At 35.9% G+C, this 253,507-nt stretch overlaps 23 protein-coding genes and 1 long non-coding RNA gene across 37 annotated transcripts; 12 read left to right on the top strand and 12 right to left on the bottom strand.

Moving 5' to 3' along the window:
• The first annotated feature begins 6,599 nt into the window (after positions 1-6,599).
• On the top strand, positions 6,600-7,544 carry LOC116171958. Its single transcript, XR_004145562.1, has 2 exons — positions 6,600-6,864; positions 6,911-7,544. It is a non-coding gene; the product is annotated as an uncharacterized LOC116171958 (long non-coding RNA).
• A 16,433-nt stretch (positions 7,545-23,977) lies between these two features.
• Positions 23,978-25,000, bottom strand: LOC116171950. The gene is made up of 3 exons (XM_031489009.1): positions 24,814-25,000; positions 24,566-24,762; positions 23,978-24,512 (listed from the first exon to the last, which is right to left on the bottom strand). The coding sequence occupies exons 1-3, from the start codon at positions 24,881-24,883 to the stop codon at positions 24,087-24,089; spliced, it is 693 nt and encodes a 230-aa protein (XP_031344869.1). The 5' UTR covers positions 24,884-25,000; the 3' UTR covers positions 23,978-24,086.
• Positions 25,001-42,340: 17,340 nt separating this feature from the next.
• On the top strand, positions 42,341-123,475 carry LOC116171930 (probable nuclear hormone receptor HR38). Of its 2 annotated transcripts, none has more exons than XM_031488979.1 (4): positions 42,341-42,937; positions 89,520-89,629; positions 116,011-117,370; positions 121,974-123,475. In XM_031488979.1, the coding sequence occupies exons 1-4, from the start codon at positions 42,802-42,804 to the stop codon at positions 122,228-122,230; spliced, it is 1,863 nt and encodes a 620-aa protein (XP_031344839.1). In that variant the 5' UTR covers positions 42,341-42,801; the 3' UTR covers positions 122,231-123,475. The 2 variants fall into 2 exon arrangements, with proteins under 2 accessions (XP_031344839.1, XP_031344840.1); XM_031488980.1 differs by lacking the exon at positions 42,341-42,937 and adding an exon at positions 89,336-89,458 and having other exon boundaries at positions 121,974-122,230.
• Positions 123,476-129,386: 5,911 nt separating this feature from the next.
• LOC116171934 (cell division cycle protein 23 homolog) lies at positions 129,387-131,464 on the bottom strand. Its single transcript, XM_031488984.1, has 5 exons — positions 130,430-131,464; positions 130,221-130,385; positions 129,862-130,108; positions 129,607-129,811; positions 129,387-129,561 (listed from the first exon to the last, which is right to left on the bottom strand). The coding sequence occupies exons 1-5, from the start codon at positions 131,364-131,366 to the stop codon at positions 129,394-129,396; spliced, it is 1,722 nt and encodes a 573-aa protein (XP_031344844.1). The 5' UTR covers positions 131,367-131,464; the 3' UTR covers positions 129,387-129,393.
• Positions 131,465-133,912: 2,448 nt separating this feature from the next.
• LOC116171944 (X-linked retinitis pigmentosa GTPase regulator-like) lies at positions 133,913-135,332 on the top strand. Its single transcript, XM_031488999.1, has 2 exons — positions 133,913-134,082; positions 134,136-135,332. Exons 1-2 carry the CDS (start codon positions 134,065-134,067, stop codon positions 135,210-135,212), a joined length of 1,095 nt encoding a protein of 364 aa, XP_031344859.1. The 5' UTR covers positions 133,913-134,064; the 3' UTR covers positions 135,213-135,332.
• Positions 135,265-136,455, top strand: LOC116171947 (protein FAM92A). The gene is made up of 4 exons (XM_031489004.1): positions 135,265-135,420; positions 135,468-135,876; positions 135,929-136,186; positions 136,235-136,455. Exons 1-4 carry the CDS (start codon positions 135,389-135,391, stop codon positions 136,436-136,438), a joined length of 903 nt encoding a protein of 300 aa, XP_031344864.1. The 5' UTR covers positions 135,265-135,388; the 3' UTR covers positions 136,439-136,455.
• Positions 136,426-136,809, bottom strand: LOC116171956 (heat shock factor-binding protein 1-like). Its single transcript, XM_031489020.1, has 2 exons — positions 136,668-136,809; positions 136,426-136,620 (listed from the first exon to the last, which is right to left on the bottom strand). The coding sequence occupies exons 1-2, from the start codon at positions 136,755-136,757 to the stop codon at positions 136,465-136,467; spliced, it is 246 nt and encodes an 81-aa protein (XP_031344880.1). The 5' UTR covers positions 136,758-136,809; the 3' UTR covers positions 136,426-136,464.
• Positions 136,810-138,733: 1,924 nt separating this feature from the next.
• On the top strand, positions 138,734-141,254 carry LOC116171936 (EGF domain-specific O-linked N-acetylglucosamine transferase). Of its 3 annotated transcripts, none has more exons than XM_031488989.1 (4): positions 138,734-139,413; positions 139,462-139,635; positions 139,977-140,492; positions 140,907-141,039. In XM_031488989.1, exons 1-4 carry the CDS (start codon positions 138,918-138,920, stop codon positions 140,960-140,962), a joined length of 1,242 nt encoding a protein of 413 aa, XP_031344849.1. In that variant the 5' UTR covers positions 138,734-138,917; the 3' UTR covers positions 140,963-141,039. The 3 variants fall into 3 exon arrangements, with proteins under 3 accessions (XP_031344849.1, XP_031344848.1, XP_031344847.1); XM_031488988.1 differs by having other exon boundaries at positions 138,736-139,413; positions 139,980-140,586; positions 140,907-141,254; XM_031488987.1 differs by having other exon boundaries at positions 138,737-139,413; positions 139,977-140,586; positions 140,907-141,254.
• Positions 141,190-142,738, bottom strand: LOC116171939 (uncharacterized protein At4g17910-like). Of its 2 annotated transcripts, none has more exons than XM_031488993.1 (2): positions 142,547-142,738; positions 141,190-142,500 (listed from the first exon to the last, which is right to left on the bottom strand). In XM_031488993.1, the coding sequence occupies exon 2, from the start codon at positions 142,494-142,496 to the stop codon at positions 141,204-141,206; it is 1,293 nt and encodes a 430-aa protein (XP_031344853.1). In that variant the 5' UTR covers positions 142,497-142,500; positions 142,547-142,738; the 3' UTR covers positions 141,190-141,203. The 2 variants fall into 2 exon arrangements, with proteins under 2 accessions (XP_031344853.1, XP_031344852.1); XM_031488992.1 differs by having other exon boundaries at positions 142,555-142,737.
• Positions 142,739-143,691: 953 nt separating this feature from the next.
• LOC116171941 (group XV phospholipase A2-like) lies at positions 143,692-145,882 on the top strand. The gene is made up of 4 exons (XM_031488996.1): positions 143,692-144,262; positions 144,311-144,538; positions 145,014-145,185; positions 145,231-145,882. Exons 1-4 carry the CDS (start codon positions 143,803-143,805, stop codon positions 145,574-145,576), a joined length of 1,206 nt encoding a protein of 401 aa, XP_031344856.1. The 5' UTR covers positions 143,692-143,802; the 3' UTR covers positions 145,577-145,882.
• A 5,492-nt stretch (positions 145,883-151,374) lies between these two features.
• On the bottom strand, positions 151,375-154,645 carry LOC116171940 (TBC1 domain family member 20). Its single transcript, XM_031488995.1, has 8 exons — positions 154,398-154,645; positions 154,158-154,277; positions 153,962-154,111; positions 153,820-153,914; positions 153,579-153,772; positions 152,544-152,870; positions 152,022-152,228; positions 151,375-151,973 (listed from the first exon to the last, which is right to left on the bottom strand). Exons 1-8 carry the CDS (start codon positions 154,543-154,545, stop codon positions 151,952-151,954), a joined length of 1,263 nt encoding a protein of 420 aa, XP_031344855.1. The 5' UTR covers positions 154,546-154,645; the 3' UTR covers positions 151,375-151,951.
• A 728-nt stretch (positions 154,646-155,373) lies between these two features.
• LOC116171943 (mitochondrial ribosome-associated GTPase 2) lies at positions 155,374-157,549 on the bottom strand. Its single transcript, XM_031488998.1, has 3 exons — positions 157,389-157,549; positions 156,859-157,344; positions 155,374-156,722 (listed from the first exon to the last, which is right to left on the bottom strand). Exons 1-3 carry the CDS (start codon positions 157,515-157,517, stop codon positions 156,216-156,218), a joined length of 1,122 nt encoding a protein of 373 aa, XP_031344858.1. The 5' UTR covers positions 157,518-157,549; the 3' UTR covers positions 155,374-156,215.
• Positions 157,550-160,136: 2,587 nt separating this feature from the next.
• On the bottom strand, positions 160,137-163,385 carry LOC116171926 (alanine--tRNA ligase, cytoplasmic). Its single transcript, XM_031488970.1, has 2 exons — positions 163,216-163,385; positions 160,137-163,151 (listed from the first exon to the last, which is right to left on the bottom strand). Exon 2 carries the CDS (start codon positions 163,141-163,143, stop codon positions 160,243-160,245), a length of 2,901 nt encoding a protein of 966 aa, XP_031344830.1. The 5' UTR covers positions 163,144-163,151; positions 163,216-163,385; the 3' UTR covers positions 160,137-160,242.
• A 3,036-nt stretch (positions 163,386-166,421) lies between these two features.
• On the bottom strand, positions 166,422-185,297 carry LOC116171924 (protein AF-10). 4 transcript variants are annotated; one of them, XR_004145560.1, is made up of 15 exons: positions 184,421-185,297; positions 183,978-184,057; positions 183,704-183,868; positions 177,522-177,719; positions 176,834-177,475; positions 176,450-176,786; positions 176,238-176,400; positions 173,009-173,323; positions 172,353-172,530; positions 172,140-172,305; positions 170,671-170,841; positions 170,411-170,624; positions 170,190-170,325; positions 167,461-167,599; positions 166,422-167,402 (listed from the first exon to the last, which is right to left on the bottom strand). XR_004145560.1 is itself a non-coding variant. In XM_031488968.1 (14 exons), the coding sequence occupies exons 1-14, from the start codon at positions 184,527-184,529 to the stop codon at positions 167,543-167,545; spliced, it is 2,931 nt and encodes a 976-aa protein (XP_031344828.1). In that variant the 5' UTR covers positions 184,530-185,297; the 3' UTR covers positions 166,422-167,542. The 4 variants fall into 4 exon arrangements, 2 of the variants coding, with proteins under 2 accessions (XP_031344828.1, XP_031344829.1); XR_004145561.1 differs by having other exon boundaries at positions 166,422-167,599; positions 170,190-170,311; XM_031488968.1 differs by having other exon boundaries at positions 166,422-167,599.
• A 301-nt stretch (positions 185,298-185,598) lies between these two features.
• Positions 185,599-187,543, top strand: LOC116171942 (1-acyl-sn-glycerol-3-phosphate acyltransferase gamma-like). The gene is made up of 6 exons (XM_031488997.1): positions 185,599-186,023; positions 186,075-186,247; positions 186,293-186,454; positions 186,502-186,840; positions 186,957-187,176; positions 187,223-187,543. The coding sequence occupies exons 1-6, from the start codon at positions 185,840-185,842 to the stop codon at positions 187,312-187,314; spliced, it is 1,170 nt and encodes a 389-aa protein (XP_031344857.1). The 5' UTR covers positions 185,599-185,839; the 3' UTR covers positions 187,315-187,543.
• LOC116171955 (gonadal protein gdl) lies at positions 187,223-189,153 on the bottom strand. Of its 3 annotated transcripts, none has more exons than XM_031489018.1 (4): positions 188,512-189,153; positions 187,911-188,071; positions 187,732-187,865; positions 187,223-187,686 (listed from the first exon to the last, which is right to left on the bottom strand). In XM_031489018.1, exons 2-4 carry the CDS (start codon positions 188,059-188,061, stop codon positions 187,543-187,545), a joined length of 429 nt encoding a protein of 142 aa, XP_031344878.1. In that variant the 5' UTR covers positions 188,062-188,071; positions 188,512-189,153; the 3' UTR covers positions 187,223-187,542. The 3 variants fall into 3 exon arrangements, with proteins under 3 accessions (XP_031344878.1, XP_031344877.1, XP_031344876.1); XM_031489017.1 differs by lacking the exon at positions 188,512-189,153 and adding an exon at positions 188,321-188,479; XM_031489016.1 differs by lacking the exon at positions 188,512-189,153 and adding an exon at positions 188,125-188,304.
• Positions 189,154-190,009: 856 nt separating this feature from the next.
• On the bottom strand, positions 190,010-203,006 carry LOC116171923 (tetratricopeptide repeat protein 14 homolog). 4 transcript variants are annotated; one of them, XM_031488966.1, is made up of 12 exons: positions 202,883-203,006; positions 202,359-202,727; positions 202,184-202,312; positions 200,371-200,591; positions 199,091-199,228; positions 192,426-193,721; positions 192,295-192,375; positions 191,874-192,240; positions 191,702-191,816; positions 190,658-191,132; positions 190,229-190,608; positions 190,010-190,172 (listed from the first exon to the last, which is right to left on the bottom strand). In XM_031488966.1, exons 2-11 carry the CDS (start codon positions 202,713-202,715, stop codon positions 190,230-190,232), a joined length of 3,558 nt encoding a protein of 1,185 aa, XP_031344826.1. In that variant the 5' UTR covers positions 202,716-202,727; positions 202,883-203,006; the 3' UTR covers positions 190,010-190,172; position 190,229. The 4 variants fall into 4 exon arrangements, with proteins under 4 accessions (XP_031344826.1, XP_031344827.1, XP_031344823.1 ...); XM_031488967.1 differs by having other exon boundaries at positions 191,729-191,816; XM_031488963.1 differs by having other exon boundaries at positions 191,702-192,240.
• A 6,649-nt stretch (positions 203,007-209,655) lies between these two features.
• On the top strand, positions 209,656-216,886 carry LOC116171921. Its single transcript, XM_031488958.1, has 4 exons — positions 209,656-209,796; positions 212,294-215,169; positions 215,233-216,426; positions 216,480-216,886. The coding sequence occupies exons 1-4, from the start codon at positions 209,766-209,768 to the stop codon at positions 216,753-216,755; spliced, it is 4,377 nt and encodes a 1,458-aa protein (XP_031344818.1). The 5' UTR covers positions 209,656-209,765; the 3' UTR covers positions 216,756-216,886.
• On the bottom strand, positions 216,818-219,052 carry LOC116171957. The gene is made up of 5 exons (XM_031489021.1): positions 218,896-219,052; positions 218,663-218,840; positions 218,422-218,616; positions 218,143-218,368; positions 216,818-218,096 (listed from the first exon to the last, which is right to left on the bottom strand). The coding sequence occupies exons 1-5, from the start codon at positions 218,914-218,916 to the stop codon at positions 216,887-216,889; spliced, it is 1,830 nt and encodes a 609-aa protein (XP_031344881.1). The 5' UTR covers positions 218,917-219,052; the 3' UTR covers positions 216,818-216,886.
• A 3,618-nt stretch (positions 219,053-222,670) lies between these two features.
• LOC116171954 (general odorant-binding protein 70) lies at positions 222,671-223,685 on the top strand. Its single transcript, XM_031489015.1, has 6 exons — positions 222,671-222,762; positions 222,807-222,900; positions 222,955-223,046; positions 223,220-223,255; positions 223,308-223,464; positions 223,515-223,685. Exons 1-6 carry the CDS (start codon positions 222,700-222,702, stop codon positions 223,598-223,600), a joined length of 528 nt encoding a protein of 175 aa, XP_031344875.1. The 5' UTR covers positions 222,671-222,699; the 3' UTR covers positions 223,601-223,685.
• Positions 223,686-228,192: 4,507 nt separating this feature from the next.
• LOC116171935 (trehalase-like) lies at positions 228,193-229,999 on the top strand. Its single transcript, XM_031488986.1, has one exon. The coding sequence runs from the start codon at positions 228,292-228,294 to the stop codon at positions 229,951-229,953; it is 1,662 nt and encodes a 553-aa protein (XP_031344846.1). The 5' UTR covers positions 228,193-228,291; the 3' UTR covers positions 229,954-229,999.
• A 1,376-nt stretch (positions 230,000-231,375) lies between these two features.
• LOC116171918 (NACHT and WD repeat domain-containing protein 2) lies at positions 231,376-241,126 on the top strand. Its single transcript, XM_031488955.1, has 28 exons — positions 231,376-231,502; positions 231,552-231,640; positions 231,889-232,005; positions 232,056-232,259; positions 232,302-232,446; positions 232,495-232,720; positions 232,770-232,968; positions 233,016-233,261; positions 233,308-233,502; positions 233,548-233,687; positions 233,732-233,942; positions 233,987-234,231; positions 234,279-234,425; positions 237,384-237,489; positions 237,538-237,930; positions 237,979-238,191; positions 238,241-238,442; positions 238,489-238,612; positions 238,657-238,850; positions 238,901-239,066; positions 239,115-239,333; positions 239,375-239,521; positions 239,565-239,770; positions 239,815-240,014; positions 240,062-240,231; positions 240,276-240,434; positions 240,480-240,669; positions 240,724-241,126. The coding sequence occupies exons 1-28, from the start codon at positions 231,400-231,402 to the stop codon at positions 240,874-240,876; spliced, it is 5,109 nt and encodes a 1,702-aa protein (XP_031344815.1). The 5' UTR covers positions 231,376-231,399; the 3' UTR covers positions 240,877-241,126.
• A 1,170-nt stretch (positions 241,127-242,296) lies between these two features.
• LOC116171948 lies at positions 242,297-243,549 on the bottom strand. The gene is made up of 4 exons (XM_031489005.1): positions 243,358-243,549; positions 243,167-243,308; positions 242,914-243,117; positions 242,297-242,767 (listed from the first exon to the last, which is right to left on the bottom strand). Exons 1-4 carry the CDS (start codon positions 243,461-243,463, stop codon positions 242,323-242,325), a joined length of 897 nt encoding a protein of 298 aa, XP_031344865.1. The 5' UTR covers positions 243,464-243,549; the 3' UTR covers positions 242,297-242,322.
• A 1,912-nt stretch (positions 243,550-245,461) lies between these two features.
• On the top strand, positions 245,462-246,543 carry LOC116171949 (alpha-tocopherol transfer protein-like). Of its 2 annotated transcripts, none has more exons than XM_031489007.1 (4): positions 245,462-245,768; positions 245,824-246,007; positions 246,058-246,234; positions 246,298-246,543. In XM_031489007.1, the coding sequence occupies exons 1-4, from the start codon at positions 245,491-245,493 to the stop codon at positions 246,487-246,489; spliced, it is 831 nt and encodes a 276-aa protein (XP_031344867.1). In that variant the 5' UTR covers positions 245,462-245,490; the 3' UTR covers positions 246,490-246,543. The 2 variants fall into 2 exon arrangements, with proteins under 2 accessions (XP_031344867.1, XP_031344868.1); XM_031489008.1 differs by having other exon boundaries at positions 246,284-246,543.
• The last annotated feature ends 6,964 nt before the right edge of the window (positions 246,544-253,507 follow it).

Here is a 253,507-nt window from a genome sequence, read left to right as displayed (position 1 = left end):
AAATTCTTTATAAAAATTATCTTATAATTTCAAAGAGTATTTTATTAAGAATATTTAGTTGTCTTCATCAAATTCTTCAACAGATTTTTGATTCTTTTTAGTTAGTTCACTAATTATACCAACATTTATTAATATTTCTGTAATCCTTCCATATGGAATTTCTTTCATTTTTTGTATAGCTAAATAATCTGGATCAATATTATCATTCATAATTGAATTTTCACTATTAATATTACAATCACCTTCAAATCTGATTTTAAATTCTATTGTTTTATTTTTGTAATTTAATTTCCAAATAATTCCAAAAGGAAATAGAAAACTAATATGGTTTTTACGTCTTAAAATCTCATTAAACTCATTATTATATTCAGTGTTTTCAATAACTTTATAATAATTATTAATAAAATCATCAATAGATACACATTTATGTTTTGATTCTTTAATATAAAAATTTCCAAACTTTAGCATAATGGATGTATATCTTTCATGTTTCCCTAAAGTTGTGTCAATAAATTTATATTCAGAAAGTAATTCAGAAACTTTTCTGTTTTCATCAATTTCTGATTCTAGAAAAGAATTTATAATTTTCTTGTATAAATTTACAAAAACTTGACTAACTTTATTTAAATTAATTGCACAATTATATGTATCCTTAAATTTTAATATTGCAAAGCTTCCATTAACTTTACAAAGAGCTTTGATTTTTTCTTTATCATCTTCATATCGAATAGATCTCGAGTAATAGTCAGTTTTTTTTATTTTTTTACAATTTGAATCTAGTGAAATTTTAGATAAATCACAATTATTATTAGAAGAAATAATATCAAAATTATCTAAAACTTTAATAACTTCTTCAACATTTCTTCCATCGATTTTATTTGCCATGATTTATTACAAAAAAATTTTATCAATATTATAACAAAAAATTTAACTAATTTTATAACCATAAGGAAGTGTATTAATATTATCAATTAAATACCTTTTATCGTCATAAGGTGAAAGAGCAATTTTATTTAATTCTGTTGTATATAATTTTAATTTTTTAGATGTAATATTATATACTATTTGATGATTTATTTCATTATTCATTAAACAATTCTTATACATTTCAAACTTAATTTTTTTAATATTACACTTCTTAATTCCTTTGCAGACTTTCTTTTCATTTATATCATTTCTAAACGCATACATCTTAGATCTTAGTCCAACAAATTCTCTTAATGGTTTTCCTAGATATTCATCTTTAAATAATCCTGGAACTTTTTTATTTACTTGAGGAATTCCGTCTATTAAATAATCTGATGTATCAAAATAATCTAGATTATTTTTTATATCTTCATAAATATCTTCTGTTTCAATAAATACTATAAATGAATCGGTATCTGTTGCTAGTAATTTTATTTTATCATTATATTTTTTCTTCAAGAAATTATAATAAAATTTATACATAAGTAATTTGGATAATTCTAATACAACAAAACCACCATAAATTGGTTTATTTAGTTTTATTTTAGTTTTTATTTTATGAAGTAAAACGACATCGTCATCAATTATGGTTCTTGTTTCATAGATTTTATGTTCATCAAATTTTACTAATGAATTTATTAATTTAACATCACATCTTTTTCTAACATTTTCCATTTGTTTTCCATAAACCGCATTATTCATCAACTTATAAAAATCTTTTTCAAAATCATTTTTAGCTTCTTGTCTTAATTTAGTATTCTTATCAATATATGGTTTTAACCATGCTTTTTGTTCAAATGATATACAATTAATAATCTTTTTAAGAACTATTCCTTGTTTAATACATTCTTTCAGCATTCTATAATCAATTACATAATCTTTCTTTGATTTAAGAGTGTTTATTAATTTAGTATCTTTTGGAAGATTTCCAATTTTCTTATTAATTAATTCTTTTTGAAAAGGAGATAGTTCATCATAATTCGGTTTATAATGTTCTGGTAACATTGGATAATCTTTAAACTTTTCATGTAATTCTTCTGGTATATCTAAATCAACAATAAATGTATACCCATATTTATCATCATCTTCTAATTTTAAAATTTTTTCTTCAGTAAATCCATTAGGTCCATTATGATTAGTAAATTTTCCTATTGGTAAAGGTTGACTTAATGAATGACCATATAAATTGTTTGCATCCAAATATAAAATATAACTGATGTGTTTCTTACTATTATATATTCCTATTTCCTCAGCTTTTTCTCTACTCAATTTAATTGTTTTACAAGTTTTTTCATCATAGAAATAACAATTATTTGCTAATGCGTGTCTGTGTGGAATCATAGATATTCCGCCTCTAATTCCCTTTTCATAAATTTCATATGTTTTTTGATCGGTAATTAATTCCAATTTTTGTCTTGTTTCTTTTAATGATGCAGCATCAGCTAAATTAGGTGCAGAAATATAATAAACCGGATCTAATTTATAATTATCGTAACAAGTTTGTCTAAAATTATCAAAAACATCTTTTAGTAATATTGTATCTAATTTTAAATATAAATCATGATATTCTCCAAAGTTTTTACAATTAAAATGTTTATATACTTCATTAGCAAATGTTAAATCATCTATATTTTTATCATTAAGAGTAGAATACCAATCTTTCTTATTTAACGGAATGTTTTCTCTAAATTTAGAATAATCATCAACCCATTCATAAGGATAAATACCTTTTCTTAAAACTAAATGTAAATCTTGTTTTTTAAACTCTTTCAATATATTTTGAAATTTTTTATAATCAATTACTTTACTTACATTATTATCACATTTCTTACATTTAGCTTTTAATTTTAAAATATTATTTTCATCAATTGGTAATATAGTAATATTATTTATTTCTTGCTTTGACCTACATTTTGAACAATAACAATCATTTACTTCTGCTAAATTATTTATCGCTTTATCTAAACTTGTGCTTATAAAACGAAATGAATCAATAAACCTAAATTCTATAATTACGTTTTGCTTATCGCCTTTTTTTTTAACTATCATTTTTGAATTACATTCAGAACACCATTGAATTATTTTATTCTCTTCTTTTGTTTTACATTTTTTACATATAGATATATCATTTTTTTGATTATATTTATCAACAATAACCTTTTTAGAAAATGTAATAAAATTTTCTTTAGTATTTGGAATTATGTTAATATCTTCATCTTCATCTTCATTTTCATCTTCGTCTTCACTTAATTTTAATATCCATTTTAAAAATAATTTTGAATCATATCTTAAATTATGAATTATTATTGGAATAAATTTAGGTAATTTTAAATTTAAATTACATTTATTACATAAAGCAGATCTATATTGTCCATTTACATGATTGTGATCTCTTACTTTGTATACCTTTTTTCCATCAAATTCTATACCACATATACCACAATTCGTAGCATTCATATAATTATTTATATCATCAATATTATTCCACCTCATTGGTATATTAGTTTTTCTTATTTTATTATATTCTTTTCCAAGTCTAATTAATTCTTCATTAAATTCTTTCATTAATAAATCTACATTTTCATTTCTAATTAAAGTATTACAATTTGAATAAAAACTAAAACTGTTTGGAATATGTTCATGAATATGTTTTGATGATTCTCCTATTTTTTCACTTATTTTCTTAAGAGTACATTCAAAATCAAGACTAACAACAAACGGATGAAATTGTTCAGCTCCATTTGAAATATATTGTCTAATACTGTTTCTAGGCATTTCAATAATAGTTTTTTCATGTACACAATTCTCAATATGTTCATTTAATTTGTCTCCACTATCAAATACTTTATGGCATTTCATACAAATAGACATACGCTGATTTCTTTTATGGATTTGACCACTCAATAAACCAGATATATTTTTTATTCCCACAACATGACTATTATATAATAATAAATTTACATGTTTTTCTACTGTTTTATATTTCCAGCTTGTATGTAATAGTTCAAAATTACTGTTATTAAATTCATATACATTAATAGATATATTAAGAAACTCTTCATAAATTTCGATATTTTCCTTAGTTATTTCTACAGGATAATTCATTTTCAATTCTTCATATTTTGATATATCATAATTAGTTGGTCTATAAGGGTGATTCTTTCTATCAATTGGATTTAAAATAGATTCTAAACCATATTCAAAACATCTTAAGTTTTCTTTTTTTAAACACTTAAATTGTTTGATTTTATTATTTTTAATATTAATACAACATTTTTTATTTTTAATGAATGGTGGTAATTCAACATATGTTCCACCACGAAGAGGATTATATTTATCAGAACACAAATCCACTCTAATGATTTCATCAAATACAAATTTAGTATTCTTTGCATTAAAAGATTCCATCTTGCCTATTATATTATTTTTAGATTCTTCTACAACACATTCAATAACGTTTGTTTGGTTTAATGTTATATAATGATTTTGAGAATGAGAATGATATTTATATAGTTCATTTGTGGCATTATTTTTATATTGAACAACAGCTATAAATTTAATGTTTACTGATTTTTTTTTATTTAATTCATTTTTAATAAGATTAACTACTTTCTCTTTAATGTTATCAAAGAATAATCCAATATCATATTTTCCAGATTTACAATAAATTGAATAATCTGTAACCATATTTCCCCAAGCTCCTTTTGATCTTATTATTTGAACATCATCAACTTCAATTTCATTAAGTTCATTTCTATCTTCAAATGCTTTTTTTCTATATTCTTTTGAATTAGATATTTGAAAATCATAATCTTCAAAATTTTGAATAAATTTATCTGCTTTACGTTTTCTGTTAATTTCATATTGTGTAGAAATATTATTTATTAAAATTTCTTTTCCCATTCTATACCATCCTTTAATACCAAAAGATTTTGCTAACTGTCTAAGATCAACAACTCTCATTGAATTCAAGTTATCCATTTATTAGAAAAAAATTTTATTAATTTTTTTTTAAATAATTATTAGCTTGACATTTTTTACAAATATAATTATGACCATCACTATTACTTTTATTATTATGAAAATTCTCTAACGGTTTCTCTATTTTACACACAGAACATTTTTTAATTTTATTTAATCTTCTCCTATGAATATTTGTTTCTATATGTTTATCTATATAGGTTTTAACAATTTCTTCACCACATTCACATTTTAGTTTTTCATATATTTTATCTTTACGAGAAATATAATGATCTCTAACACAACCTTTACACCATCCTCTTAATCTATCCTTAGTTCTATTATTTTTATCAAAACATTCTAAAGGTTGTTCTTTTTTACACTTAGTACAAATCTTATTCATTTATATATATATAAAATTTTATTAATTTTATTAAGAAACTTTTGATAATTCTTCTTTATAAAAACTTCCAATAATTTCCTCACCTTTAAAATCTTTTATTTTGTATGTAATCGGTTGTGTATCTAAAACATTACTAATAATAAAAATTTCTTTGGTATAATTCGGTGTATAACCTCTCTTAAATGTTTTTCTTTCTACATATATATTCTAACTTTATCACCAACTTTATATTTTGTAGATTTATCATAACTTTCTAAAGGATACAAGTTTTGTCTTACCCTTTTTTCATTCTTTTTTAAACTAGCTTCAGTTGGTGTCATTTTAATACTCGTATGAAATGAATTATTATAATTATAAATTAAATCTTGTAAAACATCAATCCATATTTTAGTCTGATTAGCCGTAAAATATCTAAACATAAGACCTCTTAAGGTTCTATTAAATCTTTCCACTATTTGGGCCTTAGTTTCATTTTGGGTGGTAAACCAATGAATATTATGTTTCTTAAATAATTCCTGAGTGGTTTTATTAACAAACTCTAATCCTTTATCACTTTGAATCTTTTTAGGAATTCTTTCTCCTTTAAAAAGTTTATTAAATGCTTCAGAAATAAATTCACCAGTTTTCTTTTTAATTGGAATACCCCAAGCATATTTTGAGAAACAATCTATAATTGTTAAGATATAATTGTAATGATTATTTTTTTGACTTAAATTTCTCATATCTACCAAATCTATTTGCCATTGATCATCAATTCCTTTAACATAAACTCTTCTCCTTGTAAATTTTCGTATTATAGGTTTGTGTAAAGTATAAACATCTTGTTGTTTTAGAAATTTTTCAACTTCCCTCTGAGATAATTTAGTTTTTCTCATTAAATCTTGAATACCTGTATAACCCGTTTTCGGATCATAATATATTTCATTTAGTGTTTTTTTTTAAGACCTCCACCATTATATTTTTTTCCGGGAGTTTTTATACCATTTCCAGCTATTTTTTGTACTATCTTCGCGCCTGCAGCTCCTGCAGCACCTAATGCAGCTGCTTTTGCGGCTGGAATAATAAAAGGTGCCAATGCCGCTAAAAACGGTAGAAAACCACCATTTTGCTTTAATTGGGGAGGTGATAATTCAATATCGCATCCTTTTTTCTCTTTTTTAGCTTTCTCAATGTTATTAATTTGTCTTTGAGTTAAATTAATTTTTTGATTAGGATTTTGAAACTTTAATCTCAACGAACATGAACTTTTATTCTGAAAACAAGATTTTAATTTCTGTTTCTGGTTATCTGATAAATAAACGTTATACGGAATGTAAGTTGTCATTTATATACAGAAAAATTCATTAATGTATGTTAAGTTGCCTAGAAGTTAAATCGTGAATCAAGGTTTATCATGTGCTTTTCCTACTTATTTTTAGTAGTTATATAAGCACCGTATGAGAATGACACAAAAAATTATTCATTTTAATCAAGTAATTCAAAGTTATGTGAATGGGGCAAGTAATTCCTGTAGAAGAAGTAATTATTAATTGCAGGTAAGTTTAATTTTTTAAAATATAATTTAAACATTTGTTTTTTCAGAAATGCTGCAAAAAGTTGACAAGTGTGTTAATGGCTGTATCTTACAAAATTTAGTTTACATTTTTAAAAAACTCAAGACTGAGAAGAGGACATATTCCATATGGTTTTTGAAACAAGACATCCCCCTGACTTTAAGAGAAGATTGCGAAAGTTTTATAATGATTTTGTTATGTATCGTGTAAACTGCTAAATTGTGGTTACAATTTTTCAAGGTTTTTACTTATTTCCGCAATATGCAGATAAGTTATCAAAACGGCAGATTCTGCCGTTTTCTATAAATAATTAAATATCGTATGATAAAAATATTGAAACTGTATGAAAAGAAATAGGATTAAAATCAGGATTATGTTCAGATGGATAACTTTCTTTAAATTTAATTTCAAGTAAGTCATTTTCCTTAAAAGGTATATATCCTACTGTATTACTATATTCGTCACTATTCCTACTCATTAATAATTGTTCTACTTTATTAATATAAAGTGAAATTACACTACTATAATGCTTATTGGAACTGTGATAATTAATCTTTTTAATTTTACCATTTGATTGTAATCTGAATACATCAGGATGTTTTGTAGATTTAAAACTGTTATAATCATAATATTCCATTGAAAATACAAAAGGAGAACCAGAACTAACTTTATTATTCCATGTTTTATTTGTATTACTGTATGTAATGACATCCATAGCCGAAAAATATCCGTTTAAAATCAATTGAAAATATCGATTAGACGATTTGTCTATATCCTTCAAACTTACATATAAACCGTTATCACTTCTATGAAGAATATTATCCAGTTTACTTGAATCGATTTGACTCATTTTAAAGGTTCTGTTATCAACATATGTTTTATTTACGGCGTCTAATTCATCTTTTGGATAATCAACATTAACAATTCTTTTATTTTTAGAATTATAAACATCGTTTTCAAGCGTCAAAGTTTTATCTTTAACCCAACCACCGGTGACAAGAGTTTTATCTATTTTATTATCATTTGGTATAACTCCAGATCCAATTATTCGATATTTATCTTTCAAATCAACTACACTATAATGATCGTGAAAAGTTAATGCTTTTTGTAATAAATATTCCTTATTAACAACATCTTTTGGATTTTCAGGACTTTTTACATTTACCAGTTTTCTATCAGATATATCAAAATCACCATCATTTGTTAATTTAAATCCAATACCGGGAGATCCTTTTGAAGATTTATTTTTTCCTCTTCGATTTCTTGGTATATAGGACATTATTATTTATAGGTGTAAAATTACTTCTATATTTCATTTCGGGATTTTTTAAATCAATTGTAAAGAATGAATGTGGTTGTTGGGTAGCTTTTGCATACATTTCTTTAAGATTATCCAAGGAATGTTCACTTAAAATTAAATTTTGTTACAAGATGGAAACAAAATTATATAATTACATTGTAATCTAATATCCTTAGGTACTTTAAAATAGGATTGAGTTAAATAAATTACGGATGTGTTTCTCTTTCTACCTCTGATGAATAAATCTTTATCATGGATTGATCTTTTATAGTAACATAATCATCAAAAACTATTAAATTTTGTTTATCCGGATCTAAATCATCAACATCTACAATATCTTCAGGATCTGATGAAAACTTGGAAAATATTACATCTTTTAAACTATCGTTATTATAAAGATCCTGTAAGTTTCTGTATAATGGTTCTTCTATATCTTTTGCATAAATATGTAAATTGTTAAAACAAAGATATTCACAAATTAAATTCAATAACAGACTTGTCTTGCCACACCCTGAATTTCCACAAATTAGTAACCTAAAAGGCCACTGAGGAGCTAATTTATTTATATTATGATACTCTTTCTCATTAACATTGTAATTCTTAATTTGTATTTCAGCGTCCATTTATTAGCGTACAATTTTTGAAACTAGCTTCTTAATATTCAAACTAGCTTTAAAATTTTTAAGGTAGTAAATGGATAATCAGAAACTAATCCGAAGTATTTTGAAAAATAGAAAAATCATAGATCAAAAAATTAGAGAAAGGAAAATGAGGGAACAATTAACGGAAGAAGCAATAGAAAAATTTCATAAACCTATTATTAAAGAAAATAAAAATCAATTACAAGAAATTGCTAAAATAAATAATATTCAGCAAAATCTGTTAAATTATCTTGCTGATCTACCTATAATAGAAGAACCTGCGTCTCAACGACCTATAATAACTGAGGCAGAAGAATCTGTTACATCTCCACCAGTTGATCGAGAAGTACCTAGTTCTAAACCTCCTATAATACTCGATGTTAATAAAAATATGGATAAGCCTGTGTTAACAACTCTTAAACTCGAACTACCGTCTACATTTTTAGAAATTGATAATCTTGATGATCGAAACAATAAGATAAAGGAAGTTCTTAATAACGTGAATTCAAATCATATGGGCCACAAAAAAATAGTAATGATTTGAACAAGAAAGCCCAGGCAGAACGTATAATAAATGCATTACGATCTCATAGAATGGTACTAGAAAATATTAGAGACATGCCTAATAATTATCAAACTGGCGCGTCAATTTTTTTAAATCCCAATGAAATGGTTGAAAGAATGGATATACTTATTGCATCAAGAAGAGCCGGTAATGATTGTGAAAATATCTATAACGAAATTGTTGAAATATTAGATAAATTATTAAATTTAGGATTAATTACGAAAACAAATCATAAGAAAATATTTTCTTCTATATAAATGCTGATATCAATTGATTCTGATAAAAGCGATTTTGAGGTAAATTATGCCAATAATCCTATTAAATTAACTCATTATAAGGAAATTGCTTTAACAGGTGCATCATTGTGGTATTCATGGTATAATATAAGTAAACAATTTGATAATAATACTTTTAAATATTTTGATGGCACTAGTTGGATTACATTAACAATACCGGATGGAAATTATGATGCTGAGGGTTTAAATAATTACTTACAAGATTTATTTTCACTTACTGAAGATCATTTACCTTTTTTATTTGATACAAATGATAACACAAATAGGTTCATCTTAGCTATAAATGATTCGAAATATAAAATTGATTTTACAAGTGGTAAATTTTCTAAATTATTGGGTTTTGAATCAAAAATATATGAGGAAAAAATTAACGTAGCTAAATACATAGGAAATATAACTAGAGATGTAGATCGAATTTTAATTCATTGTTCATTAGTAAGTGGATCTTATAAAAATAATCAAAGTTCGAATATTTTATATACATTTTCACCAAATGTTAACCCTGGATCCTTAATAAATATAGAACCTTTTCACCCAAAATATCTTCCTTTAGATAGAACAGATCATATTTATTGTATTAGAATACAAGTTACTGATCAATTAAATAGACTCATTGACTTCAATGGTGAAAATTTAGTTTTTGAATTATATTTGCGGTAATAAATGATAATCACGAGAACAAAACAGTTGTATCCAATTAAGTATGGTATGGGTTTAAAATATAGAAAAGATATAAGAGGTGGTAATATTTTTAAATATTTAAAAAAATATGGATGGCCAGTCTTAAAAACAATTGGTAGAGTTGTAAAAAATAATTTACCTGAACTTTTTGGAATTGCAAAAAATATTATTTCAAAACGTGAAAAAAGACCTGCATTCAAAGAGGTTGTGGAAGATGTTAAACAAGATCCACTACTAGCCAAAATTTTAAACAAACCATTACACGAACATTTTAAGGGTTCAGGTTTAAATAAAAATTCCAAACAAATCATAAAGAAATTAATTGCTGGAGGAGGATTAAAAAGATTAGAATAATTTTCATTATATAAATGGAGATACAAAATGACTATTGGAACTTAACAGAGTCTGTTGTTATTGATAGGAGTACAAAAAGTTATCAATATAATGAATTTAAAGAAAACGATATTTCAAACATTTTAGCCAATTCTAATTATGAAATTACTATTAAGAAAGGAACATGGAAATTGCTTTCTAAAGCATATTTACATGTAAAATCGAAAATAGATCCTGCTCCTCGAGGCGGTGTAGTAACCGTTTCTAATAATGGTTTAAATGATTTTTCCTATGCTATACTAACTTATGAAAATAGGGAAATTGAAAGAATCGATAACTTAGGAGTCACGTCAACAATTTGTAATTTGACCGAATTTTCTGGCGATGTTAGTGATTCTGTTGCAAGCTCTCTATGTTGGTATATGGATACTTCAGATAAGGCTGATATAAACAGATTTGAAAATTCAGTTGATGCAACTCAATTGAAAGCTTCAGAGAAGATTATTACAGATATTTTAAAACAAAATGTAAATTTTAATAAAGGATATGCAGAAAGATTACAACTTACAAAAGATGGGAAAATATTAGAAAAATTTATACCTTTAAGTAAAGTTTTCAGATTTTGTAGAGATATTCCAAAAGTATTGAATGGTGAAATAATTATTAGATTACGAAAAAACGATTATAAAAATATTTTACACGCTGTTAATGATCTTGAATATGGTTATAAAATTACCTATTTATCAATATGGATCCCTGAAGTCGAACCGTCATTACAAATTAGAGAAAATCTAACAGATTTATTAGCTTCAAATACAACTACACAATATGGTTTTAATTATGTAAATGGTTATAGATCTACATTACAAACGGCAATTGATGGCACGTGGAGAATTACAAACACGCAAAATAAAGTTAGCGGAATTTATGTTGTATTTTCAAAAGTAGGAAGAGAATCTAATTACAAAAATTCGTTAATGATATTTGATAATATGAATATGGAAAGAATTTATATTAATATTAACAATAAACAATTTCCTACTAAACCCTTTGAAACTAATTTTAATCCTAAAAATTTAGATTATATGAGATTGTACGTTGAGTTTTTGAATGCTGGATTGAAGAATGATATGGATGAAGGTACTTGTGTTTCTTATAAAGATTTTGCAAATTTATACCCAATAATCTATTTTGATTTGACTAAGGAGGAAAAGGGCGATCTTGAGAGTACTTCTAGTTCAGAGCTTGTAATAAATTGGAAATTGAGAGATGCTCCGACGGAAAATTATTATTTATACGCTGTTGTCGAAAGTGAAAAATTATTGAATGTTAAAATTCTAGGTAAGGAAATTTTTATTGAGTAATAAAATTTTATTATAATAAATGAATCTTTATTGCTTGAAATGTAAAAGTAAAACATCCACTGATAATATTAAAAATGAATTAAGTAAAAACAATAAGCCAATGGTTAAAGGTAATTGTACTGTGTGTAAATCTAAGAAAAATTCTTTTTTAGCGTCAGGCAAGCTGACTTATCCGCGAGCGTATGGAACGGGTATAAGAATACCTGGAAAAAGGGGTTAAGCAATATAGAAATTGAAGACATTTTGAAAAATGAATCAAATTTTCGAGGTGTTTTTGCGATTGATACATTACCTTCAAAAATTTTAAAAAATGAATGTGGTATAGTTAATTTTCAACGTTATATTGATTCGGGGAGTCATTGGGTTGCGTACTTTAATAATAAAAAATATGTTTATTATTTTGATAGCTTTGGACTGTGTCCACCTAAAAATATACAAAAATATTTGGAAACCTCTGGAAAAAAAATTATGTATAACTCTTCACAATTACAAACAAATGACTCAATGATGTGTGGATTTTATTGTATAAACTTTATTAAAAGATTAAATAAAGGTGAAAATTATTATGATATATTATATAGTTTTGAACAAAAACCTAGTGATTTTAATGAAGATAGAATATCTAGGTATATAAATGGATGTTTACCTTGAAAAACAAATTTATGTTTATAGAAGAAGTTATAAAGATTTTTCAAAATTAAATTCATTATTATTTTTTACCAAATCAGTATTTGGAGCATCTGGTTTAACAGCTTTTGCTTTTTTACCATTAGCATCACTTTCATTAGGTGTTATAATTGTTGAAATTATCGAAAAATCTATGAATATTGGAGAGAAAAAAGAAGTTTTTAAAATGGGATACAAATTCTATAAACAACTTTTATTAGAATTCAAAGCTGGAAAATTAAAAGAAGATGATGTGTTCATTAAAGAAACTGAATTTATAAAAAATTTAACGTATTTGCCAAGAGAGAAATACGTTAAGAAAATGAAATTAAATGGTTATGCAGAAACTGTCTAAAACATTAGTAGGTGTTGTGTTACCTTTTTACCACTAAGAGCACTAAAAAATTTTTAGTGCATCTTGTACTTCTGGTTATAAGTGAGGTTATCAACTTAAAAATTTGGGACACTGGTGAAAATCCGTTAAATTTGATAAAAACCTTTGGTTTACAAAGTGAATTTTGAAAATGGTTTTTATTACCATCACACACCTTGGATATAATCTTTAAGTAAATTTTAAATTAGTTCCAGTATTTGTTATGAAGATATCATTATTGGCTAAACAGTCTTTGCAATTCTGAAGAAAATTATTTTTCATGAATTGATTGTAGAATCTTTGTGGTAAAACACATTTGAAATCATTAGTTTCTATTACTATTCTGTCTCCGTAATTTATTGTGCTGATATCTATAATTTTATATTGTTTATCGACATCAAGATCTTTGAAATTTATGAAGGATTTACGGTGAGTTTTATTATTCAGGGTGAAAAAATCTATTGTCATTTATTATCGAAAAATTTTTAATAATTATATAAGAGGTTTTTTTTTTTGAAATTTTGTTATATGAGGGGTTTTTTTTTTTGAAATTTGATACTGCATGAGGTGTTTTTAAGTATATATGTATAACGTTTGATTCTGGATCTGGTTAGACTTCATCCGAATAATCCAAATAATTGAGGGAAATAACGATTTTTTGTGAACAAAATGGGCAAAAAGCAAGTGATTTCGTTGAATTGTTTGGATGAAGCGAACGTGGCGCAGAACCCGCGGATTACATACTACTGATGCTTTAATTTACCAGGCAGTAGTTTTGTTTTCTACAGTGTGACACATCTAAAACGGCCCACCCTTAATAAGAGGGAAACCGAATGTCATATCACCACGCTATTTCCCCTCTGCTATCATTTTCCCCACCACTACCTACGTCAACATGGTACCCTCTATCAATTAAAATTAAAATTCCTATTCATTTGTTTAAATAAGATGACATTCTGATTTACAGTTTTGAAGATACGGACAAAATGATACTTAAAAAATTGCTACCAAATCGCGTGATAATTATTAATAAATCTGAGATAAGGGTCATCAAGGAAGTACTCAAAAAGCATAAACTTTTGAAATTTATGATCTACATACCCCTTACAGGGCCTCGCCTCGTCACAATATCTTCAGTCCCAATGCGAATTTTTACAGGTTGTTTGGGGGTACAGCAGGATGTCTATTCGACCTTGAGAACCGTGTGCTAACTTGGAGGGGAGCCAAAAACCCCTTAGGTGAAATTGCCTCATTGTAATGTAACAAATCCATTTAGAAACCCTATCTCATCCCATACCAAAAACCTTTACGTTGCACACAATGAACGCGTAGATCAGGTACCTACTTTAAAACTATTAAACTTTAAAGCCTTGTTTTCATTAGTAGAGTTAGCGGCCGAGTAATCTGGCCAAGTACTGACTATCCTTCAAGCTTCACCAATGAGAACGTCGAGTAGAGTAATCAAGTATGAAAGTAATAGAAGCATAAAATTTATTTATTTCATACTGTCCGCTATACAGTACATTACATCATTCATTTGAGTCCGGAAAGTGATCTATTACATCACAATGCCGGAAAGTGTTGCGTAGCAACTGATAATTTTCTGACAAGAAGAAACGTCAAATTTATTTAAGACGATAGCTATTTACATTATCATTCGAAAGCTTAAGACTATTAATTATACAATTAGAATTCTCACTAATTTTAATAGTAGACACACCCCCATCGCTGGGGACTGTAGTGGTGGAAACCTGTTGCCACCTTATCAACCATAATCTTGGGGCGAAAATTGCAACAATTTCTGTACAAGTTCAAAAAATTCACTCCATCGTACTTATTAATGACTGTAAATACGTCTACGTTACGTCTACCGTGAGTTTTTGTGTCCTGATGAATCCGAAATTAAAAAGTTGTACAATTAGGTGTCATCTAACCGTTACTAGAAGGTAATCTTTTGTAGGTGCTGTCATCTTGACATATTTGGAAATGTTTTCATTTATTATGGTTTTGCACATTGAATATTTGGACCACAATGTAGAACTAGAGAACTTTTTGGCCTAGAATAGGTATTCTATTAGTTTAAGGAAGGCTTGTTAGCCCTAATTATTTTCTTACCGCATCCAAAAAGTTAGAAAGCATGAAGTTTTCGTTCACATTATTATCCTCATTGTACCTTTTTTCGCCAAGCACAAACTATATAACTGATACTGATTTCTGGGGATGAGATTTTCTACAGCTTCTTCACTTTTTGAACAAGTCACCCTTACAAATTCACCACCAGAAGAACATGCGGCGTCAATTTTTTTTACAAATAGGTAAATGAACAAGCAAAACAATTCGTGCGTAACTATGCAACGGTACCGGATTCAAAGGTGATGCGACTAAAGATGACATGTGTTATGTAAAAGAATCAAAAGAAATCTCAAAATTGAGACAGTATGAAATAAAATTTTGTACGATACACGGCCGTGAAGTGATCATTAAAGCACTCGTTTAGAAATTCCGAACTCGGCTCCTTCGTCGCCTCGTTCGTAAACATCTAAACTCGTACTTTAATAAGCCACTTCCCGGCCTTATAACGTAAATAACTATTACCGAATATGTAAATTACGTTACACATGATTTAAATAAAAATAGCGAGCGTAAATCATTTTCAATACATGTATATACATACGTATAGGTAACAGCATTATTTGCATTGAATATGCAAAAATATTTGATTTGTATGTATAGAAATATCTTACACCCTGCAATGTAAAACGATGTCAATGTGACATATATCCGTGATTGTAATTTTTTAATTGGCCAACTTTCAAGGTCAATTTCTTTTTGGTACTAGGACCAAAAGTATCTACTTTTTGTACAGTTGCCATGGTGAAAGCGATTAATCCGCAAAACGTCAATTTTACGTACCGAACACTGTCACAAAATAGCGTCTTATTCAGGTGGTTGGAGAAAAAAATATTTTTTAATATGAGCTGTTAGGGTAAGATGGCTCCGTTCGTTTTTGTGATGGTCATAATATCGTTTTCTGAATTTTGAGCCTACCTGTATACCGTTCATTATACAGGGCGTTTCAAAAAGAATCATCCGATGTTGTAGGTTTATAATTTCAATACTAATAATAATATGGACATGAGGTTAACTTTATATTAAAGGATAACTAATAAAGTTTTTTTATACACCATTTACAGGTGCTCAATATGGCCCCCTTGAGATGCACGGCATATGTCTATGCGATACTCAAATTCGTCCCACACCTTAGCTAGCATTTTGACAATAACTGAGCTGGGCGTTGACAGAAGCGCGCTACTGCTACCTAGCGGAAACCACGCGAAACTCGAGAGGTTCCTCTTACTAACAGTACATTGTTCTATCAAATCGGACTTATAGATGAATAGCAATAAATTTTTAAAATCGGATGATTCTTTTTGAAACGCCCTGTAGAAAAGAAACGAGAATACGTTTAGGGATATGCAATAGTTGTTAACACGTACTCTGGTACAAAGTAATTACTATCTGCCGTACGCATATGCTGCAGGTGCAGATGTGTCACCGCAACAGGTTGTCGATAAGAATATTATTTACTCGTTTAATAATAACAAAACCTAGAACGCCGATTCGAAAAATACTTATTATATTTTAACCCTGACTCCCTTAAAACAGAACTAAGTAACAGAATCTCTAAAAAACTCAAAATTAAAGAAGGCTCGCACAAACTCAAAGCCGTAGCAAAAATGTAGACGAATATTTTTACCAATTTTTAACTAAAAAGACTGTTTTTGTTAGCAAAGGGTTTAGTGAATAGCTTTCAAGCATATTGATCAAAAACTTACCCAATTATTTTGGTTTATTTGGTAAAAATGGACCCGTTTCGCAATACACGTACACAGCTTCACGTTTAACTTACAACTGGACGAATTAAAATTTATGACGTCTCACCTGATAACAATATGTTAATCGACTTTCCCATTCCTATAACGGCGTACGCCTGTTGCTAATCGAAGGGTGAATCATTTGATAAACCGGTGCGGAGTTTTAATCGAAAACTGTTCCAAAATTGTTACAATGAAGAGGAGAAGTTTTGAATCAGAAAATAAAGCACCAATTTGGAATAAATGTAAAGATTTTATACTGGCTAAAAACTCAAATGTGAAATTTACACAAACTGCAAATAATTGCAAACTTCTGATGAAGATCGTCCCCTTGTACCAGAAATGGGTTTTAATTGCACGGCCACCAAAGGCCATCCATTACTCATTTAATGAGAAATTTGTTCCCCTTTTATTAGTAAATATTCGTAAGCGAGTAGAGCCAGTAGAATGAAGCTCTTTCTGGTCCAGGCAAATTGGACTTTTTACAAAAGAAAATTGTTAATGGAGTTTTACCAAGTGGATATGTTAAAATGGTCTATAACAAATACGTGAGCAGAGGAGTGGGACTAAGTTTTTTTTGGGGAGGGATGGGGTGAGGGGATGAAAATCGTACGACGGCAATTTCCGGCACAAGTTGAGATCAAAGACGAAAGAATTGAATGGAATATTTCCCTCATATGTCATAAATGCCATATGAGGTGTGCAATTATCGCTCAATTACAGCGATAATTGCACTGTAGAAAGCGAAAGAGCCCTGCGATAATTGCACTGTCCATATCCATGGCAACTGGCAACTCCTTTGGACAATTTCACAATACACCGACAATTTATAAGTAGGTAACGTCAGTTTGACAAGTAATGCTTGTTCGGGAAATATTCCCCTAAATTACACTCGTGCATCAAAATAAACCTGATAATTTTTTATTCAAGCATGTTGTCAGTAAAAAACTGCATTCGGTCATTTTCATATTTTGTTAAAAGAGCCCTCCACCTTCGGTGTCGGGCTCTTTCGCCAAAATATGAAAATAAACTCATGCAGTTTTTAGACAACATGCTTTCAAAAAAAATTATCGGTAATTTGATGCACTTGTGCAATTACCTACGAAAAGTTGTAGATCGTGAAAAACTTTCTTACATAACTTCTAAATAACCGAAAAAAATCGCGGAAAACCGTGTTTTTTGCTTTTTATTGTTCATTTCCGCAAAACTGATTTTCTTTTAAGGAGACTTGGGTGAAATATACTATTTTATGATTCAAATAACTACAAATTTTTGCAATATAAAAAATTAAGCGGTTTCCGAAATATTCGTTATTTTCTGCAAAAAACTTTTTTTTTCAAATGAAAATTGTCCTTCAGAGATTTATCGGATGGAGTTCTATTTGATGCCATTTTCTTCATTTTTATCTATACTTTTGTATGAAAAAAAATTATAGTCCCTATTGAAGAAAAGGTGCAAAAAACGAAAAAAAAACTCCAAAAATGACTTCAGTAACATTGAATTTTTTAGTAAATGTTGATAATTTGTTTAAATTTTGGAAATTTGAGCATTCAATTCTACGGAAAAAAATACAAGAGAACCTATTATTTCTGTGTTTGAACAGACACTTTCCTTCATGTGAATATAAAGAATAACAATCTTTTCTAATTTTTTGCGCATTTTTGCAAATTTCTTTGTAAAAAGATAGCTTTTAATAGGAACTGGGTACCTAAAAAGGGAATGTGGTTGCCTCCGACAAGATCTTACTGATGGTGGAGTCAGAACTGCCAAAGAGAATACTGATCCCTTCGATCTCACACGAGGACTTTGATAATTTCTTTATTCGATATTAATTTGGTCACTTAGGTTTCATAATTGTTGGTAGATGTATGAAAAATATGGTATCAAATTAGGCACGTAAAAACCAATTTGTTTTCAAATTATTTTAGTCTAGACAATTTTCACAATATGTACAAAATGGAATTAAAAAAACTTTAATCTTGCCTTTTTCGTCATTTGGAGGACTACATCTTCATCATTCTCGCACATTGTTCCTGTTCTTCAAGCTCCTTTTCGTCACCACTGATTGATGTTCAGCATCCAAAGAAAGACCAGGCTACTCCATTTCACATGAAGTGTCTTCGGATTCTTTTTTACGAAGGATATACCTCCAGAATTTTAAATTCCCCACTACCAATAGTTCCACATCAATTGAGAGATGGCGCTGAAAAGCTTCCCGAACTTTGCATTGCAGGGTAGTTTCTAGCGCACGTGTTTTGTGGTAACCGTCTCCAGGAGCACAAATATCTATATACTCGAACCTTGAAATTGATGCGAGCGTGGGCGTTACTTCGAACGGAACTAACCAGGAGCGCCATTTGTGTGTGGGGGGGGGGGGTTTGAAGGGGGCCGTGATAGAAAAAAAGTAAGAACTGTTTATTTTAGATTTAGATATTTTTACGTAGAATCCAGTAGCGTAGTTAACCAAATTTTTGGACACCCTATATTTTTAACGTCAATTTTTGCATTCGTTTTCCTGATTACTTTAATGTATTACAACCTATATTTTTTGTATATAGATAATTATATATTAGGTACCTATATCATATTTTTCCAAATTTTGAAATGGCATGTTTCTACCACCAGCGATTTTTATTGATTGGCATCGACTGCTATGGATACAATAAACTCCATAAATCCATGGCTTACTATTTAAAAACCGTAAAAAATAAAGTTTTTATTTTTGGTTCACGGGTAGTAAAATATAGCATCCAAAAAATTCAAACTTTCCGTTTTCGCCCTGTATCTGCTGAAATCAGTTTTTAACAAATCTCCAAAATTTAAACAAATTGTTTTTGGAGTTTTTCGTTTTTTAAGCTTCTTCTTCAATAGAGACTATATTTTTTCATCAAAAAGTATAGATAAAACCGAAGAAAATGGCACCAAATGGAACTCCCTACGATAAATCTCTGAAGGACAACGTTTTTTTTGCAGAAATGAACAATAAAAAACGAAAAACACGGTTCTCCGCGATTTTTTCGGTTACCTTGAGGTTATGGAGTTAGAGTTTTTCACGATCTACAGCTTTTCCATTGAACACTTTTGTCTTGTGCCGGAAATTGCAGTCATACGATTTTCACCCCTTTTCACCCTACCCGAAAACTTAGTCCCACTCTCCTGCTCAAGATTTATTTTTTTATATTCGTTATAGTCCATTTTAACGTATCCACTTGACAAAGCTCCATTAATAATTTTCGTTTTTTTTTGCCTAAAAAATGATTAATTCACCTGGACTTATTCCCCAATGACGCTTGTGGCACTTTTGGACACAATACAGTTACCTATATTACTAGAGTCGATCAGTTTAGTTTTATCCAACGAAATAACGTAAAAATGTCAACTAAATAGCAGCACCAACACAATTTTGTAGCGTTTCTAGGCAACACTCTAAAATCTTACTTTAGTACTAAAATCTACAGGAACTATTAATACTCATCAGCAACGACATATGTTTCATGAAGATAGGTAATTGCCTTTTTTGCACATTAAAAGAGTTGCTGAACAAAATAGTAATCCAACCAGCCTAGCAGACGCGGACAAACAGACTTACGGACAAAGCTACCACAATATCGCAATTATTTTACTTTTAAAAAACCACTTACAGAGTAGGTTGGCTCGAAAGCGATTCACAGGGGTGCATACAACCACGAAACAATAAGGAATACGATGTAAACAATATTATTTTTTTTACGTCAGATATCAATTTTCATTTTGTGGAATGAAAATATTTGTGAATGGCAAGAATTTTCTATACACCCACATACGAATTTAATAAGTAAGGTACGAACGTTTATTGATGTAATTTAATAAAAAACCTCCACGTTTTAATGCTTTACGTTTTCGTAAGCTGGCGTTATATAGTCTTAAAATTGAAAAAACTCCAATCTCTCTGAAAATCTAATGTAGGTGCAAAGCTCCTTAGGCTAATCTTCGTGCTCACAAAAAGAAGTTGCGGGAACAAATTGAATGTTTTGTTACCCATCAACGGTAATATTAAAGATTCGTATTTATACTTCTGTAAATACATTTATTTTAGTTTGGTAGCCAAATTCAACATGAGTTTATTAGCACAACAACTTTCGTGTCAAATTACCCAAATCGACATATCATGTAAGATTATGTAGGCGTAGTCACAATATGCGAAACGCAACATCTTCGGGCGGTATGCTCATTAGTTCAATTTCTCTTTAATGCCTACCTTTTCAATGAAGGAAAACTCTTTTCAAATTGGCTTTTTTTAGGTGCCCATTAGAGGTGTTCCGCTGTGCTCATCACGTTTCAGTGCCAATAAATCCCTAAAGCGCATCTAAAAAAGCGGTAGAGCACCTCGGTGTGACCCTATACGGTGTCATTGGATTTGACTTATTTTTAATACGCTTGTTCATTTTGTATATATGTCAACTGTGCAAAGTCTGAACCGAATAGGTTCAAGCTTTTTACAGGGACAGAGAAGCGTGATCCTACGGGGTCATTGGATTTGACCCATTTTCAATAGGCTTATTACTTGTGGTATATAATAGGTCAACGTTTTTCTTTGAAACTTTGTGACCTTCCCACTCCCTCACGTGTCAGATTATTGAAATGCACACTTTTCAACACGTAGTCAACCCACCTTACTTTAATCTGACACGCTCGAGTAAATCCCCTATTGCACTTTAAATACCTACTTCAAATACGTTTTTAAGTAGATAGGTACTGATTACCCTTACTATTATATATCCCTTAATGAAACACTATGATCCTTCATTTATTTAGTAAGAATGCGCATTTAATCATCAAATGCAAAAACTTCCCATTCGAGCTAAGTAAAGGAGTGAGGTCACATTTTTAAGCGCATTTATAAAGTTAATTATGCCCTCTTTAAACACACAATCGATAATATAAGACTATATTGGACACGTCCAGCGGTTATCTCAACACCCCCTACCCCGCCCGTGTAATAAATAGTCGACCTCTTAACACTGTTATGGGCATTGAATGAGCTGCTAATCAGGGGTGGATCTATGTAAAAATTTTGTGTTTTAGTTCAAGCCAGCGTGGATGGAAAGGGTCCCTAACCACAAGCCGCAAGTTACGGAGAACGTACAATGTTGCCAATAGAAGAAAACGTACGGAGACACATTGGAAAAGGATAAAGGAAGGTGTAATAAAAATTGGCAAAGAGTGCGTCGGTTTCAGCAAGAGGCTAAGAGATGGAGGAAAGGAAAACAGCTAAACATTTAAGGACAGACGAAGGAAAAATATTGTATAGGAAAGTAATGGCAGTCATCAAAGAAATGAAAGATGGGAAGTCAGTATGGGTCCATAATATCCCCATAGATTTATTGATATGCCTGAAAGAAAAAGGATACAGTAATAAAATCTACGAAAGTAGACTGTGGCCAGCGAACTTTCCCTGCTCTACCTAAAAATCAATGTACCAAAAATGTTCCTAATATAGAAGTATCAGCCTAGTAACACACACAGCAAAGACGTTATTGAAAATATTAAATAGAAGATTTAACAAATTTGTAGAGGAGAATATAGAAGAAGATGAATTTGGTTTCAGAAAAGCAATGGGTACGAGACCCAATAGGAGCAGGGACCTAGACCGGACCGAAAAAGAACCGAAAACCGTATCGAAACCGGTATGTTTTTCAGGACCGAAAACCGAACCGAAACCGTTATTTCTACAGAAATAGAAACTTACCTATTGAAAACGGCAACCCCTATTTTTTTCGGTTTTTTACGGTTCTTAACACGTCCTAAAAATTGATAAAATACTGTAAATGTAAATAATAAAAGGAGGGCGAGGTTTTATAAAATTAAAATAAAAAATAATACTCCATACATAATCTTTTTACATATAGCTTTTGTGCAATTTTTCGGTTTTTTTAATTAATAAATTAAGTTTAAATACATATTTCCCTCTTCCTTCTTTATTCCCCTTACCGTTGTAAATGAGCTACACTGACGATTAGTCAGGTTTCGGTACCTATTCATGATTTTTACTTCTTTTTCACGCCTATTAATAAACAAATCACGTTGTTACAATGAATATTTTTTATGCCATACTTTCTAAAAGACTAGAACCGAAAATAACAGTTATAAACCGAAAAAAATGCGCAGAACCGAACCGTTATTTTTTTAGAACCTAAACTGTTATAAATATTTTCGCTTAAATATAAACAGAACCGCAACCGATATTTCATTTGAGTCCGGGTCCCTGAATAGGAGTGATGATCTCGATCAGCGAAAGATGTTTGGAAAAAGGAAAGAGCTTCTGTAAAGCTTTTGTTGACATTCTAAAGGCATTTGATTGGGTAAACTGGTAGAAAGTGTTGGGAATACTAACGAGGAAAGGTGCCAACTGGAGAGAAAGACGAGTAATTTGTAATTTATATGTAAAAGATATGGTGGAAATATATTGGAAAGAGGAAGATATTTATTTATTTATTTTTGATTTATTAGAAATAGAAGATGGACAGAATGAAAACAGAGTATGGCCTAAGAAAAACAAGGAGTGCAGGGTAACAGTAATGGTAAACGGGGTAAGGATAGAGCAAGTGGAAAGATATAAGTATAGTTACAAAGATAACACAAGGTTGGAAAACACCAGGATAGCGATGACAAAAGAAGCATTTAATAGTAAGAAGAGGATTTTATGCAGCAAGATGGAAATTCAGTTAAGAAAGAGATTGTGTTCTAACGTAGGGCTATGAAACGTGGGCAGCAATGAAAAGAGATCAGGAAAAGTTGGAAGCTTTTGAAATGTGGATATGGAGAAGAATGCTGGACTGATAAGGTAAGTAATGTAGAAGTATTAAGTGGCGGAGAGGAAATATGTATGTTAAAATCAAAAAACGAAGGAAAAGAATACTTTTGAAAATTAGTGTTATAGGCGGATGTTAGTTGAATTTGAAATAAAACACTTTTCAGATTGAATATGTTTTTGAGTATAAATATAACAACAAAGTCTGTCTCAGTGTTTCATTAATGAATCGATTTTTTTAATTAAAATTACGGTTATAGCAGCGTTATAACGATAACTAAGTGTGGGTACTAACAAGCTGCACTGCTATGCATTTGTACTTAATATAAATGTATAACTACGCTATGACAATTATGACAGTTGACTAGACCTTCATTTCCTCTTCCTTTTTCCCCCTTTTCTCTTGCATTTTCGCTTTCAGTTTCTCTTACTTTTTCTCTCCCTGTTTCTCCAACCTCTACAACTTTAACTACACCAGGAGCTGCGTTGTGCGCTAACACCTCATAGTTTTCGCCAATAACTTGAGTCGCACCATCGTTTGTAATGTAGATACCATAGCAGTCAGTCACCCTGCAGATAATTTTTCCAACATTGGGCGTTCCGTTGAAATTAATCCGGCCAAGATAAGTTCTATACCCGGCCTCGTATCCACCTTTTACCAAGAGCCTGTTGTTTCGCAGGCGAAGTAAGTGGGTGTTATTCGTAGGAATCCATTCAAATCTGCTAGGATCTTTCACACAAAATATCTGAAATGTAATTTTGGTATACCTAACTTGAGCTCGCATTGAACCATCCGTACCTTAACATTCTGATCAACTTGGTATTCCTTTGAGTAGAATTCATAGAACAGCTTCTTGCGTGACTGTAAAAGTTTGCCTGGAATTGTTATGTTTTGGTGAGCCGTTTGGCCGAAATATAGCGGCTCGGTTTGGAGGTCACGGAATGCTGAGAAAGCGTCTGCTGGTAAAACACCTTCGTAGTCCCGCCAGCAGTAATCTGAAGATTAACGATTATTTTGTGAATCATGTCATTTTTGCACGTACCCACCTTCAGTGTGATGTGCGGAATCAATTTCACCAAACCCGTTAGTCAAGAATAAAACCAAAAACACCAACATACTGATGGTCGAACTTCACCTCTATGGCACCACCTTCACGCACTTATACCGTTATTGAATGCGACAAATGCATTTGTTATCGTGTATGCGATTCGTTTGCTAACGAGAAATTACCAAATTAATAATTAAGATTCCGGACTACAAAGGTCACCAGCAATCAACATAATGTGTTTAGAATGACGGCATTAATAGGAATAACCGACATTTCTCCTTGTTTAGGTCGAACATCAGACCATCAACAACAATCAATTTAAAATTTGAACCCTATACCAAAGTTGCTACATTTAAATCTGAGTCCCATAGCACCTTTGGACTATGAAAGACAGCTTTGCAATTAGTAGTCCTTTTATTGTGCACAAACCTAGTAGACATTCTCTTTTCTCAAAAGGAAGTTTAATATACCTAATTTGACGGAAACGCTAGTTACACAGATTAATTTGCATTTTCGATATTTTCGAGGAAGTGTCATGAGAAGAACTGCCGATAAATTGATGTCAAACGTCGACTCGTTGCCATTTTTCCGAGGAAATTTCTGAATCAATGAAGATTTTGCTCTACCACTTAATCTCGAATTTAATCAAAGAGAAATAACATAAAAAGGTGTTTCTTCCCATGAAATCAATGTCTATATCGTTTTTCGCACGAAATTTGTGAATAAAGGAAGATTTTGCTTGATCACTTAATTGAATCAAAGAAAAATGGCATACAATTTAGCTCTTTCTCATCAAATTAAAGTGTCTTTCCGTTTTTCGCACGAAGTTCGGCAATCAAAGAATATTTTGCTCTACCACTTAATATAATCAAAGAAAAATGGCATAAATTTAGTTCCTTCTCGTGAAATCAAAAGGTCCTGCCATTTTTCGCACGAATAAATGAAAATTTGGTTCTACCACTTTAAACTCTAATTTAATCAAAAAGAAATGGCAGAAAATTCAGTTCCATTTCATAAAATCAAAGTGTCTTGCGGTTTTTTGCACGAAATTCGTGAATAAAAAGAGATTTTGCTATATCACTTATTTAATCAAAGAAAAATGGCATAAAATTTAGTTCCTTCTCGTGACTCACAGGATCCTGCCCTTTTTCGCGCGAATAAATGAAAATTTGACTCTACCACTTAACCTCGAATTTAATCAAAGAGAAATGGCATAAAATTTCGTTCCATTTCATAAAATCAAAGTGTCTTGCTGTTTTTCGCACGAAATTTGTGAATAAATGAATATTTTGCTCTATACCACCACTTAACTACAAATTTAATCAAAAGCAAATGGCATAAAATTTTGTTCCTTTTCATAAAATCAAAGTGCCTTTCCGTTTTTCGCAACGAAGTTTGTGCATAAAAGAAGATTTTGCTCTATCACTTAATATAATTAAAGAAAAATAGCATAAAATTTAGTTCCTTCTCGTGAAATCAAAGTGTTCAGCCATTTTTCGCGCGAATAAAAGAACATTTTTCTCTACCGCATAGGCTAGAATTTAATCAAAGGGAAATGGCACAAAATTTAGTGCCTTCCCAAGAAATCAAAGTGTCTTCATCGTATTTCGCACGAAATTTGTGAATAAATGAAGATTTTGCTATACCGCTTAATATAATTAAAGAAAAATGGCATAAATTTAGTTCCTTCTCGTTAAATCAAAGTGTCCTGCCACTTTTCACTCGAATAAATGAAAATTTGGCTCTACCACTTTAAACTCTAATTTAATCAAAGAAAAATGGCATAAAATTTCGTTCCATTTCATAAAATCAAAGTGTCTTGCGGTTTTTCGCACGAAATTCGTGAATAAAAGGAGATTTTGCTGTACCACTTAATTAATCAAAGAAAAATGGCATAAAATTTAGTTTCTTCCCGTGAAACCAAAGTATCCTTCCGTTTTTGACCTGAATAAAAGAAGATTTTGCTCTAACAATTAATTTAATCAAAGAAAAATGGCATCAAATTTAGTTCCTTCTCGTGAATCAAAGTATCCTGCCCCTTTTCGCGCGAATAAATGAAAATTTGACTCTACCACTTAACCTCAAATTTAACCAAAGAGAAATGGAATAAAATTTCGTTCCATTTCATAAAATCAAAGTGTCTTGCCGTTTCTCGCACGAAATTTGTGAATAAATGAATATTTTGCTCTATACCACCACTTAATTACGAATGTAATCAAAGGCAAATGGCATAAAATTTTTTTTCCTTTTCATGAAATCAAAGTGCCTTTCCGTTTTTCGCAACGAAGTTCGTGAATAAAAGAAGATTTTGCTCTACCATTTTATTGATGTATGTTTCCATATTGTTAATTACTTTATATTATTTGGATTCTTGGATATTAGGTGAGTAATTAATATATATTTTTCTTATAGGTTATCGATTTCGCTATTTATTAGCATCTTCGTATATTTCAGCTAAGGTCCGAAGATGCTAATAAATAGCGAAATCGATAACCTATAAGAAAAATATATATTAATTACTCACCTAATATCCAAGAATCCAAATAATTTGCTCTACCACTTAATTGAATCAAAGAAACATAGTATAACATTTAGTTTCTTAGCTTGAAATCAAAGTATCCTGTTGCAGGACTCGAAAAACCGCGACATTTTCGGACTTCTTTTGTTTTTTTCAATATAAGTCCTAAACTATGCTTTTTGTTAAAAAAATATGCTCTATGGGGTCAATAGTTACTGAGATACCGTCCTCCAAATACTGACATTTTTTTCCAAAAAAGGAACTTTTGAGATTTGGTCAATATTCGACCCCAATATCGAGGAAAATACCCATTTTACGGGAAGGGGAGATGTTATAGCAAATTAGCTTTAATTTAAGAACCCAAAACAACCTAATATAGTTTACTCGCAAATCCAAAAAATGGAAAAACTGTATATTTCCCAAATTTGTTCTCCCTCGTTCTCACAATGATTTAAGGGTAGTTTGAAAAGAAAAACCATGTAGGTATATCTACAAAAAGTTAATATTTAAACTTAATGTTCCTTATGTATTATTATGTATTATTATGTCTTAAAATAGGCAACTTGTTACCATAACAAGCAAGCATTTATTTAGTAAATAAAGTTTCTCTCTGATATTTATTAATCATATTTACCTAAGACTTAAGGTATTACAAGGACATGATTTTTTTCTTAGAATTGTTCATTTTGAACGCTTCGTGCACGATTCAAAATTGTCTGATTCAGTCTGATTCTTTTTAGCGCATTTCCACAAAAATAAAAAAAAATGCGCTATTGTGGCCACTTTGTCCGTCCGTCCGTCCGTCCGTCCGCTCGTTTTGCGACGCTACTAGTTCTTTATCTTAAGATCTATTGTTCTACTTTTTTCGCTATTTGGTTCGTTATAGTGTCGAGTCTTGTACCAAGGAAGGAATTTTTTCTGTACCGCTTACAAAAAAAGTTATTGTAAAAAAAACAAAAAACCGTTTTTTACATGTTCCATAATTTTGCCGTTTATTAACGATCCTAGAGATCGTTTATAATTTTGCATTGCTATCTGTCTCCTGCCGGTTGGTCTGTCCGTCTGTTCCTTTGTCTGTCTGTCCATCTATCTGTCCGTGTGAATGATAACTTTGTTTAGAAATGTTCGATCGCTTTTACATCTCCGTTAGTTATGAACTGAATTGCATGAAATTCAATATGGGCATAGCTTTAGCCATATAATGCGCAATGCCAAAAGTTGAATCGAATCGATTCAAAATTCACAGTGCCCTTTTCGCATCTCGACCATTTATAAACCGAATTGCAAACTTTTTTACTTATAAAAGTATTTGAATGAAATTTGATACATAGGCACTTGGAATAAAGGAAAATCAAACGCCAATTTCAAAATTTGGTTTTGCGCATGCGCAGTGCCAACCTTTTTATTTATGGAAGAATTTAAACGAAATTTGATACATTAGTTCAGGCAATATATAATTTTAGGATGCAAAATTCATGGTAGTTCTGGACATAGGCTTGTTTTATGTTTTCTGTGTCTATGAATCCGAATTTTAAACTTCCCACCAAAAATTCCCCCCGCAACCCCCCCAACTTTTGAAAAAAAATCTTTTTTTTAAATACCGTTATTTTGTGTATTTCAGAGAATAACTATCTGGAAATTCGGAAAGTAGACAAAATTTGCGACAAAAATATCATATGATATTTTGACGTAGGGCGAATGAGTAGGGCGTTCGAGCCTTGGTGCCGCACGCACGTCATGACGATAACGCAGTCTGTCTCATCCTTAATAAAGCAATTAAAATGGCATAAATTCATCCATCGGTGATTATTGTCGGCGAAGATATAGATTTATTAGTTCTATTAACTGTACTTGCTCAAATCAGTCAATATTTACTTCATGAAGCCCGACAAAGGGAAAGTTTCAAAACAGATCTACTCGCCCTTTGGTCTTGAAGAAAACACAGTGGCTACAAATATATATTTTTACACGCTTTCAGCGACTGTGATTTTTGGCCACGGTCCAGCTTTTCTAGAGTCCGAAAACACGGAAGATGTGTCAGATTAGTCGTTTCTAAACTTCCTTTTTGGTCTTCAACGATGGATCAGTCTACTTTAAAAACGGAACGAAACAAATTAAATCTTTTTCGCGAATGAACCTAATTTTCTTTCATTTCATGAACCTGGGCCATCAGCTGCGGTTAAACGGTAAAGAGTAATTTAAACTTTTTATTTAAATAATTTAATTTATGTTTAGTAATAAAAGTGTATATTTTTAAAATATATGTGGATGTGTTCTTAATTCTGAACTTGTCTGAAAATATGTGGGGAAAAGGTGGAGGTTGAGGGTTGACTTCCAGATGATGAAAAATAAGAGAGATTAAAGGAGGGAGGGGAAACGAAAGGTAAAGCGGGTGGAGGGAGAGCGCACACCAACGCCGTGGGTTGTTAAGCGAAGTGCGCCTGAATCGCCAATGAGCATACTTCAACGCACGCGAGCGCCCCCTACTTGCGTAGTACGTAAACATGGTTTAGGACGTTTTTGGTTGCATACTATATTACATTTCAAATTTGTAGGTATTTCATTCGTGAAACCACAAAAAAAAACGATTTCTATTTTCTTAACATATTTTTTTCTTATTTTCAAGATTTGAAGAGGGTTGCGGAGAGAATTTTTGGTGGGAAGTTAAAAATTTGGATTCAGCAACCCAAAAAACATAAAGTAAGCCTATTTCCAGCACTACCATTAATTTTGCAAGCTAAGGTCCTCATATGGCACTTCGAATAAAGGAAAATTTTGGTTTTTTTGCGCATGCGCAGTGCCAACTTTTTTATTTATGGAAGAATTTAAATGAAATGTGATACATAGGCACTTGGAATAAAGGAAAATCTAGCGCCAGTTTCAAAATTGTATTTTGCGCATGCGCAGTGCCAACTTTTTTATCTATGGAACCATTTAAGTGAAATTTGATACTAAGGCGCTTGGAACAAAGGAAAATCTAACATAAGTTTAAAAATTTAGGTTTGCGCATGCGCAGTTCCAACTTTCTTATTTAGAAAAGCATTGAAATGAAATTCTTCTCATAAACTGAAATTGAAGTAGCACGTAAACAATGGATTGCCCATGTGCAACGCTATCTTTCATATTTGTGGCCGGATTTTTACGATTTTAACAGAAGTTGCATCTTACAAATGGGAAATGAATGCAAATGGAAATGCGCTTTATGTAAATCGTTTACGATTACTTTTTAACTTGTTCAATTTGGTCTCGGCAAGTGCATCTTAGAGGAGAGCCCTGAAAGAAATTTTTAGCCTGAGACGCTTTGCCAAAGGCAACCCTTCAGAAAGCCTAGGCCATGAGAGTAGCCCTTACCACAAATTTTCAAACGGCACTTTAATATCTACAAAGTGGCGCCCAAATTATGAATCCCTTAAATTGCTTCAAAGAAAATTCTGACCTCTTTTGTCCCCTCTACTACCAAATTTTTTACACGTTTATAATTATTCATTGTATCACTTGTCACATAATGAGATTTTTTAGTGTCTTGTCCACATTTGCCTCAAATCGATCATCGCTGGATTGTTGCATATTGGGTAAGCACCTATAAACAGGAAAAACACTTGAATTTCTTTACTTGTGAAAGCACTTTCGGTATTGCTCGTGCAGGAGACAGTTAGTAAGGTTTTAATAATTACTGTAGATTGTTTCGTGACCTAATTCGACTGTCAATACTTTGTCACCAATTCCACAGCATGATTTTCCCTGAAACGTGATGAGCGCGAACGGAACATAATGTGAAGAAGCTAATCTGAGCGAAAAGTTCTCGTTCATTGAAAACGTAGGTAGATAGAAATTAAACTAATGAGCATCAACAAACATACCGCCCGAAGATGTGTTACGTTCGCATATTATGACTACGCTTACATCATTTTCCGATGGCATCTTGATTTGGGTAGTTTGATACGAAAGTTGTTGTGCTAATAAATTCATGTTGAATTTGGCTAACCGCTGGTATATTGCATGTTAGAGGAGATTATTGCATTATAATCACTAACAATTTAATTACAGTTTGTATCCTTAAGCGTTTTATGTTATGAATACAATTTTTCATGAGCTCTTCACGTATAGACGAGGCGAGATTTAAACATAACAGTGGAAGAGAGAGGAGGAGGTAAATTGATTATAAATTAATTTATTTACATTCATCGTGATGTACTATTTTTTCTTACTAAGCTTTTATTACTGTTATAATTACTTGTGGTTGTTCAATGCAAACAACAAGTTTGAATTTATTCCGGCATGCGATTCAATTTTTACATTTTTTGTAGTAAAAGCTCGAATTCTGCTCATGTCCTATACGTACAAATACGCTATATTATTAGTTGACTTGAATATTTAATATTACCGTTGATAGAATAATAAAATATTGAATTTGTTTCGCAATTCTTTTCGAGAACATGAGCCTTTGCACCTTCAAGGCATAGAGATTGGATTTTTTTGTTTGAAGATTGTGATACCATCATACGAAAACGGAAAACAATAAAACGAAAACAACGGTGGAGGTTTTCGTTAAATTACGCCAATAAACGTTTGTACTGTACTTATACTTAATAAATTCTTATGTGGTTATACTCTCCCAAATATTATCAACAAATATTCTCATTCCATACAAAATTAAAATTGCTATCAGCCATAAAAAAATAATATGCAATGGCCCTCTCAACATAAGAAGAAGTTGCAACATTAATATCCATAAAGACTGATCAGATTATGTGCTTTTAATACAGGACACCATTGAATATTGATAACGGATGTTATTTACTTGAAATTGGGCCTGATGTGATTAATAACCAGTAAATGAGATCGGTATTAAAGTTTATTCGTGGAAATTTTCGTGAATGAAGCTCCCTGTATCTTTTAAATTTTTTTTTTGCTTTTGCTTCTTCACTAAGTAACCCTAGCTAGGGGTACAAGTACAAGTGTACAACAGATTTCTCAATAATAAGATTCTCATGGACTAAAACCGTCTGAATTGTTATTAGACCTGGATATCAATTATCAAAACACATATAACAATCTTGCTCTTTCTAGACAATGTTTAAATGACGACATTGTAATGGGTCCAGCGCCAAATGGGGTAAACGGAATTAAGTGAAAATCCAAGATCTCCCCATAAAATATAATGAAGTAAAATTTACAGAAGCTGTTAACACGACATGTTTCGGAACGAACCTCGTTCCATTTTCAAGTGTTAAATGAAAGAGGATATAACAATCATTACATCCTAAAAAAAGGTTGTGAGAACTAAAGCCTAAGTAGTAATTACTTACCTAGGGGAATAAAATTTTTTTTTAAACAACTTCTGTCAAATTTACTTCATTAGGAGATCTTGGATGTTCACTTAATTTAAACGACGATTTTAAATCCGGACCTCATAGTTATTCCTGGTGCCCTTCTCCAAACCATCAATACTGCGGGGGAAATTTTACTACCATTGTCCATATTTCGAAATATTTTCAATAATACTGATCGTCTCCGCCGACCAGGACAGTCCAATGTAAAGATTACAGAGGAGAGTACATTGGTCGCATAGACGAAGCTGTAAAGGGCGCATCACGGAGCACGAGACTGCCACTATGGTTAACGTGACTACGTGAGTCATAGGACAGTCCATTTTGTACGAGCACTTGTAGTACTTCCGTCGTCACCACCTTCGAAAAAGGTAAAAGTTGCAGCGGGTGGCGGAAGAAAGGTCTTGTTGACCTTTTTCTTCGATTGTCGTGGGACGCTAAGGCAAGGCGTTATCAGGTATTGCAATTTTGTGGACACTCTAAAGCTGAAAATCGAGAACAAAAGATCGGACCTTTTCGCAGAGGGCGTGCATGACAATGTTTGTCTCTACGTACCCTGTACCGCTGGGGCGAAACTGAGGAAGGAAGGAGTGGGGGATGCTCCAGCTTCCGCCATACGGCCCGGACATGTACGATTTCCACGATTTTGAACCCATGAAGGTCGCCATTTCTTGTCGGACGCAGAGGTGTAGCACGAGGTCTGTGACTGAATCGCCTCACGCCTGAGGGAATTCCGGAAGCGAGGCATTCTTGAACTTGTTCAGCGGTGGGATAAATGCTCTAGAAATGCCGAGGCCTATTAACTTTGTAAGCTTACCGATAAAAGAGAATTTACCGCGGGTCGGGTTTCATTTGATTGCGCCTAAAAAGTCACTAGCTGGTCAATTAGTAGAAATGAATATCCAAATTTAAGCGGAGGAGTAGGTTCCATAGATTGTAACGAGAGCAATTATTTTGCGGTAAATAATAAGCAGAAGAAAATTTCTAAGTTTAAAAAGAGTCAAGGTCTAAGGAACATTCAACCAAGCAAATAGTCTATGCTAAGTTCAAGTTCCTTATTTGTCGATTGTAAATGCAGTGAACTTTTTTAGTCATCTTTGTCTTGTCTATCAGTGAAGTCTTGATGTCCATGAATCTAGCAGAGCAAGGTCAGCAGAACACAATCAAACATATTGAATAATTAGGTGCTAATTAGGTACTATTTAAGTGCACTATTCCCGAATTAAATACTCCTTTTTTTTTCAATTATTACATGTTTTGCCAGGTTCATATGACTTAAGGAAAAACAATCTGAATTGCAGTCAGCCCTGAAAGCTAGGGATCTAATGAAGGCTAAGAACATATCTCCGCCATTACTACTCCACCATTAAATAGGCGTTAAAAAATGACTTAGAGTTGAGAGAGAGAATTATTTTGCACGAAATTAGGCGTTCGCGTTTAGATACTGAATGCGAGAGGATTCTCGTAATAGTTTGGCGATCGAGCGGAAATCATATGAGCGGCCTTTGAGCTTAAATAATTTCGTTCGGGAATACCGAGCTTAAAAGAAGTTTCAAGGCGAGTTCAAATTTTTAACCAGTAGTTTTCTGGAAGATCATCATTTTCCCCAGAGGAACAAATTTCAATCTTGGAGAATTATAAAAAAGTGCAAACAGTTTTCGCGACACTCATCCTAATTTAGGTGCATATATCGCGACCGATAGCTGTAAAAAGGTGCCAGTTCACCAAGGATTAAAATGATATAAAGTTAAGCCAAGGAATATTTACTCATTCCAGTGTGAGAGTTAAAAATTTCGTAATCGTGTCGTTTTCCGTTGGCAAATAACAGAATCCGTCATTGTAAATAAACGCCATATTCATCAAATTCCAGTGGAATCGAGTAAAAACAGAGTTAATCTAATTTCATGTGTAAAACGAAATTACGTCAAAGAAAACTGTTAGTAAATTCAGATAATATTCCAGTTTACTACTTATGCCGATGCAGCAAGTGAATTAGGTGTAAAAGGTTTATCAACATTGTACTGACCACCAGAATTAGCATTCGGAGCCAACCGATATTTCCAATCAGTCATCAAAGATTTAATTTGTCAACGTAAAATAAAAAACTTCACACATTTTGCAATCCATGCATGATACATCGGAAACATTGGAAATATAACGCCATATGTAAATACAAATAACTCTTATTCAATTGGATGACTTACTCCACTCGCTCGCAAGTTTGCTCGTGTCGCAAACGTCAGTAAATCAGTAAATATCGTGTCGACAGTATCCGCGACTTTTCCTTCACCTACAACACCGCAACACCGTTGCCTTTTCTGCATATTTCGTAACTTTGTACCCATGTGCCAGATACCTATACAAAATCATAAACATTTCTAATGTTAAAAATTATCAAAAGCCCTCGTGTGAGATCGAAGGGACTTCAGCGCATTTTTGTGTGGCCGATCAGTATTCTATTAGCAATTTTTCACTCCACCATCAATAAGAACTTGTCGAAGGCTATCTCCTCGATATAGGATGTATAGTTTCATTCATTTCAAAATGTTTTATTCCAATTTACTCTGGTGTTCGGGCCTGGTAATGCGATTCAGCACTCGTTGCTTAAATTGTACAATGAGTTACGACTCGATAAGCCAAAGTAAATTCTTTAAACTGTTTATATAAGGCACGACTTGGGTTGCAATTGTAATACAGCATTAATTAATTATAAAATGGATAGTTACGCCGTCCAGATGCACCTACCCTTCAACATGCAAGATGTCTTTACGTCTCCTCCTTTTCCAGAATGATAGTCCGAGATAATGAGCCTCATACGAGTTCCTCTTACAGGTGTAATATAACATTCCCCCATTGAAACACAAAATAATGGCAGTACAGGAAAAAGATTCCAAATCATTCGTTATATAAGAAAAATGCGCAAGTAGATATAAATCCATGACGCCAATCGGCCCTTACACAATCTAACAAAGGTTACGTCAATTACTCATCTTTGCGCGAAGAAATTACTTTTTCTCCCATTAAATAATCGAAACGACGTCTTTTATTATTTTCGTCGCAACAACCACGGTAAACTAGATGGTACCCTAAGGTAAAAAGTGCGCGAATGAAATCTGGTTCTAAATTTGTAATTTAATTCTGTCCAATTAAAGGTAAAATTTTAATGAAACCACATCTCGACTTGTCTTAGTAACACAACCTGTTTATTTTAATGATATCGCTGAAAACTGGTTTTAAGTATATTTTTATTGTTTTCAATGTTCCCAAAATTGTTTCATAATTGAATATTGTGGCACTTAATTGTAGGGGGTTCAGATTTATTTGGGTGGTTGGGAATTTCTCAATAAAAATTTGTTCGAACGTGATCGATGAAGGTTTACAAGTTGTTCTTTTCTTAGGGAACTTACCTGCACAATAAGTTCACTATTAAAATCAAATCTGTTGGGAATAGATGGCCGTTCCACTTTCATCAGGTGCATTTTGTCCTATAGCAACAAACGTCTACTCTACGGCGGAACAGTATAATCTATAGTGTATTGCAACAAATTGGAGACAATTATTGTCAAGTTCATTTGAGTTCTTGTTGTAGATAAATATATGCCTTTCAAATTGGGATTCGTCCCAAAAGAATAACACAAACAGATGCGTTGGTTGACACGTGAGGAGATCCGATGGCGTAAACGCCTATTATTTACGTCCTCTCCGATCAGCATTTCCAAATGAAGGAATCCTGAAATAAGCCACGGTAATGACTGAAACATAAATCCAATTATACCCGACTCAAAAACAAAATCATGAATGAAATACGACAATGCGAAAATGCGTATACAGAGAACAAACAACAACAGAAAACCCCTAGGCAACACGACGTGGGCTGTGTAATGACGTAATGAGCCCCGTTTTGAGAAATCGATGCTGTGGGGTCGTAGCGAAGGTAGACACTCCACGTATCATCTACATACGTATTCGCTTTACCAACGTGCACGCTATAATAAGCGAAGCGATAGCTATTCGTTTTCGAAAAAAAGCTTACGCGTGTGGGAATATCAAAGTAAGACAAAAGGACTCGAACAAGCCGACTAACCGCCTACATTATCGAAGCGGAAATAGAAGCTCGGCCTGGAATTTTGTTTTTCTCCAACTTGACGTCAGAATGTTCGTTCTCAAAATAGTCCCTCGAGAAGGAAGTGTGTATTATCAACAATTCTGAACTAAAAAATGTATTCTTTCAAAAAGAGGGATCGCGTGAGGGCCTAAAGCGAATACGAACAATGTGGAACGCGAATTGACCTAGAAAATGTACAAAATCGATAACCTCCTCCGTCCTTGCCCTTATCTTCTTTGTAAACCTTTATAGTGTTCGTTTCGTTTTGTTAAGCTAATTCCGTAAGGATTGTCCCAGTTTGTTCGTACCTTCACCGGAAAAATAAGACACAGCTGTTTTAGGTTGCTTTCGAAATATGAACCACCCTTCGATAGTTTGAAGAGAATCGATCCGATCCAATTGGGGGGCAGTTTTTTCTGTATGGTAAGGCTGTGCTTCGCCGTTCAAGTAAAATTATTGACACCAATGGATGGTATCAGAATTAAAGCAAAAGGTACCTCTACTTCTACTTAGCTATCCAAAATAGTTTCCGTTAACAAACAGGAACTGGTAATTATTAGACCACGGATGACCATGTTATACAGGCTGAAGGGACTCAATGCCACATGGAACACGGAACGCCTTTTTTTTTTATTAAAAACGAAGGGACCGTAACGATGATATTCAGGAGGAATCTTGACACCCTGAGCACTTTGAGAGAAAATAAAATACCGAAGGTGGACACAAGCTCTCAATTCAAAAGAAATACATTAAATTCGAATATTGTACGTTTCACAATAAGTAAACGCAAACAGAAACCTATTTTTCCCGTATTTTCGAAAGGAGGCTCCCTTCCTATTGCTTTCGCATATAATCCAGCGTCCTTACAGTATTTGAAAGCGTCAAATTTTGCACTTTTGGACTGCGTACTCACTTGTAAACATCAGTTAATCAAGCAAAACTTACACGATGAAACGCCACTTTAACAAACTACTAACTTAGAAAATTGGCAGCTGACCTGATAAATTGTTACAAGTGAGTAGCTTAACGACATTTGAGCTTTACTACGATTTAAATTTATACTCTACGTACAATTCGTAGTTTCTAGTACTTTCTCATAACAAAGCACGTAGCTCGATTTTAAATATAAGTATGTATATAAGTAGGTACTTTGTTGCTAAAGCGTAAGTAAAATGATTTATTTCCCAATTAATTGGTTACAAAACACAGTATTAATTATGAAAATTGCACTCTCTTACCAAACAAATAGAGAAGGTCCATGCCGTCCATAGTATCAATGGTATCAATATAAAGCGCTTTTTAGGGGCTTTCGAATGTTAGTAGTGGGTTTGCAATTTGAGAGTCAGCCAACACCGTTTTTAGTGTTTTCGCGCCCCTACTAGGAAAATTTGGGTCACTGAAGCTTTACCTAAAATGCCCCAGTCTCTCTGTATATTCATCATACATCGCATTATTAATACAATACATTGTCAGTACAGCAATATAGTCGGGTCTTGTTTTGCAAAAATCCAAATGAAAGAAGCATTTCATGTAACAATTGAGTTAAAATCGTCCCCCCCCCCCCCATAATTCGATCTCTCTGAATCCGAAAATGCCGTTTACCAACTAGAAATTCCAACTGGAAGTGAGTTATTCGAGATGGCGTCCAAAATAGCGCCAAATTTAAGTGTTTTTCTGCTTTCGGTCATATACAGGGTTTAGCACTGGTTTATGCACACTTCACACAATAAAAAATTACAAATAAGCACATGAATAGAGCAGAATTTTACAATCTACAAAAATTTATTTACAACTTTGCTATCAAATAATTAGGGGATACAATATTTCAATATAAAAAATTACCATTGAAATCCCTATTGTGCGTAAACCAATTCTACATCCAGTATATGCGATCCAGGGGTTTATTCGCTTTACATCTGCAGAGCTTTCGGCATGGAACCCAGGGTTCTTATAGAATAATGTGGCCTGTAGAATCCATAATTTCAAACAGTTCCAAGATTGGGCTACTAGTTCAAAAGTTACAGCCCTTTGAATTTTCTTTCGAAATTGGTTTCTAGTCTATAACTTTTGATTGAGAAGTCTGATCGAAAAAGTACGAATTGTTTTGGATTCTACGCACCAAAATTAATAAGAAAAAGTGTTTTCCCGAGAAATTTTGGTGCAGTTGATTTTTGGTAAAAAAGGAAGGTTATACACTGCCTTTTTTTGAGGCTCGAAGAAAAAATTGTCTCAGATCGACCCGGAAAAAAATTTTCTTATAGAATGTGGCCTGTAGAATCCATAATTTCAAACAGTTCCAAGATTGGGCTACTAGTTCAAAAGTTACAGCCCTTTGAATTTTCTTTCGAAATTGGTTTCTAGTCTATAACTTTTGATTGAGCAGTCTGATCGAAAAAGTACGAATTGTTTTGGATTCTACGCACCAAAATTAATAAGAAAAAGTGTTTTCCCGAGAAATTTTGGTGCAGTCGATTTTTGGTAAAAAAGGAAGGTTATACACTGCCTTTTTTTGAGGCCCGAAAAAAAAATTGTCTCAGATCGACCCGGAAAAAAATTTTCTTATAGAATGTGGCCTGTAGAATCCATAATTTCAAACAGTTCCAAGATTGGGCTACTAGTTCAAAAGTTACAGCCCTTTGAATTTTCTTTCGAAATTGGTTTCTAGTCTATAACTTTTGATTGAGAAGTCTGATCGAAAAAGTACGAATTGTTTTGGATTCTACGCACCAAAATTAATAAGAAAAAGTCTTTTCCCGAGAAATTTTGGTGCAGTCGATTTTTGGTAAAAAAGGAAGTGTATACACTGCCCTTTTTTTCGAGCCCGAAAAAAAATTGTCTCAGATCGACCCGGAAAAAAATTTTCTTATAGAATGTGGCCTGTAGAATCCATAATTTAAAACAGTTCCAAGATTGGGCTACTAGTTCAAAAGTTACAGCCCTTTGAATTTTCTTTCGAAATTGGTTTCTAGTCTATAACTTTTGATTGAGCAGTCTGATCGAAAAAGTACGAATTGTTTTGGATTCTACGCACCAAAATTAATAAGAAAAAGACACGTGATTGCAAGGACTTCGCTCGACAGTGCTTTAGTTTAATACAGTCAGATTACATTGTTGCATCTTAGACCTAAGTATCTTTTTGTTTATTGTAGCGCATATCTTCTTTTTTTTTAAATTGCGTGTATACATTCCCATACCTTACGGAATTGTCTAATGTGTTGTTCTTTATAGTTTTGTTAATTAAGTATTTAAATAATATTGATTTGTTTTAGTGTTGGATGTGCCTTATAGTTAGATTATCACATTGTTAAGTTAATTTCAGTTTAGAAGCTTGTAGAGGGGGGAGTAATGGCCTTTCGGCTTTTCCTTTATGTCCCTATGCAGGAATAATACGATAGTATGAATGCTGAAAACCCGACAAAATGACGTCGACAATAAAAGTACAGATGTACCATAAAATAATTAATCACCTTACCTTTAATGAAGAAATATCCAGCATAGAAAGAGGGCTCTGTTCCGACGTTTCCAGCAATTCACTCTAAAACAAAGAAAAAACATAATTAATCAGAGTTGGTCCACTCGGTCCTCGAAGTGCCAATGGCTTGAAGAGACAAAATACATTCAAATACCTCCGATTATTAATAATAAGAGGGTTATTTGGAAAACAATGATATAATACGGCAATCGTTGATCAAATGATTGCATCAGATGCGGTTCAGTCAGTAATCAACCCAAAAGCACAATTATTGCTAACACTTCGATTAATTACCAAAGATTGATTATACTTGATAATTGTGCGATGAATCCGACATTGAATGCTTCAAAAATGGATACAACGACTGTAAAGTGTAAACCAAAGCACCGGTGCATAGTCTGAAGTTAGCGTAAAGCCCGGGATTAAGTACGCTACAGTGTCTACAGTACAAAAGGCCAGTGCGTTACAAATCCGAGATCGTTAACTACAATAGCAGTGGTCCTCAATCAAAAATTATAGCATACTCAACCAATAAGAGTTTATATTTACCTGAGACAATAAAGAAACTATTACACCCCGAAATCCAAATTCAAGTTTTCATTTCTCAACTTCTTTTAATACATGCACTACTATTTTCACGTCATTAACTTGCCGCATTAAATCAATTATAAAACTGGTGGAATCGAAACTTTTAGTAGCCACCCCATATAGATTAAATTAAGATGCCATAAACATTGTTTAAATACTAAAGTAAGCAAAGCGAGTTTTGTATGCAATAGATATAGCGACAGCTATAGTATAATATAATGGTAACCAAATCGTTCTTATTTTGTCAAACCAAAGATCTCCTAGTTGTCACATATCTATAGGAGTTTAAACGGTAGAAGGCTTTGCCGTAGATAGTCATCTGATACCTACAAACTAAAGCAGGCTTAGTAACAGAATAGGTACTTATTTTCCCGCAAAGCCTAAAGGTTGGTGTAATTAGTGACCATTTATTTAACTCCACTGGCATGCCATCATGCGTTCATTATAATTCTTAACTTAGTTACCCTTTACGACTTCAATGATTTGTTAAATAACAACAGCTCGTTTTGGAAAACAGCAATTGGATTTATTTCTAATAATTGAGTTTTCATTTGCCAAGTATATGGACAATGGAACCCATTAATTTGGAACTAATATACGTTGACGAGCTCAAAAAAGCTCAAGCTTGTATTCGTTTCCAATTTCTGAGCTTTTAGTTTTCATGCGTTTTTCAAAATTATATATACAGAATACATCAACGCATCTCGGATTTAAAAGTCTATGGTTGTTTAAAATACTACGGTACGGTTAATCCTCCTTCTAAATAATGACTTAGACATTTGTGGTGAAGAGGTTTGACTTCAATAGAGAAACAGATCTCACAGCCAGAATTCCAATCCATAAGCTTGGCCAATTTTTTATAATACTATACTCGACTGCAGAATGTCAAGTCGATTAGAAAGAAGTATATTTGGAAGTGGGTGAAAATCGATGTAAACCATACAGAGAAACAGAAGTTGAAATAAACAACCCACAGGTAAGCGGAGGATTAAAAAAAACGTCTTCAGAAAACCACTACGTATCAATCAATTAGTTCTTTTCGAGTGCAATTCAAGAGGATCCGCGGAATAGGATTTCTAAAAATAATATTTTGCTTTTTTACAATTGAATGTTAACGAGTGGTATTATAACGCCGGGATGTAATTAATTATGTATACAAGAAGTGGAACTATTTTCGTACCCCGCAATCTTGATCATACCTTTGAAGACACACTAGCGGAATATAAATTGCTTAGACTTGTCACAAAAATGTGTATTATACGCAGAGAAATCAATGAGGAGGGACCCTTCCAGGCGCGCGGAGGGATAAAACGGAAGTGACGTAATAACAAGGACGACATAACCGCACCGTCATACTGTGGGTAGCGGACGAAAGGGGGTGCCTAACGGTTGCGCTATAACGGTCGATGAAGAGTGACGTCACTGCGTCGATGACGTAAGAGAAATAGCGAAGGCGAGTTTTATAATAAGCGTGCAGTTGAGGCAGGATTTTATACTTGCTACGAGAGCGAGAGTGTCCAGTCGCGCGTTGCATCTTGTAATATATGGACCGTATACGTTCTTCGGCACAAACTTATTAAATGCGGTGAAGCAGTTCCTAAATTTCGCAAAGTAGTTACCGTAGTTTAGTGACAGTATTTTTTCGTAGTGAGGCTATTAATTGATATGTATGAGGATTTTGATTGATTTCGTCGTGGATTCTTCGTTTAAGGAACCGGAAGGCGCGCGCTCTCAGACCAGCACTCCTGAAACTGAAATTCAGGAGTCACCAGGTGACTTGTCTAATTGTGCCCCTGCTTCGTAGACCGATTCCTCTATATGTTAGATTGTGTTCAGTTCCTAAAGTATGTTTCAAGTTCCTGGATTGTTTTAAGTTGTACGTCTACACCACCCCCGTTGCTTTGTTGCATGCCACTTTTTGACACACGATTGTGCCGAAACGAAGATTTGAAGAAGCCTGTGTGTGAGTGTGTATGTGTGTTGTACAATGCCATCCCTGCGCCATGCGTACCGGTCCGTCGCCGTGCAGACACGGGCTGCAGTTTTATAGCACGCAACAGACCGATAACAACAACAATTCACCTAGTTACAACTGTCTCAGAAATAAGTGTACGTAAAACAATATTTTGCCAAAAATAACGCTTGTACTTTTACTAACTTGAGCTTTTAACGTTCAGCTTTAACTCTGCCGCGCGTGCAATTCGGAAATGCCGATTTTCAGTGAAAACGGAGACACTCCACGGAATCGAATTTGGCGCAGGTGCATTTAACCGTAATAATTAATAAATAACTTGCACTTGCTTTCAATTATAAATAATTGACACGAGCGCGAGCGCGCGCTTTTTACGACGCGCCTTTTTTCAAAAGCGATCCCTTTCCACGAGCGGCCTATGCCAAAATTTGAATCATCGTCACAAAGCGTTATTGGCACTATTTAAACGTCACATGCGGAATTATTTTAAGACGCTTATAAAGACTTAATAAATCGAAGAGCCTTGGATTCTTTCTACTTTATAAAACGGGTAATTGCACATAATCGCTATTTCAATTTATAATTTCTACCTGCACCAGGAAGAATGGCGCGATAGACGAGAAGAATGTTTCCGTGCCTCGTGTGAGAAATCCGAGTGATCACAGACGTTGTGCATGCTACCCCATCTCCTCTGCCTTGATTCTGATATCCCTTAGAATAAGAAGAAGTAATGATGAATGCAGAAAGAAACGTATGTTTCGTTCGGGAAGGCAGTCGAAGAAATTGTGCACTTGAAACAGAAGAGGAATAGAAATTAAGTGTCGTAGTCAAACTGGGGAGGTTTTACGACAAAGTAAAATTTCGAGTTCGCTCGAGTTATTGCATGTAAGAATGTGTGTACAGTGAGAAATTACCTACCCCTGACACGAGCAAACTTAAAGACTTCTTCCTTTATTATTCTAATGGTTTCAGACCATTGATGTTAGATTAAACTGTTCGAACTAAAAAATTCATGCAGCTCATGTACTGTATATGAAACTCGCAAAATAGCAATGGAAACGCAGTGATCTTAGAAAAATAAAAAAATAAATAACACAGTACGTACATACGTCGTTCGCACATGTACTTATATATCTAAAATTAATGTACAAAAAAAATTTGTGTTAAAATGATGACGATATATAAAAGCGCCTAGTCCTGCAGGGTAAAATAGTAAAAACTGGTTGGCGTTGTTTACCTATATTCATACCAGTAGGTAACGTAGACTACAGATGCTACTTTATAATACTTATAGCGTAACGGTGGTTTAAAATAATGTTATTAGTAATTTTTTGTGTATTATTTTTTTTTCTTTCTTTTTCTTTCTTTTATTATATATTGTTAAATAAACGGTAATTTGATTTTTTGTTTTCTTACAAACGTAAATTAAGTGAGTCGCGGGTTTGCGCTTATTGTACGGAAAGCTTCCGTTTACATATTCTCCCTAAAAGCTTAAGGCTACATTCAGACAGATGCGTTTCTATGTTACTTTGAGCGATGGTTTAAAATTCATATTGATCGTTTTTATCTGGTTAATGTGGATACCTCATACATTTTAATAGAGAACTTCCCGCCAGTATGTGCGGTCGAAGTTTCGTCAATGTGCTGTAAATAAATAAATAAATGAATGTCGAGGTAAATATGGACCTAGAAATTGCTAGCGATTAATTGCATCGCATCGCAACCTATTTGAAAATTGCAAGGAAATTTGTTAATCGCATCGCATCGGAAAGCATCTCAAAGCCGATCGCGCGATACCGTCCTGTCTGAACGTAGCCTTAAGTCTTAAATTTTTGTTCTTCGCCGATCGTGAATCTTTCACACAAAGCAATGTCACTATTTCTTCCATCTTGTCTGCATCTTTCCATAAAAATGTGACACTGAGTCTTCGAATCGATAAAGACAACACGAAATGACTATTTCCAAATAGAACAATCCGGTTATTAAGAGACGTGCTAGGCTTAAAATCTCAGCCGTGAAATGTATTTGAGAGCTCATTCAGTCCTCTAATCACGCAACATTTATTTCGATTTTCATCACTACCACAAAAGTATCAAAACGTAGACACTGCCATGGGTCATCAGTCAGTTTTAAAATCCATATTCGAAAAAATGAGCGGTTTTAGAAATTTCTACTCCGATTAAATGGTTTGCAGTCCACGCATTATAATATGAATCAGTTTAAGTTCCAGCGTCAATAAATTTTCGTTATGATCATAATCCGCGCCTACACGGTAACGTAAAATCGCACACAAAACTAATAAAAGTTCGCCCAAACGATAGAGAGTCGATGCCGCCACGGGGGCCGTCGGGTTTAGTTGTTGACACGGTGCAAGTAGTGCAGAAGTAGTTTTTCAGGCACTCAGGTTTGCTAATTTCGAAACGCGTATCAACTATCACCTTAAAAGCTTAAAGAAAGCAAAATCAGGAGCTACTTGTGAGCGGTAAGCGCCCCTTTTCACGAGGTGTTTTTAAAGCGCTAGAAAGCAGCGCCACTGGTCGCGAAATATTGTTTTATATACACCCCCCCCCCCCCCCGCACGGAACGGCTATGAAAAGCCAGTTGGTAACAATGCAAACGACTCTTGGGCTATTAACGGCAGTAGCAGATTTACCAGCAGGCTGAGTAGACTGGAGCTTAGGGCGGCAGATTTTAGCAGGCGGCCAATTTGTCCCAACAATTTTTGTCTTGCAGAAATAACAAATTTGCTGTGGCTAACACAGATACCACGCGCACAACTGCGCATGCGCGATTCTCCCCTTTTGTGTCTAAAAATATGTGTACCAAATTTGGTTCCAATTGGTTCAGCCGTTTAGCCGGAAATGAGAGAGATTTTATTTGATTCGGATTTCTGGTGCTTCAAAACGTGTATTTCCGTCAAAAAAGTGGGGGGTCATTTTTTACCCCAATGCAATACCTCCCTTACGTGCGAGTGGTAAAAAAACATCTTATACAGGGTGTGTTTTTTTTCATTTTCGCTATAGGGATCTCGTAAACCGTACCAGATACAAATCCGCTTAAATGAGCAAAGTTATGCAGAACTTTATGCCAATTAATTTTCCCTTTTAAAGTTTCTTGTCGCTCTACAAATAGCGAAGTTATAGCCAAAATACCAAAAATTTATTTTCCAGAAATAATTTTAACGAACCATTAGCGATTTTCTCTCAGTCCTATAAATAGAGAAAACTAGTCTCTGAAATTTAACAAAAATCGCATTATTTTGGTAGGTACTGTACAGTATACTGAAATTATAAACGCTCTGTAAAGTATACTTTTGTAATAATGAATTTGTAAAATATTCCAATAGCGTTCTAATATCACAATTTAATATTTAGTAATTTTGTGTAAGATGTGTTCATATTGGTGTAAGAATTTTTAAGGCATATTATACTCCACCTTATAAAAAATTAGTGCATGATTTTTTTAACTCGGAAGTTACCCAATAGTTATTTGTACGACTAGAGAAGAAAGTGGAGTTTTTCAACTCGAGTTCAAAGTTTTACGCTCATGTGTCAATTGTACAAGAGTTGAAAAACACTTTCTTCTCAAGTTTTACACATAATTTTATCTGAAACTACAATCACAATTGGAAAATTATCGTATGCAATAATGAAGTTTGACACATTTATTTTATTTATTTATTTATTTATTTTTTATCTATGAACATAACAGGTTGCCCCAATAACAATGTTCATGTATTAATTTAAAAAAAAACTATTCGAAATTATAAGGAATATAAAAAAAATATGTTAAAAGTATTTAAATAAAAAAAAGACAAAGGAAAACAAAAGAAAGAATAAAAAAGAATCATAGAACAAAGCAATCTAGATCGGGGTATGTTTCAATTTTAAATGTTATTATTAAGATTAACGTAGCAATTGTTTTTCTTGTGTTTTTTTACTTTCCCTCACTAGAGAGGAAAATTGCATTTTCTTCGCCCTTTTTAGAGACGAAATTAGTTGTTTCGGAAAAAAACTATTTCTAGTGTAATTTTCACTAAATCGTGGGTTGTAAAAATAATCTGGAAACAGACACAATGATCCTGGAGAAGGTGAATGACAGGAACTACAACACTGGTGTGGAATGTATGTAAATTTTGAATAGAATAGTACACTGAACTAGTCTGACGTTACCTTCAATTTAACCTAGTGGAGCAAATGCTTTGATTCGCGAGTCCCGCACGAAACTACAGGCGGTTAACTGAAATCATGATAAGACTAAAATTATATTTTATTAAATTAAACCGATAGACATCAAAACTAAGTTGTGGCCTTGTTAAAAAATTATAAGCTTTCAAATTGATACGGCCCCATGGTTATGCAGGGAGACACTTCAGAAGCCACTCTTTCATGCCATAAGTACGATTACCCCCAAGTGAGCTCCAGCCAATTCAAATTGTGACTTAGGGGCGTTCAAAATCAGGTCACGTTAAGCTCCAAAATCCACCGAATTTGGAAGAAAAGTGCGATTGCCGGTCCCCGTGTCAGTTACGTCTACTGAAAAAAAATTCACTTAACGCAATCGATAATTACGTAAATTCTGGTTGTGATTTTTTTTCAACGGTCGCACGGTAATCTAAATGCTTGTGTCTGTATAAATGAAAGAGATTGACTGCTGTAAAGTAACGATAATTACAAATCAAGTTCGTTGATTTCGCGTTATAATGTCACGTTTTTAATAGGATTAACACATTTGCTGTAAGTAAATTAGAGGCAGCGTTAAAGTCGTTCCTTTTTTTGCACTCAGCCCTGTCTTTTGATGCGCTATTGAATTGATTTGTGAATCATTCCATTATTTTAGATCGCAATTAGTAGCTCAACGTCAAGTTCTGAGCTTTCATCGACATTTGTCTCTTTTTAAGACTAGCTAACGTATGGTTATATGTGACAAAGCGCCATTAGTTTCTTATTTTAATTTAATTGTTTAGGATAAGTACTCGTTTCAAAATTCGATTCCACGGAATAAGGCAGTTTCATTTTGTACGTTTATAAATTTTTTCTTAATACAGAAAGTAGGGGATGTTCGTTTAATAAAAAGCTCTCTAGCGTCATGATCTAAATCTAAAAGCTTCGCATTTAAATCTCCGCCACATTGAAATTAGAAATTCTTCAGTCTTTTATGTGTTTGTTAATCAACCCTGTGATACATCAGAAACGTCAAACTTAACGTGCAGTTAATCTGTCAAAAAAACGTTATTGAGTATGACCAAAATATCTCGTTTTCTATACATAACCTGCACGTTAAGTTTAACGTTAGTGATTTCCAGTATTACTAGATATACTTTTTTAATCAGCCCTGTGATGTATCTCTAACGTTAAACTTAACGCGCAGGTTATAAGTCAAAAAAGTCATTTTGCCTATACTAAATAACATAAAATAACGTTTTTTGGCAAATAAGCTGCATGTTAAGTGTGACGTTTCTGATACATCATAGAGCTGAATATTCGCATATTTATAAACCCTAATTCATTAAAAAAAAAGTTAGCTTGGCAAGGTGCAGCTGAAACAACAAGTACTCGCGTTAGGTTTACTATAGCACACGTAAGAATGATATAATTTATAAAAAATAACGGAATCTATTTCCTAGCTGGGGTAGCAGTAAATATTTATGCTTCATCTTACGTAACCCCCTAGTTGACCGATAGAGAAGAAAACTAAAAATTACAAATAGTAGTCAAAAAATCAGTTTGCATTTCCAAGATTTTTAACTGGCCTCTGTAATTATGGAACAAGCAACACAAATCAGTAGTGTTTTTCAAGAATATGTACGAGGGTTGTCCGTAAATTAAGGTCTCCAATGCTTTTTCACATACAATTAAAGATTCTGAAAATTTCGGCTTTTAGGTATTTTTTAACGCCAATTTTGTTGGGAAAAAGATCAAACTCGATTACTAGATGATCAAGAAGTGATGCATGTGTACTTTTGGTGATAAAAATATTTTTTCAAAAGAATGTCAAAATCGTTATTTATTTATTTTCTTTCAATGCCCAATGAGTGGCCCAAGTGTATTTTTGGTGACCAACATATTTTTTGGGCAAAAACGAGAGCAAAAATGTCAAAATCGTTATTTATGTACCGCTTTTCTTGGTAAGAACTCGTCGTATCGACTTGGGGTTTTCTCTATATGAAAGCTTATGGGTTCCAGATGTGCAACTATCAATAATTAATTATAGCATTTATTATTATGCACCAATTTTCTAGGAAAACAGACCAAACTCGATTGCTCGATGCCCAAGAAATGATACATGTCTACCTTATCGACTTTCAAAGCAGTCTCCAATTACCTATATCAGTAGGTTGCGCTGGAAATACCCACATAGTGGTGGTTTAGGTTCACTTGTTCATACAAAATACAGTTCACATAATTTGGTAGCATAACGTTTAATTGATTTAATAAATAAAAATAATAAGCATATTTTCGAAAGCTTTTCATCTTGCGCATTTTACTTTGGGTTTAGTGGTTTGGCCGGAACTAAGTGCACAGACAGGCGGACTGATGATGATCATCGCTTAAAGTCGCTTAAATGGGCAATCGCAACTGCACAATTTTATCCCGATTAATTTTCCCTTTGTAACTTTAGAAATAGAGAAGTTATGGCCAATGTCATTTTCGAAGAATGCTGCACTGGCGTTTTTTAATAATAGGAAAATAAACTATTCATTCCAGTTTTCAACCTAAAACATTTTCTTAACCCGTAACTACTGACAAAATAAAATTACTTAACAACTATTCATGGGTCAGTACGACCCAGGTTTTAATTATACGGAAATATATGACAAAAATAACAGTTTTGTATTTGTCTAATTATTATTGACATTTTAAAGATGTACATTCAATAACTGAGCTATGGTCTAAGTTGGGCAACGCAATTCGGGCACATTTTAGTCGCACATCGTTGACAATAGTGTTATTTTTCTGAGACTACTTTAGAAACAACTACTCTCTGAAAAAGGTGAAGAAAATGCGATTTTCCCTCGGATTTTCCTATCTAGTGAGGAAAGTAAAAACAAATGCTGCGTTAATCTTAATAATGACGTTTAAAATTGAAGCACGCTCGCATCTAGATTGCTATGTATCAAACTTCATTATGGCATACGATCATTTTTCAATTTTGATTCAGAAAAAATTATTATGTAAAACTTGAAAAGAAAGTGTCAATCGCTACGCTCAAGTGTCAAACTTTGAACTCGAGTTAAAAAAAACTCCTCTTTCTTCTCTAGTTATTTGTATACAACTAGAGAAGAAAGTGCGGAGTTTTTGCAATTGCAATTGAATATCTTAAAGAGGATTGCTGCCAATCTTATTAGTGTTTGATATTAAGTTAATAAGATGGTGGGTGGTGGTGCCAATCCCAAAATTCCGAAATTGGCGTATTCGGCGATGAAAATCTCACCTGAAAATGCACCTTAAAGTGGAACATCCACTATTTAATGCGAGAAATCAAAATTACATCGCGACTAACCTTCAAAAGGCTTTAAAAGAGCTTGAAAACGAAGAAAATTCTATACTACGCGAAATGAAAAAGATGGGTACACTCTTCGATCATGTTATGATTCTTAAAATACGGAAGCTTTAAGCGAGAGCGAATGTGAAACTGACGTCAGTATATCGATAATAATAGAGCGTCTCGACGGCTTGGTTACTGTGGCGTCATATTTACGTCACCTCTTCACGCCCATGTGCTTCAAACGTAACAGTATCCTCATTGATTTTGGGACGTCATAAATGGGGCGTCTTTTTTCAACGCGTTAATAAATAGAATTCTTCTCGCTTCAGTGTTGCGCCAGCGTCGAGGTCAACGCGAAAGTTTTGTGCTAGTTTCGTACTTGCATCGGAACGCTGTGCAAGCTTTCAGCTGATCCAACCTGAACTTTTTTCAGAGTGCTGCTGAAAAGTGTGCAGGCCGGCATTTTTTCGGGTACGTATCCGTATATAATGTATTTAATCCCGTCGCGTGCGAATGCAAATTCGGCAATAGTTTCTGAAAAAGTCGATTTACAATTCTTCGTTCTTCCTCAGTCCGTAACCCAAATCGGAATCGAATGACATCACGGTACCCTTCAGAATTCATTCCTCCGCCGCGTTCTTACCGTGGATGACAAATGCAGCAAGGCTTGGTCAGTCGCGGCATTGTGGGTGAACGAGTCTTAAATTTTCATATCACGGCCACTGTAAATTGCACTTAGATGAATTTAGAAAACTTTTATTACCTTGTCATTGATTTATGACGCGAGAACGTCTCTCTGTGTTACAAAAGAATTCCAACTGACTCACAACTAGCCTAGTTTTCCCGGATCTTTCTTTGTTTCCTCTACGAATTTTTTTCGCATTTCTTCAATAAAACGTATAATCCACCTGTATGAAATATTATGTTTTATTGATTACTGACGTCATAGGTATAACGGCTCTTAATAGGAAGATGACGCCATTATCGCCGTCGGTCGCGTCAATGTTTCGGCATTCCTCATTGATAGGGAGAGCGACACTTTCGTGCGAAAAATTTAATTGCTAAATGGCGTTTGATAAATGGTAGCGTATGTAAAAGTGTGAGGACGTTCCGCATCGTTATGCACATTTTTCGACATGAAGCAGTTGTATCCATAATTAATTACCTAATTATCTTAAAGGTCGATTCTTACTTGAGCTGCATTCAGCTCGGCGGCACGACGCTATGCCGCACTGCAAAATGCCGTAACTCTAGTGTGCGTTCCCACTATGACGACAAAGCGCGACACTTGTGCTGTTTTTGGCTGAGCGACGTTCGCCGCGTCGTAAACGGTAGCGTCGCTTAAGTGAGAACGCATTTAAAAACATGAAATCTTTATTTAGCGGCGCCGAGCTGAGTGCAGCACAAGTGAGAATCAACCCTAATTGTGGTCGGTATTCCGTTCGATTAGAAATTTGGTGAAAAAATTGCAAAACAGCTAAAATGGAGGCCAATACCACTATTTAAAGGTAACATTATGATTAGTGAAGAAAAGCCACAGTAGCAAAAACATTAAATCGTAAACGCTATGAGTGGAATAGTTAAATAGAACAAGTTAAAAAGTAATCGTAAACGATTTACAAAAAGCGCATTTCCCATTTGTAAGATGCAACTTTTGTAGCAATAAACGCAAAATTCCTTGGTGCAAGCCTCGACACCATAACGAACCAAATAGCGAAAAAAGTAGAACAATAGCTCTTAAGATAAGAAACTAGTAGCGTCTCAACGAAAGAGCGTACGGACGGACGGACAAAATGCCCACAATAACGCATTTTTTTTTCATTTCTGTGGAAATGCGCTAAAAATATCGACTAGAAAAGATTCGTTGTAGTTTTCACGTGGTCACTTATCAAAAATGATCACCACGATACAGGGTGGAGAAATGGTTTACGCACCATAGGGATTTCAATGGTAATTTCTTTATATTCTAATATTTTCGCCCCTAATTACTTATTACAGCAAAGTTGTACATAATTTTTTTGTTGATATAAAATTCTGCGTGTATTCATGTGCCCATTTTTTGTTGTGGAAAACGGAGAAATTAAGGTTATTGTAAATTATAATTATAATACTCGTATTACAAATCTAATGTTTGTTTCAACTATATCACGGCGCAAGTGATTTTTAAGCCCTTGCCGTAGTATTATTGATACTTGATTGATACTTTGGAAACAAAAATCGATTTTTACGCAAATACTAACTTGATTGATTTAATTTTTCCGGTTTGCCAAATTGAAAAATAATGAACCCCTAAAGCGGATCTAAAAAGTCGGCAGAGCACCTCGGTTTGACCCTACGGGGTCATTGGATTTAACTAGGGTTGTTACATGTGGCATGTAGGTCAACTGTGCAAAGTTTGAACCGAATCGGTCTAACCGTTTGGCAGTTATCGTGTTCGCGGACGGACAGACGGACACCATCGACTCCCCTATAAAGCATACATCGCTTTGCTCTGCCGCTTAATAAATGAGAGCAGATGCAGAATTTTTCAAGCTACAAGAAACCTATTTACAACCTTGCTCTAAATTAATTAGGGGAGAAAATATTTCGATATAAAGAACTTAGCATTGAAATCCCCTGTATATAAAATTCTTTTATACGTGTGCTTGTGACTAAGCTCCTAAACGACTGGACGGATTTTGATGACATTTTTTATGTGTCTCAGCCCCCGGTTCTTTAAATTCACAATTGAACGTTATTGCAATTCAAAAAAATATTGAACCAAAATTCCCTTTATAAATGCCGGAATGTTTTTAAGGCTTTTATATGTACAGTGTGTCTCCGGATGGACTGAACAAGAGGGAAAAGATTTTTAATTTTAACTTTACGCAAAAATGTCATTCTTTATACAAATTTTTGCATGCCTCAAAACCACCTATTCTGAAATAAAAATGTAGATATTCCTTTTAGCAGCTGAGAAAATTACAAAAAACGCAAAATCTACAGCGGAAATTTTTCTAAGTTGCATGTTTTTGATTAAATCATTGTATCTTCCATGGCAAAAAAATCACGGAAGCGATAAATTCTGTCAATGAAGATACGATCCACAATGTTTATAAAGAATTTGTATGTAGAGCTGAAAAGTGTGTAGAGGTTGGAGGATACCACATTGAATAAAATAAAATTTTTCTCTTAAGCTCTAAGGTGTCTTTTTTAACTTGATTTGCTTATCAGGTTGCCATGGAAGATACAATGATTTAATCAAAAACATGCAACTTAGAAAAATTTCCGCTGTAGATTTTGCGTTTTTTGTAATTTTCTCAGCTGCTAAAAGGAATATCTACATTTTTATTTCAGAATAGGTGGTTTTGAGGCATGCAAAAATTTGTATAAAGAATGACATTTTTGCGTAGTTAAATTTAAAAATTTTTTCCCTCTTGTTCAGTCCATCCGGGGACACACTGTATTTTAAATAAGCTTTTAAAACTCACATTCGTTTAACACGTAATTCTGATAATCCAATAACTTGTTTCATGGAGTTAACACATAATTATAATGGCTGATTGGGTGATAACCGGAACCGCATGCCTAACTTATTTATTCGGCGAAAATGCCCGTAAAAATTTAGCGCAACAGTAACATAAGCTTTTACAATTGACCCGAAAACAGCCTGGTTAATTTTTCATTTTCCGTATTTAAAGGAGAGACCCCCTCCATTCATCAATTCCATATCTTAGTTTTCCGGCGATACTCGCAACACTGCCCCGTCGCCCGTATTGATAAACACACGCGTTACTTATCTCACACATGGTATTGTTATCACACAACCAATCAACTTTTTCGATCAAGCCTAACCAAATTAACCTTTAACAATTAAGTTACATGGTCCTTATGTATGCGTTTTAGACAATTAAACAATAGAATTAAATTAATTAAACAATTTGCAATACATAACTAAATTTAAAATGACAAATCATCAACTTTTTCCATTTCTGTGTCTATTTGAATTAAAAGTCCCCAGATCCTATGAAACAAACACGAGTAATTTTACATACAAGATGTTCCGACTGCTATTTCCAATACTGAAACTGAAATTACGTTAACAACACGTAAATTTTTCACCACATGATGGCTCGCTCTAATCTTCGGCATTGTTGCAACTTAGTGAAACGACGCCCCCTCTGTACACAACATTAAAACCTTACAAATAATGTTTAAATTCTGGGGTTTAATGAACAAACTGTTTCGTAGTTTTTAACTTCAGTTAGAAAGCCAAAATGCAAAATGTTGACATACCGTATCCACAATAAATAACTTCAGTGTCAGATTTAAAGCTTGAAGAACCCTCCATCTATACCGGGTGTTTCTAAATACGTTGTACATACGAAAGGGGTAAATTATTTGGCTTATTTCATGGCTTCATATATGCAAACGCTTCGTCACCGATCTACAGGGTGTTCATCAATTTAAATCGTTAGTTCATAAACACTTAAGATACAAGTTCAAATGCGAACTGTCAAAACTGAATAAAAACAACAGATTATCCAAATAAAGCTAGGGTCTACTGCATCATTATCAAAATTTTACTTTGATTTACTGAAAATTGATTTTTATTTTTTTTCGATAACGGTCGCAGATACTAAATAGTTACAGGAGACCAAAAAGTTTCTAAACAAATTAGAAAATCAATTTCTTATTTCCCAATTTACAAGCGGCGCACCAAAAAAAAAAGTCCAGGGGTAGAAAATGGAACATGATCCCTGACCACCATTGACATGCTCAAGCATGAAAGACCTTGAGCGTGACTTATATTCTAAATTTGAGCTAAATTTCTCAAAAGCTGCAGGAGATAGAAAAAACTTAAAAAATCATAACATCTTGCAGATCGGTAACAAGGCGTCTGCGGACCTATGTGGCAAAAATTGTTACCATAGCAAAATCTACCAACTTGGTTAAACCGGTTAAATTTTCGAAAACGCTTTAAGAGATTCTCAAAAAAACGTCAATCTCAAGTTTGGAAGGCTTTCGTAGTTTTCAGATTTAAATTCAAAACACATTTTGACTCACATCCGGAATGCGAAAACTGTAAGATTACGCGTTTGGTGGTTGTGGTTCAAATCTACCTTTTGTCCTTAAATCCGTCTCATTTCCTCGTTTTTCTAAAGATATTGGGGCATATATCTCCAAATTTCGAGCGTGAGCAAATGTCTCTTTTGCTTAAACTTTTGGACTACACGTCATAAAATTCATTTGTTGTTGCAATTACAATCCGAAATACCATGAAGATCTAATAGTAAGACTGTCATTGGTACGAACGAAGCACAATAGCTCATTTTTTAGAAAGCCCGAGGCATAATCTGGCTGAAGCGAGAGGTATTGAGAGGTAAACCTTTCTCGCTCTTTTGACACGACTGACGCTTAACACTTGGGATAGGGCTACACATAAGGGCGCATGTTCCAAACATTCAAATTTTTGGCCTTATACGGAAGAGTATTTAATGAAAGGTCGTCGTTTAATTTAAAATTTAGTGTAGATCACGTAATTTGAAAGGTATCCCATAACTTTTTTGTTGGCATCTCAATTGAAAACCAGAAGTGACGAAACTTTCTTCGGGTTGCCACGCTGTTTACTTTAAATATAAGCACATGTATCTAGATTTATAATAATGAATCATATTAATTACTATAAGTAATATCAACAACACATGTCGTCTTATATAGCAACACAACCGGTCCATATTTACAAGACGCCATCTGAAAATGTATCGGCGTTTTATAACAAATGCCACTTTTTGAGACGCCTTCAGACTTCCCAGCCACCTGCGCATTTAAAACAGACTATTAAGAAACGGAAGTATCATTAAATTGGAGGTGAGCGTTTTGTAAGGCGGTCATCTGTAATTATAACCAATAAATCTATACACCTAATTGTTGGGCACACATCTTGTTTGCATACAGTCGATTTTTAATTCCCCCCCTTCGTTTGGCCTAATTAATTTAATCACACTTCATGCAGTCATTTTCATAAATACAAATTCGTATAGCCAAATTGCTCAATAGATAATTTATAGCGTATATAAAGCGCCAGAACTTAGAAAGGAAAGTTACTACAATAAAGCAATAACAATTTCCCAACAAATTGTTTCAGCCATATAAGTACATTTGTATTAGAATATGAAAAATACGCCTTTGTAACAGCACAACAAGACAAGACTAGATAAAAAAACATTTTTTTGCATTATTCATGTCGCACGATTAATATTAATATTTTTTAAAATTAAATACAAATGATTTTTTTACGGTTTGTGAAATATTATGTTGCCTGTTGCAAACGGCGAAGATCTACCACGTTCGTGTGATTTCCACAGACATTTTTTTATGTTTCAAAAATACCTATGGGACATTGTTATAGCTCGGCTTGTTCTTTTTCAGTGGAACGAAAGGAAAAGTGGACGGCCTCGCTTGATTTATATTTAAATCTCTCGCGTTTTGCAAATTTGCGGAAATTACAATTCAAGGTACTAATAAATCAGGATTTATTGCATTTATTGTCCTATTCCTATAATTTTCACTTTCGACTTTGATCAATCACCTGCCCTTATGCGTCGGTTATGAGTAGGTTTTTTGATCGCTTTTTGCACAAAACTTTTAAAAAATGTATGGCAGCGTTCTTCAAAACAGTCTTGATTTTTTTGTCATGATTTCGCTTCTATTAAAATGACGAGGAAGGCTTGTGGTATGCAAACATTTTTTAAAAGTTCATTGGATAGCAGCGGATAGCAGTTAATGCAAACTAATTTTCACACACTTTTATAGTTAAGTTTGTCTTGCTACAAAACTTACGATTCCATTTAGTAAAAGCTGCCATAAATAGCAAATATGCAGACTATAAGCAAAAGATGTGGCATATACCTACTTTAATAATGTGCTTTTTTGGAACAATTGAGTTGATCTTTCTGTAACCAAAAGAAAGCTTCAATCGTGCCAGAAGAAGTGAAAAAAGGTTTACTTTCCCAGCACACCCCGTATAAAACCTTGAAACGAGACTTTTGAAAAAAAACGTGTCTAGGTGTATCAAGAGAAAGAAGAATGGGTATATGCGGAAGCTTCTTCGCTTCTTTACGTGATTGAAATTTTGAATGAAAAATTGAAATCGATTCGCGATCTCCATATTTCGGTATTACGCATTTACGCAGATCGCCAATGTGCCACAGGAAACCCGCATTAACATACAGATGAAATCAGCGTTTGAATAGTATGTTTAATGTATACCGAGTTTACGACATTCCTCTAACTCAACATGGTACATACAGATCGTTTTATGTATATTTAATAGTAATAGACGAAAATTAACGTCCCATTATTATTCTATCCGCAAAATCTTGATAGCCGACCGAAGGATTTTCATTTTAATGCAGACTTGATGATTGTTTATAAGCGATTAAACCTTCTTAATTATGATAACGTTTGGACAAAACGCAATAAGGCATTCTTCTAGGAGGGATATCGCTGTAAATCTTCAAATACTCGTTATCCTTGTCGGATTAACGTGCGAGAGAATAACGCCTTAGCATTAATAGGAATTCGTGATTTGAGATTTTGTCTCAAATCACATTCAGGAAGTTTTTTTCCAAATCGTTGAATCTTATAATTAGACAATTAATCCAATAAAAGATAAGCAAGAACGTGCTTGTGTGAAATGTCATCGATTCCGTGAATCTTGAAAATTATTAACAGGGATCGAATAATTGTTTTTCATTTTCGTTTACTTGTCTTCTTTTTCTGAATCCGTAGCGATTCTGACGTGCGTTTCAAAACCATTAACTATGGCAAGCTGTTTAACCGAAGTATAAATTCTACAGTAAAAAAGAGCCCTTTCCTAATGTATAAACGTCCAACAAGTTACATCAGGGGACTCAAAAGCCCAATTCAAAGCTGCGTTTCTAGACCGACTAGTTACTAAAGGTTTTTTCCCACGAACTTTGAGTTACCGCTTTTTATTTCGTGCCACTCGATCCGCCTTATTCCACTTTCTTGCAGTATTTTCCATGTCTGCTCACTATCGTCTTATTTTTTAAGTTGGCACTCTTGCTTCCATACTTTCTTCTCAGACAATTTATTGAATTCCGGGCATCAGCTCTTTTTGGGTCGTTTCATTTAATGTGTATGTTCATATTTTACTAATATGGGGGCAAGAGCGCTAGGGTTACCTACTCATAATGCGAAGACTTTCTAATCTCTTCTACAGTAGAGTAGGGTGTAATGTAACCATAAGGTACCTACATCAAACAGGAAATCAATTCACGATATGGCTTTCGAGTTCTTGATCCTCCTTCGGCCTCTGCAAGTTACTGGCTTGCGCACTTCCATGCCAGACCGCCCAACTGGTTAAGCTTTATCTTTATGATGCCGCTGCTGATATTCCGCTGGATTCGCATTCCCAGAAACATTTGCGCCTCGCCTAGATCGACCTTCTGGAATTTACGCTGCAGCATTCTCTTCACCGCTTCTACTTGGGCCAAATCCTTGCACATAATGAGCATTCATCTACGTATCGGGTGACCCAATAAGAATGTTCCTCGGCCATATCTCGAGAACCGTTCGTCATACGACCAGAGTTGGACTGGGTCAAGCATAGAGTGACCCGGTGACCCAGTGACCCGGTGACCCAGTTGACCCGGTGACCCAGCTTGACCCGGTGACCCAGCTTGACCCAGTTTGACCCAGTGACCCAGCTTGACCCGGTGACCCAGCTTGACCCGGTGACCCAGTTTGACCCGGTGACCCAGCTTGACCCGGTGACCCAGCTTTGACCCATCTTGACCCAGCTTTACTCAGTGACCCGTCTTGACCCGGTGGCCCAGTAATTAAATTATTGTTAGGTATCATCCAAAACAATTTCAAGTAACTTTTAATTTAAAAAAAAACTTCCTCAATAATATTCGCCAACAAGCACGTAGCCCAATTTCATTCAAGAGAACTAATACCTAAAAAAATCAAATGCATTTGTTTATAGTTTGTAGTCAAGTAGTCAATGAAAGTATTTAGAGAAAAGATTTATTTGGATTAAGCTAACTAGTAGAAAAAAATTAAATGTGAATGAACACCTGTAAGCAAACTGGTAAGCCCTGAAGCAAAGAAATAACATTATTCTAATACAATTCGGGACATGGAAAGTTTTTTACGGCAGTATTAAAGCAAACATCACAGAAATGGCAGTTGTCAAGCAATCGAGTATTATTTTCAACAAACCAGCATTTCATTTATTTCATAATCTGTACACTTGAACCGAGGGCACTGACTTAACTGCGTTATTCGATCAAACTAGGTGACTGGGTCGAATTGGGTGAAATTGGGTCGCTGGGTCAAACTGGGTCACTGGGTCAAGTTGGGTCACTGGGTCAAACTGGGTCACTGGGTCTAACTGAAAGGAGTATGACGTGACCCAGCGACCCAGTGACCCAGTTTAATTTAGTGACCCAGGTGACCCAGTGACCCAGTCCAACCCTGCATACGACTTAGGGGTAAAAAAATTATTGGGTAAATCGGTCATGAAGAATCACTGGAAGAGATAGCCCCCTGGCAGAGAAGGATTCAACTAAATTAACTAAATTGTTGCCCAAGGAATGCTCTTTTCAACGATACCAAAGTTGTTACAATGGGTCAAACGGTTAAGAAGTTAAAGCCGGTTATTGCAAAAACAATTGAACTGAGTTTTTGTTTTACGAAAATGATAGATAAACTGGTTCTCTTTAAAAATGTGTTTAGTTTATTATGCGAAATTTAAAGAAAATGTAATTTTAAAATTTAAGATGGCAGTTACGTCCTCTGGTGGTCATTTTTAGAACTTGAAAATTTGTTCCAGCGATTCTTCATAACCGATTTACCCAATATTTTTTACCCCTAAGTCATACGACGAACGGTTCCCGACATATGGCCGAAAAACAGTCTTATTGGGTCACCCGGTACAAGAGTAGTTGCACCGGACCGGACTTGTAGTTCCGTACATACAGGCAAATATCCTGCAAGCATCGCCGAAATCCATAATCCTAATCGCAATCTTGTTGAACCGTTCGTTCCACGCCTTCGAAGACTGCTTCAGCCCGTAATAGTGCGGGAGTCGCCTAATGTCACGTGTGCAGGTATGCCCCCTACGTTTTTGAGCGATTTCTTATTAAACACCTATACGATCTTTAAAAAAAACATTGATCACGTGGTCCAGATAAAGGACGCCATCTTTAAAAATGGCCGCCATGTTGCTAGTATGTCTTCTCACACAATGGCTCGATTTTATTTTTTGAAGAAAGTTACTGATTTTTGAAGGCAAACAAAATGAAAATGTACCATTCTGTAAATTCGGGTTTTACGATTAGTGTTTTAAAAATGCCTTTCGTCTGAGCGCAACCTTCCCCCTCCCTTTACCGTTACCGGGAGATATTGAAGGGCGGCATGTATGAAGTAAGTCTAAAGGAAACAATGTGATTTCGAGAGAGAAACTTTTCGAAACAACCACAAACATGCCAATTTTAATTTCGACGTAAGCATCAGCTCACACACAAATTTTTTTCTTCCTCAGTGCTATGACCACAACTCCTAAAATTTGAATGACAATAGATTGTGGTATATCATTGGAATTTTTGGAATAATATTTTTTGTGTTAATTGTTACTTGCAATTAGTAAATTAACTGTGCATAAATATGTGACCAACGTAAATGTTAGCGACAACTTAGAGTTTGTTGTAAAGCAGGAAATTTATAATTTACCAGATACTGTAATGATGCCTTTTTACACCGAATGTACCTACATAATATATTTCTTGCATTTATTCTCTTTTTTTCTATTATACCCTCTTCATCCATTTTTCTTCTCTGCCCCCTCTCGACCAATATTTCTTTTCTGCTTTCCCTTGTTCTTTTTACCTCTTTACATTCGCACATCAGATGGTCAATATTTTCCTCTGTCTACATTTCCTTTTTTCTTCTTCGCCACTTCTCCTTTCCTCTCTCCTCATTATCGCATTTGAATCTCTCTACTAGTTTGATGTTTTTCCTTCCCTTCCTTAGATATTTCGGCGCCCCCTCTGTTATTAGCTCCTTGTACCTTTCGATTTTCTCTCTCTGTTGCTGCACTTTTATATCTTGGTCCCTTTTTGTAGATTCTTTTATGCTTTCCCCTATTTCTCTCCTTCTTTAAACCTCCGTCCATATCCATTTCTTTCGTATTTCTTTCTTTGTTCCCATCATTTTCCATTTGTGCTCATGCTCGTTGGCAAACGTTCTTTCACCAATTAATTTCCTCTTTCTCTTCTTGCCGCCCTACGTCCAGACTTTATCCTGATCTCTATTTTTATTTCCTCCTCTAATGTGTAGGTAACTTGGTGCTCTTCTCTTTTTTACGGGGAAATCCTCAGATCAAATGGATCATCCGGTGTTACATAAAGCCATGAATACACCTAGTCGATTTAGCTTAGGTTAAGATTCGCCATAAAGCAAGGGAGTTCAAATGGGAAGGGGGGCTAGGACGATAGCTTGGGATGTGATAGAAACTTAGGGGAAGAGTTCGTTTAGTTCAAACACTATTACTGAAATACATTCAACCTGTATATTCCCACAGGAAGTGTATAAAGGGAATTTGATGAGAACTTGGGTTTTAAGAGGAACTTGACGAGAACTTTACCGGAATTTGAAAGGAAGTTTGAGGAGAAAAACAAAAAAAATTGAAGAATTCGAGAAATGAACGTGAATTAAGAGTTATTTATCGAAACTTCATGAAAGTTTACATGGAACCTGAGATATACTTTTAAAAGGAAATTCAGGGAGTCTTTAAGGGACCATGAAAGGAATTTGAGAGAACTTGAGGAAAATGTGAGGGGAAACATGAGCGCCAATTGTGAAACCTATGACAAATAACGGTCATCTTAGGTAATCAACCCCATTTACTTGTTATCTTATTAACTCCTTTCAGGATGGAGAGTTATACATTATGTTACAGTTTAGTACAATCTTTTCCATCTAACATTAAAATATATACAGGGTGAAAAGTTGATCCGGAACACTGAATGTACCCAAAAGAAATGCCAAGAAATGACGAAAACATCGACAAAATCAATGCCCCCATTCATGAAGATCGTCGCTAAACCATTGTTCAACTGTGTAAGATATCTGAGTTATCGTGGAGATCAATTCAGGGGATTTTGCCCATGAGAGGGGGCAACATCGCATTGATCATATAGTTCTACGTGAATGCATAAATAAATACATAGTAGAACAATATAAATGCATAACCACTCGTAAATTATAAACAAACAAACATAATTAAGTTAACGGTACTTATAAAACAAAGATTGGAGCACGCCATGTTTCAATAAACAAATAAAGCGTTTCGTATTTTCTCCTAGCGCTATCCTTTCTGATGTAAAGTGCGTTGCCTAACCGTTAGGGTAGGTCACCCCACAGCATAAAAAACTTCAATCACATTTAAAAGAAAAACTCAAATTAAAGAAGTTATGTGTGTTTATTACTTTTATAATATTAATAGCTTACGTTGAAAAAACCGTTACTTTTGTTAGTATTGCTAAAGTAATTTGTTGTACCCAATCTAAAATTATTAAGGAATTTAAAAATTATAATGGTCGATGAAATTTTGTTACGTAGTATAATCATTTTTTTACTTTTACAAAAAAGGTGCAGTTTAAGAATATATAATAAAAATAATAGTTGCTATTAAAAATATATTTAACCCCCTTGACTCTACAGCCTGCTCTACAGAGACCACAATTTTAAAGTATGTATGTGGCAAACTTTTCATAGTTGTGGATACCATAAAAGGTTTCTTTAAAAAAATGTTGTTTCGGAAATATATTCAGTGTTCCACCCTGTATAGTAGTATAACAGGAAAAATATATTCTAGATGCAGTATGCAGGCATAGCAGGCATGTTACCTCCCCTGTTGCTGAACTCCCCATGAACATATCACGAAAAAGACTGAATGGATTCAAAGCACTGTGCTAAAATGTTCGTTCAAGACTAGAGAAAGTAAATGCCAAGTCAAGGGCCTAAGAGTATGTAGAATATGCAGGATATGATATTTTCATAATGTTCACAAAAATTGTCCAAAATATCTTGAAAAATAGTCCAAAAAATGTAAAGCTGAGGTAACAACTGTGACATGTGAGGGCGAAATCAAGTACAAAAAGCACCCTTATTATAAATGAGTATGGGTACTGTTTCGTTTGTTGTTGGATTGAATCACTGAAGAACAAATAACGAACATGAACTGTAATCATTCAATCACCATGACAGAATATAATTCAATTTTGCATAGAAAATAAGCCAAAAAAAAGATGGTTTCATCAGGCAGATTGCTTTACTATCCTTTCATAATATATTCTATCAATGCTGTTTCTTCAAGGCTTTTCTTTAGCTATCTACCGAATTTTTCTGAGTAAAATACGCAACAACTACAAACCGTAACAAAGTATTTATAAATTGTTAATTAAATGTAACGTTAAAGTATTGCATGCGCTTTTTTACGAACTCATTCCTATTCAATTGATTTATGAATGTCGCAATTTACCGATTACTAAATGTTGCTACAAACTTGGAAACTATATATCATAGTTGTCATCTTATAACATGCATTCATTAGAACCACTTTTTCAGCGGAAGAAAGCCGTTCGATTCTAAATAAATAAATCCGACCATCCGTCTGTGTACATAAATCGCTCAAATTACGCGGCAATTCTACTGAGGTTAAATATGCGTCAAAAGATAAAGGTGTAATTGTGCAAAAGACGCGGTGTGGTTTACGGCTCGAATACACAAGTAAGTAATACTCATTTTATGAGTAAGACAAGTTGTAAATATAGCTGTGGTAAATGCAGGTCCGCACAAGAGCATATGTTAGAAGTGCCCCCCACCATTAGAACTGTCCAAAGCGGCGTTTTATGAGCGCATACCTCCATCATTCGTATGCACTTACACCACTCGTGACAGTTATTGTCGACAATTATACAATTTCTTTCGCCGGCGATTATATTTTATACGGTATTGTCTTGTTTACGATCTCGAGTTGAATTCATTACAATTTAGAAGCTCTTCTTGTCTCTCGGTCCTTTTCCACGTCTCTGTCGCTCTCCTTCGTATTCTGCTGAAGAATGTGATTATAGCTTCACGCACAGATTACCTTGCTAAGTGCCAATTTGAAATTATAGTATAGGCATAATCACAGGATGGATGATTGCACTGTCCAAATGACCCCAAGGAGGGGGTGTTCTGAAGTTCTAACAATATGTGGAATCAGCACACTTCGCCAGTCAGATTTTCACGATTCTCTAAAAGTACGAACGAAATTCTTCATTTGGTTGATAGACAGATGAGAATCCTACTTACAGTTGACTAGTTTATTTGCGGAAGCAGGATTAATCGGTTTTCTAACGTTATACATGCAACTGATGCTGATATACAGAGCTGGTCAAAGGATTTGGGAAGCAAAACCATTCGAATTGGGCTTTTCTGAAAAATTGTGATAATACAACGAAGATCATTCCCCAACATTTTTAACTAATTGCCAGGCGCACGTTATTAATTAACAAAGTCTATTTTCGTGTCATCTTACTGTTATTCAATTTAATTTGGGCTACATTCATTAATCATGAATATAATTAAGTACATAAATCGGAAGCAGTGGTTTGTTTTTCAATTTTAGTTTATATCACACGGTTTATAACAACAAAGCAATTTGAAAATACTTCGTATGGGCACTACCCTTCCATAAATCATAATAATGAGATTTAATTTTTTTCTCTCCAATTGTTACGTCCAAAGAAGAAATAAAAAAACCTTTGAGAAAGTAAAGGAACTGTTTATTTGCCGGCTATATCCTTCTTTCTTTCTTTTTTACCTTGACTACTCCCAATGTTACCCAGATTGGCCCGTAACAGTCCATCCCGGTCTCAGCAAATGGGACTCCTATTTCAAATCTTCATTTAGGTAGCTGTTCCATCTTTGGTGTGTAGGTTATCTTGCATGTCTGACGTTATTAATTACTCTTTCCCCTTCTGATGGTAATATTCGATAATCATTCGTATAATTATTTTTTGCCTAGATGAAATATAATTGGACTCCTTCTCCCATCATCCAAACTACTGAGTTCCAACCGGCCTTTTTTTCATTATCTCTAATTCTTCCGTGAAACTTTTTTTTTGACTTCTCTGTATCTTGAATCCTTCACATTCTTCAATTTCTCCATTTATCAATTCCCTCGCCAAAACGTCTTGCCTTCTAGCACGTCTACCAATCTAGTCCAATTCAAGTAATTCGGAACTTCGGACCCTTGTGCCATCTCTCCAGGTGATCATCATCCATTCTGGTCCTCGATCTTGTGGCTTCATCCGCGGTTGGCACCCAATGCCAACTAGATTGCTTCGTGAGATCCTGCCATTGAACTAAATACTCCGTAACTGGAAAGGCATCGCAATTCAACTCTTTTTGATATCCAAAAATCCTTTCCATAACATTTAGGTATTCTGATTCCTGTTGTCTTTTTCAATTCCTGCATCCAGACTTTCCATTTTTCATTAACTGGGAATGTCAATTCATCATGCCAGCCTATTCCTGACTTCCATGTTAACTTTAAGATTAGCTTTCCTTTAACGGTGAATATAGCTAAAAGCTTAATACCACTAATGCTGCTCTTTTAGTCCATAAGCGCGTTCCTTCCAGGATGTCTTTTTTTATCTTGTGCAAGTTGAGCTTGAAATATGAACTCGTCTCTTTCCCCCTCCCAAAAAAGACCTACGACCATTCGATTGCACCGTTTGTCCTTGAACAATTTGTTTATAATACTATAACTTCTGCATATTGTTCCGTAAACTCTTCGGCGTTTCTATCCTTGAGCACAGCTAAGACTGTATACTTCTCCAAACATCATCACTTGCATTACATCAGGATCTTTCTTGCGATTCATTCCTCTCCATTGTATTCGTTGCCTGCATCTATCTTTCTTCCTTATCTTCACTTAATGGAGCATCTCCATAATATCGGCGTTCTTGCTGTAGCGTCGAAAATCATTTCGGATTCACCGTTCCAAAGTGAGGTAAGTCAAATTCCTTATTCCCTTCGATCTTTATTTCATCACAAGATACCTTCTTTAAATATCCTTTCTCAATTTATTCTTCAAATCTGCAATATTGGCTCGCAAAGTCTTCGTTTTTATCCATCCTGCTTTCCAGATGCATTAAGCTATTCCTCTGATTTCTGGTAGCTTCTTATTTCCATCTTTCCACAACAAAGCGACCTCCCACCTGTCTGATCCTTTTTGTTGTGTTTTTATTTTTAGCGCCTTTTCATCTTCCGAAGTTGGCAAGTTATCTTTATAGACTTTTACCCTCGCTTTTACCCTTCTTCTATTCCAAAGCTTTGCTTCACTATCTCGTGTAAGGTTCCGAAATCTTCTTCGATTTTTCCAACATGGAAATTTTTTTCTGTTTGCATCGTCAATTCATTTTGCCAGAGCCAGAGCTCTATGTGGTGGGGGGTAGATGTTCATGTGGCTGTCCTATCAATGGATATCTTGGAGTCTTCACATTCTGCTAAAGGCACATATTTACAGAAATACCATCGTTTGGATTTTTCTCCTCCGAAACCTATTCGTGGTAATTTTTCTTCTACATTATCCATTATCAATATTTCGTCCATTTGAGTGACACTCCTTATGATTCGGTTGTGCTATTATCATTATTTCTTCGATACTTTCATACCTTCTTCCTGATTCCTTCTTCCGTTTTCACAATCCTCCTATATATTAGTGAGTATCCTGAAAAGGTATCAAGCGCAGCGAGGATGTTTATCTTCTCTCCATTTTTATAAAACAATTTCAGTTCTACAACCTGGTATAACTTTTACCACATTTCCTTCCGCTGAGACGTCCAATCATCTCAGCACGTCCTTCTGCATCTCTTTTTTTATTCCTGATTTCTTCGTTTACCAACTTTATGATGTCTCCCTTTATATCCGTCCTTTACACATATGTCTTTCCTGCAGCTTCCTAGATTGTGACAAGCATTCACACATAGATAGGTACCAAGGGTGTTTTTCGCGTACTATTTCTCGTTTTTCTTCCACAGATTACGTCTTGTATTTCTGGCATACATACATATTGTGTTCTTCGCCACATTCTGGGCATTTCTGCAAATAATTCCCTTCTGTGGTTTTCCCAATTAACTCTCTAGGCTTGTACTCCATTTGTCGATTGTTTCTTCAGCATTTCCAAAATTGTTGGTACATTCTCGGGTAGACCTATAGGAGTCCTTTTACTACATTCATCGCTTCACCTCATTAGCATTTCTGCAACCTCTTGGGTTCTTTCTTCCTTGGGGTCTTTTTCTTCTATAAAACTGTCACTGTCCATACTCGCTTCTTGCTATACATTCGACTTCATATTGCTTACGCATTTCCTTCCCATAATCTTTTTTGTGCTCCTGCTTTGGCTTCATCTTCTCTTATTGCAGATTCAGTTTCAGCTCCCTTTCTTCGTTTTTAAACTTCAATTTGGTTTTCCTATTCGACGTCTCGTTCGATTAATTCAGCTTCTCTTACTTGTTTAATCAAACTGTTTTTACTTGTTCTAGTGACTAAACACCCCTCTCGCAAATTCCCCTTTCACCCGAGGCCTTTCTGTTGCTTGACTGGGGTTTTCCAATTACCTTCTCCTCACTTATATGATTTCTGGCGCTCCTACTATATGACAGGCCGACTGGGATCTTCCTTTCGGTCTTCACCGGGTCAAAGGATTCCATGCGCTCCGACCGCTACCCGTTTTATTAAGGTTCTTTAAATTTCCTTGGTCCTTGGTTCGATCTACTCCTTAATTCTTCAGGCCGACTGTCCTGTCCTTGACCCAAATCAATTCCTTAGTCCTAGTCCTTTTTTCCTTTCAATCCGACGTGACGATCCTATTCTTGTCCTATATCCTTCTCTTTCTGCTATGTTGCTGTTGAATCCGCGCACGATGTAGAATCCCGAAGGAACAAATGTTATGTACAAAGGCGAGATAAAAAACCTTTGAGAAAGAATCAATTTTCCCGTGCAAATAAGACGAACCACCTGGAAGCAATTTTCAGGTTACAACCTAAAAATCAACGCCTAAACTAAACCAATAAGATGAGAAGTACAAAAACTCACTTCTTTTTAATGAAGCATGTTGATTGATGATTGAAATCATACGTCTCGAAATCATCTTGCCTCGATTAGTTACAAAAAAAACTTTCATAAGATTGGCGCAATTAAAATTAGTTTTTTTATTTCATTCTAGAAAAGCATCATTGCGGAAATAACAACAATTACTTATGTCAAATTTAGTTAAATCGTAAGTCGCAGGTCCTTGTCGAATATGGACACATTTTGTTGTTGAAAAAATTCATTGGATATATAGAAACAGAACGTGCCACATTAAAAATGTAAATAACAATACCGCTTGATTATAATACTTGCAGGTGCCAAAAAATCTAAATTAAAACGTTTTTGGACCTTCAGTTCAATACAGCGTGGGTACCTAAAAAAACAACCTTCAAAGAATGCTAATAAGTATGTGATTAACTGCATTGTTTATTTACATTTATTGTTGCAAAAGCAAAAAAAGTAAGCAACGAATTGATTTTCAATCAGAATTCGATCGCTATCTACCTACTCAATATTAGAACCGTTAATCAAAAACCGATCACAAATTACTTAATCGATTCATCAACCGTTAATTATAGAGGTACGTGACTATGTACAGCTCGCTACAAATTTTCAATGTAACTTAATCGAAGTTATTCCAATTAACTTCCTACATTAAGATCAAAGTAGGTGTTAATCACAATAATTATAAAGTTATATTACCGATAAATACCGATTTGAAAAATGTCTGGGCTGTAGGAACTGCTAGGGTGTGTCTTTTTAATACAACCTCACGCTATTTATTTCGATTTTTTGTTCTTGAAGAACACTGGTCCATCACACGTGTCTAACGGCTTAAGCCGGAAACGTGCGGCGTGTTAATTAAAGAAAATCTTAATGGGCGCGAAGGAAAAAAAAGCAGTAGGAGTTTCGGGGATTACAAGAGTAAAAGGGAACTAAACTGACCCCCGCAATGTTCTTGCCTACGTCGACTCCGAAGTTGTAACCACCATTCAAATTTTGTGCTTTTTGCTACATTGTGCTCCTAGTGTGCTATAATGTGCCGAAGGAAGTAAAAATTGTGCTGTGTTCAGTTTCCCGTAACCGCTACCGGGTTACAACTTCGTTCGGTAACATCATTGTTTAAATACTTTATTTAAACAATGGTAACATCAACATTAGACAAATTATTTTGTCATAAATTGAAGGTCCATGGATAACTAGATCGAAATAAAAATAATTGAACAATCTTGGTTATTTGAAATATGATCTAAAATACTAACACCCGGAAGTGCCAGATAGCCGGCCGTGAATGCCCAGTCAGATGGTTCGTTATCATTTTTCACCACACAGTGCGCCTTATTCACCTAATTTTTCTTCCATTTCTTCTATTTTACGCAACTTGCTTTCTTGTGACCCGGCTTTTTACATAAATAGCACTTATCACTACCTTTTCCGGTCGTAGTATGCTAGATCCACGGTCTAATCTGCGTCCGGCCGCCCCTCCAGAGAAAGTTTCGTACTAATCTAGAAGGCGGCCGCACTGATCATCCACAACTACATTCCGTTCAACCTTTCCCCCATGTTCGCCAGCGTCGCGATGTGTGCCTCCATATCACCGATATGCTCACAACGAAGACGGAAAATTTACCACCTTTCTGAGATTATCCCCAAGCCTCCATTGCTGTTTCAGCTTTCCAAATATGCATCAGATAGTGTAGTAAGGATTTTGATCACGTATGATTTTTGCCCGTAGTATGATTATTGGTCGTCTTCGTAACCTTTCGGAATTTGCACGATTCAAGATCTTCGTGTGGAAGGAAAGGGCAATTTCGTAATTTTCGTTGGCACTTGAAAGTTGCTGAGTAATATGAAATTGGTTAAAAATCGGGACATCCGTTTGGTTGGTTTGCAGAAAACAGATTGGGGATTGTCTGGTTGCCGTTTTATAGGAAATTGACCTTTTCTATATCATTGGGTGTAATTGGAAACCCGCGGATATACTCATATATTTAGACGGATTATGTGCGCTGTTGTAGCAGATATAGTTCCCTGCTACTCGGTGTATTTATGTTAAGGTCATAGAAGGGATAAGTGGGGTCATTTTGTTCCTTGATTCAGCGATCTAGTCAAAGTTTGTGTTGGAATTGTTGGTACATTTATTGTTGGCGCTTTGGGCTTAACCTAACGGTTCAATGTTCGTTCCCTTTTCAATTATTATTTACAATTACGTTTATCTCTCTCAAATAAACGGAATACTTAATAAATCACGTCGAAACTGTCACATTTGCGTTAATGAGCATCTTGATAACAAATAAAATTGACGTACAACAATTTCTTAATCTAACAATTCCCAGAAATCTATTCACAGGAGCTAGCCGTCGTTAATTTATCATATTTTGTGTTAAAAAAAGGGAGGTAGGTAACGGACCAAAATCTTCAAAAAGCGGTATTGTATCGCTCTGTCGAAACTTATCGTGCCCCGCTTAGTATTTGCAAAAATATCAAGTCATATAAACGAATAGAGAAACTCTCATACTCCCTTTACCCCATAAACACCCCCAAGATTCGTACATATGGTATTTTTCCGGCGGTTTGGGTATGTTTTGGAATTATTTTACCTTTGTGATATATTTCCACCGTATACAGGGTGGGCCATTAGTGTGTGGGTGGAAGATTGTAGGTTTACTAACGCGCATACTTAAAATTCATTGTGGGGGAATGTTGAAGGACCCTTCAGGCTACAACCTAAAATATTTTCACCGAAATTGCAATTGTTATACAGGGTGATTTATATCAAAGTTGCATTTTTTAATGGAACCCTTTGTATTTTATTACATATTTGGATTCCTTGGTTAATATTAGTATGGCTTTCTGTATTTATGGCTTTCTGTATTACACATGATATCTAAAATGCGTCGTTTAGCCGCAATTTGTCGTTTTTTCAAAAAGTAGATGTCCAGTAAAAATTGAATATCGCAGTTATCATAAAACTTAGAAGGCCGTGACTTTGCAGTGGTACTAATCATGAAATGTACTAAGATACGCCGAACGACTCAAAAGAAACTTCTTTTGTTTTAAAAGAAATCACTCTGTCAATTTTCAAAATTTCAATTAAAGTAGTCTATGATCAAACGTAACTTGATTTTTTTAAATGGAATTACCAAGTTTTTTTTATCGCATCAAATGTAGGATTTTATTGCCTTTTTAACAATATAAACATGTCGATATTTATCTTTTACATATTTTTTGTAATGCAACAATTTCTAATAATTCACAGTGTTTTTCGATTTCCAAAGCCTATCAGTAATTAATACGCCGTTAAAAATTATAAGCAATTGAATTTATAAAAAATGTGCTCCAAATAAAATACAACAAAAACTATTTTTAACGGCCTACTGATTACCTACTGAGAGGCTTTAATTAATTAAACTACTTCGTAGTTCCATTTAAAAGAATCAAGTTACCTCTGATTGAAATTTTGAAAATTGACGGAGTGATTCTTTTAACACAAAAACACACACTTTAGCTGTTCAGAGTATGTTAGTACATTGCATGATTAGTGCCACTGCAAAGTCACGGCCTTCTAAGTTTTATGATAACTGCGATATTCAATTTTTACTGGACATCTACTTTTTGAAAAAACGACGAATTGCGACTAAACGGCGCATTTTAGATATCATGTGTAATACATAAAGTCACACTAAAATTGACCAAGGAATCCAAATATGTAATAATATACAGAGGTTTCCATTAAACAAATGCAACTTTGATCACCCTGTATAACAATTGCAATTTCGGAAAAAATATTTTTAGGTTCTAGCCTTAAGGGTCCTTCAACATTCCCCCACAATGAATTTTAAATATGCGCGTTAGTAAATCCACAATCGTCCACCTACACACTAATGGCGCACCCTGTAGGTATACTTTAAATTGAAATACTATACGAATTGTATTTTGAATTGTAGCTTCTATGGTTAGCTTGCACCATGAATTACATTATTAAATTTCTAGTGCAATCAATGTTGCCCTTGTGAGTTGTGTGCAATTTTCCCTCCAAAAACACTCAATTTTCCGTGATAAGTTTATATAGCGATGAATTGCGATTATACTAATGCAATGTTTTTTGTGTAAATATTAAGTGTAAAGTGCGCGCACGTTTTGGGTAATGGCATCATATTTTGTACCCTAATTGCACCACGATCGGTTTATTTTTAGAATATGTCCCTATAGACACCAACAACTATCCTTTAAATAGCCTGTCATCACACTTGGAATCCGATGCAAGAAAATACGAAAATAAGCGGGACCTCGATGAAAAAAGGTCATAATGAACTTAACAAACGAAAAAGGAAACCGAAGTTTAATTAAGCATCCATTTTTTTTATTTGCCCGTTCTTCTATATCATTACATCAAAAATAACCGCTACCAAATTACAAAGTTGGCGTAACGAGTAAATTCGGGTGCGAGATGTATAGGTAAGTAGATGGAAAAAACGAGTTATTCAATAATCATTATTACATATACGAGACGTTATTGCGTAATTAATTTACAAATTCCCGAAAATAAAAACAATCCTTACTCCGTGTATTACCTATTTTATATTGCATTTATGTTAATGAATAGTTATAAATTATGTTAGTGTAGAGAAAGTATATTGTGATTGTTGTAAATCAGGTAACGGTGCATCCTTGAAACTTCATCGAGATTGCGATTAACCAATTAAGGAGTTGATTTTTATTAACCCCCCGGAGACGTGCTTCAGGTCCCTTGCGGATCTGCGAGAGGGATCGGTTAATGTGACAGATTCTAATGTTTACTTATGGCTGTAGGTGGTCTTTGTTGTTAAACAAAATCGTTGTAGTAGATCATGTTTAATCGGTAGTTTAGTTGCGCAATGTCAAAATCGGCGAACCGCGACAATCTCGTATTGTATTTCATGGTAGGTGCATGAAAGTGTTTGCGTATTAATGCAAAAACAAAGAGCCGTTAACGATGCATGATTGTTGTTATTATGAAATTCTATAATTTCTCTCTAAAACTGTAATACTAACTTGCATTTCCTTGTTTTAAGCCGGCAAGATTAACGGCACTCTGTTCTACCAAGTACTCCGCAAATATCTCTCTTCGAGTACATGGGGAGGGAAATTGAACTTCATAAATTCTGCATTTGGTATTTGAAGACCAATGAAAATGAAAAAAACGTATCTAAATTTAGTTCTTCAAGAATTGGCAGCTGTCTTGTCCAGAAATCAATTCCGACGTGTAGAAAATTATTCTAGTATTCAATGAAACTTCGACACCGAATAATTAATAATACCGCCGGAAGCTAATGTCTGATATAAAAAAATGGTATCAATTATTTTCATGTTGAAAAAGTTCAGATACCACATTTCGTTATTTTTTTTACAAAATGGCATAAACGAATTTAGGTAAACCCGTTGGTTCAGTCCTTCTTCTGAGAACAAAAAGTTATAGAAGAATAGCAAATTTTGAGACTTTTCAGGGCATAACTTTTGCATACACGTGTGCTAGCTGTGATTATATTGTTGTTATACCACTCACCCACTCACAACATTTCATATGCGTGACTTTTCCTACTTATAACTTGCCAGTCTGAGGTTAGCACTACCAAATGAATCAAATGATTTTATTGTTTACCTTACTAATGTTACAAATTGAACGAACCATAGGTTACCACCGTACTTAAGGGGATGAAATAGAGGAATGCAAAATTTAACCTATTCGCACATTCTTTGTGTTAATTTTTAGGAAACTGATTTGTTAGGAAGGAGTCCAAGTTTTATTTGGGACACCCGGTGTGTTTGTAAGAAAAAAAGTTAGGCTGACCGACTGCTTGAGGGGTTGTTATTTTCAAACGCACAATTTAATTATTTATAAACAAAAACGTGACAATCTTTTTGATTCTACATATTAGTTTTTCGAGATCCTCCTGATTTCGGCATTCGACACGCTGTATGAGGGCAAGAGCAGTTGATTAGAAATGTTCACATTCATCATTTAATTCTTCCCGTTCATCCGCAATTCGCATTTTGATGGATTTCGCTAAAAAAAACCTCCACAAAATAGTACTCAATTTTTGGGGTGACACGAGAAAGCCTTGCAAAAGGTGGTTAGTTTCGCCCCTCGGAAAAAAAGCAAAATTCCGCCGCACAGGGCAAACCCCTTTTATCTTAAACAGATAAAAATACTACTCCATCCCATCAGGTCTATCCACCGCACAACGATTACTCTGGAGCGATATAAATAAATGAAACTATTTAGACTCCTCAGGCTACGCTATTAGAATTCTAAAAATTGATATACGCGGACATCTGATCTACCCTGACTCATTAGATCTTAGGTATATAAATGATATGAGCTGCTTTACTTTTGTCCAATAGTGTACCTTAGATTATAAGCGTTCATAAAAAGATTCATTAAGGCTTTTGGAAGATCTTGGAGGAACTTGAAAGCATTATACTTTACCCTTTAAAGACTCTTGAAATCAAATCTGTTGATGGATGAGCTCTTGAAGATTTATGTCCTGTTTCACAAACGATGATTAAAGTGCGGATCGACTTAAAATGAGAAAGCCTCTTCGTGACGTTTAGAAACTTTTGGAACCTCTTGAAAAGTTTCAAAATTTTTAACAAATAAGTACGAGTATTTGCCGATTTGCGTCCATCTAACAGCACTCTATCGGCTGAAAGTACGTGCAGGGCCATAACCAGTTATGACCGCGCCCTTGGCGGCACTTCAAGTTTGCGCCCCCCCCCCACACCTGCGCGTGGGGGTATTACATACCCCCCAACAAAAACGCCTTTTCCGAAAATTTTCTTAAGTTCAAGGTTTGAAGCTTTTTTATCCGAGAATTTCGATTCTTTATAACATGGAGAAAACATTATAAAATACAGTGTGTCCAAAATAAGAATGAACATCATGGACACATCGGAAACCATAAGAAGTGCACAGTTGGTTAAATTAGAAAGAGTTGCGCATTTTAGGGCTTAATAAAACGATGTTTTAAAAATGCGGAAATTCCGATCAGTTCCGAAGATATTTAAAAAAAACCGAAAGTAACTTTTTAAGCTCACCATTTTACAAGATTTTCGCTGCGACGTTTCGTCTTTGAGAAACCAGCATCAACTTCATATTTTTATATGGACCGGAAAAAATACGTAATGTATTGAGTAGCATTTTTTATTACGAATACTATTATATATGGTACAATATGTCATTTAGAAGAACAAATTATTTTGACATTTTGTCAATGCCTACTAAACCAAAATGTTAAAAATTTAGTAACAAGCAATTTTTCTGAGCTAAATAATAAATAATTTTTAACATTTTACTGTAGTAGGCGTTGACAAAACATCAAAACAATTCATTGATGGTTTTAAATGATATAGGTGATAAAGAATCTTATTCTGCCATATATCGTTCCTATGAGGAAGTGTTATTTGTTTTTTTTCTTTTCAAACATGGCCGGCAAAAAATAAAACCGAATATGATTAATTTCGTTTTTTTTTTTGGAATGATCGGAATTTACAAATTTTTAAAATATCATTTGACTTGCTTGCTTTTCCTTATTATATTGGACACACTGTATTACCATAAGGAGGCAAAAGGGGGGAAGGGCAGGGATGAAGGTAATATCACTTTGTAACGACCCAGCTATTCACAGTCGCAGTACGTACAGTATTAACAATCTGGAATAACATTTGTTTAAATAACCTGGCAATTTTTAATTTCCCCAGCACCACACTTTTGTCAACAACCATGGTCTTTTAAAGGCTCAGGCGAAGGGAGAGATAGGGTGAGACAGAGAGTGTACAGAAGAGAGAAACGGATACAGAACAATGCCGGAGAAAGTAAAAGAAAGATAAGAGATTGAGCATTAAAGATGGCGAGGAAACGGAAAGCGGCACGGGGGATGAAGTAAAAAATTAGGCATGGGTTTTTGCCACAGATACTATAAGGAGAAACCGAGGAAACTAATAAACAAAATATGGAAAGGAGGAGGACTACCGAAAGAATTGAAGAAAGGAGTAATAGTGTCGATGCACAAAAGAGGTGAAAAACCAAGGAGTTGTACAGAGATACAAGGGGTAAGGATAGGACCTTTCAACTTCTGCATAAGAGATATGGAGAAAATGTTCAGACATTGTGGAGCAATTGTAGCGAGAAGAAGAAAGATATGGTCCCTGGCATACGCTCACGACTCACTAATAATGGCAACAGAGGAGAAACAAATGAAGGAAGGTCGGAAGAATGGAGAGATACTAGGAAAAAAAGTAATGGGGTTAAATGTCTAAAATGGAAGATGTGAGAGATTTGGGGGGGGGGGGGGGGTCGATAGTTCGCGAGGAAGTTGTTGGTACAAGGCCGTACGGGGGTGGGTGCCGAAATGTACCTAATGGAAGGGTACAAATATCAAAGTAATGGCGAGGAGAGGGGAAAGCAGAAGTGGAGAGAAGAAGAAAGAGGAAGATATTGAGCACCTCTTATGTGGGATACTGGAAGAGGAGGGAAAAGGAGAAAAGTGGCGAAGACGATATTAGAAAAAAATATGAGTTCGAATATGAGATACCTGCAGTGGTAGTTTATAAATTTTAAAGAGTTACTTTTCATTTAACGCCTAATGCGGTTAATGAAAGTATATACATATTTGGAGATGAAATAAGAACTGTATAGAGTGCCCCTGAGGTTAACTTTGTATAGCACAAAGGGACCTGAGTTGAGATACGTGAAAGAACTAACAGAGAACTGAGAAAACAACCGACCTAACAGGAAATACCCTTGTACCTAATGTAATTTAAATATGATTCATTCCGTAAGGCAGAAATTACCTAATCCTGTTGTAGGTAATTTTACCAATCGGCGATTCTAAAAAAGTATAGTAGGCGAGTGTATGTAAATATTTTAATTTTAATGAGTGTATTAAAAACCAGGGGATTAGTGTTGCCCAATCCAGAAAGCCTGTAGGATTCTCAAATTCCACTCGGAGTCATTTTTGAATGTTTCACTCAAAAGCGAAAGTGCCTCGATCGCTTAATTGAAAAAAAAAATGGATCGACGCCTGGATCCATTATATAAGGTGGTCACAAACAAACTCGCCATCCACAAATTGTTGTTGACAAAGCAGCGAAATTACATGACTGGTTTCGCAACCGCCGCCGAAAACCTGATTCGAGTCTTGTTTCGTACATTTCGCAAAAATGCCTGTCCATAAATGTTTACCGATGTTACAATCGATTACTGTACATCGAAAAATTGAAATCGCACAAGATTTATAAACGGATACGACCAGTAAAGCGAGCGAAAACGAGGTCACATTTTCTGTAATTTTTGCTGCAAACTGCCTTAAATTAAACGTTCGTCCTTCGATTCGCCGAGAAAGATAAATTTTTGTAAACAGCTCGAAATCATTAGATGAAATTAATGTTAGAAAAACCGGTCCTATTCAAAAGACGCGCCTTATATACATAGTTATAGCTCTACCTACGGCATACATCACATCGGGCATCTTACACTTTCGATTTCAAAATATTTTCATTTCGAGCGAAACGCAGGATTTGCATGGCCTGAAGACAAGGATGTACTACTGACTGGCTCTGTAGATTTTATTAGTAATTAAACGCGAAACTACAGGCATTTTCGTAATACCCAGCGATCGACAACACGCGATTATGTAAGCCGAAGGAATTCTTGAAGAAAATGCAAATAGGTACTTCGTCGTTATTATAATACTAGACCTATCTAAGATCTGCAGAATGGTGAGCAGCGTGGGCGCACCTGTACACTTGAGTCAACATTTACACGCTTCCAGCGCCACCGTGCCAACTTTTGCCGATATGTCACCTTAAATTTTATTATTATTTATAATATCCTCGCGTTAACTATTCACGTTAAAAGACTTAATGGTCGATTATTCATCCGTTTTATTCACGTCCCAGCGGGAGAGTTTTCTTAGTTTCTTAAGAAATTATTTCAAATTACTACATTTACGCCTAATTTGGTTGAAGTGGCAATTATGAATAGCATGTTAGTACTATATCGATGAACAAACAGACTAAGGATTTAAATGTTTTTATCGCGCGATTAATCTGCACCTAATAAGCACTTAAAAAGTTGGATAGACATGATTCTGACGTTAATATCTTCACTCGTAAAAAAGAAGAAATGGGCATATTTCTATATGCACAAACACGGTCGTCGTGGAATTAAGTTTTCACCCTTTAATCACCTCAAAAATATTAAGCTGCTTTTGCGCTTTGATCTGTTACAGTTTCTAGATAAATAGACCAGTATACAGTAGCCCAAGCCATGTGCAGGTCTGGAGCCGTAAGTGGATGTAAAGTATATTTTTCTTCAACCACGCTATTTTGTCACACTTTTAGGTACAAAAATGGGCGATTTCGGGAGTCCTCTGTACAAAAAGTAGTTACTTTTCGGACTAATCGTTTCTGTTTGCCCAATCTATGTATTTACAATCTTTAAAATATATTTTATATATTCCAATGTATCGTTATCTTGAGGTTGTGACAGAGACAGTTTGTAAATTTGATTTGGAAAAAAACCTCTAGTGTATCATTGGCCGTTCTAACATATTGCTGTGTAAACAATGTCAGTCTGGACGTTGTGTGTTTGAATTAATACATTCAGGTGCCTAATTGTTTAATGTCGTGGGTCTAGTTACGTTAACACAAAACAATTTACCACATCGAGCGTGCAAGTTAAGGTTGTATTTGTTTATTTCCTGTATAAATGATAATAATTTACGGTGAGTTACTTATTAGAAAATTTGTCCTTTCCTAGATTTCTCTGCACAATAAGCTACCGAAATTTAATTTCATTTCCTTAATAACCATTAAACGTCAATGAGTTTCAAAACTACGAAAATTTGACATAAATACATGCATACTGAGGTACGATGATGCAACAATAATAAGGCCGGAACACCTTCCTTACATCGACAATCGTATAGAACAGGGATTCCCAAACTATTTTGGGCCAGAGACTCTTTTCTCAAAATGAACCGATCGATACCTCAGGCCCCCATAGTCTTTGGTTTTTCATCTTGCATGAACACTTATCGACTTGTTTATTTTTTGTAAAGTACAACAATGATACTTTCTACTAAAATATTAACCATTCTTAGTTGATGCTAGGGAATGCAATCCCGCAGCAAAATCTCAATCCCAGTATTTGCGGGATTGTTAGATGTTTCCCGCAAAACTTTAAATAAATTGGCAATTAAGCAATTCTGTGCGGTTAACTTCTGTATTAAAATAAATCGCTAATTATCACAATATTTAACAAAACAGTACCTTCAGTTCAGCCTAACTTAGAACTCAAAACCTCGCCTGTAAAGCACAAAAAGGTGAACTTCTAAAGTGCCTCAAAAATCATAGTACATTTTTAACGAAAAAAGTTTAACAATTATATAAAAAATAATTTCTCCGTTATGCGTTTCATTAACAAAGTAAACAGAGTCGTCCCCTTGGTCGACAAATTTCTCAGTCCCGCAAATCCCGCGGGATCCCGCTCCATTTGCATAATGCGATCCCTGTATTGCATTCCCTACTACACCTTTTCCACTTTTATTCGAGAAACTATCAAGTTAATTTGAGAAAGTATCAATTGTATTTGAGAATAGTAAAATGTATTTGAGAAAACAACAAATGTAGTTCAGAATAGTGATTTGTATTTGAGAAGGCATCAAATGAATTTGAGAGTAGTAAATTGTATTCAAGAAATGGTAAAATTAAGTATTTGAGAATCAATAACAAAATCACATGTATAACATAGCCTGATGCTGCTGCTGCTGCTGCTGTTGCGGGACTACATACAGTAGCGGAATTATAAAATTTGATTCTTAATTATAATTCATTAGGAATAATATTACATTCTAAAATACAATAAAATTAAATGATACTTTCTCAAATACAATTGACTATTCTCAAATACATTTGATGGTTTCTCAAATCCAACTGACTATTCTCATCTACTTTGACGTTTTCTCAAATACAAGTAACAATTCTCAAATACAATTTACAACTTCTCGAATAAAAGTGGAAAAGGTGTAGAAACCAATTTCGAAATAAAATTCAAAGGGCCTAACTTTTGAACTAGTAACCCAATCTTGGAACTGTTTGAAATTATGGATTCTACAGGCCAAATTCTATAAGAAAATTTTTTTCCGGGTCGATCTGAGAAAATTTTTGTTTGGGGCCTCAAAAAAAGGCAGTGTATAACCTTCCTTTTTTGCCAAAAATTGACTGCACCAAAATTTCTCGGGAAAACACTTTTTCTTATTAATTTTGGTGCGTAGAATCCAAAACAATTCGTACTTTTTCGATCAGACTTCTCAATCAAGAGTTATAGACTAGAAACCAATTTCGAAATAAAATTCAAAAGGCCGTAACTTTTGAACTAGTTGCCCAAGCTTGGAACTGTTTAAAATTATGGATTCTACAGGTCACATTCTATAAGAAAATTTTTTTCCGGGTCGATCTGAGAAAATTTTTTTTTTTGGGCCTCAAAAGAAGGCAGTGTATAACCTTCCTTTTTTTTGGTGCGTAGAATCCAAAACAATTCGTACTTTTTCAATCAGACTTCTCAATCAAAAGTTATAGACTAGAATGATACACTTAACACGACTCGAATCTATTCTCGTTTATGTCGACCCCAGGGAAATCGATTGAACTCCCAGGGGTCGATATCGACCACTTAAGGAATCCCTGGTATGATTAACACTTGGATGGAACTGCAATTTGGAACCATTCCGTCGGATAATATTGGGAGAAAGTGTAAGCGTCTCACTTAAAAACTCGATCCTAAAAGAGGTCATCAATTTTGTCTTAAAATCACCTTTTTTGTTGACTGATTCAATGGGATTAAGCATTAAATGATTATTCACGAACATCATATGAACATTTTTGATCAAACATGACTTTTACGATTTTAATGTATAACTTGCAATCCAATATATGTCCTGCAGAAAGGGCGTATCGCTAGTTATCATCAGATAGTGGGAATTTCTATTTAAAAAATGGCGTAACCACTGATTTTCGTTAAGAGTAAAGAGCTAAAAGGGCATATGACCATACGTCCGTGAGTTGTGGCAGTTAGGGCGTATAAACAAGTGGCCCATGCATGACCTCACTTGGAAAATGGCAAAACAGAAGATTATTTACAAATTGGCCACCTTTTATTAGTACCTATTTGTGTTTTTTTTTTGTGAAATAAATGTCTTCAGTTCTTTACTCTGTCAAAATTTTCGCCTTACGGTTTTTTTTTAAATTTTCTCCTATCAAAAAGGGCGTAAGATCAAAATATACTCTGATTGTTTTTTTATTCACAAGACTAACTAGAACATATTCACGTAATGAGAAATAACCACTCTAAATTAAATTTCAGTAGAATAATAAATTTGTGAAACGTTTTTTCATTTCCTGAAAACTTACATTTTTGTTGATACGCCCTTCTCCCGTGACGCCCGCGATATGTATTAGTATTACCCGCAAGGATATCGTTGCATAAATGCATACTTTTCATTTTTATAAAGTCGTTGCTAAAGTTATACCCTGTTAATATTTAAATTCAAAAATTAGTAAGAACTATTAATCCCGGTAGGACTACCACCGTTCCTATAGCGTGGCAATATCCCAAGGACTACCGCTGCTAATAGCGTAGACCTGAACACCTACCGCTCCAATAGCTTGAAATAGTGTAAAGAATAGATAAACTATGCTTGAAGGTATCACAGCGACTTGATACAAGTGACTCGAAAGCATCTTCACAGAGAAGACATCCCCTGGAAGCTGGCGCAGTGTACTACCCTTGCAGTTCCATACGAAGGAGTATGCCTTTCTACAGGATCCTCGACGTATCCCCATTCGTTCGTTGTTTCGTCGTTTACCAAAACATTTAAATTGCAATATTTGTTATTAATTACTGTTACATTGTTGGTGTGTTCATGAACTAAAAACCAGATTTTTTCGATATCTTGTTTGCCTCTTAACCCCTTTACTAAAAGTAAAGTTGCTGCAGTAGGTACAAATTCGTTATCGCATGTATAATCAGTGGTATGTAACAATTACATACATTTACGATTTTGGCCTCAATTTGGGTCCGCCACTACCAGAAATGTGCTATGGGTCAAAGTAAAGCTTATGGTCTTTCTTGATAGATAGCCTACGTATGCAAAGTAACACACGAAATGCGATAAGTAATTACGTTTTGGAAACAGAAACAAAACGGGGGCAAAATGTGTTGACAAGTCATTTTTGGAAATTAGGGTGTAAGTACTAATTATTATTGATCCCTTAGCAAACGAGCGTTTTGTGAATGCAAATTAATTTACGACAACGTCGCAAAACAAGATTATTTAGCATATCTTTTCGCCTACTTATACAAATAATGTACCAATAGTTCATTTAAATGGGTGGGTCCGCATCTAATTATCGAGTCCATTTAATTAAATTAATCTACATTAGTAATTGTCGGATACCGTTAGAAGTCGGATCAACAATGCACGGCGGCGTTATTAACCAAGGTTACTTGAGCGAATCGCGCATTTTCTCGACGTACAAAAATTGAAAACCTGGAAGTGAAAAATGGTTGCCGCATGCAAAGTGGAACGCTTTGGCAATTTGCTTAAAATGTAATTAAGAGAGGAGATGAGGTTATATTAAAACTACACGCTGTGAATTATGGTTTCGCCTAGGGCGTAGAGAGTGAAAGTTACCACCGCAAAGTATATACGAACAACAAATTTGGCTTTTGTTATTTTGTATAGTGCATTTTGGATCACGTCTTACGGAAGTGTATAAATCTCTCATCGACACGTATAAAACTCGCACACCCTCGAGTTAATTTCGTAACCACGGCGATTCGGTTACAATGGGATAAACAATGTACTTTTACCTAGTTAGCGCCTATTTAATCATGCTCGCGCTTATGTAACGCAAACCCGCGGATAATTAATAACTACGATATTGCGGTCCCTTATATTCTTAGGCAAGTTGAAGAAAGCTCCCTTACGTAATCATCGCGATTGACGATTTTTAATATAATAAATAAAGTGTTGGGAAACGCAGCTAAATTATACAGCTTACGTTATAAAATTAGACGGTGTCCGTTGTAAAAAACATGGGAGATTTCAACGCTCGGTCAGAATGCGAGCGCTCGATTTCTGTGTTAATTGTTTTTATGTAATTTTTCTCACGATCGAGAGAATATTGTTGTTGAGTATCGGGAAAGAGAAACTAAGAGTTACACTATAATATTATTTACAGCAAAACTCATAAACCGTTTATTAATCGTAAAACCACGTTTAAATTACACTTAATTTGAGGTAAACTTTAAAATATACCATCGCTTCCAGCTGTTTGTACGCGCCCCCCCGTCGATTTTATATTGAAAAACAGCCATTTTCGCCAATCTACGGTATGCCAAGTTAACGACTTCCCTAATGTGATCATTTTGAATATACATATTACAGCAACTACACTACGCAAATGTTATTTTTAGTAACTAATTAATAAAGCGTATCGTGTAGTTTTATGCGATCATGCAAATTTTAAAATGGGAGCCCCTCTGGCTCGCAATTCAAATGTAATAAAACAAGATTTTACGCATAGAAAACACCATGAAATTATACCCCTATAAAATTGCAATATTATGACACTCAAAAGTGCTGAAAAATATTTTTAATTTTTCATAAAATTTCACGCCATTTATTCAAGATCGTAAAAGTCGAAACGCGCAGAAACATTTCCTCATGCGTCTATGAATCCGAATTAATACCCTAGAAACATGAGCCTGTTCTTGTACGAGGGATGCATATTTTGTCACCAAGATTTGAAAATGTTTAGTCTGAGGGTAAAAGTCCTAAATTTATGTTTCTTCTTTTCAGAAACACAATGTTCGGGTATGCCCATTCACATTTTGATTTCTACACAAAAGACGTGCACCCCTAAATGAGGACGGAAAAGGTCCCGATCTAGCCTTTGTCGGTCTTTGAACAAAAAAACAACGAAGCTCTTAAAAGTGATCTGATTTTTCATTAATTTGGGGGTATAAGCTTCTTTTACCTTTTATAAGTTCAACGGTCACATTGCTTCCAGTTTATAATTTGGGGAAGAAAGTGACCATGCTCAATTGTTCATTTCAATCTAAAATTCTCGCACATCTTGATATTCCAAGCACGTTACGACGCTTACTATTCAGAAGGATGTGATAAGAGTTCCTGACGGCAAATACTCCTCGTATTATTTACATTTTCGCCAAAACAAAATATGGTTAGGTCTTTTAAACATTTAATTAAAAAATGAACTTCTCATGTTTCTTTAAATCAGTTAAATCACACCAGATATCAAAAAAGGGCTAGCACAGTATTAACTCTTTTTAACAATTAAGTACATTGCCCTCATTTCCCCTCATAAAAAGGTAGATGTCGGTTTTTGGAAACGGATTGTTTTATTTTGAACACAAATTGATTCCGAACGCATTTTTATTGGGGTAAGTAGCGGTCTCGCTTTCCCTTACTTTTAGAAGGGCATTCGGTTTGATGGTAGAGGATATTAGGGGTTGTAGTGAGAACAGAGAAGAAGAAAGAAACGGGGCGTTTGAAGCTATAAATTTTACTTTCGCTTTTTTCTACGTTAATTAAGAAGACCGAATGATCCCAATTCTGTATCTACTCTTTGCAATGGAAACCAAATACCATGTAACCCCCTACTGCAGAGCGATGCGCTTCAGATTACAAGTGTCATCCATATATTTCGATTTAAACAAAATGTTGACCACCAAAAATTGAAAATTTGTAGTAACTTCCAAACCGGTTACGTTTTTATCCCGTTATACAGGGTGAACATTTTGTAAGGAACACCGAATATACCTTCAAAGCAACGTTTTTAGCGCATTTTTGCAAATTTATTTGTAAAAAGTAGCTTTTAATCTCACTTTCGCTGGCTGGCTGGCTGGCTGGTCGGCTGGCTGGTCGGCTGGCTGGCAGCAAATGTGGGCGCGTAGAAGAACTCTTGTAGAAAGGCAACGGGTGTACGTGTATCTACAAAGCCGTGTAATTTGTAAACCTTGGGGACAGGGCTACATGATGTGGGGTTGGCGACATCTGGGCGTCGTCCTCGAGCGTAGTATACTAACGTGAAAGTTTTTCAGTTTTTTCCTATCTTCTACTACAGTTTTGGTCCGATTCTTTTCAAATTGGTGTCGTCGGAAAGATGTTATAAACGCGCAAAACTCGTGCGTGGCGGAATTTTGTTTTTTGGCCTAGGGGCGAAATTAACGACCTTTTGCAAGGCGCGCGCGCGTCTTCGAGAGGTAGCCAACTTCGGGCGCCTTTTACCTTCCGTTGCGAATTCTGTCACGCGTTTTAACGTTTCGTAAATCTCGAATGGCTGTCTCTCTTTCTCGTGTCGCCAATAGAAGCTCGAGCAATGAGAAGTGCCCCCCAAAAATTAAGTACTATCTTGTGGAAGGTTTTTAGCGAGATCCACCTAAATGTGGGTGTAATATAAGTATGTAACGAAAAAGGAAATGTGGTAGCCTCCGACAAGATCCAACTGATGGTGGAGAAAAATCTGCAAACGCGAATTGCGGGTGAACGGGACGTCGGAAGTGGGTACCGTCAAAGGGAATGTGGTAGCCCCCGACACTATCTTACTGATGGTGTAGTCAAATCTTCAAACGCGAATTTCGGGTGAACGGGACGTCGGAAGTGGGTACCGTCAAAGGGAATGTGGTATCCTTCGACAAGATCTTTTATTCATGGTTGAGTCAAAAGTGGCTAATAGAATACTGATCTGCCACACAAAAATGCGCTGAAGTCCCTTCGATCTCACACGAGGACTTCTAGGTCCTTCTACAACATTAAAAGTTTTCAAAATATCCCCCCCCCCGCATTGATACAGAGCTTTCAGCGAGATTTTCAGGCATCAAAGGCGTCATGGAAGGACTCCTTCGGAATCTCCTTTAGAGCCTGGGTGCAAAGAACCTCTTTGACATTCCTACTGTTCCGAAATGATGACCTTCCAAAGGAGTTTTCAAGCGAGGGAACAGAAAAACGTGCGGGGAGCTAGGTCAGGACTGTAGGGTGGTTGGGAAATCGTGGTACCTTTGAATTGGCCAAAAAATTGGTCACGGGGAAAGCGATATGGGCTGGTGCGTTTGAGTCTTTTGAGTCGAGATCCATGATGTTGCCAACGGATAGCGCAGAAAAAAATCCTATTCTCGAATGAACTAAAAACGACCTTTTATTGGCGACCCGAGAAAGAGAGACCGCGATTCGAGCTCTTAAGAAACTTTTGGGTTCCCACAGTCGACTATCCCTCGAAGGCGCGGGCGTTACAAAACAATCGGACCAACTCTGTAGAAGAAAATAGGAAAAATCAACACGTTAGTACAACACGCTCGGGGATGGCGCCCAGATGTCGCTGATCGCATTCATTAAGTTGTTAATCACACTACGCTAAATGATGCGCTAAAAATGAAACAACTAATAAGGATATTTAAATGAGTAAATTGGAAGACAATTGATCATTGCTATGTTCAGACTCTCAAAATCAAGCCATTGAATCGACTTTCACAAAGTATACAGCTTTATGTTTGGATCTTTCCTCTTTAAATTCACATAATTTCCCTGATATTAAAAATGAAGCATATTGCCCAATCATCTACTGGAAAAACGTTGGAAAAGAATGTTACCATTTAATGATCTTACAACACCAGTTCGATTACGAGAAGAAATTTTAAGATCCTGTCGGGGATTTCTTGAAAAAAAATGTATGAAAATTGTCGACCACATTGCTTTCGAACGATACAGGTAAAAAACAAAATGTACATAGATGATTTCTTTAAAAATGCCGTTTGTGATAGTTGTCAAAAATGTTCTAGATACTGTTATTGTAGTGCGATTACCAGTAGAATTTATAGCAAGAAACATGGTAGCCAATATTCTAGAAATCCCAAGACGCCATGAAAGAAGAAGAATTTCGGTTAGTTCCAATTTCAACACCGAAGTAATAAATAAATTAATTAATTAATTAAATGATTAATCGTGAATAAATAAATTACGTACTGAAATTTACGTTCTAATATTCGGTACTCGCTAATGCACATCAGTAAAAGTAGTGTTAGACTCATAAATTAATTAATTGATTAAATGATTAATTGTGAATAAATAAATTACGTACTGAAATTTACGTTCTAATATTCGGTACTCGCTAATGCACATCAGTAAAAGTAGTGTTAGACTCATAAATTAATTAATTGATTAAATGATTAATTGTGAATAAATAAATTACGTACTGAAATTTACGTTCTAATATTCGGCACTCGCTAATGCACATCAGTACCTGTTAACTTATTCTTTTGCAATTCTGAAATGTATAAAAAATCGATTAAGGAACAGATTGTGTAACAATAATCTAGAAGCATTTATGTTGTTGGGAAATAATTATCAACAATCAGTGTTAGAAAAAGCATTAATGTTTTAAAGTTAGGGGGCATTGAGTATCCTCTCCTCCACCCACAAAGTGGGCCGATAGGTAGGTATAATAATAATAATAATAATAATTTTTATTCGTCCCTTGAACTTGATCGTTGTGGGATAACTCATTACTCATTACAATAGAAATACAGTCAGTAAACACAAATAACAAAAGAAATAGAACATACAAATTCGAATTGGTTTATAATCTAAATATTCCTTAAGGGAATAATAACTTTTTTCAATAAGCATCTTTGTCACCGCGTTTTTAAAATGTAAAGCTGATAGAATGTTTTTAATCTTTCTAGGCAATTTATTGTACACTTTTATAGGCATACCATAACAATTTTTTGCCGACAATGTGTATTTCACGGATCGCTTTATGGTTCCCATCCACCCCTGATTACTATGAACAGAATTATGCTCTCGTTGATTGTTGAAACCCAGCTGTCCCTTTTACTGTTTTTTAACCGTACCACGATCTACAGCTCTCATTTTTTAACAGGATGCCATTTTCTTCACTGGAGTTCTTTCTGTAATTGCGGAAAGCTTTTTTGGGGTCCTTAATAGCGGTTTTACACTCTGGGTTTCTCCAAAGTATCGAGGATCGAGGAGGGGGGGGGGCACAACATTTTATTGAATATGTTTGCGTTACAGCCGAGCATTCTTATCTCTCTTTTGATAGAGCTTGCTCAATTTTATGACGGTGCAGTCGGAAAGTCCTGTATGTTCATTATGGCTATACCAATTGAAAACGTGGACTGAAGACGAGACTGGAGACCATGGGACTTCAACAGGGGCAGTTAAACTGCGTAATTACAAAAAACAAGGTTGGTAACTGGAATCGTCAAAGTGTGCTAATAAAGCTTTTTGTTCTCAATGGGACCAAAGTAGAAAATAAACGGAAGCTTTATGATTCACCTTAATTTCCCAATGGATTTTCCGGCAATCAAAACTCGATTTAGCAAATTAATAAAACCGACACTCGAAAAACGGAACGTCACAATATGCTTTCTTTCTATTTACGACATAAATCCTCACTTAATCAAGTATGGGGTTATACTCGACCCTATTCAGGGCGTTTCGTTACGGGCCATAACTTTGCGTTTCATAGCCGCCCTGATTACTACGGGGGCTTTAAATATCACTGACTTTTAAAGTCTCATGGGATAATCATATCTAATACACAAGCTCGCCTATATCTATAATATCTCTAGTATAAAAGCCGTAACTACATCATCGGTAAGTTTATTCGCGAGTCGAACATTTCGCGATTCGCCTCGGTCAGAAAAACTACGGTAATGAACACGTACGGAAATAATTATATATACATCGTAATGTATCGCATTCGTTTTGTAGATCACCGCCTTGTAATCATAGAGGCTTAGTATTGTAATTATGTCGTAACTTTTTCAAAATTTTCAATTAGTGCGTTGTAAAAATTTACGTGAATAGACTACCGATTTGGTCGCTGTAATGTAGAAATAATGCTTGCTACCACATGCACTAATGGTTTGTTAACGCAATGATTATAAAAAATGAGATGATGTCTCATGGGTGTTCATCTTTGCAGGTACAGTTTTAATACAAGGCGAAGTATCAGGTGCCCCACTGGTGGCTGCGAGCGCGCAGCCTTCCGCCTCAAGCAGTCCCCAGTCAAGTATGCTTCTTCTTCAGACACAGGCAAGTATCAATAATTAAGTTTCGATACCCTTAAATTAAATTTATCTAAGATAGAAAAATGCGTGGCAAAAATGTTAAGTAATTTTTGAAAACTTCACGACCTATGTGATCATGATCCAACGGTAAAAACGTTATTAAGAAGTCTTATTGAGAAACACTTTCAAATTTACATTGTCATATTCAAGGTAGAAATGAAAATCCCTATTGCTATTTTTGCTAATATGTGCTATTTTTGATATTAAATGCTAACGGTATGAAGAAACTGCATAGTTTATTTTGACTGATATAGGTACGTATTTGGCAAAAATTCAAATGTCAATCAAAATAAACCACTCCGGTTTCTTGAAGACGCAATGCTGAATTTTCACAGCATGAAATAAATTTATTATTTTTATGTAACTACTTTAGAAACAACCACTTTCGTCCCTAAAAAGAGTGAAGAAAATGTGATTTTCCTCTCTAGTGATGAAAGTAAAAAACAATTGCTGCGTTAATCTTAATAATGACGTTTAGAATTGAAACATATCCCTATCTAGATTGCTATGTGTCAAACTGCAACATTTTTCTATTTCAGAAAAAATTATGTGTAAAACTTAAGAAGAAAGTGGAGTTTTTCCACTCGAGTTCAAACTTTGACACACGAGTTGAGAAACACTTTCTTCTCTAGTTGTACAAATAACTATTTCAGAACTCAATTTATTGCTGGTGTGATTATGATATTATATTATTGCTGATAGGGGAAGGTTTATTCTTTAACGTTGGCTTAAACAAATTGAGGTTTTTTTATACACGGTCGCATAAAAACTACTTCGGTAATCTAACCGTAGCAATGTTAAAGATTGATTCACTACGCACAAGACAAATTTAAACCTAAGCACGTTTTCCTTTTTCGCACCTGTGGTACTATGAATAGGGCTCATTTCATGCTCAGTAATCACAATATTACCATGAAGGCGAGCTGATGAAGATACGGCAACGGTAGCTTCATTAACAGATGAAGTAATTAAGATTACCGATACTTGTTAGATAGGTAGTAAAGTCGCTTGCATATTATTTTAAATACATTCCAACATAATCTGTTGAGCATATATTAAAAAATGGCTATGGGGGTGTATTGTGTTTTTTAGCGAAATGGATGCATGCAAAACACTTTTGACCATCAGGGGCCGAATTAAGCATATGGTTAAATGTGCAATGGATGCGGAAAATGCTGAACCTATTATATCAAAAGTTGAAAGCGTAAAAATATAATTATTTCTACAATCAAAAACAAAACCCATAGAGTCTTTTTGTTGATTATGGTATATAAGAAGTAAAACCGTTCTTTATAAAATATAATACTTTCGGTCTGTCTGTCAGAATTCCCTAATGATATTTTTAGTCTTTGACAATCACTATTAGTGCAGTAAAAATAAATTATGACCTGAGCAAAATTGCAACAACAAATTAATGATTCTTTTTGCATTGTACTGTGAGAAGTGCCTGTTTTAACATATTCAAAATCCGCAGGCAGGAAATCAGTCAACATCCTAGATGGCGGCTTACTCTGTATTTTTCATTTAAAAATTCATAACTTTGTTATTTCAATGAACAAAAAATAAGCAAAAATGTTTAAAATACAAAGATAAAAGTATAAGAAATAACCACTGATTACGGCTATTTAAATAATATAGGAATATAGGTTTGAAATATTTAAATGGCATTCAGAAAAGGTCTTATGTATTAAAGCATGCCATTTACATTGTACTTTTGCGAATCATTAAATTATTATTGATATTGCTGATTTATTGGTGTAATCAAACATAGTACCACGTGCTGTTTTTCAGAAGTGATAAATAATTTTCCAAACAGAATATCATTTCTGATATCAATGCTTGAGAAGGATTTATTCTTGATACATTCGTATACAGGATGTGACACCTCCTCAAGAATATTCCATATTGGAAAGTAATCGCACTATAGTTTCCTTAGCTCAACAAACTTTTAATCCCTGTCAGGTTGAGGATAATGGTATATGTATTTTTTGTGGAAAGTCAGGATACAACGCACTTACGTATTAAAATAGTATTGACAAAGTACCTACTATAGTTCATGTGGTCAGTGTCAATGAGCAAGTTGTGAAAATATTATACACAGCGAGTACAAGATGAAGAAATCGAAATTTTGAAAAAAACAGCCAAATCGTTTTAATCTTTGTTCAATAATGAAAAATGGGTCAATTCGAAATAATGGATTCTAATATGTAATAAGGCTTTCTCTGTATAATAGTAATGTGAGTGATCAAACCCACCATCATCTCATTTATATACATAAATAAAAGTACAAAAAATAACCATACACTGTATTTCATTATTATCAAAATGTCCGCCATTTTAATATTTCAAAGCTAAATACATAAATATTTAAATGGCTGCGATTTAAAAAAATGGTGTCAGTGGCTATTTCTTTATACTTATGTTTATATTTTAAACATTTGAGACGCATTTGATTGAAATCAAGAAGTTATAAATGTTTAAATAAGGAAATACAACATTTATCCGACATCTTAAACTTTGACTAATTTCCGGGGATTTTGCATACGTTAAAATATAACTTCTCAAAATAACATGCAAAAAGAATCATTTCTGTTGTAATTTTGCCCAGATCAACGGAATTTTTACACCATTTTTAATGTACTATATCACCACAGATGTTCGAGACCAAAGAATACTGCCGGGACGTTAATTTGATTTAAGATAACGTAAATTTTCATCGTTACTTATGCAATGAATTTGGTTGAAAACAGGTCCAAACTCTTTATTTCGATATCCAAAGATCAAATTGGTTGTAGAAAGATTTAGTCCGCTAATTTCGCCTTCAGAAAATTCGTCCCTAAAAATTCACCCCCGGATGATTCGACTCTTAAATATAGAATACAGAATCAAAAATATTAAAGTGAAAACTGAAATAAAAAAATGCATAATAATTTTACTTTTCGGTTTTGAATTTCAAAATTTTGACATCGGTCAACTGTAGTGATAGTTAGTGTACAAAATAGTAACCAGAGTGTGAGTTTGGCTAATACAAACTAAAGTTCAATCAATTCCAAGATGGATAAAACGTATGACATACCCGTTCTCCAGCATAATGTTTCATAAAAAATCAAGTAAACCCCCAAATCGAACTAAAAGTGAGAATTTTGATCTTAAGCTCTTTTATTTGATTTAAAAAGATCCGGTACAACTGAATACCGAACGGTCCTCGAGATCTTCACGCATCCATCATTTCTAAAACACACCTTAAGGGGTTGATTCTGTCCCACCAAATCAGCATAGCTTGTAAAATAATTTTTTTGAATCGGCATTAGTTTTACGATTCGGTGCTTCGGTAATGAACATGCTAAAAGTCCCGACACCTAGGTGGGGAGTTGAGGGACGAGGTGACAGGTACCATTTTTGAATTTTCCGATTATGTATTGAAAATGGTTCATCATAGGGGAAAATGTAAAATTATGAAGCAAATATACGGCTATAAAAAAATCATAAATAAATAACCACCATGCGACTGGCCGAATGACAAATAGTCCAAGCCAAAAAAAAAACTATGCCTTTCCCTCCACTTGCCACCTAGGCATCAGGACTTTTTGTAAGCACTGTGAACAAATTTCTTAAAATATCGCTTAGGTACCTGCTCACACACGCTACACCTGCTTGGTTGACTGGACTAAATGTGTTATAAAGTCAGTCTTTCATCTATTCAATAAGTTTAACTAACATATGACTTTTATACAAACGATTGCTCGAACAATCATCTCAATAGAATTATGATTTTATAAAATCGTTTATTAATGGGTACCTATACAATTGCCGATGTTAGATACGACAAATGATGATAAGTTAGATGTCGTTTGCGAACGGTAATTTTCAATTTAACCTCCAAACCCAACCTACGACGTGGAAATTAAATTCAAAATGATCGAACTTTTGAGGGTTTCATTCGAAGTCAATTTCCCATTCCGAACCAGATATTAAATTTAACATGGCGTAATTCAGTGCATAATATACAGTGTGTCCCCGGATGGACTGAACAAGAGGGAAAAAATTTTTAATTTTAACTTTACGCAAAGAATGTTAGGACACTTGTCGTTTTAGTACAAACTACCGTTTCTTTTGCGCAATGGGAACATCGCAAGCGTTTAATAATTCAAAAAAACTCACCTTTGAAGCTCGCTTTGTAGATAGTTTTGGTCCAACTAAAACAAAGTAAAAGCTATGAAATACTTGCCACATGGCGATTATGAACAGAATTATAATTAATATCCAAATGAATCTTATCACACAAAATTAGAAGAAACCACATGTGCATTTAATTTAGTATTTAAAAACTAAATTTTGCTTTCACTAAGGCATTAAGCAATAATGGAGATAGTGTCCAGGTTTTTAGAATTTCATTTCAAACTTACCCCTTCGATAAATATGACTTTATTCGATGGTAAAATGGTTAACGTAGGACACTAACACACACCTGTTTCGTCAACAGCCCACGCACAATTGATTTGTTCATAAATTTATTTGCAGGTGTGTAGGTGACGCGTCAATTGCTAACTCGTTGTGTTATCTACTGATACAATTGTAAACTAAATCGAGTAAATTGGAAACTGGTCTGTCTGTTATTATTCGAGTGGTCCGTAGTAGATTATGAATAAATACTGTTTAACCAAAATTTTTCGAGGCGGAAATTTTTTCACTTTCAAAAATGTTTTTAGCATTATACCTATTGCGTACCTATCTTCTTTACTCCATTGAATAAACGACATTTCGGGTCGAAAGGTAAATAAGATCGTGTGTAGGTGCACAACTGCCTTAAAATTTGTTTCTGATCAGAAACTATCGGAATATTTTCATGATTTGATCATGCATTCTTTTTTTGAAATATGCACTGCCAACTACCAAGTACAAAAGATTTTTGAAGACTTTGTTGCCAACGACTCTGTTGTTATACACTACAGTTAATAAAAAAAAAGCATAAAGGAAAATGTGCCATGGTATTTTATAACTGTTTGAGTAGTAGGTAATTGAAACAACAAAATATGTAAAAAGGAAGTCGGACCAAACAATAAAATTAGTCAATTAAAAGTGAAATAAAAAAATGCATAATCATTTTACTTTTCGGTTTTTAATTTCAAAATTTTGACATCGCTCAACTGTAGTGCATGGTAGTTAGTGTACAACATATATAAAAAATCGAACAACCCTCAAATCGAACTAAAAGTGAGAATTTTAATCTTAAGCTCCGTTGTTTGATTTAAAAAAATGCGGTACAATTGAATAGGTACCGAACGATCCTCAAGATCTTGACGCATCAATCATTTTTACAACACGCATTAAGGGGTTGATTCTGACCCACCAGATCGGCATAGCTTGTAAAACAATTTTTTTGAAACGGCATTAATTTTACGATTCTTTTAAAAACCTGGTCAGAGTGCTTCGGTAATAAACATGCTAAAAGTCCAGACGTCTAGGTGACGAATCGAGGGGCGGGGGGGACGGGTACCATTTTTGAGCGCTTGCGTATTGAAAACGGTTCATTATAGGGGAAAATGTTCTTATATTAAATGAGTTTATTAAATTCTCGCAACTTTTTTTCGAATTTCCAGCCGTTCCATCAGAGATAGACATTCTATTTAAAAAAGTTGTAGAGAATTGTATAATAATCATCACCTTTGACCCGCTACTATACCGGAAGACCCAGGGAATTTTGTCTGGTTTCCTTGATGAACCCCTGGACTGAATGTCTTAAATGGAAACTCATCCAACAAACGGTTGGTCGCAAAATTGGGAGAAATTGGAACCGATTAAAAAGAATGGAGTCACATCTTTGGATCAGTATTTTAAGATGGTCTATCTAGTCAAAGAATAAATATATGTATACAGGGTGATTCGAAATTGAGTGTAAAGATTTTAAGGGCGTATTTACCACCCAAAAATAAGAAATTTTTCATATACATAATCGCATGTCCTAACTTGCTTCGTTTTCTAGATACAGGGTGTAAGTTTTTTTTAAAAATCGGTTTTTTATCAATTACTCAAAAACATTTCAGCCGACTTAAATAAAATTTGGTAGATTTATTTGTCGTCATAATGGCCTCACTTTGGCGGGAATAAAATAAATAAAAACCGATTTTTTTTAGAAAAAACGTTTACATCCTGTATCTAAAAAACGAAGCAAGTAAGGACATACGATTACATGAAAAAAATTCTTATTTTTGACTGGTAAATACGCCCTTAAAATCTATGCACTTAATTTTGAATTACCCTGTATGTTACCGCTAATGCACATTGACGAATTAATCTGCATATTAACGGTTCTGATCCGTTAAAGTGCGAAATATCCTGAAAATTAGTAGCAAACTTAGTTAAAATGTACATTAACACATTCTAAATTGTTAAAGTGCGAAGACATACTGAAAAGAGCAATACATACACGTGGTTCAGTTATACAATAAATGGTTTTATTGCAGTCAGGTTCTAAAAATGTTTTAACTACCCTACTTCCCTGCGTCTGGGCACTTCCCCTTCCCCTAAGTACGCCAAGTCCTTCTAGTTGTATGTTCAGGATATGGAGAGCTTACCATAAACCATCACCAGCGGCTACTTTACAATGCGGCGCTGAGATCTCTTTTGGTTAGCCGTCTGGTCGGACATGACCATTGCAATTAGATTGATGCGATCTTTCAAAAGCCGAGGGGGAATAACAGGAGGCAGTGGTGTTTCACACTCGGTTGGTATGAGTGCAACTCATGATATCGTTACTTCCCTCAGAGGGTTTGTCAAGTGAATAGCATATGGTCCGCGGGGAGTTCCCGCAGTAGAGATACAGCTGATATTGCCAAACTGAGTAAGTGGTTTGATGCACATCCTCCCTTCCCACAAAGCAGTGTGATAATGCCAATTACTACAGAAGAATCACCAGCCCCAGAGGTTTTACTGAGAAATGTTAATGTTTTTGTTGTTAGTTTTGTTGAAGTTATTGTTATAAAAGTGGTAAGAATAAAACTTAAAGAGAATTGTATGAACTTTCATTTAATATTAAAACATTTTCCCCTATGAACGTTTGCCCAATATACGAGCGGAAAACTCAAAAATTGCACCTTTCCCCCCACTCGCTGCCTAGGTATCAGGACTTTTTGTATGTTAACTACTCAATCTGAACAAATTTCTCCAGAGATCGCTTAGATATAGGTACCTACCTGGACTAAATAAATTAACGTTAGTCTTTTATCTATTCGATAAGTTTAACTGACAGATGACTTTCATACAAACGATTTCTGCCACAATCATCTCAATAGAAATATGATTTTATAAAATCTTTTATTAATCGGTAACTCTACAATTGCTGATGTTAGATACGACAAATGATGACAAGTTAGATATCGTTTCCGAATGGCAATTTTCAATTTAACCTAAGCTCAAAACCCAACCACTGTCGTGGAAATTAAATCCAAAATGATCGAACTTTTGAGGGTCGAAGTCAATTTAACATTCCGAACTAGATATTGAATTCAACATTGCGTAATTCCGTGCATAATATACTAATCAAAATAACGGACCATCAAAAATGAGTTGTTGTCAAGTCGCCTTTGGAAGTTCATAAGTACGATTTCCCATTTAAACAAAAATTCCAAAGGTCACTCGACATCAACTCATTTTTGCATGGTACAATATTAAAACAGTGGTTGCAATCACGTTTTGTGGTTGGCGGGGATGCTGTAGTATCCTGTCCCCCTTCCGCAGTGGCTGGACCAGTGGTCCTTATCATAATGATTCACATAACTGACGAAAATTGGACATACTTTGGTGTAATATTCCTTACAATTGATCACGTATAGATGTGGAACGTATTGAATATACATAAATAAATCCACCCTTAGCCACAAGTAATGAAATTTATCCTCCGCGTTATACCAAATGTTCGCCTTCACCTTCACCCCCTTCCGTAAACATTTTTTTTATAAAAGTTGGTGAAGCGTAAAGTATTTTCTAAAAACATTTTTGTCGAACCTTAAGCTTTAATAGGTACAGAACTAAACCAAAAACCTTGCTCAAAGGGGATAACTGCTTCAAATCACTATAACAAATTCACGATCTTTCAATTACTTTAAACACAAACAATTTTAGGACACTTGTCGTTTTAATACAAACTTCCGTTTCTTTTGTAAAATAGGAAAATCGTAAGCGTTTAATAATTCAAAAAAACTTACCTTTGAATCTCGCTTTGAAGATAGTTTTGGTCGGTTTTGGTCCAACTGAAACAAAGTAAAAGCTATGAAATACTTGCCACATGGCGATTATGAACAAAATTATAATTAATATCCAAATGCATCTTATCACACAAAATTAGAAAAAACCACACATGTACTTAATTAAGTATTTAAAAACTAAATTTTGCTTTCACTAAGGCATTAAGCAATAATGGAGATAGTGTCCAAGTTTTTAGAATTTCATTTCAAACTTACCCCTTCGATAAATATGACTTTATTCGATGGTAAAATGGTTAACGTAGGACACTAACACACACCTGTTTCGTCAACAGCCCACGCACAATTGATTTGTTCATAAATTTATTTGCAGGTGTGTAGGTGACGCGTCAATTGCTAACTCGTTGTGTTATCTACTGATACAATTGTAAACTAAATCGAGCAAATTGGAAACTGGTCTGTCTGTTATTATTCGGGTGGTCCGTAGTAGATTATGAATAAATACTGTTTAACCAAAATTTTTCGAGGCGGAAATTTTTTCACTTTCAAAAATGTTTTTTGCGTACCTATCTTCTTTACTCCATTGAATAAACGACATTTCGGGTCGAAAGGTAAATAAGATCGTGTGTAGGTGCACAACTGCCTTAAAATTTGTTTCTAATCAGAAACTATCGGAATATTTTCATGATTTGATCATGCATTCTTTTTTTGAAATATGCACTGCCAACTACCAAGTACGAAAGATTTTTGAAGACTTTGTTGCCAACGACTCTGTTGTTATACACTACAGTTAATAAAAAAAAAGCATAAAGGAAAATGTGCCATGGTATTTTATAACTGTTTGAGTAGTAGGTAATTGAAACAACAAAATATGTAAAAAGGAAGTCGGACCAAACAATAAAATTAGTCAATTAAAAGTGAAAAGTGAAATAAAAAAATGCATAATCATTTTACTTTTCGGTTTTTAATTTCAAAATTTTGACATCGCTCAACTGTAGTGCATGGTAGTTAGTGTACAACATATATAAAAAATCGAACAACCCTCAAATCGAACTAAAAGTGAGAATTTTAATCTTAAGCTCCGTTGTTTGATTTAAAAAAATGCGGTACAATTGAATAGGTACCGAACGATCCTCAAGATCTTGACGCATCAATCATTTTTACAACACGCATTAAGGGGTTGATTCTGACCCACCAGATCGGCATAGCTTGTAAAACAATTTTTTTGAAACGGCATTAATTTTACGATTCTTTTAAAAACCTGGTCAGAGTGCTTCGGTAATAAACATGCTAAAAGTCCAGACGTCTAGGTGACGAATCGAGGGGCGGAGGGGACGGGTACCATTTTTGAGCGCTTGCGTATTGAAAACGGTTCATTATAGGGGAAAATGTTCTTATATTAAATGAGTTTGTTAAATTCTCGCAACTTTTTTTCGAATTTCCAGCCGTTCCATCAGAGATAGACATTCTATTTAAAAAAGTTGTAGAGAATTGTATAATAATCATCACCTTTAACCCGCTACTATACCGGAAGACCCAGGGAATTTTGTCTGGTTTCCTTGATGAACCCCTGGACTGAATGTCTTAAATGGAAACTCATCCAACAAACGGTTGGTCGCAAAATTGGGAGAAATTGGAACCGATTAAAAAGAATGGAGTCACATCTTTGGATCAGTATTTTAAGATGGTCTATCTAGTCAAAGAATAAATATATGTATACAGGGTGATTCGAAATTGAGTGTAAAGATTTTAAGGGCGTATTTACCACCCAAAAATAAGAAATTTTTCATATACATAATCGCATGTCCTAACTTGCTTCGTTTTCTAGATACAGGGTGTAAGTTTTTTTTAAAAATCGGTTTTTTATCAATTACTCAAAAACATTTCAGCCGACTTAAATAAAATTTGGTAGATTTATTTGTCGTCATAATGGCCTCACTTTGGCGGGAATAAAATAAATAAAAACCGATTTTTTTTAGAAAAAACGTTTACATCCTGTATCTAAAAAACGAAGCAAGTAAGGACATACGATTACATGAAAAAAATTCTTATTTTTGACTGGTAAATACGCCCTTAAAATCTATGCACTTAATTTTGAATTACCCTGTATGTTACCGCTAATGCACATTGACGAATTAATCTGCATATTAACGGTTCTGATCCGTTAAAGTGCGAAATATCCTGAAAATTAGTAGCAAACTTAGTTAAAATGTACATTAACACATTCTAAATTGTTAAAGTGCGAAGACATACTGAAAAGAGCAATACATACACGTGGTTCAGTTATACAATAAATGGTTTTATTGCAGTCAGGTTCTAAAAATGTTTTAACTACCCTACTTCCCTGCGTCTGGGCACTTCCCCTTCCCCTAAGTACGCCAAGTCCTTCTAGTTGTATGTTCAGGATATGGAGAGCTTACCATAAACCATCACCAGCGGCTACTTTACAATGCGGCGCTGAGATCTCTTTTGGTTAGCCGTCTGGTCGGACATGACCATTGCAATTAGATTGATGCGATCTTTCAAAAGCCGAGGGGGAATAACAGGAGGCAGTGGTGTTTCACACTCGGTTGGTATGAGTGCAACTCATGATATCGTTACTTCCCTCAGAGGGTTTGTCAAGTGAATAGCATATGGTCCGCGGGGAGTTCCCGCAGTAGAGATACAGCTGATATTGCCAAACTGAGTAAGTGGTTTGATGCACATCCTCCCTTCCCACAAAGCAGTGTGATAATGCCAATTACTACAGAAGAATCACCAGCCCCAGAGGTTTTACTGAGAAATGTTAATGTTTTTGTTGTTAGTTTTGTTGAAGTTATTGTTATAAAAGTGGTAAGAATAAAACTTAAAGAGAATTGTATGAACTTTCATTTAATATTAAAACATTTTCCCCTATGAACGTTTGCCCAATATACGAGCGGAAAACTCAAAAATTGCACCTTTCCCCCCACTCGCTGCCTAGGTATCAGGACTTTTTGTATGTTAACTACTCAATCTGAACAAATTTCTCCAGAGATCGCTTAGATATAGGTACCTACCTGGACTAAATAAATTAACGTTAGTCTTTTATCTATTCGATAAGTTTAACTGACAGATGACTTTCATACAAACGATTGCTGCCACAATCATCTCAATAGAAATATGATTTTATAAAATCTTTTATTAATCGGTAACTCTACAATTGCTGATGTTAGATACGACAAATGATGACAAGTTAGATATCGTTTCCGAATGGCAATTTTCAATTTAACCTAAGCTCAAAACCCAACCACTGTCGTGGAAATTAAATCCAAAATGATCGAACTTTTGAGGGTCGAAGTCAATTTAACATTCCGAACTAGATATTGAATTCAACATTGCGTAATTCCGTGCATAATATACTAATCAAAATAACGGACCATCAAAAATGAGTTGTTGTCAAGTCGCCTTTGGAAGTTCATAAGTACGATTTCCCATTTAAACAAAAATTCCAAAGGTCACTCGACATCAACTCATTTTTGCATGGTACAATATTAAAACAGTGGTTGCAATCACGTTTTGTGGTTGGCGGGGATGCTGTAGTATCCTGTCCCCCTTCCGCAGTGGCTGGACCAGTGGTCCTTATCATAATGATTCACATAACTGACGAAAATTGGACATACTTTGGTGTAATATTCCTTACAATTGATCACGTATAGATGTGGAACGTATTGAATATACATAAATAAATCCACCCTTAGCCACAAGTAATGAAATTTATCCTCCGCGTTATACCAAATGTTCGCCTTCACCTTCACCCCCTTCCGTAAACATTTTTTTTATAAAAGTTGGTGAAGCGTAAAGTATTTTCTAAAAACATTTTTGTCGAACCTTAAGCTTTAATAGGTACAGAACTAAACCAAAAACCTTGCTCAAAGGGGATAACTGCTTCAAATCACTATAACAAATTCACGATCTTTCAATTACTTTAAACACAAACAATTTTAGGACACTTGTCGTTTTAATACAAACTTCCGTTTCTTTTGTAAAATAGGAAAATCGTAAGCGTTTAATAATTCAAAAAAACTTACCTTTGAATCTCGCTTTGAAGATAGTTTTGGTCGGTTTTGGTCCAACTGAAACAAAGTAAAAGCTATGAAATACTTGCCACATGGCGATTATGAACAAAATTATAATTAATATCCAAATGCATCTTATCACACAAAATTAGAAAAAACCACACATGTACTTAATTAAGTATTTAAAAACTAAATTTTGCTTTCACTAAGGTATTAAGCAATAATGGAGATAGTGTCCAAGTTTTTAGAATTTCATTTCAAACTTACCCCTTCGATAAATATGACTTTATTCGATGGTAAAATGGTTCACGTAGGACACTAACACACACCTGTTTCGTCAACAGCCCACGCACAATTGATTTGTTCATAAATTTATTTGCAGGTGTGTAGGTGACGCGTCAATTGCTAACTCGTTGTGTTATCTACTGATACAATTGTAAACTAAATCGAGCAAATTGGAAACTGGTCTGTCTGTTATTATTCGACAAAATTTTTCGCGGCGGAAATTTTTTCACTTTCAAAAATGTTTTTAGCATTATACCTATTGCGTACCTATCTTCTTTACTCCATTGAATAAACGACATTTCGGGTCGAAAGGTAAATAAGATCGTGTGTAGGTGCACAACTGCCTTAAAATTTGTTTCTGATCAGAAACTATCGGAATATTTTCATGATTTGATCATGCATTCTTTTTTTGAAATATGCACTGCCAACTACCAAGTACAAAAGATTTTTGAAGACTTTGTTGCCAACGACTCTGTTGTTATACACTACAGTTAATAAAAAAAAAGCATAAAGGAAAATGTGCCATGGTATTTTATAACTGTTTGAGTAGTAGGTAATTGAAACAACAAAATATGTAAAAAGGAAGTCGGACCAAACAATAAAATTAGTCAATTAAAAGTGAAATAAAAAAATGCATAATCATTTTACTTTTCGGTTTTTAATTTCAAAATTTTGACATCGCTCAACTGTAGTGCATGGTAGTTAGTGTACAACATATATAAAAAATCGAGCAACCCTCAAATCGAACTAAAAGTGAGAATTTTAATCTTAAGCTCCGTTGTTTGATTTAAAAAAATGCGGTACAATTGAATAGGTACCGAACGATCCTCAAGATCTTGACGCATCAATCATTTTTACAACACGCATTAAGGGGTTGATTCTGACCCACCAGATCGGCATAGCTTGTAAAACAATTTTTTTGAAACGGCATTAATTTTACGATTCTTTTAAAAACCTGGTCAGAGTGCTTCGGTAATAAACATGCTAAAAGTCCAGACGTCTAGGTGACGAATCGAGGGGCGGAGGGGACGGGTACCATTTTTGAGCGCTTGCGTATTGAAAACGGTTCATTATAGGGGAAAATGTTCTTATATTAAATGAGTTTGTTAAATTCTCGCAACTTTTTTTCGAATTTCCAGCCGTTCCATCAGAGATAGACATTCTATTTAAAAAAGTTGTAGAGAATTGTATAATAATCATCACCTTTAACCCGCTACTATACCGGAAGACCCAGGGAATTTTGTCTGGTTTCCTTGATGAACCCCTGGACTGAATGTCTTAAATGGAAACTCATCCAACAAACGGTTGGTCGCAAAATTGGGAGAAATTGGAACCGATTAAAAAGAATGGAGTCACATCTTTGGATCAGTATTTTAAGATGGTCTATCTAGTCAAAGAATAAATATATGTATACAGGGTGATTCGAAATTGAGTGTAAAGATTTTAAGGGCGTATTTACCACCCAAAAATAAGAAATTTTTCATATACATAATCGCATGTCCTAACTTGCTTCGTTTTCTAGATACAGGGTGTAAGTTTTTTTTAAAAATCGGTTTTTTATCAATTACTCAAAAACATTTCAGCCGACTTAAATAAAATTTGGTAGATTTATTTGTCGTCATAATGGCCTCACTTTGGCGGGAATAAAATAAATAAAAACCGATTTTTTTTTAGAAAAAACGTTTACATCCTGTATCTAAAAAACGAAGCAAGTAAGGACATACGATTACATGAAAAAAATTCTTATTTTTGACTGGTAAATACGCCCTTAAAATCTATGCACTTAATTTTGAATTACCCTGTATGTTACCGCTAATGCACATTGACGAATTAATCTGCATATTAACGGTTCTGATTCGTGAAAGTGCGAAATGTCCTGAAAATTAGTAGCAAACTTAGTTAAAATGTACATTAACACATTCTAAATTGTTTAAGTGCGAAGACATACTGAAAAGAGCAATACAAACACGTGGTTCAGTTATACAATAAATGGTTTTATTGCAGTCAGGTTCTAAAAATGTTTTAACTACCCTACTTCCCTGCGTCTGGGCACTTCCCCTTCCCCTAAGTACGCCAAGTCCTTCCAGTTGTATGTTCAGGATATGGAGAGCTTACCATAAACCATCACCAGCGGCTACTTTACAATGCGGCGCTGAGATCTCTTTTGGTTAGCCGTCTGGTCGGACATGACCATTGCAATTAGATTGATGCGATCTTTCAAAAGCCGAGGGGGAATAACAGGAGGCAGTGGTGTTTCACACTCGGTTGGTATGAGTGCAACTCATGATATCGTTACTTCCCTCAGAGGGTTTGTCAAGTGAATAGCATATGGTCCGCGGGGAGTTCCCGCAGTAGAGATACAGCTGATATTGCCAAACTGAGTAAGTGGTTTGATGCACATCCTCCCTTCCCACAAAGCAGTGTGATAATGCCAATTACTACAGAAGAATCACCAGCCCCAGAGGTTTTACTGAGAAATGTTAATGTTTTTGTTGTTAGTTTTGTTGAAGTTATTGTTATAAAAGTGGTAAGAATAAAACTTAAAGAGAATTGTATGAACTTTCATTTAATATTAAAACATTTTCCCCTATGAACGTTTGCCCAATATACGAGCGGAAAACTCAAAAATTGCACCTTTCCCCCCACTCGCTGCCTAGGTATCAGGACTTTTTGTATGTTAACTACTCAATCTGAACAAATTTCTCCAGAGATCGCTTAGATATAGGTACCTACCTGGACTAAATAAATTAACGTTAGTCTTTTATCTATTCGATAAGTTTAACTGACAGATGACTTTCATACAAACGATTGCTGCCACAATCATCTCAATAGAAATATGATTTTATAAAATCTTTTATTAATCGGTAACTCTACAATTGCTGATGTTAGATACGACAAATGATGACAAGTTAGATATCGTTTCCGAATGGCAATTTTCAATTTAACCTAAGCTCAAAACCCAACCACTGTCGTGGAAATTAAATCCAAAACAGGGCCGTAGCCAGAGGTACGCCAGGGCAGGCTGAGCCTCCCCTGAAAAATTTTAAGCCTGCCCTAGCCAGATTTCCGAATTTCTTATTGTAATTTACTAGTGTGCTAAAATATATAATTATTACTATTGACGATGTTGCGGTTATCAATTAAACGAGCATATCTATGTATAACATGTTTTTTAAAACCCGCAACGCTGCACTGTCTATCGGTATAGAATTACGATATATCAACATCTCAAATGGCCGAGGGCGTCTCGTAAAGTCGGTGGTTTATCACAAATATTTGGTGAAGCTTTGATCTCTTAGCGCATTTTTCATCGAAGGCAAACATATCTCATATTGTAAACATTAGATTCTGCGCAGTCCCAACTTCATTATTTATGACAATATTTCTTCGAATTTGTAACCATAGATGCTTCTAGTATAGAAAAACATATCACATTTAGTAAAAATCGAAAACTAGAAATGTAATTCGCAAAGGGAAACACGTAGTAAAAAATCAAATGTGCGCATGCGCAAACTGCAAAATGACATCTTTTTTACTTACGAAAATCTCTGAAAAATTTTAACCATATACGCTTCTATTACGAGGACGATTGAGAAAATTTAATCTGGTTAAGAATCGGTGATTAAAAACTTTTAAATTTAAAAAATGCGAAGTACTACTTTATTTTGATGTATTTTTCTCGAGCATGTTATTAAATATAAAAGGTAGAGGATTGCGATTGCTTACCGTGAAAGAACAAGTGTGTAAAAGTAAGTGACATTTGATATCTGCTATCGTCTGTGCTGTTTGATGAGCATTAAATTCGTTCCAGGGTACATTTAATGTAGTAATAGGTCACTCTGAGAAATTCAGGGTTTCATTTTAGATTATTATTCATTATTTAAAAAAAATTCCACGTGTGTTCACAAACCTAGTAAATTTTGAATTTTTTGTTAATTTAGGCCAGCCGAGTGGTTATTTGCAAAATAAAATAAGTGCTTATGAAAATAAAGCCAGTAGTGTTTTTTTGAAAATGAAATGCCATTACCTACATTTCAGATTTCAGTCTGGAGGCATATTCTCGATATCATTGGAACAAGTTTGTATACGCTTGTAACGCCATTTTGACGTAATCTTGAACCAGTGGCATAGCAAACACACGTTTATATATGCTTGCTTCATTTGTCATAGTTCAGGAATAGGCCGCCTGTCCTGAATGTTTGTGAGCCTGTCCTGATTATACAGTCTGGCTACGGCCCTGATCCAAAATGATCGAACTTTTGAGGGTCGAAGTCAATTTAACATTCCGAACTAGATATTGAATTCAACATTGCGTAATTCCGTGCATAATATACTAATCAAAATAACGGACCATCAAAAATGAGTTGTTGTCAAGTCGCCTTTGGAAGTTCATAAGTACGATTTCCCATTTAAACAAAAATTCCAAAGGTCACTCGACATCAACTCATTTTTGCATGGTACAATATTAAAACAGTGGTTGCAATCACGTTTTGTGGTTGGCGGGGATGCTGTAGTATCCTGTCCCCCTTCCGCAGTGGCTGGACCAGTGGTCCTTATCATAATGATTCACATAACTGACGAAAATTGGACATACTTTGGTGTAATATTCCTTACAATTGATCACGTATAGATGTGGAACGTATTGAATATACATAAATAAATCCACCCTTAGCCACAAGTAATCAAATTTATCCTCCGCGTTATACCAAATGTTCGCCTTCACCTTCACCCCCTTCCGTAAACATTTTTTTTATAAAAGTTGGTGAAGCGTAAAGTATTTTCTAAAAACATTTTTGTCGAACCTTAAGCTTTAATAGGTACAGAACTAAACCAAAAACCTTGCTCAAAGGGGATAACTGCTTCAAATCACTATAACAAATTCACGATCTTTCAATTACTTTAAACACAAACAATTTTAGGACACTTGTCGTTTTAGTACAAACTTCCGTTTCTTTTGTAAAATAGGAAAATCGTAAGCGTTTAATAATTCAAAAAAACTTACCTTTGAATCTAGCTTTGAAGATAGTTTTGGTCGGTTTTGGTCCAACTGAAACAAAGTAAAAGCTATGAAATACTTGCCACATGGCGATTATGAACAAAATTATAATTAATATCCAAATGCATCTTATCACACAAAATTAGAAAAAACCACACATGTACTTAATTAAGTATTTAAAAACTAAATTTTGCTTTCACTAAGGCATTAAGCAATAATGGAGATAGTGTCCAAGTTTTTAGAATTTCATTTCAAACTTACCCCTTCGATAAATATGACTTTATTCGATGGTAAAATGGTTAACGTAGGACACTAACACACACCTGTTTCGTCAACAGCCCACGCACAATTGATTTGTTCATAAATTTATTTGCAGGTGTGTAGGTGACGCGTCAATTGCTAACTCGTTGTGTTATCTACTGATACAATTGTAAACTAAATCGAGCAAATTGGAAACTGGTCTGTCTGTTATTATTCGGGTGGTCCGTAGTAGATTATGAATAAATACTGTTTAACCAAAATTTTTCGAGGCGGAAATTTTTTCACTTTCAAAAATGTTTTTTGCGTACCTATCTTCTTTACTCCATTGAATAAACGACATTTCGGGTCGAAAGGTAAATAAGATCGTGTGTAGGTGCACAACTGCCTTAAAATTTGTTTCTAATCAGAAACTATCGGAATATTTTCATGATTTGATCATGCATTCTTTTTTTGAAATATGCACTGCCAACTACCAAGTACGAAAGATTTTTGAAGACTTTGTTGCCAACGACTCTGTTGTTATACACTACAGTTAATAAAAAAAAAGCATAAAGGAAAATGTGCCATGGTATTTTATAACTGTTTGAGTAGTAGGTAATTGAAACAACAAAATATGTAAAAAGGAAGTCGGACCAAACAATAAAATTAGTCAATTAAAAGTGAAAAGTGAAATAAAAAAATGCATAATCATTTTACTTTTCGGTTTTTAATTTCAAAATTTTGACATCGCTCAACTGTAGTGCATGGTAGTTAGTGTACAACATATATAAAAAATCGAGCAACCCTCAAATCGAACTAAAAGTGAGAATTTTAATCTTAAGCTCCGTTGTTTGATTTAAAAAAATGCGGTACAATTGAATAGGTACCGAACGATCCTCAAGATCTTGACGCATCAATCATTTTTACAACACGCATTAAGGGGTTGATTCTGACCCACCAGATCGGCATAGCTTGTAAAACAATTTTTTTGAAACGGCATTAATTTTACGATTCTTTTAAAAACCTGGTCAGAGTGCTTCGGTAATAAACATGCTAAAAGTCCAGACGTCTAGGTGACGAATCGAGGGGCGGGGGGGACGGGTACCATTTTTGAGCGCTTGCGTATTGAAAACGGTTCATTATAGGGGAAAATGTTCTTATATTAAATGAGTTTATTAAATTCTCGCAACTTTTTTTCGAATTTCCAGCCGTTCCATCAGAGATAGACATTCTATTTAAAAAAGTTGTAGAGAATTGTATAATAATCATCACCTTTAACCCGCTACTATACCGGAAGACCCAGGGAATTTTGTCTGGTTTCCTTGATGAACCCCTGGACTGAATGTCTTAAATGGAAACTCATCCAACAAACGGTTGGTCGCAAAATTGGGAGAAATTGGAACCGATTAAAAAGAATGGAGTCACATCTTTGGATCAGTATTTTAAGATGGTCTATCTAGTCAAAGAATAAATATATGTATACAGGGTGATTCGAAATTGAGTGTAAAGATTTTAAGGGCGTATTTACCACCCAAAAATAAGAAATTTTTCATATACATAATCGCATGTCCTAACTTGCTTCGTTTTCTAGATACAGGGTGTAAGTTTTTTTTAAAAATCGGTTTTTTATCAATTACTCAAAAACATTTCAGCCGACTTAAATAAAATTTGGTAGATTTATTTGTCGTCATAATGGCCTCACTTTGGCGGGAATAAAATAAATAAAAACCGATTTTTTTTTAGAAAAAACGTTTACATCCTGTATCTAAAAAACGAAGCAAGTAAGGACATACGATTACATGAAAAAAATTCTTATTTTTGACTGGTAAATACGCCCTTAAAATCTATGCACTTAATTTTGAATTACCCTGTATGTTACCGCTAATGCACATTGACGAATTAATCTGCATATTAACGGTTCTGATTCGTGAAAGTGCGAAATGTCCTGAAAATTAGTAGCAAACTTAGTTAAAATGTACATTAACACATTCTAAATTGTTTAAGTGCGAAGACATACTGAAAAGAGCAATACAAACACGTGGTTCAGTTATACAATAAATGGTTTTATTGCAGTCAGGTTCTAAAAATGTTTTAACTACCCTACTTCCCTGCGTCTGGACACTTCCCCTTCCCCTACGTACGCCAAGTCCTTCCAGTTGTATGTTCAGGATATGGAGAGCTTACCATAAACCATCACCACCGGCTACTTTACAATGCCTCCCTTCCCACAAAGCAGTGAGATAATGCCAATTACTACAGAAGAATCACCAGCCCCACAGGTTTTACTGAGAAATGTTAATGTTTTTGTTGTTAATTTCGTTAAAGTTATTGTTATAAAAAGTGGTAAGAATAAAACTTGAAGAGGATTTAATGAACTTTCATTTAACATTTTCCCCCTGTGAACATTTGTCAATATACGAGCGGAAAACTCAAAAGCTGTACCTTTCCCCCCACTCGCTGCCTAGGTATCAGGACTTTTTGTATGTTAACTACTCACTCTGAAGAAATTTCTCCAGAGATCGCTTAGGTATAGGTACCTGGACTAAATAAATTATCGTTAATCTTTTATCTATTCGATAAGTTTAACTGACAGATGACTTTCATACAAACGATTGCTGCCACAATCATCTCAATAGAAGTATGATTTTATAAAATCGTTTATTAATGGGTACCTATACAATTGCCGATGTTAGATACGACAAATGATGATAAGTTAGATGTCGTTTTCGAATAGCAATTTTCAATTTAACCTCCAAACCCAAGCTACGACGTGGAAATTAAATTCGAAATAATTGAACTTTTGAGGGTTTCATTCGAAATCAATTTCCCATTCCGAACTAGATATTGAATAGAATAATTCAGTGCATAATATAATAATCAAAATAACGGACCATCAAAAATGAGTTGTTGTCGAGTGGCCTTTGGAAGTTTAAGTTAAGTACGATTTCCCATTTAAACAAAAATTCCAAAGGTGACTCGACAGCAACTCATTTTTGCATGGTACAATTAAAACAGTGGTTGCAATCACGTTTTGTGGTTGGCGGGAGTGCTGTAGTATCCTGTCCCCCTTCCGCAGTGGCGGGACCAGTGGTCTTTATCATAATGCCAGCCAGCCAGCCGACCAGCCAGCCAGCCAGCCAGCCAAAGTGAGATTAAAAGCTACTTTTTACAAAAAAAAATTTTTGCAAAAATGCGCTAAAAATGCCATAAGGAAATTAAAGAGGACCTCCCACCCTTACTATCCTTAGCACCCAAGTTAAAGTTCAGTATGTAGATCATAGCAATGTGTTATTGTGTTCACTTGAAGAAGCTTATGTGTAATAGATCTGGCACCCTTGCAACTGTGTATTCCTTTTGGGGGTGGTTTTTCTTAAATGTGTTTTTTTGGAAGCGAAGTTTTTGTGATTTATAACTGCAGCTCATACTAAGTCTTAAATGTCGACGAGCGTTCTTTTGGTAAGAGAAAATGCAAAGATGTCAGGATCCGCAAATTAGCATAACAGTGTAACCATACTGTAAAGAATAGAATTACACTATGGTGTATAACTAACTTTTATCACTGAGTAAAAACCCTATTTATTCAATGCTTTTATCGAATGATAAGCTGTAGCAATAAAAGAATTAGGTTTGTGCCTACCAATTCATAATTGGTCGAGAGACTAGAGAGAAAATATGAATATCTCTATAGGGAATAACTTTCGGCATCGCATTCATCTCCCTTTTTACAGCACATGTTACAAGAGGTATCGTGTAACATTATCGCACTTGCCGATCGATATTAACAGACAAGTAAAGTGAATTATGGATCGACTTTCCCAACAATACGTTTATCGAGAAAAATTAATTTTGCAAATTTGCGTAACGGAATGAAGAAATTCACCGTTGTGAAAAAAGCAAACTTAATAAATACTGACACCCACCACGTCTCAATAGCCATTACTTAATATGCAAACTGCCTTAGAATGAAGTCGGAGGATGAGCGGTGAAGTACGTGCAGAAATTTCGATTTCTGACAGGCGTTAAGGATTTACCGCACGTTATGAAAACTTGACTTTATGGCGAAAAAAAGTCAGAGATATGTTTCCTGTCTTTAAATTTCTAATTATATATGCAAACGACATATCAAAAATGAACACCTGGTAGGTTGACAGTAGTATATTTAAGATATTGTGCCCGTCGTAAAATTCCATATACCGGAACATGGAGCTTAGTTTTCTATATTCGGCAAGTTTGGCTAGAAACGAAGCAATTTTTTCGCCATTTTTAACAATTAACAACCTTTAAATTTTATCCTGACAGTAGTGTAACTTTTGTGTAAGTTGGGTTGCAACTTTCACTTACTGCTTATGGGTCCATCTGACATCGTTTTAGGATTATTTACGACGTTTAAACAGTAACAAAATATTCTGTTTATGATTACAAATGTTCTGTGCTCAACAAAGAAAGCGGCTAAAGAAAATGGAATAAACATGAGCTGCCTTCTTGAAATTCACATGATAAATTGAAGTTCCTTTTCCTACAAAAATGTGCAGGAAGACTTTTCCCGTGCTTCCGTCTATAAATTAGCAAGATGGGTGTGGTGTAAGTGACTCACATTTAAAGAGTAAGCTTGAATGAGAAAAATGCTGTTTTCGGCATTCTATACAAAGATAAAAATTCTCATGAACATTTTCGAGAGTTCTTCGACAGACACAAGACCTCCCCGTCCTCAGAAATTAAAACCTTTTGTGAGTCTTTAGCTTTTGGCGCTTTAGTTATTGGACTCCCTTGTTCCTTGTTTGTAGATCAGCATCTAGTAAGTTAAATGCAAATTTTTTCCGTGTAAAAGCTAAACATGTCCAGTTCCCAGTTGAGTGCAAGAGGATCATTATCATTCTCATATGTAATTAAAGGTTCATACCTTAATTTTACATAAATGGACAAATGGTACCGCTTATACGACGGCCCTTTTGCAGATGACAATGTTGATAATCCTCCTTCAGTGACAATGAAGTATGAAAGATAGGTGACGTTTATGTTTGGGGTTAACGAGTTTGATTTTTTTCCGGGTCGATCTGAGACAATTTTCTTTTCGGGGCTCAAAAAAAGGCAGTATATAACCTTCCTTTTTTACCAAAAATCGACTGCACCAAAATTTCTCGGGAAAACACTTTTTCTTATTAATTTTGGCGCGTAGAATCCAAAACAATTCGTACTTTTTCGATCAGACTTCTCAATGAAAAGTTATTGACTAGAAACCAATTTCGAAAGAAAATTCAAAGGGCTGTAACTTTTGAACTATACTGTATTCATTTTAAGAAGGTAGCGGTAGAAAGCATAGGGAAGCTTTGACCTTCACTATGATTGGTTAAAACACGAGTCAGTATTACATAATGAAACATAAAACGAGTGGCGAATTTTGTAAGCTGGTAGTTTATGTTGCCAACTAAACTGCTGAAGTGTCATTAACTGTTAATTTCAAAGATTTATTTCTGTTCGCAGTACTGGATATTTCTTCTTTACAATAATTTGGTGCGGTTGTATATTTTTCCTGTGTGTGTTTATCTTCAAACATAGCGCCATCTACTACCTTCTTATAGTGAATGCAGTATAGTAGCCTAATCTTGGAACTGTTTGAAATTATGGATTTTACAGGCCACATTCCATAAGAAAATTTTTTTTCGGGTGGATCTGAGACAATTTTTTTTCGGGGCTCAAAAAAAGGCACCTTCCTTTTTTACCAAAAATCGACTGCACCAAAATTTCTCGGGAAAACACTTTTTCTTATTAATTTTGGTGCGTAGAATCCAAAACATTTCGTACTTTTTCGATCAGACTTCTCAATCAAAAGTTATAGACTAGAAACCAATTTCGAAAGAAAATTCAAAGGGCTGTAACTTTTGAACTAGTAGCCCAATCTTGGAACTATTTGAAATTATGGATTCTACAGGCCACGTGCACTTTTAATGTTTCTTATTGTTTAGGATTTTATGGCTACGAACAACCAAAATTCAATCCCTGCTTCAGGTTCACGGTAGTTTTAACATTGGTTCTTTGTGATAACAAAATATATTAGCGCGCCTACTTAAATCGCCCTTGGTCAAAACGGCACTTTTTTTATCTCCCTACGTAATTCTTACTAAACGTAAATTTCGTTATAATTCGTACTTTTTGCTGCGTGTATAAGTATACAATCTGGGCTCAAGAGGTTTCTGGAAACCCTTTAAGAAACAATGTTCAACAATATTTTTCTACCAGAAATAGATACCATTTATTTGGAAAACCAATTTCCACCCGCTACCCTTAGAAATTCTACGGTTTGTAATTCCCAAACTACTCAGTTTCAAGAAATTCAACCTATTTCCTTAAAAATTCAAAATAGGTATGTAAATCTAACCTCTTCAGAAGAGAGCTTTTTGTTATTAAAATGATGTATGGCATGCTATACCAAATTGTTTTATTTGGAAAAGGGTGTCTTAGAAATAAAATGCGATAATTCACAGCCACCTTTTGTTTGCAAAGCACCCTCGTAACATTTAAATAGTTGTGTTATAACAGAAAACCCAAATGAGGAAGTAATTCAAACATTGAAGTCCAGCCTTGATCCAAAAGAACCGATGTTTGATGCTTTTAGATTTAATTAATTGGTACCAATTACCTGAGACTGAAAACTATAATTTTCATTCAATTGCATTATAAAAACTTGAGAATTTCACGTCGGGCGGTAACTTTAAAGAGTTTCAGGCAAAAGTTTTGCCTCTGACTAAATTAAGGGTAGTACAACAGTGAATCTGGCTTTGACCGGCTTGGAAACAGTATATGCAGATCAAGACCGAAAACACCCCTGACCCCAGACATTAACAAATTTATTTCTTGGTGAAAATGATGAAGAATTGTTTGAAAAATACAATAGCTACCGGCAGGTAAAATTATGGCACAGATTAGTTAATCGAACGAAAAATTTATTATATTACCCTGCATTTCTAAAAGATTGTTGTTCCCAAAGTTGCACACCACTCCTAGTCCTTGTATTTCAATTTAGGGGAAGCTAAGTATTTTTACCATACATACATACGGCCGGTTTTTAGCGCATTTTTGCAAACGTTTATATTCGTTGTGGCTGGCTGGCTGTCCGGCTGCAATCTCAGCATTCCGCAATTAGCCAATGACAATAGCTAGAGACCTTAAATTTTCACTTCTGCTCTAGTGTAGATGTGCCGGCTAATCTATTTTGAGTTTAAGATTGAGATTTTTAAACTTCGCTAATAAAATACTGATCTGTATTACCAAAAATTCGCTTTCATCATGCATATACTGATTTACAACGTGTTTTATGCTTCATTTAAACTTACCCAAAGGAAATACACTTGGTTCTATGGAAATTAACTGTCAGATAAATTGATCGATGAGATTAAAGACCGGGCCCGTTAGAAATGCAAGTTCTAAAGTTCTAACCCTTGTAATGAACAACATTATGATACTAAAAACGTACTTATATAAAAACGGCTAAAGAATTAATCATTTTAATTAATATGTAAGTTGAGAAACTGGCAATTCAAATGAAATGTGCTCGTTTAAATTGACAAGTTGATACTTGATTGGTCGGACACTAGTGCGATGTAAGCCGTAGAGTTAGAAATCCGATTATTTAAATGTTTGTAGATACTAAACTCTACACTTGTAATCTGTGCCTTCACATTTTAAACATGTTTGTACGCTTGATATGTAGCATTTTAAACGCAAACAGTTAAAAGAACCGATTAGTGTGCAGCTTACCAAGGAATTAGTTGCATAAAATATGAATATTTTGAATACAACTTCAGGTACCTGTCGCACTTTTATTCGGATTATCACTCTTTCTCTCCATTAAGACCATCAGTAACACAATTCATTGGTGGTTCCTATGGTAGTTTCGTAAACACTGAGAGAATTCATGTAAGGTGCCGAATAGGTCATTAATGTATCTATAATAAAATTAATTTTGTGTGAATTTTTTTATATACCATTTCGGTTAGAAAGGACCAAAAAATTACCGAACTCTTGAGTTGCGTTGATTTCAAAGCCCAAAACTATTCAAAAGAATGTGTCTCTAGGTACTTCATTAGAATGGTTACCCTATGACACAACCTACACAAGGTTTAATAATATACATCCGTGTGGATATAATACCTATAAATGATTGGTTCTATTAGTGATTGCCGTTATATATATAGACTGTAAACAGAGCAATCCATCTAAATGCAAGGCTATTGCAAATACCTTTTATGCATTCCGTTTAATTATGATGTGTGGATTAATTCACAAAGTCCTTATAATAAATGTCGAAGGTAGATGCTTTTTTCTTCTCCCCTAGTGGGCGTCGAGACGTCACCAAGGCGACGACGCGGAGTAATTTCACCGCCAATGACAGTAGGTAAAGCAACGCCTCCTTCTAGTTTTATATTCCCTCTACTTTTTCACAAGAAGTACGCAAAGTTATTAGTTCTTATCGCGCCATAGATATAGTAGTCGGTTACATTTTCGCGCTCTATTTTAGTCAATGCGTGATGAGCGCCAAGTCATTATTTAAGTATCGAGGCCAGTTACTAATGTTGTATAATTGTTACAGACGCCGTTTTGTTCGAGTAGTTTTGCGGATCTTTTGACCGCCCCATTTTCGGATGATCCCAGTAACGTACTGTCGTCGGAAGATCTAGATCCATTTCCTGAAGTGGCCTTAGAATCACAACCCTCATCGCCTACCCCACTACCCAGTTTTCAAGAGACATACTCGGTCCGTTTCAACACGCCGTATAAGATGGACGAAGAGTGCTTTAACATTGCATATCATCATCACCAACACGGTCAAGTGGCGACTCCACCTGCACCTCACCACTACGAGTATCAGCAACACCACCAGTACGCCACGACGCCCTATTACCCTCCGCCTCAGACCTGTACTTCCGGATTTCAAAACGTCGCTTCCCACGAGTCCTACTCCCTGCCCATCTACCAAACTATTACCGCGGAAATGCACGTGAGTACGCCTTTGAGTCCCGGCCATCGGCGAGCTTCTCTACCGTTACAAAGATCGGAATCCACCAGCAGCAGCGAGAGTCCCAAATTGCGACTGGCCGGTCCCGTAGCGTCCGCCTGCTCTTCCGCGGCAAGTTCGCCGGGAGGTAGCGGAGACATACCGACGAGCAAAGGGCCGACGCCTCCGTCGCCGTCGCAGCTTTGCGCGGTCTGCGGGGACACCGCCGCCTGTCAGCATTACGGGGTGCGAACCTGCGAGGGATGCAAGGGTTTCTTCAAGAGGACCGTCCAAAAGGGATCAAAATACGTCTGCCTCGCCGACAAAGCCTGCCCGGTCGACAAGCGTCGCAGGAACCGATGCCAGTTTTGCCGTTTCCAAAAATGCCTAGCGGTAGGCATGGTGAAAGAGGTGGTGCGTACCGACTCTCTAAAAGGGCGACGGGGACGACTTCCATCCAAACCAAAATCACCGCAGGAGTCGCCCCCCAGCCCGCCAATTTCTCTTATCACCGCGTTGGTGCGCGCCCACGTCGACACAACACCGGACCTCGCGAACCTAGACTACTCGCAGTATTGTGAACCCTGCCCCATTGAGCCTGCCATGACGGAATCTGAAAAAGTGCAGCAGTTCTACACCCTTCTCACCACATCCGTCGACGTAATCCGTTACTTCGCCGAAAAAATCCCTGGTTACCAAGACTTCGTGCGCGAAGACAAAGAACTCTTATTTCAATCCGCTTCTCTAGAACTTTTTGTGTTAAGGCTGGCTTATCGGACGCATTCGCACGATACCAAGCTTACTTTTTGTAACGGCGTCGTTTTACATAAACATCAATGCCAGAGATCATTCGGAGATTGGATGAACGCAATTATGGAGTTTAGCAACAGTTTACATTCGATGGAAATTGATATATCGGCTTTCGCCTGCCTTTGTGCTCTCACACTTATTACCGGTAAGTCTGCTTTTATATTATAAATGCATTATTCATGTCTGAATGTATTTACCGTATAAGGATTTACTCTCCATTTGCATGCGGTGTTACTTTATATCCATTCCGTTATCTTTTATTTACCTTATAAATCTATATTTTGAATACCTACATAAAATTTAAGCAATCGAGAATTGTATTAATTTAATTCAACCTGTAATTGTTTTAATGTAATACACTGATTAATTTCCAATGACCGCAACTATGCCAGTTATGTTCCCGCGTTAGGGTTGGTAAAAATCTGCAGGTTTTCAAGGCCCGCTTCTCCACGAATTTCAATTGAATGAAGTGAAATTTGTGTAGGGCAGGGCAGGGTGGTTACTCCGGAAAAAGTCAGTCGGTTGGTGATTATACTCTTTCCCCAAATCTGCAACAAATTATAGACTTAAAGTCGAATGAATGCGTACTTTAAATGAGGAAGAAAGGAAAGAAGTGGCCCGTCGCTGCCCCTTCTTGTCTTGGTCAAGCAGACCCCTTTCGGGATAGGAAGTTCGTTCGGCGCGAAAAAAACCAAGATGGAAGAATTAGGATCGTAACTACAAAAATAAAATGTCACATGACTAACAAACCAGATGGACCGGGGTAGGGGGTATCCGGGACCCCCCCCCCCCGACTGATCGCCCATGTGTGAGAATGGCTCCTCCCCATGCTAAAGACGGTACTCTTTATGGACGTAACCTGAACATCCCCGGCTAGCTCAATTCAAAATATCACACGACACAAAAGGTCGACATCAGCTCCAGCGAGAAGAATTTTGATCTGTCACAGTTTTTGTTGATACAAAGCAAGAGTGAATTTTTAACTCGCCAAATAAATTGAGATATTTCACAATAAATCATTTAAGCATATCGTATCGTGTGGTTCTAGAGAGAGCTGGTGGACATTTTAGGGTAGGTATTTGAGGCACGCTGAAAACTTGTCCAACACTTCTCCAAAATCCCCAAACACAGAAATGCAGACCTGGCTGAGGAGTGGCGGGGCTAACACTTTACCAGGGGCCTTCAAAGTTTGAAAAAAATAATGCCATTGATTTGTGAATCAATTTCAGACATATGCCGACATACGCCAAAACGCTGCAACAATTATCAAGTATGCGAAATCGATAAAAAATCTTGTCTGAAATTGATTGACAAATCAATGACGCAGGGCCAAGGGACTCTTGATTTGAATAATAATAATAATATATTTTAGTGCATAGACCAACAAAACGTATGTATAGCACAAGTCAATTACAAACTAACAATTAGGTAAAAAATTCACTAGTGGTGTAAAATGGGTTAAGAATCAGGTACTTCAACAGGTTTTGTTTGAACAGTTTTAGAGTGTCACAGCCTTTTAAGTTATGAGGTAGCTTGTTATACATTTGTACTCCAAGAACCATGGGAGAGTTCGCGGTTAATTGTCTTTTAAAAGTGGGGATTTGGAAAAGGTCATTATCACGTAAATTATAGCTATGTGTGTCCTTGTTCCTAATCAGTTTATGAGAATAAGTGAAGATTAATTTACAATTTTCAAAAATTAATAAACTAAGAAGCGTTACGATTTCCAGATCTTTAAAGAGACCTCTGCACGAATGAAATTTTGACACATTTACAATTGTTCTTATAATGCGCTTTTGGGCAATGAAAATAGTATGCGAGTGAGTAGACGAACCCCATAGACATATCCCATATCGTAGGATGGACTCCACAAGCGAGTGGTATATATTAACGAGTTGATTTAGAGTTAAGGCGCGTCTGAGATTTCTAATTAAGTAATTAACCGCACTCAATCTATAGCTGCGAGTTTGGAGCAGTGTACTTTCCAGCTTCAGTGGTTGTCAAAATGTAGACCCAAAAATTTAGTGGTGGAAACATCTTGCAGAGTGTTGTCCTCTATTTGTAGAGCGACAGGGTTAATGGTTTTTTTGTGGGTGATGAAAACGAACATAAGTAATTGGTTTTGCTTGCATTTAGAACAAGTGAAGCTTCCTTGAACCAAACACTAAGCTTATGCAAGTAATTATTGCACAAGTTTGTGAGTAATTTCTCGTCATGGGACACCAGCAGTGACGTGTCATCCGCATATAAAAAATTGGGTACTTCTGTCCCGAGGAAAGTGGGTAGATCATTTATATACAGCAGAAACAGCGTTGGTCCCAGTACCGATCCCTGCGGGACCCCAACATTTGTGACTTTATTCTGCGACTTAAATATTTGCTTGGTGTCGTTTTACTAGTCCGGTAATAGAAACATACTGTTCCCTGTTGTAAAGGAAAGAAGAGATCCAGCTGAGTCCAACACCTCTGATGCCATAATTCTCTAATTTTAAGAGCAGCTTGTCAATGTGTACGCAATCAAAGACCCTTGTAAGGTCACAGAAGATCCCTATTGGACATTCTCCGTTGTCTATGTATTTAATTAGCTTACAATAAAAATTTTGTAGAGCGTCTGTTGTTGAGCATTTCGGTTGAAAATCAAACTGTTGTTTCGACATTAGTTTTGGAGGCGTTCAAGGAAACAATATTCAAATATTTTAGAGAAAGTGGAACTGAGGGCTATAGAACGATAATTGTATATACAGTTATGATCTCCTTTTTTATAAATGGGGATAACGTTATTAACTTTTAACATTTTTGGAAATTCTCCCATGCTAAATGACAGATTTATAAGGTATGTCAGTGGGGATATTATTGATGGTAAAATTTGTTTTATAAGTACTGGTGGTATCCCGTCCGGGCCGGTTGAGTGTTTATTTTTTAATTTGGAAATTATAAGGACTGATAGTTCACTAGTGGTCAATGGAAGCAAAACAAATGTATGGGGATTATTGTTCATTTTTGGGATGTAATGTCGGTTTCTGTTTTGTTGATTATTATTTATTAGAGTTTGTGCTATATGACAGAAAAAGTCGTTAAAATGATTGGCTATATCTGTGGGTTGATTGACTGTTCTATTGTTGACCTCAATAGAGTCAACAGTGCTGCTCTTATTTCCACTGTTACGCATTGAATTCGCTACTGACCAAATCGCCCTAGGTGAGTATTGTGAGTTTTCAATATTCATTTGATAGTAATGCATCTTCGTTTTCTGTATCAACTGAAAGTGTGCCAGTCTTTGAGTACGGTAATAATTCTTTATTTCAAGAAATTGTTTTGTCATAACGAACAAATCGAGTAGTTTTTTAGACGATGATCTTATACCATTATCAACCCATGTTTTTGATGGGCCGTTCGCTTTATGGCGTCACCTTAATATGGGGAAATTGAAATTAAATTTATTTGAGAAAACATTATGAAACCATCTGTATGCATCATTGATATCTCTGCATTCTTTTAGAGGGCACCAATTTACATTTTCTAGAAAGTTTTTAAATTTTAGCACCCTATTTGGATAGTAGGAGCGGTTAAATGTATATATTATTTCGGATATAGAACCATTGTCAATATTACTTTGAAAAAGAATAGTTCTATGATCCGAAATACAATTATCTAAGGTCCTATATGATGCAGAGGCCTCAAAGTTTACATACAAATGGTCAAGAGTTCGATTTTTCGCGTGTACTTTCATTGATAACTAATGTTAAATTAAAAGATCTTAACAAATTACAAATCCTCTCATACTCACAGATCGGATCCACATTAAAGTCGCCCGTTATTATTATATTATGACCAGGTCTATATATTTGATGTAAAACATCATTCAGTTTTTCAATGAATATTGAAATGTCTCCCATCGTTCCCGGAGATCTATACAAGTGACAAAATAATGGTGGTAGTGTGGTGAGATGAGAACCAGTGCAAGCCACATATTTCAAAGTGTTTTTCTACACAGTGTCGGGATAAATTTATTGGCTTGACAGCTAAACCATGTCTGTACCAGATTCCCACACCTCCACCTTTGGAGAGATGCCTAGAGAAGCTAGTGCCTAAAACAAAATTATTAAAATTTGTGCTACAATCATAAATATCATTTGGATGAAACCACGTTTCATTCAGACAAATAAAATCAACTGCGTTTTTATATTTATCATTGTCCACATATTCGGCGTTAATATAATCAGCTTTCACGTGATTAAGGGATCTACAGTTTAGTTGCAGAAAGTCTGGTTGGAATGTATCTTCTACGTTTTGCCCGAATCCGGCTTGCTTTTGTGAAGGTTGAAGTGTATACTGGCCGCAATAAATACATGAACACCTAGTGTACTTTGATCACTTTTGACGAAAGTTTCAGGAGAATTGTCTTTATTTCGGCATAAGAAACGATGAAAATTTCAACATGATACAATTACAACTAATTCAGACGACACTAATAATGTGTAGATCATCCACTACTTCTTACGCATTCAGATACTCACTGGGCATACATTCTTTTTTCAAACTTTGAAGGTGCCTGGCAAGGTGTTAGCCCCGCTTCTCCTCAGCCAGGTCTGCATTTCTGCCTTTGGGTATTATTAGAGAAGTGGTGGACAAGTTTTCAGCGTGCCTCAAATACTTACCCAAAAATGTCCACCAGCTCTCCTACTATTCACAGCTGCAAAAAACGCAAAGGAGCGAATTCAGTCACAATAATTTAATTTCCTCTTACAGAAAGGCACGGTCTAAGAGAACCACAACGTGTCGAACAGCTCCAGATGAAGATCATCTCGTCGTTGCGAGACCACGTCACGTACAACGCGGAAGCACAACGCAAAGCGCACTATTTCAGTCGACTTTTAGGAAAACTGCCAGAACTCCGATCTCTAAGCGTGCAAGGATTGCAGCGAATTTTTTATCTCAAACTGGAAGATCTCGTGCCGGCGCCGCCCTTAATTGAGAATATGTTCGTCGCAAGTTTACCATTTTAGAATAGTACACCGAGTACAGAAAAAAAGCTTTTAAGTAAGCGTGATAAGATATTTTATGTGATTTATTGATTAATTAAGTTTAAAAAAGATGAAAATTTCTGATGTGAATTACCTATTGTAAAATCACTATAATGCCTGATTGATGATGCACTTTTTTAAATGTTGTCCTCTACATAGAGTATTGCAATACTATGTAAATATTTCTAAGCCTTTTACACTTTTCCAAATGTTGATTATTTCGTATTTGTATAACAAATGGGGTTTGATAATGGTGCTGCTTGGATGAACGTTTGAGAGAGTTCATTATTCTTATCTACATTGTGTATATAACGAATACTGTAAAGGCAGAAAATCAGTGCGAAATGAGACAGTTCCTGTAAGCTGTAGGAATTTTGTTAAGTTAATGTTCAATGTTACCACTGCACGACCGTGTAGAAAAATGCGATACATCACTAGTCATGGCACTGTATATAAGAATATTTTTATTTACAACTGTTTATATAAAAGAAAAGAATATATATTTTTAATAGTTCATGTAAAAATGAATCATCTATATCTAGAGTTACCTAAAATGGTTACCTTTTGAAAATATTGTTATTTTATAGTTATTTTTTTACAAATTTACTATTAACGAAAACGGTTTGTGTGCCATCTCATATCTAACTTGTTTTTATTACCTACGTCATATCGACTTATATGCCTTTTTGAATGGTTGGACTGACAGATTAAGTTACCTGATTGGAGTGATAAATAAATTTGCACGTGTAAATAGACCGTCCTCGATACGTACCTACCTGCATTCATAATACTCCAATATTGACCAAACCGCAATAGAGCTTAACGTTGGCTATTCGGCAATTTTTAGGTTTGGGCGAACGGGAAGCCTTGCAATACTAAAATGAACAAATTTTGTACCTGCTTGATCGCATTATATATATCTTCCATATCCAAAACAAAACGCCGAGATTTTTTGGGTAGTTTAAGTTCTTTTTAAGTACGTTGTTTACAATGTTCAAATTTACGTAAAGTACTTGCCATGTAAGCCAGTTTGTGTTATAATTTGATATTATACGTACCTATAAGATTTAGATTTTTGCAATCGCTTTACTTTAACTTATTTAGTTTAGAATTACGTACCTACCTATAAATAGTTATAAGTATGTATTGCAATATTTATGTATAAATGAAAATTGTAGGCAATCCTCTATAATCATAAAAAGTACTTAAATGTAAGTTTTATATTCTACCATTTTTGTTGTTTTAGTATTTCTTTTTAACTATTCCTTAAAAAACACAACTGTGTACTCAACCGATTTTTTATTATTTAGATTATACCTACGTCGCACCTTCCTTATTTACCAGTGTTTTTTTTAAATGTGTGAAGTGTACCAATTTTATTTAAATAAATAAAATTTATCATTTTGTTCATTCTTTATTCTTACTTTTACTTCTAGCAAAGACACTGTTGGCATGACAACATAATATAATATAAATGGTAATGTCATATATTCAAATACCATTAAGTTGTGTATTGAATTATTTAAATTTAAATATTATTATGTAATTGTACATCAAAGCCCATAACTATCGTATACCCGCATTACAGGCAAGTATACAACACATTAGCGACAAGGATTATTGGTTTTAAGACCATCCCGTATTATAGTCATAGGCCTGCAAGTCGAAAAATGCGATTATAGGACGTTTTATGATTAAAGCAAGTCACATTGCACTATTGGACCAAAACAAACATTTTTAGAAGGGGAGCCATCCGCCCCCCAGGTGCATTTTTTAGGTTTTTGCCAGTGTACAGGAAAACTACACCGTTTACCAAAAAAGGCGTGGTTACCTTCTTTGTAGAGCATAAAATTCTCTATCGATTAGATGTAGAACTTTTGTTCTATCGCCACTTCAACAATGCTAAATAAAATACTGTTGGGTTCGCTCTCATCAGTTGGCCGTTTTGACTAATGAGGATGGAACACGTTTTAGTTCTCTGCCGGAGGACAAGCACCGCGTCGCCACATTATTTCCTCTGTGGCGCAGCTGTATGGACAAACTTTTTGGAAAAATTCACGTGTCGTCCGGATCTGGTTTGTTGATGCGAAAAGGGGGCATCGTTCGAAGATGTAGTTTCCCCGGCAGGAACTGGTAAAAGATGAAGAATACATGGAGTACCAAAAGAAAGTAAGGGGCGGAGTTTAGAGGGAGAAACTACAGAAAGAGAAGGTAGAGGGGAAGGAATACAGGCACAAACAACAATAAAAGGAGGACAACATGAAAATGATACTCTGGAGCGTAGCGGGGATAGCTGGTTAAAATGCCCAATTCTGGAAGTTTATAGAGGACATGATGTTGTGGGGATTGTGAATCATGGATAGAAGAAAAGAATTCGGAGAAAAGAAAGAGCAAGATTCCAAATGAATATAATATATGGAAGAACCAATTTGCAAAGAGGGGCAATACAAATGGGGCGAGTATAAAAAGGTATATAGTAACAGGGGTAAAAGGGGGAGAAGAGAATGGGAGGATGAAACGAAAGTAAGAAGAAGGCGAAGTCAAGAAGTGGAGGGAAAGAAAATAAGACTGATAACAACAACTGCGGAGAAGGCATGGAGGTCTTACAAAATAAAATAAAAATATAGTAGGTGAAAGGGAGGAAAAAAGGCGAGAAAAAAGGCTTATAAATGAGGGGGTGGGGGTGGAGATTGCCAAAACAGGAATGAAAGAGATAGGAAGAGGTAACACAAGATCAAGAGTTGCAACAAAGAGGGAGAGAAGTGCTACTGAAATTATCAGAATTTTAAACGGAAATTATAGCGGAAGATAGGGATGGACATTGAAATTGTAGGGGAATTACAATTCGGTTGAGTGGAAGAGCAGGAGTGGAATTCATCCGTTCATGAACTACCCCGTTTTAACCTTTTTTTTATTATATGACTTTTTTTTTGTACATCTGGTCTAATCAGGTCATTATTATTATTAATGACCGCGTATATAATCTATGCAATGATACACTGAACGAAAGACTAGAAAGAGAAGAGGATGGAGGAAACACAAATGATCTTCAAAAAATGGCGAAGAACGATCTACTGCATATATGTATTGCACAGATTGGTGGAGAAAGAATTGGAAAAAAGAGCGGAAAGGTAGAAAAGTCGAAAATGATGCTATTTGGGGGGGGGGGGCAAGAATGACTTCAGAACAAGAAAATAACCTGTTTGATACAATGGTGAGAGGGGTGGTTATAAATGGAATGGAGATATATGGGGGTGGGAGGAATGGGATGAACTGGAAGGTATTATACATGTGTATTTAGGACTAAACAGAAGGACACTCAATTACAGGAGGAGACAAAAATAGAGAAGATAAGGATAGCGTAGGGACGCCGCCATAAAGTGAAAGAGTGAAGGAGTGAAAAAAAGCAAATTAATAAATGAATGCTTGACAACGATGATAAACGCAAAAGGAATGTGGGAAGAACAAATAGCAAAATATTACGTAAGAAATGTATATGGACGGACTGAGGTTGAAAAAACAGTAGTAGAGGGAAAGATGAAAAATGAGCTGGCAAAAGAGGATCTGGATGCACACATTCACAACATAAGATAGTAATTACAAATATCTAATAAGGGAGTGGTTACCAACATATTTTCTGATGCGGAAATGAAGAGAGGGAAAAAGAAATGGATACAAGAAAAAGAAACAAAATGTAAGTAAAATATGCAGAAGAAAAAAAGGCCATAGAACACATGTTATGGAACTGTACAAAGATGCAAATGACAGAGAGAAGTAGGAGCGGGGTGCTGGATGAGGTTGGAGGAGGTGGGCGACCTAGATTAAAAGAAAAGAAGTTCTAAGTTAAATTGTTGCTGTTTTGCCAAGCTGGCTTCTAATAAAGATCAGCCCCACCTCGAAATAATTCATACACTGGCCTAGATCCGAACCAGGAACCTCCAATGTTATAGTTGACTTCATATTTATTTATTATCCCTCTCTTGTTCTGGGCCCTCAACACAGAGTAATGCTTTTTAGAGGTGCCTCTGCAGAAGGTCTTAAGGACGGCATACGAATTAAAAAATTGAACCAGTTATGAAATGAGGCAACAATGATTCAGCTATTAAATATCAGAGGTCGCCAGAGCTGTCACTTGTAATAAGAATCTTTTTTATGATTTAAATATTTTTTTCGATTTAAATAATTTGATCTTAAATCTTTTTACGGAAAATGATTTTTGATTTAAGATTTAAATCTTCATGAAAACTATCTTTGATTTTGAACTTAAAAATATGATTTACATCTTTTAAAAATATTTAAATACTTTCGAAAAGATTTAAATCGTTTCCGAGTGGTTTAAATCTTTTAGAGACTATTTAATTAATACATACTAACAAATTCTCTTGATTTGTTTCAACCTGACTAAGCTAATTAACCCGGGTTTTATTTCGGTAGACGTTTATATGTATTTATTACAAAATCGAGTATACTGAGATTGACGATGTCTTGATTTTTTAAAATTTCTTTCGCAAAAAAATAAGTACATATTTTAATTTAATAAATAATAACAATAAAATACGGTAGAAATGGTAGGTATATTGATGAATGATGTTAAGGGTTTCGAGCAAGATCATCAGACCAATCAGTTTTATTGAATTTAAATCCTTTACAAACCTTTTGTCACAAAACGATTAAATCATCGGAAAAGATTTAAATCATTACATCATTACATTATTTAAATCTTTATACGTGATTTAAATTAACAAAATTAGATTTAAACCTTTTTGAATGAATTAAATACATTGAAAGTATCTTAAATACTTTCTAAAAATATTTAAATCTCAAAATGATTTATTATGGGCGACTCGATTGTCAATCCTTTTTTGATCGCTCCTTATTTGAAAAGCTGGAGAAATCCTACTTGGGGGTTATCGGGGGCGTAGAGTCCATCTCTGCCCTCGAAATTGAGAGAGGATGCCCAGGGGCGGCGCTACGAGGGCGCAGTGAAGTAAAAAATTAACCGTGCCGAAAAAATCGTTATTCGGGGCAATTAATATTTTTTTACTGAAAATTCACCCCCGCCCCCATGATCTCTACCCCTGAGCATACCCGGAGAATTTGGACAGTATATCTGGTCTCTGCGCCAACGAAGATAATAAATGCATTTTTGCACCCCTGTGATTTTTACGTCGTAACTCGTAGGATAGACATAGGATCATAAGGGCAGCGTTACACAATCGTGTAAAATTTCCAAACGGTTTTAACTACCTGTCTTCTTTTCCGGAGGGTCGGCCACGCACATTCAAATCACAAATGTCATTTTATCTTAGTAAACGAGAAAGGAATGTTGGCATAGGTCGCGTTTATGTACTCGTCTTTAGACAAACATTGTAGTCAATGACATCATAATCGGATCAGTGGCGTATTTACGGGGGGGGGGGGGGCGAAGGGGATATCCCCCCCAGAAGAATTATTGAGTTATTATCATAGCTATTAGGTATTTAGGTAATACTCCGCTATCCGCTCCGCCCACTTTAAAATAAAGGCAATAATATATATAGGTATATATAGAGAGCAATTTTGGTTTTGGTTAAAGTCACTAAAACCTAAATATTCTGTAGTATTCAGTATTCACTAATCAGTGAGTGATCAGTGTTGGCAGTCAACGATTTGGCTATTCGTCATCGATCGGCAATTCGCTACATTGATGCCCAAAATAACAAATAGGTATCAGGTACTGAGTACTGCTACTGAGGTGAGGTACCTGCGTCCTGCCTTTCACGAAATGACGAAAATAAGAATTTTAAATTTTAAAAACAGGAATTTTTTTGCCCACAACTTTTGATTGCCCATAACTTTTGATTGAGACGTCTAATCGAAAAAGTACGAATCGTTTTGGATTCTATGCACCCAAATTAATAAGAAAAAGTTTTTTCCCGAGAAATTTTGGTGCAGTCGATTTTTGGTAAAAAAGGAAGGTAATCAGATCGACCGGAAAAAAATATTTTCTTATAGAATGTGGCCTGTAGAATCCATAATTTCAAACAGTTCCAAGATCGGGCTACTAGATCAAAAGTTACAGCCCTTTGAATTTTTTGTCGAAATTGGTTTTTTGCCCATAAATATACCTATTATTCAAAGTTTTCGTTGACTAATTAAAGCAAAAGCAATAATGGGGCCTATCGGCAGTAAGAAATAAAATACCGTTCTAATCTAATCTTTTTCGCCTGTACAATAATAAATAGATAAATGACTACCAGCATCAGCAACCTGCAACCCAATTTCTATTTCTTACCCCCCTCCCCCTTCTAGTACGCACTGGGTGACTGTGTATGCCACGTACTTGTTTAATCCCCCCCCCCCCCCCCCCAGAATAAATTTCTACGTACGCCACTGTACGCCACTGAATCGGATGCAGCAGTTCCTTTATAATATTTTTACAGACGCGCGCCAAGTTAAGTTGTACCTTAGCGACATCTAGAAATAAATAGCTGCACTACTGCTGCTTGCCGCCATTGTGATTGATGTAATTTTTTAAAAATGAAATCTTTGAGAATGACTCCTGGGCGCAATATTGGGTTTTAAATGACAAAACTTTCAATATTGAAAGAGGAGGGACAGTTTTACAGCGACTGTACTTTAAAATTCAACAATTGCTTAAAATAAAATATAAAATGTGCCCTCTTATTTTAGCAATATTGTAGTAATTACTGTCTTTTTAGTAAAACCTTTATACAGTCGCTCTAGAGTAATGTATCTAGAATTTATATTTTCAAAAACCAAGCTAAAAAATGATTGTATAAGCCCAGGAGTCATTCTCAAAGTTTGATATAATTTTACAATGCAATTTGTCAGTGGCGACCTCTATTGGTTCTCATGAATAGTATGCCGTCCTTAANAGTCGACTTATGTGGCGGGACGAATTATGAGAGTCTAAAATTTATACAGCGCTGTCTATCTAGTGTAGTATGATCTTTGCTGCAGGAAAACCTAATTTGGAGTAGCCGGCGAATGCTGGAAACTGGTCTAAGGTAAAATTCACCTCAACCCAGATTCGAACACCCGACCTCCGGATTTATAGCCCAAGGATCTACCATTGAACCACAAAGTCGGTCATATAACACTTGACTTAAAGGTCAACAAGAAAAACACAAAAAAATGATGATTTAATTATTTAATGGTGAAAAAACCATTTCCATTGCACTTCCATTACCGTCATTAGTGATATCTGTAACGTTAGCTTTTGACTGATCTGACGATTTTGCATTGAATCCCTCCTGCTCGGCTCGTTTTGTGGCTATGGCCTTCAATAGAGACTTCCCTTGTTCCTTGGTCTGCAAAACAAATTAATCAGTAACTGAAAGCCGAACTGCGCAAACCTCATCGTGTTCAATGCATTTATATGCATATGCGTAGGCATCCTCTAATTGACCACGTTTCAAATGATAATTTGCCAAATACTGAAATGCATTATAAAATTCATTTTCCCCATCGTATCCTCCCGCTCTCTGATCCTCTTCCTTAAAGCAAAACTCCGTATAAGCAGCAGCCGCATTATCAACTTCATTCAATTTATCGTACAACCTGCAAATCATTTGTTTGACCTAATCAGATCGCTGAACTCGGATACTCACTTTGCCAGTTTAACCAGAGCCATTCCCTCGACGTCTCCCACGTTGCACGCTTTGTAATAGCACTTAAGGGCATTTTCGTGTTTATCCAACTTTTCGTATGTCTCGCCCAATGCAAGAATCATTCTGCTATCGTTAGGTCGCAATTGTTGCGCTTGTTTATAGTAATAAATACAATAAAATGGCATTTTCAAAATCTCATACGTCTGACCTAAACCGTACCAAGCGCGATAATCTCGTCGATTTACCTCTAAAACAATAAAACCGATCAAAATGGTTAATTTGAGGTCATTTTGCCACAACACCAATTTGTGATTTTACGTTATTAAATTGATACTATACTACTACTACCATAAATATACCTATAGCCTGTCGATAACTCTGAATTGCGGCATTGGTATTTTTCATCTCCATAAATTCATGTCCCATTAATGTCCACGCAGAGAGATATTGCGGATTTAGCTTTAAAGCTCGTTGAAAGTACAGCACCGCCTTGGAATGCTCTGAGCGTAAACTGTAATAATTACCTACAAGCACATTTTCGACTCACAAACCTAAAGGAAAAACTCACCTATTACACAACAGGTCTCCACACGATATTTATCAATATTAACTGCGGTGTGAGCCAAGTTTGCCAGTTCCGTCTTCATCTCTTTCACGTACAGTAAATTCGAGTAGGTATCCAAATTGTCTAATCGATAAGGATCTAGATGCAGTAATTCTTTAAACATCAAAATTGCTTTATCTAACTCTCTACGGTTGTGGTACGCGATAGCCATTTGTGCCATAATGTACGTGCTTTTGTCGAAACCTTGCGAATGTAAATCATAATAAATATCTAAAGCCTCCTCGTTATTCAATTGCTCTAAATAAACGTGCGCCAGAAAAAAATGCTTCATCCAGTGATTTGGAAGACGTAACGACAACAAGGTGCTCTTATCTGGAACTAAAAGGGCCAATTCCTGCCACGCACCCCAATGCAGTGGTTCCTCGTTAATTGCATCCACAAATATGTCCATCGCCAAAGAGTTCAAGTCTAATTTCTTCAAAATTATACCGTACAAGTAAAGACAATAACCATCCAGCTTGTTCACGAACTGATCTTCTTTCAAAGACGTGCACAGCATTCGCAGTGCGTTATTTTTGGTAGGATCCGGAGGGCAATTAGTGTCGGTCATATTGTCTAACTTCTTTTTCTCGATCGAAAGGTACTGGGAATACAAGTGCAGAAATCGGGGCTTAGGTTCGACGCAAGTCTCTGTAAAAAAGGCGCATCTATCGTACTCCTTTAAGTCAAAGTATGATTTGGCTAGTAGATAAGATTCGCTTTCCAATTCGGTCACTACACTGCTGGTCTCTAAAGGCAGCTTGATGTGGGCAATGGAGAAGTTTATTTCGGACAGCCACTTTGCGCTGTGATATAGACCCCTCTGGGAACATTCACGAATGCCGGCAGTTAAATCCTTTTTTATTACGACTAAATCTAGTTTTATTTCACTTTCAGACATTGTACTTTTTCGTTTTGAGCTATTTTCTTGATTTTAAAAATTGCTAGGTTATGTTTGTTTGGTAAACTTTTCGTGGTTATGTTTATATTTTTAATTATGAACGTGTCTCTATATCCGTCTCTTAAATACAGGGTCCAATCTACAATCATTACAATGTTCACAAAACTTTCGCAGTAGCTTGAGTTATATTTTTTTTCACTTTCTTCTTAAAGAGAGCATAAATAAATGTAGAAAATTAAGAGTAATAATTTTGAGGGCGAAGAAATGAGCAATATAAGAAAATATGGACGAAATTTGTAAGACCAGAGAATGAAAATTTTAAAGAAATTATGACATTTACTTCGCAAACACATTGGGGGAGTTTTTCTAGACAATGATACATTTTTTTAAAAGAATTTTGAGAAAATACTAAAGAATCCTAAAGACAAATGGAGAAAACCATATTAAAATAAGTAGTTGGAGGTTAATTAGCTACCAAATTTGCATAGGTTTGGTTTTGTTGACACAAACCTTTTTATAATTAATAATGGTTTAAGTTTTAACCCTGTTTATGCGTGAATGCGATTTGCATCGTGCGAAACATAGGAACCGTGAATCGAAAGTATTAATAATGCTCATTTTTGGAACTTGATGAATTTGTTATCTCTTCCTTAGAGAAGGAAAGTGAGGAGTGATCACAATGATCGTAAAGTGAAGCCCACATTTGTTTGTTATTTCACCGAAAACTAACCTCAAATTTATACCTGTGAAACGATATACTTTCGTGTGTTTTTTGGCTATTACTTCCGTGCACTACAATGTACCATTGTCCAATAATGTTTTTAATCGCACATTTCGATACTTAAGGATCGCATAATCACGAAAATTAAAAATTAAACAAACTTTGGCTCCGAAAATATGGCCGCCCCAGGCTTCAACGCGCAGCATTGCCCTTGATAGGATATTATCAGTCCCCTTTCTTTCATAGTGTAACTTCCTTAGAACTGAAAACATTCGGTCTTCGGAATCGGAAACCGTTAAGGTACCTTTACACTATAATATATCTCACATGATTTTTTTATATGATATGTTATATGATATTTACTACCAACATATTTTTCGTATGAGTTTTAATGTTTTACTTTACACTTGACAGGTTTTTCATATGACTTTAATACAAGAAGTTACGAAACCTATATAACTCCTCTAAATTAAAATGTTCCAAGTTCCAAGATTGGGCTACTAGTTCAAAAGTTACAGCCCTTTGAATTTTCTTTCAAAATTGGTTTCTAGTCTATAACTTTTGATTGAGAAGTCTGATCGAAAAAGTACGAATTGTTTTGGATTCTAAGCACCAAAATTAATAAGAAAAAGTGTTTTCCCGAGAAATTTTGGTGCAGTCGATTTTTGGAAAAAAGGAAGGTTATACACTGCCTTTTTTTTGCCCCGAAAAAAAAATTGTTTCAGATGACCCGGAAAAAATTTTTCTAATAGAATGTGGCCTGTAGAATCCATAATTTCAAACAGTTCCAAGATTGGGCTACTAATTCAAAAGTTACACCTAGGGAATGCAATCCCGCAGCAAAATCTCAATCCCGGTATTTGCGGGATCGTTAGATGTTAATCCCGCGGGAACCCGGTATTTGCGGGATCCCGCAAAATTTTAAATAAATTGGCAAATAAGCAATTTTGTGCGGTTAACTTCTGTATTAAAATAAATCGCTAATTATCACAATAAGTATTCAACAAAAAAGTACCTTCAGGCTAACTTAGAACTCAAAAAAATCACATATAGGTGAACTTCTAAAGTGCCTCAAAAATCATAGTACATTTTTAACTAAAAAAGTTTAACAATTATTTTAAAAATAATTTCCCCGTTATGCGTTTCATTAACAAAGCAAACAGAGTCGTCTCCTTGGTCGACATTAAGGATGAGTGTACCCTTATTTGAAAGATTGCCCCAAACATTTGAAGGGTTCATTACCAATCAAGACACTATTTGACAATGTGTGTCTGCAAACACCACTAAAACCAGACAACCAAATACCAATATACTCGTAAATATTTATTGCTCGATTTATTGTTTATGTAATTTATTGTTTCATTAGTAACTAATATACCTATAATCATTGATTATACACACCTATAATCAATGATATAATCAAAAGTTTTCTGGTTTACTCAAGTATTCAGCTTTTTCAGATAAGTACAACAGCAAAATGCGAAAAGTAACCATAAAAGGGCGGGATCACTTGGATATTTAAAATAAGTCATGTCATTTGTCATGCAGAAATAGAAACATCCCTATTCCACGATTTACGTATTATTTCCATATTATTTCCTTATGATTTGTCTTATGTCAGCCAAAAATAGTATAGTGTTAAACACAAATCTAAATGCTTGTTACTGATCATATGACAAATCACATGAGAAGTATGATAGTGTAAAGGTACCTTAATAATAAAAGGTATAATTTTTGGATCTGAAATTTCCAAGAGTCTCTGTTGGAGACACATCCCTGTTCCCTGCCTCTATTGATTAGTTTGTTGGTGCAGTAGGCACAGAAGCTTGATTACCGGATGTGTAATGGCGATTTACAGTAATCATACAGCGACTGCGACATTTTAATTCTAACCTACTAGAAACGGCGGAAACGCGTGTTAAGAAATTACATAAAAAATTGTGTGAAGTTCTGTACCTCTGTTAATTAATCTCCAGAATGACGCTGTATTCTTGGGTGAGTCGCTTGCTTCCATAAATCAATCCATTTCATCACACAGTTTTATACAGGGTGCTAATAGTTCAGGCCAGCTTGGATTAGGTGTAAAGTCGGAACAAGAAATCGAACCGAAAGAAGTAAATCTATCTAATACTGATCTCAAGGCGCAAAATATTGTACAAATTACCGGTGGTTCTGGTCATACTTTAATATTAGATAATAACGGACATGTATATAGCTGCGGTTTAAATAGTAAAGGTCAACTGGGATGCTCGGAAGAAACTTTAAAGTTCGAGTTAATTGATATTTTGAAGGAATTTAAAATTGTACAAATATCATGCGGATGGGATTTCAGTGCAGCTGTTTCAGAATGCGGAAAGTTGTTTGTGTGGGGTAATAACGCTTACACACAGTTAGGCTTAGGTAAAAGTATCACGTGCACCGGTATACCGTCTCGTCTACAGGTCTCGCAGAAGCTGGCGACCGGCTTTCAAGAGATCAGCTGCGGGTTAAGACACATAGCTGTGATAACAAAAGAAAACGGTTTGTTAGTCGCGGGTACCGGTAGTAAAGGCCAGTTAGGGTTAGGAAATAATTATAACGACAACAACTATCTTAGTATATCCAAGGTTCCTGAGGTAGATGATGTTAAATCGATTGCGTGTGGTCAGCACCATACCTTAGCGTTAAAGACTGATGGTACAGTGTTAAGTTGGGGTGATAACAAATACGGACAAGTCGGGCTAAGTACGGATGTCCCCACCGCTTTGGTTCCGTCGTCGATACTTATCGATAGCTCCCTGAAAGAGGTGCATGCCGGTTGGACGCACAGCGCCGCCCTAACGAATGAGGGGGAAATTTACTTGTGGGGTCGAAATTCTTATGGTCAGTTGGGTATGGAAGGAGAGGACAGCCACAAACCGCAAAAATTAAAGCATTTGAAAAACGTGAATCTGCTCAGCTTAGGCTCAGAGCACAATCTTGCGCTTAACACTGATGGTCAGCTTTTCTGTTGGGGGTGGAATGAACACGGTAATTGTGGAACTGGTAATACTAAGAATGTGTTGAAACCCAAACAGATTTTTGTCCAACATAAAGTTAAGTATGCCGCAGCTTGTACTGGTCATTCATTCGCTGTTGTTGAATAATTTTGTTACCATTGTAAATATTGTCTATATAAAATAATTGCGATTAATAAGTATTTTTATATTGATATGTTAATTGCATGCGTGTATTCCGTATTTTTATAATATATTAAGTAAGACATGCTATTGATTTTTACAACCTTCACCCTTTGTTTGTATTGCATTTTGGTTGTCAAAAAATGCTAAGCTCTTTAAGAACACGAAATAACAGGTAAATATATTACAAAGAAAATTTGGTGCCCACCTGGAATTTTGTAGCGAATATGACACAAAATACGTGTTGGATCGGATTTTAGCCACAGAGCGTAACTTTGCCGAACTGTGTCACACGTTTGGACAGTATTCACGCAAAATTGCTCGAGTTCGTGACAAAGGTGATACTATTTCGGAAACATTATTGTCTATAGCCGAAAATGAAGATATTAGCAAGTCGTTATCTGAAGGCTTGACAAATTTGTCAATGACTTTTACTAACATCAGTGGCTATGGCAATGCACGTGCCCAAAATATTGACTTAAAAGTCATCCAGGAATTTTCTAAGTACGAGAATATCTGCAAGAACGCAAAGGAGGATGTCAAGCAGATCTTCAGCGCGCAAGAGAGGGAGATGGCAAAGCGGAAACAGTGCAAAAGAGTTCGAGAGAAGAAATCAAACCGTCAGACAATTGTATATATAATAGTAGTTGCAATCCGTAATCCCTTTGACCTTATCTTTACAGCACCAAGCCGAAAGTGAATTAATCAGAGCACAAAAGGAGGTAATGAAAACTGTGGACAGCGTAGAGGATAAAATTATCACCCTCGAAAAACAAAAGCTGCACGACCTCAAAGGGATCCTACTAGATTTGATCCTCACAGAAATTGGCTATCACTCCAAAGCCCTGCAACAACTCACAAAGGCTTACAACGACGTGAATGACATTGATGAAAATTCCGATTTGCAAGCTTTTGAAGAGCTCGTCGAAATCAAAGGAGCTGTAATATACGACTCCCTTACCCTACAGTTTTTTAACAACCGATTTTAGGAATTTAAAAAGGCGCTATCGCCATTTAAATCTTCACAGTCCTTAAGCACAACTGTGCCCAAGAAGAATCCGGGAATTCCTACCGACTTGCGAATTTCTCGAAGTGAGGAAACCTTGGAGATCTCGTCGGACAGCGAAGATTCTACACTAACGGAGAAATCGTCGCCGAAAATGATAAAAAAATACACCAAGAAGTGGCAATAGTTTAATTGTAATTGCGATACATTAAATTACTTTTCGCATTCTTCGACTCCGGCCTGAGTCATGATGTCGCCGATGTTTCTCTCTAAATCGTCGATACAGTTTCCCATCTGGTCAATTCCCGATACTATCTTATCAGACATGTTTTGCAGTTTTGTCTGAATGCTGTCGAGCAGATTTTGGGTCTAAGCAAACAAGCAGATAAATAAGATAGTAAAAGATGGTATCTTACGTATTGATATAGTTCTTTCACATTTTGGGGATCGGTTAAACTTGTAGGATACGTGTCGCTGTCATGGTTTGTATCGAGTTGATCTTCCATTATTTCAAGATTTTAAACGCCTGATAGCAAAGCTAGAACTGAAACGTTTGGTAGGAGAAAATGATCTTCAAGTGCGCAACGTAAAGGTTGTTTGGTCGAATGTTGGAGACGAACGATCGTGGTACAGAAAAACAAGGCCACATTTTACTGTTGATGGCCTAATGGCCTTATCAACGGTGAACGGTCAATATTTTGGTTGGCGCCAAATATTTAAAATGCAAGCACCATTGAACCAATCAGTGGCGTATCGCCTGGTTTTTCGATAACGTTAGCGGAATTCAGTCACATTTAATATTTGAATACCAATACTGGGAAAACAATTCTTTTATTGCATCGTTTGAATAAGCTTCCGTTAAACGGTTCTAACGATTCGTTCTTTCCTGAAAAACTTTCTCTGAACCCCATTTCTTTCCGACTATACCTAGCCTCTAAGTGTGCGTTTACAATGAACGTATACGTAAGAAATACATAAAACGTAAAAATTTCGTAAAGTTGAACTGTATAGAAACATACGAAGGTGTTTACAATGAACGTAATTTTTACGTACGTATATGTAAGCGATATGTAAGTCTTGCGCATAGTCGCAAAGGTTGAAAATGTTTCAAAGTTACGTACGGTCAAATATCATACTACTTGTAGTATGATCTTTGGTTTATTGTAAACAGCGAAGTAAATTTACGGAAACGATACGGATACGTACGAGTTAAGTAGCATTCACAACCTCAAAATTAATACCTACAATTAACAATCGAAAATTAACGTAAATGTTTAAAGCTACGTATTTTAAGGGTAACATTCACAATATAGAAAATTAATCGTCGAAATTAATACTTAACGCAGAAGTTTGCAAATTGCAAACATTTGTTGCTTAATTTTACGGAAATGAACAGAGGTACGCATGCATGCATGCGTTATGAAAACCGACATAACCCTGTTTTGTTTGTTTTGATTTTGTTTACATATACAATGAATGTGGCGAACAGAAAAAAGTATCTTGACACTTTAGGATAAGGCTAGTTATAGTTAAAAGACACTTATTAACACAAAACACTGCTTGCGCTACTAGGTTATGTTGAAACTTGTTGTATAAACAATTAACCAATTGCCTCGCCGGTACATAGGTGGCGACACTGCTTAAACACTAATTTCAGGTATTAATTTCAGGTATTGCGAATGATTGCTTTGCGTAAAGTTAACGAAATAATTTCACTTAATTATAAACATTAATTGGAGGTTGTGAATGCAGCTTTACGGTTTATGAAATATTTACGTATACGTTCATTGTAAACGCACACATAGTATAACCTTCTTTTTTTTTTTATCAAAAATCGACTACACCAAAATTTCTCGGGAAAACACTTTTTCGTATTAATTTTGGTGCGTAGAATCCAAAACGATTCGTACTTTTTCGATTAGACGCCTCAATCAAAAGTTATAGACTAGAAACCAATTTCGTAAGAAAATTCAAAGGGCTGTAACTTTTGAACTAGTAGCCCAATCTTGGAACTGTTTGAAATTATGGATTCTACAGGCCACATTCTATAAGAACATTTTTTTTCCGGCCGATCTGAGATAATTTTTTTTTCGGCCGAAAAAAAAGGCTTAGTGTGCGTTTACAATTAACGTATACGTAAATATTTCATAAACCGTAACTCGTACATATCCGTATCGGTTCCGTAAATTTACTTCGCTGTTTACAATAAACCAAAGACCATACTACAAGTAGTATGATATTTGACCGTACATAACTTTGAAACATTTTCAACCTTAGACTTACATATCGCTTACATATACGTACGTAAAAATTACGTTCATTGTAAACACCTTCGTATGTTTCTATACAGTTCAACTTTGCGAAATTTTTACGTTTTGTATTTCTTAACGTATAGGTTCATTGTAAACGCACACTAAGGACAGTGCGGATAACGCCAAACTAAAAAAGTTGACCTACCCTATACATTACAGATTTGTTGACATTTCTAGCTTTGTATTTACTAATTAAGGTTATGTAATACCTACCTACATAAGATCTTTTTATAACTTTTACTCTCTTCAGCATGTACAAGGCCAGACACCTGTTCCTACTTTACACTATCTCTATTGAAATAGAAGGGAATGTTTAATACTTATTAAACAATTAAACAACGTTACGTATGAGCAATGTTATCCCATCTACTGCTCTTAATTTTCAGTGTAACCGGTTCATCCGTGAATTTCAACAGAATTAATTTACCGAAAGAGCATTTGCCCTATTACCTTTATAACTTTCCGGAAATATTGACGCAATGTCAGTCGGACCCGGAATGCGCGTACTCGGATTCGGCAAAGGACGTATGTTGGGGGTACGAATACAACTGTACCTGGGATAAACAGTACTCCATTCCGCATTGTCCCGGCGATCATCGCGGGTGGGTTAAGACCAAATACGATCAGCAAAACACCTTTTATACGCAGGCAGATTTCGGATACGTCAAACAACAGATACGCGAGATGAAAGTGCTCTGCGAGCCGTTGTTTCGGTACGACAGCTCGCTGGAGTGCTCGGAGCACATGCGGTTCTGCAGAGGTCGTAATATTATGATGAATTTTACCTCTCTGTTGAATAGGGATGAGCCGTTGCGGTATAAGATGGACGTCTTGGGGGATGGAGATGTTGGTACGTTATAAAAGTACTGCCCAGTTTTCTGTAAAGGTAGAATTTTAGGGGGCCACTGCTCATTGCACAAAGATAAGCTGTTAGCTGAAGCTGACCATATTAGTCCGCTGCAAAGTTGGGGACCAGAATTGAGACACTTTAAGCAATTGGATGCACCAATACAGGACAGTGCTTGTGATGTTACCATTGAAAAACCTACATTTATTATGAAGATTGATGCAAGTATGTTGTATTTATCCTGTACGAAGGTGTAGAAGGGCAACATGTAGATTTTCTTTGGTATCTTACTCAGAATAGTCTATAATTTTGTTAAGTACATGTAATGCCACAACACAATTATCACTTTTGGCCAAATGGCATTGTAACATAGACACTGTCTGTCCCTTGCTTTCCTTGAGATAGATTTCAGTGATGCTGCAAGATCTAGATTCCTTTTAAAAGGAGAGAACCTAAAAGCTCATTTCTAGAAAGCTAGGAATTCGTTATTAAAGTCTGATTACAACAAATTGTCCCCTCTACGCCTTCGTAACTGAATGCAGCCGATTAAACCTGGAAATTTTCAGCAGTTAATATGTATCACCATTTCTGTGATTTTTTAAATCTATACGCTTCTATACATGTTAACCTGACCCATTGGGAGGCATTTTCGACTGATATTCACGTTCTTATATGGGAATCGTATACATACTACTCATCTTTTGAGCTTGCATGGCAAGCTTTCACCGATCACCCCCTGTGGGATTTAAAAACATTTCGTGGTAAAACCGTATGTTTCAAAAACGTCGTATTCCCATTGTTACCGAGAATGATCTTCGGGCTGTACTACAACACTCCGGTCATTTACGGTTGTGAAAACAGCGGTCTGTTTCATGCATTTTCTCGACATATGCTACATCGCTTGGGAATAGAATTCCACCCTCGACAGAACAAGAAAATTCGGATAACGCTTTTGTCTAGAGATACAAAATATCGAAACATACTAAATGAAGATGCACTTTTGGAGGCTCTGCAGGAGAATGAAGAGTACGAGGTCCGACGAGTAGTCTACAACAAGCACGTTGATTTTAAAACTCAAATAGGTATAACACATAATACCGACGTATTCATTGGAATGCACGGAGCGGGGCTTACACACTTGTTATTTTTACCTGATTGGGCTGTTGTGTTTGAACTGTAAGTTTTGCAGTCACTCCATGTTCAGTTAGCAATAACGATACAGTAAAAAAATATGCAGGGATTAATTAACCATAAGAATAAGATGGGAAATATCCAGCAATGAAAAATTGGTTTTTGTTAATAAGCCACATAACAAATACAGTATTTAGGGGTGTTTGGAAAATCAACCATTTCATCAATCACAGTCTAAACGCCCCTAACTAAAATCTGCGTATGCATATTTTTGTAGCCATCTCTATGATAATCTATTGCTGGCTGGTTATTGTCAATTGTGCACGATTAATTAAACCTTTTCTTTTAAACTCATCATTTTTTAGATATAATTGTGAAGACGAAAATTGTTACTTTGACCTTGCGAGATTACGAGGGGTAAAGTACATCACTTGGGAGGACAGCACTAAGCTCATCCAAGAAGATGAGGGCACTCATCCAAGCGGAGGAGCGCATGCAAAGTTCACAAATTATTCTTTCGATCTGACCGAATTTCTACGTCTGGTGACCGAAGCAGTTGATCACGTTAAAGAGCACAAGAAATTCCAGGACCTCATGAAAACTATTAACGTTCACAACGAACTGTAAATGTGATTTTAACAGTATTAGTGATATTATTTTTTTTACAATTTTATTTTAATACTTTTCGCAAATAAACCATAAGATACACCACAGTTAATTATCATATAAACAATAATAATACAAAGACTCCGTAAACCATCCGTTGATAAGGTGTCGAATAAAATATTCACAGCTCCTGTTAACAAGTTGGCCAGTAAAAAAAATGATAATCCATTGTAATTGACCGCTTCAAATACTAACGGACTGTTAGCACGTCCACAGACGAAATTCAGAATTATTTCTCCCAAATAGAAAATCGTAACCATTGAGATACCGATGAATAGTATCCATAGGCAATAGCCGGAATTAGCCAAACGTCTGGAGATGCCAAAATTCTTATTAAGAAGCACAGTGGCCCACAGCAAAAATGCACTGATTAGACACAATTTAAATATGTGCTTTCGTGATTTATTGTAAACATACAGATGGAGAAACTGGCCAAAGCTCACACTAAGAAAGTACAAACCCAAATAACCCAAGGACGATGAAATACCTTCTCTATTCGCATTAAAAAATGTACTTCGCGAAGCAGTACTTAGCACAAATTGCCCTACACCTAATTGTAAAATAATTTCGTGCACAAAAAGCAGACTGGCACCTAAAAACAGTGATCTACGGACACTTACAACACTTAAAATAATTGCGGAGCAAAGTTTCACTACGGCAAGTGTTATAAAAAAATTCCAGTGCACGCCATACTCCGACACGGGCACGTTGTAATCCAACCGCGTGGTTGCAAGAAAGCGCGCACTACCGAGCACAATTAACGGAATTGTACCTCTTACTGTCTTTGAGAGTGAATTCGATTTCCCCCGTATTTCCGGAGCGACAATTCCATTGGAGAACACGAACAAACCGACGCCAACATCCATTAAGCTATAACCGTACTCTTTAGTCTTCGCAAACCGACGGGGAAATATCGTGAAGTCCACCGCCAATATTGCAATTACAGACAAAATGTTTATAGCCGAACGAACTGCGGTGATATAATTTAAATGCCGAGCCGGTTTCGGGGGATTTCCGTCTTTCCAACGAAACATGCCCAGCAGAAGTATGCACAGAATAATCAATAACATAACGATTTCGGTGGCGTAATCCGCTAGAACTGTCATAATTAGAATTTCCGTAATGATTAATAAGTTGAATTCAAAAATTAAACGATGCAAGATACTTCGATTGGGGTATTTGACGTTTAGTAAGGATGTGATAAATGTAAGGAAGCCGTAGGGTACAATTACGCTATATGTTTCGTAAGCTGTTGTACCATTGGAATGCATTAGGTCTTCGGTTTTCATTTTCCTGTAATTGCGCAATTTTATTACATTTGGCTCTGCTACATACTCACGTTATTACAGATATAAATGTCCAAAATTTAATGAAAATTAAAATTTTGAGGTTAGGATTCAAATGAATGTGGCTATTGTATAGTTGGTGGAACTGGAAATACCAACACGCTGATTACGTCATCAAAAACTGTATACATGGTCAAGCGTAATATAATTGCTACACAGATCACAAGCTCTTACTGGGAATTGTAGGACGTAAAGCCCGCGATATATAGTCAAATTTCTACATAGAAAAAACATGTTATCTTTTGAATAAGTGTTACCAAGATTGTGATAGGCTATAAAAGACAAGGATATGATTTTTCCAACAGAAGAAAGAAAGGAATGATCGCCAAATCAGAATCACCATATACATTCAACCAAAAAGCTTTATTCAATTAAGTTTCAATCAAAAGAAAAAGCAAATTTTTGATTTATACTTATATAGGGGGTTTCCAAGAGTTTCGGCACAGGGATAAAGTGGATATAAGGATTAAATGTGTTCAAAAATAGGATCTACTTTATGCAATCCATATTCCATTAATACTCATTTATTTAGACCCATTTTATTAAACTGTTTACGTGGTTAACGCCATAAAAAAACCTGATCTAGTATTTGAAATGTTTTTTTTGTTGCACTACACGTGCACACATTACGAAAGAATCAGACCATTTGTTTCAAAACATGTATCTGCGCAAATCGCATGTACGAAACGAGGTCAAAAAACCTTGATTTTGATCCACTTTGATTACAAAAAGATCGTTGATGTTATAAAAGTATAAGATTGCGTGTTTTTGTACACTATCATCGTACGATTTTCGATATTGACGTTCATGATCTATGGGGTCATTTCCAGCTCCGTATCTAGCAAATATTTCAAAATGTTTATAACTACACAACCTTGAAAAATAGATATGTACATCTGGAAGGCACCTGCTGTTCCAATAGAAAATTAAAACAACGTAAATGTTAGTTTAGTTTGTAACGTATCAGATGAGCCTATTTCCATTGCTTTCAGAAATGCATAATGAGCACATTTGAAAATCGAACTTCAAAGTTGCTTCAATGAAGTTACAGAGTTACTGCTCTGTTGGTTGCCTATGCTACAGGCGTAGAGCAATTGATTCTTCTAGACGGGTGTCAATTGTCAAGGGCAATTTTTCTAGAGACGTCCCTGCTTAGTCATTCAATATTTTCGCAATCATGTAGTTGTTTATTGTTGGTAAATCGATTGTATGAATAATTACTGAAATCCCAGTACAAATTTGAGCAAAGATGCGACTCATACATACCTCCGTAATCGTCCTAAGCTTAATTTTTTCATCGGCCAGTGGCGGAGGTCTAAATCCTGTAGTTTTCATACCTGGAGACGGTGGCTCGCAGTTGGAAGCGAAACTAAACAAATCCGCAGTGGTGCACTACTTATGCCAGAAGACGACCTCTTCCTACTTCAACATTTGGCTCAATCTGGAACTGCTGACTCCGGTTATAATCGACTGCTGGATTGACAACGTTAAGCTTAAATATGACAACGTTACCCGCAAGACGTCGAATATGGACGGGGTCGATATCAGAGTGACCGGTTTCGGGAATACCGAATCCGTCGAGTACTTAGATCCTAGTCATGCTTCTAGCGGCTATTATTTTAAGGATATAGGAAACGCTCTAGTTAATTTAGGATACGTTCGAAATTTGAGTGTGCGGGGTGCTCCGTTTGACTTCCGAAAGGCCCCAAGTATGCTGCGCTTTGAATATTTCTTCACTTAACCTGTTACTTTTGCAGATGAGAATCAAGACTATTTTATTCAACTAAGAGAGTTGATTGAAGCTACTTACACAGCAAACAATAACACGCCCATTATACTTATAGCGCATTCGATGGGTGGCCCGATGTCTATTTATTTCCTAAGTATACAATCCAGTGCTTGGAAGGCGAAGTATATCAAATCACTAGTCAGTCTGTCGGGAGCATGGGGTGGAACGGTGAAAGCTGTAAAAGTTTACACCATCGGTTGGTAAATAATCTTCACTGATAGACCTATACACTAGTCACAAAACTGTAGGAAATTCAACTAGATATGAGTACTTTTTGTGCAGTTAGTCATAGTTTAGACTTTAGTTGATATAATTCCAATACTTAAATTGGTAGTAGTTCCAATTACTTTTTGGTAATTAACCGATTTCCAGTAGTTCAACTGTTTTGTAATGCAGTTGAACTACTGTTAGATTTTTGAGATCTTTTTGATTTTACTAAAAAGTCATATTAGATTGGGATAGCTCAGACAAGGTTTACCTTTTCTGGGGTGATAAACGTGTTTCAATGAAATCCGAATGTGGATCCATGCTTAATTTTGACCGGTTATGCGCCTTTTCCAACTCGAATCCTCATCTCCTAGTGCCTGAAGGTCAGATCCACGTTTGCCACAGTCTCCTCTTAACAAACATCTGTGGGTAAATACAAATAGGTGATTAATTATGAATTTCAGGTGACAATTTGGGATCTTACTTTCTACGTGAGAGCGTAATGCGACAGGAACAAATTACTTCACCCAGCCTCGCATGGCTGCTCCCTTCGCCGTACTTCTGGCACCAAGATGAGACACTCGTTCAGACCGAGCATAAAAATTACTCATTGAGGAATCTTCAGGAGTATTTCAAGTACGTCGAATCACCTAGAACCGAAAATTTGATTATTTTTTGCAGGGATATTCAATTTATGGACGGCTGGGAAATGAAGAAGGATACTGATCCGTTCCGTATAAACATTACGGCGCCCGGAGTGGAGGTGCACTGCTTGTACGGCATTAATGTTCCTACAGTTGAGAAGCTGTATTATAAACCGGGTGCCTGGTTGGACGGGTATCCGGTGCTGATAAACGGGGATGGTGACGGTACGGTTAATCGCCGTTCTCTAGAAGGCTGTATGCTTTGGCAGAGAATGCAAAAGCAACCCGTGCACGTGGTACCTATGCGCAATGTGGATCATATGCAAATTCTCAATTCAGGCAGTGTGATAAGCTACATTACAAATTTAATGAAATTAAGTTAATTTAATTTATGCCATTATTCTTCCCGTATATTTTAGAAAGATGTGATATTTTTATATTTTGTTAATATTTTACCTTGAATAGATTAAACAAAATCTATGTGGAGTAGTTATGATTTTATGTTTGTAGTGATATTTAGATTTACTCACACCATATCTTATAATAGTTTTTATTTGACAAAGCTGTTCTCTATGACTAATGTGGTTACAAGCTGCTTTCCACTATGTAAACTACCTTCTGTATTAATACTCCATTATGTTATAGAACTATTGTTCCTAAAAAGTCTAATAAATCGACCGTTAAATTTAGTTTTAATATTGAACTGAATTTTGCATATGCACTTGAATTTCTTGCGTGTAGGACCGTAAGTATAAAAAAAGTTTGCGACCTGTTTGCATTTTTTTTTCGCAGAAGATACCAATCACCTCGTCAAAGGAACTGCTACAATCAAAATCGTTGACATCAGTCGTCCTCCTCGTCCTTCAAAAAAACTAATGCAGGTGCGCCTCATAATTAAAATCATTAATGTGTGTTTAGATTTATACAAAATTTTATATATTTTAAATATTTATAATAAAGGTCCTCGTCGGCAGCGTATTTTTTTTCTTTATTAAGGTTCACATACATCGAAAAAATTAGATTACAAATAAAGCTATAGATATTTCACTCATTCCAATCACAATTAACCTGATAAGTAGTATATTCTGTTAAATTAATTTTTCGAGGATCCACATTCTAATTCCGGATAAAAATGAAGACCACTGGTCCATTTGAATTCTGCTAATCAACCGCGATCAATCCTAATTTTATAATCCTGTTCATTTTCACGTTTATCGATTTCGATGGATCGAAATTCTACTTTCTTGTTCTTCTTCTTCTTCTTCGTCACCATTGAGGGACGAGTATGATGATGCCGGTACATAAGGTGTTATCCAAGGATGTGACATTTCAGTAGACTCATCAGGAGCAGCAGAACCCTCGTAATATTGGCGCGTATAAGTGTGACGGACGATGCTAGTATTATTAATGCCTGCAATTAACGTAGTAGCGTTGAGTGAAGTCACTCAACGGTAGTAGGATAGCGGCTTTTTAACGTTCGAATTGAGGTTATGTTACATATTTCACTGTTGGTTAGTGCTTCATGTATTTCTGTTCTCCATATAATTTTCAGTTGTCTTGCTCGCCATAATTGCTTTAAGAAATACAGGATTCTCTTGGGCATGTAGATGTACCCGTATATATTTTCCGGTACAAACGAACGATATTTAAACTTATTCAATACCGCAGCTCCACTTAATGTTTGCAGAGATCGAGGCTGATAGCGATATATTATTTGGAGCTTCCTTCACCGGCAGGTACAAAGTTAAATTCCACCACGGTAGGCGGCAACTGAATTACTTCTTCTTGCACAATGGTGACTCTCTGCCGATGTCCATCAATTACAGGCACACTTTCTAACACAATGTCTTGTATTGCAAAGAGACTGTGAATTACGTAATCGAATACGATGTAAGAAACATTGGAACCAGCCGTGGCAGCGCACTCACATCGATGGACCCGCGCCGCTAATGATTTATTGTAATAGTAATGATTGTATTTCGTCAAAGCATATTCGAAAACCAATGTCATATTAGAATGTAATATTAGAATAATGCGTCTAAAAAATAAAGCATAAAGAAGATAAGCTCATTTCCTTTCTAGTTAGCAATATGAAAAATTATTTTTCGCATACGAGCGTCGTACGTATTATTTTAACGTCAACGTGCCGCGCAATTACAGTTTCCTATACGGTAGGCCATATGTCTCAGCAGATGGAGACACCGTTAAAATTAAAGCTCACGCATGTCTTACTCACACGTACGCATTATTTTAACACGCTTCCCCGCCAAATAGCCCCTATCGGCGACGCACCCCCGCGTTATACCCTTCTACAACTCGCCCCCGCCATTCTAACTATACTTGAACTGCTAAACGTTCATATCTCAAAGCCTCGCCTAGCTCAGATGGTTAAGGCGGCAGATTCGTAATTTGCGTATAGTTGACGCCAAATTAAATTGGGTATGACTCATCGCTATGTATTGCAATAATTAGCGTATGGAACGGTGCCTCTCACACAGATTGACGGTTGCTAGAGAAGGATAGAAATTCGTAACTTGAGTTTGCTGTACAATTCATACGGGCGGTCTAAAACGTATGTCGCGCATTCCTCAGCTTTTCTTCTGTCATTTCGTGTTTACCTGGTTAACATTTATTTTTACGTTTTTACTTCAATACATCAAGAAACAGTTTTTTTTTAAAAACTACTTTGCACTTGTGGAGAGTTTAATCGGTAAATTGTAACAACTTGCATATGAAATTGTGAAAACCATTGACGTAACTTTATAATTATCTTGTAGCATCTAAACTGGAACTGAACATCTGTTATAAGTATAACGAAATTGTTTTTGATTTCTTCTTGACATAATCTCATAAGCTGAAGCACGATAGGTGCAGATACAGATGTCTCGTTACCAAATCACCTTTGCCGAAAGAAGAGGACTGTATACGATATTGTGAAACCTTGCTCGTAGCTAATGTTCAACATTTTAGAATAACGCATTTGATTTGCCAGTTTTCTGCCTGAAATGCATGTTATAAATGAATGTAGAGGATCGGTGTGTTTACCTACATTAAGTATAGGTTCAAATAAGTAAGATAATTATAACAACCATTTCTTCTATTTTAATAATTCACTAAATATAACAGTTCCCTTTAACAGTTCCCTTTAAGTGCTTTTAGTTTTGAATCCGCATATCAATTTACGCAACCTCGAAGTTTGACAGATTAAAAGTTGAACTTGAAGTTGGCAAGTTACAGAGACATCTACCCGTGCGCATATTAACTAAACGTCGATTTAGATACGACTGACGTTGCTTGAATCTTAATCCGTACAATTTTAAGAATGAGTCATACCCAACTTAATTTGGCGTCAACTATATCGACGGTTCAAATCCTCGACGCAGCCTTTTTTTCAGACAAATATTTCACAAGCTATGACGCGTTTCCTGTTTCAGAAAATGCATGCTCTTATCAGCCGTTTCGTGACGAAACAAAATGGCCGACTCAAGCGATCCCATTCGTCAATCACGTACCACGTGACCAAAATACAGAGCTCTCATTGGCGTGACGTCACTTCCTGTTTCAGAACATACATTGCTTATCTACTATTGGTCGACACTGAAACGTATAACCACCACCGCACTTCACAAAATCACACACTTTTCCATGAAGAAACGATAAGCACAATGAAAAGAAAATTCTCGGAAAATGCTGTGTATACTATTTGTCAATCCTGAAATTGAAAATATTTAACGTCAACATATAAGAACAGTAGCATAGCGCACTAACACATATAAGCCTCCTGGCGTTTCAAGTGCTGGGCCAGCGAACCATATGAGAAATACCAGAAAAATAAATCGCATATTTCCCCGCATTTTCAAGTCAATTTCACAACCTCTCAGAGTCCAACCCAACTATAAGTGGACAGGGGTGGTCAGCGCCTGGGGGTCTCCCACTTCCCTGAGTGTGTCAATAAAATGTCCTCTATCACCTTTAACAATAAGTCATGGTCGAGTTCGATTTCTCGAAACTCTACTCCTGTATTGGGAGTGAACGTACGTAAAAATTGTGCTACTCATGTCAATATAGTTTCCTATATTACGTTTAATGAGCGATCGTCAAGAACCCTTTCGGATTTCTCTACTCCATGAAGCGTTCGAATGATACAGCATCCTTTGAACCAGATTTACTGGAATTGGGTAGCACGTATCAAACTTTATGGGTAAAACCATGGAGTCTAATAATTACCGGCCTAGGATACTTGGTTTCGCCACGAAATTGTGACTACTCGATCCCCACCACCACGACAAGGTGCATGATTGAACATATTAAGAACAGCATATAACGGCCAGAGCTTGAGGGCTTTGTACTTGTAAAAGGGCTTCAAGCCCTTTCAGAACTTTCAAGCCCTGAACTTTAAGCACTTTCTTGTGTTTGTAATTAGGACTTGGTAATTGAATTACTTTTCCAAAGTGCTTGGGGCTTTGAACTTCAAGGAAGTGCTTCAAGCCCTTTTTCCTCTACAAGCCCTCTTCAAAAGTGCTTGTAAAAGTGCTTTCAAGCTCTTTCAGGGCTTCCAAGCACTGTGCTTGTCTAAATTACAATTTTATTCAAGAACTTTAATCAAACATGAACAGCGTGTGGTACGAAAAATTACCTCTCAGCGTTTCTTTTTTAAGAACACGGTATAGCATTCAGATTCAGTATATGCTTTTTAGCGTTAATGAGAGTTATTTAATTAAAAGTTTTGCGTAATGTGTTTGTTTTAATTTTACAATTCAATTAAAATTTTTTTTTAAGTTTTTGGGTAGTCTACGCATATGAAAAACTATAGTGACTTTGCATATATCCTTAAGAACATGTGTACCAATTTTCAAAGCGATCGGACGTTTACAAACAAAGTTATCGTGCACACAGACAAACAGCAATGACAAAATTATAAACGATCTCAAAGATCGTTAATAAGGACTTCGAGCAAAAGTGCTTCAAGCCCTTTTCTTAAAAGTGCTTTGTGCTTGGAAAAGTGTTCAAGTCCTTTTAGGGCTTCAAGCCCTCAAATAGTGTACAAGCCTTGTCCTAAAGTGCTTTGTGCTTGAAGTTCAAAGCCCTTTTAGAAGTAATATGTAGTTTCAAGTCTTTCTGATGACCGATAGTAATTTGTGCTTGAGTATTGAAGCACATTGACTAAGGGCTTTGTGCTTAGAGCTTCAATAGCCCTTTCAGAAAGGGCTTTGCCCAGCTCTGATAACGGCACAACCCCGCAGGTTCGCAAGCGACAACATACCTATACGCCTCTTCCCCGGAGTAGGTCATCCATAAAGTGGACTACCCCGAATGGAGCGCCGTCCAGTGTGGGGTCTTCTTGACTTCACTTTGAGTCACTAATCCACAGCTACTGACAAGGCGAGAGCCGGTTCGAAAGAAAATGGTTTATTTAGCCCCGCTCCAGAAATGTTCTTGAAATTCCATTTATTCCAGGATATCTCCGCTATCCCACTAACGAGGTCGTGGGACTTTTTGAGCGTCATCCTGGAAGTAGATGTCCAAACGTATTTCAAAAGGTCCCGCTGAGTAGTCATAAATGTTCGGGTTTGAAGGAAAATTGGTGAAATTTTATTGTACTAATTGCGCATGCGCACACTTGATATTTAAAATATGCGATATGTTTGCCTTTACTAGAAGAATCTGTGGTTAACATTCCACATATAACAAAGTTAACATTTAATGTAGATTTTTTTGGTTCAGGTGCTACCGATGGCAAAAATAACAAGCTAAATAATCTGGAAAACTGTAGGAGTAGTTAAGGTCTCAGGCGGAGAAAATGGCCATAATAGCGCCTTCCAACATGATAGTTGCCCGCCTTTTCCCAGTAATTATATTTAAGTTGTAGGATGCAATAATAAGCTCAAAGTGAAGAAACATTGATAAACAAGAACTCACGTACTATACAAGGAAATCTGAATGGGGGTTTTTTGGGCAACCACCAGTTTTTCAGAATATTAAAATTTTCCTAAACAATTTCTCTGACAAATAAAGCATATATTTTTCTTCTTCAGTAGATAAATAAGTAATGATAAGGAGAATTCATTATCAGGGGGGATCAACAAGTACGCCAATTTTGCTCCAATTGGAACGAACCATCTGGCATGTACGTAGGGTTTCAGACAGACACAACTAAATCACTATAGGTGAACTGCTTTCATGCATTTGGTTTCTTATGTATGAACTTTGCAGACTCCCGGTTTTTGTTGCACCACTCCAGCCCCTCTGAAAAAAATTCCTACAATACTAATCCCAAAAGTTGATTAATGTTCAGTGGAATGGGTCATATTATAATCATTAACACAAACGACAATTGCAATTATAAAAATATCCCAAATACATGCATAGATTTTGGAAAAATTCAATTGCTACATGTAACAAAAGACATTTGATTTTATAATTTGGCACCATATACTTGATCAAATGCTAGATAACGATCTTGAAATTTGTCAAAACCCACTAAAATAATGTAAACAGCTATAGGTACTTCCATATTGTGCTTCAATAAACTTCTTATAAATAGTACAGCATTTACATAATCTAATCATTTTTTGATTTAGGTACTATCTCAAACAATATACAAAAATAAATAACTATATACAAGTCTTAACTCCTAATAAATGCTTCTAATTATAAATAAACAGCCAAAAAAAGATAAATAAATAAAACCCTCATTAAAAAATAGTGTAAAATCGCCTACGTATCATTGCTTTGGCATGATAGGAAATGGGTAATTGTCAAATGTTCCACGGCCCTTGTCTGAAAACGCAAACTTGTTAAAACTGCAATATACCGTTACACGCTTACTTGAATAGGCTAAATCCGGTTTCAGTGGCTCGTAGATAGGCATACAAACCGACCAACAGTGTAGCGGTGGCGAATAATAATCCATATTTGTTTCGATAGTGCAGTAACAACCAATTGGGTAAATAATGGCGCATTTTTACCCAAGTCGCTTTGTTCTTGTCAAGTCTTCTACGTATTCTCGCCTCATCTTTCCTTCTCTGCTCTAGTCTAAAGGAGAAAATGTGTTAGCAACACGAAGACTTTTATAAAATCTTCGTCTCACTGTTAAGACTAATTCAAAACTACAAGCCAAAGCGTAAGGTTAAATAAAAAAGAAATGTGCAAAGAAAAATAATTTATTTACAAACACAAAACGATAAGCGATATCTACAACGGCAGTACAATCAGAATTGCTTTTGCTTTGCGTTATTAAGAAAGCGCCTAGTAAAGAAACGAAAGCAAATGAATAAGCTAAACAGGTCTTTGAGTATTTTAAAAAGCGCCAGTACTTTTCGAAAGATATTAAAAAAATCAAATACGTACTCTTTCTGCACACGATTTTTGACATCCTTTTCCAACTTGGAAGGCGGATACTTCTTGTACAAATCAGAAGCGCGCTCGAGTATGGACTCGAAATCTAAGTTGTCTGGTATCTGTGACAGCAAGCAGTGAATGCTCGCCATATCGCATCCGACATCGAAAACCTCCTGTCGTCTATCAATAACTAAAGATGCTGTTACATATAGGGGCATTAGAGGTGGGGAAGCTAGGAAATAATCGTATAACCTCACGACGTCCCTATATTGATTTAAACTGTGGCCGAACCATGTTAAATACCATGGTAGTGCGAACATTGTGCCGACCATTGCTCTAAAATCATTAGTTAAAATTACTTTGAATGTTGAGTGAAGGACTTGGGAAGAAGCGCAATTGCTGTACTATCTTTTCAGTCATTTGTAACTTACTACTTTGATTAAGGGTATCTTTATCTAATTTAATGAATGATTTTTTTGTTGACACTTCATTTACCGTAGTATAGATAAGGTACGATTAAATTGTAGTAATTTGCCTTCAAGTTCTGTCCAAGTTATCCAATGTTACTCTTGTCATAGAAAGACATGTAGGAGTAATAAGGTAAAACCAGCAATTAGAACAAGAATAGAATCAGATCACCAACAGTTGGAAATGAGTTCAAAACGGAAGACAAGAAGGTCAAGAAAGGGAAAGATGAAGAGAGATACAGTTATGGACAAGAAATAGAATAAGAATATAAGAGGTTTTGGCCCTAAAGAGAATAACTGGCGCATTTTCAGTAGAAGTACTACAACCTACAAAACTTTAGAATCATTTTGAACCAAGTTTGAATTTTTTATTAAAAAACAAAGCAATGCAAGAGGGTATCCTACCCAAAATGCAGTACTGTCTGTATGGTTGCCTACATACATATTCTCTTCATTGATCCTGTATAGTAGGGTAAGTGGATCAGGAAACAGTGAGAAAATGCTACGGCTACAATTTTTACAATACAACTACGCCCCTTCCAAAGCATTCACTTAAGTGTTTTCAAGCACACTTTACCTATCCATAAATTCGTACAAATCCAGATCTTCCCTCTGCAGAATAGGGTAAATATAAGTTAAAGTGTAGGAGGTCTTTTCCATTGTCGGTTCCATACACTCGCGTAAATGATCAGTACTTAATCTTTCCATGATTCTAAATGCAACAGTTTCTCCGACTACCAAAAGGAATGTAATTGCGACATCGTGGTAACCCTTTAAAATGAACTATACAAACGGTTCTTCAGATCAACAGAACATACCTGATAATAGCGTAAATGGGGATACTTCATTATGACTCGCAGTATTAAAACTGTTAGTTGGTCTTGCAAAGCAAGTCTCTGCCTGTACGGAATGCCTAAAATTGAAAAATTGGAATAAAGGTGAGGTAAAGAGGTGGCTAACCTGGGGGAAATCGTTTGAGTGAGCGATTTACATCTAAAACAACTTGACTGTATTCACTATGTTGCGACAACTCCGATAATAAAGGTGCCTTCTCTGAGGGATCAGGGTCAACATTTAAAAGTAAAGGCCACACTTGTCGTCTTAAATCATCTACAAATGGACTTAAGTGCAAAAATTACCATAGTACCCGATTTACCATTAACAAGCCCGTATCTGCTGAGCGCTAGCCGTCTCCATGTTTCCAGGACGGAATCACCACTTTTCAACACCTCCTCAATTTGTAAACGTTTACTTTTCTCCTCGGCACTCTCCAATACTAATAAACTTTAGTTAATTTCAAGTGCAAAAACATCCATGGTTTGTTCGTTGGTTTCCTGCGCAACGACTTAACAGCCGGTACTTTGCAATCAACGAAAAACCACCTATCGACTATTACCTGCATCAAATTTGAGTTCCGATCTTGTATCCTCATTCTCTTCGGAACTTATGAATTCGGACGAATTTGTGTCTAATTTGTTGGAGTCATCGTTTAGCATGGAGGATGATTCATCATCTCCGTTTATTATTTCCGAATGGGACTCCATATTGTTTAGACAATTATTATATTATTAAAAAACACATCAGTACATTTTTAACACAAAATAAATAACCAAATCAAATGTCAAACAGCTGTCAGCTGTAGCAGGAGAGCCATTTTTAAATAAAAAATCCCTGTTACCACTCGCTTCATTGCTCGCTAGTAATTATCTACAGGGTGCTTTATTCAGATTACCAAATCTGTTGCCCTTGTGTATGTATCTACATTGTATATACATATACAATGGTCTAACTCGTGAATTAAATAAAAATGAAAGAATTTTATCGAATTTAACAGTTGTATTGTAAAAATTATGAAAAAGCACCAATCTAAAGTATAGAGAAAAATTATATGCAATTTTGAGTCATTTAGCAAAACTGTGGAGGGCAAAATACAAAAAAAAAATGTTTCAAAAACTATGAAGCCTAGTAGGCACATAGCTCTAATAGGGATAAATATGTTGTTTTTCCTAATATCCACTTAATCATTGGCTTTTACACAGCTTTACACCCAAAGAGCTTCAAGAATTACCGAAGAGTTCTGGCAAGACTTAAATACCACAGGAAAGGATCTGAAAAGCCTTCAACCCTGTGAAAGTCCTTCGATAGCTTTTAAAAGGCTTTGTTAAACTATCCAGCTTAGTCCTAATTCTACGCATTTACTGCAAAAGTTCAGTTATCAATACCAGTACCACTATTTTTAATAGCACATGGTTACTCCATTCTATTTAAGATAGAAAAATGCCACTTCCACTGGTTAATACAATTTCAAATGAATTTATTAAAATTAGGACTCAACGGGTGCTTATCATGAACATATAATAAAAAATATGACCTTGGGAAACCAAAACAGTCCTTTACTGTGTATAAAATCTACTAATACAGAAATGAACATGGTTTTTCAAATTCCCTTCTATGACAAAGGCTATGGAAATGCAATATCAGAACTTGAAAGCGGTATAGCCTAACCCAGCCAAAGATTCGCAGTCGCTTTCATCAAACGCATAAGGCTCCCACGATGATAGAGGCACCATATATTCCTGCGTGCAACTCTCGTTTGCATTTCCACAACCACGACGAACTAATGTGACCAAGTTTATAAGCGATGGGCTGCGGGCAAAATGAGTCCCATCGCCGGGTATCGCCTGGTCCTTTAAATTCCACTTATTTTCCAAAGTTCTGTTACGGAGACCTCTTTTTTTAATGCGTATAATTGTCACTTCCGAATCTGACGGTTCCAAATCCGCTTCATTCGACCAGTTTGTAGTGTCGTGGAGTAGGCAATAAGACGATTTTTTGGAGATTGAAGCTACAGGTGCTGATAAAGGTCGGCGTTTTGGTGGGTTTTCATATGTGTCAAAATTAGAGAGTTTCTTTCTTGCATCGATCACGTCCTCGATGTGCTTGTGATGGCAACGTTTATTTTGGGAATCTATCATTGTTACAAAAAGATTTGGTCTATTTTGTGTCTAAATATTTTTGAAGTTTTAATAAGTTATTGCTATGGTTACTAAATCTCTATGGCATAGTTCAATTGGTTTGTAGAAATTCCCATGGAAACAATCTTAGAACGTGTTCATTACAGAACCCAGTAATTGCAATAAACCGTACCACTCAACCCAGATGGGCGTCACCTGGTTAATGTAACTCTAAACCGGCCAGTATTGTATCAAAAAACCTATGAAGTACTTTCTTTATTTTCATCATAAATCTCTCTGATTTTATGTAACAATTCCTTAATATTAATCCCTAATTTAGCACTAATTGCTATAATTGGCAATTCAGTTTTACTTCTAAAGGTAGCTAAATTTTCTTCCGCCTCCGGTAAATCCATTTTATTCGCGATGATTAATTGGGGCCTTTTCAAAAGATTTTTGTTGAACTGTCCCATTTCGTATTGCAAGGTGCTAAAATGTTCCCAAGGTGAATCGAGGGATATATCTAAAATGTACAGCAGTCCCATGCAGCGTTCCGCGTGCTGCAAAAATTGTATTCCCAAACCACGATTTTTATGCGAATCCGGGATGAGTCCGGGTAAATCGGCGACAGCCACTTGCTCGTAATCGTCGTACTGCACCATACCAACGTAGGGCTTCAAAGTGGTGAAGGGATACGGCGCCACTTTTGGGCGCGCTCGTGAAATTGCGCGCAATAGTGTACTCTTTCCAGCATTAGGAAACCCAATCTTTAACAGTAAAATAAGTAAGGGTCTCCTCCTGACCATGGAACACAGTTTTAATGTTTATTTAAATGATACTTGAACTGTGCTACATCATTTTTTCTGAATAAATAATAAAACTGTGTCAGTATTTCTAACTCACCAGCCCTAAATGTGCCATGCTACGGACTTCTAAAGTGTATTGCAAATCCTCGCCCTCTGCACCATACTCCGAGATTTTAGGCGCCTGTTCCGTGTCGGAAATAAAAAAATGATTACCCTTGCCTCCTGATCCACCTCTGGCAGCAATAAACATCAATCCCTCCACCCCTAAATCGCCAACTACCTTTCCATTAGAATTCTTTATGACTGTCCCAATCGGCACTTCGATAATGTTGTGATCGGCACTCTTCCCATGACAATCCTTATTGAAGCCCTTTTCACCTTTATCCGCTTGTAAAACGCTAGTAACCATAGACAGATCTTTCGCATTGTTAGACGCTTTAAATATCACGTGACCTCCGTTGCCACCATCACCGCCATCGGGTCCTGCGTTTTCGTTCGACCACAGGTGCAAAAACGAAATGCAACCGTCGCCGCCCTTACCGCCAACCACACGTACCCTTTTTAAGTCGGCAAAGGATTGAACCTAGACAACAACATTCAAAATGTTATTTACACATTTTCATTTACCGAGGTTTTGTCCGATTTCGATTTTGTACTTCGCAGGGGTTGAGGTATTCGTTCGGCATACTGTTTTATTGCTGTAGTTGATAATTTACGAGTAAATTGTACGATAAATCTCATAACCTCAATTTTCATTGTCAAATAATAAGGTTAGGAAAACAGATGAATGTGCGCAGACGCAGGTTTAAATTTTAAACAAATACAGCGTGTTTCAGAAGTAATTGCAAGTGGTTTTATTATATTTATTTTTGCACGACCAGTCAGCACCAACACAGCAATTTCAAGGCATTCTACCACTAAAAACCTATAGGTATGAGTTAATTGTAAAAGGATTAAAGTGTTATTGGAATTAAACCTAAAAGTAAATTGACGTTTGTATGCCCCAATATAACGGGAACTGGGGAACATGCTGCGCCATATCAAGTACAATTAAAGGATCACTGTATGTTTATTCTAGTCGCGGTTATCCCGAATACAGCCCCCCCAGCGAAATCCGAAATGCGTACATAGATTGCAATCAATGAATAAAGATTCTTTATTCATTGATTGCAATGATTGTCGGGTGTATTTCTATGAGCATGTTCTGACCGTCCAATCAGTGGCGTACGTAGAAATGTATTCTGGGGGGGATTAAACAAGTTTGTGGCACATACAGTCACCCAGTGCGTACTAGAAGGGGGAGGGGGCAAGAAATAGAAATTGGGTTGCAGATAGTCAATTATCTATTTATTATTGCACAGGCGAAAAAGATTAGATTAGAACGGTATTTTATTTCTTAAGCTCGCTTGACATGGAGCAATAAAATTGCAATTGCATGCAAGTTGCAAGAAAAATTGCGAAAGGCATGCGCAGTTCAAAGCCAGCTGATCAATTCTAGGGATAAATCTAGTTGGTTTTGTGTCACCAACCTAGTAAAATACAGCGGCGGCAACTATGATGCTTAGAGACGCACTCATTACTTGTTTTTATTAATCTTATTTATTCTTGTAATTTGCATGTTTCTTCAAGCAATCAAAATTTCATTTTTATTTGAGGTTAGCAACTTTGTTGACAAATTCATATTTTTCTTCTGTTGGCAGACATGTGGCAATTGAAATACATTTGCACCATGTCAAATGCCATGCAATGCTTATTGCATGCAAGGATTTGACCTTGCAATTTCTTTCTGCAAGTTCTTGCGCGTTGTATTGCTCCATGTCAAGCGGCCTTTACTGCTGACAGGCCCCTTTATTGCTTTTGCTTTAATTAGTCAACGAAAACTTTGAATAATAGGTATATTTATGGGCAAAAAACCAATTTCGACAAAAAATTCAAAGGGCTGTAACTTTTGATCTAGTAGTCCGATCTTGGAACTGTTTGGAATTATGGATTCTACAGGCCACATTCTATAAGAAAATATTTTTTTCCGGTCGATCTGAGACAATTTTTTTTCTGGGAAAAAAAAGGCAGTTACCTTCCTTTTTTTACCAAAAATCGACTGCACCAAAATTTCTCGGGAAAAAACTTTTTCTTATTAATTTGGTGCGTAGAATCCAAAACGATTCGTACTTTTTCGATTAGACGTCTCAATCAAAAGTTATGGGCAAAAAAAAATTCAAAGGGCTGTAACTTTTGATCTAGTAGTCCGATCTTGGAACTGTTTGAAATTATGGATTCTACAGGCCACATTCTATAATATTTTTTTCCGGTCGATCTGAGACAATTTTTTTTCTGGGCAAAAAAAAGGCAGTTATTACCTTCCTTTTTTACCAAAAATCGACTGCACCAAAATTTCTCGGGAAAAAACTTTTTCTTATTAATTTGGGTGCGTAGAATCCAAAACGATTCGTACTTTTTCGATTAGACGTCTCAATCAAAAGTTATGGGCAAAAAAATTCCTGTTTTTAAAATTTAAAATTCTTATTTTCGTCATTTAGTGAAACGCAGGACGCAGGTACCTCACCTCAGTAGCAGCACTGAGTACCTGATACCTATTTGTTATTTTGGGCATCAATGTAGCGAATTGCCGATCGATGCCGAATAGCCAAATCGTTAACTGCCAACACTGATCACTCACTGAATAGTGAATACTGAATACTACAGAATATTTAGATTTTAGTGACTTTAGACTTTAACCAAAACCAAAATTGCTCTCTATATAGGTATCTATATATTATTGCCTTTATTTTAAAGTGGGCGGAGCGGATAGCGGAGTATTACCTAAATACCTAATAGCTATGATGATAACTCAATTCGTCTGGGGGGGGATATTCCCTTCATCCCCCCCCCCCCCCCGTAAATACGCCACTATTCCAATGTGAATATTCCTATTGAAATAGCAGTTACAATATTTTGAGCGTGACCTGTGCTATAGTGTGAATTGTCCTTTAGTCTACAAAAAATCAAAATATGCAATTTTTGTCACAATATACTGCTTCAAATTAGGCCAAAAACTCGCCCAAATAAAAATAAAAGCAAAAATACAATAAAAAACAAATAGAATATTAATTTTGGTGTCCAATCTGTGTTGATCTCGAAATGGGGTTGTGTGATAATTATTAGGAAGTGAACACAAAACCTTCCCCATTGGTATGGGGAAGGTTTGTGTTCACTTCCTAATAATTAAATAGAATATTGTACTTATTTTTAATCATTTTTTTGTTTGATGTAATTTCAAGTTTTTTGTATTTAAACCTGTAAAAACGGAGCGTTAGTAAGAAGTGTATTCAAAAATTTAATAAGAGAAGTCCTTGAAAGTGATAAAAATGGTCCTAATTATTGTTAATAAATTCGATTTATTGTATATTCAACGTTACAATAGTTACGGTATTATAGAACATTTCACCTACCCAAAAGGTAAGTTAAAATGAGATAGAAGAAATTATGTAAATATAGTGTCGGCAAATGCCTTTGCCATTTCTACAGCTTGCCAGCGACATTTAACGTTATGACCAGAAGCTTGTGCAGATTCAGCCTTTCCGCCTCCTTTACCCATCATAATCGCGGCTATCGGAATGACCCATTCATTTGCTTTTAATCCTCTCTGAAGACCTTCTTTCGAGACTGAACATAAACAGAAAATCTTCTTTGCTTCAGGATCTACAGTAAAAAACATGGCGGATGTGGTCGGACTTAAGAGTTTCACTTGCTTTAAGGCGGAGTCTAACGCTTTCGTATTCGAGAACGCTTGAAATTCGTGCACTAAGAATGGAACGTTAAGATTGGCTTCTATGACTGCTTTGGCCTCCTCCACGACGCGATTGGCGATGGCCGCGTTGTGCGCGCGCTCTTTGTCATCCAACAGTTTTTTTAAGGCCTTCAAGGTGTTGCGCAGTTCATCTTTTTTCCAGTAAGGTATGGTGGCGTGAGAAATTTCTTCGGTGAGCTCGACAATTTTGCGGACATGCTCTTTGGAACGATCGCTCGATTTGTCCTCCTCGACGGTTGCCTTGATCGTGTTAAGCCGGTTTTCGAGCATTTCGGTTCGGTTAAGCGCACGAGTCGCCTCGGGTCCCGTGAGTGCGACTATCCGACGAATTCCCTTGGCAATCGCCTCCTCACTCGCAATTACAAAGTCGCCAATATGACCTGCGTAGTGCAAATGCGTTCCTCCGCAGAATTCGACCGAAGTGTCCATACCGGCCGGGCCGAAAGGGTCTGCTTCTAGAGTCTCGACGGGAACGCCAATTGACACCACACGAACTGGGTCTGGATAGGTTTCGTCGAACACGGCTCTTAAGCCATTGACTGACTTGGCAGTGCCTAGAGGGGTTTCCTTGGCGTATACTTTTCCATTTTTCGCTATTAGTTCTTTCGAATAGATTTCAGTGTCCTTTACTTGAGCCGTTGTCATGGCACCTTTATTGCTGAAATCAAATCGCAGACGGTCCGGGGCAACGAGAGAACCCTTCTGCTCGGCTTCATGACCCACAACTTTCCTCAGTGCGTAATTGAGGACGTGAGTGCCTGTGTGATTATTCATAATCAGACGGCGACGAGATTTATCGAGGTGTAACAGCATTGTGTCCCCCTTTTTAAGTACCCCTTCAACAGTGCCGATGTGAATAACGTACCCGCCCCTTACTTGGACATTTTTAATTGCAAATTCCACTTCTTCGTCCCCAACTTTAACCATGAAACCCTCGTCGTATATTTGGCCACCTTGTTCGGCATAGAAACAGGTTTTGTCCAATAAAACCGCACATTCTTGCCCAGATGTGACTTCATTTACGAACTGCTTGTTAAATCTTAACGCTATAATTTTACCTTGGCAGGCCTCAAAGCTGTATTCGCAATTTAAATCGTCACTCGCAGTGTAACCATACTTAAAGGAGTCGTCAGTCGGTGGTATGCCTTGGTTTTGCAACTCCATTATGGCATGGACGTCCAAATTGATGGTATCCTCTACACCCGCCCCCCGCCCTTGGGATATCAGCTGAGCCTGCTTCTTTGCTTCCTCGTAACTAGCCATATCAATTGTAAGCTGACGTTCCTCTGCCATTAACTGGGTTAGATCAACAGGAAAACCATACGTATCATATAATCGCCACGCCAAATCACCGGGTAACATCTTACAGTCACCCAATTTGTTTATGGTACGATTTAACAAATTGCGCCCCCTACTGAGAGTTTTAAGAAACTGCTCCTCCTCCTCATTAATCATATCGATAACACTCTGTGGATCTTTCCTCACCTCCGGAAAAACGTCACCCAAAATCGCAACAACCGTATGCACCAGACTACCGAAAAATCCCGGTTTCGCATTCAGCTTTTCGGTAGCATACCGAACGGCTCTGCGTAAAATTCGCCGCAACACATACCCACGACCGGTATTATCGGGATTACCTCCATCCGACAGCGCAATGGTAATAGTTCTAGCGTGATCTGCCAAGACACGGTAGGCCATATCAATACCTTCGGCGTCGTCTTTACCGACACGGCCCTGGTAAGGAGGTGCGCCCGTGCCCTTCTGAATTGCGTCGAATATGGGCACGAAAATGTCGGTGTCGTAATTCGAACGTTTTCCTTGAATAACCGAGACCAACCTCTCGAAACCTAAGCCACAGTCGATATGCTTCTTAGGCAAGCTCTTCAGGGTACCGTCCGATTCGCGGTTATACTGAATGAAGACCAGATTCCAGATTTCGAGCACATCAGGGTCATCTTGATTCACGAGTTCCGGTACAGATCTGTTTCCAATACGGTCAAAGTGGAGTTCGGAACATGGACCACAGGGACCAGTCTCGCCCATCTCCCAAAAGTTATCCTTCATACTGCCCGGAAGAACATGCGAAGGCTTTACACCCAGTTTTAACCATATCTTCCGACACTCTTCGTCCGGTTCCAAGCCCTGTGACCGATCGCCACCAAAGTAGGTGACATACAAACGGTCAGATGGTAATTTTAAAACTTTAGTCAGTAACTCCCAAGCCCAGGAGCAGATTTCCGTCTTGAAATAATCACCAAACGACCAATTTCCCAACATTTCAAAGAAAGTGTGATGATATACGTCTTTACCGACATCATCCAGATCATTATGCTTACCACCCGCACGGATGCACTTCTGCGTATTAACGGCGCGTGTCAACCTGGACAGATCACTATTCGGGTCTACCGTACCCAAAAAGATTGGCTTGAATTGATTCATCCCGGCGTTCGCAAACAATAACGTCGGATCGTCCAAAGGTATCGTCGACGATGAATGGACATAGTTGTGGTCTTTTGATTTAAAGAAGTCGATGAAAATGTTGCGAATCTCGTTCGCCTTTAAATTGGAATTCATTGTGTACTCTGCAAGAAAATGTGTTGGCATATGGGATGTACAAACCTAACCTATAAAAAGTAAAAAACTTACATGGATAAGTCAAAACGGCCGCTTAATTACGTGTAATTAGCTTCAGTTAAAATCTTGAATCAAATTGCATCAGATTTTAATTAAAAACAAAAAGTGCTTTTACAGGATGATGCAATTCAAACTGCTACCGGTCAGGTCAACCGGTGAACACAGGGGCGGAGAGAGGGTTTGGTAAATTGGAGCAAAACGTGACCTCCGGCAGAGCTGGGTAAAATACTTTCAAAAGTATTCGAATACTTGTCACTCAAATACATTAAAAATTTAAAATAGTATACTAGATAAAAGTCTTAATACTACTTAAAAAATCGAGTTACCTATACTTTGTATGGGGTTAGCTTTTTTATATTTCTATTGTTATATACAAATTTAAGGGGAGCGTATTATTATTATATTATTATATAGGAGGTACCTACCAGGACCTTTCTTATACCAGTTATATCCTTAAGAATACGTGTACCAGTTTTCAAAGCGATCGTACGTCGTGCACATGATACGTACGCCTTTCTGAAATTAATCCTATTATAGCAATTTTGGAACAGATCCATTTTTGACCATCCATTTGTCCGTGTGCATGATAACTTGTTTAGAAACGTGCGATCGCTTTGAAAATTGGTACACATCATGGTCTTAAGGATATAAGAAAGCTCCCTATTGTTTTTAAGTTACGTAGACTATCGAGTTCGGTATTCAGATGTATCGGATTTTTATATTACTAGATCAAAAGTTACAGCCCTTTGAATTCTTTTACGAAATTTGTTTTTTGTCCATAACTTTTTATTGAGAGGTCTAATCGAAAATGTACCAATTGTGTTTGATTCTACGCACCAAAATTAATAAGAAAAAGTGTTTTCCCGATTTTTTGGTGCAGTCGATTTTTGGTAAAAAAGGAAGGTTATACACTGCCTTTTTTGAGGCCCGCAAAAAAATTGTCTCATATCGACCCGGAAAAAAATTTTCTTATAGAATGTGGCCTGTAGAATCCATAATTTCAAACAGTTCCAAGATTGGGCTACTAGTTCAAAAGTTACAGCCCATTGAATTTTTTTTCGAAATTTGTTTTTTATCCATAACTTTTTATTGAGAGGTCTAATCGAAAACGTACGAATTTTTTTAGATTGTACGCCCCAAAATTAATAAGAAAAAGTGTTTTCCCGAGAAATTTTGGTGTAGTCGATTTTTGGTAAAAAAAAAGGAAGGTTATACACTGCCTTTTTTGAGGCCCGCAAAAAAAATTGTCTCAGGTCGACCCGGAAAAAAATTTTCTTATAGAATGTGGCCTGTAGAATCCATAATTTCAAACAGTTCCAAGATTGGGCTACTAGTTCAAAAGTTACAGCCCTTTGAATTTTTTTTTCGAAATTGGTTTCTAGTCTATAACTTTTGATTGAGAAGTCTAATCGAAAAAGTACGAATTGTTTTGGATTCTACGCACCAAAATTAATAAGGAAAAGTGTTTTCCCGAGAAATTTTGGTGTAGTCGATTTTTGGTAAAAAAGGAAGGTTATACACTGCCTTTTTTTTAGCCCCGAAAAAAAAATTGTCTCAGATCGACCCGGAAAAAAATTTTCTTATAGAATGTGGCCTGTAGAATCCATAAATTCAAACAGTTCCAAGATTGGGCTACTAGTTCAAAAGTTACAGCCCTTTGAATTTTTTTTCGAAATTTGTTTTTTGTCCATAACTTTTGATTGAGAGGTTTAATCGAAAACGTACGAATTGTTTTGGATTCAACGCACCAAAATTAATAAGAAAAAGTGTTTTCCCGAGAAATTTTGGTGCAGTCGATTTTTGGTAAAAAAGGAAGGTAAAACACTGCCTTTTTTTGAGCCCCGAAGAAAAAATTGTCTCAGATCGACCCGGAAAAAAAAATTTTCTTATAGAATGTGGCCTGTAGAATCCATAATTTCAAACAGTTCCAAGATTGGGCTACTAGTTCAAAAGTTACAGCTCTTTGAATTTTTTTTCGAAATTGGTTTCTAGTCTATAACTTTTGATTGAGAGGTCTAATCGAAAAAGTACGATTTGTTTTGGATTCTACGCACCAAAATTAATAAGAAAAAGTGTTTTCCCGAGAAATTTTGGTGCAGTCGATTTTTGGTAAAAAAGGAAGGGTTATACACTGCCTTTTTTTGAGGCCCGCAAAAAAAATTGTCTCAGATCGACCCGGAAAATGAATATGTTAAATACAGCCTAAGGATAATAGGATAAGCCGCAAAATTGCCGATATACCGGTTAAACAATGACTGAGAATTAAGGTACTAAAAAACAGCACACAAGTGCTTTAAATAAATGTACTGTACGTTATTATAGTTTGTCTTTGTAGTTATTGCATTTAATTATTTATGATGATTTTTATTACATTAATAAAGAAACTAGAAAACCTATTTCCGTATTTGCGAAATAAGTTTCAAAACATGTTTTTGGTATTTTTTGTTTCTTTACACCTAAAACGTTTTACTGTATGCACCACAGATAATTGAGCGAGTGTAGTGTAGACCTATATTCAATAAAATACGCATTGTTGATAAACATCTAACTATTGCAAAAAACTTTATTATATAGCTTAACCACGAGTTGGTATTAAGTATCTATGCAAATACTGAATTCTTTAAAAAATCCATAATCCAAATGAAATACTTTTTAAGCAACATAAGCGAATACTAAACCCAATACTTTTTAAAAAGAATATAAATACCTACTTTGGAAATAATGATTCGTTCGCATTTTTGTTTCATTTTACTTAAACTTTCATAATTAATTTACAACAAAAAACCGTAAACCTCTCCATTGTCAGGCAAGGCTATGGTATACAGTTACTATCAAGGAGATGCGGCATAATGAATGAGGATCCATAAAGCAAATAATGCAATTTCAATAATCTACGAAGTCTATATTACAAAACTTAAAACAAAAACAATCAGACTTTCGAGATACAAAATATACACACAAAGTACAAATGGTACATTTACAATTACACTACAGACAACTGGATTTTACGATTTTCAATATTTTAGAAAAGTATACCAAAATATTTGCACAAGAAAAATATGGATTTTTGTTTAATACACAATTTCATTCTTTTCAACAGCCGCAAATACTATTGTTTATGGAAGTGCAATATTTGTGGAGTATATCGTTTGTAGCTATCCGGAACATCACATGCTAAGTGAAGAGACTAAAAACAGTGATTAAAAAAAAATAACAAAAAGATTTCCTACATCTATATTAAAATCGAAAACTCTACAGAAGGTTTGCATTTATTCTATTTCTTATAATAAATATGGCTCCCGATTACTGGCATACATAAGTTATTGCGCTTACTGAAACATTGGTACTGTTGTTAAATATTGAAAGTTCTCTACGTAATTTCCCTGAGATGAAAATTATATCTAATAGCTAGACTAACAATTTATACAGGGTATTAGTATTAACTGTACATTTCATTTAACATTTATACAACCTTTAAACTAAATTGTGACAGAGGAGCCATTCATTGAAATAAGTTATTGCTAAAATAAAATAAATATAGAAGGGCTCAGGAAATGCATACTTCTTTTTTAAGAGAAGTTTAGTCAATAAAAGACATAAAGAAATGCAAAACCTACCGTTTGTTAACATGTTCCCAAATGCATTTACTGAACCCCTCTTAAGTTGTAAATTGGTGGTAACTAAACCAAGTGTAAAAATGATTTGGTAATAGTTACAATTAAGCTTGCACAATATGAATTCTAGAGAGTTTTAGATAAAACTTAAAAAAAAAATAATAGCTTAAAATATAAATAAAAAGTACAAAGAGAGAATGTAAAAACTACATGCTTTTTTGGTAATTTTTGTTACACTGGGGCACTATTAGTCTTCTATTGCGTAAATAATCCTAATTGAACACAACCCTATAGAGTGTAACAAAACATGAACTCGTCGAACTCAAAAATAAGATTATAGCACCACAAGGAACTTGATAAAAATTTCTCCATGAAATAAGACTTACAAGTGGTTTTATGGCAGTGATAAAATTAAAATGTGGATATGTAATAATCAACAAACATTAACGGTTTACGGCGACGTTACTTAATTGACTTTATAAGTCACTTTCTTGATTTTATCAAAAAAGAAAATCCTAGTCTATTTGCTGTTAAAAACAGGACAGTTCAGGCTCACATCACATTAAAAACTCGTCGAAATACAAACTCGTACGACTACTTCACACAGACGCCCCGGAATATTCGTTGATTCTTCGAGAACAAACCAAAATTTCGCTAAAACTACACGTGATTTGTCAGCGCAGATTGAGTAGGCGTGTAATGCTAAAAGCTGGATGTTCATGCTCTCAGCTAGGCTTGGATGATGGCTGTGTTTGTAATTCGGGATCTCGTCTGATCACCACCTAAAAAAAAATCTCCCTTGTTCACTTGCACTTTCACTGCTCACAAAAATTCATCGTGCGATATAGATACGGTTTCAGATAAATTAATGACCAAGTTTCCCCAATACTTTGAAACTTAGAATTGGGTCGTATAGGAATCATTAATTTTGTCTGTGACTGTACAACAGTTTGTGTTTGGATCACTATCACCAGCTTCACTGTGCTTGAATTTTGATATGTACTGTTGACCGTATTTCATAGCAGGTAAGAGAAATTGGTACTTGAGAGCACTGAAAATTTCACACTTTTTAAAATCACTAATGCTGTTCCATTGTAGTTCAAGTCTGCCAAAATAGAGACTGTTGTGCAGCACAGATTTCTCTTAAGCTCTGGCCATTAGTGCTTTCAAAAGGTGAGGAGATTTAGTATAATCATTGAATAAACACCTTTAAAGAAGTATAACTACATAGGTAAACCTGAAATTGGTGTAAGGTGTGTTGCATACACTGCAAAGTGGTTAATTACCACAAGTATTGAAGGATATTTGGCCTAGGGCGGTAAATAATGACTATTTTAAACAGGGAAACCAGTTATACTTAGGGGCCCTTTGTTTTCCTTGTTTATCAGAGTTGAACAGTGTTGTCATATTTACCAGATCCTTATATGGAGCTAGGTAAAGTTTGATTGTTTATTATGTAAAGAGTAAAGCAAATGCGAGGCCTGGAGCGAAATATTTTTGCGGGGCCAATGATTGCCGGGGGGGGGGGGAGGATGGAATACACCCGGAGGATGCCCATTATGTATCGAATATAATATATATCTCGGTAAATATCGAATGTATATAAAATTATTCCCATAATAAGCCAGCATTCAGTTGTTATTTCAGAAAATAAATGACTAACGAAAAACAATTGAATTTTTTTAAATGGCAATGCACCTTTTCATTAGGCTCATTTGATAGAGATTTTTTTCCCTTTTCGATGATATAACAGAGTACCCTTATTCAAGAAAATTTTTCAAAAAAATGTATCGTAAAGATCAATAACATTAATCCAGATATCCTACATCAAAATAAAACAAATGAACGTGTACGTGTCTTATTAAACCTTGAAGACAAAACCAAATTAGCATTAAAATGGGTTTCATCATAATGAATGTTCAAAATGTTCACCATTAAGTGCAAGGCAGTAGCATAACCTATCACAAAAAATAAAAATTAATTTATTCTAGACGAGTGCTGGGTTATGTCATTGAAAAGAGAAAAAATCTCTATCAAACGAGCTTAATGAAAGTGTGCATTGCTACTTTAAAGAAATTAATTATTTTTCGTTACTCATTTGTTTTCTGAAATAAAAACAACGGAATGCTACCTTATTATGGGAAATAAAATGTCAAACAACTATCATATAGAAAAATCTTTACCGGGATATATACTATATCCCATACATAATGGGTACCCTGTATATTTATATATTAAAATATTATTATATTATTTTCATTCAACCAAACTTTATATTTATTTCTTAACGAGAGTAAGGCCTCGCAGTGCGAGGCCTTTTTCAGCGCGCGGCCTGGAGCGGCCGCTCCACTCGCTCCACCCTAAGGACGGCACTGGTCCTTAGAACAGTTCTTGTTGTTTTCTTATTAGATTAAACTACATTTTTTACTTTATTTATTGTTCCTTATGATCTTACATTTCAGACTGATCCTCCTGACATAATATTGTTATTGGCATTGAATAAAAGCTTATTCAATATTTTAATCTAGTTTATTCAAACTCAAGGCGCTTGCCAAAAATCTGGCAATGTTGGAATTTTAAAGAAGTAAAGAAATCTGCAAAGTCGGTAACTAGTTTTAAATTTGTGGTTCACTTTCCCCCACAACAGAGGGACGACAGAATCCTGGGCAGATTTTATTTCATCAGTTAACACGGGCGTTATACTTCTTTAAGGTGCTTATTCAATGGTATAATAAAAAAAAATGTTGCAAGATGTAACTAATAAAAGACATTATTATTATTATTATTATTAATCTAAGGAGGCGCCGCTCTGATGCAAGTTATGAACCATTAACAATCATATTATTTAGATCGCCACTGCTTAAATTGTCTCATAGCAGTATATTGAAGTATAATTTCTCTTGTAACAGCAACACTGCATTTGTATTTTACTCACGTGTAACAAGTACAGTACCATTACTATCAACCGTTTCAATTTATATACCAGAATATTATTTGAAAAGCGGCACATATACAGTATGTTCCAACTAAAGTTCACACTACTGTTAATTTTGTTAGTATTGGGAGTGCAAAACGTGAAGAATTTTTTGTAACTATTTTGCTTTGTCCCACATTTTTTAATGTAGCTTCTTCATTAATTAAATCAGAGTAACCGTCAAAAATATGTAAAAATATACAGGGCGTTCCAATTAAAATAATTCAATAACCCACTGCCCAATCATTTTTCTGATACACCCTAAGGAAAAATGATTACATAACCAGTAAGAAAGTTAGCCATAGTGTTAACTTTATTTAAAACGCACTGTATTATTGCACTTCTATGCAACTACAAAACTACTCCTCCAACTAACACAAGCACAACAATAGTAATACCTGTGACTGTGCCGTCGAAGGTCCGGGACCCTGATATAATGGGTAAGGTTGCGGTCGAGGAGCAGTGCGACCACTGTCCCCACTTTGCCGCATGATCCCACTACTAGGGTACCCCGTCGATCCTGCAGGTGAATGTCTATAATTTATAACAGAAACGATTTGAGTATATCAATTTCTTATAAATTGCAACAAATTTTCTACTGTCTTTCGTACGCGCTTACCGTACTGAGGAGGTGGATTGCGATTGTGTGCTCGCGGGACTTCTGTGATGGGGATAAATTTGGGTGGTTTCGGGGGGTAGACCGTTTTCGACGGCCATCGGTGCATGTTGCACGGTAACTTGTTGGGGATGCGAGGGGTAGGATCCGGTGCTATTGTGGCGTGACCTCGACGCCTCTCCGTGACTTGCGAGAACCGACGGGTGAATGTTGTTAACTGAAAATGCAATGTCGGTGAAAGGTGGAAGGAATCGTCGTTTTACCTGTGTGAGGGTGGGAACTTTGTGAAGTGGCGGGTTGTCCTGTTAGAGGTATTGCCAAGCGCGCATTCACAGCCAAGAGATGGTCTCGCCTTTGAAGTAACGAACTAACATGCTCTTCTAATCGCAAGTTTTCCGCTCGTAATTGATGCAAGCATGATAATAACGAAGCAACTGTAAAAATGTTTTTATGAGTCATTGTGCCTGGCGAAAGACAATTTTAACATTAAACAATGTGAGATTCATGCCCAAATGAACACCCTGTATATTAAAACGCTATCAAAATGGCATTTGTTTAACAAAGAGAGCACAGTCTTACTTAGATTTCCACTTTTTTGATAGCATAGGTATGAACAACTGGACTGGACCAAATTTCTAATCAAAAATTTTATAAAGTAGGATTTTCCTCACGTCACGTCATCAATACGCAGGTTTGAGAACTGCCAAGCCGCCCTATATCCAGCTCTGGTGGTACAGTTGAGCAAACTGTTCAATAAGGCACAGAAGAGTAAAGCTATAGCCGATTGGAAGGCCTATAAATTAAATCTAAGGCTATATAAGAAGGATATTAGAAGGCGTCAGAGAGGCATGGAAGAGTTTTCTGCAGCTCTATAAAATCCACCCCCTCTGCATCCCGCCTAAATAAAATTCTAACAAAAGGTTTATATTTTAACCCAGCTAGCCTCTGTGGTTCTTCCACAAACAGCGGAGGTACTGAGAGTCGCCCACTTTTCCGGAGCCACCACAGCACCATACGCCAAAAGTAACCCCTTCATTCCCACGGAGAATGAGTGGGCGGCTGCCAGTCACCAGGGTTGGATGGCATAATATCAGCCCTCCTGCAATGGGAACTGGATGATCTACATACAAGTAGTATAGGGGTCACCTGAGCCAGACAGTCGCCAATGGTTGCTCTGCTTGTGAGTATGGAGTAAGTCAAGATTGCAGCCACTTCTTGACTTCTGCTGCTAAGTACTTACTGCCGGCGGTATTACGAAAAAACAATTAAAATAATTTTTTTTTTAAATTTTTCCTTTACGCCCAAATAGTAATGTTCACGTTGTTAGTAAAAGATCGCAACATAGACAACCTGTTACAAATACCTACAGAAAACACTTTTTTAGTAAATGGTCAATAGAAGTCGTTGATGTAATGGGTATCCTACTGACAATGCAGCACTGGCTGCCCACATACGTTGACGATGCTATGTAAACATACTTAATGATGACGTCATAATACACCGATGACGTGCGTACAAACTAAGGAAAATTCTACTTTCTATCCTCTTCAGAAAAAGAATTGGAAAACCCTTTAAAAACAAGCATTCCATTGACTGATTGAGTTTATGACTTATAATTCTCGTGCTGTGCAAGGATCAGAATCTAATTTTAATTATTGGAAATATAGTTATCAATTTTTATTTTTTAGCTTTATTCAAGAGAAAAGAGGCATGATACCAAAAAAAATCTTACTATCAAAATGTTGAGCTTGCTCCATCAAAAACTGAGAACCTTGCTCCCACTGTCTCTCCAACAACTGATCGAGAGTTTGCGGAATAGAACCACCCCCGCCACCCAGCATGGAGAATCCGCTGCCTCCGGATGCTGTACTCGAGCCACCAGTACTGTTGGATCTTGCCTGAAAAACTAGTTAGCGTCGTTCCTTGTAACTGCCAAAATGCTTACGTTGGCAAGCACCCGGTGGTGAAGTTGCGGTCCGATAAGCGGGGAAGGTTCGTTTACGTTAAATATACTATGCGCCTCCAATTCGGAGCTGAGGTGATCCGACATTTTCTGGGCCATATTCGAGTTTGGATTCAATTGATTTCCTAACATGTGGGGAGCTGAGACGCCATTTTGAAATCTGTAATACACCAATTGAAGAATTTAAAACTTAAATAAATACAATTATTAACTACATGGAAATGTTAATTTGGCTGGTTACCGCCAGGTGGCACCTCCTGATTAAGTGAAATAAAGTCACTAGATTTCGAAAGTACCGCAATCATCCGCCATTTTTAGGCAAATTTGCTGCCAACTTAAAAAAATTGACAAATAAAATCTGAATAGCTGTAATTTTTTATAACCTAACTTCATAGTACTATCATGTTTTATAAAAATATATACAGATATCTGCAAACAGGTGGAACAATCCCTAACATTAAAGTTACTAGAATCTCGTAACAAAAATAATGCGTTCTCTCTCTAACACACGAGCCCAATGGATTGCGGTACTTTCTATATTTAGTGACTTTAAAGTCAAAGAATAGGATCAGGTTTATTTCTCACCTGAAGCAATTTGTCTTCACCAAATTTACTTAGCTTAGCAGAGAACAACTTACACTTTTAAAGTATCTTTCGTCTCCTTAACGTTTCCGGGCGCAGAAGCAGCGGTCGATTGTAGAACACCTTGCGCCTTTTGCCTAGTCTTGTTTCTATTGGCGCGCGTCATCGCGCCTTGACTTTCAGAGTTGGGCGAACTCGGCGGAGATTCCTTAATTTGATTCGGTGGAATGATCGAGCTTGAGTTAGGCGGTGAGGTCGTGTTCTGAGATCGGCTTGATCGTTTTGTTGCGTTCATCGAAGGCGTCGATGCGACGTTCGTGCCTGGCTTTTTTCGCCGTCCGCCTCTTTCGGCCTTTTCGCCCGACATCGATCTAAGAATTGACCCTTACTAAACTGCAATGCGCACAAAAGGCAAAAGCTTTCTTACATTATGTTTCTGCACACTAGCAGAAATGGGAATTTCGGTATTTCAAACTAGAATCTTTGTTAATCCATACCTTTTTTGCCATTAAAAATAGATTTTTGACTTTCGTAAAGCAATTTTGATGTAGAATAAGATTGTTAGGTAATTTGGAAATTTTATATAATAGAAATTTGTTTAAATAGAAGTTGTAATATACAGTGAGCGGCTACAATATGGTACAAATTCATTTAAAAATCAGGTGTTCGGTTAAAAAAATTACAGGGTGAATAAAAAAATAGAGATTTACCAGTTGATTTTTTAAATGGAACAGTATTTTTTAAAATACATGTTCGAATTCGGTGTCACATTCTGCGCATAATAAAAATAAATCGAAAATGGATTAAAAAAAATACTGTTTCATTTAAAAAATCAATTTTAGTAACAAAATCTACTTTTTGACGCACCCTGTACATTTTTGATGTAGAATAAGAGTGTTAGGTAATTTGGAAACTTGTTACAATAGAAATTTCTTTAAATAGAAGTTGTAATATACAGTGGGCGGCTACAATATGGTACAAATTCATTTAAAAATCAGGTGTTCGGTTAAAAAAATTACAGGGTGAATAAAAAAATAGAGATTTACCAGTTGATTTTTTAAATGGAACAGTATTTTTTAAAATACATGTTCGAATTCGGTGTCACATTCTGCGCATAATAAAAATAAATCGAAAATGGATTAAAAAAAATACTGTTTCATTTAAAAAATCAATTTTAGTAACAAAATCTACTTTTTGACGCACCCTGTACATTTTTGATGTAGAATAAGAGTGTTAGGTAATTTGGAAACTTGTTACAATAGAAATTTGTTTAAATAGAAGTTGTAATATACAGTGAGCGGCTACAATATGGTACAAATTCATTTAAAAATCAGGTGTTGGGTTAAAAAAATTACAGGGTGAATAAAAAAAATAGATTTACCAGTTGATTTTTTAAATGGAACAGTATTTTTTAAAATCCATTTTCGAATTCGGTGTCACATTCTGCGCATAATAAAAATAATTCGATAATGGATTTAAAAAAATACTGTTTCATTTAAAAAATCAATTTTGGTAACAAAATCTACTTTTTGACGCACCCTGTATATTTTTGATGTAGAATAAGTGTTAGGTGTTTTGGAAACTTGTTACAATAGAAATTTGTTTAAATAGAAGTTGTAATATACAGTGAGCGGCTACAATATGGTACAAATTCATTTAAAAATCAGGTGTTGGGTTAAAAAAATTACAGGGTGAATAAAAAAAATAGATTTACCAGTTGATTTTTTAAATGGAACAGTATTTTTTAAAATCCATTTTCGAATTCGGTGTCACATTCTGCGCATAATAAAAATAAATCGAAAATGGATTAAAAAAAAATACTGTTTCATTAAAAAAATCAATTTTGATAACAAAATCTACTTTTTAACAGACCCTGTATATTTTCTCTTTAACCCCCCACTGTATACCTACCGTGGTGCATCATTGAAAAACATTTGGTATACAAATTTAGGGAACTGAAGGTTCTTTTTCTAGGCGTTTTCCACGATTGTATTTTCTAACGCATCAAAACTCATTCACATAGTCTGGATCCCTGTTCTTAGTAATTCCCAGAGCTTTCTAGGTCCTTCTATGGCATTTCAATTTTTAAAATTTCAAATCCAGTCCCGGCTCTAGTGAGCTTATTCTACATCTATGTCAACCTTTGGTTAAAAAAAGTTAGCGGCTAAAGGGTTTGAGATTCTGTTTGGATCAGTGACGTACAGTTTGAACCCAGAGGTTATGTTTAACATCAATTAACATAAGAAAGCATCTATGCCGTACAAGGTGGTCCAACTTGAACACTTTGTTATGGAAACACCCTTTATTTTAAGAAATAGAAACAATGAAGGTCAATTATGAAGCGGACATCAATGGCACGAAGAAAATCGTTTAGCCACTAGAGGGCGTTTCTCGTTTAGTAGATTTCTTTAATGCCACATTACTTCCTTATTATTAAAGATAAATAATTGATTTTGGCAAAGTCTAAGAATACTTTTTCTGTTGAATTTTTTTATCACTCTACACTACATTTTTTCATATTGGCCACCCTATATATGTATTTCACTTCAGAAGTCTCTTTTGGAGTATACCTTAATGCAAGTCGATGGTTTGCATTCTTGTACAGCCATAGTAGATCTCGCTTTGGCGCCATCTATTCGTTATTATATTATTAATTATTAATATTATATTACGTTGCGCTTTAAAATCTTTCCGTACAATTATTATCTTTTATACAAACCCTGTCTTGATAACAACAAACACAACAAATAATTTGTTGCAGTCGTTCCGAGGTTATGCACGTACATACATTTCGGCGATTCATTTTTATTTAAATTGCAGACATCTAGGTTTCCATGGCGAACAAAAGATGGTGGGATTGTTTAAAACGAAAAATACAGTTAACCAAGAGATTGTCATTTTAAACAATCCTGCCATCTTTCGTTCGCCATAGCAGCCAGATGTCTGCAATAAAATGCAATATGGTCCATAATATTTAAAATAAATATAAGTGACACTTAGATCAAAATTTAGGGTCGTATAAAAAACTAAACACTCTGTATATAAACAGTGCATCGCTATGGATTCTGCATAAAAAAGTGCTCTAAGACAAATTTTGCCAAAATCAATTATCTGTAATAATAAGAAAGTTATGGGACGTTAAAGAAATCAAGTAATTCAAGAAACGCCCCCTAGCGGCCAAACGATTCGATTTGCGTCAGTGATTTTTTCTTTTAAATTGATCTTTTAAAATAAAGGGTGTTTCCATAAGAACTCGAACCACCATGTACAATTTTGGAAATATACCTTGTCCTCTTAGTTGGAAGTGGCTCCTCCAAATTTGAATTTGATTCAAGATCAATGGGCACGGCTCCTTGTTGTTGTTCGTACGTTATTTTTAAACCGTCTCCGCTCATTTCGGATGTGATCACACTTGCACTTTGATTACTGTCCCCTGTCATTATCGGACCTAAAAGTAGGCATTAAAAATTTGACTTCCATTACCTTTTCAGACTCACTATCGTTTATGTGTTTGTGAATGCTTTCCGCTATACTTTGTTCTTGCGGCAATGAAGGGTAGGTTATGGGTGTCGTGACGACACTTGTTGGGTTATTAATGATATTGGGATGTGGACTTAAGTTTGTGTTAAGCAGGGGTACTGAAACGACTAACGAGTTAATGGAAGGAAGGATGTTTCCGGTAGATGTAGGTGATATAACTGTCGTAAGTACCGAAGCTTGGTCGACGGGTACAGAAAGCTGAGGCGGAGAAGGATTGCTTTTAACAACTGGGGAAACGGCGATCGGAATCGCCACGCTTGGTATCAAAGCCGGCTGCGAATGATCAAGCTTAACCTAAATAAAAGTCAACTGATAAGCGTCTTCGCGCAATTAACCCTTACCTTTTTTTTGTCGACACTTTCGACACTACTTTCACGTTTTTCGATCGCGATCACAGTTCCGCCTGTTATACCACTAAGCACGCTAGCACTCAACTCGGGGATTAACACTGATAAGTTAGCTGCTGGAATCACAGATTCACTTGGCACAGTATTCGGCGTGGGCGTCCTTGAGTTCGATTTCCGTTTTTTGTTAATTTTACTATCTTTATGTTCAGTTTTGGGTTCGAGTTCGATCTCAATTTTTGCGTCTTTAATGACCGGCGTCGCAATGCGATCAGTCTTTATTTCAACGACGGAATCAACAGCACTACTCGCGACAGAACTATCGTCCCCACTTTTGGCACTTTTAACGGCGCTAGTAACTTTAGGTTTATCTCGCTCGATTTTGCTATTATTATTGTGGACGGTTTTTTGGTGGGATACAACTGTTTTCGAGTTTGCCGATGATTTCGAATTGGATGATGACGTCTTATTAGCGGACGACGATTTACGTTTACCAGTGGCAGCTGGCTGGGAAGACGATGATTTCGTACTGACGGACAAATTCGTCTCGGAATCCTTCTCCGAGTTGGAATCTGACAGGTGATTCTCGTTTGAAATTGGCTTATAAGGCGGTATAGTCTTCACATTCCCTCCTTTTTTCTAAAAGTGATTTATTGGTCTTTGCCGGCTGTGTCGGGCGACTTACCAATTTGCTGTAGTGATGTTGACAATAACCGCAGTATTTCACGTTATCAAGGTAATTCCCTGCCTCTTCGCAGAGTAAGCCCAATGTTTGAGCGCAAGTAACGTGAAATTGTTGTTTGCAACCGGCTTTATTACACTGCATGCAAGCTCCAACGCCTGCACTACTAGCTTTGCCTTGCTCCTCACAAATGTAACAAACCTATAATTTACAACAATCAACATAAACATATTGTTATTAGTTTAGAGCATAGTACAGGTGAAATATGACCTCTAATCTTTTTGCTGATAATGTTTAAGATTGTTCTCTAAAAATTCTATGCTAAATAAATGTAGTACTCCTTTAACCATTAAAATTTGTTAAAAATAAATACTGTTCAAACGAATATACACAAAGTGACAAACACAGACGGATGGACAGAAATTTAATCTGTTACTCCCTTGACCATTGTCTACCTATTACTGAAAACAGAATTGGAAAATTCCAAACCGTTTGCGAGTTATCATGTACACAGACGGACGGACGGGTCCAAAATCATGAAGGAAATTGGGTAGCTCGCTAATAAATTTGGAAAAATAACTTCATAAAAAAATTATTTAAAAACTTGTATTATTTATTATTATTATTAATTGGGATGTCATTATTATTATTATTACTAAAAGACTTGAAACTTGTATGGCACAAGAAGGACATATTTTCTAACATTTATTGCAAAGAAACTGATTTACTTTGGGTTACAAAAATAGTGTATTTTTAAGTTTTAGTGTAGTGTGTATGTTTCATCAGTTGTTTCCTAGTAGATGTAATCATTTGACTTTTACGTTATCCAAGATCAAAGATACAGAGCCTGGAATCAAAACTTAAGTAACTTAAGGCAATAAACTGACGCTTGCAAAAGCCAAATTTTACTTATAAATCGAAAACATTACAAGTTCTTCGTACTATAGACCCATGTAATACAAAAGTTTGCACGTAGACTTAAAAAATGCATTCATTTAAAGAGGATTTTAAAAATGTACCTTTTTTGAGCCCTACTTTGCGAACGCACCCTGTATAATTCAAGATATTTTTTAAATGTGAAGAATATCCAACCATATCATAATACAAAAGCACTATATCTAAAAATCATATCTTCAAGGCATTAAGTTACTTCGCGCAATTGTTGACTCACTCTGTACAGGGTGGCCAAATAAGAATGTGAGGTACTGTATCTTAGAATCTATCCATCGTAGAGGCTTGCGGTAAAAAAATTTATTACTAAAACGGCCAAGAGCAAAACCTGGAAAATATTTTTAAGTTTCTGAAATGGCCACTAGGGGGCGTAACTGCAATCTGGAATCTAAAAAAGTGATGTTTCTGTAAATTCCGCTATATTAACCTAACAAAAAAATATCAGGTCTTTGAAGTTGACGATAATCTGAACAATTTTTCCTGTATCTCTAAAAATGAAGTGGTGGGGGGTATTCAAAGGTTTCCATAAAGAACACCCTGTATTATCGAAATTGCTGAGCCGATTTAAACAAACTCGGGTTAGTTCAAAAGAGCTATTCTTCAGCTACAAATATTATACTATTTGAAGTTTTGTTGGTTTCACATATCACCGCTTGAGGGTTTTTTTCAACATTCCGACAAAAATGGTAAATTTTCTCAAAAAAATTAAATGCATTGGTTCGATTTTTTTTTCATGAAAAAGTAGCTAAATGATGCCTAAACAAGTTCGCGAAAACACCATCTCGATATCTTGAGATATATATATATATTTTTTTATATCGTGATGGCCAGCATTTCGAGCATTTACGGCGGCATTAAAAGCTTCCTTTTTTAAATCGATCCACGATCCACCTTAGGGCCACAATTTATATAACAAAAATAATTCCGGAAAAATTAGCTTAAAAAAATAAAATTTTGAGGGTATAAAATTTCTTTGGTCTAAATTTTAGGTTAGGAACAAGATATCGAGATGCGGTTTTCGCGAGCTTGTTTAGGCATCATTTAGCTACTTTTTCATGAGAAAAAAATCAAACCAACGCATTTAATATTTTTGAGAAAATTAACCATTTCTGTCGGAATGTCGAAAAAAGCCCTCAAGCGGCGATATGTGAAACCAATAAAACTTCAAATATTATAATATTTATAGCCGAAGAATAACTCTTTTCAATTAACCCAAGTTTGATAAAATCGGCTCAGTCGTTTCGAAGATACACGGTGTTCTTTACGGAAACCTTTGAATACCCCCCACCACTTCATTTTTAGAGATACAGGAAAAATTGTCAAACAAAAAAGGTTCAGGTAAACTTCAAAAACCGGACATTTTTTTGTTAGGTTAATGTAGCGGAATTTACAGAAACATCATTTTTTTAGATTCCAGATTGCAGTTACGCCCCCTAGCGGCCATTGCAGAAACTTAAAAATATTTTCCAGGTTTTTCTAGTGGCCGTTTTAGTAATAATTTTTTTTTACCGCAAGCCTCTACGATGGACAGGTTCCCAGATACAGTACCTCGCATTCTTATTTGGCCACCCTGTACATTCTAGTCTTAAATAAGTTGCATAACAATCATATCATGTAAAAAAGCTGAACCAATGTCATTGACTGGAGTTAAATTAAATCCATTTTGTAGTCACGTGTTTTTACAATCAAGTAAATATTACTAAAAGACTTGAAACTTGTATGGCACAAGAAGGACATATTTTCTAACATTTATTGCGAAGAAACTGATTTATTTTGGGTTACAAAAATAGTGTATTTTTTTTAAGTTTTAGTGTGTGTATATTTCATCAGTTGTTTCCTAGTAGATGTATTCATTTGACTTTTACTTTACCCAAGATCAAAGATACAGAGCCTGGAACCAAAACTTAAGTAGTTGGCAATAAACTGACGCTTGCAAAAGCCAAATTTTACTTATAAATCGAAAACACTACAAGTTCTTCGTACTAGACCCATGTAATACAAAAGTTTTACAATTGCACTAGAATTAAAAAATGCATTCATTTAAAGAGGATTTTAAAAATGTACCTTTTTAGAGCCCTACTTTGTGAACGCACCCTGTATAATTCAAGATATTTTTAAAATGCGGAGAATATCCAACCATATCATAATACAAAGGCACTATATCTAAAAATCATATCTTCAAGGCATTAAGTTACTTCGCGCAATTGTTGACTCACTCTGTACATACAGATAGAAACCAAATTTACTTATTTAATGTCGACATTTGATGCAGTTTTGACATGTCCCAAAGACGATGATCGCAATAGCCACCTAGCTCAAGCTAAACAATATTCAAAACCCAAAATTGTTCAGGATTACTAAAAGATTTTTTTAGTTTTTTACCACACGCACGTTAGTAGAGAAATATTGCATTTTGCATGATCCCCTCCATCCGAATCAAATAAAATCACTATTATGTTGGTCTGTGTGTCTGTATTCTCATTTCCGGGTAAAAACTGGCCTTCCTAAAATTAGGGGGCCAAATTCACACAGGTATTTTGTTTCTGTATTTCATGATCTAATGGTAAAACGGCGTCTCGATTACATATACAGGATGTTCTCCTAAATACGTTGTAAATATGGAAGGGGCTAATTACTTACTTTATGATTTTCATATAAACATAGGTCCGCAAACGCTTTGCTACCTATCTCCAGGGTATTGTACAATTTACAATTTAAACCGTTAATTTATAAACATAATTTATGCAAAGACAAGATACAATTTGCAATGTCAACTGTCAAAACTAATAAAAACAAGATATGAAACCAGGACCATTTAAAAAATCATACTTTCATATAGCCAAAAATTTTTTGCTCGATAATGGTCACAGACACAAAAAAATTACCAGAGACCAATAAGTAACAAATTACAATATTAAATTCTTGTTTCACAATCTATCAGCGACCCACTGAAAAAAAATTCAGTGGTTGAAAATAGAACATGACCCCTAAAAAACACCCTGTCAATTCTCACTACCATTGACATGAATAATGATGTGAGCCCTTCAGCGTAATTTTCAAATATGAGCGAAATGTCTCAAAAACTGCAAGAGATATAAAGAAAAAAATTGAAATTTTAACACCCTGTAGACCACACACTATATATTTAATAATCTTTGCGATAATACAGTGTTCTACATGTATACCATTTGATATTTTATAGAAAATCGCCCACTAGTCAAGACACTAAAAATAATTTCCCGCATTTTCTTTTCCCTCCTACCCCAAGATGTGCATTCCTAAATAAAGGCACAAAAAACAATCTCGATCTGGAGGTTTTTCAACATCCTGGGTCGAACTCCAACTCTAAAAATTGTAAGAATTTTCATGCGATTAATATCAAAACTGAAGAACAATTTTTTTATACGAATCGTCGAGATCACAGAAGAACATTCAACATACAGGGTGTCCAAAAAGTATGGAATAGCATGAAATTTTTTTTAAACAAAACCGCTAGAGACAATTTTTTTTAAATGACATCTCTTATGCATAGTTATTTGATGTGTTTTATTCTCTTTTCAAAAATGTAAAACATTAATACCCTTTCATTGAAAAAATTTTGAGAAAACCGCGAAAAACTGTGCCACTTATATACAGTGTGTCCCTTGATCAAAATTTTCAAATTGAATTTCCTTCTTGAATTGCTTCATTGGAAACCAAAACGTTTTCCGCATACCAGTAAAATGCTCTTTGTATTTGTATTTATTGTTCTTGTTTTACAAAATAAATTTAGTTAGTAAAGTGTAGAGATGAGATACGCACAAATGTTATTAAGAAAAGTTGTTCAGAATCAAAAACTGTGCTTCAAATTTGCTACACAGTCATTTCATTCTGTTTTGAACAGTTTCTAGGTAATATTTTTTCGGAAAGACATCCAGTTAGAAAATAAGATACAAAATTCATGTAAAAAATGATTTATATACTCCGTTTCAAATATGGAAGCACCTTAAGGGTCAAGTGTAGGGCAACTAATTTTTTCAAATAGATTATTGAATATCTATTCTTATTCTACATCAGAAAATAATACACTTTCGACGGAAACGCTTTTTCCCTACACTTACTATTTTTTGAAAAGTGCTATTTTTGGGACTGTCACGTCTACACCACACTCAACAAGTGTCGACCCTTTGTGTCATTACACAGCTTCTGTCAAATGGGAAGGTTCAGCAATACAGTGTGTCAAATAAGGAGATACCTGAAATAAGGGGTTTCTGAAAAAATAGCACAAAAAAGTTTATCAAGGTGACCGTTTTTGTCATCCCACCAAAAATGACACTTGGATTCTTTTATTTAAATTTTGAACCAAACCGAGTTCCAAAAGGTATATAATTTTGTTAGGTGTACACTTTTGGGTGTCATGGTTGGTTAAAAAAAATTTAAACAAAGTCTAAGTGAAATCTACACCATAGACCAAAGCGAGGACCAAAGATTAATTCTTGGTCCCTTATTGTCAAAAACCTAGCACCGACAAATATCCGTCCTCGCCAAATAAGCCAAGCACAAAAAATTTAACAATTAATTTTCATTTCAGAAAAATGAAGAAGTATTACATTTATTTATAAGATAACCACTACAAGTACAAAAAATCGGTCGCAGATCAAAGAAGTACATTACAAAATCACTATTTATAACAGTTGTGTTGCATCTATCACTGTCTGAAACCCTTGCATGTTAAAGAAGACCTAAATAGAGATGAGCCCAACTGAGGCTCAACTGCATTGTCATTAAACAAGTTGTAAATCAGCATATGCATGATTAAAGCGCATTTTTGGTAATGCAGGTCAGTATTTTATTAGCGAAGTTTAAAATTATCGATCTCACGAGTAATTTTGGCTGCGTTAAATAATTAATTTTATTTAATTTCAATTGACGGTACGTCTTCATTTTGTACAACAAATCACAAAGTAAATAATAAGTTTTTATACTGGTAGCGCCATCTAACGGTAAAATTATAGCACCTCCGAAACCCATATCGAAATTATTTTCTTCAATTATCGATTTCACAAGTAATCTAACTCAAAATAGAGTAGTGCCTGCACATCTACACTATAGCAGAACGCTTTTAGTGAAAATTTGAAGTCTCTAGCTATTGTAGTTGTGGAGATCTAACGCGGACAGCCGGCCTGCCAGCAATGACGAATATAATAGCGTATTTTTTTCAAAAATGCGCTAAAAAAAAAAGTGTTGATACTCACCTTATTAAAACGTTCACTAGGGATCAGCTGTAACTGGATAGGTTCCATAGTAGTAACATTACCAAAACGAACCTCAGGTATATACAGCGCGCACACCACATGGGCCCAGCCAGAGTTATCCGTTCTCTTAAGAGCTCCATATTTACTAGGACACAATTCACACTTCTAAAAAACGAATTAAACGTAAATGCCGGAATTCGATGTGTATTTACCATAAGCAAAATGAGATTAGTATAGTAAGTTAAGAAGCATAGTGTAGTATAGCAATACTAACCACTCTAGCAGTTCTCTCTTGACTTTCACATTTACGACAGTACCAGGGTCCAGTAGGGACAGTCACTATTCCATAACAGGCTGTAAAAAAAAGGCACCATAAATGCTAATAAAACATTACAACCGTTTATATTTTTAGTTACAATCAACAGGTCTTTTTTTATCACCTAAATATTTAAAAAAATGGGGCATTTGGTCGAGATTACCATGACAACCTGGTTTACAATGCATTTTAATAAAACCCTTACTTTGTTGCAACATTTAAACAAAAAAAAACCAAGCATGAGGTAGTTTAAAAAAAACTTACCACATGTGTTTCAAATGCTCGGAGGAGAGCAAAGGTACCAAATTCGTACAAAAAACATTGTGCATAGTTTTTAACTGTGTTAATTTGCATTACCTCCGCGGCCTAATGCTACGTTTTTTTGTAACCCAAGTAAATACCTTGATGTACAGCAACGGTGCAGGATTGTCCATCGCAATACACTAACGGGTTTTCGGGCCAACCTCTATCATCAGAACACACGCAACAACCTCCTACCATCTCCTTCATAATGCAGGTCGAGCGATGTTTGCTAAACTAGCGAACCGATGTACCCTTCCCGCATCTTTCAACTTTAAAGTCAAAATTCATCTTCTCGCCGATTATTTCGCACAACAAACACACTTTACGATCGAAGAACTGAACGTCTTAAATGTAACCTCCATTGGGTTTTTGTATGCGAGGCTATTACCAATCTTGAAATGTACGCGCGGTTTCGCTTTCGAGTAATTATTATACAATTACGGTTATTTATATTTACAATTAACGTGGTGGTGGCGGCGGTGGTACGATTTTTTTGCAATAAACACTTTTGGGGGTTTTTCCGTTGGGAACACTCACGTTTTTAGTTCCTTGAATCTGATTACTGGGCAATGCATTAAAAGATGCCAAAAATCGCCGTTTGGCTCATCATTTTGCATAAAAATGCAATATAAACACATTTTATTACAAAGAAACCATTTTGTTTTTGTATTGTATTTTGCTTAAACGGGAGTGTGCGCGGCTTTTTTTTTAGGGAATAATGGAAGTGGCCAAGCTATCACATGTGGGCACTGCACAGTTATAACACACAGTGCGTAAAAAAATGTACGTATTAGGAGATTCTCTTAATCTAGGACTTAGGTGCATAAATACCGGAAATTCTTCGAGAGCATGACTCATTATTATTTAAAACGAGAAAAGTCTGTCTTGGATTTGACGTTGACCTTAACTTAAAGCTATTGATGGCTCTTCAAGCACCACCCATAGCACTTTTAAGATATACTATCAATGTTCAAATATTCACCCCTTCCCGTTTGAATTGTTTACCTCCGCCACTGTCTCAATTGACCCCGTGTTTGTACCTTTTGGTACACTTTTGTGACGTAGTAGGTACTTTGTTATTTATGGTCCTTGTACTATACGAAAAGGTACCTAAACGTACTGTTTTATGCCAAATTCTCTTTAGAAATGCCAAATATTAACCTCCAAGAAAGGAACCCTCCCAATTTATCTAATTGCCGCACTGTCTTGCTTGATAAATAATTAATTTGAATGAGAAAAAGTTAGGTTATTTGTGTTATTATCAAATCTTGAAAATGATGATGTAGGAATTCCAATTCTCAATGCAAATATTGGTGTAAAGTTCAAGTAATTAATGGAATATCTTTAGAACTTTAGTTATATCACGAGTTTCCACTTCCATTAAACTAAATTAATTTTAAAATAACCTTTTAAAACTTGTAATGTCATTTAAGTGCATTGCAGTGTGAACTTTAGCAGTAATTGAAAGTGTAACCTGTAACCCGAACATGATTCGAGCCCTTTAAATTTCAGTCAACATGTGGCCAAATTTGCAAGTGCTTAAACGTTCACGTACAGTTCATTTATTATTTGCCATCACATTTTTTACATCGGGGATTATTGTTAATATTTTACAATGTTTTTTGTATCTAACTGTCCGACCGGTTAGTAAATATGTCTATCGTAAAATTAATTGGTATCTGTGCGCAACACTATATGCACGTAAGTATCTTCAGCACGCGTTACTTCATTCACTCATGTAAAAATCCACAGAGTTGGTGTTTATGGGGGATTGGTGGTCTGGTTCCGAAATATTGATATACATCGATAAGGATGATTATGATAGGTATTGGGGGAAAGAACACGCTTATTGTGTCATGAATCACACGTACGAAATCGATTGGCTAATTGGATGGATGCTTTGCGATCGTATACGCTTGCTTGGGGTAGATATCCATAGCAAATAATTGTCCCTCATTTGTATCTTTTAGAACTGCAAAGCATATGCGAAGAAAGTCATTCAGTATATGCCAGTTTTAGGTTGGGCGTGGAAATTTTCAGAGTTTGTTTTTTTGGAACGATCCTTTGATAAGGACAGAGAAGTGATAAATCGACAAATTACGGAATTAGCCGATCATCCAGATCCCATTTGGGTATGCAATAGTTCAGTCAATGAACTGTGCCGACTTATGATTTTCAGTTGTTGCTATTTCCGGAAGGCACAAGATTTACAGTAGAAAAGCACAAAGCATCCGAGCAATTCGCGAGGGAAAGAAACTTGCCCGAACTGAAATATCACCTTCAACCACGAACGAGGGGATTTATAGCCAGTTTACCTTCCATGAAAGGCAAGGTACCTGCCATCTACGATATCTTACTCGCATTTAAGGAGGACGTACACGATAAACCAACAATGACAACGTTACTTTTTGGTAAACCTGTTGTTGCGCACATGTATATGAAACGTATTCCAATGGAAGATGTGCCAAGCACTGAAGCTGAACAGGAGAAGTTTCTACGAGATATGTTTGTAGGAAAGGTTAGTTGTGTACAGAGGCATTGAGGGACCACATGTTCAAATTACATATACTCTTTCTATACTTTCGTAATTGTTCTAGTTATAATGATAACAAACTAACACCACGACTATTTCAGGATAAATTGAAAGATAGCTTTGTTAGAACAGGCGATTTCTTCACTTTATCAGGAGTGAAACGAATAACGCCAATCAAAACGAAGCGCCGTTTCCATATTGTTGTCAATATGATAGTATGGACGATTGTGATTTTGTGCCCCAGTATTTACTATCTCGTGACACTATTTTCAAGCGGAAAAATGATGTATGTCACAATTGCAATTGGCATACTGATGCTATGTAAGTTGTCCACTTTTAAGGAATCATCTTATCGTATTACTTGCAGTTAGCGGACTTCTATCCAAAACGATAGGAATGTCGAAAATTAGCAGCGGATCTTCGTACGGAAAGGAAAGCACACCGAAAAAAACTCACTGATGCAGCTGTAACGTCCATAGACTCAAAAAAAAATTGTAATTTCATTTGTGCCTTTTTATATGTACTCATTTAAAAAGAAAGTGTAGATGTGCCAATTGTATTTTGCTCTACCTACTATTTACTCAATGTAATTATAACGTGACCTGTACTTTCCGTAGTAACTGATTATTTATCTGGAGGCAACAAGGTCACTATTGTAAATAAGGACAATAAATGATGTTATACAAATTATGGTGATAGTGGCATGTTCATTTTACTTAATCTAAGTATAAAGTCTAACAGATGCATTTGGACTTTAACTTCAAGTGTATTAGAAGTCACATAGAAACCAGGAACTCCTGCTTGTTCCAAGGTCTGTTGCTGATCGGTCACCTACAATTTGATTAAAACCTGTGCATATTGTACCTATACACTTACTTTTTCGTCTAATTGTAATACGAGTGACATATCAAACTGTTTTAATTCTGTTGCTTGAGCGTCTTTCATCTTTTCAATTTCGTTTATCTTTACCAAAGGACTAGAGTCGTTCCCCAACAGTTTCTGTTCGTCCACTAGAACTCAAAGTGTCTAGAATTAAACACTGTTAAGATACTAACATTTGTGTTTATTAATTAACTGCAGCCGCTGCTGGTACAAGTGCTGTTCTGTAACGTGCTGAATTTCCATAAGCCCCTTTACAATTTCGAAGATAGTTTCATTAAGGAGGCAATTGGCTAGGCTTGACAATAATTCGTAAGGTACTCGCATTTGATACTTCCTGAAAAATAAGCGAATAAGATCATCGCTGATTTACAAACAAACAGTTTTTACGGAGGTAAATCACGAGCCATATTTTGTAGCTGCTCAACTAAAAAATAAAGTTTATTTTGCATTACTTGTGGATCGTCCATATTTCTGAATTAATTGAATAGTTATTGAGCAGTTTAAAAAAATGGATTGTTTTTCTTATAATAAAGTTGAGGTTATGTTACATTTTTAATAATATACACGATGTATGCAAACTTACGGGCTCTGTTTGCGAATGACATAACATAGACATATGAAATAACGAGATGTAATTGCATATACAATGATAGTTACAGTTTGTTGTATTTAATCACGAGGCATACACACCGACTTGGCATACACCCCTTATGTTACCTTTATGCATTATCAAAGATAATGTTGTATAACAGATGGATAGGCAACCAACTTTACCTCTTATGTTAGATAGGCTGAAAAACTTGCTAATTCTAAATGGCCCATCAGAAGAAATCACGTGGAGGAATGCCAGAGTGCTAGAGAACCTGTAAACATTCATCTTTTTGAGCTAATCAGTTTAATAGTTCGCTTCATTCCCATTTAGTTTATAATATACTATCTCTTTCGTGATTTCACACCTCGGAGAACTTCCCCAAAGCGCCGAACTCGACCTAAAAATTTGGATATCATAGATCAATCGGTTCCGCCAATATTAAGTTTGCATTGTTGTTCCAAGCAGTTTCAGATCTGCATTTTCTGATTGACTATTAAGGAAGGGGTTGGGGTACATGATGGGGGACCCATATATTCTTACAGGTCCCCTAAGGATAGGAAAGATCTTGAATGCTTGCCTAGTAGTAAAAGAGCCCAAAACAGGATTTTTGGATCTACTCAAACCTTGCAGCCTACTGAGGGTGCATTTAAAAAAATCTGACGATCTGAGCGTAGAAAGTGGAAAGGTCACAAACTTCCTGATACATTTTTAAACCAATTTTCATCTGGAATGATTAATTGCAGCTCATTTAGGCGCCTACGTACTACCAGAAAGGTCGCGCGAAGTCGGTCAATCCAGTACTGGCGTTGGGGTTCAATTATTGTTAATAACTTTATTCAAAATGTAATAATAAATAACTCTGTAACAGGGCGCAAGCCTGTTGAGGATCCAGAACAAGACAGGGATAATAAATAAATAATCAAGTCTTATTGAAGGTAGCGTTGCCAAATGTTATCTCAGAAAAGACCAGAGTTGGAGAAACCTATTAGCATAACAATACGTACCGATAATAAATCAATACATTTCAAGGAAAATTATAGTATTTTACATTATTAGCCAGGTAAGTGAGTTTTTACTGGCGATAGGAGAAGTTGACTAGCGAGCCGTTAGGCGAGCTTGTCATCTCCTAGAGCCAGTAAAAACTATTACCTGGTAATATTTTATTTGTTACTCATTTGTAAACAATAGTAAACGTAAATAATTAGTTCTTAAATTAATCTTGAAGAAATGTCTAAAACATCATGTTATCCATGTAACAGACTTCGCATTAATTCTGGCCAATGAAATTACGAGATTACTAACTTGTAAAATTTTTACAGGTCTGCTGTCAGTTTTACAAGTCAGTAGCGTTTAAACATGACGTTTACCCGTTTGCGTTTTGTCTTGTTAATCAACGTTTACAACTGAGTAACAAATAAAGTACTTTAACTGTGTAATTTACGTCCATAAGAATAACATTGGCCTGATTTACATACTGAATCCCACTAGTGACTGATTGTACCGCATTAGGAGAATATACCAAGTCAAAAGGTTCAATATGGGCCTTGACAAATATTACATATCCCTTGCTCTATCAAGCGCGATACATATAGAATCCATCCCTGATTCCAGAACCCTTTGTGTCCTATCCTATTCAAGTAAATTATAAAGGATTCACAAGCTTATTGTGTAATACTAAACTTGTTTTGAATTTTTAATGTAATAATTACATAATTTGTTACACATGAAATGCACTCCATTACATAAAATGGATCACAATCTACAAATATATAAACTGGCAAACAAGATACTTACTTATGTGCAATAACTACTCAATTGACTCTATAAAATAGTCTAACCTACACTGCAAATGAAAAGCATTACAATGAGACACTTATCGCCGAGTGCAAACAAAGTTACCTTACGATTTATCTTTTAAAAAATCTTTGTTTCGTTCCAACATTTCCTCTTTCTTATCTTTTTTGGCTTTGTCCAAAAATTTATCCATCTCCTCCAAGTTCGTTTCATTGGGTATACCTTTGTGTTTCTCACCGTCTCCACCCTTCTCACCCCATTTTCCATCGTAGGAGTCTCTGTCCACATACTTCTCAGTGGAATAATCGTCTCTGTCTTCGCCTTCTGATAGTGGACCTTCGTGTCTAATTGGCTCTCCGTCATTATCCAAATACTTATTTATTTTATCTTTTTCTGCGTTCACTTTACGCATGGTATCGACTGATTCGCGGTCCCTACTGCCGCTAAGTGACCTGCTTCGATCCCTGGAGCGACTTCTATCATATCTAAACATTGAAAGGTTACATCTGTCGACGAAATCAAACAAATATTTACCTGCGGTCTCTGTAGTCCCGGTAACCGCCACGACCAAAACGACCACGAGGTCTTCTACCCCCTCTGTTGTTGTAAGGTCTTCCGCGTCCCCTGTAATCCCGATATCCATCTCTCGAGTCTCTGTAATAATTGCCTCGGCCTCTGTTGTAGCTGCCACCACGCGGCGGCAATCTCGGCTTGTAATAGGTACCCCTATCGCCATAGCGACCACCTCGGAATCCTCCGCGCCTATAGCGGCGTCGTTCTCCAGAGTAACTACGCGACCGCGATCTACTACGCGAGTAATAGGAGCCTGAACGCGACCTTGACCTGCTATAATACGATCTGGAGCGACTGCGGTAGCTTCTCGAACGCGACCTCGACATACTCGACGACCTTGAGCGGCTATATTTGCGACGTGATCGAGAGCGACTTCTTCTGGAGGATCGACTGCCCGAGCGTGGCCTGCCTGGCGGCTCCGGAGGTTTACGGCTTCCTATAATTTAAAGATTAACACAAATGATCAAGAAGTATGAAGGCGTATCTATAAATATCTACAGGGTGTTTTTTTGGGAGCTTTAGTTAAACGTTTCTGGGAAAGTAAAATAGGTAGGTTTTTGAAAATTTGTTACTCTGAAGGCCGAATCGATGTAAAATATTTTCAAAATGGCCGCACTTCCGGAAACACCGGAAGTAGATAGTAACTTCGTTATTTTATTTTTTAAACAAATCTAGTGACACTAATCCGTCACCTACTGTTATAGGTGAACATAATCAAAATAACTTAAAAACCATAAATGGCAGATATCGACATATGGGTATCAAAAGAATTGAAATTTCACATAGAAACCAAAAATGCAATAAAAAATAGGGGTTGCCATTTAAAATAACGAAGTTACTATCTACTTCCGGTGTTTCCGGAAGTGCGGCCATTTTGAAAATATTTTACATCGATTCGGCCTTCAGAGTAACTCCTAAGTACCAATTTTCAAAAACCTACCTATTTTACTTTCTCAGAAACGTTTAAAAACACCCTGTATATGTGATGCCTATAAGCCTTCATACCTGAAAATGAATCTTTAGGTGGCGCACCAGGGGGTAAAGGGGGCAGGTCTTCAGAACGATCCGGCTGCATTCTAGGTGACAATAATCTAAAATTGCCAAATTTATCTAAAACCACCTGACCAGGTGGCACCAAGGGTTTAGGCTGAGGAACGCTAATTGGAGGCATTTTAACCTTTTTCGAGGATAAGTCCGCGTCTTTTTTCGCAGGAGGTGGCGCATCCTTCACTGCCATTCCTTTTCTTACGTTCGCACTTTTATCAGGAGGCGGAGGAAGCGTAGCAGATTTTTTACTCGACTCTTCCATCATATCTTTACTTATGCGTTTGTCGAGCATTTGCTCCTCCGACCAATCTTCTCTTTCGGGTTTCTTTTTAAAGCGCGAACTGCCGGCTGTCGCATTACCAATTTGCATTTTCCATTTTGTTGGGCCACCGCTGGCGTTTGCAGACGCAGTTGCTTCGGCTACAGCCTGGCGTGCTTTTTGTTCACGAGTTGGAGAAGGCGAATCCAAACCCATTGATCTCTTCGAACTCTCAATTCTATAATGCAGCAACAAATGAACTTAAGTAATCTCATCAGGTATTGATACAAACCTTTTGGATTCCTTTTCAAGTGCATAGTAGGCGTTTAGCTTTGATTCCAGTTCGTCCAAATCAGGCAAACTATCCAAGAACCTAGAAAATTTTAAGTTAGCATAACCACCAACTCGCACGACAAATACAACCGTTTGCTATATCCGGCCTTTTGAAGTAAATAATCTTCGTCATCAGAATTGCCATGGCGTTTACCACGTTTGTCCTTAAGTCCAAGTTCTTTTTTAAGTGCATCCCTCAGCTTTTTGTTTTCCAAATCTTCCAGTTCACTAAAATCGAAATGCTTACGCTTCAACTTCTTTTCTTTGCGTTTCTTTTTGCTCTCTTTCTTCGCTTTTTTATCTTTTTTCTTCTTCTTCTTTTTACCATCTTCCCCTTTCTTTTCCTTTCTCCAGCGCGAGGATTCCTCTAAAAATTTCCTTACCTTTTCCTCATAATCAGAGTCGCCTTTAGTCTGATCGAGAAATGCTTTCACTTTAAGCTCGTACTCATCGGGTGCGGCTTTGACCACTTCTTGGGGTTGCTCGAAAGCAAAATCAAACGAGCTGGACGCCGCCGGTTTGTTAAATTGATAGGCGGCGTTTGTGTCGTGCGTTGGGTCCATCAATGCCATGCGCTTGCTAAGTGGCGATAATGAGTTTTGCTTTTCGCGGCGATGCGAGCGAGATCTATGCTTTTTGCGTTTTTTGAAGTCCGAGTCCCCGGAGCTCGAGCTCGAGTCACTACTACTAGAAGAGGAACTGCTAGAACTTTCGTTACTGCCAGATGAGCTAGAACTTGAGCTTGAACTAGAACGTCTCCTATTCTTACGTTTCTTAGTTTTCTTCTTCTTTTTCTTTTCTTTTTTATCTTCCTCTTCATTTTTCAGTAATTGTTTCAGGGTGTCATTAACATCGGTAGATTTCGGATTGGAAGCCACAGATGCGGCGGATGGCACCACGGACCCTAAATTCGGTAGCAATAAGTCGCCAGGCTCGATTAAGGTTTTGGGATTTTGCAATTTGCTCTTCAAAAATTCGAGCGAATTCTGGGCTTCTTCGTGAAATGGTATAATACTCAAACAGCTCTGATATGCCTTCCGTGCTTCTTCGACTTTATTTTCTTCCTCGTAGCTTCGACCAAGCGCGATAAGCGTCTCGCCCATGTACTTACGGGCATTCGCGTGGCTGGGATTCAATTTCAGAGCGGTCTCAAAATCCTCGATAGCTTTCTGAAAATTTCCGCTGTTCGCGTACAACGCCCCTCGTGCGACTAGACCCTCCACGTTCCTCGGGTCAATGCTTAAAGCCTTATTGAGGCATTGAAATGCTTCAGTGTGTTTTCCGGCTTTGAAATGATCTATGCCATCCGCCACATTGCGGTATGCCCACTTACTTGCTTGCACTTGTCTTAACTCGTGAGAATATTCCGGTTCGGGAAATCGACCCCTGATAAAAAATTTTGGTCTTACTGAATGGGATTAAATTTTCCACAAATAAAACAAAAAGTTGAAATACATTCATTCGCACAGTCGAGTTTCATTCCAGTACTGAATTTTGTTTCTATAATTAGATTTTTATATATCCATATGGTACAGACAGGAATTTTTAGCATATTTTAAATAGAGCAATAGAACTGTCTTTATAGTGAATATCTAAGAAATAATTAATAATGGCTATTGTTTCTACTTATTACTATTATTATTATTATCCCTCTCTTGTTTTGGGCCCTCAACAGGCATGCGCCCAATTACAGAGTGACCCGCATAATGCTATTTAGAGGTGCCTCTGCAGAAGGTCTTAAGTTGTTCTATACTACTCCGGTATTTACCTTACGAATTAGGAAAACTGCAAGAAAACCTAATTCGGAGTAGCCGGTAGAATGCTCGGAACTGGTCTAAGGTAATTTTCATCTGCGCTACAGATGAAAAATTCACCTCAACCCAGGTTCGAACACCCGACCTCCGGATTTATAACACAATGCTCTACCACTGAGCCATAAATCCAACAATAAAATAAATTAAACAAATATAGCAAACGAGCTCCTGGGTATGGCTATAGCATGTGCAAAACCAAATTTTAAACCTGTTGTTAGTTTTGCTGTTATTTAAAGTGTATAATGTATGAAATTTCATTTGAATGCCTCCATAAATAAGCTGCGCATGCGCAAAACCAAATTTTGAAGCTGGCGTAAAATTTGGTTTTATTCCAAGTGCCTATGTATCAAATTTTATTTTATTGCCTCCATAAATAAGGAAGTTGGCACTGCGCATTCGCAAAACCAAATTTTGAAACTGGAGTTAAATTTACTTTTATTCCAAGTGGCTATGAATCAAATTTTATTTAAATACCTTCATAAATAAGAAAGTTTGCAATTCGGTCTGTAAATAGCCGAGATGCGCAAAGGGCAATGTGAATGCTGATCGATTAGGTTCAACTTTTGGAATTGTATATGGCTAAAGCTATGCGCATATTGAATTTCGTGCAATTCGGTTCATAACTAACGGAGATGTCAAAAGGGCCTACTTTATTTTTTGGGCTACATTGCCAATTCACGAACTGCGATCTACAAATTTGATAAAGAATTTCATAACTAACAATTATAGAAGCATAATATTCGAAAATCCCACTGTGACATTCTGCGCCAAAAATTGTATAACCCAAAAATGCCATCGAATTTATCAAGTAGCATGCGAACAGTGACTTCTATTTTACAAATTTCTAAATCAGGCAAACCTCTAGTCCAAAGTCCTAAAAAACAAGGCAATGTAAGAAACCAGTTAGCGATGTTGAGGGTTTCACATGATTCAACACAGTAAGTTGAATGGTTGAATGTCGATAGGCGTCTATGTCAATTGTGCAAAGATTATATTAAATTAAGCGTAGGAAAAATGAAACCCGAGGGACGCAGGTAACATACTGGTATTGATGAGAACAATATTATCTATTTATCTACCAAATTTAGAACCTTAGCTGATTATTATGGACAATGCTAGTTATCACAGTGGCCTACTGGAAAACTTGCCAAACTCTTCCTGAACTACAGCACAACTACAGGCATGACTACAGTCCACAAATGTTGAGTTTCCAAATGATGCATGAAAAGTGGAATGATTGGAGATTGAATAAAGAATGTATAACAGAACCACAAATATTTTTTATTATTGTTTCTTTAAGCCATCGATTTCGGGTTTTTTTATATACCCATCATCAGGCTATATAAAGAAATAATAATATAAAATATTAGTGGTTCTTTTATACATTCTTTATTCATAAAAGCAGAACCAGAAAATGGAGATCTTCATAAAAAATATTGGAGATTGTTGCAAGGTTTGGTTTCTTAAATTCATGTGATACTACAGTTGCCTCCCTACCATTACATTTTCAATCCCATCGAAAATATATGGAGAATTTGCAAGCTACATTATCGAGAAAGGTTATGGCAGAGAAAATTGTTTAGATATGTGGCAACGGTAACCTGCGGCTCGCAGACACTGAAGCAGTTACACCTGATATGTGAAGTTTGACCAAGAAGATGTAGCCGCACTAACAATTAATTTGGAAAGTTTCAGATGAAGACGATATTTTCTAACTGATGATTCAGATTAATGTTTTCAGGTTTATTCAGATATCAATCTCAAGATTTGAAGTTAACAAAATGGCTGGTGAACTGTGTAGGCTATGCCAGAGTTTTTGTATCGAAGAAGGCTACCCTGAGATCGCCTGGGTGTGTGCAATATATATTTTATATGTTTTCGTTTTTTCTTACGCACAAAATTATGCGTTTTGATTCAATTTCCTTTCCCACATGGGCGTCGCCAGCGAGGGGCAGTTGCCCCTCCCCCCCCTGGAAATGAAAAGTGAACACAAAAATTACAGAACCTTGCTTATAAAAACGTGTGATATTTTTAAATGGAGAGAGTTCTACTTCCTTGCCTATTATAGCTGGGGTGCCCCAAGGATCTAATCTAGGCCCATTACTATATTCGTTGTACACGTGCAACTTCAGAAATCATGTCAAGCATTGCAGGTATCACTTATATGCCGATGATACACAGTTTCAAATAGATTTTCAACCGGATAATGTGGCTTTAGCTAACAAATTAATTAATTCTGACATTGATGCTCTTGTAAATGTTTCTGAAAAGCACTGTTTAAAAATTATTGCAGAGAAATCCGTAGTCATGGTATTTGGGCAACGTAAAGCCAGAAACTTAATTAAACAGGATGTAATAAATAATAATAATAATCTTTATTCCAACCTAGATACAAAACTGAAGCTCAACAAAAAATTAAAAATTATATGTGGATGTTAAGGTGGCAGATTCGGCTCTGCTTGTGAAAGAAACTGCCAAAAATCTGGGCCTGATTTTAGATGATGGTTTGAAATTTTCCCAACATATTACTTCTTTATTACGGAAAGCGTATATAAATTTGAAACTTATTTTTAACCAAAGATACTGCCTAAGTGGGAAATTGAAAGATGTTGTTATGCGAGCCTCTAGTACTGTCGCACTTTTAATCATTGCGATACTGTGTATGGACCGTGTCTTGGTAGCTTTGATGTGAAAAGAATTCAGCGAATGCAGAACTCTTGCCTTCGGCTCATATATGGTATTAAGAAACACCATCGTATCTCTCATAAATTAATTGAATCTAAATGGCTAAATATGTATAACCGAAGAGTTCTGCATTCAGCAGTTCTATTTCACAAAATTATAACTACTAAGAAACCGAATTACCTTTTTGACAAAATTAAATCTAGATATGATATTCACAACGTAAATATTAGAAAGAAAAGTTTTATCACACCTCCAATCCATAAATCGCATTTGTTTAAAAAATCATTCTCATATAGCGTTAGTAATTTATATAACTCACTGCCTGAATGTGTAAAAACTCTTAGGACTGCCTCTTTCAGACATCGCCTTACTAAAACTATTTATGAAAATAAAAAAAAATAGTACTTAACATTTCTTTTATTTTTTGTTTTTTTGTTTTTTATTTATCTTGATATTTTTCTCCTTTTTTTAATTAACTTCCTCTCTTCTTCATCTATAAATTATTATTGCCATTTATTGCAAATGGCACGCCACTAATCAGTTAAACAACCAACTAATTCATATTAAATTAATTAATATAATTTCAATTTTGTACTTGGGACGTATTCTTTCTTTCAATAAAAATTGTTGTTAAGTATTAGGGTTAAGTGGAAGAGCAGATTATGAAACTTCCTATTCATAAATCTGAACTTCGCCCTATTGAAGGTGACTCTGACGTTAGTTTTTCATTTCCTATTTAATAGTCATGAATTCTGTTTATTAGTATGTACAGTGTTATCCTTCAATAAATGACCATTATTATTATTACTTACCACGGTCGACGTTTACATGTGCAATTTATATGATTTTATCTAAAATCCCATTTATAACCTTCCTAACATTTCGAGTGAAATAGAGCTTTGGCGAAATCTATGGGCGAATAAAACGATCGACGAGTTGACAGTGGTGGATGTTTTAAAAGAGGCAGACGAGTTCTTTCCGCAAATTAAAACAGCTCTGCAGATTTTAGTTTGTCTGCCGTGCACAACATGTATGGTGCAGCGGTCATTTAGTGGACTAAGGAGGATAAAGACGTGGCTAAGAAGTACCATGGGACAAGCCCGTGTTGATGGTTTGGCTATGATGAGTGTTCATCGTGATATGATTTTCAAAAATCAAGATTATTATATAAACCAAACTGTAGAAATTTTTGCAAGCAATCCACGTCGAATGTGTTTGCGATAATTTCGTATTATTTTTATATGTATTTGTATACATAAGTCCGTTTGTGAAAATACATTTACGTTATAGAATTTATATATATATATTATAAATATATGTTCCCAAATTGCCCCTTTAAAACCTCATTAAAAATCTCACGCTGCCCCCCCCCCTGGAAAATTTCCTAGCGACACCCCTGCTTTCCCATTTGTGTATAAGGACCGCCAGTCTTAACACCGACTACTCTACAGGGTGAACATTTTGTCTGGAACAGTAAATACGTATCTTCAAAATAAAATTATAAAAAATTTGCTGCCAACCTACATATTATTTAGATTGGTGATCAGTGGTGTACTTTTGCATGGTCAAGGGGGCCATATTTTTTTAAATGGCAACTACTAGTTTTCATTAAATATTATTAAAGAGTACAATGTTTTGATAATTTTGGATACCATAACAAGTTAAAAATAAACCTTGTTTTGAGGATATATCCAGTGCTCCAGACAAAATGTTTACCTTGCATATTTTGTGGCGCTACGAGATGATTTTACTCCGTTCAAAACATACAGTGCATACCGAGTGTAGGAGGAGTAGTTCCATAAAAAAATTTTGCACTTAAAACGCCTCCGACTCATTCTCTGAAAAGGAATACAAAGTACCTACCTGCCTAATAGTATGTTACTTCCTTCCCAATGAGTTAATGACACCCATTTGCAATTTATTACTGCTCTTTAGTAACTTCCCATCAATGATTAGTAATAATACTAAATTTTGTTCTATTCTGCTTTAACAAGCACAGGTACCTACCTATAGTTTTGCCATTTTTTTAATTCGAATGACATGGGATTTTTACTGCCTGTTAAAACATTTTTCCAACTTATTGAAAATGAACATGCCGTCAAATCTATCAAAAGGAGACTATATTTAATTTCATTTTGAATTCTGACACTACCCCCTTAAAAAATGTCTTTTGACACATCACAACTAATCTGCCTTTGCAACAACACATACATATTCACACCTTAATGAAGCACGCATTCGTCATAAAATACTTACGCAAGGCCAGACATGAAGGACATCTGCGAATTAATTCCCATTAATTCGGATAAGTACGAGATATTATTTGGGTTGTTGAAACCAACACTCTTCTCCAAAACGGCATCGTAACTTTCGCCTTTGTGTTCCAATGCTTTTCTGAAAGTACAATTAAATATTGACCAAACTGTACAACGATGAAACGCAACAATTAATAGAATACCAAACTTCCTCTTCAAAAACACTTTAATAATACCTGTAACTTTTATCGTTTATAGTTTGTGAATCTGGACATTCTTCTAAATGTCTTATTTCGTGTACATACTGTTCTTCATTTTGCATTTTTCTTCTCGCATAGTAACTCAAAAAATTGAAAGCTTAAGCCAGACTCACAAACCGACGTGATCTTTATAAAATCCCTGGAAAAATACAATACGTACCCTCGTTTATAAACGTTCGGACCGGCAATCCAAAGCTTAGCGGTTCCTGTCTTATTATTTACATAAAAACAAATTTTTCCATTGAATGGGTTAAAACTTTACGAGTTTTTTTAGATGTAGAGCACCACAGAGTTCCACATGATAACGTATATATATCGGGATTCTTTACAACATTTTGTGTGTATTTGAGGGTGGTTACTGCAGAAAATATCGTATAAAAAAATCTTTGCTAAAAATTTAGGTACAGTTGAATGAACAATACTTTGCAATTTCTTTTAATATCCTGACTCTTGTCTTATGTAAAAATAAATCTCACCTGTTACGTAGCAAAACCAACCCGTCTAAACATGAATTGTGCGTTGCTGTTTTGTTTAATAATGAAACCACAAAGTGCTTTTTTTTAAAAACACATACAATTTGCACGGTAAGGTTGGATTTAATTATTTATTTATCCGTAACATAAATAGAATTCCTTTATGCAGGAACCTATAATTAAATAAAAGTTCACTTTTCTGCAAAATCTAGGAGCAAGAAGTCATAAGAAAATTTGTCGAAGTAAATATAATGCAAAAGAGCATTGACCATATTAGATACCCCAATCCTGAAATAAGTCACTTTTGCTCTTCTTTGCCACTTCTCTTCTAGTTTTCCAAGTGCAACACATCAAAGGAGGCAAAATTTCCTCGATCCCAAACCTGATATGGAAACTGTTCGCTATCTCAATCTCTGGTGAGGTATCCAATGTGGTCTATGTATCAATGCACAATGCCTACTTGTGCGGCATTAGAAAATCCGAAACTTAAAAGGTACAACTGCCCACGTAATAGAAAGCTACAAACCAAGTAAAACGTGTATACTCACTTGTAAACGAGGGGAAAATCATCCGCACCAATAAGACCAAGTGCAGGACGATGCTCGGGATCGTTCGGTTGTCGTGTGGTTCCCTTCATTCCACACACCATTTTATCAGTATCGGGAATAACCTCTAACACCTCGCAACACACCGAATCATTCATCATGTAACTGCGAGTTACGCCTTTGCGATCAACGGCTGGGATAACGTTCGCAACCGGGCAGAAGGCCTACGAGAAATGAAATCCTTGGTAAAGAGATGTTTACTTCCGGACATGCAGGCGCGTGATCTAACTTCAATGCATGTTATTTGAACCAATTAGGTCCATATTTCTGTGCTTGAACTAGCCAGTAAAAAATGTTCTGCGGTTAGCACAGATACCACCAACACACCTGCGCATACGCAATTATACCCAAAAGCTTCTCTAAGAATATGTGTACCAAAATGGGTTCCAATCAGAAATAGGAGTAGGCAGACTAACAGACATCATAGAGATTTTGTTTGATTCAGACTCCTGGTGCTTTAAAATGTGTATTTTTGTCATTTTTTACCACAATGCAATACCTCCCTTACTAACATGCAGGTAAACTATTGGAGCGTCTAATGTCTTTATGACATTTACCCAGCATTTAGAAATAGGATTGTATTCCTGATTCCGTGTTGCCTATTTCATTGATCCACGGACCTCTTAAAAAAAAATGGACTACCAATCACCCTATGATGTATCATAAAAATGTCCAACACATGTTAGCCACCATCACGTGCTTTTTTAAGTTGGCAGTGACAGATTCTAATTAGATTTATGTTGGTAAACTTGCTATACTAACCAAATTTATCTACCTACTTAAAATTGTTTTTTAGGGAATTACAGAACCTTCTGAATATGGACCAGCAGTATTTCATACAATTAAATTTACGGCACATGCCTTATGCCTTAATTGCAGGCTTTATTTAAATACATAGCCCAACTTTTTTTTAGCGGTAATTTAATGGTATGCAAATTCTAAATACTTACCAAATTTTGGCTCAATACCATTACAACTGCGACCTTTATCAAGGTGACCAGAAAGCATTATACCCATGTGGGCAGTTTCTTTGAGTTCAAGATAGTAAATGAAAAATATTTTGCACAGCAGGTCTGGCCCTTAAAATGGTGGAGCTTATTTGTCAATACATAAGTTAATTTTCGTAAACAAAATAATAAGCAACAATAAATGTGCACAAATGATGTTACAGTATTTTTATCATTATTTTTATTAATTTCACTTTGTAAATAAACTGCTGAAAAAATCGACATCTGACAGCAATCTTTTGTTTCCAAAGCACTCTCAAAACAATTGAATGATTTTACTTTAATAGAAACAGAGTAGAATTTTAATGTGTCTTTCCATCATTTTAATCAGGAAAAAATCTTCTATTGACAAACCTCGAAAACCTAAATACATGTTACTTACAAAGGTCAAGAAGGACCCACAGCGAGTCCTCCACATTCATACTTTAAACGCAGTTTTTAGAGAGCATTTTCTATAGAGAAGTATCTCAAAAGATCTAACTGGTCTAGCAAGTTCATGGAATAAGTTATCAAAGTCCTAGAAAACCCTGAAAGACATGGGGAAAGGTCACTTGATCCAGGAAAGCACCTGGAATCTTCAGTGTTTTAATTGTCCCTTTCCAAAACCAACAAAGAAGTTATTTCCATTTTATTTCAACATTCTGCTGTTTGAATCTTTTCAATATTGAATTAAAATGCATCGAAGTTAGTAATACACGCATAAATAGGCCTGAATTTCCATTTAATTGCTTGTAATTCTCGACACTCACCTTCACATTAATGTCGGCAACATAATGCACAGACGCATCCATTCCGACTGTACACAAGACTTTCAACATCATTCCCGACTGAGTCTTGCTGACGATCGTACCCAAAATCAAACTACCAATTCGTACCGTCTAAAACACAAGTAAAAATCCCGCATAAATCTCGGCTAAAACCTACCTCAAAGAAGTATTTCAATCGGCTAGGCTTGTCGACGTTAATGTACGTCTCGAAAGGGGGCATAATCGCGTGCATGTCTTCGGTTACCGGATTCGGTTCCGCCGTGTTACGATGTAGTAAATCTGGCGCGTATAGCTGGTTCGCCTTCTTAACGATAAATTGTTGCAACTTTAACCGTTTTCCGCGATCTTGGAAAGATAGATACTTCTGCCTCTGACCGTAAATTTGGAAATTAAGGTCCTTAATGTTGTGTTTAATTAAATCTTGCTCTCCGCGCTCTGCTTCCCAAACCTTTTGTAACTGCTGTCCATGAAAGTTTAAAGTTTGTGTTAGAAGGTCCACATGTAATGGATCCATTCTGGACCACTCCTGGAAGTATTTTCCTGGATTAGGAAAAATTGCGTTTATAGCACAAAATGGCGACTGTGGGAAGCCGACAATGGCGTGGTTTTAAGATAATGAAATTTTTGCCATCTGTGTTGCATTTACATAGAAAACGTTTACAATTAATAGAAATTACTTACAAAACTTGAATGGCGTTTGATTACTCAGCACATTTAATTATTTATTTATTTATAAACGAATAAACAAGCGACAGCAAACCACAAACAGCTTACTTTGCAATATGATTCATACAACGGGCACGCATGCGCTGCTGTCGTTCGTACCAGTAGTACCAACAAAAAAATGTATATAGGGTGATTCACAAAGTGATTGTGATAGGCCACCAATCTTGCAGCCTTTCCAGGGGCAAAATCCTGGTTTCAAGACAAGCCCGGCCTCGCATTTGGTATCGATGGGGCACTACAGCGGCAAAACTTTTAAGCGCAGGCGGGGGTCTCGCTCGTCACGATTGTGATGAAAGCAAGAATTAAACCTGGCGGTGCTACGGATGGGATAGCTGCGAGAGGGCTACACCTCTAAATAGCGTCTGAATTAGTACCGGCGCCCTCGGAAGTCGAGAAAGATGTCGACGAGCTTTTGGCTCGTGTGGCGATTCTTGGTTTCGACCAGGAGCCGGAACCGTCGCCAGCATAAGGAGTGGGAGGAATCAAAGTGAAAGACGAGGTAATTACAGAGCAATTTGCAGCACAGTAAGAGAGTGACCTGTTTAATAGGCCGTCAACTTGCTACAAAGCAGACAGGCGTATGCCTCATACCAGAACCTTGGGTTTATAAGGGACGCGGATAACTCTCTTTATTATAAAAGAGAGAGAGAGAGAGTCAACTGAACCCTAGGACTTGCATTTAAGTCGATAGATCAATCGAGTCTTATCTAATGACTGATGTCTAGTTCCGTCGGGATCTCGTAACTCTGAGACTTCAGCTCAAAGATGGTACAGGACGGAAGAATCGGAAGAAGTTTCTTCTACCAGAGAGCTGGCTCAGTTTATAGTAGAGTTACTGTCGAAATGGTGAGCTCCCTCTTGTTGTTGACTGTGATGCAAACAGACACGAATTCGAGGGGCTACCACCTTCTGAAGCACTTACAAACAACTGGATGTTGCCCAAACCTTTGTCACAGCAAAGGTGCAGGAGGTAATTCTTGGATCCTCTGTGGGTTTCGGAAATCCCGATCAACTGACTGGGATTGCTATCTGGCGAAAAAGCGATTGGATGAGGCGGTCGCATTAGTAAGTGCCATAACAGCGTCATATGAAGACAGCGGTAAACTGCGGATCTTTCGAGGAACGTAAGAGAACACATTGGTAGAACTCAACCCTTGAAAATGTTCGTAAGGAGGATCGCACCGTTTGTCGTAGTTCTCAATGCGATCTAAGATCTGAGATGTGCGGTCAACACGTTCGGAGAAGTCTGATCGAAAAAGTACGAATTGTTTTGGGTTCTACGCACCAAAATTAATAAGAAAAAGTGTTTTCCCCAGAAATTTTGGTGTAGTCGATTTTTGGTAAAAAAGGAAGGTTGTACACTGCCTTTTTTTGAGCCCCGAAAAAAAATTGTCTCAGATCGACTCGGAAAAAAAAATTTTCTTATAGAATGTGGCCTGTAGAATCCATAATTTCAAACAGTTCCAAGATTGGGCTACTAGTTCAAAAGTTACAGCCCTTTGAATTTTTTTCTAGTCTATCACTTTTGATTGAGAAGTCTGATCGAAAAAGTACAAATTGATTTGGATTCCCCGCACCCAAATTAATAAGAAAAAGTGTTTTGCCGAGAATTTTTGGTGTAGTCGATTTTTGGTAAAAACGGAAGGTAATACACTGCCTTTTTTTGAGCCCCGAAGAAAAAATTGTCTCAGATCGACCCGGAAAAAAATTTTCTTATAGAATGTGGCCTGTAGAATCCATAATTTCAAACAGTTCCAAGATTGGGCTACTAGTTCAAAAGTTACAGCCCTTTGAATTTTTTTCTAGTCTATCACTTTTGATTGAGAAGTCTGATCGAAAAAGTACAAATTGATTTGGATTCTACGCACCCAAATTAATAAGAAAAAGTGTTTTCCCGAGAATGTTTGGTGTAGTCGATTTTTGGTAAAAAAGGAAGGTAATACACTGCCTTTTTTTGAGCCCTGAAAAAAAATGGTCTCAGATCGACCCGGAAAAAAATTTTTTTATAGAATGTGGCCTGTCGAATCCATAATTTCAAACAGTTCCAAGATTGGGCTACTAGTTCAACAGTTACAGCCCTTTGAATTTTCTTCCGAAATTGGTTTCTAGTCCGGGACGGGATATTACCTCGGATATTACCGGCTCTTCTGCAGAGGGGCTTGAATCCGCTACTCTTACATTTGTTGCACCTCTTTAGAGTCCCCTTGGTTTTAGGGTAAATCACCGAAAGCTGGAGAAAAGTAACAGTTGTGTACATGACATGGCCGAAGGATTACAGGCCCATCAAACTATCATCGCTTCTTCTAAAAATGGCGGGGAAGCTGGTGGATGTATACATAAGGAATGGGGTACTAGTCCTTAGATCACTACATCCATTCCAACATGCTTCCAGGGCTGGTATGTCCACGAAGACGGCTTTTCATAGCTTTGTGTGCAGGCTGAAGAGGTGAATGTATCCTGGGGGTAGCCCTCAGGGCGTTTGTAGATATCGAGAATGCGTTTAACACCACGTTCTATTCTACTCGTATTAGTGAGGCAGAGGCCGCTGAAGGGTTTGACATTGGGACCGACAACAAAATCGAAATTCCAACCTTTTAGAGACAAATTACCTGTTCAAATTGTTTTCGTCAAGATTTCCAATTTTTAATTAATCTGCAATATTAAATCGGAAGGAATTGTCGAAAAATATCAACCACATCCCGGACTTTTCGTTAGTTCTTGTTTAATAAAGCATTCCTACTACAACGGAAGTTCCAATCGAAATCCCAGTACAAACAATTTATTAGTATTATCATTGAATAATATTATTATTCAATGGTATTATCAATTTCAACATCAAATAAATCTTGCACCAAATCCAAATCGTTTAGAAATGCTTAGAAATGCTCTAAAACGGATCATTTAAATTCACAAGAGAAATCATCCTTAGTGGAAATTTGCGAAAACTAGCGATTTGTTTTATTTACCAGGCGATACCTTCTTTCATACAACAACAGCTACCCATGAACTACCCCTTACAAGAAACGTCCCCCCAATTCACATAAAACCGTATCGACTTCCTGAAGCGCAAAAAAAGACATTAATTAATGTTTTTGCATTTTTAAGGAATAACGAGAATTTTTTTGATATTTTAGGATACTTTTCTTGGCGAGCTCTATTACAGTATTACCTACTAACATTACGAAAAAAAAAGTTATTGAAGAAGAAACCTAAACTACAACCATCAGATATCAAATTTGTTCAGTTGTATACGGGGTATGAATTTTGCTCAAGAATAAAAATACCTTTATTTGTTATTAAAAAATTGTTTACAAGAAAATTTATTGTAATATATGTAAACTAATATCCAATGAACAGTTAACTCTTTTGTTAATTATCAAAAACTTGATAACCTTTGTTTCCCAACTTATGTGTTGCAGCACTTTGATGACATTCTAAAATAATTGGTACACATAAGTGAAAAAAATTGATATCTGATGGTTGCATTATTTTTAGCTATAACTTTTATTAATAAAATAGTTTCCCATATGCTGGCGAAAATAGACTAAAACCATTCTCAGTAGAACTCAATTCGAAATCTATACATTTTCAAAATCTATCATCTTCGTAATAATAACATTGCTGTTTTGTGTTAATTTCCTGTAAGTTATTCTGCCCTAGAAAAATTAAACAAATTAAAAACGTGGTCACTTGCGACCGACTACCCTAATTTTTTAATGTACAATCCATTGAAAAAGAGAAAACCTTCTTGCTTTCTGGACACCCACCTTAGCGTTGTCTAGTAAATTGTCGCAAGGAGCCTTGTAGACTAAAGTTTTGCACGCATTTCCAACCAGTGGTTGTAGAAATGGTCCACTTTTCAATAGAGAAATTTAGAATGATCACTAGAGCACAGGGTCTAGCTAGTTGTTATAGAATTTAAGGTCTTTTAGTCCCGTTATGAATTTAGAGAGAATCCAACATTTAGGACCTCTGTGGTTCTATTTTCCTTCGAATAACAACAGTTACTTCCACAGTTGAAACTGCAAGGGCCCAAAGCCCCAAAATAGTAACCCACACGACTCGATGTTCCGATTCACCCGCCACCCAATATGTGGGCTCAGGAGACGTTTTGTTAGTAAAAAAGAAATCGTTTTTACAACAAAATCTGTTTGGAAATAACCACGTTACCGTAATAACATAAAATCTATATGGAAATTTGACAAATTTGGCTGTTTGCCACTGTTTCCGCTGTGGTTAAGTACCTACCTACTTTTGGTAACGCCTAGTAATTAGAGTGGACGTGGCCGCAAAAAAATGGCACAATTATTCCAGGTCAATTAGTCAATTTCCTTTTACCTACCCCTACAGTAATTTAAAGTAGGAAATAATGGACGAGAGATACCTCAAACTAGTATATAATTTATGTTCACTATAGCAAATTATAGCACTTTCTGAGTAACAGCTTGCTAATTCCTTATAAATTTGCATTTCCCCCTCGGTCCAAAATAGATTAAATGTTTTTTTATAAGTACCTAGTACTCAAGCAAATGCGTTCTACAAAACTATTACATATGGAAATTTATATCTGCGGTTTCGTACCATGGCAAGGATAACTGCTAACCTTTGTATTTATACGTGCCTACTGAAAATCTAATTCATCTCAAATTATAAAATTACTAAGCGTGACACATTATTGAAATCAACAATTTCCCCAAGCTATTATTGATAATTATTTGGGCCAAGCACTAGGAAGTTAATAAAGTGACCCCCTTCATGTTCTCTTCAAATGAGTTAAGTGTTAATAACTTTTTTCTAGCAACTTAGGTACCCTTGGCAATTGACGTAGAATTATTGTGGTGCAGAATCAAAAAAGGTATTTTCTTCATTTAGGTATTTCTTTCCGAAAAATACGTTCATAGCCATTGTCAGGGGTTTCCCTCGGAGTTAGCAGATTAAAAACAATATTCATCCCTCTATACGGGGTGTAACATAGACGTCAAAAGAAAATTGGGTAGATAGACAGTTTTTCCAAAGGTGCAAAGTATTTGCTTGGGAACCAAAAGGAGCGACAGGGCGCGAGCCATTAGTGCGTCGGTGGACGATTTTGAGTAAATGTTTTGCAATCTGAATTGGTGTTTATAATTTTTAACAACCTAGAATATCGAAAATCACTGTGAATTATTAGAAATTGTTGACTTACAAAAAAATATGTAAAAGATGAAAATCAAGCTGCCTTTGAGGAAAATCTTGAAAATTGATGGAGTGATTTATTTTATAACAAAAGTGCCATATTCAATTTTTAATGGATATCTCCTTTTCGAAAAAATGACGAATTGCGGGTAAACGAGTGATTTTAGATGTTACGTGTAAAACGAGCGATCAAAAATTAGTTGCTGTCGAGTCGCCTTAGGAAGTTCGATTTCCCATGTAAACCAAAAAGGTGACTCGACAGCAACTCATTTTTGATCCCATAGTAGGTACATAAAATCATAATAAAATTGAGCAAGGAGTCGAAATATTCCTGGAGAGGCTTCCAGTTAAGAAAATGCAATTCTGATATAAATCCCCCTTTATAACAATTGCAATTTCGTTGAAAATATTTTTAGGTTGTAGCCTCGAGAGTCCTTCAACATACCCCGACAATGAATTTTAAATATCTGCATTAATAAACTCAAAATCCTTCACCCACGCCCTAATAACCCACCCTGAGTAACACAGAATCACATCTACGAAATTTGGCACCTGAGACCAAAAACGAACTTATTCAATTACCTCAACTAAAGAAATCGTAGATGTCCTTTTTTATTTCTATGAAAAGTCCTTCACTGTACCTCTACACAGGGAGGCCTGCTTAAATGGTTGTGCTGGGACTGGTGAGATCGCTTCGTCCTTTTCGTTTTACAGTTAACCAATAATGTAAAGAGCTATATCCGAATCATCATTTTGGTTGGTAATCTCTTCGTACTTATCATTGGTTTCCATAGAAATTAAATGGTTGATAACATAAAAAATCGACGGTAGTTACACTGATTAGTTGATTTGACATTCATAATCATCATCATTGCATTACAATTGCTGCAAGATACGATTGTCTACCTACCTATTGTACTTCAGTTCTTCAGGCATCAATTGTTAACTTTTTCTTAATTCTGTTGATCATTCAGTGCATATGTGCCAAAATGGTTTGTGTAAATATCCCTCGTCTGAAAGTTGATAAAGTGACGAGAAGAGGTGAGAAGATTTTCTTCTGGAAATTGCAAGATAGTATTCTGTCAGGGGAATCCTGTCGGGACGAACCGGTCACGTCACAAAGATCAAAGTCGATGTGACTGTTTATTCCACTCGAGACATTCGTTTAATTTATTTGCTTATCATCAACCTGGAAGAATTATAGATATTTTCCACGAGCACGTCCCATTATCAAATCTATCCATAGGTCCCCACGGATCAAGTCCTATCTCTTAAAAGTTTCATTAAAACCAAGAGCACCTCCACCAACATGATAAAAAGGTCATAAAACTGAACTGCATCTGCCGATGGACCACATCACAAATAAGTACGATAAGAGCTTTGTTGATTATTTTTTTCAAGTATTGCATAATATGTGGTGTCGAGAAAAGCAAAAAAATAGTACTATCATTATTTTGCACTGGAAATTACCTAAGAGTAGTCCATCAGAGACACAAACAATTTTCATTAAGTTAGATAAGGAAAACTATTTTCGAGATTTATCTCCTCTTCTAAGTAACAAAGTTGGCGCATATCGTTTGGGAGATCATAGGTTGGGAAACTCCCTAATCATAAAATGGATTGAATACTATGAGACTGGTTAGTGGTGAAACAACCGACCTCCAATATGGTGAAGCATAAAGTAGCGCTGTGTTTTGGTGAGTAGTTCTTCTTTTTGAACTTAGTTTGCAAAGATTGTCAGGAACCAACTTTAAGTTGCATTTCCCAACAAATTTAATGTTTTTTTGCTGCGTATTGGTATGCAGCTAAAAATCTTGATCGGAAGAGATTTGATAAAATTAAATTGTGACTATTAAATTGAGACGAGCTTTGCCAATTTTTTTAATGAGCATATTCTCTAATATTATGCTTCTTTTATTAGTGCGTATTATTGTCACGTAAAGCTACGAATCGTAAATTAAAAATTTGCGAGTTCAAGGTTCGAGAAAAAAATAAACCTGAAGTACGTCTTTTCGATCTCGTTTGACTGCAAAGATTACTGACCTGGTCACATTTCAAACCGCAGCATGAAGATTTCCCATGGTTGACTTTCTGCTTCTTTACCCTTCAATTTGGTCAATATGTAAACCCTAATCGTATCTTCCTAAATAAAACAATAAGTATGTTAATTTAGGTCCATAAGTTTTCTGTATAATTCAAAACGGAAATACCCACGCGTTCGTTAATTACCTATAGGTACCTATAAAGAATCAGGTTTTTACAAGAAGAAATTTGCGTAAATCTCCTTGAAAATCCAAAGTGATGTGGAATTTTCGCATTTTTGCTTAACTGTAACCAAATTTCCTGTCTATACCTATAATTATTATTTAAACTGCTTTCAATCTATTTTTAATAATTCCATTACGATAAATAAAACATCTCACTTTTTAACGACTACTATATTGGTAACATTCTTAGGTGCAATCTGATTCCCTGCAATCCAATAAATCCAAAACTAAGATCAAAATTTGTAATTTTAAAAAGAAAATTACGTTCAAACTTTATCAAACTCCCTGAGTGCCATATGAGACGGGTTTCTCATGTTTATTCCAAGTTTTTAGAGTTCGACTAAGCGTAACGTGAATAAAGGACGACTTAAAGTTTTTTTTACATTTGCGCATGAGTCGAAAAATCCGTTTCTTAGTGCGTGCAATTTGCAGTAGAAGCCTGGAAACGATAACTCAATATTACCATTATTGGTTGTGATTTTAAAGAATCGACTGTAACCTCATTTAATCGTCAATTTCGTTGCGAAAATGACAAAAAGCGTTGTAGGGATACATTGGAAACAATTTTTTTAGTAGATTCATTTATTTAGTAATTGGAACGTTAATTAATTAGCCAAACGCATTGGAACTGTAGGTATTTTAAGTTCTTGGGTTCAATGACGTGTGGCTGGGCCAAAAATTTTCGTGGGGGCGCAATAACTTCATCCTTTTCAGAAATGTCATTAACAAAATGACAAGCCCAGGGGCTAACTAAATTTAGTTATTTGCAAGTTATGCAAAAGTCATTATGCATTAAGTGAACGATCCTCCGATTGTGGTCTTCATGTTGAATAAATGCGGCAATTAAAAGTGTATTCAAAATTTACTTTCTTCGCTGCCTTTTTCGTGCAGAAAGCCATTGCCCGTTGAGAAATACGTCGAGGTTCAACCCATGTAATTTCCTCATTCGCCTGCCAAACCTTATAAACAGTTTCTCCCTTTGGTTTCCTGCAGTACGAAAATAACGACCACATTCAGTTTGATGGTAACCCTGCAAATAATTTAATACCAAGGCGCTGCCTTTATTTTTAGAAAATCGCAGTATCGGCCCCTTCCTATAAAAATACGTTTATAATCAAATCCAATTGTTTATGTATTATGTATATTATACAGGGTGTCCAGTATATATGGAATATAGTATAGGTAATAGGTATGTCTCGGTAAATAACGACAGTAGGTTAATAAGATTTTTCTACTTATATACCTAATAGTTTTCAGTTGTTTTTAATTCAACAAACAAATGAGTAACGAAAAACAATCGAGTTTTTTCAATAGCACTGTCACCTTTCATTGGGCTCGTTTGATACAGATTTTTTTTTCTCTTTTCGATGATGTAACATGTTATTACCCTTATAAAAAAATTTTCAAAAGCTTAATAAAGTATTGACATCAATAAAATTAATCGGGAAATCCCTCGGGAAATCCTACATCAAAATAAAACAAATCAACATGTACATTTCAGGTATAGCTTGCTATTTTCAAAAATTCAATTGGTTTTTGTTATTCATTTGTTTTCCGAAATAAAAACAACTGAATGCTGGCAATTGAATAAGTAATTATTTACTTATTCAATGATGCTGCCTTATTATGGAAACTAAAAAGTTAAAACAACTCTTATATAGTAAGATTTTAATATAATAATAATAAATCGTCTTTATTCTCCATACATAATAGGCACCCTGTATTTAACATCACCAAAATGCGTGGATTAAGAAAATATATTAAATGCCCAAGTAAGGTGCTTTTCACCTCTGTCATTAGAAATTATGCTATTCTCCATACTTTTAACTCTGATACGAAACAAAAACTATTTTTCAAATTGAGGACATCATTTTGTGCAAATACAATAGCATCGAACGATGAATTAACAGCTGTCCCTTTGTTTTAGTGTTAGCGGCACTATCTGCAGCAAGTGCCTTTCACGACCTCGTTCCCGAGGGAAAAGAGGTGGTATATAACTACAGAGGGTCAATTCGGGCGGGTACAAAAATACCAAAGCGATATGCATCGGAATTGTTCGTTGATGCCAAATTACACCTACAGTCCGATGGTCGTGAGGTGGTCGGTCAATTTTCCGACGTTACCTATAAATTGTACAACGGCGAACGTTACTATGGATATCAAGATGTGGAGTGCACAAAGGAAATTCCACTTCCCCCAGAAGTTCATGAACTGTTGAACGCCTTCAAGATGACTTATCACGGAAATGGGCAAGTCAAAAGCATAGCTATGGAAAGAGGCCAAAAGGAATACGTAAGCAATATGCATCGTGCAATTGGTACTCTACTACAATTAGACTTCCATAAAATCCACCATACCTCCGAAGATGCACCATTTGCCTTTACCACCAGCGAGCAAAACTTGTACGGCAAAAGTCTTACTCAATATAACGTACGTAAAAGTGATAACATAACCATTGTCGAAAAGAAACACGATATGGAATCCACTGAGCTGATTTACTCACAACACCGAACAAATCTTGAACACGACTTTTGCGAGTCACACTTCGATCAACCTCTCTTCCATGACGCCCAGCAGGTATACAAACTAGGAAAGGTTGGGGAACATGTTATCGCGAAACACATCCAATCGACCGGTTCGTTCCGCCATCACAATTTCCGTGGAAAGTCGGACGATCACTACGTTTCTGTTAAAGTCGACCTTCACTTACACGATATTGTACCGGTGGAAATCGTACGCAGCTGCAAGTCAGAACAGGTTGACTATGATATGCATTACCGAGTATACGATCCCTCTAACACTAAATTCTTTGATTTGACAAACGGGCGTCACGTTGAAGACTGCGACAAGCAAATTCCCGAAGTTGTGGAAAAGTTGAGACAAATGGGACAGTTCCTCCACGATCCCATTCACGAAAAAGATGCGTCCACGCCAGCTGTAATAGCCACGCTAGAATATTTCGATACAGAGGCCCTCGAAAAATTGTACAATGTTTTGAGCGAGAAGACCACCGAACCCGAAGTTGTTCAGCGAAAAATTTTCCACCAACTTTTGCCTCAAGTTGGCACGTATTACTCAACAATGCTCACTAAAAAGTTGGTAATGGAAAAGAAAGTTGAAGACTACGAAGCGTTGGATATGTTAGGCATGCTTCCCGACTTCATTCGTTTACCCAACGAAAAGTTGATGGTAGAAATGGAAGACTTGTTAACTTGCGACCACGAGAACGAGCTAGTTCGAAGAGCGGCTGTTTTGTGCTTCTCTTCCATTGTTAGGAAGGCATACAAAGAACACGTATCCACCCGCGTCCACGACGATAAACCAAGCACATCTCATGCTTACGAACATCTCAAGTATCACACAGATGGCCACTCCGTGTACAATTCGTTCTCAAGCGCGTTTAACTTGCTCAAGAAGAAGCAGAATTACTTCGAAAAGTTTACGAAGAAAATATTCGATAAACTGGAAACGGACGATGTATCCACACAATTACTCTACATGCAAGCACTCTTTAACTCGAAATTGCCGTACATCACCGAACACATTAAACCTTACGTAACCGGAGAGAAATGTTCCCACGTTTCCGTACGACAATGGGCTTTATTCACCGCAGTCCAAGTATCCGGTGGAAACTCCGACTACATCTTCGACCTCCTATGGCCAGTATTCTCAAACCCTAACGAAGTTGAACATCTAAAAATAGTCGCATATTTCCTCTTAATGGAAGCCCATCCTACTCACACGCGCTTGTTAAACATTAAGGAGCACTTAATTAAATGCCGGGATACCGAGCTGTATAATTTCCATTACACCTTCGTAAAAGCAATGTCGCAAACTACGGACTCTTGCCATAAGGTCACCCAATTATATCTGAGACAAGTTTTTAAGAACATGCCACCACCGACAATTCAAGGTAGATCGTTCTACAACCAAATGGATTACTGGAACCCGAAGTTCGAATTCGGCGAAGAAATCAGCTTCGCGTTAAGTTCAAGTAGATTTTCAAGAACGTTCAGGGTAGAATTTGCGACACAAACGGCCAATAAGAGGTATTCGACTAATGAGTACGTGTTTAGAATTACTGGCCTGGATGAAAGCATTTTGGATGTCGTGACTTTGAGCTTGAAAAGCGAAACATCTCTGTTTACCGTTGATAACCTGATGAAGGTTTGGAAATCTATTCCGGACATGAAAGATGTTGAGGTTAACTTCGAAGTACTCACAAACAGTCGTATTGTCCACAGTGTTTATTATAAGGGTCATGATGTCGTGAAAGTATTGGATTTCGTAAAATACCTGACCTGCCACGATGAAGTTCAAAATATTGTCCAAGTTCAGTTTAAGGAGCAATCAGTGCTTCCTTTCCCAACAGAAATGGGTTTACCCGTTGTCCATGAAGTATTTTGGCCGTCAATCAGGCGTTACCACCTCAATGTCAAAAAAGTAGTTACTGAAGCTGGTGTAACATACCACATTGATAACCGCTATTATATGTCTCAACGCCATCGCTATGGATTAACCTTCTATAATCCTCTCGGCGACATGTGGCACGGAATTGGTAAATTCCACAGCTACGAGTTCCAGCTGCCCGTCTTTGCTGATGTCTTTGTCAACCACAAGCAAGGAAATATGAAGGTGTCGCTTAAATGGCACGATAAGGACTACAAAGATTCCATCATGTTTAAGGTGCTTGCGTCTCGCCAAGTTTTTGTTAAAGGCGATGACACCAATCAATTAGAGATATCGTGCCCGAAATGCTCGAAATGGGTATCAGCACTGCGCGCTCCCATTGAACATGGTCAGGTAAGTCAATCGTCAGTCCTATACAAAAGCTCGAAAGGTAATAGTTATCTATTCTATTTTCAGCATATGAAACGTCATTATGAACTGGAATTCGGCCGACAAGTTGATATCACATACGCAAGCGACCGATACGACACAACGCTATTTGAGGAATGGCACAAAATTTTACTCAGAATTCACGAACACAAGAACTACGATCATATTTTAGAATACTTTGTGCTCGCTATGAAGGATTGGATGTATCAGATACTGTCACAGCCAAGTCCAGTAACTACTAACTTCACAATGATGATTACACCTACTGAAGATTGCAAAGACACCCATACCGACGTCTCTTTGCGGCATAAAGAAATAATCACTCAAGAAAAAGATCAATTCCTACCAGGTATTAAGCACAACTTCCGTGCGTCAGCAACCATGAAACGTAAAGACAAGGTAATCCGCACTTGGGACACCCACTACAACATGGAGCTCAATTGCGGCCAAACCTTCAGAAGAACCACATTCACTTTAACGCGTATTATTCCATCAGAAAAAGATTTCCAAATATCTTTAGATGATACAAAGGAATGGACCTTCACTGGTATGTCTGGTAACACAACAATTTCTATTGAAAATTATCACGACATCGACCAAGACTTGATCGAGGTGAGCTACGAGGGTAGGCAGCTCGAAGAACAGTTCTCCGACTATCACACTTATTACGATTGCGCCCCTTACATCGGTTTGACGCACATGGACTTTTACTCAAGAAAATGTTTAGCCGCTCATACATCGCTGAGGGAGTACATTTACAAAATTCACGTTACAAAATGGCACGACCTTGCCAAAACCCTATATGACGAGGTAAAAAGAATATTCAAAGACCGCTACATCACACGCCAAGAATGTGACATCACCCTTGAAGGAAACGAAGCGTACGTCGCGTTGAAATATCCCGCCACTAGCGAAACGATGAACGCCATGATCATCACCCCTCATGACACGCATTACTTCTCAGGGCTTTCAACCACCACAACAATGCTGGCGATGCGCCCTGATAACACCCATCATTCCTTCATTCATCAATACATGCACGAGAACCTGCTAATGAAGACTTGCGTTGTTAACGTTCACACAATCAGGCCCGGATTTTACGACAAAGGGCACGTTGTGCCCTCAAATCTTGATGATAAATGGACGTTGGTCGTTGGAGACAAAGAAACCGATTGCCAGCACGGCGTGTACTTGAACAGAATTGGAGATACAAAATATATGGTAACTACCCGCGTGTTTTCCCGAGACATTATTATTAATTGCTTTATTTGTAGACTCTGAAAGCCGTCCATGGAGATCATTCAGTTGAAATTTGCCCATATGGCAAACACTTCGAGCACTTTAAGATCACCGTAGATGGCAAGGAGGTAGAGAGCTCAGTTGATCATTATACTGGAAGTTGGTTTACCTTCGTGCACCGCGAGCACGAACATATAGTTGCCCTCTCCACGCAACATTTCCATCTTCACATGGAATTCATTGGAGATTCCGTGGTCATTGAAGTTCCGAAAGTTGACGGATATCAATTCTACGGCAAATGTTTCAAATGAGTGATATAATGTACCTATTATGCCAGTTGTACAACAACAGTATACAGCAGAAAGGCATGCCATTATCAGTACTTATTTAATCAAATTTCACAATAAATAACATGCAATAAATTATAAATATTATAATCTAATTATTTTTCTGGCAGAACGTCAGAGGCAGCTTCTTTGTTTTCGCTGTTAGTTACTTGCTCTTTGTTATCCGAATTTTCCGCTTTTAATTCCTTAGTTTCCATTTTCAATTGTTCACTGGGTGAAAGAGATCTAGGCCTGAGGGGTAATAAATCTATAGCTTGGACATGTGCCCGCACTGATGCACCAGGTGGTACCGAGAACAGTCGGTCTCCGATGTTGGTGACTAAAGTACCTCCTCCGCTGCTACTACCCCCATCATTATAAAATCCACCACCAGATGCGCCAAATTTTCCCGCATTTCCTTCGTATACTGGGCCGCCTCCCGCACTGGAAAATGCACCGCTATCGCCACCAGTAGCTGGGCCAGTGTCGAATAAATTAAATCCATCATTAGCACTACTTCCGTCCATACTCCCATAATTAGGTCGATTCGGCTTTGAGGTTCCGCCACTGCTCCCTTCTCCTGTTTGTGACGACATACCGAAATCCGACGGTTTACTATCACCTGTTGGTCTGCCGCCATAATCACCATAATCGTCATCTGGTTGACCTCCGAATCCACTAGGTCTTCCCCCAGTACCTCCGGACCCCGTTACGCCGTCGCCATCGGGTTTACTTCCAGGTTTAGACAATCCGCCTCCGCCAGTTTGGTCCGGTCGATACGATCCGTCTTCTCCGCTCGGTTTATAAGAACCGTCATCTGAGTCTCCACTGCCTCCTTTTGAATTTGGTCTACCTGACCCACCTTTTGAAGGTGTGTCAAAGATATCTCCCAAATCGGAACCGTCGTCCTCGTAAGATGGCCGGTTAGGCTTTTTCGCGGATGAACCAAAGTTAGGTCGTCCACCAAAAAAGTCGTCGCCGGAGCCGTAATTAAAATCGTCAGTACCACCCCCTTGATCCTTTGAAGGTTTTAAACCGTTTTTGTTTGGATTCACGAGACCGGTGGCGGCCGTGTCAAAAACATCGTCTGGGAGTGGGTAATTATAGAAATTCGGTGGGACGATATCCGCGCCGCTGAATGGGTATATAGTCGGCAAATGCGGACCTTTCACGTTTTTCAAAACGCGATATCCAGTTTCAGGGCCAGCTATGTAATGCACCGAGTGTCTAACGCCTTTATCGTCCAGGTAGGTGTAAGATCCTCTGACGTGACCGGTAGAGTCGCTAGTTTCGGTTCTGCGGTGGTCTGGTCCGCCGGAGACAAATCTGAAAATGAAAGTGGCAAATGGCCAACTTCACTCTGCGCTTATACCTGTAACTTCCGTCTAATCCTCGCTGAACTGTGGTTCTGCCTCGTGGTACTGGTTTCCGTTTTCCCACATACTGAATTGGGGAGAACGGCAGCGGTTTGTTGTCGGGTACCGGAGATCTAACATGGAAGCCTGTGTTTTTACCAGCAATAAATTCTACATTGTGTCTTTCACCAATGTCATCCAAATAAGAAAATTTCCCGGTTACATCTCCAACCCTGTTAGCGGCTAAATATAAATGACGCGAACAATCGAAATTTGGCTTATAATTTGCTACGCACCTTCTTGTCGAGTGTATGTTCTGGTGTTGAAGGCGAAATTGTAACTAGGATCTTCATTAGGGTCGAAATTGGGATCATCACGTGATCCAATTGGCCCGGTTCGTACTTGATTAAAATCGTATTGTCGAGCAACGTTCTTTCCGCGTGGTCTAAAACCTCTGGGACCAGCAGTGTATTGTATTGAATCTATGGCGCCTGCAGAGGAGGCAATGAAGCCATGGAAAACGATCCCAATCTTTACCTGTTGCTGGGTTCCTAGATCCAAAATCGCCACGAACTACGTTATTTCTATTTCCCTGACTGCGATGGTACGAATCCGGGTTATTATATCCGAATGAAAATGAACCATCCGGCTCGAGATTGTTAAAGTCCTGCCCGGAAACATTAAACTTGAAGTAAACGGCGAACAAAACCAAATTCTGGCGAAAAAAACTTTAGTTACAAAAGAATCATGCACGTACACTTTTCACCCACCCTCACAATCCTGAGAGCCATATCACGAGAAGATGATGAAGAACTAATTAATTAAATTCAATTTGAATCTTTTATACTGGGGACGAAATAAGTGGGGTTGTAATTAGACAAGTATGGATCTTATTAATTAAAATTCTTGGGGATACAGAGGCACGTGTGAGTTTTCATGCGTATTACAATGAATCGTGATTTATACTCATTTGAACGTTTGTGATCGAGGGCGTCTTTTCTACCGTAAAGATTTACTGATGTCCTTACATTTCTTTTTTGGTCTAATGAATACAATTAAGAGATTCAATGGGAATTTATTTAGTAAACATCCAATCATAGTTTGAAGGCACAAGAAGGGTTTTATAACGTCACATACGAGGCTGCCCTAAAAGTCGTTGGTGGAAGCTTTTTTGATAAAATGGCTTGCGTCATTTTCAAAATAAAAAACTTTTCGAAATAAACAAAATTTTTAATATTAATACAACGATGGTAAAACCTTGATGGATATCCTGTAACAATTCATGAGAACAAAGCGATAATTACATACAAATGATATTCGGTTATCAGATCGTACAGCGGCAGAGGTCGATAAAGCACACGTTAAATTTTAACATAAACCACTCTTTACCTAAATACCTACTGTGTGGTGCAATAATGTTTTTTATGTTTCGCTTAAGATATGTCAGTCTTAATTAGTATCTTAATTAATACAATTATTAGGTGTACCTCCAACTTCAAGTAGATACAAGAAGAAATATAGTGGTACGTAGGTAGGTACCCGGAATTTCGGTAGACATTAATAAATCTACATTAATTTGAATATAAAAAAACTAAACGTTTGTTTATTTCAAAAATAAGGAAGTTAATATGTTACGCAGACGTGCACAGGAACCGCCTTTATGTCTTACACTGGTCATAACCAAAGTAACTTTGTTATTCAAAATAGAAACCTAATCTGATTGTGATCTCGCTTTTGACGTGGTTGGACAAAATTTTCCTTCAAAAAGAAATAAACAGGAAGCTATGGACTGAACCGTGCTGTTGAAGAAGTTACCCTGAAAGTCATCATTGAATCTGTTCCTGGAAGAAACCAGTGAAAATCTGCTTTGAATGATTTTCACGCCTTTCTTATTACATAACAACTGAAGTGAATCCCTAAAGAGACTTGAAAAGAAAAAAAGTTGATACCATACAGATTGGGCCAATAATTTATTGATTAGTGAAAAACCAGATAAAAACTCGAGATTATGTATAGATAGATGCTAGGTCACTTAATGTATGTATGCAAAGAGAACATTTCCCGATTCCAACTTCAAATAATATAAACTGTGTTTATTGTTAATGATGAAAGAAGGGTTTTGGTCATCTTGGATAAGAAAAGGGTAGATTTGCGTATGTTAAATTCGCCCTTTGGACGTTACCGTTTCATTCCATTTCTCATATTTGTAGTGTCCCAGAAAGAAATCTTTTTTTGAAATTGTTGGTGGTAATAATGATACAGGAAGTTTGAATATGCGGTAAGATAGATCGTAATGTCACGTATCAAATTATATTTTCTTATCTCACCAAATAAAAAAGGTATTGAGGTGACCCTCTTATCTCGAACGCACTGTATATTAGGTAAAACAAAAGCGATCAAATTCCATGTTTCTTTGACTTAAAATATCGGTTTGGCTTATAAAAAGAAATAAAAAAATTCAATACCTGTTTTTTGATCACGTGTCAATGCTAAATTTAATCCTAATCTAAAGTTCATCATTACCGCATAATAAATTCCTGGTACATTCTCCTGGTTAAAATATACACACACCTCTGAATGCTAAACAAAATTTTAATCCAACCAAAGGAATGGTATCACTGAAATTAAATCCAATTTTCCAATAAATGAAACAAAATAACCAAAATCCTTTGTTTGGATCCGATTCTTATCAATATATACAATACAAAATCTGTTTCGTACAAATAATTTCCACGGGTCGATTACTTTAGGAGTATTAAAATTACTTACAACAACATTTTACTTGTGCAAATTCCTGAAGATAGCTCATTACTACTTTAAAAAAATCAAAAACTTTAAAATAACTTACAGTAACTGACGTGTGTAATATTCTCTTTTGATAACAATTAATCTTATCTCTCCTTGGAAAATTTCTCTTAGAAATATGGAAACAGGTCGCTTCGATGGTATAGTTGACTACGTGATGAGCACGAAACTTTAGCAACAAAAATGTCCATACCATATTGCGAATCTAATCAAACCGGCTTCAATTTATGGATATTAATTTTGTCCAAGTGGCATACGAAGAATACACAATACATGTAAATCCTTATGTCTACTTCTTAATAAATACCACTGTATATGAATACGATCTTATTAACCTTTCTGACAACTCCAATGTTAATCGAATACCTGTCAGACAGAATCTTTATCCAAATGGCTATTAATTCTGATAATGATAATCAATGTTAATCGAATACCTGTCAGACAGAATCTTTATCCAAATGGCTATTAATTCTGATAATGATAATCAAATTAATGAGATTTACTCAAGTAAGAGGCAACGTTTATAAAATTATGTTACCAATTAAAAGAACAGTTTTCAAGTGTAAACACGAACCTTTACCTACTTTAAATAGATATGAATCAAACAAGTACCTGTCAGATTAGTGGATAGAAACAGAGAAACGTAAGATAATTATTTATTATATAAGACGATAAAGGGATATTTTGGGTTAATTAACTTTCACGAGATTGTTAGTTTCCCTTTATCGTCGTGTATAATACAAAACTTTATTTTATTGCAGAAGCCATATAAATCATTGTGATGACAATTCTGAACTTAATTTAGACATCCAAATTAGCAAGCTTCGGTTCTGCCGTCGCGGTCGTTTTCAGAAACATCATTGTCATATGCTCTGACAGTCATTTTATATCGTGCTCTGCGTCCCATTTGAAATAAGGCATGCCATTAGAATGCATAATCATCTGTTTCACTTTATCTACCCTCAAAGTTAAAGAGCGACTGATTCAAACCTATTAAAATGTTAATTTAACGTCTGTCATAATATAAATAAAATTAATAAAAGCAGAACTGCTAGTTTGTTTACCAACAATGAGAATATAAGAATGGACATATTGTGACTTTCAATAATACATTAATGATAAAAGCAACGTTCTTGTTATAATTTCAACAAATTAATATAGTACAGGGTGCGCTATTTCTCTGCGGCTACCCCTGAAATGCTAAAGATGAAAAAGTAGTTTAACATTTTTGAAAATTCTTTAGTCCCGGAAGTCCATCCCACAGCCCGCATTTCACATTAACTGACCTTACTTTAATTAATTTTTGTCTTGCGTAAAAAAACAAGATCTTGTATGCACTGGCGTTACTAATGCTTGCGACTTCCGCGTAATTATTGTGCAGGGTGTTGCTTCGTTACCGGGGTGCAAATGCTATTCCTCCCCTAAATTGGAAAACGAATAAATATCAACATACATTTTTTCGTTGTTTATACAACTTATATTATTACCAACGGTATCCACAACGGTACCGCGTGCATAATGTTCAATTTACATTTAATTACTGCTAATAATGTGAATACTTTCGTTCGGTGTCTTCCCAATCAGGACAAAAAATTAATGCTCATTCATGCTGGTGAAAGTTGAAGAATCTCGCTATTATTTCTACGGAAAATCAAGTGCTGTATATACGCACATGCTGCACATCAAACGGGGATAATGCTGGGGGGTTTAATGTATAATTTTCTCCTTTATACGAAAAAATGTTATTTGTTGTGTCGGTGTCATTCGAAATGTACATGTTAAGGCTTTTCTCCATCATTGTCGTGCTTACGATTGTTGGTGTTCACGCTAAAGTGCGTTGTAATCTTTTATTTCTGAATTCATGGTGTCATTTTAGGATTTGAAATGTCAAGTTCCTATTGCGGCCCCCAAAAATATTGAAAAAGTGGTTAACCAGTGCCAGGAAGAAATTAAGACGGCCTTATTGTCAGGTCTCGGTCTTCTTCGACGTATCTTAACGGTTTAAAAATCCGATGTCTTTTTAGAGGCCTTCCATTTTCTCACTGACAACCAAAGTGTTAATTCAAGTCGACGAAAGCGCGAAACATTCACGGAGGAAGAAAGAAGAATTGCAGGAGTAAGATCAATTAAAAAGTCATTTGGTAGATAGGTATAACTGGGTAAATGTGCAATTTCCTTTTTTCGCAAGCAATTTGATTAACAAGTGTTGTAATTGTAATTACAAATGTATAAAAAAAACTAATATCGGTCCAATGACGACCTACTTATATAGGGCGTTACTTTTTCTAGTGCCTGCTTCAATGCGTCTACCGAAAAATGAAAGCGGTTAGTAAAGCCCTATTATTTCTGCGCCGAATTGTACATATTATTGTTGCAGGTGAACAGTAACGGTTTTCCTACGGCGGAAGGTCTTATTGCTTTGTATACGGAAGGTGCACAGGATCAGGAGTATCTTCTCGCATCTCATCAAGCTGTAAGTCAATGTTTAGTTGACGCCCAAAAGAAGCATTTACCAACACCGCATTCAATAACAAGTAAGTTACGTCAGTTTTTGCGTTAGGTATAGTCTCATTACCTTTTTCAGTAAAAGGAAAAACGTGCGATATCGCTTTTGACGTATTTGACTGTGTCTCAGATAGAATTGGAGAGTATTGCGGACAAAGTCTGTGATATCCAAAATTGTTGAGTTCAGGTAATGTTAATTAGAAAACTGATTTATGAGTGCGAAGAAGTTGTTAAGTAATAAACTTTACAATAAAAGGAAAGTTACATTTTAATTTCGCAACTAATTTACACTTTTTAACACATTATAATAAAAGATTAAGATCATTTTCTTGTTTTACCAAAATAAGCACTTTCTCAATTGTTACTGGGACATTCCACAGACTTCATGGTAATTATTTGCATTACTACCTATACTGCACTATATATATTTCGATTTTAAGCATTTTGAGTGTATTTGATGGTATTTGAAAGTTGTAAATCTACCGTGAAGAAGAACAAACGGTTGTCGCCAATTACCACAAAATCATTGGGCCGTTTCGAGAAATGCTGTCGAGAAAAACAAAACAACAAGGAGATATATACAGGGTGGCCATTTGAAAACGAAACAGAGCCTATTTTGGGGACCTCAAAACATCTACGAAAAAATACTCGGACCCGTCAATTTTTTATTCAAGGGGGAACCATTTTTTCGCTAGTTTCGCCCCCCTGAGGGCAAAGCCCTAACGTGGGTGACAAGCGCCCCCAAAATTTTAAATCGAATGGGTGCTCGAGTGATACCTAATTTTGAAGGTATTTCTATGTGGATTATAACCCTTAAGTTTTAAATCGCTATTAATTTGCCTAGTCGATACAGGGGCTAATAAAAGTTATAAAATTATGTCAACATTTTCTTATGAAAAAAATTCTTGTAAATGAATTAGTTAAATAACAAAAATATAAACAACAGTAAATACAAAAAATGTTGTTCTCCTACATTCTGAACCGACTTTTTGTTGTTTTTTTTTCTTTTTAATACTCGTAAGTACATATGCCTTTTCTGCAACGCAAATCTTGGTTATTGTTGAGAGCATTACTATAGCAGCATTTTGAAGTTTAATAGTGAAATCGGTACATTGAACAGTGATAATGGTTTATTCACTGAAATAATTTTTCTTTTTTGCAAACAATGAAAATGCTAATAAAACTGCCCAGATCTTTAATCGACAACACCAGAATCGACAGGTCCATCGCATGTTTGCGCTGCCATTTTTGGTAACCATATCGTAGGCCCTTTCTTTTTACCTGGAATTTTAACAGGAGAGATGTACCTGGAGTTATTACAAAAGACGATTCATCCAGAATTAGTGGAGATACTAGAAAATAACAACGAGTACTTGGAAATAGTCTAGTATAGTATTTCAGCAAGATGGTGCGCCACCCCACTATGCTGCAAGGGTTCGTCAATATTTGGACCAAACGTTTCCAGGACAATGGATTGGAAGAAAAGGTGCTATTTTGAATGGCCTTCTCGTTCCCCGGATTTAAGTGCGTGCGTTAGATTTTTCTTATGGGGCCATTTAAAAACTAAAATTTATGCTAGTGAGCCAACATTGTTAGACAACTTGCGACAAAAAATAATTGACGAATGTCGTCAAATCACCCCAGAAGTTTTTCAAAATGTACGGGAAATGTATGAACAAAACCTGTATTATTCTATGGAAGTCGAAGGCAAACATTTTCAACATTTACTTGATTAAAAACTTAAGGGTTATAATCTACATAAAAATACCTTCCAAATAAGGTATCACTCGACCCCCCATTCGATTTAAAATTTTGGGGGGCGCTTGCCACCCCCCTATGGCTTTGCCATCAGGGGGGCGAAACTAGCAAAAAAATGGTTCCCCCTTGAATCAAAAATTGACGGGTCCGAGGATTTTTTCGTAAATGTTTTGAGGTCCCCAAAATAGGCTCTGTTTCGTTTTCAAATGGCCACCCTGTATTAGAATGTGGTACGTAAATGGCTGAAACGTATAGAGACTTGTGGCGTTAGAAGAATCCTGAATGGATAACATAATATAATGATTCATATGGTGCACTGGGCTGCAGATTCCTTGGCACCTATACTCCCATATTCTAAAAATTGTATCATGCCGCAAGCGTCAAGTTAAAATCTCACTTTTTCACTTTCTATTCCTTATGCCAAAATAGTTACATAAAAGTCCGGAAAATGATACATTATTGGCGAGCAAATATTGAAGTTCGAGGCCCCTTTGGGGCCGAGTACTTTAATTTCCGAGTCAGGTAATGTCATTTTACTTACGAGTTTTGTATTAAATTTTACCCGAAATTGTATTTTAATATAAAACTTCAACTTTTATATAGAACTTTTGATTAAAGTCAATCTGTCAGTGATGACAGGAGTCATTATAGACATCTGGAAATGTCAAAAATGCGGCCGGTAAAGTGACATATGCGGCCAGAAAAGTGATAAGCGGCAGGAAACGTAGTAGGAAACTAAGTTTCCTGACAGAAAGTAGGCATGAAAATGAAGCTTTCAGGACGATTTTGGGGTGGCGGATCGACCATCGTTATTTCGTCGAGACCCTATTTTTAAATTTAACATTCGACGTGTCTTTCAAAATACTAAAAGTGATTCATCTAAACGCGTTTATATTCGTGCACCATTATAAACTATTTTATAAACTTTTAATTATTGTAATTTGTGTATATGGACATAATCATTAGATTTTTAAGATAGGGTTATTAAGCGACAGAGCAAAGCGATGCAAGCTTTATAGGGGAGTCGATGATGTCCGTCTGTCCGTGAACACGATAACTATCAAACTCTTGGACCGATTTGGTTGAAACTTTGCACAGTTGACCTATATGCCACTTGTAATAAGCCTATTGAAAATGGGTCAAATCCAATGACTCCGTGGGGTCATACCGAGGTTCTCTGTCGCTTTTTTAAACGCTCTTTATGGGTTTATTTGGACTTATATATTTGAATTAATAATTAGTAGGAATTAGGTTGTTTTTCGCTTTTTAGTGTGTTTATATCAAATTACTTAATTTCAGTGTTTACTTTTAAATAAATCTGTTACAATTTTATTTAACTCATGGAATTATTATTATTCTGCAAAATAAAGAGTATAAGAGATATTTGCCTCAAAGAGTGCGAATTTTGAAATTTACATAAGCTCTCCAAAACATATTGGAGTGTAAAGTTTGAACTAATATTTTCCCAAATTTTGGACACAAATTCTTGACAATTAATGAGATATCAGTAAAAGCGGAATGAACTAAATTCTTTCCTAATTTTATACCATTGTTTAGGTAACTGAGATAGCCGGAAGTAAAAAAAAAAGGTAAGTTCCAAACGTACTACCTACAACAATAAAGAGGACAAGGACATTTCTAAAAGAATTTACACCACAAATCTGAGAAGATCTGTAACCATTTGTGAGTTACCAATACAAATGGGCACTCACTCTTCGGCGCGGAGGAATTACCGGATCACCCTTTTATTTGTAACAATCAGTTACAGTAGTCGATAACCATCGTTTTCTTTTGGTTCGTGTTATTGGTGATCAAGGTCTCGCAACAATTTCCTCACTTTCAGCAATTGGACATTAGTCGTTGGGTCAGTGTCCTTTGTAGTAGAGGAAGATGAGGCTTCTCGAGCTGCGAGAAAGTTCTCAAAAGGCGGAGGAACTTAAAGTAAGATCTCCGTCAAAGCGTTCGGGGCGTAAGAATCTATCCATATTTTAAATGAAATCCCGCTCCCGTTCCCGCATTCACGCGTCGGTTTGAGTGGACACTCGATACATGCCATAGGGAATGAAATATGTTGATTATTATATTCATTCACCCGTACACCAAATTTCAACACGATCAGCCATTTTAAAAAGAGTGAAGTATAGCGCACACGGACCGACAGTCGAACAAAAAATTTTGTTTTTACGTAATCAGCAGCGCCCGTCTTCTCTTCTTTGGCAAAGAAAAAGTACAGGTCAACTGTAAAGTAGCCATATTGCGGGGATTTCACCCCCCCCCCCCCCGTCCGAGCCTTAAACTACTTCTCACTAGAAGATACACAAAATTCGGTAATTGATTCTATAGATCGGTGTGTACGACAAAATACTCTGCCCATGTGTTAAAGTATGTTCCGTTTATCTGAAATAATGGTCGATGATACCTAGAGGATATGTGCTTTGTTACTCATTGATTATGACACATTTATTACTATTGCTTCCAACTAATTCGATCATCATGTTCATTTGATGTTGTGGCACAAAGCACAAATTTATGAACAAAACTATACTGTTTGTTGTTCGCCCTTAAAAAAGGAAAAAATAAAATTATACAATAGTTACACATATCGCAGTCGCCATTGGGATAACGTAACCCAAAGTATTAATAAAGGAGAACTACATGAACAGTCATGCGCGCTTATCATAGATTTTTTATGATACTATAATGCCCTTCACATTCTTATTTTGTTGTATAGATTGGTTGCTCATACCTTTGTGGCTACAGAATTAGGGCTTTAAAAAGTACGAGTCGTAGGGATGATATATCAGTTTTTCGAAAATTGACTTTTTACTACCCTTCTTCTCCTGAATACCTTACAACCAAAAGCCAAAAGATTTAGGTACGTCGGATAGATTATGTCGTAACGTTTATTTGCATTGTATACTCAAGCGACTTATATACAAAGTAAAAATAAAGTAAAGTGATAACTTATCTATACAATTAGCACCTAGATAGTTGCCCCTACATGTATCAAATAGTAGTACACAAGTCATACATTGTGAAATATATGCAGTAAATGACATTGTAGGGTTTTCAGAACCTGTTGCATTCGTACCAGCACAATGAAATGTGCAGTACTACTTTGGTTTGTTGCCATAAATTACGTTCAAAGTGAACTACCACCATCGTGTAAAAGTCCAATATACTGCCATGGGGAGCTACTACATACAGTGCAAATGGCTCGCATCTTTAATGACGGAAAACATTTCGTGGATCTCAAAATGAAGAATAATGAAAACCAAACATTACTTAACTTCCAAGTGTTGCAAAAGAAATACAACTATGAGATTCCATCATCAGAACTCCTTCTGTTTGTTGATAAAAACTTTGAAGATGGAAACGAATTGGAGAGCTACAATTTGACTGATTTGAACCTTAGTCCACCGTTTCTGAAGGAAATTACTAACCAAACTGTACAGAATTTTGCCAAAGACTTGCTGAAAATATGGCCGCAGTTAGTGCGAAGGGTGAGAGCGGAAGTGATCAATGACCCTTCTTCGTATAGTTTTATTCCAGTACCAAATCCCTTCATTATTCCAGGTGGACGTTTCCGCGAGTATTACTACTGGGATTCCTACTGGATAATCGACGGTCTTCTACTCAGTGGCATGAATGAAATGGCAAGAGGAATGGTTGAGAATTTTATCTCAATAGTGAAGGAAATTGGATTTATACCAAATGGAGGTAGGATCTACTACTTAAAACGGTCACATCCACCTCTACTTACGTTTATGGCACATCTGTACTACCGCGAAACCAAGAATGTAACCTGGTTAAAGCAGAACATTGATACATTAGCGCAGGAGTTGGAGTTTTGGAACTCTCGCTCAGTACAAGTGCGGAGAGGTGAACGAGCCTATACTTTGTACCAATATAAAGCTGTAAGCCAAGGACCACGCCCGGAGTCCTACCGTGAGGATTTTCTCACGGCGTCTTTCTTCAACGAAACGGCGCAGCAACTGCAAACCTACGTTAACTTAAAAAGTGGCGCCGAGAGTGGTTGGGACTTTTCAAATCGCTGGATTTTTGATCAATTTGGCGGTAACTTGGCAAACTTGTCGCACATAGAGATCACGCGTCTTATTCCTGTAGATTTAAATGCGTTTCTATGTGGGGCCTTTCGAAACATAGCCGACCTGTATACCGTACTGGGAAATTCAAGTCAAAGCTCCATATGGTACAACAAATTCCTCGAAATTAGAGAAGCGACGGCCACTATCTTGTGGAACAGGCAAGATAATATTTGGTACGATTACGATTTGAAGCTCTCCAAACATAGAAGAAAATTTTACCCAAGCAACCTTGCACCCTTATGGGCTAAATGTTTCCCAAGAGAAAAGGGGCACAAATTGGGAAGACGCGCGGTTGCATACTTACGTAAGGAAGGTGTCCTCAACTATGCTGGGGGAGTTCCCAGTTCTCTGGACAATACCGGCGAACAGTGGGATTTTCCCAACGCTTGGGCTCCTTTACAAGATATCGTCGTTCAAGGACTGCATAATACGAGGTATCCTCCAGCTCTTCGCCTAGCATCTACCATTGCTAAGACGTGGGTGAAGTCTAACATGCTTGCCTTCCGGAGTACGGGAGCGATGTTTGAGAAGTACGATGCCGGTGTTGCGGGGAAGTATGGCGGAGGCGGTGAATATGAGGTTCAGTCTGGATTCGGTTGGTCAAATGGCGTTGCCCTCAGATTCATTTATGATTACTATCGAGAACTGTAGATGGGTATACAATGTGATGCATGAATAAATATAGCAAAGTAATTAACTTCTTTCTCTTAAAACCTTCTGATTGTTGTCAAAATTACGTTGCCAATATCAAACAGCAGTCCAATTATTAGAAGTGCTACAGAATTTTATCCCTTTTTAGCGCATTTCTACAAAAATAAAAAAAAATGCGCTATTGTGGCCACTTTGTCCGTCCGTCCGTCCGGCTGTCCGTCCGCTCGTTTTGCGACGCTACTAGTTCTTTATCTTAAGAGCTATTGTTCTACTTTTTTCGCTATTTGGTTCGTTATGGTGTCGAGGCTTGCACCAAGGAAGGAATTTTTTCTGCGGTTATTGCTAAAAAAGTTATTGTAAAAAAACCAACAAACCGTTTTTTACATGTTCCATAATTTTACACTTTTGCCGTTTATTAACCATCCTAGAGATCATTTATAATTTTGTATTGTTGTCTGTCGTCTGTCTGTTGGTCTGTCCGTCTGTTCCTTTGCCTGTCTGTCCCTCTATCTGCCCGTGTGAACGATAATTTTGTTTAGAAATGTCCGATCGCTTTTACATCTCCGTTAGTTATGAACTGAATTGCATGAAATTCAATATGGGCATAGCCTTAGCCATATAATACGCAATGCCAAAAGTTGAGTCGAATCGATTCAAAATTCACAGTGGCCTTTTCGCATCTCGACCATTTATAAACCGAATTGCAAACTTTTTTTCTTATAAAAGTATTTGAATGAAATTTGATACATAGGCACTTGGAATAAAGAAAAATCTAACGCCCATTCCAAAATTTGGTTTTGCGCATGCGCAGTGCCAACTTTTTTATTTATGGAAGAATTTAAATGAAATGTGATACATAGGCACTTGGAATAAAGGAAAATCTAACGCCAGTTTCAAAATTTTATTTTGCGCATGCGCAGTGCCAACTTTTTTATCTATGGAACTATTTAAGTGAAATTTGATACTTAGGCGCTTGGAACAAAGGAAAATCTAACATTAGTTTCAAAATTTAGGTTTGCGCATGCGCATTTCCAACTCTCTTATTTAGAAAAGCATTGAAATGAAATTCTTCTCATAAACTGAAATTGAAGTAGCACGTCAACAATGGATTGCCCATGTGCAACGCTATCTTTTATATTTGTGGCCGGATTTTAACGATTTTAACAGAAGTTGCATCTTACAAATGGGAAATGAATGCAAGTGGAAATGCGCTTTATGTAAATCGTTTACGATTACTTTTTAACTTGTTTTTATAATGAAGCTCAATTTGCGAAAGAAGCTTAAACTCCTCATCATTTTACCACACAATTGATGTGCGTGGTATCTGGCAATTTGGAATTCCGACACTTCAGAGGGTAGGTGATACCTTCAGTGCCTGCATTATTGATTATAACTTTAAACAAATGCTTAGTTAAATTTGAACCGTTGCGAAGTAAACATCGAAAAATGGACGATCGTACCGTAGATCGTATATTCGCCGGTTCCTTGGAGCATTTGCCATCCGTAAGCTCAAAGATCGTCAGAATATTCACAAGTTCAACATTTACAGGTGAATCAGGGGAAGTATTTGGCAACTTTAACAAACGACATATTTTCAGATACAACAATGGAAAGAAATACTCTAATGGCAAAGTGCTACCCTAGAATTAAAGACTACTGCAGAGAGAAACACGGGCTAGAATTTCAGGTGATTTACTTTGCTTGCTCGCAATAAATGTTGATAACTTACACGTATAAAACGTGTTCTCTAATAAATTAGGGGATGAAAGGTATTCCCCACAAAAATAATTGGCCTTGGTCTTGTATAATGCACGAATATGGTACCGAGTGGTACAAAGAACGTGACCTAGTAAAAGTACATTTGGAAAATCAATGAACGCGGACTTACAATTTCATTTAATAAAACGGATCGGAAATTGGATTTTAATTTTGCAGGTAGTGGATATGAGATGGGGAGTGCGAGACGAAGCAACAGATGATCATATGACGACTGAATTATGTATGAAAGAAATAGAGAACTGTCAAAGATTGTCGATGGGCCCCAACTTTGTTGTAAGTGGGTAACTTTGCGTGATCTTCTACTACTCCACGTAAATATTTAGGTGTTCCTAGGGCAAAAGTATGGGTACCGTCCCATACCAACCTATATAATATCTTCGGAGCTTCAACTGATTAGGGATGAGGTAGCGAATACTGGAGCAGATCCTACTCTGATAGACACTTGGTACCGCAAGGATAGTAACGCGGTACCCCCAGTTTCAGTATTGCAACCCATCTCATCCATTTTGATTAATTTTAATAACAAGGTAGGTAGCGGTGATACGCGATTAAACCTAAAAGCTTTGTAGAGGATTCCAAAATTGCAAGCGGAAGACCAAGCGATCTGGTGGGACACCTTGGGTAAATTTCAAAAACTTTTTCGAAAAGCATCCAGTACGTTATACCAACAAGGAATAATGGACAAGGACGCGATGCACAGTTATTTTATGTCTGGTGTGTAATTACCAGTCAACTCTCTTTAAAACTACTTACTTGTTCTAGTAACGGAAAGGGAAGTGATCAACGGAATTTTAAATGTGAAAAACACCAAAAATCATTGTTTGGCATACGTGCGATACATTAACAACATAAACCTGCAAAACATAAAGAAAGCGTCATTATTCGTGGATATTCTCAATCGAAGTTTGGATCAAGAATCGTGTAAATTGCTGGCAAATTTGCGAGATGAACGCCTTCCTGACAAAATTGAAACGAGTAATTTGCAAAAGTGAGTGAACAACCCTCTGTCATGGCGATCGTTCATATTGATTCCGCAGATACACGGTGGAGTGGATCGGACGTGAAGGTCTCGATCCAGAAACCCACGAAGAATATCTCAAGCACTTCATAACTCACTTCTATAAAAACATTACAAAGCTCGTCGACAGGGCTATGAGGAAGGAAGATTCGAGCGCTACAGGACAGATAGTAACCGAAATCTTGCAACACTTACATGCGTGCAATAACTCAGTGAAGGTGAGTCTTAGACAAAATGATTGCACCAACTTCATCCCTTCGAGCAGGTATTTTATGGACGCGAAGATAGTCTGGAGAAAATTCAAAATTATATGTTGGGAGAATCAGATAAACCAATGGTTCTGTACGGCGAGGGAGGTTGTGGAAAAACATCATTATTAGCAAAATCTGCCAGTATGTCTACTGCGGCCGAATGGTTCAAAAATAAGAAACCGATCAGTGTGATACGTTTCTTAGGGACAACACCCGACTCCAGCGCGTTAACTCCAACGTTAATTTCAATATGCCAGCAGGTAAACCATTGGGAAGTGAACCGCGGAAAACTGTATGAGATTCTAGATTTCCTATAACTTTACTATGCCCTTTGAAACGATACCTGATGATCTGGTACCACTCACCGCGTACTTCAAGCAGCTACTAACAATGGCTAACAAGGACCAACCGTTCGTACTGTTTTTAGATTCGGTTGATCAACTGACGGGGACGCAAGATAAGGTGTCGTGGTTACCTACGCGACTTCCGCCGTATTGCAAGGTATAAATCCTGAGTCGTCTTCAATTATTCAGTAGCGCATTGTAGATAATCGTAGCCTGCGCATGTGAGGAAAGTAACCCGGACGTATCTCGCGAGTACCACACGTTACGAAAAATTATTGACGTGGAGGAAAATTTTATCGAAGTTACCGCGCTGGGAGAGGACCTGGCGACACAAGTCATAAAGTAAGATTCAGTCAACCACAAGTAAGTTTTGCAACAAGTTTTAGGATGTGGATGAGAAAAGCTTGCAGAGACTTGACGAACTATCAGTGGCGCCTGGTTGCGAATGCAATTTCCAAGTGTAGCCTACCGATATTTGTAAAGCTAGTGTTTGCGGAAATATGCAGATGGCGTAGCTACACCAAACCGCAGGAGACTCATTTGGCCTCAACTGTTATGGATTCGATTATGATGCTATTTGAGAGAATTGAAAAACAGGTAGCTTAAGCTTCGAAACGGATGCGAATTTAAAGAATTTTTAGCACGGGCGGATTTTGGTGTTTCACGCTTTGGCGTATATCACAGCTGCGAAAAGCGGCTTATCCGAATCGGAACTGGAAGATCTCATTTCACTGGACGATAAGGTTTTAGACGATGTGTATCAGTACCACATGCCGCCTGTTAGACGTATACCCCCTTTACTTTGGACTAGAATTAGAAATGATCTTCCTAATTACCTATCCGAACGAGAGGCGGATGGTGTGAGCGTTATGAATTGGTACCATAGGTACCAAGTGCTTCGTGTAAGAATATAATAAACCCAGCACATTTTAGACAATTCCGAGATGCGGCCCGTGAACGTTACTTCAAGAATATGAATATGGCCATGTATTTCCATTCAAATATTGCAGATTATTATTTAGGGATTTGGGGTGGAGGTAAACCCAAACCGTTTAAATATACAGAAATTCAAAGACACAGGTAATCATCACAGTTGTACCTTCATAAAAGAGCTTCATTCTAAAATTCTAAAGCATTTCCCAAGGAGGCAAACTCAAATTCATACAATCTAAAAAAAGGCTTGAATTCCAAAACTCTTAAAAAATATTTGGTTTGTCCCAGTCCTAGTGTTTACATTAATTATTAATTAATTAATTAATGCTAAAAAAAAGCTTAAATTACTATTACACATAGAAATCCACCCCCAATGTGTTTATAAATCGAATACGGCAAAACGCGGGTAGTTATCACTTTCTAGTTTATGCAGAAAAATACTGCTATACATATCCAATAAACAAATGCAGAAATAATTTCTTGCAACCCCTAGCGTCACATAGAAATCCACCCCAAATGTGTTTATAAATCGAATACGGCAAAACGCGGGTTGTTATCACTTTCTAGTTTGTGCAGAAAAATACTGCTATACATTTCCAATAAACAAATGCAGAAATAATTTCTTGCAACCCCTAGCGTCACATAGAAATCCACCCCAAATGTGTTTATAAATCGAATACGGCAAAACACGGGTAGATTATCACTTTCTAGATTGTGCAGTAAAATACTGCTATACATATCCAATAAACAAATGCAGAAATAATTTCTTGCAACCCCTAGCGTCACATAAAAATCCACCCCCGATGTGTTTATAAATCGAATACGGCAAAACGCGGGTAGTTATCATTTTCTAGTTTGTGCAAAAAAATACTGCTATACAGATCCAATAAACAAATGCAGAAATAATTTCTTGTAACCCCTTGCGTCACATAGAAATCCACCCCCAATGAGTTTATAAATCGAATACGGCAAAACGCGGGTAGTTATCACTTTCTAGTTTGTGCAGAAAAATACTGCTATACATATCCTTTCTTGCAACCCCTTGCGTCACATAGAAATCCACTTCCAATGTGTTTGTAAATCGAATACGGCAAAACGCGGGTAGTTATCACTTTCTAGATTGTGCAAAAAAATACTGCTATACATATCCAATAAACAAATGCAGAAATAATTTCTTGCAACCCCTAGCGTCACATAGAAATCCACCCCAAATGTGTTTATAAATCGAATACGGCAAAACGCGGGTTGTTATCACTTTCTAGTTTGCGCAGAAAAATACTGCCAACTATCCAATAAACAAATGCAGAAATAATTTCTTGCAATCCCTTGCGTCACATAGGAATCCACCCCAAATGTGTTTATAAATCGAATACGGCAAAACGCGGGTTGTTATCACTTTCTAGTTTGCGCAGAAAAATACTGCCAACTATCCAATAAACAAATGCAGAAATAATTTCTTGCAATCCCTTGCGTCACATAGGAATCCACCCCAAATGTGTTTATAAATCGAATACGGCAAAACGCGGGTTGTTATCACTTTCTAGTTTGCGCAGAAAAATACTGCCAACTATCCAATAAACAAATGCAGAAATAATTTCTTGCAATCCCTTGCGTCACATAGAAATCCACCCCCAAAGTGTTTATAAATCGAATACGGCAAAACGCGGGTAGTTATCACTTTCTAGTTTGTGTAGAAAAATACTGCTATACATATCCAATAAACAAATGCAGAAATAATTTCTTGCAACCCCTTGCGTCACATAAAAATCCACCCCCAAAGTGTTTATAAATCGAATACGAAATTATTTTTGCATCTGTTTATTGGATATACTAGGGGTTTTTTTTAAGATGGGCCAAGGGCCATACGACAATGTAAAGTTTAAAAGATCCATAACGGCTTGAAAAATTTTTTTGTTCTTTTTTTAACTTACGCTGGCCAAAATGGCTAAAAACACTCCTCCCTTGGTACACTATGAAGAAAATTGTAATTCTACATAAATAAAGCTAATAGATCCCTGTAACAATGACACAACCCCAATGAGCAATGCATAATTTAGCTGCATTAAAATAAACTAAGTACCAGATAATCAAATAGACATCATAAAACTTACCTAACGTTCGCAAAATATAGATGCTAAGTACAAAATTCGTAAAAGCCGGTTTTACTTGTACTGACAAAGAGAAATGAGTATCGGTTGCCTCTCAGCGGGAAATGTGAACGTGTCCAAAGTCTCCCTGAGTTCAGAGTCTCCCCGCTCGCCCCTATTGAATTTTAAAAGAACGACTTCTGGAGGACAAACTTGTGTTCTTAGTTTCATAATTTAAAATATGCATAAAGTCTTTCAGTAAATTTTAAAGGATGATTATAGTAATAGTAATAGTAATAATATTTATTTACAGGGAAACCCCAAAAAGAACAACAATAATAAATTACTTATAACAATCACAATCACAAGTTTAAAGTGTACATTACACATAAAAAAAACATATTATACAATATTAATTAAATTAAATTAAATTAATATAATAACTCACAATAATAAGATACATTACCGTTTATACCTATAACATACTCTTAATAAACAAACATGCTATGGTTAACGTTTCTGATAAAAATCCATATCAGCATATGTGAGATGTAATTTTTGTTTTGTTTGAGTAAATTTAGAGAAACATTGAATAGATCAATATATGGATAACTATTAGCTAAACACATAAATCTCTCAATGGGTAGGTTTTTGAGATAGTTAGTTTTGGAGGATTTAATAGAGAAAATGTGAGTGTATCTAAGATGTTTCTCGGGTACATTAAAGTTTATTGATTGAAGCAGCAGGGAATTATCACAATGACCATTAATCAGTTTAAAGAGAAAAATCAAATCGAAACATCTTCTTCGAGCCAATAAAGTGTTGCTGTTCAATTTTTGCAGAGCAACGATAATTATCTCCATTTGAACATTTCACTACTCACTTTCCCAAAGTATCTCTAACAAAAGCGAGTGTTAAAGGTTTCCAATGTTTTCCTCTTCTAAATTGCGTCTATGCATTGGAAAAATTAAATCCATGTACCTCCACAAAAGAGGACACTGTACTCTATCGTTTTCAGATTTAATTTGACCGACAAGGAGGGAATTGCGGATAGGAAAGTGCCCCTCCAACCTTTGGTTTTTTTGACGAAAGAAGGATTTGTTGCGAGGTACAACTTACGGAAGGTATGACACATTGTAAAGCTTTCAGATAGCCATCGACGTTATTTCTAGTTTGGCGAACTACCATACCACATGGTTAGATCGCGCAGATTCAAGGACCTATACGAGAACGTGCTCTTTAGTTACTCCTGGTTATATTGCAAGCTATCCAGTTGTCCCTTGCAATCCATTCTATCCGATTTTGAAGACTGCAGCTCCAGCATTGACAAAAAGGAGGCAAAGAGAGAACTGATGTTGGTTGCGGATGCTTTGCGATTGGGTGGGGCGGTTTTGGTGCAATACCCCCACATGTTGGCACCGCAATTAATTAGTCGTTTATTACCAGAAATCGGCACCAATCCCAATGTTAAAATGTTACTGAATGCCTGTGACGATTTAGGCCCGGCTCATTGTGCACTTGTCCCACTGTATCATTGTTTGCACACTCCTGGTGGACCTTTAAAGGTGGGTGGGAATTATTCAACATGCAGGTTTAGCTTACGGTATTTGCAGTACTCACTTGAGGGCCATCAGTTTGCTATTTTCGCTATGTGTATTACTTCAGATAGCCGTTATGTGGTTTCGATCTCAAACCGTTTCATAACTTGGGATCTCTCCACCAGTGATATGACCCGAGATGTTAATCCAAACATCGAGGGAATAATGCAGCAACTTGTTTTGAGCTCGGATAACAAATGGGCTGGTGCTTACACTAATAATAGCCAGGTATTTATTATTCAGCGCTTCTGTTGTCAATTGACGCAAAATAATTTAGGTTGTCTTGCTGAACACGCTCACCAGCGAGTTTACGGTTATGGACAATCCTTTACCAGATCAAGACCCTGTCGTAGGGGTTGATTTACTGACTCACAATCTGTTTGTGTATGGTGCCAAATCTTGGGTCCAGTTTGATGTACGTGGTAATCAAGAGAATGTGTTTCATACACCAGTAGAGGACGAAAATTGGCACATATTGGGTAACTTGCTCATTTTGAATTTCATTAATTTATTTTCCGGTTTCAGTTGTTGACTATGATACCCGCAGCGAATACATCATCATATTTTGGAGAAACGATCTGGAGAACGACCAAATGATGCTACGATCCTACAATAACAATGTGGACTTTAAGCCCTTGGAGTACCACAGGTACGTCAAGCTGAGAGGCACATTATTTTCAGTCTTCGTTTTAGTGCCATTGCATTTTCAAATGATAAAGAGGTACTATACACTTGCACGACTGAAAATGTATACGCCGTAAGTAAATATGGAAGAAACTACACCGAAAAAGAATGGGAACTGATTGAAGACCTCCCACGATCGGAAAGTGACGATACGGAGGTTATGCTTCAATTGAAACTGGACAAAGCGGACCAAGTACTCTTTGGTACAGTCCCAAATTGCGCTAAAACTTCCCAATCCTCATAATAATTTCAGGAACCACCAGTAATGGATACGTCATTTGGGATTTTGGTGATAATGGGCAAGGCATTGCTGTAGAACTTCGTCTTCCGTACGGAGTTCGAAATATTTCCACCAAAATGCTGGAGTCAAATTCGATAATGTTAAGTGCGCAAAAAAATTACGCAGTAGCTGGAGTGAGGTAACAATGCATCACATTGGCGTTGAGTGTCGGGAATGCAAATTTCAGGAAAAATTTGTACATTTGGTGCATGAAAACGTACAAACTACTAAAAATATTGGACGCTCATTTTGGACGTATAATCCAACTCGAAGCTTTGGCTATAGGTTCGTGGAATTGTATTGTAACATCCTCAATTGATCGCACAGTGAAAGTGTGGAATATTAACAACATATTTGAGCAAGTCCATGTTATCGATAGGCATGAGTTACAAGTGGATGCGATTAGGTAATTAATCCTCACCTCAGCGACATTAATTTTCCCCATAGTTTATCACAAAATTTAGGAATTGCCGTTACTGTAACACGAAATTGTGTTGGCGTATGGGATTTACGCACGGGAAAGATAATCGCCAAACTTGCGGATAGTCCCCTTGGTGCTATAGTGACCAACGCTTTGATAACACCAGATGGGCGGTAGGTTATTACAAATGTTACCGGCTGCATTACTCAATTTTAGGTACATCATCTCTGCGGAATCGGGTAATCTCCTCATCTGGCTACGCTTAACCCAGCAGGTCATCTTCAAAGAAGAGCATAAGGGAATCAGACAGTTGACTTTGATGAATGAAGGCACCACGGTGTTAGCGGTGTCAAGACCTGGTAATCCTGCGGGCACAGATGTTGTAAATACCGTCGCCAAGGGAATACTACGCACGATTCCAGGTGAGGCAAATATAGCAATTGATTTTTACAGAAATTGATTGCAGAAGGAGAAACCGTGTACACTTTTGAGTATCCCGTCAGGAGTATCACAGGAGTTCCATTCAAACCAGCTGTAATCACTTGCGACGGGCAGAACCTTATACTTTGTGCGGCTGATAAAACAAATAGGGACTGTGTGATGGTGCACAACGCAAAAACGGGCGCAATCGTACATAAGATTTCTTTGCGCCAGTGTGGAATTAAGGTAAACACTTCAGGGATGGCTAAGTTACTGCCAAGGTGAAGTTACAGGATATACAGTCACTTGTAGCTATGCCCCACAAGCCACACCTGATTGCTGTGATATCTACGGATAAAGGTGCAATTATCGATATCAGAAGTAAAAAACATCTTCGCTCAATTCCAAAATGGGGAGGAAGCTGTACTAAAGACGGAAAGTTCGGATTATACGCTCCGACCCGGTGAGTAATAGAGCATGGGCTAACTTCTACTAGCTCCATTGCAGAGGCGGACTGGAATTGCTAGAGTTAAAAAAAGGTCAAACAGTTAAAACCTTTATACCAAAGGTTGCGGAAGGAGTATTTACAGTTATTTGCATGTTTAACAAAACTGACGAGTATGTATTGTACTACCACAGTGGCAAAAAAACCATGAGAGTCTTTCGGTAATTCTCCACACTTACTGTCTCAAATGCATACGTTGGTTTTAGAACTGTTGACGCTCAAATGATTGCGAATTATCGCGTGCAGGCTGAGCTGACCGCAGTTGAAAGTACAGAAGATGGAAAGGCGATTGTTTTAGGAACGGTAGATGGGTGTGTTTCCGTTTTGGCGATAGTAGATCATGACAACGCAGAAATGAAGGACTACCTAGCTTCTATGCCATCCCGAGATGAAGAAGTATGTTTTTGTTTTGACCAGGACACTCTCCTAGACACGCATCTTCATTTTTAGTGGAAGAAAAAATTGGAACAACAACGGGCGCGTCTGAGATTTAAGGCCGTTGGCTCAGTTGCGAAATTGTCGACCTTATTTTTTAATAAGAAAAATCTTGATATTGGTTCATCGGAAAATGAAAATAAAGACAACACCACCAACGAGGGGTAGTTTAAACTTCATTTGTAAATTGTAGTGACTAGATCTAAAATAAGTGCTATTATGCTCATAAATCAAGTCAGAAACAATTTGTTATAACTTCATAGCGTAAATGAAAGATTAATTGTTCTAACGGATGCTGCACAAAGTTGTTTCGTCCAAAGAGTTAACCTGTCCTCAGGTAATTGACTGACTGAATCCAGGATTTGGAATGATATAAATATAATTTCTGAGTCTTCAGACGCAGCATTCGTCTAAACTATAGCCCTGCTTCTCTAATAAACTAGTTCAAAAGTTACAGCCCTTTGAATTTTCTTTCGAAATTGGTTTCTAGTCTATAACTTTTGATTGAGAAGTCTGATCGAAAAAGTACGAATTGTTTTGGATTCTACGCATCAAAATTAATAAGAAAACGTGTTTTCCCGAGAAATGTTGGTGCAGTCGATTTTTGGGAAAAAGGAAGGTTATACACTGCTTTTTTTTTGCCCCGAAAAAAAAATTGTCTCAGATCGACCCAGAAATTTTTCTTATAGAATGTGGCCTGTAGAATCCATAATTTAAAACAGTTCCAAGATTGGGCTACTATTTCAAAAGTTACAGCCCTTTGAATTTTCTTTCGAAATTGGTTTCTAGTCTATAACCTTTGATTGAGAAGTCTGATCGAAAAAGTACGAATTGTTTTGGATTCTACGCACCAAAATTAATAAGAAAAAGTGTTTTCCCGAGAAATTTTGGTACAGTCAATTTTTGGAAAAAAGGAAGGTTATACAATGCCTGTTTTTGAGGCCCTCAAAAAAAATTGTCTCAAATCGACCCGGAAAAAAATTTTTCTTATAGAACTGGGCCTGTAGAATCCATAATTTCAAACAGTTCCAAGATTGGGCTACTAGTTCAAAAGTTACAGCCCTTTGAATTTTCTTTCGAAATTGGTTTCTAGTCTATAACTTTGATTGAGAAGTCTGATCGAAAAAGTACGAATTGTTTTGGATTCTACGCACCAAAATTAATAAGAAAAAGTGTTTTCCCGAGAAATTTTGGTACAGTCGATTTTTGGAAAAAAGGCAGTGTATAACTGCCTTTTTTTTGCCCCGAAAAAAAAATGGTCTCAGGTCGATCCGGAAAAAAATTTTTCTTATAGAATGTGGCCTGTAGAATCCATAATTTCAAACAGTTCCAGGATTTACTAGTTCAAAAGTTACAGCCCTTTGAATTTTCTTTCGAAATTGGTTTCCAGTCTATAACTTTTGATTGAGAAGAAAAAGTGTTTTCCCGAGAAATTTTGGTGCAGTCCATTTTTAGCAAAAAAGGAAGGTCAGTGCCTTTTTTTGAGGCCCGCAAAAAAAATTGTCACAGATCGACCCGGAAAAAAAATTTGCTTATAGAACGTAAATTTTTTATTATTTAAATTTAAAAGTTTATTTCCAACAAAAACAACAACAAATGATGTTATACCTACTATCAGTAAGTCTCTACTTGCAGTGACTTAAAGTAGTTGCCTAATTCAGCACCATAAGTTGCATTTACAAAGTTGAGTGCTTGCACGGATGCTTTTTTACAATCCAATATTCCGCGAGTTGTGCTGCCACCATTACCGCCACCAGTAATCATGTCTATGATGTCTTGAATGGTCTTTCCTTCCAAGAAAGTATTAATAATTCCGATGAAGCCCTTGGCGCCTTCGTTGATCAGTGTATTTAAAGCTCCCTCGTATTCAGTGGCAAGTGAATTCAGTGCGTCCTTCAGTTGGAGTGTAATTATGCTGCTTAAATGTTCATCGTTAAATAAGCCAGTAACTTCCCAATCTGTGGATGGCAATCCTAGTGTTATTTTCGCCTTTGTTATTTTGAGAGGAATTGGGGTTGCTTCAACCTCTACGTTAATTTTTAATTGATCCAGCTCAAATCTGAAACGTTTACTTATGAATGCTTCAATTAATAAGAAGATAAGGGTACTAATTTTTAACTGAAGAGGTAAAATTAATAATAAAAGAATAGTCCAACTTGATTCAAGTATGTTATCTCTTGGAAGGATTGATTAAATTATATCTACCTAAATTTTCCCTTTCCAAATAAGTTCAGCAATTGCAAGATTTTCAAGGTGCCATCGTAGTTTGTTCCAAACTTGATCGCTTTAAAAAATAGCCCAAGTTTGAAGGTTCCTTTTGGTGGAAATATTCCAATTTCGACGGTAGCCGGATTAACCTCAAAGTCCGAAAGCCCCTCGAAGGAGATGTCCCTCAAATGCAACTTCGAACTGTAACAATGATATATCAATAATTTGTTGCTTTAACCGCATTTCCAACCGTATGCTTTCGTGTTCTAAATTAACAGGAAGCCAGGGAAAATGAAATGGATCGAAGGACAGTCCGAAAATTCCATCTTTTATCATCTGCTTTATGCAATCGAACACGCCATTAATCTCATTTTCGAACATACGCGGATTTGCTAAGGTAATAAAAGTTTTATAAATATAAGGACCTTATGTACCACTTACCTTTTATCAAGTTAGTTAGAGCTTCAACAGAGGCGTCATCCTGTGCTCTTACCTGACCCACTGAACACAAAGCAAACACCACAAGTATTTTCTTCCACAGTTGCATTGAAGCACGATTTTTCTTTCTACTAGCGCCGAACAAAAAAGAATGTAATGCCAATCAAGTGGGCAGATTTTTGTATTTAATCGGCGCGTAATCTGGTTATTATCGAAGACGATAACCGTTTTTAAAATACGCATCCACTTAATGGTATGATACATAAAGGTAGGTAACAAGATAAATAAAATTGTTAGACAAATCAGTGAAAAAACACTTGAGATCTATGGTACAATCACAAGGTAAAAGCTGAATTCGACATAAATTGAAAATAAGTTTTATTTTCTTTCAGTATTTCGCTTCCCTCTCGCTTTTCTTCGTCTTTCCTTGATGTGATGTGGTGACAGAATATGTATCATATAGAAATTAAAGATAGATCTACAAGAACAACGTGCTTTCGAATGGGTCAAAATATATTTGATATTAGGTAGGAGGGTGAGAAGAAAAGTAGACTATTATACGGGACTGTTTGAGAGACTTCGAGAAAATAGACAATATTTTACAAAACTGCACCTAGACTTAGACCAACCCGGTCTCGAAATCTTGTAGATATAATAAATTGTTGCTAAGACTTTATGATAATCTTAGCTGGGGATCCCGATGCAGCACAAGGCTGTTCTACTAACCCAACATTTACAAATATACATGCCCGAACCCGGATTCGAACCAGGGACCCTTAGCACCACAGTCCAGCTTTAACTGAACTACACCACACGAGTATAATAATACAATATAGATATACGTGGGCTACAATCAGGTTAACAGTTAAATAAATTAATAAAAACCAGAGCAGATGGGTAGAATACTTTCAAAAAGTATTTGAATACTAAATAGTAAATACTTTACACAAATCGAAGGTATTTGAATACTAAATACTTTTACGTCCAGCACAAGCGAATACTAGATACAGATACATTGAAAAGTATTCAAATACTTAAAAAAATAAGTATTGAAATACTTTAGAATACTTTCAAAAGTATTCTAATACTATCAAAGGTATTCGAATACTATAAAAAGTATTTGAATACTTTGAAAAGTATTCGAATACAGTAAAAAGTATTCAAATACTTGTCACTCAAATACATTAAAAATTTAAAATAGTATACTAGATAAAAGGCTTAATACTACTTAAAAAATCAAGTTACCTATACTTTGTATGGGGTTAGCTTTTTTTATATTTCTATTGTTATATACAAATTTAAGGAAAGTAAAAGCGTATTGTTATTATTATATTTTTTTGGTAAAAAAGGAAGGTACTGCCTTTTTTTGAACCCCGCAAAAAAATTGTCTCAGATCGACCCGGAAAAACATTTTCTTATAGAATGTGGCCTGTAGAATCCATAATTTCAAACAGTTCCAAGATTGGGCTACTAGTTCCAAAGTTACAGCCCTTTGAAGTTTTCTTTCGAAATTGGTTTCTAGTCTATAACTTTTGATTGAGAAGTCTGATCGAAAAAGTACGAATTGTTTTGGATTCTACGCACCAAAATTAATAAGAAAAAGTGTTTTCCTGAGACATTTTAGTGCAGTCGATTTTTGGTAAAAAAGGAAGGTTATAACCTTCCTTTTTTTAAAGCCCGCAAAAAAATGGTCTCAGATCATTCTCTCGTCTTTCGTGAACACATACATCAATTCCAACCTTCAAATTGAGCATTATTTCTTGAAATAATTCACATACGAGCCGGCACTTTTAGGCAATAAACTCTTGTTCCCCTGTTGAATTTTTTAGGGGGTCTAGGGGATTTGTATAAAAAAACTTTTTTGAATGGAATCTGATACGATCGTAATTATTGCTCGAGCAATTTCTGAAGGTTTATTAAAAGGTGTTGGTGTCCACTTCATTTCACATTAGAAGCAACTTCTTCGACGCTATCCTATTTCTTTCTTTGCTTATAGTAATGACAAACGCACAATTCTCAAAATTTGCGCGTACAAGCTAGAAATTGACCTAAAACAGTGTTATCTAATCGCAAAGGTTAAAGGATATTTCTTTATACCATACGACAGTGAGTTTAAGATTAGTGTAGACGCAAAAGATGACACGACACGATTTTGAATTTTCCATAAATGACGCCATTTCACAAAATCGCACTACCATTAAAGACATCGAGGATGTCGAGAGTTGGTTAACCACTCAAACTTATCCCAAGCTAACCAAAGAGCAAATTGTCGCGTTTTTACTCTCGTGCCGTAATGATAAAAGTTGGGCAAAGAACACCATTGCGGCCAATTTTGCGCTTAAATCCAACCGACCGGATCTATTTACCGATCGCACCCTTAGAAATGTATCGATACAGAAGATTCTCAACGTAGTGTAAGTACGTTAAGTTGCTTGTAATATACATGTTACTGTATTTCTAATTAAAAAGGCATATTGGCGTGATGCCTGTAAGGCTAAACGGATCCGTAATTGTTGTTAGTCAGATGGTGGACACAGATTATCACAATTTTGATTTAATAGCTTATACAAAATTCATTCTAATGGGTATGGAGACCGCAACATTAAAAGCTGACCCACCTGATGGACTTATAGCAATACTAGACAGTAAAGGTGTAAGTGCGCCGTTTTTTGCCATTGCGGTGTATATATGTTCTAATTTCAGTATGGACTAATGCACTTAACTTGTGTTAAACTGGACTTGGTGAAATGGCTTTTGCAATATATCCAAGAAGGAATGCCGATAAAGGTAACGGCCGTCCATATTATTAACACTAATACTGCGTCAGAAATGGCACTGAACTTGGCGAAGCCTTTCATTAAGAATGAAATTAAAAAAACTGTAAGTGCAGACCAAAATTGTGTTATTAACATGCACATATTTGTATCAGATATGTTTTTACAGCTCCACGTCCACTCTACATCGCATATGGAATTGTTCTATCAAAACCATATACCGAAACGCTATCTTCCCAGCGATATAGGGGGTGAACTTGAACCGCTCAAAACCTATAGAGAGATTTCATTACGAAATATGGACAAGATGGAGGAGTACTTTAAATTTGAAGAACAACAAAGAGCCGCAGCTGCGAAATAGCTCAAAAACGATTGTTTGTATTACCAACGTAATAGAATCAAATCTTTCAACAAATTTTTGAATTTCTTATAAGCAGTTTTAGACATCAGTATCCCCCACATTTTTACTATATAAATATGCCTTACCAACAGAACGAAATGGCACATAACTGGCAACAGCAGACGTACTCTTTGTATAGGTAATGATCTCAGTCGTATTTGCTAAGGCTTCAGAAAGAAAAGCAATATATTAAGTACCCAAGCACTTTGGCAAGCATAGTAAAATATGGCATAGCGCTTAGTGTTATGTCCTCCCCCCTAATAGTCTAGGCGATAGAGACTGTAAAATTGGCAAACTGGACATTTTGAGGTGGAAAAGAAAAAAATGGTGAAATTTGTTCAGTTAGGTGTCAGAAACAACATATTAAAAATCCCACCCCCCAGACCCTGTGCTAAAGGCTCCAGCCACCCCACCACCCCCCAAAAACCGTGTTTTCGCCCTTTTTGGCTGATATCTCGCGATCTCTGAGGTCTATATGAAATATTTTTAGCTGAAAATATTTCTCGTGAAATTTCATACAAGGTAGATACTCAGAAGTTAGCCTAGGTGTACCTCTTAGCCTAGGAAATTCATAAAAGAGGCGAAAATCGTGGCTTTTGCGGTTTTTTGCAAATATATCGCGACCTTTAGGACTAGATGAAATATTTTTATCTGAAAATGCTCCTCGTGAAATTTATTACAAGGTATATACTCAGAACTTAGCGTAGGTGTACCTCCTAGCCTAGGAAATTCATAAAAGAGGCGAAAATCATCAATTTTCGTGGCTTTTTGCGGTTTTTTGCAAATATATCGCGACCTTTAGGACTAGATGAAATATCTTTAGCTGAAAATGCTCCTCGTGAAGTTTCTTACAAGGTTGATACTCAGAAGTTAGCCTAGGTGTACCTCTTAGCCTAGGAAATTTATACAAGGAGGCGAAAATTGTGTTTTTTTTGCGGTTTTTTGCAAACATATCGCGACCTTCAGGGCTAGAAAAATCGTATGGAAAGTGGTACCTTTTTTCACGATTTTTACTATGCGTTTCCATGGAGTTTAGTCCTGTCTATGAATAATAGCATCCACTTTTGAGTGACAAGCGAATGTCAATCAAATTATTCAATTGCGGGTTATTATAGATCACTATGCAAACAAATTTCGGTAACGGTACAACACGTGTTGAAAGTGTCTTTTTTCCATGAATACTCATTACCTCATTAATCAAACTGCAAATTCATGAAAAAAAGTATCACTTTCAAAACTAGTTGTACAAATAACTTACGTGTATAAATGGTACATAGAAATACTTTGTTTTACAATGAATATTTCCTCACACATGAAAGTTGAAGGTGGAAGGTAACTTTACGCCAATTCTTCAGTTACACACCTCGTATCAAATTGCACGAAGAGCATTTTCAGCTGAACATATTTCATCTAGCCCTGAAGGTCGCAATATATGCAAAAAACCGCAAAAAAACACGAAAATTTATGATTTTCCCCTCCTTTTATGAATTTCCTAGACTAAGAGGTACACCTAGGCTAACTTCTGAGTATCTACCTTGTAAGAAATTTCACGAGGAGCATTTTCAGATAAAAATATTTCATCTAGCCCTAAAGGTCGCGATATATTTGCAAAAACACCGCAAAAAAACACGAAAATTTATGATTTTCGCCTCCTTTTATGAATTTCCTAGGCTAAGAGGTACACCTAGGCTAACTTCTGAGTATCTACCTTGTAAGAAATCTCACGAGGAGCATTTTCAGATAAAAATATTTCATCTAGCCCTAAAGGTCGCGATATATTTGCAAAAACACCGCAAAAAACACGAAAATTTATGATTTTCGCCTCCTTTTATGAATTTCCTAGGCTAAGAGGGACACCTAGGCTAACTTCTGAGTATCTACCTTGTAAGAAATCTCACGAGGAGCATTTACAGCTAAAAATATTTCATCTAGCCCTAAAGGTCGCGATATATATATTTGCATAAAACCGCAAAAAAACACGAAAATTGATGATTTTCGCCACCTTTTATGAATTTTCTCGGCTAAGAGGTAGACCTAGGCTAACTTTTCAGTATCTACCTTGTATGAAATTTCACGAGAAATATTTTCAGCAAAAAATATTTCATATAGACCTCATAGATCGCTAGATATCAGCCAAAAAGGGCAAAAACACGGTTTCTGGGGGGGGGGGGTGGGCTGGAGCCTTTAGCACAGGGTCTGGGGGGTGGGATTTTTAATATGTTGTTTCTGACACCTAACTGAACATATTCCACCCCAAAATGTCCAGTTAGATGTCTTTATCGCCTAGACTATAATGTAAAATCGCAAAGTTTTTGACCAAGCGAAATTTTATTGAAAGTAATCTACTCCAATTCTTATCCATTCACTAATTTACTTTAACTTAGAGGTTATTAAACTTCGTCGATCTGCTGGCCGCTAATCTTTAGTGTGTCTCACAGGATCAGTGTTGTGTAAAAGAGTGAACCCTATATGGACTCCATATAAGTACTTGAAAGATCTCAAGAGCTCGAAATACCAAGCTCTTCTACACACAACACTGTGGATTTTATCAGTAAAGGGCTTTCATGTAGACTTGGGCGCTAGATACTGCAAAAAGACTAATTCATTTGAAAAATGAATAGGATTCCCTTGATCGTTGGCAATTTCATTAAAAAGCTTCAATTTCTTTTCAATTAACTTCAGCTACTTAATTAATCCTGAAAAGACTTGAAATGTCAACGAAAATGCCTTGATGTTAGTGAATTAGTGTCAGATTGACCATGGAAGATTACAAGAACATTTTAAGATAAAAAAATAAAGCAATAATGTAGAAAAAATGTTAATTATCGACATTAAACCTATGGAAATTTAGCACAACTTCATGGGAAGGCAGAATACAATCGGTAACGTCACACACTTGCGTATGTTGGACGTACCTACGTCATATCAATGTAATAGTGGTTTCAGTAAAAGTATTATGGATTTAATGTGAAAGCATACAATTGTGTCGTATAAATGTAAATTTCGGCAATGCTGTTGACATGGCTACCTCAACCTTTAGTGAAGTAGATCAACCAAATACGTAAGGCAAAACCCGACAAATTTTCATGTAGGGATCCCCACTGAGGCACCAAAGTTACTTTTGTGAAAGGAAAAATGCCCTCCTCCAACAAGGTTGACAATCATCATTTGTTGTATTTCGTTTCTGAGCAGAAACACAATGTAATTAAATGGCCTGCCGTCATCCTCAATGTAACCAACTATTTTCCAAAATAAAATAACATTCCTTTGCTAAAAACAACAGCGCAATTGTTATAATTGTTCATTGAATATTTTCAATTAAGTTGCTAAAGTTATTTGTTTGATTCTCTGTAGGGAAGTATGAAATAAAATTTCAAATAACCCTCTTACATGCTTTTTAGCGCATTTTCCAACGAAGCTGGGCGCGCTATTCCAGTCACTTTCTCTGTCCGTTCGTCCGCCTGCCCGTCCGAAACCATGACCTACAGTTTTCAATGTAACTAGTTCATTCTTTTTGTATTCGGTAGTATATACCTCTGGCACCTGAGCCAAGAAAAATCTGAGAGATTAATGTGCGAATGCGCAAAGTGCGTAATGTCAGTGATGTTTCCTTTAAAATATGAACCGCATATGCTTCTAGTAAAGGCAAACCCATCGCATACAGTAAAAATCATATGTGCGCATGCGCAAAGCGTACAATGCCAAATTGTTTATTTACGGAAATATATTTTTTTTAATTTTAGCCACAGATGCTTCTAGTAAATCATAGTATAAACCAAATATACCCATGTGCAGACTGCGAGGACTGTTTAACCATAAATTGCTTGCCTGTGTCCATATAGCCTTTTGGGAGTACTAGTCGAATAAAATTAGTGATTCTCACAAGAAGCAAGAATTCTTGCATCTTGGCTCGTCTTGTCTTGTCTTGCGAAAGACAAGACAAAAAGAACCTTTGCAAGACAAGAAGTTTTGCAAGACAACACAAGAACAATGCAAGACAAGAAATTTCTTGCATTACTTGCATTATTTGCAAGGTTCCAGCGATCGATTTTGTAAATAGGTATTTGCTTCACGCGCTTAAAATAGCTAGCTTGAGTCATCGCGATAATAGTTATTTACATGAAAGTCATGTTTACCATTATTGTCGAGGAAAAATTAAATTGAATTAATTTCAGAGTCAAGTAGTATCACTTTACTGGCGAGTTTTGTATTAGGTACATGTTTCCCAAAATTGTCTTTTCAATATAAAATTTGGGCCTGTGTGGTGTAGTAGCGTGGAAGCACGACTGCGGTACTAAGGGCACCTGGTTCGAATCCGGGAATGGATATTTGTAAATGTATAGTGAGCTGGGTTGGTAGAGCAGCCTTGGTTGAAACACCGCCCCGTCCATAAATAAAATAAAGTGATTAACAATAACTGTGCCAATTTAATATACGAGGAGGCAGGAAAAGGAATCTGGTAAAGTGACAGGCTACAGGAACAGTACTCAGGTAAAGTGTTACTGCCACTCCTATGGAAGCTAAAATTTCTAGACATACAGTAGGCATGATGCTCGGACGACTGTGGATTATGTTTCAGTCCATATTTGAAAGAGCGGCGTCCTGGAAAATAGTGTAAGGGTTTAGAGAGAGTAAGTTCGGTTAGCGTAATAGGTTAACATTTGCACAAACTCGCAAATTTTAGGGGTTCACATTTAATATCAAACAGCGATATTCTCATTAAATCAATTTTTAGCATTTTTTAACATAATATTTATAATAATAATAATAATAATAATGACATTTATTTCCACGTAATACCAAAACCAAATAAGTATAAAATATATATAAATGAGTAACACATAATGTATACGGGAAATGGGACTACATTCAGTGTTTTGACAACCCTGTTCTTCCATGTAACCCCAACTCGTTATAGGAAAATAAAATATAAATTGTAAATTACGCTAGCACTCAGGAACAAATTAATACTTGAATACAAAGAGAGGAAAGAAAACAAAAATAAAAATACAAGTATAAGTACTAAAATCTTAAGACACACCAGTTCATTTGGGTAGCTCAAGTTTCAGATATTGTCTGATTTTATTTTTGAAGCCGAGAGGTTGAAGATTTTTAAGAGGGGACGGAATCATGTTATACAGCTTACATATATTATATGTGAACGATTTTTCAAAGTAAGCAGTGTGATGGAAAGGGATATTTAGTAGACCTTCTATGGCGCAAATTTAGATTATGTAAGCTAGTTCTATATTCTAAACGATCAGCTAGGTAACTTGGTGTTTGGGTGATAATAACCTTATGGTAAAGAACTAGAGAATGCAACATTCTACGCTGAGACATATTAAGCCATCCCACCTCGATCATCTTATGTGAAATGTGATCTCTGCGCCCAATGCCATAAATAAATCTCAAACAAGAATTCTGCACTCTTTGTATACGGGTGGCAGTAACTGTGTCAATGCATGCATGAAACAAAACATCACAATAATTAAAATGTGACAAAACAAGGGTATCTGTTAGGGTTATTTTGGTTTTAGTAGATAAAAGATGTCTATTCGGATACAAACGCTTTAGAGTAGAATATGCCTTGCGCAGACAATTATTAATATGGCTAACATACTTAAAGTTAGAGTCCATTAAAACTCCAAGATTTCTTGCATCGTGCGACACTTTCAATACCGATCCTTGCACTTTAATCCTAATGAGATCCAAGTTCTGGATTCTAGCTTTATCTCGTCCAAAAAGCAGCACAGTGGACTTTTTTGCATTAATAAATAAATTATGGTTTGTAGCAGTTCGGACAAGCACTTCAAGTTCTTTATTTATTAATTTTATTACATCAGATGTATCAGACGGTGGGAATGAACAATATACCTGTGTATCATCAGCATACTGATGAAATTTACAGCTTTTAAAGTCCCTGCAGATATTATTTGAATATATGACATATAAAAGTGGCCCCAAAATGGAGCCTTGTGGGACTCCACTATGTACATCAAGTAAAGAAGATTTAATGTTATCCATAAGCACACAATGCTGCCTACTTTAGCACACAATTCTGCCTACTTTAAAAAATCTGGATTCTTTTTGCCATTTTTATCGTTAAAATTTTGCAAATATTTGTGAGGGTATTACTTTAAATTAAAAAAATGATTCGGAAAATTAATGGCAGAGTTGCTTGACCGACATTATTATTATGAGTAAGTTCCTATACCAAACAGTCACACACCGCAAGACTTGCAAGAAATTTGCAAGAGAAGACAAGACAAGAAGTGACTAAGCTCTTGCAATAATTTGCAAGACAAGACAGCAAACAAGACAAGAAGTGGCAGAAATAAATTTGCAAGAAAGGGCCATTTCTTGTCTTGTCTTGCCTTGCGAGAATCACTAAACAAAATGTCCTCGTTGCTAAGACACATTGATCAAATGACGTCTAAGTTGCAAACGGAATTTTCAAGAATGAGTACCCACGTTTGTCTCTTCACCCACTTATTTAGTACTTTGAGAACACTAAAGTTAACACTTAACCTCGCACTTAACTCATTCTCACTATAGATCGATCATTGCATATCCGCTTAAAACGGAAGGGAACATTTAATGACAGCTTTAATTTGCCGAGTACTTGATACAGTTTAGGGTCTCTCAACTAAAAGGGACGATTGTACGTGTACTGGTGTACTACACAAGTTCAGTGACTAAATGAAGAAATGTTCCTGTGTAAAATTCAAGAATTTGTTCACTACTCTGCACGGTATACAACCGGCCGAACTATAAACAACATGTCTTGCTGAAGCTATGAGCACTCTGCAGATCCACTAACCAAAATTACAACAGATTCAGCAATTGACATTATTTTTCCATTAAAAGAATTCGTTAGCTATTTTCCATTTACGATCATTCAGCGTTTTCCTACTGTTAATTCAATTTTAGTCGCACGAACCTGTTCGTCTTTTGGGAAATTAAACTACTAATTAATGAA

The sequence above is a fragment of the Photinus pyralis genome, unplaced genomic scaffold (genome assembly GCF_008802855.1).
Source record: "Photinus pyralis isolate 1611_PpyrPB1 unplaced genomic scaffold, Ppyr1.3 Ppyr1.4_LG5, whole genome shotgun sequence".
Classification (NCBI taxonomy): Eukaryota; Metazoa; Arthropoda; class Insecta; order Coleoptera; family Lampyridae; genus Photinus; species Photinus pyralis.
This window is presented reverse-complemented; position numbering and strand designations above follow the sequence as displayed.

What these genes read in the sequence shown, in the direction of transcription:
- LOC116171924 (XM_031488968.1), bottom strand. Translation starts at nt 184,529, where the DNA reads ATGAAGGAGATGGTAGGAGGTTGTTGCGTGTGTTCTGATGATAGAGGT. An exon ending in CTAGTGAACGTTTTAATAAG is followed by an intron (nt 177,720 to 183,703) that starts GTGAGTATCAAC and finishes TGTAAATTATAG; the next exon opens with GTTTGTTACATTTGTGAGGA. An exon ending in AAAGTGTCGACAAAAAAAAG is followed by an intron (nt 176,787 to 176,833) that starts GTAAGGGTTAAT and finishes ACTTTTATTTAG; the next exon opens with GTTAAGCTTGATCATTCGCA.
- LOC116171918 (XM_031488955.1), top strand. Translation starts at nt 231,400, where the DNA reads ATGGACGATCGTACCGTAGATCGTATATTCGCCGGTTCCTTGGAGCAT. An exon ending in CACAAGTTCAACATTTACAG is followed by an intron (nt 231,503 to 231,551) that starts GTGAATCAGGGG and finishes ACATATTTTCAG; the next exon opens with ATACAACAATGGAAAGAAAT. An exon ending in GAAACGAGTAATTTGCAAAA is followed by an intron (nt 232,721 to 232,769) that starts GTGAGTGAACAA and finishes TTGATTCCGCAG; the next exon opens with ATACACGGTGGAGTGGATCG.
- LOC116171950 (XM_031489009.1), bottom strand. Translation starts at nt 24,883, where the DNA reads ATGTTGGTGTTTTTGGTTTTATTCTTGACTAACGGGTTTGGTGAAATT. An exon ending in TTCCGCACATCACACTGAAG is followed by an intron (nt 24,763 to 24,813) that starts GTGGGTACGTGC and finishes GTTAATCTTCAG; the next exon opens with ATTACTGCTGGCGGGACTAC. An exon ending in AAGTTGATCAGAATGTTAAG is followed by an intron (nt 24,513 to 24,565) that starts GTACGGATGGTT and finishes ATTACATTTCAG; the next exon opens with ATATTTTGTGTGAAAGATCC.
- LOC116171954 (XM_031489015.1), top strand. Translation starts at nt 222,700, where the DNA reads ATGTACATGTTAAGGCTTTTCTCCATCATTGTCGTGCTTACGATTGTT. An exon ending in TAAGACGGCCTTATTGTCAG is followed by an intron (nt 222,901 to 222,954) that starts GTCTCGGTCTTC and finishes ATGTCTTTTTAG; the next exon opens with AGGCCTTCCATTTTCTCACT. An exon ending in AAGAAAGAAGAATTGCAGGA is followed by an intron (nt 223,047 to 223,219) that starts GTAAGATCAATT and finishes TACTTTTTCTAG; the next exon opens with TGCCTGCTTCAATGCGTCTA.
- LOC116171930 (XM_031488979.1), top strand. Translation starts at nt 42,802, where the DNA reads ATGTGTGTTGTACAATGCCATCCCTGCGCCATGCGTACCGGTCCGTCG. An exon ending in CAACTGTCTCAGAAATAAGT is followed by an intron (nt 42,938 to 89,519) that starts GTACGTAAAACA and finishes TCATCTTTGCAG; the next exon opens with GTACAGTTTTAATACAAGGC. An exon ending in TGCTTCTTCTTCAGACACAG is followed by an intron (nt 89,630 to 116,010) that starts GCAAGTATCAAT and finishes TAATTGTTACAG; the next exon opens with ACGCCGTTTTGTTCGAGTAG.
- LOC116171948 (XM_031489005.1), bottom strand. Translation starts at nt 243,463, where the DNA reads ATGCAACTGTGGAAGAAAATACTTGTGGTGTTTGCTTTGTGTTCAGTG. An exon ending in TCTAACTAACTTGATAAAAG is followed by an intron (nt 243,309 to 243,357) that starts GTAAGTGGTACA and finishes TTATTACCTTAG; the next exon opens with CAAATCCGCGTATGTTCGAA. An exon ending in TTTGGAAAGGGAAAATTTAG is followed by an intron (nt 242,768 to 242,913) that starts GTAGATATAATT and finishes TAAACGTTTCAG; the next exon opens with ATTTGAGCTGGATCAATTAA.
- LOC116171939 (XM_031488993.1), bottom strand. Translation starts at nt 142,496, where the DNA reads ATGAAAACCGAAGACCTAATGCATTCCAATGGTACAACAGCTTACGAA.
- LOC116171943 (XM_031488998.1), bottom strand. Translation starts at nt 157,517, where the DNA reads ATGAAAATTGAGGTTATGAGATTTATCGTACAATTTACTCGTAAATTA. An exon ending in CGAAATCGGACAAAACCTCG is followed by an intron (nt 157,345 to 157,388) that starts GTAAATGAAAAT and finishes GTTGTTGTCTAG; the next exon opens with GTTCAATCCTTTGCCGACTT. An exon ending in GCATGGCACATTTAGGGCTG is followed by an intron (nt 156,723 to 156,858) that starts GTGAGTTAGAAA and finishes TTACTGTTAAAG; the next exon opens with ATTGGGTTTCCTAATGCTGG.
- LOC116171956 (XM_031489020.1), bottom strand. Translation starts at nt 136,757, where the DNA reads ATGGAAGATCAACTCGATACAAACCATGACAGCGACACGTATCCTACA. An exon ending in TGAAAGAACTATATCAATAC is followed by an intron (nt 136,621 to 136,667) that starts GTAAGATACCAT and finishes TTGTTTGCTTAG; the next exon opens with ACCCAAAATCTGCTCGACAG.
- LOC116171921 (XM_031488958.1), top strand. Translation starts at nt 209,766, where the DNA reads ATGGTGAAGCATAAAGTAGCGCTGTGTTTTG. An exon ending in TAAAGTAGCGCTGTGTTTTG is followed by an intron (nt 209,797 to 212,293) that starts GTGAGTAGTTCT and finishes CCTTTGTTTTAG; the next exon opens with TGTTAGCGGCACTATCTGCA. An exon ending in CTCCCATTGAACATGGTCAG is followed by an intron (nt 215,170 to 215,232) that starts GTAAGTCAATCG and finishes TTCTATTTTCAG; the next exon opens with CATATGAAACGTCATTATGA.
- LOC116171949 (XM_031489007.1), top strand. Translation starts at nt 245,491, where the DNA reads ATGACACGACACGATTTTGAATTTTCCATAAATGACGCCATTTCACAA. An exon ending in CAGAAGATTCTCAACGTAGT is followed by an intron (nt 245,769 to 245,823) that starts GTAAGTACGTTA and finishes CTAATTAAAAAG; the next exon opens with GCATATTGGCGTGATGCCTG. An exon ending in AGAATGAAATTAAAAAAACT is followed by an intron (nt 246,235 to 246,297) that starts GTAAGTGCAGAC and finishes ATGTTTTTACAG; the next exon opens with CTCCACGTCCACTCTACATC.
- LOC116171941 (XM_031488996.1), top strand. Translation starts at nt 143,803, where the DNA reads ATGCGACTCATACATACCTCCGTAATCGTCCTAAGCTTAATTTTTTCA. An exon ending in TGACTTCCGAAAGGCCCCAA is followed by an intron (nt 144,263 to 144,310) that starts GTATGCTGCGCT and finishes TTACTTTTGCAG; the next exon opens with ATGAGAATCAAGACTATTTT. An exon ending in TGTAAAAGTTTACACCATCG is followed by an intron (nt 144,539 to 145,013) that starts GTTGGTAAATAA and finishes TATGAATTTCAG; the next exon opens with GTGACAATTTGGGATCTTAC.
- LOC116171923 (XM_031488963.1), bottom strand. Translation starts at nt 202,715, where the DNA reads ATGGATCCATTACATGTGGACCTTCTAACACAAACTTTAAACTTTCAT. An exon ending in GATTGAAATACTTCTTTGAG is followed by an intron (nt 202,313 to 202,358) that starts GTAGGTTTTAGC and finishes CTTGTGTTTTAG; the next exon opens with ACGGTACGAATTGGTAGTTT. An exon ending in ACCTAAAGATTCATTTTCAG is followed by an intron (nt 191,133 to 191,701) that starts GTATGAAGGCTT and finishes TTTAAATTATAG; the next exon opens with GAAGCCGTAAACCTCCGGAG.
- LOC116171940 (XM_031488995.1), bottom strand. Translation starts at nt 154,545, where the DNA reads ATGGAGTCCCATTCGGAAATAATAAACGGAGATGATGAATCATCCTCC. An exon ending in GGAACTCAAATTTGATGCAG is followed by an intron (nt 154,278 to 154,397) that starts GTAATAGTCGAT and finishes AAAGTTTATTAG; the next exon opens with TATTGGAGAGTGCCGAGGAG. An exon ending in CCCATTTACGCTATTATCAG is followed by an intron (nt 153,773 to 153,819) that starts GTATGTTCTGTT and finishes TTCATTTTAAAG; the next exon opens with GGTTACCACGATGTCGCAAT.
- LOC116171934 (XM_031488984.1), bottom strand. Translation starts at nt 131,366, where the DNA reads ATGTCTGAAAGTGAAATAAAACTAGATTTAGTCGTAATAAAAAAGGAT. An exon ending in GGAGACCTGTTGTGTAATAG is followed by an intron (nt 130,386 to 130,429) that starts GTGAGTTTTTCC and finishes ATGTGCTTGTAG; the next exon opens with GTAATTATTACAGTTTACGC. An exon ending in GAGTTATCGACAGGCTATAG is followed by an intron (nt 130,109 to 130,220) that starts GTATATTTATGG and finishes TTATTGTTTTAG; the next exon opens with AGGTAAATCGACGAGATTAT.
- LOC116171926 (XM_031488970.1), bottom strand. Translation starts at nt 163,143, where the DNA reads ATGAATTCCAATTTAAAGGCGAACGAGATTCGCAACATTTTCATCGAC.
- LOC116171947 (XM_031489004.1), top strand. Translation starts at nt 135,389, where the DNA reads ATGCTAAGCTCTTTAAGAACACGAAATAACAG. An exon ending in TTAAGAACACGAAATAACAG is followed by an intron (nt 135,421 to 135,467) that starts GTAAATATATTA and finishes GGAATTTTGTAG; the next exon opens with CGAATATGACACAAAATACG. An exon ending in AATCAAACCGTCAGACAATT is followed by an intron (nt 135,877 to 135,928) that starts GTATATATAATA and finishes TTATCTTTACAG; the next exon opens with CACCAAGCCGAAAGTGAATT.
- LOC116171936 (XM_031488987.1), top strand. Translation starts at nt 138,918, where the DNA reads ATGTTATCCCATCTACTGCTCTTAATTTTCAGTGTAACCGGTTCATCC. An exon ending in TATTATGAAGATTGATGCAA is followed by an intron (nt 139,636 to 139,976) that starts GTATGTTGTATT and finishes GGAAATTTTCAG; the next exon opens with CAGTTAATATGTATCACCAT. An exon ending in TGGGCTGTTGTGTTTGAACT is followed by an intron (nt 140,587 to 140,906) that starts GTAAGTTTTGCA and finishes ATCATTTTTTAG; the next exon opens with ATATAATTGTGAAGACGAAA.
- LOC116171935 (XM_031488986.1), top strand. Translation starts at nt 228,292, where the DNA reads ATGAAATGTGCAGTACTACTTTGGTTTGTTGCCATAAATTACGTTCAA.
- LOC116171942 (XM_031488997.1), top strand. Translation starts at nt 185,840, where the DNA reads ATGTGGCCAAATTTGCAAGTGCTTAAACGTTCACGTACAGTTCATTTA. An exon ending in GAGATATGTTTGTAGGAAAG is followed by an intron (nt 186,841 to 186,956) that starts GTTAGTTGTGTA and finishes CGACTATTTCAG; the next exon opens with GATAAATTGAAAGATAGCTT. An exon ending in AATTGGCATACTGATGCTAT is followed by an intron (nt 187,177 to 187,222) that starts GTAAGTTGTCCA and finishes TATTACTTGCAG; the next exon opens with TTAGCGGACTTCTATCCAAA.
- LOC116171957 (XM_031489021.1), bottom strand. Translation starts at nt 218,916, where the DNA reads ATGGCTCTCAGGATTGTGAGG. An exon ending in ATCTAGGAACCCAGCAACAG is followed by an intron (nt 218,617 to 218,662) that starts GTAAAGATTGGG and finishes CCTCCTCTGCAG; the next exon opens with GCGCCATAGATTCAATACAA. An exon ending in GGATTAGACGGAAGTTACAG is followed by an intron (nt 218,097 to 218,142) that starts GTATAAGCGCAG and finishes TTTCATTTTCAG; the next exon opens with ATTTGTCTCCGGCGGACCAG.
- LOC116171955 (XM_031489016.1), bottom strand. Translation starts at nt 188,204, where the DNA reads ATGGACGATCCACAAGTAATGCAAAATAAACTTTATTTTTTAGTTGAG. An exon ending in GTTAATTAATAAACACAAAT is followed by an intron (nt 187,866 to 187,910) that starts GTTAGTATCTTA and finishes TTTGAGTTCTAG; the next exon opens with TGGACGAACAGAAACTGTTG. An exon ending in TATTACAATTAGACGAAAAA is followed by an intron (nt 187,687 to 187,731) that starts GTAAGTGTATAG and finishes ATCAAATTGTAG; the next exon opens with GTGACCGATCAGCAACAGAC.